Consider the following 245,000-nt stretch of genomic DNA (forward strand, 5'->3'; position numbering starts at 1 on the left):
TACCCAGGGCTGTGACTGAAAAGAAAAAGAACAGGATGATTTGAGGTCTGTATTTTTACAAGAACTTGTGATGTGATGTCATCATTTCACTACTTTTTCACAATGTCTTTTTTTTTCCAATGAGAGAATTCCTGAAAGTGCCACAGGGCTTCCATCCTCACATCTCAAAAAGCACATCTCCATGTCATCACAGCCCAGTGTTCTCTAACCTGTGTGCCAACTAGAGTTCATCAAACCTGTTGCTAAATAGTAGGTCATTTTGTTCTGTTTCCCCAACAGCCTACAACTTTTTAACTCAGAAATACATATTTGTACTGTATTTGCAAGTGCTGTTATGGTCACTGACTGTGGTCTCAATGAGCATATTATTAGCCTAGTCTTCCTTTCTTCAAAAAAAGAAAAACAATCAGGACTCATTGCACTTCTACCTAAATGCTGATGACCCAAACTCTTTTGTTTCTTTTTTAAATCAGCAAAAGTAGCACACTGAAACCACAGCCAATTGTAGCTGCATCACCTGCTATTGATGCGTTGTTGTCGAGTAACCAAGAAGCAGGACTTTCTTATTCAATACTGCCAAACCTGTACTACCGGTTGATGTCATCATTGACCGTCATGTGTCACACATCCCCTCCCCCACCTCACACCACACTCCAGCCCACGCTGTCCCACACAGCCTGTCTAGCTAACAAGTAGGCTACACATGAAAACGGTTACTCCTCTGTCAATATTTAAAGCTTCACACAGCAATGGACTATTTTAATTGGCCTGGACTGGCTCTTCCCAATTTTCACCCTCCCTTGAGATATGGCTTATTGAGGGGTGGGGATGGGGAGGGGAGTACTGGTGAACTAATTAGGGCTCTGGGAGATGGAGGCTCGGTTATACTGAGATCTGAGAGATGCATGACATGACATAATAAAGATGAGGAGTCCATTGTGTAGGGCCTATTATCTTGTTTACAACACTCACTCAGCCACCCCCACACACACACACACACACACACACACACACACACACACGACACAGACACACCCTCTTTGTGAAACTACCCAACCTCATTATCCTGGGTTAAATACAATGTGTGTGAATATGTGTTTATGTGTGTGGGGTGGGTAGCCTAGAAATCTAGACGCACCCTAGCGGCGGCAAATTAATTTGCTCAGCCTGTACGTCTAGTATCAAACCATAGGGATTTCTATTGGCTGACGCCGTGGACGTCATCCAATCACAGCGCTCTATTTTGTTAGAGAGTCTTAAAGGCGGGCTTAACAGGATAACAACAGTCCCAAGCGACGGTGAACAACAAGGAAGGTGGCTATGGCCGTAACTAAGAGCGGTTGTTTGAATCGGCGTTGGCGTCAACTTTGGAGGAGTTGGACTTTTTTTTTTTTTTTTGAAAGTTGAGCAACACAATGCACTTAAGTCATTCTTTTCAAAGAAGGATGTATTTGCCGTTTGCCGATCGGATCTGGATATGGTCGTGGCGCTGGCCTATTGCATGCCGAGGCAGTTTGAAAGACAATTCTCTGCCTGCCCCTTGGATTAAGCGAGGTGAATGGTTCGATTCCAGACTATACATTTCAATGATAGGATGGCCCGCCAGGCTAGGGTGGGGGGGCAGAGGAACCTGATCTGTTGCCATGCCGATCAGTCAGGTTCAGGCCAAAGCAGGAGCGGATGTGTTCTAGAGACGCCTACTCTCTGGGTGACTTCCGCAACGAGGTTCAAAGTCTCCACTGACTCCTCTCAACACCCTTAAGAAGTGAAAAACTAACGCTTTTCCTGGTTAGGCTAAGGTGCAGGCCTCCAATGACCACCAAAAGGAGAGGTACACACAATCACCCCCCTCAGCAGACAGATGCTGGCCCTGAAAATGGATCCAAAAAAGGTCTAACGCAGTCTGAGAGAGCCATGAAGCCCATGAAGCTAAGATCTACTGTTTCAAAGTGTTTCCTCTAAGATAAGCAAGGTCCCACTTCACCGACAATCAAAGAACGAAGAGCATGTGCGAGAGGGACGGCGTCACACCCTGATCTGTCTGCGTATAGCCTTCTATCTCGAGCCTCAAAGACATGCACACTTTCCTCTCATGTCCCAACATGTGAATGCAGATCTCTCAAAAAGACCACAGACGTTAGTGAGGACTTCTCTTGTCCCTTCCCTAGACTTGCACAAAGAACACTACTCTAAACTCATATGCAACTGATGAGCTACATTATCTCTAAAATAAGTAAAGGTATCTGTCAATACCTGAATGAAAGACTGAATGCTGACAGTGAATTTGAATGCATCAGTGGATTGTCTTTGTTATTGTTGTCTGAGTAAACAACAGGGCAATGAATGAAAAAGGGAAATAATTCAGGTGTGCTAAATCTCTATTCTGACACTTCCTCACAAAGTACTGCATACTGATCTGCTCTGTAAAAGGGGTCATGGTCTCGGTATCAGGGAGTAGCTCGACAGTGAAAGCCATCAAACAGGCACAATCAATGTCAGCATTTCAGGAGGTGATGCTAAGCTACAGAAGAAACCAAAGAGAATCTCTGATGTTTGGAGCACACCAATGAAAGACCCATGGGGCATCCTTGTAAAATCTGAAAGACAGGTTTTGCTCCTTGCAATGCTTATGTCAAAGATGTCAATGATGTTTGCGCAACAGGGAGCCAGGACAACAAACATGGGTGTCTGAAATAATTAATGTCAGGGGATGGTTACTAAGGTCAGTCTGTTCTTAATGGCTCTATGTGTCTTGCATATGGTGTGAAATTATTATTACCATTAGCCCTGTGGTCCTGCCAATGATATCTTGACTGATAAAATGCAATCATCGCTTTACTTCAACAATATTGGGATTGTGATGCCATTTTATTTTTGCCAAATGCAGCAAATTGTTCCTCGCTGTCCCCTGACTGGCTGGCAAAATGTTTTGCTCTTCTGTCTGTTCAGTGTTTTGTGTTCGTACACTGCACTGGCTCAGTTAATGAGGGAAAAAAAACAAACAAACAAACATCTAAGTGTCTTAGGCTAAGGTAGCATGTGGGTGCCAGGGTGCCATTTGATTGGTTGTTGAGCTCAACTATAAACAACCTTTTGTGAAACTCTAACCAAACTGCAGTCTACCTTTAAATGAGCACTGTATGGGATTTAAAATGTTACCGCACCCAGTTTGTTAAAAACAAAAGCCACCTGCAATGAAGACCTCCTGCAAGACAACCGACTAAACATGCCAAAGCAACTCAAGGGATGCACCAGCAAAGCCGCTTGGGATGCATTCCAATTTGTTCATAGTCACATGGTGGGCCTAGTCAGAGAAAATGATTAAGTACACAGTTTCAGCAATCAGGTTTCTCACAAGAAGTAGCGTTAGCTATATCTGTTTGTTAGGTTAAGGCAGAGCTGTTGGGCTAAACCGGTCTAAAAACTACAAACCTCCTTCATATCAAATTCCAAGTTAGACTAAATTCTTGTGATGTGACATGTTTCAAGGACTGATCACTTTCCCATAAACTGTAGCACATTCTATTTGGGGTGCATTGTGTAACACAGACATGACTTGTATGAAATTATCAAACCCCTTTCCATCACTTTCTCAGTCATACTGTACACTGGCTGCTGCAGGTTATACCACAATCTCTATAATGCAACTGGTCAGACATCTCCCCTCAAACTTGTTGTATACTTTGATAGCTATGAAACTATGTGGGTTAGAAGCAGGCAGTCAAAGGGTTCATGTACAGAAAAAAACACCAACTGATAAGTCATTCCAACATATCCCATGTGTGTACCAGCTATGTCTGGAATGTTAAACTTGGTGTGAATCAGACTGCAAGCAACTTGCCAGGGATGAATAATTCAACCTAGGCTGCCTGTTTTCTGTTGTCGTCCTTCAGACAACAGGGGGGTATTACAAGTACATAGTTTAGTGACAAACCTGAGTAAGTTAACTCAGAGTAAGTGGTAAATCTCCTAGTAGAAGAGCTGTATGGCTTCATTCTCCTAACAAAACAATGACATATAGGGAGGGATGTTGTAGGAAGTTACTCCGAGTTAACTTACTCAGGTTTGTCACTAAACCACATACTTGGAATACCCCCCAGGAGTTGCTGGGGTTGTAACAGTAGTACTTGAGATGACATCATAAACAGTCCCCACCTTCTCCTCTGGTGACCCTTCATCCTGTTGCATGGCACATCTAATCTAGTAACTCATTGACCAGTGAGCATTTCATTCAGGGATGATTTATACTGACTAGGGTGTGTTTGAATGGCTTATGGTTATAGCAATGGAGAGATAGTTGATGCCACATGTGATAGTGCTAGGGTGCCACTGCTTTGTCCTCTCGGTTGCAGAATAGTGCAATTGTCTTCCTCGCGGACAGTCAACCTACACCAACTGCTTGCGTAAGCCCTGCATGCATGGAGAACAAATCTATGGCCATACAACCAGCACAGCTCTCAAGCTGATCTGGGATGATTCTTCCATTTGACAGATCATAAATGCATCCAACTAGTCAGGATGGGATTAGTTACACCTCAAGCAACACTATAGCCAGGACTGTGGCCTACTTCAAGCCACCGCACGCCAGGGAGACGCTCCTTAAAGTTCTACATTTACATTCTAAGCAAGAGAATACAGAAAAGGCTCAGATCATTTATGGCCTGACTCCGTAGTTGGTGCTTCACGTTTCTATTTGTTTCAAACACAGGTTTGAAGAGATAGCATAGTTTCAAATGAATAGGCAATTGTGCATAGGCCTATGCATCTTATACCAAACTCCAATTCACATTTTATGTTTAAGTGTAATGGTTTCATTTAAGGTTTTGTTCTGAGGGGCTATGAGCGAGCACTTCAAAGGAATCCAGTCCTCAACAAGATACCAGTCTGAATTGTCTGACATTTTTTAAGTATTTAAATATCAGAGGTTGCGAATCATCCAACATACTGAAGTTCAAGTGTGGGAAAACTAGAGCAGAGAAAATTTAAAGAGGAAAAAAAGAGGAAAAAACTAGAGACCTGCAGGGGAGATTCTGTGACATGTGTGGCCACTTGGCATTGCGTAAGTGAAACACATTCTCATGAGACAAAACGTACCTGTCACCACAATTTAACCTATCGCTAGCCTGCTAGCTAACTTAGCCGATACTGCTCGAAAGTGAATGCAAAGAGAATGCTGGCATTTTCCCATGCCACGCAGAACCGAGCGAGTTAAATAGGTAACCTATCAGTGACACCACACTACTAAAAGTGACCCATTCTTCTTTAGATAATGGGTTGTTGTTTCATCAAATAACACTGTATGGCCGTGCTAGTTATTATAGCAGACTAAGCGTTCCATGAGTCCTCAGGGGTTAAGCTACCCGGTCTTGTTCTTACCTTAGGCAAGTCTCGGAGTTGGTTGGCGTCCAGCAAAAGCTCCTCCAAACTCCGACTGTAGCGGTAGATCTCATCAGGGACGTACAACAGGGAGCAGTGGCGCTTATCGATCAATTCAATGTGACGGTTACACCGCCACAGGGGTATACAGTGAAACATCACGGTCTGATCCTCGCTCTGGCTAAATCCGTACAGTAAAATAGTCCACCGCTGAGGAACGCAAATCTGGATGGAGCAAGTAGACAAACTAGGATACCCAAGTTCGCCGTTTTCGCGCTCGCTTGCCGGCTAAAGGTAGACGTTGTGACGGCCCACGCCAATGTTAAATGCAATCTCACAACGAAACCTACTACCCAGGCTTAGCTGGATATATTGCAAAGAAACATGGAATACAACGTCGTAGTCCACCTCACTTAAAGTACTTTAATAAGTAGATTTCGCCTGTTTGTCCATCTTTCTACATCGCATCTGGAATGTTGAATGGATTTCTTAAATCTTCTTTCGTAGACTGTTACATCTCTGTTGAGTTAGATAGTGATTCGTGTTTTTTCTTGTCCTAGTGTTAATTTCCTCTCAGTCCAGTTTCTGACCCGGAACATTCACTCCCTCATTCCAATCTGACGTCACGATTCCTAGCTGCTCCTCCCTTTGTCACCCTCCCTCCGCTGGAAAAGTAATGTTGTGGCTGTGGGAGCAAGACGATCCTTCCCACACACCATTTCCGTGATAAGACGGCAGTTGCTGACATTTGAGGACTCTGAATACTTTTTGTTTGCATAATATAATTACAGAAAGCGCCGAGGGCACGCTTTCCGATGCTGTAGTCGGGTGCTTTGAGGAGGCAGGGCGTTTATGAGCAGTAGCATTCATCTTCTGCCATCACAACCACCTCGATGCACAACGAAAAGGATAATTTGGAACATTATGCAGATTATGCACGATTTATTTAATTCCTTTAGAAATGCTTCATAGAGTCGTTGATTTTGTTGGGGGGGGGGGGGAACACTGAATAGTAGGTCATCAGTAATGCCTATTTGTTCTGGCTCGCAAATGTTCACCAACCCATTTGAAATGTATTGAACTTTTAAAATGTATTCTAAATATATTATTGTGTTGGTATTCTAACATCTATCAGTTCTCTAATGAGGCGTAAAGAACAACCTGTGGCAAATTCAAGTTCTACAAGTTGCATACTTTATCTATATGTCCACTAGAGGGAGCCAAAGACTTGTGTAATCAGTCAGTGACCCACAGGTGACATGCACGGTAGGCCATCACACAGATTAAATTCACACCGACCAGAAGAATTGTGATTGGTACAGCATTTAATCAGAAAATTCATTCATAGTGCTTGATATGACATAATGAATACATGGATGATTTGTCAATTATAATTAATATGCTAGAAGTCACTCAGATAACAACAGTTCTATGGAGGACTTAAAAAAAAAAAAATGGTGAAATGCCATCTAGCTGTGCGTCAGATTTACAAATATACAACTGAACAAACAGGGAGCAGGCTAGTCACCCATAAATACAGATTTTCAACTATACACATCTTTTCCTTACAGTTCATCGACGTCGTCGCTGTTCTTTGAAGGCTTTCAGAGACTTTGCCATCATCGGTGCCACTCCTTCAAGGTAAAGTGCATTTTAATGGAAAAATCGACACTGCCATTTCATATCTCAAGAACAGTGTGTGGGGGAAGATTTCCTTAAAACATGGGGAAAGTTGCCCCTTCATGAGCCCACAAAATATAACTGATGAATTCTTCTACTCCATAAATATGCATGTTAACATCCCATAATTTCCACATGTAAATAGGCCTACACATTTTATCTCCATGTTACTTCAAACATACTATGTGTTCCTACAGGAAGAGTAACAAAGGATGAACACTATGCAAGGGAGAATATTCCTAACATTTGTACTCACTCTAGCAAAGCAGAACAAAGCAGAAAATGTGAACTTTTGGATCAAACATTAACATGACACAGAACAGACAAACTAGACTTTCAAGTGAGACTTGTTGCAGACAGTACCCACTAAAACCACTTGGAGCACCTGTCTAGTTTAATTTAAGCATGCATATATAAAGACACCCACACACTTTTAGTGCTACTGTCGTTCAACAGCTGCAGATACAGAATCTGGGGGCTTCAGTTTCATTTACAGTAAGCCTCCCCAATCTCACACAAATTGAGTATGAAGTATTAGTGGTAATAGTCAAGTGTTAATTTTCTTCTCAAACATGTTAAAAGCAAACATGTTTCTCTTCTCAAACATGTTTATAACATTAGATAGTTTTTTTTTTTTTAGCTGATTGAATATTTTTTTGATTTTGATAAGACTGTGGTGTTTCTGCAGGCCAAAATAACAGATGAGATTGGTCCTATGTTGTCCCATGTTGATCTCCAATAACGCCACATTCATGCTTTCAGTCATTACAAGAGGAGAATTGCCAGACCTGGCCATGTAAAATTGTGTAATATGATTTCCTCACTTTTAATTTTGCGGGGGTCTTGAGCTTGGCTGGTGCCGGCATTATTGGTGCCAGGCCTGGGATACTCTCGGCAGACCGGTTTCACTTTGCTCTCCTGGCACTGCGCCCTGAAGGTGGTGGGAGACAAGATACAGTTTAATCATTTTTATTACAGAGCAAGTTTTATTTACTGAATCCCTGCCATATTTCATCAGCCACTAAATCACAGCAATCATAAGGGATAATGTCCAAAGGGATAATTCTACATGTAAAAATAGAATATAGAATAGAATAGAATTATGAGTTATTGTATTAAAATTTGTGCCATGCCATGAATTGCTATATATAAATGAAAGACTGTCTGATGCGAAAGTTAATCAAATTGGAGTCCGGGTGGGAAAAATGCACAGTCTGTTTCAAAATGCACAAACTGTGTTTTCTGCCATGTTATCCAATCAGCATTAACCAATAAAAGTTGCTAAAAGTCAACCAGCATGAGTGTTTTCTGTCATGCAACAGCTACTCAGGCTTTTTGCACAACATACCATCTTAAACTGGTTTATAAGGCAATTTGCCTTAACCCCAATGTTTATCTACCCTCACGCAAAAGGCATTTTGATGAGTACAGCGTCCATTGTTGGCCATTTATGAACCTGCTTAGCAACTGTAGTGACGCACTTACTTCAGGAGCCCAATATGTTTCACAAAACAAAAATATGATGGTCACCACTTATAACAAGATGCAGGACTGTTGATACAGAACAGTTACTGAGTAATGTTGCTCTGCCACGTTCATACAGTAAACCTAGCCACCTGTAGACTGACTGAGGAATGAGGAAGTCAAACGTTTGTTCTAGTTGTGTACCAACCTGGGTCTATCCAGAGGATGTGGCTGCAGTGTAGGTCCGGCAGTGCCATAGAGCTCCTGCTGCACCCTCACATTTCTGGGTGGCTTGGCAGCACAGTTAATAAACGCCATCTTAACCTGACGGCCTTAACAGAGCAAAAAAAAAAAAAAAAGGTGTAATGCTCTGCATTAGAGAATGACTCAGAAAAGTATCTTGTTAAAATCACTGGAAGTGGAAATGGCAAGGATTATTGTAAGTGTACACACGAGGGTTGAACGGGAAAGACAGACACACACACACACACACACACACACACCTCAGGGCTTTGAGGGTTAACTCTGTGGCCACTGTGGCACTTTAAATCTATTCATAGCGTCTGAGGGGACAGATGGCCTGGTCTACCTTAGCCTGCTCTCAGTGGAGTATTTATGAGCCATCCAGCACAGCTCATCACACAACAGTTGCAATGGCTGCTAAAGCCATTTCCAAGACGTGAGAGGTAGCTTTCAATTGACACCAAGTGCTCGGTTTTATCCCATTGAGTTAAGGTCTTCCTCACTGGGAACATAGTTTGTCAGTCTGGAGTTGGCTAACCCACGTTCTCTTAACATTCCATTCCAATTGAGCTTGAGGCATAGTTGATATACATTGATCCAGATTATATTTAAAATGATTGGATCAGCTTGAAGCTTAAGTCATGAACAGCTCAAGGCAGTGTGAGGAGAAATAGATGTTACCTTACATTTACAAAACTGTAATTTACCAAATTTTACCAAAGTGTCAAGATAAAAAAAAATACTTTTTTTGTTTTGACACATTGATCTGTGAGAGCTACTAAAACAGATCCAGGACCATTCAGATCCGGACTCACTCGGATCCAGATCCACCAAAAAGATCCAGAACCATTACTCCACCAGCAAGCAGTCATCTGAAGTCATCATCAAATGAGTTTCCTTTACCATCTCTTCCAATAAACTTCCCTCAGATCTATGAACTATACCAGAACACTGCTCTACACACCTTTCTTTACAGGTAAATTCCAGAAATCTCAAAATGGCCAACAATTTCCAATACTTCCCCTAAAACAACCTGTGTGGCTATAGCATTCTGCCATATTGCTTGTCATTTCCAGGCACCTCTGGGCTTCTGTGAATGAGCCGAGACTATGCTCTTGGTGAGACTGGCCAGTTTCCGCTCCCTCTCCTCGGACAGCCGGAAGAACATCTCCCTCCAGGACTCGTATTCCTGCAGCTGGGCACTCCGGAAGTCCCTCTGGCAGTGCCTCTCCCAGAGGTGGTCGGTCACTCCTATGTACACCTGTGGAGTGGCAGCATAAAAATGGAGAATAGAAGAGAAAAAAACAACAACATTCCAACACGGAGTATATCAGAAAACACACACACACACACACACACACACACACACACACACACACTTATCAGAAGGCACAACACACTCTACTTCTCAGAAAAGTCATGATGAAGCAGTAATGTAATTCTTGTATTGGATATGTGATGATTGCCTTCAGGTTATAGGCACTAAAGAGCACATTCAGGCCTGCTGCCATCAAGTATGAATATCTAATTAAAATGCAAAGTCATGCCAGCAACACAGTCAAACACAGGCACTCCCTTGTAATCTATCTCTACACACACACACACACACAGAGAGAGACCAAAGTTCACCTGCTGATCATTCATGATCATGCACATATCAGCTAAGGATACCTGGCTCCACGGAAGTGTACTTAACAAGAAGATTCCGTTTAGTATACTAACAGGGTTAAACTCTTCAATCCGAGCCAGCTGCTCTGGTGTGCAACGCTCCAACACTGGCTCCAAGATTTCAAATGGCACACCACCAACCTCATAAAGCTGGCGGACAAAAAAAAAAAAAAAAAAAAACAAAAAAACAACATATAACAAAGTCCACACTCAAAAGCATAAAATGGTAAGGATCAGGAAGTACACAAACATACAGTCAATGTTGTTTTGTAGAGCACGGAGGCATTGCTGGTACAAGGACATCATGGCGGGCAGTGAGGAGCTCTTAGTCCCAGAATACACCTGCATCTTCTTTTTCGACCTCTGGCCTGTGAACACTGAGGCCTCCTCTTCTGTGTAAGTCTCAGTATCAGCAACCGGGTCTTCAAGTAAGGAAGCAAAATAGATTGTTATTCTCAATCATGTCTATATAGACTTTATCAAATCATTGCACCAAAACTATATCGGTTTCTAAAATGCCGTACTGCTGTAACACTTACTGCATATAACTCACTAATTTTTTTGTCAAGATCAGTATAGGTGCACTGTTCCATCTCAGAAACAGCCTATATGAATAGGAAGATACTGTATTCAGAGCACAGGTGTCATGGATGGATGTAAGAATTACAACAAGACGCAGCCAAAGCAGAACCATAACATAAGCCGCTGACCAATAATCAAAATAAACAAAGAAAAAAAAAGAAAAAGCCTCATTAAAATTCAGTCTTCAGCGCACCTGACCCAGTAACTGTACATCTAGAGGGAAATTAGAAGTGCAGAAGTATGGAAAGTATAAGTATATATACTCTTTTGATCCTGTGAGGGAAATTTGGTCTCTGCATTTATCCCAATCCGTGAATTAGTGAAACACACTCAGCACACAGTGTACACACAGTAAGGTGAAGCACATATTAATCCCGGCGCAGTGAGCTGCCTGCAACAACAGCGGCGCTCGGGGAGCAGTAAGGGGTTAGGTGCCTTGCTCAAGGGCACTTCAGCCGCTTCCTACTGGTCGGGGTTCGAACAGGCAACCCTCCGTCCAAGTCCAAAGAGCTAACCTGTAGGCCACGGCTGCCTATCAAGTACAGAAATAAGTTTAGTGAAAATTGGTCATGTGTGGTTATACAAACAACACACTTACTCTTCTCCTCAAAGTAGTGGTAATTCGATAAGTCATCACACTTGGGTAGGGTGAGTGGCAATGGAATATTCAGCAAGTCCAATATTTTATTCTTACTTGTTCCCTAGAAAACACATCAGGTTGATGTAGAAGGAAGCATAATCAAATAAAAGTAAAGTGTACAGAGAGATATTACCATTTTTGAAGGTTGTTCTGTGCATTCTGTGTGCAATTTGATACTCGGAGTTTTGACCATGTCATCACTTTTAATAATTTTGGGTCGCTTTGAAGGTTTTTTCTTGACATCAGACGACCTTTTCCTTTTTGTTGACACCATGTCGTAGCTCAGGAACGCCTCAAAGGACATTCCTTGAGTTTCAGGGTCCTTAACCTTTTCCTTATTCTTTATCTCAACATGTTTCTCAACAACTTTCTCTGCACTCCTCTTTGTTTTGTTCTTTTTGTTTTTGGTCTCTTTTGCATTGTTGTTGTTGTTCTTTTTAGAGGTATCTGTCTGCCTTTTGGAGTCATTTGGAACCTTTTCCGTTCTCGTGTGTCCTTTAGAATGAAGCACGTCATTTTTTCTCTCAGGATTTGATGCAGGCATCTTTGGTTCTTTGTGCGTAGTCCTCTTTAATGGTTTTGAATCAATAAGGTCTTTTGCACTGGTTCCTTTAGCCCCAGTATTGTTATTTGGAAATTCAGTAATTTGACCCACAGACTTATCGGAGAGCCTGGCTTCAGAATTCTTCTGGATGTCGGGTTCAATCTCATCATTTTGCTGCTCAGGCTGCTCCGTTTGCTCAGGCTCTACCGTTTTCTCTGTTGCTTCAACACTTGATGATTTCTTTTCGGAGTCTTTGTCTTTTGCTTTACTTTACAAGACAATGGTAAAAGTTATGTCAGTTTAAATTGTTGTCATGTATTCAGGAGACACTTCTATACAAAACAACCTGTATTTAATGTATGTATATTTAAAAATCAACCACAAAAATGAAAGAATAACGTGCATGCCGATATTGGTTATAATGATCAGCATAGAAATGGCTGTTCCAAAATATCGCATAATGGACATACCTTGGGCTCTCCTTAGGAATCAGTTTCTTCCACTGAGTAACTAGAGTTCTGGCCACCTCTCCAGCCTCATTGTGTTTACGGAATGAATTAACAAGTTTTCCAATGCCTGTTTCCTATGAAGGATGTCACACCTCTGTAAATCACACCATTTTAAAATGAAGCATAATTAAGTGAATTTAAACCAAGATCTTGAAAGTGCAACAAACCACATTGCTTGCATGATTGCGTGAGACAACTATAATTGCAGGTTGTGGGCACATTGTATGGTCTAGGGAATCTTGGACATTCCTTCTTTGTTTCATTTTTTTCTGCACAAACAATACTATTTGTTGCACTTTTCAGCTTATTGTTTATCCTTACTGCCAGTATTTCGATGGTAATGTCCAATCCCTGAAGTTTCTTTAAAGTTTTAAGAACCTAGAGAAGATGGAATTCAGATGATCAGATTACTTATTTCACCAACATACTAAAAATATAAGTGAATGCCTACATTATGTATTTGAAGATTTCAATGTGAATGACAACACATGACCTGTAGACTATGACTGGGACAGAATTGCTGACAGGGCTTTCAGGAAAAGACCTATGTATGGAAAAACCCACACTCAGCCTACTCCATTTGCAATGAGCTATAAATGGCCAATGCTAATACAGGCTTCTAGATTGGTTGCAGAGCACTGACTGGTGCATGTGTAGGCCAAGAGAGGACGTACATGCACCAACACATTCATTTTCAAAAGTTACAGAGGAAACACCGGTAGCCAAGAACAGTAAGTGACAGGTCAGGCATAGAGTTAAAGGTGTGTCTTGTTTGGAATGTGCCCCAGTTGATACTTTAACACCATATGGTCAAACTTATATGACTACACTGGTGGACAGTCAAAGTGAGAAGGGACAACTGGAGAACTATTTTTAGTGTTCACATGCAGTACCACCCTTAAGCCAGCCCCCAAAACACCTTCAGTTACAACTGATATGATCATGCCACTATCCAGTGACTTAAAAAAGCTTTCCTATTGTGGATAACTGCGTATTAAGTAAAATGGTCACAAGTGAAAAATATCTAGCCTACATGATTAATTTCTACCCTCTCCTTAATGGGAGAAGTTGATAACAGACTGCAATTTTCTCATATCTTTAACAAACACTATCCCACATGCAGGCCAATAAACTTATTATGATGTCCAGAATGATACAGTTACAGGTACAAAAAAACAGTCATTATTACAGTTTGAAAATGAATGGAAAGGAGGCTGATACCGTTTTTGGTTCAGATGATTTCAATTGTAGTTTGAGCTCCAGCACCGTCTTAAGCGCAGCCATTCTGTGCCTCACGTGCGAGCTATATTTGATGATGTTCTAGCCTACCTGAGAGGCCTACACCTGCGAATTTGAAGGTCGTGATAAATGTTGTCGTCATCTTTATACGGGGCGGTGCCAAATCGTTTAAACTCCACATTCTGATAAATATTTTAAGTTGCAACATTTTAGGCATGTAGCCTAAATAGTGAGAGTTCACAAAAGCTTTTACACAATTTTAAACAAATAAAAAAGCAAGCTGTTTTTACTGAGCAGTTAGCCTATTAGGGTAGCCTTCTTCTCATGCTACCCTGGGTCATGTTTCAGCATCGATAGGCTATTGTTAGTGTATCGGATATTGGGGTCCCTGTTCAATATCAGCAAACGTCAGTCGCATCAGTTTACGGACGGACAGAGGAGGAGTTAATTGCCAGTCACCCTTGGTACCAGTGGACACGACGTCTCTCCACCTTTCTGTCGCCTCTCTCGTTCTCTCTTGCACGCCAAGTTGGAGGTGCAAGTCATTTCTACTCCAGCCTCTGCTTTATATCTATGTCGGTGAGTTTCACGTGTTGGCTCTATTTTTTGTAAACTGGGTGTCTGATCAATTAAGTAGCAATATATGAAATGTTATTTTATGCCCTGCCCGCTAGTCTGAAGTGAATCCTGAAGAGATCATAGAAGTGCAGTTTTGTCTTTAGGTTTTTTTTTTAATCCCTTCTTTCTGTCAACATTTTTAGAATGACAGTTTAGTTTAAATAGTGTTTTACTTTTGCAATAGTGTAGACTATTTAGTCCGTGCAACTGCATTGAATTTCAAGACGTGTAACAGGCTATACTTGGAGGGTTCATATGTAATTTAGGCTATAGCTTATCACAGCAACAATGCAGTGTTGACTAACTGTGTCAATTTGATGTGTAAACTTACAATTTCATGACATTTTGAGACATTTTGAAAGGACAAGAGTAGTCTTGACACAACGTCTATAAAAGGAACGCCAAGAGGAGCTACCCTGTGCTTCTATTCTTGGACATGGTAGTGATAAATAGTGACAGATGCAAGGAGAGGAATGTTGATGTAGCATGCTCTCGCCAACGTGGTTAGCTTCGAATTTAGTTCAAGTAACCTATGTTGACTAATATCCTTATGCTTGCGACATTTAGATATTTGTGATGCTTGTATTCACTGTAGACCAATCAATGCTCTATTTAGGATGGTACAATTGAAGGCCTACAGTGTCCATCATGTAAGCCACAAATCTATGACATTATTTGGCATTATCTATAGGCCTACAGAGATAATATTTTATTATCACATTCAATAATGACATGCACACAAAATAAATGTCCTTTTTGGGGCTATGTGTTTGTTTGACAAATGGCTTACAACTGTTTACTAACAACTGGTGTTTGTTGTAGGTCTTGGCTGTGACCCAAAGCAACAGTCATGGCACCCAAAAAGAACAAGTCAGCCAAGAAGAACAAAGGAGACATAAATGAGATGACCATTATGGTGGAGGACAGCCCAATCAACAAAATCAACGGGCTGAACACGCTCCTCGAGGGTGGAAATGGCTTCAGTTGCATCTCCACAGAAGTCAATGACGCCGCCTATGCTCCTAACCTCCTGGAGGGGTTGAGCAACATGAGACAGGACAACTTCCTGTGCGACTTAACCGTAGAAACTAAATCCAAATCTTTCGATGTCCACAAAGTTGTCATGGCCTCTTGCAGTGAGTACATTCAGAGCATGCTGAAAAAAGATCCCACACTTCAAAAGATTGACCTCCCTGATCTGTCACCAGTTGGCTTGGCCACAGCAATCACCTATGCTTACTCTGGAAAACTCACCATGTCTCTGTACACCATCGGTAGCACTATCGCAGCTGCCCTCTTCCTGAAGATAAACACCCTCGTGAAGATGTGCAGTGATTTCCTGATGCAGGAGATCAGCGTGGAGAACTGCATGTATGTGGCCAACATCGCAGACACCTACGACCTGAAAGAGACCAAGAAGGCGGCGCAGAAGTTCATGCGGGGGAATTTCATTGAGTTCTCGGAGATGGAGCAATTCCTAAAACTCACGTACGAGCAGATCAGCGACTTCCTCCAGGACGATTCCCTCCAGCTGCCCTCGGAGCTCACTGCTTTCCAGATCGCCATGAAGTGGCTGGACTTTGACGAGAAGAGGCTGAAGTACGCTCCTGACCTTCTCACCCACATCCGCTTCGGCACCATCGCGGCCACTGACCTGGTCAGCCACGTCCAGAGCGTGCCGAGGATGATGCAGGACCCCGAGTGCCACCGTCTGCTGGTCGACGCCATGAACTACCACCTGCTGCCCTATCAGCAGAACATCCTGCAGTCCCGGAGGACCAAGGTGCGTGGCGGACTCAAGGTGTTGCTGACGGTGGGAGGCAGGCCTGCCCTGACTGAAAAGTCTCTCAGTAAGGAGGTGCTCTACAGAGATGAAGACAATGTGTGGAACAAACTGACAGACATGCCTGCAAAGAGCTTCAATCAGTGCGTGGCTGTTCTGGATGGCTTTCTGTATGTCGCCGGTGGAGAAGACCAGAATGATGCAAGGAACCAGGCTAAGCATGCTGTCAGCAACTTCTGCAGGTGAGATTGTAACCTGTGCCATTTCATTGTATGCATCTATGTTTTAAGCTAAATAATTTATTTCATGTTTGTCTGGTGTTAGTCATGAACACATGAAAATGCTGTTATGCTTATTAATGATGTGACTGTGTGTTTCTTCCACCAATCAGGTACGATCCACGATTCAATACTTGGATCCATTTGACCAGCATGATCCAGAGGCGCACCCATTTCAGCCTTAACATCTTTAATGGCCTCTTGTTTGCTGTGGGTGGACGCAATGCAGAGGGTTGCCAGGCGTCCGTAGAATGCTATGTGCCATCTTCCAACCAGTGGCAGATGAAGGCACCCATGGAGGTGGCCCGGTGCTGCCATGCCAGCACAGTCGTTGATGGCAAGATCTTGGTCACCGGCGGTTACATCAACAACGCCTATTCCCGAGCTGTGTGTGCATATGACCCCTCCACCGATAGCTGGTCGGATAAAAACAGCTTGAGCACCCCGAGAGGCTGGCATTCCGCCGCCACCGTCGGCGACCGTGCCTATGTCATTGGCGGCAGCCAGCTTGGCGGTCGTGGCGAGAGGGTTGACGTCCTGGCGGTCGAGTGCTTCAATCCCCACTCCGGGCAGTGGAGCTACTGCACTCCCTTGCACACGGGTGTCAGCACAGCAGGCGCCGCCACGCTGAACGACAAGATCTATCTCATGGGAGGCTGGAACGAGATTGAGAAGAAGTACAAGAAGTGCATACAGGTGTTCAACCCAGACCTTAATGAATGGATTGAGGATGATGAGTTGCCAGAGGCAACCGTCGGTATCTCATGCTGTGCTGTTACCATCCCCACACGCAAAACACGAGAATCCAGAGCCAGTTCAGTATCATCTGCACCAGTCAGTATATAGGTTGAGTTGACCGTGTTGGGGTACTTGGAGCATAATTAATTTATTAGCATACTTCAAATGAGACACAATAATTTAGTCCTGTCCTGTGTGATACATGTTCATTCATTCAAATTTTCAGTTCAAGTTTTGTATTAGGATTTGTCTAGAGGATGCAAATGTACATACTATGCTGTTTGTACAGTTTACACATCAAATATTTCATTCTAAAACACATGAATGGAATTTGAGATGACTAATTGTCACTTGTTTCGCATACAATTGTTTTTTTTTTTTTTTTTTTTGTGAAGTTACAAACCTCTCTCAAGGTCAATATTGAAAATAAAACACTGCCAAGATATTTGATTAAAAGAATTAAAAGTTAAATCACAGAAAAATATAAAATAAGTAATAATAATATACATATAGTATACATACAAGTTTTGCAATTCTCAGTCTTGTATCTTTATGGGGCCAATTCTAGAAAGCTAATTTCAGTTATAAGTTACAGTTATAAGTATATTTATTTTGAAAATCCTGTAATCTGCATATGATAATTAAAAAAAATAATTTGGCCTAATACAACTTAACAATTAACAATCCATCAGATTTTAAGAGTTGTGAAATTACCGGTAAATGAAAATCAGATGCTTTTATTTATTATCCCCCATAGAATGTGTAGCTGAAAGAAAGGACTAGTTTGTATCATGTACCATAAGACTACAGTTTCTGTCCATGATCTGGGTGAACACAGATTTGTTTGTGGTTAGTCTTTAAACTATAAGATTGATGTGAGGTTTAAAACAGACAATCATGGATGGCCAGAGGTGCTTGCAGAGGAGTTGGTAAGTGATCAGTTTTTGATTGTTCTGTGCATCAATCTGTACACCAATTAAAACACTGTTTTTGGCTCCTGAGGATGCTACAGCTGGTCTTAGGGAAACCAAGTGGTTCCAAGACTAAAGAAAGTATGGCTGTTGAGTGTTGTCATGATGACAGTTGTTTGGGGACAATGAAGGTTTGTGACGATGATGTTAACTTTTGTTTTGTAAAAAGAGGAGACTTGAATTGGCACTGGGGGACTGAAGCTTGTGCCTGAACTGCCCAGGGGATGAGTAAATGGCACATTTGCCTCTGTGAATTTCCCAACAGTTCACGTTATTTAAGTGTTCTTAGAAGTTGATATAACAATGTGCCAGAACAAGATGTTTAAACAACTTTACACAACGTGAAGGGTCAGAATATATGACAGGTTATTGAAAGCTGTTCCTGACCCAGCCCTCCCCTAGAAAACAACACCTTTAATAAAGATTCCTATAAAACTGTCAACCCAATGTCTGTTTTTTCCCCTTGAATACACATAGACAAATATGTGCACTGACATTAAAAATTATTCTGATGAAGGTGACCTAAAAGTGCTATACGGTTAGCCTACACATGTTACACGTTGATAAAACAATGTGGTGTAGGGGATTAAAGTTGGAGTGAATGATTTTTCTTGTTTAGTTAACATTTGAAAATCACAATAAAATCCTTGTGTGAATATACATACATGTATGACCTATATTTTATTGTATAGGTAGTTAAGATAACAAATCTGTCCGTCAAAGGAAAAAATTTAAATGCAAACTGTGACAAAGCATGAGGGCATTGGTCACTTTCCACCTTTTTAGGAAAAAGTCTGCACACTCCTTGGTATTTTCTTTTCTGATTTTCTTTTCTCATGGTTTAGCAAGAACTACATTTGGACCTTGTTGGTCTTCCTCAGATTCACCACGAGAAAATAAAATCAGATAAGAAAATACCAAGGAGTGTGCAGACTTTTTCCTAAAAACTTTTGGATGTTTTTGTCCTGCACCTGATTGTGCACAAAGTCTCTTTGCAAGTCACTTGCTGCATTTACCTTAAAATTGGCCATGCATTAAAAGGAGCAGCTCAGCATGTGTGACATTCTAAAGACAATATATTTTTCTGTCATAGTGGACAAATGCAACATCTTGGTCTATGTTGCAAACATTTAGGGAGTTATGAGCTTATTTGAGGTGTGAACACTTTTGGAAAATGCCGTGAACAAGTAAAGAACTCATTACCTTCTTTCCTGTAGAAAAATTATAGGGCCTTATCTTACACCCGGCAGAAAGCTCGACACAAAGCTTATTATATCTTATACTCAATAAAGGGATGACTTTTTCGCCATGCGCTCCACTTTTATTTAACCTTGCACCCAGGGGTGTGGCAATTAGGGTTAGGTTAGGTTTAGGATTAGGTTAGAATTAGGGTTAGGTTAGGTTTATCCATGTTTATGTTGCGCAGCATTATGGTGTCAGTGACCAATCGTCTTGCAGTCAGCAGGAAGCATCAATCTTAGTCATCTCATTTGGTTTAAATGAGTTTGGATAATGAATGGTTCCTTCATCCTCCTATCATCCCTTCACAAAATTAATTAGAAGGAGGGGCTAAGACTGAAGGGAGGGAGGGGAAGGAAGGGAGGGAGGGAGGATAGACAAAAAGACATGAGAAAACCCCTATGGCTGGGCCTGCCAGAGTAACTCTCTTCTTCTTCTTCAGTGAGTTTTTTTGGCAGTTTGCAAACGGAGTGCATTACCACCATCTGCTGGACTGAAGTGTGATGGCAAGTGTACCCTGTAGCCTCATTCTGGCCGCCAGGTGAATAAGCCGAATTTGGTGCGTGGTAGATTCATGCCACTGAGGTTGTTATTTGGTTGTTATTTCTTGCATTCTCTGGCATTTAAGCCACGGGAAGCTAGTGTCAAACTCCCTTTGCTAGTCAGCTAGTTAATGTTAGGTTATAGCCTAATAATATTAACCAACCACGAGAAACCGCATTTGCGATGTAGCCTGAAATACAGTTTAATGTCTCATTACAATTTTTAGGTACAAAGTCATCACAATTTGTCGATGATGCTACATGGCTTCACATCCCAGACATAAAGTCCTTAGAGAAATAACTGGGCAAGTTTACTCTGACAGGCTACCAAATGAAATGATAGAGGGGGAGTCCCCCCTCCCCTCTGCCCTTTTCGAAATGCTACTGGCACAGAGACATGTACAGTATTAGGTCAATTAACTTAAAGGTGTAGGTAGGCTATAACATTCAGACTACACACTTAATGCATGCTTAAGAAATTTCATTATAGGTAGTCTGTAAGATTGCATATTTCTTTCTTTTTATGGAGATTAGGCCATTCACAAAATGTATATCACAAAATGTATAGTTTACTCACCTCTTTTTTTACTACACCGCTGCATGTAGGCTCTGCTAGTCACAAACAGGTTTTAGTAAAGCAAGGTTTAGTGGAATCCCTCTGTTCCATACATTGAAGTCTCCTGTGCAAACAGATTCCTTCAAATGCGCTGCTGTCAAAATACCGCTGCACTGTTTGATGTTGCACTGCTTGCTGTTAAAAGGAATAATAGATGTAACTCTCGTTGGTTTAAAGGATTAGTGTTACACCCAAAACACACCCATGACTAATCAAGAAACCGAAGAACAACTGTTTTGAACAATGCGCCCAACGTATCACAAAATCACGCCAAATGTGACCTGGACATGCCCTTAAGTTTGTGCCTCTGACCATCCATTTCTAATCACTAAGATAGGGCCCAGATACATGCTCATGAGTTATACCTCAGTGGACAAAACGGGTTAAACAACTTCACCCGATCCACAAGGCATTTCTAACAACTCCTTAAGTCACCTATACTGTACATAAAATCTTATCTTTCCCTCTCAACCCTTTTGGGTCGGGTCTCGTGCTTGTCAGCACTTGTTGTAAGGCTTTTGTGTCTCTGAATTTTGCTAACCTTATTTTCCTCAAAATTACTGTTCTTGTTACTGAAACCTGAGAGTTAGTCTTGCAAAATGTACAGAAGCAGCTTGACCAGTTTTGGCCTGAAATAATATGAACGTTATGAAGGATTCCTATCCTTAAGCAGGACCCATCTACCGTCTGCACTCAGCTGCCAATATGTCAAGTTACTGGTTTGTCATGCAGCCTAGCCCTTCTTTTCTTTTTTGTTTATTTGGTGCATTTTCACGGCATGTTTTCCAAATTCTCATCTTGTGATCTTGTTCTCATCTTGTTATTATTTTGTTTGTGTCCAATTTGAACGTTAATGACTGTCTGTCAGCCCACTGTTGTTTAGCCTGTTTGTAGTTTGAATACTAGTATTACTACTGGTAGTAGTAGTGTCAAATAGCAGATGATGAAGTAGAAGAAGAAGAGGGCATTAATCTGATTAAAAACATCTGTCAAGACACTTTATTTTTTTCACATAAATAGCCTTTATATACACCACTCAGAAAACAATGTACCAAATAGCCCTATCAATAGCCCTGTTAACATGGACACATTTAATTATTAAATAATTTTATTCATTATTTAATTATATCTGATTACCGTAATTTCCCAACTATTAGCCGCGGCTTATACATTGATTTTGCTAAAATTCTTACTTTAATATGGTATTAATATGGTTTTGTTTCTTTTAACTCGCATAAAACACTGTCCTGTGGCTTACACAATGCGGCTAATACACAGGAAATTCCTGTACAAACGGAGTAATGGCTCAGTCGGAATAAAAATGCCTCATGTAAACACCTCAACCAATCGGATTCAGCCTGATCCAAATAAATTTCCAATCGGATCGAGAGGTGGTGTACCCCATTCTGATAATCCAATCAACTGAAAAATCCGCCGATTGTTGGAGTAGCCTACATTTCTTCTTCATACAGTAGGTGTTCCCTATGTGGTAATAATGCACAGTGAGTAAACAAATGAGTTTCCATGGCAATAACTAGGGGCATCTAACGCAGGGGTGTCAAACTCATACTAGGCAGTGGGCCAGATTATGTTGACCTCATGGGGGCCATCATTGTCATGGTCATTATATTTTTTTCTAAATGGGTATGAGTGTTGTTTAAAGATATACCCACTTATGAGCAAACAAGTACAAATCATGTCCTGTCATATACCGCTCTATCTCTAATCTACTTCCATGTCAGTTCTTTCGGCCTCTTCCTTCCCGAGGAGGGTTTGTAGTGCTAGGTTGAATCAATTGATCATATCATAGAGATATTGCTGATTACACATTGTTAAAGACTATCTTTTTTTACTAATTGTCCTTTCCTACTCGAAACATCTGGTAGGCCATATTAAACCTGCTGCTGGGCCTGATCTGGCTCTTGGGTCTTATGTTGTACAGTAAATTATTAAATGTTTGTAGTAAAGGCAGATGAAACGCCAATCGGCTTATTTAGTATTAAGTTCAATTGAAATCTGATTGGGGAAAAACACAAGTAGATGCAGGTAGTGTTATGGTTATATGATTTAGCAGACACTTTTGTCCAAAGCAACTTACGAATAAAAACAACAATCGTTAAAAATGAACAGTGAACAGTTTTAAAATGTTGGTAAGACTAGGCTACATTAAGGAGATCGCAATAATAAACAATAATGTCCATGCCATATAAATTAGTCAATACAATATCAATGAGTTACAATGAATATGCCTTAATACATTTCAAATGAAGTGACTTTTATCATTTTGTTTTGGAATCTAAAAATAAAATTGAGATTTAAAAAAAATCTGGCAACACCTGCAGTAGGCCTACACCTGGGTGCCTAGCCCTGGCGGACTATAGATTAATATGTCAAATAATGGTCCCTTATATGTTCTATTCTACCAAATTGAGATCAAGAAATGACGAGACGTCAATTCATGATGACTGACAAAAAACAAAACAATGCAAACTATTTTAGATAGCCTACATATATATATCTTTCTAGCATTTTTGCTGTATCATCATTACAACACCAGTTGTCTTCAAGACTGATGAAAGGATACAGCTTCATTACAAAAAGAGGGAGAGAATGCTGAGTCATAACATGACGTACCTCCGCCTGATATAGTCACGTGTGTGCAGTCTCCGCCAGAAAACGACCGGTCACAAATCGTGCTGCACACTACCGTTGAGGACCTACTCTATTAGCTAACGTTAAGGTGAATGCTCATTGTTGCAGTTTTTAACTGAATACCTGAACACGCATTGAGTTCACAATTTTCGACAAGCGCCGTCGGCCTATATCAAACTCCGTGAAGGGTATCAGTAAGCAGTATCTTGGTGGCTCAAATAGTAACGTTAGCTAATGTGCAAGGGCCTCCCCCTTGGTAGCTTGCGCGCTAGCTAGCGGTCATAACTTGTGAAAGTAGCAGTGTCTTGGGTGGTTTTAACCCCATTTTGAGTGGTTAGTTCGTGACTCCAAGCTAGATACAAACAGCGACAAACTTGGTCTAATTCAAATACATAAACTCGCCCGAACCAGTCCCGTGCCTTCGTAGAATTGTGCTATGGGCTTGTTGTCACAAGGGTCGCCGCTTAGCTGGGAAGAAACCAAAAAGTATGCTGACCATGTGCGAAAGCATGGAATAATACAGTTTCTCAACATTTACAACAAGGTGAAGGAGCGCCAGAAAGATGTCCTCAAATGGGGTGATGAGGTAAGAAGTATTCTTTCTCTTGAGTCGTAACCTACATGTGTAACGTTAGGGGTTGCTTTTGTAATTTCCCATGCCTAAAAGTATTTTGTGCACACGAGCCTGATGGTGGTCCAGCTAACGTTATGCCGAATCGATGAGAACACTGCACTTGATTCTTAGTAGACTGTCACTCGTTAATTAGCATCTGACAGGAAGTCACCAGCAAGGCTGTGTGCAGGTGTATTATTTCGTATAGCTGGTTAAGTTTCCCTACTTTACTCATTAGTTTGGTAACGTAAAGCCGGTCAGCTTCTTAACGTAAACATTAGTTGTTTTGAAGAGTCACGAGGCAGCTGTGCGATGGTACAATATACACTATAAATGATCATGTTGCGTGCGCTGCATGATTTCATCAGGAACATTAAACAGTGGACATGTCAACTTGTCCACTTGGTCAATTCGTTCGTAAAGTTGCTCTCAAATCATTTTGTGATGGCCTCTAAAGTTACAGGTCCTGAAGTTGAGTGCGTTACAGAAATGGTGTAGTGTTGCTCATTAACATTTCAAAAGTTTTCACCGAAGTTTATGAAGAGAGGGAAACGTGCGTGGTGAGTTAGTAGCTTCACCGTGTGCTTCACTGTGCACTAACCGTGCGCTAAAAGATTCCTTAAATATTTCAACAAGACCTTTCAGTAAGGACACACGACTGGGGTATGAACTGATGGCCGTTCCTTGTCTGTCTTCGGTTTTATCTTTTAGCATGTACTGATGATAATCTCCATTGTAGCTATAGGAATGCCTTAGCTAATCCATAAGACTTCAGTGTGTCCTAGCTTGATCACAACCCTTTGATTTCAAACATTGTGGAATGTTGTTGTCTTTGGTGTAATCCCTTGTTCAGACAGTGGATTATATGCAAGCAGATTCAAAGTCAAGGAGTTGAGATTGATGAATTGGAATGGATGTGATGGTGTTTTTATCTTTTGAAAAGTTCATAGTTCATTTTTAGGTGTAGCCAAACATGCGAATTACAAGGGCCCATGGTGTTGCTTGTATATTCATATTATAAAATTGATCCATGCAAAATATCTGAAAGGTTGGATATTTTGTGTAGAACATAGAGTCTGAATGTCTTGTTTTTTTTTTTTTTTTTCAAAACTGGAAGCTCAGAGACTCCCTGATAAGGTTGTCATATGAACACATTACACTATTGCGCTACTAAAACTGGCTCTGAAAGAGTGAGCATTTTTTCCACAGTGACAGTGAAATGTCAGTGCAATGTATTTTGTATAATGTAGTTTTTTGTATTTACAGGTGGAATACATGTTGGTTGAAATGGATGATAAAAATGAAAAAGTTCGTCTTGTGTTGAATGGTGGTGAGGTCCTGCAGACTCTTCAAGACAAAGGTGAAAAAACCAATCCAAAGTAAGTAAACATCATGTACATTTCCATGCATACAGTTTGATGAAAGCTTTTGTCTAAAGTGAAGCATATCCAAGTTTGTGTGGAACCAAAGCAGCAGAAGAGGTCATTGAGAGAAATGAGCTAAAGAGAAGCCATCAGAAAGACCTGTCTAGTATGTCAACACTGTCCAATGTGACATCATTGTTTATTATTGATATGCTAAGACTACATTAAGGAGAATGTCATTGTTTTTATATTATTGATTGAATGGACATTATTGTTTTATTATTGCCTTTCCCCTTTTTTCCATTGCTTTTTATTAGGCTATTGATTGAATTGATATTATTGTGGATTGTAACTATTCTCCTTATTATATTTGACCTACATTCTAATCTGTTCCCTGTTCAATTTTAAATATTATGTTGTTTGTATTTATGTGTCGCTTTGGACAAAGGCGTCTGCTAAATCCATAACCATAACATCAAAAAGGCTTCATATCCAGATCAGATTGCTGTTATTGTTATGGTTAGAATCTCAGAAGCTTTTTGGCAACTTGATGCCTATTCTTGGTCTGTAGTTTATGTTTTCAGGGTTTCTTCCCCCCCGTAGTGCTAAATGCTGTGATGTTGGTTGATGCTTCCAACTAACTTGTCATGCATCCAACTTTCTTGTCATGCACATAAACAACTATCCTTATTGACCAGGGCTCTACGTCAAGGTTATGTCTCATTTCAGGACAAATTGTTGTGGTGTGGGAAGTGGCCATTTTATGTGAATTTATTTGTACAAGCGCCCGTGACGTCAGAAGCCTTTCGAGCCCGCTGAAGCTGTAGCGGGCTGGGGATGGGGTGGGGGAAATACCAGCGGCAGACGGGGGACGGCAAAGCGCTGGCATTCCTCATTAATGCCTCTCTGCTGCACAGACTGAAGAGCAGGCCCCGAAACACAAATGCCCTGGCCACAGCACTTTTTTTTTTTTCTCCCCAGTGCTGAGATAGTGGCTCCCGTCAGATTAAAAACATGTTTACCTCGCCATGAGGGCCTGCTCAGAACCCAGCCACAGGTTTCCAAACGCCATGGATGACGCTCACATGCATGGCTCGTGTGGTGTGAACCGATTCCACACTTTTGAATAGTTTTACTTCCGTTGTGTGGAATTCCACATATGACTCACTTGTTGGTTTGGGTTGCTTCAGGCAGGTTCAGGGTGTCAGTCAGGCCAATTGAAAGCAGTCATGGACACAGTGATTATTGCATCAGTAGTAGGCCATAGGTTACTTTTTAAAAAAAACGTGTGTGTACTTGTCTGTCTGTCTGAACGCCTTTACATGCACTTCAGTATCCCACTTATTGACTCAGTAAAGTCCATGTAAATGCAGTCACTGTCTGTACCAACTTCCTTAATCTGTTATTGGTCACTGAGCACAGTTTTTTTCTATGTCGTTTCCTTGTATCCTTCTGCAGCCATCCCACCCTGTGGAGGCCAGAGTATGGCAGCTACATGATCGAAGGGACGCCGGGCCAGCCCTATGGCGGGACCATGTCGGAGTTCAACACGGTAGAGGACAACATGGGCAAGCGCAGGAGAGAGGCCTCCTCAGTGCTCAACGACAACGAAACCCTCTGCACCATCACATCCTTCCCAAGGTAGCTGGAGGCATCAGTGCCAATCAAATCAAATCGAGACCAAACCACAACAAAGATACCCAGAGTGCCGCAGCCACATTTCCACAGCTAGACAAGAAAAACGACAATGGATCTTTTGTGTGGTGTGACCCTAGGAGGAGTTATTTGCTTTATCATTAACTAGTCTGGGAAGTGGACTGATACGAGAGAGCATTTGAATTTGCTCTGTGTGATTTTCTCTGGCTACTCTCTCATTGCCCATGATCATCAGAAACCAATCACACCTGCCTAGAGGAGCTCCATTGAAGTGCTTTGGTAACTCCAATGGCTCCTCTGATGACATCAGCATAAAACACATCACCTGAAAATAAATAAACGTATAACCTTTGTTGACAAGAAAGATGTCAGTAGGACTTAGAAAACGGTTCAGTGTGTATTTAATATACCAAGTTAAGTTTCATTTTAGAGGTTACACCCCTTGGGGAAAAAAATGCAATTTGCAATTCACTACTGAGAATTCAAATGCCCTGCAATTTTCAATTAATTATTGAGCAGTGTTTCTCATACGTTGAGTAATCTGTGGTGGGGCGCCATGAAATTAAAACCGGCCGCCACACATTAATGTTCTATGTTGTACTATTTAAATTAAGGATAAGATAAAATCCTTTCATTGAGCTGCGCTTTTTACGCACGCAGCCTTTCCTTGCCCCGCCCCACTCTCTCTCGTAACGAACCCGCTGCGGCGCTGCCCTCTTCCGCATGTGCATTCAACAAAACATTAACGATTGTTGAAGGATTGTTGTTGCCACATAGAAGCATTGCTTAGAAGACGGCAGGCTAAGACACATCCTCCGTTGTCCAAGTCAGCTATGGGTGTGCATGTGTTCCTGTTGTTTTCATTTTCCTCTGTTGTGAGAATGTTATGAAGCAAAGAATATGACCAGTGTCATGTTCATGAAGATCAGCGATTCATCGAAGTTTTCTCTGCAACCATGCTTTTAGGTTAGGCTGTCCGGGATTCACCCAACCTGAACACAAACCCACCCCAGTAGAGAAGGGAGTATCCAAGTCTCTCTTTTTCCCTGATGAAGCCATAAACAGACACCCAAGGTTCAGGTGAGACGCTCATGCTTCTTCATGTCAAGGTGTTAAGGCCAAGGTCAAAAAAATAATGTTTTCCTGGATTGACCTTTTGGGTTTACAACCAGTAATCATTAAACTACTTTGCCGCACTGTTTAGACAAGTTTTAGTTTGAAGTGTAGTGAAGAGCGTGATTTATTTGACAGCGAATCATGTATCGTTGAAATCATGTGATCTAATTTTTGGAGTGACACAATAGCAAGCTGTTGTGTTCCTGTCTAGTGAAATGTGAAATGAAGTGCCTCCATGTGAGTTTAGCTGAGCTACTGAGGGTAGGAGCAGGGCAACAGCTCCAGGCCATATAACTGCTTTTACATACCACATGCAAACCCATGCCACACTGGATAATCCACATACTTGATTTGCATCTTTGTCTTGTTCCAGCACTCTCACTCGAAACATTCGCCACAGACGAGGAGAGAAGGTGGCCATCAACGTGCCAAGTAAGCACACAAATGTGCACTTTTTTTGTTTGTCAACACGTAATGAAAATCTTTGAAGAAGGCGAATTGTAAATATAGCAGACTGTTTGCTTTTACGAAATACACTTTGGACCAAGTCTGTTTCTATGAGCGAACCTATTACAGAACTGGTCATCATAAGTAATTGCTTTCTAAGTATTCAAGGACAAGAACACACCCTCCCCATTTGTGGAGAAGTTTCCAGAAGATGACGGGGAGGCAGCCAGGGCAGCGCTTCCTGACCACGTTTACATGGATGCCATGGGCTTTGGAATGGGCAACTGTTGCCTACAGGTACTTCATGCTGTGAATCCATAATATTTATTTCACATGTAAATGATTGTCAGAAAATGTGCTGATCACTCGTGTCCTTTCACTCCAGGTGACATTCCAGGCCTGTAGCATCAGCGAGGCAAGATACCTGTATGACCAGTTAGCTACCTTCTGCCCCATTGTGGTAAGTCATGTGAACTAAACTAAACAGTTGGACGTATTTTCTCATAAACGTTACTCATCTCGTGGCTAAACTGAGTCGTGAGTTCAAAAACTGAAATTGGACACTTTCTCTTCCTCTCCCACGGCCACCACACAGTAACAAAGAGCAGGGTTATCCAGTGTCATTGCACTGTATATAATGGAGTGTTGGCAGTCACTCAGCTGATTACTCACCACATCCTTTGGCTTTCCTGAATTTAAGTGTGTGGTTACTATTTACGGCATGTCTTGCTGTGTGTGTATGTGTGTGAGATGGAACAAAGAGTTTTGAAGGATTTTGGTTTAACTATTACTCATTTTGTCCAATGGAGATTGTGAAGTATCTAGCTGGCTGGCTCTCTGTCTGTGTGTGCATCTGTTGACTACTAATTATGCCCCGATCTCCCCAGCACCTCCAATTTCTCCTCCTGTGTGTGTCTCAGTCTGTGTGTGCGTGAGTGAGTGGTGATGAAGAGCTAATGGCTGAACTCTCTCGCAGATGGCCCTCAGTGCTGCCTCCCCCTTCTACCGCGGCTACGTGTCCGACATCGACTGTCGCTGGGGAGTCATTTCCGCCTCAGTGGACGACAGGACAAGAGAGGAGAGGGGGCTCGAGGTAAGCTTGGGACAAGATGGCCTATCACTCGTCGAACCGGTCCTCTTGAAGAAAACCTCAGCTCTATCCAACTTTACATCTCAACTGCACAGAGATACGCTATATGTTTTGATATGTGAGTTGGCTGAAGTCAAGACTGAAGTCACAACTCAAAGATTCAAAAGACCGTTGCCTGAATGTCCTATGCATATTATGTCTCTATTACTTGTTAGAATTGCATGATTGTAATGCAATAGAATTCTGATGATGATGGATGTATGTGATCTTTCGCAGCCCCTGAAAAACAACAAATTCCGTATACACAAGTCAAGATATGACTCCATTGACAGCTACCTCTCCTGCTGTGGCGAGAAGTATAATGACATAGAACTGACCATAGACGAGGACATCAATAAACAGCTCCTAGATGCAGGTAATGAATCATGAATTTAAATGTGCAGTACTCTGTCCGACTACTGTTACTGATAAACAATTAATTAATGTAGTATAATGTGCTGAGCTGTTAAGTTACAGAATTATTATGACCGCCACGCAAGTGAAGCTTTAGTCAGAGTATTTTTTCTTCTGGATTTTTAAATTTTTTATTTCTTCAGTAATTTTGTGTCAACGATTCCTGGGACACTGAAAGCCCGGGCAGCACGAAACTTGGTGGGCATGTAGCCCCACAAGGATGAAATGGAACCATTGATTGTTGTAATCGCAGGTATCTTTGGCTGACGTGTTCAGAACTGCACGAAATTTGACGTGTAAGATCACTATGACAGCCTCTGAATGCATGCTGAGTTTTGTGGATTTTCGTTCACGGGGGACCATACAATAACACACACACACACACACACACACAAACACAAACACACACACACACACACACACACACAGAGCACACAAACACACAGAGTAAACAAGCAAAAGCAAATGCACACACTCATTAACATGCAAGAGTAGAGGATGGAGTAGGAGAGTGTTTTATTTTTGCGGATATAATGTGCAGGACTGGGTGGTGGTCATATGACATCTAGTTAGGTGACTGTAAAAGTGAATGTATGCATAAGAGTGGATCTGTTGTAATGTTTCTGTGTGAGTAGAACTGTTTTATGTAACTCATTGCTGCAGTGATGTGACTGCGTAGATGTGACATGATGAGATGGTCTCCGGACCATTTTGTTTTCCCAGGGATCGACAAACTGCTGGCGCAGCACATTGCTCACCTCTTCATTCGAGATCCCCTCTCATTGTTTGAGGAGAAACTTCACCTGGATGACGAGAATGAGTCTGACCACTTTGAGGTAAACCGCTGACTTGCCAGTTTTGTCATGTTTGTATTTTGCAGTAGGGACATTGCTAGGGACAGTGTAATTCCCAAATGAGAGCTACACACTAGCCAATAAGCACTTTTCTGGTCTTAAACACTAAAGCATTTTGTTGTGCTCTGAAGCTGGATTACATGGAAAGGAATCTGAGGGGAATTTCACAAAACCTAGATAAGGGATTAAGATGGGATTTTTAGGTTATCCTGGATGAATTTAGCCTTGACTTGGTTTCACAAAAGAGATGGCACATAAGTTAACATGGGGATTTATTCTCTGCACGTAGCCTGTTCCCGACCAGGCTAACAGCCAAGCTAAGTTAATTCCAATGGTAATTATGTCGTCTTATTGGTTCAGCTAGCTGTCATTCACATCAGACCTCCGTGCTAATTTTTAGGAGCTTTATTCCATTTATAAACTATTTGCTAAATGTATTTGCTCTCAAAACAAAATAGATTGTCTGCCTACTGCCTACTTCTGCCTATGGTTATTATGACCGCCGCGGTCATATAATGATTGTCAAAGTTTTTTAATTTTTTTCTCTCTGTCATCTACTTCCTGAATTTTTGGTCAACGATACCCGGGACACTGAAACACCAATGCACATGAAATTTGGTGGGTATGTAGCCCCACTAGACTTTTACGGAAAAATTTCGTTTCGTCCCCGGGGGCCACTCCACTTATGGTCGGGGGCGACTACTTATGGTATGTTGGTCTCAAGGGCCCACATCAACCTGGCCCATAATCACTCATTTGTGATTTGCACCCCCCCGGTAAAAAATGAAAATGCAATATAATTCTGCTTTAATCGCCCCTATCTTCAGTTAAGATGTTCAGAACTGCACCAAATTTTATGTATATGATTGACCTGGCATTCTCTAGGGGTATGCCAAGTTTCATAGAATTTCATCCATGGGGGGGTCTAAAATTTAGGTTATGTGTACATTTAGTGGTTATGTGTACATTTAGTGACTGTACACTCATTGCCCTGTAGATGGCGGTGCACACATATACACATGCACACACACACAGGCACGCACATACTATCGGTATTAGAATGGCCGATACATGATTACAAATTCAGTAGGATTAAAAGAAAGCCAAATATTCATCATCATCATCATGGCTGCATTTCCAGTATTGGCGATAAGTAGTCGTTTGTCCACTAGATGGCGCATCGTTGCAGTGAAACGTAATTTTGTTGGAAGTTAAAAGTGGGTTGGAAAAACAATGGACGCTTCCTACAAGGACTGTTTACCGCAGAGAACGTCTAATAAGGATAGGACGATGTTCACATGAAATGTAATTCCCATTTCTTCTTGAAGCCGAAATAAATCTGAGGATGTTTATCGGACATGCTTGGTTTTTACTGCAGGTACGTTAATCTTATAATATCAATAAGGACCTATACAATAATGTTACCGTTAGCGTTGGTTGAGTGATGGAGGCCAATTTGATTGCATTTGTAGAAAACTTTAAATGCGGTTATACCAAGCAAATTGATAGCAGCACTGTAATTAATTCTTTCGACTGTCATTTGTTGCACGTGCTACAAAAATCATTTTGTGCAATGGAAGATTTACCAACGTTACACCGGTCTGATACACTTTTGCCTATAGGCTACATGCGTGAGACTGAGACGCATGTTTATTTTTGTTTTAAGTGCGTGCAGGGTGTGAGAGGGGAATCGATGTGCTTTGATTCCAGCTTGGTAGTTGTAGTCTGTGAGATTAAAAAGCGCGTGTGTGTGAAGTATCCAAACAATGACGCCTTCATTTCATTATGGCTGCGTTAGCAACACACCGCTACTGTGTAGTGGGTCCCATTTAGAAGTGGCTACTTCATTCGCGCTTTCCTTGACTCATGGAGCTGCGTGAATTTTATTACAACTTTTCACCACGATATGGCAGTTTAAGTCCGCTTGATACTGTAAGGCGTAAGCCATTGGTTTCCAAAGGAGATTTTATTTGTGTCGCCAGCATAGCCTATTGACAATTTATGTAAATAGGCCAACCTTATATGCCTACCTGTAGCTTAGGGAAGCTAACAGCTTTCTATTAGGATCTAGTTTGTTAGTTACAGTTTTGCCATAACTCCCTGATGCATTTTTGCATTTAGAATAGCCAGAGCGTGGATATCTCAATCGAAAATTAAACAATATCGGCTTATGGACTAGGCTGGGTGAACCCAGCCTGATCTGCCCGCTATATTTTTTTTTGATTTCTTAAAAGATTGAGCTTGGTCTGGTGAAAGCCAGACAAGCCATGGACCTCAGTTACACAATGCAAGGGAACATGAATCAGCCTATATTTGCACACTAACAACAACGGACAACAGCTCTTCAACTTTGGCCCGTTGAAATGTGTATGAACAGTCTAGCTGAACGCATTTCATCAAGGCCCATTTTTTACATGTCAGTTATTTGCACCACTGGTTAGATGTAAAACAGCATTTCGTTTCAGACTACTGTTACTTAATTTGTGCATTGACAATAAAGTATCACATGAACTAAAGATGACTAAAATCTTATGCAGAAGAAGAAACATTCACAAAAAATCCATCCATCCAAAAATGACCTTTGTTTTTGATAGCTGTTGACAACGGCATGTAACTGACAGATGCTTTTGTTTATTAATAAATAAATAAATAAATAAATAAATATAACATAACATTATGCTGATACCTTTTGCTTTTCCCAAATACAATGTAGCCTACAGGTGTAAGTGACCTTTCATCAATCCAGTTGCAATGGATGAACTGTGATGAACTACCCTACTTGTGATTGTTTAGAGATTTTAAAGGTTTTATAACAATGCTACAACTTCTTTGGCTATTCTACAATCTATTCACCTTTTCAGCGCCAGTAGGCTACTTTCTGTGCAGCCGCACACACACACACACACACACACACACACACACACACACACACACACACACACAGGCATGCCAAACAAGCATACACAAAAGTTTCAAGAGTGGGGGATGGAGTAAAAGATGGAGACATTGATTAGTGTGATTTTATTTTCGCGGAAGGGATGTACAGGACTGAGCGGCGGTCATATTTTGTACCGCTATGCGGTACATCTAGTTATTTTAATTGTGATAGGACTATGTTTATAATTATAAGGCTATGTACTCATTGTTTGCTTATTTTATTGATAGACGTTTGATGAATAGCCTACTGTAGTTGATTGGAAGTGGAGGGGCAAGTTTTTGAAGGTATTTTCAACTATAATATTATGGTATATCCTACTATGTGCATCTTTGTGGCAAGCGCTTTCTTAATGATGTTGCGTGCCGAGACAAGGAAGCACTCACACGTGGGTGCATACGTAAATTTGCATTCAGTTGGTCTACCACGCCTACTTCTGCTGTTTTACAGAAATAGCCATGATTCCGCATTCCAAAAAGGACAGTTTTACTTCATTGTTAGTCTATATCAAAAGCGGTTGTTCACTTTGTGTGAATGACGGTAATTTCCGCGTCTTTTTTATTCCAACCTTGGGCACTTTGGAACAGAAACGAGAACGCGCACACATCCTGAATTAGTTACACCTGGCTTGACATAGTCGCTCCTACTCATTCTGGATTGGCATTAGTGAAACGAGTTGAGCTAGGATGACCAGACAACGCTATGTCAAACCTGGCTTTATCACTTATCTTGGATGTCTTAATTCTGCCTTTGTGAAATACCCCTCTGATCACATGATGTCTGCTGTTGTCGTTTTTGTTTCTTCTAGAACCTTCAGTCAACCAACTGGCAGACAATGAGGTTCAAGCCCCCTCCCCCAAACTCTGATATCGGATGGAGAGTTGAGTTCCGTCCCATGGAGGTGTGTTATCTGATCATATTAGGTGACTGCATTTTGCCTGAGAGGGAGCTTTTTGTTTTTTCTGAGAGGATTTTTGTTTTGCATGTGCAGCACTGTAGCAGTCAGTATAGTTCAGTGTTCCTTGAAAATAAGTTCTTGAAATCCTTAAACGAGAGACCAAAGCCTCAATTCCAAATGTTCTCTGTTTTGTGTTAGAAAAGGCAAGGTACCACATAGCCGGTCATCACTATAATAGAGCAGAGTTGAGATGTGTTGAAAGGTGTTCACCCATTCACCCAGGGGCAGCCGTGGCCTACTGGTTAGTGCTTTGGACTTGTAACCGGAGGGTTGCTCGTTCGAACCCCGACCAGTAGGCACGGCTGAAGTGCCCTTGAGCAAGGCACCTAACCCCTCACTGCTCCCCGAGCACCGGGGATTAGTGTGTGCTTCACCTCACTGTGTTGTCACTGTGTGCTGAGTGTGTTTCACTAATTCACAGATTGGGATAAATGCAAAGACCAAATTTCCCTCACGGGATCAAAAGAGTGTGTATATATATTTTATACTTATACTTAAACATTCAAGTTGCTCTCTTTACCTTAACAACCTGCTAGTTCCCATTATAAAAATTCTCAATGTTGTAGGAGTAATAGTCTTGATTGATGTCTCATTGCTGTGTTGAGTCAGATGCTTGAAAAGTCTGAAATTGAGTATGGGACCCCTAATGGTACTTTTTCTATGCTTTTTTTTTTTTTATTTTAGCAAATGCATTGTTCTGTTTGAAGTCAATCGTTTTGTATTTCGTTAATCGTTTTATGGTTGGTATATTGCAGGTCCAGCTGACAGACTTTGAGAACTCGGCCTATGTTGTCTTTGTGGTCCTGCTCACCCGAGTGATCCTGTCCTACAAGCTGGACTTTCTCATCCCACTCTCAAAGGTCTGATGCTTGAACAAAACAGAAATGACCACTTCACTACCACCCCTTGCATCCTTTAGATTTAAGTTCAGTAATGTGATCATGTCGGCCATTTGCAGGTGGACGAGAACATGAAAGTAGCACAGAAGCGAAATGCCGTTCAGGAAGGCATGTTCTATTTCAGGAAGGACATCTTTAAAGGTTAGTTGGTTTTACTTTTGATTTTAAACACTCTCCGAAATCACAAACCCACAAAACTGTTTGTCGTGTTCTAACATCCTGTGTTGATTTAACATACTGAAGTAGATAGACATGTTGTACCTAAGCAGGATGTTTTGTTATTGAAATTCATCATTTTAGTAGCATCATTCAGCACCAGACAAAAACGAATTACCGTATTTTCCGGACTATAAGTCGCTCCTGAGTATAAGTCGCATCAGTCAAAAAATGCGTCATGAGCAGGAAAAAAACATATATAAGTCGCACTGGACTATAAGTCGCATTTATTTAGAAATGTATTTCACAAAATCCAAAACCAAAAACAGAGACTATGTAACTGGATTATTGAGGCCAAAAAGATTCATGTTAATGAAAATGAAGATGAAGGAGTAGTGTTGCACGGTGTATCGATACTAAAAAGCTATCACGATGCCTTCACGCAAAAAAACGATACGATTTCCAACGTTTTTAGAATCGATACTTTATTAAAATAATAACGTTCTGCGTCTGTGTGAACTGCTGCTCTCACTGCTCCTTGTATGCATCTAGGCAAGTGGGCGTGTCAAGCAGGCATCTCTGAGTGAGTGAGTGGCAGCTAACGTCAACAAAGTTCTTAGCCGACAGTCCTCTGCCTTTTGGATAAAACAAAAGGTGAAGTGAAATCTGGAACTATATGGGATACATCGGGAATAGTGAAGGCAAGCCATCAGGTACACAGAGGCCCGTTTGTAAAATGTTTCAGTCATTTATAAGCAGTAGCCTAGGCTACGCATGGCTAAACACCTCGCAGACATATCCCAACATTTTTAAAGAGTTCAAAGAACGACAGGTTAACAAATATATGCTATAGAAAACACGACTACATGGTTAGTGCCAAGTTCTTCTCTTCTGTTTTAGTCTAGCCTAAGTGAAACGAGTAGGCCTATGGTTCTCTGGGATAAAGCGAACCTTCCTTCATCAATGAATTTTGACGAGACATAACGAGGTAATCATTTTGACGAGACATAACGAGCTGTAGCCTAATCATAGGGTGCTAACGTGATGAAAGCGCAATGTTCACGCCAGAATGTCATTACCATAACTTGTAAACAATCTATTTCATGTTCGGTCAGTAGGCCTACTACTGGTAATATTTGTCATGGCATGTAGACTGCAATTTGTTCAATAATTATTGCCCAGATGTTGGATAGGCTACCCGAAATGTGCTAATTAAAGCCCACAGCATATTACCACCGTATGTGTTGAGTCCTAATAATAATAGTCCCGAAGCGTTTCCATGATGCTCCAGAATCACTGGATCTAGAATCTTTGATCTAAACAAGCTTTCGAAGTGGCATAAATAGCATTGAATGTAGACATGTGGCATTATTTCTAGCTAATAAAAATAAATATATCCATTTAAACGTGTTTTACCTGCTAGGCAGCAGCTTAGCCACATAACAAGGATTCCCTGGCAGGTGTAATAGAAAGAAACAAAATTCCAGTGGATATTTCACGTCTTGTCAAAGACTGGCGGCTGTTAAGAGCAACGTTTTTTGCCAAAAAATAAAGCCAAAACAAGTCTGTGAATTTAAGGAATTTAACCGCATGCTATGAAGTCACATGCAGGTCTCTAACGTCTTAGAAACGGGTTATTGTTAAGTGGTAGCAAATCATGCTATCAAAGAAATGGACGTAATGTAGGAATGCACACAGATATATTGCAACAGGTAATGGTAGGCCTATCTGACGAAGACCTGAGTGGTTGGAACGTTGTACTTGTAGGCTACACTGGGCGCAAAGAAGACTCACATTTTTCCCTTTGCAACTGTCATCAGTATACTGTACATCAGATGGCCTAAAGATTAGGCCCCTCTGCATAGCATTCAGTGATTTGCATGCAGTAGTTTAAACACTGACCTTGATCTAGCCTAGTTTGGCTATTTAAAGCTACTTTATTGCCAAAACACAACACAATATAAATTAACTATAACAAACAATAAAGGACTTAATCACACAAAGTAGGCCTACTATTTTACTGACTATAAAAAATAATAATTATGTAGGAAGTTTAGAAGTTTAGAACCAAGAATTGACCTGCACACTACAAAAGTGCACCGAATTCAACACAAATGACCCAATATACTTGGAGGAGGTATGAGTCCTTTCTTTTCCAGATATCTTAGGATTTCGCCGTAGTATCGTTTCAGTATCGAGCATCATGATATTTATGGCAGGTATCGTATCGAAGTCATCATTTTGGTATTGTGACAACACTATGAAGGAGTGAAGGCAGCCAAGAGGAGGGCAGGAAGGTAATTGCAAAGATTCACTGAAAGAAAATGCCATGTGGTAGACCAAAATGTATCTAAAATGTGGTGAATACAATGCAATCAATCATTTTGGGCGATATAGAGTCACAAGCTGACAGCAGATTAAATGCTCACGAGAGAAAAATATGCAGCTTTAAAAGGACGTGACCGAAGCAAGCAGGCGATAGGCCTATATAGGCCCGACGGTAATTGTAAAGCAATTTACAAAAGATTCAAAAATGCTGATATGGTACATGAAAATGTTGCTAAAAATGTGGAGAATGCAATGCAATCAAGCATTTTGAGCGATGTGGAGTCACAAGCTGGCAGTGCTCGAGAGAGAAAAAGATGCAGTTTTAAAAGGACGTGACCGAAGCAAGCGAGGCGATAGGCCTATAGTCCCGACGTTTATTGTAAAGCAATTTACAAAAGATTCACTGAACAAAGGTGCTGATGTGGTACATGAAAATTTAGCTAAAAATGTGGAGAATGCAATGCAATCAAGCATTTTGGATGATGTGGAGAGACAAGCCGGCAGCAGATTAAATGCTGGAGAGAGAAAAAGATGCGGTTTTAAAAGGAAGTGCAGACCGAAGCTGCTGCAAACAGGTGATATTTAGAAATTTATTTCACAAAATCCAAAACCAAGAACAGACAGACTATGTAATTGGACACATTGAGGCCAAAAATATTGAGAATTCCACAGGGAATGTTACTGAAGACGAATGAGTGAATAGTGGCAAGGCAAGCCGAAGGCTGCTGACAAGGGCCCGACGCTAATTGTAAAGCAATTTACAAAAAAAAATCACTGAACAAAAATGCTGATGTGGTACATGAAAATGTAGCTAAAAATGTAGAGAATGCAATGCAATCATGCATTTTGGACGATATATCGGCTGGCCACCTCCGAGAGAGCGAGAGAAAAAAAAGATGCGCATTTAAAACCAGGGTCTAAATTCCAGCGCGGAATTGCGGGTATTGCGAATAAATTATTACTTAGTATTGAGCATAATAATAATAAGTTCCGCAAATCTAGCCATCATAATGCGAGAAATTCCCACACATTTTACAGCGCTGTCTGACGTTAATATAATAATGGACCGGCCTGAATGGGATATTGACTGGATGGACCGACTGGACGACTTCAATTGAACCCCATGCAGACACACGTGCGCGCGCAGGACCACTTTGGGGGTGCCTCTCTCGTTGCTCTCTCTCTCTCTTAGCAGGATTTGTCACCGCTGAAATCAAATTATAGCCTAGGTGCTTCAACATCAAATGCTATCGACAGGAAAGGAAAACAAACTTTTAGCGATCAGGAACAGTCAGGAATTTTGCAAACACAGAAGCATGACCGCCTATAACGCGAGAGAACATGGATGACTTCTCCATTTGAGGAACGTTATAATCGATTGCGGACGTGAACTACAGACACGGAGCGCACAGTAGGCCTACTTTCACTTTCTGTGTATTCATTACGTGAAAGCTAATTGGTAGCAAAACAGCGATCAAATATTACATGGCAGTGAGTTTTGTTTTCAAATGTTTTCATGCATGTCTAGATAAAGGGTGAGGAATGTTTAGGAGACTCGTAAATCCTCAAACTTAGGCTGCGCAAAGCACAGCACCTTTATTTGGCCATGGCTTATTTGAGTCAGCTATAGGCCTTTATTTCTTGCGTTTTATTGTGAGACATAGGCTAGGCCTACTTTTCGTTTGGAGCGGCATGGGTAGGCTATCAAAAGCAGATGTTTAATTTGAGATTTAATTTACGTTTGGACTGTTTTGATTATATTGCTAAATTTCGGGACTGATTACCACTGGAATCTGTGGGGTATTTAATGGCTCACTATTAAGTTTCATGTAGTGTCGGGATTTCGATTGCCATCCTCTTATTGCTAGATAAGGACCGCATTCAACGTGTGCTGTACTGCAAGGGAAACCTTGTTCCGTAGCCTATAACCAAAGAGGTCGAAGATGGCCTAAATGTAGTTATTTTTTAAATTATGTATGATTTACTTTTTTTTATAAAATTCATAGGCTGATGCCTGGCAGCAACAATTGTGTTTAAATGTAGGTTACTGCTTCAGACTCTAGCTCAGAAGGGGGCGGCATGCGATTGGTAGCATGAGAGCAACGTGTTGGAGACTCATGGTGTAGGACAATGACTTTTCATTGGCAACAATACCAACCAACAATATAAAATATTAAGAAGAGCTCTTTTATGAGTTAAATTGAAACAAAATTATACTGGCTTGTATTTGTCCTAATCGGAGGCCCCGCTATAAATAGAATCCCGGCCATAATTTGACGATTTAGGTATGCACGTGTGTTTCAGGCATGGAGCAAGCACTAATCTCTGAATGAAAGTGCACAGGACTTGTGCATTTGAGAGCGCTCTCTCGCGGCTCTCTAGACATAATGGGTTCATGTCAGTTAATATAAACTAACATTTAAAAACATGTTCAATTATATATTTTTTTCATATATAAGTCGCACCTGACTATAAGTCGCAGGACCAGCCAAACTATGAAAAAAGTGCGACTTATAGTCCGGAAAATACGGTATTATAAACTACCTGTATATTTTTGCCTGCTTTGGCATGAAGATAAGACATAAATATACATATTCAGCAGCCTATAACATGCAAACCCCATGCTGTTCCTCCTGTACTAATGTTAGAATGTCCCTGCACTGGAATAAATAGCGCTTTTGCCTCTCATCTGACCCATATCGGCTGTGGTTAGATGGTATTTATAGAGTAAGGCTATAGTGATCTACATCATAAGATGATGTACTTCGCTTCTATGCTGGTTTAATATGTCTTATCATCTGTTCAGGTTCAATAATGAGACATTATTGCCACTTACGTAACATTACACCATGTTGTAAATTGACTGGCATTTAGTAGACGCTTTTATCCAAAGGGACATATACTCTCACACGTGCTACATGCTGCACAAAAGTTGGATTTTTTTAACTATTTGAAATCTACTTGCCTATTTTTCCGGAAAAAGGGAAGCAACTGTAAGTCAGAGCATGGTTACCAAATTCTTAAATATGGTTGCCTAGGGCAACATGAGGAGGCTAGTTCAATTGCCAAAACAAACAAAAGTGTGTGTTGTGCAACTTTGTCCTTGACTCTGATATCAAACCCAATCTGGAAGGAGTTTAATCACACATCATGGTTGGTGTGCTTCAAAACATATGGACATGGTCACGACCCCCCTTTCAATTTTGGGGTCATCGTGCTCTTTTGGAAATTAACTTCACCCCACGTCAGAAGAATAATCCGGATTTCATTACAGCTAGAATGCTAATGGACTGACCATCCTCTACTCTCTTCCGTGACCTGTGTTTTCTAGGCTGTAGCCCAGTCTTTGATGGATCCTCAAATGCCCAAAATGGTCTCGAAGCGGATGATGACCATGAAGAATACACCCTAATGAGCATTGACACCATAATCAATGGAAAGGTACCTCAGCCCTCAGACTAATTCTACATAAGTGAACCAGTGCCATTCCATTTGTAAGACAACACATTATCTGACCGTTAAATTATTTTTACAGCATTTTCTTTGCTTTTTGTGTAAAGCACTTTTGTCAACACCAGGTTGTTTTAAAGGGGAACTTGGCAACTATTTCAACTTAATAAACCCATTTAGAAATCATTTGGATGGTTAAATTACCTGTTCCAGTGAAAAATGGTGACTTTTCCTGCTCCCCCTAGCGTCCCCAGGCGGAAAACCAACATTGGGACTACCGTCCCAGTAAAAGATGTAAGAAACTGGTTTTAAATCATGTTTCTTACCTTGTAACATCCACATTGCTCTGTCGAACTTATGCTAACCGTTTCGCTAGCTTGTAAACAAATCCATGTGCTTTATCGTTACCTTTTTCCACAGTTTGAAATAGCATAATGCACAACTTCTCCAGCAGAGGGGGAAATATAGCTAATCCTGCCAAGTTTCCCTTTAAATGGGAAATTGTAGGTAGTTTTTATTGTACTTAAGCTATGTAGTAGTATTAGGTTGCTCTCAAACATCTACCAGCCTGTATGTTTACGGTCTCCTGTTGTGCCAGGAGACCTTGTGACTCTTTCCATTGTGACTGCTACCATTCACTGCTGTAATTAATAGTGTGCGCACACTTGTTATTTAATTAATTGTTCCCCACTGGGTATCATTTTCCCTCAAACGGCTGTGGTACAGATGTTGTCATGGTTTCATTCTAGACACCAGTTGATTCTGGGTCCTGCCTTAATTAGGGCCAGATCTATGTGTCATTTGCTGTCTGGTGTTCCTTCCTCTTTAATGGGTGTTCTGTCTACAGGAAGGTGTATTCCAAGGGTTGATCCCAATCTTGAACTGCTACCTGGAAAATATGGAGGTGGATGTAGACACCCGATGCACCATCCTAAACTACCTGAAACTCATCAAGAAACGGGCCTCAGGTAAGAGAGGATTGTGTACAGAAGAAGCTTTTTTTTGTTGTTGACTCCCAGCAGTGTAAAGAAATCATTTGAGTGCAGTACAATCACACATGGACACTTGCCACTAGATCTCACTCTCCAGTCTCTCCACACAGGGGAGCTGATGACCATGGCAAAGTGGATGAGGGAGTTTGTGGCCAACCATCCACAATACAAGCAAGACAGTGTAATCACTGACAAGATCAACTACGACTTTCTGAAGAAATGTGACGGTATTGCAAGGGGAGAGGAGCGATGCCCAGAGCTCATTGGAGATCCTGTCAACAGAGGCAAATAAAATGGTGGCTTTGCCAAAGGGCGGAAACAAGTCCCATCATCACTCAAATCAATTTGCATGAATGACCAAATGTATTGAGAGAAAAAAAAAAAAAAATATATATATATATATATATATATATATATATATATATGGGTCCAAACTGTGGCTTAAAGAAAGAAGGAACGAATTGCATGTGCAGATTTGCAATGGTCATGATGGATGTACTAATTTTGTATATATCAGATTTTTATGACTGAAGATTATTTTAATAGATTAAGAAAAGAGATCAGTGGAATACTGTAATTCCAGTCTTGTATGTAAATATTTTCCCCCGGTGTATGGGCCACGAGAAGCGCTTTCTGTTTGTGTGAATGTATATGTAGCCCAACCAGATTGTACATCAGTAAGATTTCCATGTTGTGTAAATATCATCCCTCTGATCTCTGAACAATCAAGCGTATTTTCATGAAATATGTCTACTTGTTCAGGAGTTATTTTAAAAGAAATTATTTTAGTTTGCTAAGTTGGACTGCAGTGTCTAAGAACCTTTTAACAAAGCGCTGTCTGTCTTGGCATCTAGTTACTAAACTGGATAGTAGAACTGTATGGGTGGAAGTGACAAAACTTTTGGATTTTAGGTGGCAAGGGTCTTGAAATAAAACTGTAAACTGCACACTCTTATCTAAAGTCATTAATCATGTCATTGAAACACAAAATTGGACTAAGTTTAAAATGTCTTAAGTTACAATTAATGTATTTTCTTTGCAAACGAAGGCTGGAGTAGATTGTAGGCCTACTTCAGATTCCGATGCGGAACCATGACGCTAGAGGGCGCTAGACGTCTGTTGTAATTTAGCCTATTATGTTAAAGGTTGATAGGTGCTCACTTGAGCATGAGTTTGATAAAATGTCACTAGCTACAGCAGGTTATATAGCAATCTCCGATTATATAAGTTTTTGTCAGTCGTTGATAAACGTATACATATGAAAACTACTTAATACAGGGGTGGGCAAAGTTTTTAGCTCAAGGGCCACATCTCTCCACACCCCCACTCGCCCCCCAAACACGGGCCGCCCCGCCCAAAACACACACACACACTCAAATACATTTTTTATAGCCTATCATCGGATGCGGGCCGCTGTTTGCCCACCCCTGCCCTAGAAGGACGTAGACCTCTCCATTGCGTCATGTCAGAGCTGTTCGGCAATGTCGTCCTTCTCTTAGCCACAGGAGAGCGGTGTTTTGATTGGTCCACACTCGCTCCAGGCGAATGGGGTGATACAAGCTGACTTTGAGTGGACAACTAGTCCAGTGGATGTCAACCATCAGCGTGCATGGCCACACACAATATTCATAAATGTGTCAAACTTGTGCAATGGAAAAGTTGGCATAAGATCACAAACGAATGTTGTATAAATAGGCCCTTCTGTTGGTTTTATTGAATTATGTTTAAACATACTTTAAAGTGGGCATTTGTATGAGGGCGATTGCTTCACTGACTTTTTTCGTATTATGTTTCACTACTGCTATGCACACAGCTGGAGCTGTAGCCTACTACTTTAATGTATCACTGATATAAATCTACAATTGAGTTTCAACGATCAGCAACCTATCACTGCCAGGGGCTGCAATAAAACCCTCAGCATCAGCTCAAGGTAGCAGCCGTCACTAGTGACGCTTAGGGCACCGGGCCATTTCGTTCGTGTGGTCGTCCTTCCCCCTACAGCGATTGCGTTCTAACCACCGAGAGAGAGAGAGTCGAGTTGACAGATTTGCCCTGGGATTGAGCATCCAAGGTTACGCATCCAAAAAGATAAAGGTATGGCGATATTTTATTAACTCTAGCGGAAACATGCTTTAGTCGAACTGCTTTGTTAAATAAAAAAAAAATGTTGCTAAATAGGATGATATGGACTTCTAAGCCAGTTTTCTGATGCCCACTGTAAACGTCACATTAGGACGAGCTAACGTTATGCCGAAAGCTAACATAAGTGAGATATGACACGTGATGCTGAATATGACCTCTGTAAAATAAATGAAGGTGAAAATAGTTTGTTTAAAGCACTTGACTATTTACTTTTCAGCTGAGGGAAATACATAACTTCAGGAGGTTTGTATGACTCCAGTATCCGCATTTAAAAGGATGGTGTGTCCCTGATTCGCCGCCAGCAGCTGCAGTATCAAATCAATGGTTATTCGTGAGCACCATATGAGCACAATTCGTACCAGTTAACATTAATTAAAACGAAAAGGCGTAATAATAAGTTGTTTTAACCTATAAGCTGTTGTAGCAGGTTAACTTTAACTGGTTGTCTAATTTCCCTCAATTGCAATTGTTATGTTAGTTTGTTGGATCTGCTCAGAAGTTTGTGAGCTAATGGGCTGTCAGTCAGGCAGATGTCTTCAGTGTTTGTTTTAGTTTATTTAACGTTACTTCTAGTAGGCTAGTGTTTGAGAAAAGCGTAGATCGATGCCAGTAGCCTACATTTTTAACTGTCCTCTTCATTAACTTCACTCTTTACATTAACTTATGCATACTTGCAAATGAAATCTTTTGATGTCAACGTTATGTATTTGGAATGCACTGCAATGTTTGTGTTTGCTCACCAGTGAAAATATGCACCTTTTTGTGTTCTTTCATTTCTTAGGGGATGGAGGCATTCAACCATAATCTCAATGCATATATCGACTCATGGATGGGTCCAAGGGGTAAGTCAACTGTAACTGTCATCTTCTGTACAAGCTTGTTGCCAAATGTTTAGTTGTTACATTTAGTACAATCCTAATCTCAGATATTACACCTATAATGATTTATCTGGATTGCTCCCATTTATTCCTAAAGTAGCAAGAAGATGAATGGAATCCGTTTTTGCGAGGGGGTGGGTGGATGTTTGTGTGAGGCAGTTTTCCTCTCCTCAAATCCTAGAGTAATGAAAAGTTGTTGCATTACATTTCATATGGGCTGTTTCCTATATTGATTTGTCTGTCCTGAGAAATCTGGATGTGTAAGCCAGTGTTCATGTGGTTGCCAGTGATTTAAATACCTGCCAATACTCTCATGGTCAGAGCATTTCATTACAGGAACAAACGAAGGATCTTTTTTACATTTGCCATTTGTAGAAAATCAATCTCCATAAATGTCCCAGTTCTTAATAAACACTAAACAAGACTGCTTTGGTGCAATACACAACAGATGCCAGCTAGCTGAACTGGTCAATTTTTGAAGGCCTGAAATGATATGTGAGATGATTCGCCAACTTTGTATTATGTCAGAAAGCTTCCGTCCCACCTTCTACCATGCTGTGTGAGTTTTTGTTTCTCGTTCCCTCACGCTGCAGAGCCCACTGATACATTTGTCTCTGGTCTGCAGCGCTAGAGAAGCAGCAGGAAATACCGTAATGGACTACTCTCCTCATTTAAAGAAGACTACAAGATGCCAAATTCAAAGGCAAAACAAAAAAAGCAATCACACAGTGCAAAGACGAATTGGACGGCAGCACTTGTAAAGACTTTTCTTTTATTGTCTCCCACTGCATTGAGAACACAATACAAGATCAGCTATTCTGAGTGCTGTCCAAATTTCTTTCTTTTTTTTCCCACTGCAGCAGAGTTTGCTGTATTGCAGGTATTAGCAGTGGAAAGGATGCATAGATTACAGCTTCTCCACCCCTCCCCCCTTTTTTTACCACAGACTCCCGAGTGCGAGGATGGCTGCTGCTGGATAACTACCCACCGACTTTTGCACTGACTGTCATGTACCTACTGATCGTGTGGATGGGGCCTAGATACATGAAGAACAGGCAGCCATTCTCCTGCAGGGGGCTGCTGGTAGTGTATAATCTAGGCCTCACTCTCCTCTCCCTGTACATGGTCTATGAGGTAAGCTTAGGACAACACTGTCCACGTGACAGAGAATGTGTTATGTCAAAAAAGTGAAATGATTATATGTAATGGAATCTGAAAAAAGCATCACATGGGGAAATGTCACCAATGTATTATTCTCAGACTATCCTAGCAACATCCAGGATTTTGTGAGGATGGTATCCAGGATGTTTTTAGGGAATGGTATCCAGGATGTTGCTAAGATGCTATCAGAATCTTAAATTGGTGAAATTTCACCAGAGAGGGTTAAAACAGAGCAGAAATGAAGGATTTTTGATTTCACCATGTGATGGGTTTTCCTAGATCCCATCACATATTCTTTCATTGCTGCGATCCAAAGTGGCTATATTGTTTATGGTTTGTGGTCCATGGTCCGACATTTTTTTGTTCAAAGGGACTTACAATGACCTCAATAAACATTACATTAACATTAAAATGAAGTCATATGGCCTAAACAAAAACAAAATAGACTAAATAGAATTTACAGAATGATGCCGATTACTATAAACATTTACAAACCGTGACTTACCGTGACAAGATAAACAGTTAAGTCTTTTAGGCGCTTTTTGAAGATCCAATAATCATCACTAAAATTACAAACATTAGGTAAATCATTCCACTAACAAGAAATCACAGAAGAAAAGAGTCTTGACTGGCATTTTAATGTGGATGGAAGGCCGACATGACAGATGCTCATCAGATGACTGCAGCTGATGAGTGGAGACCAAGGGCTGGATCGTGGAATTAATTTAGCAAGGTGCAGATTGACTAAGTTGTCCTATAAGCCAGAGTGAGGGATTTGAATTTCATTCTGGCTACTATATCTGGAAGCCAATGAAGAGTAACTTACAAAGGAGTTATGTCTGCTTTGGCTGATTTAAAGACCAGAAGTGCTGCTGCATTCTGAATCAGTCCCGGCGGCATGGGCGGGCTTTGGGGGGCCAGGCCCGTCCTGGAGGTCATCTGTGCCCACCCTGGACGAGCTTGGCTGCTACAACCAGCCCCAATCCCATAAATTGATTTTGAACACTTATTAAATGTAGGCCTATATTATACGTTTGTCAATCTAGCAAGTAGCAAATAAAACTTGTAAAATCTGTATTATTCCGTAGCTAATCAATCAGGAACATTAGGTAAGCCCACCTAAATGGAGAGGAGGTTACGTGGCGCAGTCTACTTCACTTCTGCACTAACCCCTGTCATCCGATGACAAATAGGCTATGCTTATCGGCTCGCAGGTAGGCTATATCTCATATCGTAGTTCGTAGAAGTAGGCCTAGTAGTTTCTGGGTTTGTTTGATAGCGTTAACCTTTACTGTTTTTTTCTTCTGACCTTGTCGGAGAACAGGGAGCTTGTTACCACTCCAGGGCCGAAGTTATCCGTAACTTCGGGGCTAACTCTCCAACACTCCATCTGAAACTGGTTAGCAAATGAACGAGGATTTTGGTTTTATCTGCGGATTTATTTTTGCATTATTTTGAATATGACTAGCTCCAGTCCCAACAGCACGTCTACTTTTTCCACACGCATCTCAGTTCTAACACACATATCCCCTCTCGCTTTCTCTCTCTCCATCCCTGCGCACGGGGCTCTCTTAAAGGAGCTGCACCATTTTACAACAATTGCATCTACATTTTCATATTAGAATGTTTTGTCAAGTGTAAGCTAAGCTTAAACTACCGTGATCAATTTAAGTTCCCGTGCCCCCCCTGGAAAGGTGTAATGCCCGTCCGTGAATTTGTGTCTGCCGCCGGGTCTGTTCTGAATCCTCTGAAATGGTCTCACTACACAAGCTGGAAGGTCAGCTAATAATGCATTGCAATAGTCCAGTTTGGAAAGAACCATGGCTTGCAGAAGAAGTTGTGTGGTACATTGTGTTAGATACGGTCTGAATTTCCAAAGGTTGTATAGGATAAACCGACATGGATTTGAGACTGAGGATACATGCTTAGAGAAATGGTGACTCATTAATTGTGACACCCATATTATGTGCTGTTTTAGCAGGGGTCAGTGAAGATGAACCAAGCTGGATGCTGATCAGTTGGGGGATATCTGTATTAACTGGGAATACCAGAAGCTTCTTTTTGGAGGGGTTAAGCAGAAATTGTAGTCATGAGGTAGGAAAGACAGAATTGAGTATCATTTGCATAGCAGTGGCAAATCCACGGGAGCGAATGTGTAAAGGGAGAACAGAAATGGCCCGAGTACCAATCACTGAGGTACGCCTGTGGTAAGGTCATGAGACTTTGATAGCTGTCCTTGCCAAGACCCACTGAATGAGCATCCTTTGAGGTTGGACGCAAACCAATTAAGAGCCTTCACAGAAATTCATAGCTCAGATAATGTAGAGAGGAGAATGTCATGGTTCTCTGTGTCAAAGGCTACAGATAAGTCAAGTAAAATTAAAACTGACAACTGAGTAAAGGCTTTAGCTACTTTCAATGCTTCAGTCACAGATAAGAGTTTCAGTAGAGTGACCGACTGCTTAGAGTCTAGGTTGCTCTGAGATAGGAAATCAGAAACGTGCTTGAACTCCACTTTGTCAAGAACCTTTGACAAGAAGGGAAGAGAGACAGGTCTATAGTTCTTCACATCAGCTGAGTTGAGTTTACCTTTCTTGAGCAAAGATTTATTCTTTGCTTGTTTTAAAGAAAAAGAAACTTCTCCAGAACTGAGTGATGAATAAATAACATCTGTGACTGCATGGGTAGTGGGTGTGATAGATTACAGAAGAGTGGATGGAATGAGATCCAGATGTATAAAGAAGATATAGCAGTATGCGTGGGCCCTAGGGCGTAAACCCGTGTTAGTAGCTTACTCGATGAGTTGAGCAGCAGCAAACCGTTGATGATGTGATTGATGTGTTGAGCATGTGAAGGCTGTTGGTGATCTGCACCCCGCTATGTATAGTTTTAATATAGTTCCTTTGATCCTGACATAGAACATTGAACAGAACAGCAGTTCCCTTAGGTACAGCTTAAAACAGTGAAGATACAAATCCTCGGGCTTACTATGTCTGGACTCAAGGTGTGTGTGCGTTGGCGGGGTGCAGTATTGTAATGATTGCAAGGATAGTATGACACAAATTATGGAACGCATTGAGCAAACAACCAGGACTGTTTGATGGGTGTGAGCTAGCTGTTGTCTATGTCCCTCATTTAAGTATTAGCTGGCCAATCCTGAGGTAGATTGATGGGATCTGTAGCTCCCAGAGGCACCACTTAAAACAGGAGGGGCTGTTTCCTACACAGCTGGATAGTCTGATAGGCACAACACATCTGCCCTGGTTTTCACTAGCGCCTGCAATGTCCTGCATTGTTGGTCAAAATCTCTTGCAGTTTTCCTCTTGCAGTGTGCGATTTTTAAGATGGCATGAAATGTTGCCATATTGAACAGGTCATTATTAACATTAACATTGTAGTTTTTAAGTTTTTATTTTTTTGAGATAACCTCCAAATGCGTCAGCATGCACGTACAGACATGTGGACATTGGATGAAGAAACCTCCTTAAATGTTCCACAACGTTGACTTAGTGGACATGTGTGGACATGATCGTAACTCCTTGCCAAAGGTTATAGTCTTAAAGTTTAAAGTCTCCTGTTGCGCTAATGTCCCTTGTGTCACATCTGTTCCACTGTTCCCTGTCTGGACTGCTGTGATGGCTGGCACTGATGTGGGTCACTTATTAAACTCATATCTGGGCACCGTCTCTCTCTGGCCAACTGTTGGACTTTTGGCTCGGACTAAAGGATAGCCAACATGGAAACTTACTGAAATACACAGTATTCACAGTGGAGAGTTGTTTTTTTTTTTTGTTCCATCTAAAAAAGACAGGGATGTTAGTTTATTTTATTTACTGTGCGTACTACTGTATACGCACACTAAATCAAACTGTAAAGAAGAAACTTGAAAAATTGATTGATTTCCCACGCCTTTAGTTCAGTTAATATTCTAGATGAGTTAGCCTTTTTCTTTCATTAATTGATAACATTGATTTTTATCTTTATCTTGCTCATTTATTTGTTTGTTTATTTAAGGAATTTACTTGTTTACACATTTGTATTCTTTTGCAGTGAGGCTTATACAGCTTTGCTGCATACTCTACCTGGAGCAGTAGGCTATCTGAATGATGAGCTCAATATGACCTCAATTTTATGTTTTTAAAGATACTGGCATGCTGTTCCATGCCACTGTTGCAAATCTGGCATAGTCGTTGGTCCTTTTAGAGGTCACCTGTCCTAGGGAATCAGCTCAGTGCAGCTTGGTGAACCTGAGGGGGATTATTCCACACAACAGCAGGGCACATCTGCCTGTCCTCCCACCGTGTGCCTGGTCTCTCTCTCTCTCACTCTCCCTTTGTACTCTGTGGGGGCTAGCATGGAACGCTAATCTCATACCTACTGCCATCCCCTCTCCAAAAGCCCCAGAAGTCAACACATTAGCGTGACTGCCACACTCTTTGTTTACACACCACCCCACCTGCCCCGCATCGACCCCAACGTTATGTCACAATTCAGAGAGTTAAAATTGGATTTCAGGAGATTTTTTTTTTAATCATTAGAGGATGACCTTGATGCTCTGATACAAAGCATTTTACATCCTAAAGTGGTCAAAGTGTTTAGACAAAGACACCATTTACAAGTGGCATCAGTTTTGGGAGGATGGAGAAGAGGGGGGGCATTGCACTATAACAATACACAAAGAGGGATCACAAGGTCAGGGGAGAAATTGTGTGGGATCTTTTATCTGGTGACAAGGGTTCTGCTCAGCAGACCACAAATAATTTTTACAAGCTCCGGTCAGACATGGGCAATATTATGCAGTGCTGGATTAGCCTGGCATACTATCTTTCTCAATATACTAATCTATTATATTTTAATAGGATCATTGTGCATCCATGCAAGTCTGTCTCACATTCCCATACCCTTTAACACAGCAAAAAAGTCACTGAGCCCAGAATATATGGGTGATTCAAATTCAGCTGTTGCCTCCACAATAACTTCAGTGCAGACTTGAGCTACAAGCTGCTCCGCTGTGAACCCTCACATGTTCATAAATATGCAGACTATTTAGTCATAGAGTTACTCTACATAGAGTAATCCAAGCTCTGCTTTAGCATAAAGGTGATGGAGTCTTGCTGCAGTGTAGCGCTGTGATGTTGTCGAAAGTGAGCCGCTGCTTCTTATTAACTCTCACAGTGACTCCACTACTGTGGAGTTTGGAGCACTTCATTATGGATCAGCTCATTATGGTAGTGCCCTAAAGATTTCTCCCTCCACAGCTTGTGACGGCAGTGTGGCAAGGAGAGTACAACTTCTTCTGTCAGGACACTCACAGCGCCAGGGAAACTGACAACAAGGTAATCATGGGACAGAAATTTAGCAATGATTTCATATGCTAATAGCAAGCTGGATGGAGGCCTATGATTGTGATGAGGCAATTCCAGTACAAGCTGTATTTGCCGAGTTATAACTTGCAATTGTTCCTGTTGCATCCTGGTCACACTGACAACACTATGATTGCATGCTTCTGTCTCATGCTTCTGTCCGTCAGATTATCCGAGTCCTGTGGTGGTATTATTTCTCCAAGCTGATCGAGTTCATGGACACCTTTTTCTTCATCCTGCTGAAGAATAATCACCAGATCACATTCCTGCACATCTACCACCATGCCAGCATGCTCAACATCTGGTGGTTTGTCATGAACTGGGTGCCGTGTGGACACTGTAAGTGTTTTTCCTTCGTCTCTGTTGCGTTAGAGCAGGAGTGGGCAAACTTTTTGGCTCAAGGACCACTTTGGGTTTTGAAAATTGCCCGGCACACACACACACACACACACACACACACACACACACAAAAAAAAGAAATTCATAGCATATAATTTAGTATCAAAAGTAATTTTGTTTTAAAATAATAATTGCTTAAAAAAATATTGCTAATTTGATGCTGTTTAACAAATGTATAAACTGTGCACTGTCGCTTTAAGAACAATTCGCGTTCAGTTCTCAATGAACTTCTGCCAGCTCTGCTCCGCTATGGCTACTGCTGTACCTATGGCTGTGCCCTCTCACAGTTTATAAATGGTCGGTAGTGGGAACTACTGTTGCCTTCATGATTTCCTTTTAAACGTTTCTTATAAAAAGGAGATATCAATTATCAACAATGGCAAGCCAGCTGGAACCTGCTGCTCTCTCCCTCTCGTGAGCGCTCAGACGCGTTCCCAATTAGGAGTAGCAGAACGTTCAAGTTAGACCAGCTGCAAAGGAGATAACAAAGAGTAGGCCTATCATCTCTATGTAACATAATGTTTTGACATTGACATTGTAAACGTTCTCTAAGAAGAGTGAAAAGCAGTTTGCAGTAAAGTTAACCAACGTCGTCTATCGTAGGAAAAAACATAGCGAGCAGCCTGATAACCAAATTAAATGCTCGGTGGGCCGGATTAAAGAGCTTGGCGGGCCGGATCCGGTCTGCGGACCGCAGTTTGCCCACCCCTGCGTTAGAGTAACACAAGGAAGTGTGTGTGAGTGTGAGTGTACCAGGTTGTGGACAAATTCATTCCTACAACAGCATATCAAAGATTCACATTCTTATCTCAAAACCATTCCGGGTGTAAACATTGGTTGGATGCTTGTTCTGCATGCTTTAGAAAAAAACTATATCTGGAGGGACACAACATACGATGCATCCAAATGAATTATAACTGGGTTCTGCTTATTTGCATGCTTACTTAGGGGGCAGCCGTGGCCTACTGGTTAGGGCTTCGGGCTTGTAACCGAAGGGTTACCGATTCAATCCCCGACCCAGTAGTAAAAATGTGGGCGGGTTGAGCACTGCTCTCCCATGCCCACATCCATGGCTGAAGTGCTTGCTTGAGCAAGGCACCTAACCCCTCACTGCTCCCCGAGCACTGCTGTAGCAGGCAGCTCACTGCTCCGGGTTAGTGTGTACTTCACCTCATTGTGTGTTCACTGTGTGCTGTGTATGTTTCACTAATTCACGGATTGGGATAAATGCAGAGACCAAATTTCCCTCACGGGATCAAAAGAGTATTTATACTTATACTTATACTTATATTATGTATCACAGGGCAAGCGCAGGTCACACTGACATGGAAGTATATCCCGAATTATCTGGTCAGCAATGTCATAGACATTTGACCAATGTCATAGACAATTGTTTTACTGATTTATACAGAATGCCCAGTAGGAAAACCCAATCTAAGGGCGCATTTCACACTGGGTGGAAACAGATAGCATCCGAACTGCACTGAAGTTCTAACAAACTGTACCCCAGACCCCCGTTTTCTAGCAAAAATCACCAAACCATCCGTCCAAACGAACTCGGGTCCTGGCCTAATGGACTAATGTGCCCTAAGAAACAAATTTTTTTTTTTAGATTTCAGTATTCGATAGGCATGATTGGTATCCTGAGCACCAATGGCAAATATGACTGATTGCTTATCATTAAATTGATTGCTTATCAACATTCATATAACTCTGATCACGGTCCTGAATAAAAATAGGCTTGACTGTTGTGAAATCTGACAGCCTTATAAACATTCCAGTTCAAACACAGAAACCCAGATAGGCTAACCCAAGACTGTGATAGTACTGGTATGCATGCCATTCCATTCCATGGACATTGAAGCACATTTTAAACAAACAAATCAACTGTGGAAAAAGGTGGGAAGACGAGTCACATGCTGAAACACATTGGTAGCTTTTTATCAGCAGCATTAGGGTGGTGTTTGATCGAGGGAGATGAGCACTCTGAATATCTCCAGACGACCATCAATCAGTGCCATTGCTGACCTTCTAACTTAAAAATAAAATAATTAAATAAATGTAGTGAAATGTTATGAAACCATTTAAGTTGAGTACCAAAGGTATTGAAATTGCCCATAACTCAAATGTCTACATTGATGGTACTCTAAGGTGGAGTGATTTTATATTTGTGTATGCACATTATACAGCAACTGCAGCACAGTTTAAGCAAATGGAAATGAGAAGTCTTTTATAGGTTTTAAAAGCGTCTTGATGCTCTAGTCTCGATATTGCATCAAGGTCTCTTATCTGAATATAGAAAAAGGCTGTCAGCTCTCTCCCATTCTCAGAGGCCCCTTGGGTTATTTTTGTCCCTATTAACGTAGAGGTGCTAGGTCAGCGTCCTCTTCAAAAATATCTCACCACGATTTTTTCCCCTAAACATGTATCTTACTAAGGTCTTTATTCCAGTTTTATGTGGATCAGGATCATCATGTTTTTTTTTTTTACTGACTAACTACTGTTCACATTTAAATGACAGAATGGTCACAGTAACCTCTCTGTTTCCGACTGCTGCTGCTCATACTCTGCTTGTGAAATATCACACAAAGACCATAGTAAAGTTATGCATTTAAAATCTTCTATGACCTGATTGTTGCTATTGGTTCATCGGCTGTGTTCTGCTTTGCCTCTGGCAGCGTACTTTGGGGCCACACTGAACAGTTTCATCCATGTCCTGATGTACTCCTACTACGGGCTGTCGGCCATCCCGGCCATGCGGCCCTACCTCTGGTGGAAGAAGTTCATCACCCAGGGGCAGCTGGTGAGACAGAGCCCTGTGCCCTGCACACAGACAGACTGAACGTTCCATCACCTTCCTCCCTAGGCAACTGTCTTCCAAACATGATCATTCACAAGAATTGGATTATGTGATATTGCATGTCGTCTGCGGCCATTGCAAGCTCTGTGTTTTGAAATTGCCAAATCATTGGCAGACAGTAATGATCAGTTAAGGGCCAGTTTCTGGGGTCTGGTTTCTCAGTATAAGGACTGGATGTGACTCAACCCTAGCGTTGGAGACTAACATAGAGGCAGCTTTGTGGGTAACATAGAGGCTGATAATGGGTAGGCAAATGTGTTTTTATTGCTGTGTTTGAAGCCCGGCCATTATCACCTGTAAGCTTGAACACGGCTTTGTCTTGGCCTGACTCAATAGTGGGTTTGCGGCTACAGAGAACTTCAATGAAGACCTCTACTGCAAAAGAGATGGTGGTCATAGATAAGGCTTAATCCATGTTTAACTACTAGCAAGGTATGATCTACTCATCATTATGTTTTAAGATGTGTTTCTCATTTTTGTCTTCAGATTCAGTTTGTTATCACCATGGCCCAGACGACATTTGCGGTGGTTTGGCCGTGTGGCTTTCCCATGGGCTGGCTTTACTTCCAGATATCCTACATGGTGACAATGATCTTCCTCTTTTCGAACTTCTACGTCAAGGTAAGAAGCATAATCTAACGGGCATTCTCTTCACAATATGCTATAGTGCTAGAATGCAACACTTGTACAATCCTCAAATGTCATAAGAAGACTGGAACTGGAACTGGATTTGAAATTAAGGTATCTCTGTACTTTAAATGAACTGTTATATTTTACCTTTTCATTTGCAGACTTACAAGAGCCACGGCGTGTCCCTAAAGAAGGACTATCAGAATGGCTCAGCAGCCACAAAGAATGGCCACATGAATGGAGTGGGCCCCACAGACAGCAAAAACTACAGGAAACTGAGGGCTGATTGACATCTGCTCCGGGCCCATAAGCAAACCTCACTATCTTCACAGTAGTGCATATCCATACAATATTGCTAGGAAGCAGTGCAAGATTTCTTATCAGGAACCCATAGGAGATATATGCAGACTTTATCCACTGTAGAAAAAAGCCAAAGCCATTTTGATCTTTGAGACTCCTAAAGTTGCACACCATGACCTGTTATTATTCATATTGAATCAAAACACATGACCGCTGAGATTATGCAGAGTTCTAGCATGGGGAATCTTCTGATGAGGGTCAGTAGATACATTTCCTTTGTGCAGATTAAAGATTATAATTTTTAGTTTATATATTGATGATTGTTGAATACAAGTATTAGTTTCTTAGTCTGTCATGTAACCAGCCACTGACATAAGGGTTCTATTTGATAAATTCAGCCTCAATATTAAACATAAAGCAAATTATCCTTATAACAAATCAACAAAATACATTATGTAAAACAAATTGATTCAAAATGGGATGTCACAACACTAGCGATTATCACAAATACATTCCTTAAAGCTTGCTTAAACCTTAAACATGCAAATGCACGTGTTATCCAAATGAGTGACTAGATCAATGAGAAAAAAAAGGTAAGGCAAAAATTACTTTTTATTTCACAATAGTGCTTACATAAATGAATGCCCCTCCCTCTCCAAATATGGCAACAGTAGGATGGGTAAACCGTAATACCCTGAATGAACCTGTAGTTTTCTTGATGTGGCTGCAGTCTTAAATCAACAACTGTTTACCTCTCCAGCTCTAACATGCCCTTCCTGTGCAAAATTCAGCGCAGCCAATTTATTTTCTTTCCCCCCCTGAATGTTTGCCTGCTCTGAAACATTACAGATTGTGTCTTTGTCTGGAGAGACGTTTTGATGAAAGGCTTAGGTTTAGGAGACGACAGAACCAAATATTATCAGACAATATTGTTAATTTAAATAAGAGTATTTTGACATTCCCCCCCAAAAAAGTCTTATCAGCTTCTTTCAGCGAGTTCCACTGCACTCCTGAGGCTGAAATGAACATTAATCTTATGCATTGATGATGACTCAGGAAAACCAAGGGTTCAAAGCCTGTAGAGATGATAGCCATTTTTAGCATCTTAGGCTGATGGTTGCAAAAAAAAAGTCACATAGCAATGAACAGAACTACAAGGTCTTCACATGTGTGTGTGAACCAACCTTACGTTCAGGTTTAGCAGCAATGGCAGTTAAGATGGCTGACACTGCTGTTACTGTACTTTTGTACTGTGTTGATGCGGTTTTGAAGTACCACCGTTTCTGTAATATCTCACCATGTCCAGACCTAGCATTGTGAATGTTGACAGTATTACTCCCCTTGTCCGTTTCAATGTGAATGTACACTACTTCACCCTCTTGACTGCAATTAAACGGCAAGCCTCCCAAACTAAACAGAGTTTGGACGGGGTTGTGTATGTAAGTGAGGGACACAGACACAACAAGATTCACGCTTACAGTATCCAGTCTGCAGCGTACTGAAACTTTGTGTTCTGAAACTTTGACTTCTGTCTCTTTGTTGTCCAGATGACCAACCACAAAGTAAACTTGCACTTGAGTGTATGTGTGTCAGTGTGTATGCCCTAAATTCACGCAGTGACTAGTCTTAAGAAGGCAAACCAGTGCAGGGCAAAGATCTCTGTAGCTGCAGCAGTACATCTGATTATTTAAAATCAACTGGTTGTATGAAGGGCAATGTGTTATAAGTACCCTAAACGCACATAATGTAGTGGAACCACAGTGTGAATATTTACGATACTTTTATACTCTATTAATCCAATGGATGGGATTAGAAGAGATAGATTTAGATTTGGTCACATCTGATTTGGTGGAAATATGGTCCAATATCTCAGAGCTAAGTTCAAATTCATGGGCACAGTTCAAATCCATGGCAACTGTAATATGATTTATGCACCAGCTATTCTAACCTGCCCACAGCCTTGCCATTACCCCTTGTTTGTTACATGTTTTACAATGGCTTTTCTGTCATTGATGAATTCCATTCCATTCCTCTCTCACTGGAATAACTGGTTCCCATTCCTTTATTTATTTAGTTGCCATTTTCTGCCCTATAGTTTGACCTAAATTTCCCCTGGGCAAACCAGCCCAATAATGTTATTCGCAGTTGTGTCACTTTCCATTGCCCTGTGAATATTGCCTTAATAAATGTGTTCAGTGCTGTTTGACTTAAAATCAGTCATTGCACACTGTATTAAAAATGTGAATATGCTGTGCTGTCCATATGCCTTACTACACCATTGATAATTTGGCAGCTAATGAGCATGAGTTGTCTGATTGAATTTTCCAAGGTATTTGTGCCAGCCAATCCAATCACTGAACACAAGAACACCAAGAGCAATAAGTAATGTTATTGCTGTCCATTTGGACCCATTTTTTTTCTTCCAAACTGTAACACCCAAATGTATTTGAAAAGTGCCACTTTTTTAAATTGTCTAGACTGTTCTCTGTCCACACCTCTCACAGTAATCCATGCTTTGCCACTCGGATGTAATTACATAACACAACAAATTATATTCTAATTTATTTTCCTTTAGTTTTTACATGTGTTTGTCTTTTATTTATTTACCTTTGAATGAAGACTAATTTATGCTCAATGGGCTTCAGGTATTAGTTGGGCAACTAGTCCCCGCATCACACCAGCTTCTTGTCTGTTAGCTCACCACATATGGACCGTACTCAGCTTTCTACAAGTACAGTTAAAAGTTAAAGTTAGACACCTCATTGTTGGACTGTTCTGTCTGTGAAGTTTAAATAAAGGTGTGAGTATGTATGGCTGGTGTTGTTTCATGTTGATAAGGTGTTGATGCTGGGAAAACACACTTCAGTGGTCACCTTTCAATCTGTGCAGAAGCCTAGAAGATTAACTGCTGTGCCCCACCAAGCAAACTATTCTGTTTTCTAGACCACAGAATTTTTTGGAAATGAGAGAACTCAGGGAGGGCACTGGCTTTAAGATGCACTCTCCTGCCGGATCAGTAGGTTTAAGAGGAGGCAACCTCATTACAGTACATGGAATACTAGCTGCAGCTATCGATAAGCTTTACTAGGAACAAGCGTGCAAATCATGTAAGAGTTCGGAAAGGCCTACATAGTGAAATAGTCATCATATTAACAATACACTGAAAGCAGCAATAGTGGCAAACATCAATAAATGCTTCATCCATCAATGTTCCAAGATAACATTTTCCCTAATCTAAATCTCTCAAAAGTCTACAGACATAATAGAGCATGTAATACCTGGATTATACGTGTCCTTATTGTAAGGGGGAAAAACTAAGCATTAAATAATGGAGTAAGCGGCAAATGAGAACAGAGCAACTAGGTTCAAAACCTTATATACACATTACACAAATTAACAAAATGACCCCAACATTTTTAATATAGATATAGCCGTCACTGCGGGCAACACCTGTTACTGTACTATTATCCTACAGAACACCAGAAAGAAGAGATGTATTCATTTTATTGGTCTTTGATGATCTCTTTATTCGTGTGATGTACAGAAAGTAGAAGAATTCACAGAACATTGTGAGAGCATTCAATATCAAACCAAGTGAACACACACAGATGCAAGCATGACATGATGAGCATGATGGTTCTTTACTATATAGCGTTCTGTTGTGTGGGAGATTTGCATGTCGATCAGTAGCAGTTACATCTCAGTTCAGCATTATTGATTCGAGTACATAGGCTTGCCAGGAACCAGTCCTACAGGTACAGCAAGCTAAATATATTCACAAATACACAGGAGTACATTCATCAATATTGTTACTTAGCTGGGAAGCAAGGACAGGTAAATGGATATGTGTTGGGGGGGGCTGCACACACCTGTGGGTATTTTTAAGTCAAACGTGCATCCCTTTCACTAACCTACAGGGGGCGCTCAGAAAACGCAGTATAGCTCTTCACACGAGCAAAGAACAGGGGCGTGTACATTTTATCCATGTCGAAAGCTGTGACGACTGTCTCTCCAGTCGATCTAGAAGAGATGAAAAAATTCAAAGAATAAAAGAGTATTACTTGTGGGTAGTCTCACAATTAGGTTATACAGTTTGTTTCAAAATTCAAAATGTTCTTGAAATTGTATTATTTGTGTTTTTCTCCATTAAAAACTTGGTTCATGGCAATTGGTCAAGGACCTCGCTGTAGATATTTGAAATACTATTTCAGTAAAGATTATGCAAATCCTGCACTTTTTTCCAGCATCACATTTGTAAGTCATTGAATATCAAAAGACTTTGCTAGGTGAACAATCCACTTATTATAAGTTTGTTTACTATCAAAAAAGGTGAAAATGTTGCACAGTGTACCTTTAACTTTTCATCAAACACAAGTAACAAATCCATTACATAAAGATCACACATTGTCTGGGTTATGCTTAACTTGTGAAAGCATACAAAGTTTCGCATGTGAAACAGTTTGTTTCCCTGACCAGGTGTGCATGCTGTATCAAGGGCTGAGCAGGGAGATTTGCAGAGCAAGCGCCTGCTGTACCTGTAGACGATGTGGCAGGAGTGGTGGAGCCACACAAGCTTGTTGAAGCGCTGGCGCCCCCCAGAGGACAGCTGCAGCCCCACGTGGAAGCTATGGTCTGCATCTGTCGCAGCGTTCCGCCTGCATAGCCGGTTCTTCTGTCATGTGAAAACACACGGGCAGATTTGAGATGGTCAGAGGGTGTGCCACTACAAAGCACCTCTGAATAAACAAACATCTGGATGTCCCGTCTGCCTCCACTTACCTCCTCCTTTCTCTTGGTGACAACAACAAAAACTTTGGTTTGATTGTCTGTGTCTTGAGATAGACGGTAATGACCAGAAAGAACAGAGTCCGCCCTAAACGGACCAGTGAGATACAACTTAGCAACAACATACCACTGATTTAGAGGCAGCTTACAAATAGGATACATGTTAATAATGAGAGTCCACTGAGTCCTAGGGCCCCTAATTTGAATGATGGGCAAAGTCTAACTAAAGCTAAAGTAAGCAAAATGAATTAGCTGATTTAACACTATGGGCATTAAGCACCAACATTGATGAGCCAGTTCAACACTCATGCCATGGAGTAGCTATATTTAATGCTTAATGCTTGTTGCAAATAAAGTTCAAAGTAAATTCAACCCAAACCTTGTGTTGCTGCTTCGCAAACGAGGAACAATGACCAGTGGGTCATCTGGAGTGGTGAGCATCGTCACCTGACCATCTGGAAAAAAGCGCAGGTACCTACAAAAACAAACAGGTAAGAGATCAAGCCAAGCATTTCACAAAACCTAGGTAAGGGACTAAGCTAATTGTATTTGCTCACAAATCAAAACAGATTGTCTGCCTACCATATGGTTATTACTTTAATTGTGATAGCCTTATAATTATTAACATACTCGTTGTTTGCTTCTTTTGTTGATAGACGTTTGATTAATAGTCTAGGCCTACTAGTCGATTGGAAAAAGAAGGGCAATTTTTTTTCGAAGGGGTTTCCAGAATTCGGTTATAAAGCCAATATAAAGGTATACAGTCATACTATGTGCATCTTTGCAGTGGCAAGCGCTTTCTTAATGATGTCGCGTGCCGAGATAAGAAAGCATTCACATGTGAGTGCATACATAGATTTGCATTCAGTTGGTCCACCACGCCTACTCTCGCTGTTTTACAGAAATAGCCGTGTTCTCTTTCAAAAAAGGAAAACTTTATTTCATTGCTAGTCTATCAAAAGCGGTTGTTCACTTTGTGTGAATGACGCTATTTTCTTTTAACTGTGGGCACTTTGGAACAGAAACGAAAACGCGGACACATCCTGAATTACTTACACCTGGCTTGACATAGTCGCTCCTACTCATCCTGGATTGGCGTTAGTGAAACGAGTTGAGCTAGGTTGACCAGACAAACCTCGCTTTACCACTTATCTTGGATGTCTTAATTCTGCCTTTGTGAAATACCCCTCAGGTATACCAAAGACGATCCAAGTTAGGTTCACATTACCAGGCTGAAGTGACTTGAATCTAATTTGAGTAACTTGTGAACGTAGATCGAATATATTTACATTTACATTTACATTACATATATTCATTTAGCAGACGCTTTTATCCAAAGCGACTTACATTTATCAATTATATTACAAGGGCCATTTTCCCCAGAGCAACTCAGGGTTAAGTACCTTGCTCAAGGGCACAACGGTGGAAGCCGGTAATTTTAGATGTGAACCATCAAGAAAGGTAAAAATCGAAGAATGTGGTCTGTAATGTGCTGCAAGTCAACCTACCGGTAGTACTCCACTTGATGCCAGGCCCTGTAGAAGCCATCCAGAGATTCCTCTCCTTGTCGGATGTACGAGGTTTTGCTGATGTACAACCCTACAGGATTAAAAGGAAAAATAAAAAAAAAAAAAATCAAGAAAGTTAATCTGTGTTTTTTTTTTTTAAATGCTATTTTTTGATGTTTGCTTTGTCTCTCTTTACACATGCTTATTGAGCAGCAACACACTCATGTTGTAGTTGACTTTGTTTTCTGTGGCCTTCTAATTACACAACTCGCATGAACAAACAAACCAAAATCAACAGTCATCTTCTCCAAGCTCATTATTTACCATCGAAGCGCACGCGGGGCTTCTCTAAGAACATCTCCCTCCAGGAGGAGAATGGCAGCATCTTGGTACAGCTGCGGCCCCAGACGCGCAGGCAGGCCGAGCGCCAGATCTCTGGGTCCCTAGAGAGCATCGAGAACCACACTCTACACTTTACACGCACTTCAGACATCACACACTCAACATTTTACACACTCTCCAGACATCACTCACTTAGCATTACACACACACTCCAAACATCACTCACTTACACACTATTTCTGGTAGCCACCGAGGAGAAAGCGAGGTCTAGGGCTGCAGCTATCGATTCTTTTTGTAATCGATTAATCTAGCACTTTATCGATCGATTAATCGGATATTTTATTTTTTTTGCATTTTTAAATAACCAAAACAAATAATGCATAACGAAAATGACATGGCTGTAAAATGATCAAGCAATTGGCACAGAGGTATTAGTCTAACTCCAACATTTGGCTCCAAAACTAAGCCCATTTATTGCAATTTACCCATTTAGTGTTTATAAGTGCCAGTGCCAACAATTAAATAAATGTTCAAAATGCTGTCTGTAAAATTGCAGCCTCTTGTGCATGACTTAGCTGGGCGAACAAAGCTGCCCATACTATGTTGTGAAGTGCTGGGAGGGAGAAGAGGGAAAGCAATTTAATGTATTGTAATATGCACAACAAGTTTCATGCTGTAATCTAGACCTGTCATCAAAGTAAATATCTGTTTTATGTAGATTTCTACACCTGCAGCATTTACTATTAGGCTACTAACAAATAATTTTACCATTAGGCTACTAAAATAGCCTACCATTAGGCTACTAACAAATAATGTTACCATTAGGCTACTAAAAAATATTTCTAGGGTGAGCCTATTTGCTATGGTAACCTAGCAACCTGTGTGTGTGTGTGTGCACGCGTGCGTTGCGTGAGGAAAGATGAGGATGCATGTGTGTATAAGAAGGGGTTCTTTTTTAGGCATAGCTAGGCTACGGTCTCTCTTGCAATTGAACATGAATAAGTTCACTACTTAAAAACATCAAAGCTAAACATTATCTCACGACATCGCTACAAATACAGTATGTGAATTAAATCAGCCAACATCAATGTAGGTTATAGGCTACGTAGATAGATGATGGATAGGCTAGATAGATTGATAGATAGCCTACTTTATTGACGCTTGGTGAAACAGCATGGAGTGGATGTTTTCGGTTCAGATGCTTGTTCTTTACTTGAAAACTTTAGACATTCTCTGCCATTTATGGACCATCTTGACTCCGCCATCGCGCCAGCTAAATTCAGAATGTAGGCCTCATCACGATTTACGCGCTAGTGGTGTGCTTCCTAGTGCGCGTCATAGGTTAACAAGGCTTCGAGCCAGGGTTTTTGCCTCGAGTAATTTTTGTAATCGAGTTATTCGAGTAACTCGATGAATCGTTTCAGCCCTAGCGAGGTCATCATTGGATATATTAAAATAACAGGATTAAATCTCAAATCCATTTGCATTTTGATGCAACTCTGTATTCCTAACTCTGCACTTCGGTTTACTTTGTCACTGTGTTGCACCTGGTGAAAACTGGGACAGGGCAGAGGACACCTGCCTGCCTGACTCAACCCACCTGGCACAGAGGTAGAAGCCTCGGCAGACCAGAGAGAGCTGTTCAAGTGCTCTCATGTCCAGATCACTGGACACCACCCAGCGGAAGATATACATCAGCACCTCTCGGGGCAACACTGTTAAGAGAAAAGGCAAGGCAGTTTAACTCGTATAGCGCATTTCAATCTTTCTTTCTTTATCCTTATAATTAGTGGGCTATGTTTAAGTCATAGTATTTAAAAATAATTTGTAAATGAATAGGAAATAAAAATGATGCAATGATTTCCTTCATCAATAAAGTATTTGTGTCTGTTTGATCAATCTTACAATCTCTACAACAGGACTGACAAAATCGCCCATCAAACTCACATTCCTTTTTCACTTGCATTCATGTGAATATGACAACACCAATAACAACACATAGTTCCACATTTAAATGTTGTCTTTTAGGTGAAGGTGAACATCTTGCATAGTGTACCTTTAATGTTTAGAACATCTATCACAAGACAGAGAGGAGTTAAGAGACCATAACAAGAGGCAGATGAGGAGATGGAAGAACATAAGATGGAATCAAGAGAACTGATATAATTACATTATCCCCAATCCCATGTTGATGTTCATACAACATATATTTCCCAGTACACCCCTGAACATGGGAAGAGAGGGACTAAAGCTTATTGGCTTTACCTGAGATGTGCACCTGAGACAGCTCCATCTCTGGCTCACATATTCTCTGGGAAGAGCCAGGCAGAGAAAGCTTCTGCTGGAAGTAGGCGAGGAGGTCATCTATCTCACAGTCGCTCTCACTCTCCTCTAGGCTACAGAGAAATAAACAGGGATTGACTTGAGTGACTTGACTTGACTTTGAGTAAACTGTGGCTTGACTTGTCAAACTGCTGAATACAACCAGTGTTCAGTGTACTTCTTTCATTTGCTGCGCAAATAAACACAGTTCCCTTGAGATTACCAATTCTGGCAAGGGTATGCATGTCTTTGCAGCTACATTTATAAACACACTATCATATTCAAATATGAAATGTAATGCAAGTAAATTTACTAATTCACTTACTAAGATCCTACACCTTCATCTGGATCAGGTGAGTGGGTGTAACTGATCTTATACTCGATGTCTGGTACCAGCTGCATGGCCCGACGATAGTACTTGATGGCTACAGATGACCATAACAATCAGTTAGCATTTTGAACACATGGGAAAGATGGCCTTTATTATTGTTGGAAAATCTGACTTATGAAGGCATAGAAGGTATAGAATACCTTCATAAACCGATCCATTCTGCTCTTCCTCAACTGCTCTTAAAAACAGTTCTCTGGCCTTCAGGAGAAGAAGAGAGTCAAAAAACAGCAACATATTAAATATCTGATTCATGTACTTGATGCAGTAGTGTAGTGCATTCGCTTTGAAGTTAAAGTTTCTGAAGTTTGCGTCACTGGTAATTCATAGTAAGATGCAAGCATTCAAATCAAACACCACTATTGTAAGACAGATTGCATGTAACTAAAGGTGTGCTGGCAGGCAGTCTACCTTTTGCTCCCTGATCAGTTCCTGTCTTCTACGTAGGTCAGCTGCTCGAGACAGGTCTCTCTTCAGCCCCCTGGAGTCCATGTTGGGCAGAAGTTCGGACATCCACTGTGCTCGAAAAGCACTAAGCTCCAGCTACAATATGGAAAAAGGGACTACATGTGTTTCAACTCTAACATTTCAAATAGGTGTTTTTCAACTCAGACTAGTTCAGACATTTGAAATATGTTGGTGTGACATCTGGCTGAGCAAATGCAGTCAGGCCTCGCCCGGGGCTTGCAATGTCAAAGAAATGTACAAAAAAAATCAAACAAATAATAATATTTGAAAAAAAAAGGTCCAGATTACAAAAGTTGGAGGACCAAGATAGTGTGAGCCCTCTTCCATATATGAACATGTCAATTAAATCAGACCAGTAGTTCAGTTATGTGAGTGGACACATAAACACGCACCCACACAGATGGACAGGCTCGATTACAGTGCCTTTGATACCATATAGAAATCTGGAGTAATAAAAATGTTTTTTGGCTTAGAAGACAAAGGAAAGCGTTTCAAGTTTTTCCCAATTTCAGGCTCTATAGCCTACTCACTTCAAGATGAGGGTCATCGGTGTTCTCATCCTCCCCCTCTTCGGTGCCACCTTCAGAATTCTTATTGGATTCAGCCTGTTTTTAAATTAAATAACCATTTAGTCCCACATCAATTTTACACCATAGCTATGAAATGTGAGTGCTGCACGAGCTTAAGAGAACAGGTAAATATGATTCAAGTGATTTAACATCAATATGCCATACCCTTTCCTTATGACAGGCCAATACTACAATGTTAACTAGGCTATTATTGGTTATTTCGTTATCACGCCGATATTTCAAAGGAAGGTGTAAGTATATACCTATATTTTGTTTATACATATTTTCAGAACTGTACCAAGTATGCGAGACGCAGAACATGCCAAAACATTCGTTGACGAGTTTATTGTGTTATAGTTGCAGGCATTTATTCTGTTAGCTTTAGTTTGCTACTGCCAAGTGTAGCCTACACTTGCACACTGAGTAAGATGACTTGTTTGTGTAATGTTATAGCCCTCAGTAATGTCAAACTCATGCCAGTTTATAGCATACCTTTTGCTATTTTTTCACACTTTCAATGACCACCTATGCCCATCAGTCATCATCTAGAGCATCATATATTAGGCAATACATATGTGCTAATCAGGCAAGCACTTTAAAGCGTGTTTACCAAAGTTAAAAGTGACCTGATGATCGGTCTTAGCATTAGAGCATTAGCTGCCCTAGCTAGCTAATGTCAGACACGTCATGCTAAGCAGTAGGTGTGAGCCTGCAAAGGCATTAGCTTGCTAATCGTTACTGGCTAACTTTGGTAACTAACGTAATAGATAAAAATGCAATGTACAACCATAGCTGTTTATCCGTCAGATCTTGTTCTAAGGTGTACGAAGTGTCCCTTCAGTTAAGTGTTTACAGTTCACGGTCAGAGAAGCGGACGATACTACGAGGGAATTTACGGGCTCGCCAAACAGCAGCCATTTCGTAGGGTGAAATCGAAGAACAGTAGCTAGGCTAAACTAGGATTCAGACTTATTTGGTGTTGTTTGTTCACGTGGTGTGGTCAAAGATTACGACAGCAAGGAAGGCGGAGAGTCCACCGTTTGATTCACCCTTTCCTTTACCACCTTGTAGGAAAAGTACTTGTACTACTGTACTTGCAAGTAATTCGCTTTGGATAAATTCCTAAAATATTTGTCTCAAGGGCTCTAAAATGTGTATTTTACAACAAGATGTTTTAGGCCTGTGCATAGACATATGGGCCTGTGGTTTTTAACTGGTGGGTCGGGACCTATTTTTTTACAGTCTATGGTCAGGACTCGAAAAAAGATCCAAAGCTGCCATCGTTGCCATGTAAGGAGATCTGTATAATTATAAGTATATATACTCTTTTGATCCCGTGAGGGAAATTTGGTCTCTGCATTTATCCCAATCCGTGAATTAGTGAAACACACTCAGCACACCGAACCCCCCCCCCCAAATACAGATTAATATGTTTGTTCATAATGTCTAGTCAGTACACCAAATAAGGAAGATAGAAATTGTGAAAATAAAATATGTACATTTTGGTAGTAGGTGGGTTTTTTTTGTTGTTGTTTCATGTATTAGCCATGTATAGGCCTGAATATAGAATATGCACATAAATTGTCACTAGTTAAACTCACCTCAACATGTCTTTTGCAATCATTTAAAGGAAAATTCTATGAACTAGAGTGGTGGACACCGACATTTTTCCTGTCTCGACTTTTCTGACTCGTTTTGAATCGCCTTTGACTTCTCAGGGTGGCTGGCAATGGGCAATACTGTAGGCTACTCAAACATGTCCCCCAATACACAGCACATTGTCTCATGATGGGAAGATGTTCTCCAACACACATATTGCACACTGCCCTCTCCCCACATACACAGCCCCACACTATCCCATCTCCCCTGTCATCCCCCAACACACACACCAATCCCCCCCTGGCAGTTGGGTTAGCCCCTTGAGCCGTGGATCTGCCCAAGGTTTCTTCCTTGGTAAGGGGTTTTTTTCCTTGCCCCTGTTGCTCTTGGGGTGCTCCTTGTTGGTGCCCCCATCCAATCCCAATCCTCCCCCACCTTTTTATGCAGCCCTTGCCACTTAATCTACTAAACCCCTCTTCTACTGCACTTTTACCCCCATTAATGCACAAATAGGCTGACACCAGACATAATTTCACTGCATTTCTTACTTCCAGTAACTATATGCATGTGACAATAAACTTCCTTGTATCCTTGTATCCTTGTACATGGTAAAGAGGATGCCACACATTTGGGAGGTGTGGAAGATGCTGGATCAACACAACTCCCTTTGTGTAAGGGCCCCATTATATCGACCTCAAACATAAGAAATTATCTTATCTGACCATTCCACTCATATATCGCACACCCTTCTTGTCCTCTGCATCCTTGGTCCTGGATAAGCAGAACAGGCACACACGAGAATGGAGGGAGAGAACAGAGCAGGTAACACTCAGTGTATACTTGGGACAACACATTAAGTAATTAGCAGAAACCTAAGCAAGAGGCCATGCATCTCCAGCAAGAGTTTTACATAGGCTACCCATACACAGCCAACCATTTGCAAGGCTGGGGGTGCCACAAGTCCACACAAAAACTATAACAATAACAACATGACAAATAATTTTGTTGGGGATTACTTTCAGAGTGACCTATGCCCTATTAACCTGACTACACTTTTCAGTTATCCAAAAAAAGACATTTGTCCTACTTACAAAGATCACTGACCTAATGAAGGGCAATGCCCTCTTGTCACGTCAGTCTCTTCTATGCAAACTTCGCTATGTATTTGACAAATTACTTGGCAGACAAAGCAATCAAAATTATTACATCAAGAACACCAACACGACATGTAACATTACTGAAAACTAAATGAACTGAAACCTGAAATCGATTATCAGTTGGAGCAAAAACTCCTACTGTAGGCTACTATACAGACGCCACTGTCCACACTCGTGCCACACTCGCCTACCGCTTGTGCCACTGCACTGTCCCGTTTGTTACAGTGATAGTTGCACAGGACTGGGCTGGCAAGGGAAGAGCCACGCACCAGTAACAACAACAATAACTTATAATAGTCTAGGTTTTGCTCCTACTGCTTCCCCTGAAAATCATAACTGCAATCCCCTCGTTCATGAGTCGTGGACATAGCTTCATATGTCATGTTCAGCCCACGGTTCAGTCATAAAACTCGCCAAAAAACGCCATAAAACTCACCTTCTACCAATAATCTATATCAGGTTTAAATACAATAATCACATTAATTTGCTCCATTTTTAGTGCGGCAGATTAGTGAAACCATCGTTCACTTTGTGATACAAGCATCAAACTTGGCACAAATATTCTTTGGGACCCACTTTATCCAAAAAGCACATTGGCCACGCAAAAAAATCAATATGGCCACCATTTTCCAAAATGGCCACCATTGAAAGCCATTATTCTTGGTTTTTGACTTGGATTGGATAATCACATTTTGATGATCTTGATATTTAAATATAGGTAAAAGGGTCTAGACTTTCCAATTCTACGATAAAATGTCAAAGAATGTATTAAATTGTTAAGATAGATGCAATTAATGGGGAAAATAGCACATTTTAGTATTAATTTTAGCATAATTAAAATTGTTTTTTGTTAATAAAACATATGCTGGTTCGGTTACTTCAGCAGGGGCATGTGCATGTTCTTTTTTCAGTTTAATATATATAATTTCAATATAATAGTGCAGATTGACAAGAAATTAGCAGGAAAGAGAGACAGGGCTTGATCGGGAAATGATCACTAGTTTAAACTGAACTTCAGAGGGGGCAGGGGGACTAAGTAAATGCATGTGTTTGTTTGTATATGTGTGTGTGTGTGTGTGTGTGTGTGTGCGCCATGTATTACCTCAATAGAACAACAAAGACTAACAGGAAATGTGTGGGAAAGAGACAGGGCCCCAGTAACATCTAGTGACACCTCTGCTCTGTAGCTAGCCATATCAGAATGTCTGCATTACAAATGAATGTAATCATTGCATTTGCAGGCACACAAAGGAGTACACTCAAGACTAATGCTGTAGCATTTACATCTTCCCAGACATTCAGTCTTGACACATTTAGTCAATTGTTGACAGCTCTCAGCAATTGGTGGGAGTGTCATCCACACTACTTGCCAAATGTCACCTTCTTTCCTCCAACCCAGGACATATTCATTTGATATATACTTGCCTGGCCCCAGATACAGACAGCTTGATAGGTTGCACACTTCACATGCTTAGCAAGAGATGCCCTTGTTGGTGGAATGGCATCATAGGACCTCTGCTTCCGTGCAAACAGGTCAAGTCTTGTTTCATCAACTCCATCAGCAGTGCTGTTCTTGTTGTACATTGCCATGACAAACTTCAAGTGTGCTAAGATCCACATCATCCATTACTGGTGGGTATTGACTGAGCTTCTCAAAGACATTAGACACTTCAGGGCACACTTCTCAGGATTGCCAGGCAGTCCACTTCCCTCTACCACGAAAGGCTAACACATCACAACCAGTGAGGGCATGGACAAAAAGCATGCCATCTGACAGACTTACCATGACCAAATTCAATCCACAGCTCCTCTAAGCCTGCATCCCATAGAGTCCCAAAAACACTGAGTGCAATAGCAAGAATATCCGTGTCACAGGCCTTAATCAACACAGATTTCTTCTGTTGCGCATGTAGCTTAGCTGTGTGTGTGGAATGTTGGTAAACCTCACTCTCCGACGCCTCAATAGTGCTGCTGGCATGCAAGTTAGTAGCCTGGGCTTTTAGCTCGATTGTCCGCACGCTCAACTCCCAATCCAAGGTGCTGCTGTTTGCGGGTTCGAGTCCGGGCGTGTGCAGGTCTGAATCGCACAGGTTCAACACAATGCAGGTTACACGCAACTGCATGAAGGGCATGCAGAAAGATTCTAGTGTCAGCCTCTTCATGGTTGCAAGGGCCTTCCAGGCTGTCAGGTTTATGCAAAGAACATTTTCTTCTTTGGTCACAATCACCACATTGTCTGGACACCAAGTCACAATTAGGTAAGCTAGAAACCCAAAACGTTCAGTCTTGTTGTCATTGTCTCGCAGGAAGGTGGTACTTTGGTTTTGTCAGGGCTGATGGGTTCTCAGTTATTCCAATGGCACCACCATCACCTTTGACAATTGCATTGGCCTGTTCATGGGCTTGATCAAAAGTCCCTTGCTGAAATTCATTGGCCAACTGAGGATGCGTTTGTTAAGAGACCAGGGGGGTATTCCAAGTAGGGCTGAACGATTTATTGCATTTGCGATAATATCGCGATATGATGAAACACGATTTTCAAACAGCAAAGGCTGCGATTTGTAATATGTGACGTCACCAAAACACATTTATACTTGCGCTTGCCGACGCGCCACCGACTCTTCTCACCGACCACTAAAGAAGCAAAAAACGTAAACAAGAGGACCAGCTAACAGTGTCAAGAAAGGTCTGATCAGTAGAGCTACTTTGGTTAAAAATAAACCTCTTCATTACCTTTTGCTCGAACCTGCCATGTCCCTGGTTCTAGTTCATAATTCCCCTGTGCTGCTACTCTGGCTGGTAACTTCGTTCACTTGTCCAGCTGACGATTAAAACTCCACGACTGTTCAGGCTGCACAGCAGCCATTCACCTGTGCACTGGGGACTTTGTTTACTGGAGTACAGTGACAGTGGGGGCATTTGCGATATCCAAGGGGGTTGGCGGCACAAACATTTCATCTCACAGGTAATGAATGAATTGATGCATAATGTTATCCGCAAGTAGTTGACACCGCTAGCCACCAAAAACCCAGCTGTTTTAACATTAGCCTACCAGCTAAGGCTCTAGGCTACATACATGCTGCTAACTGCTGATAACTTTGCCTTTTTAAAGAGTTTTGTCTCTCCGCGATTGGCTTTGTTGTGATATGAACAAACTAGTTAATTTGCATGCATGTGTATTGCGCTGCGGTGTTGATGATGCTAACCTTTAGTTAACACCGAGCCGAACGGTCATTCGGCCGCATTTATTTGCGCTACAACAATCTACAGTAGTTTGTTCCGATTCACGTGCAAGTAGCCTACAGAGGAGAGGAGCGGGTCTGTGTGTGTGCGCGCGCGCGTGTATGTAGAGCACAGGACAAGGAGAAGCCGTGTCAGCCACTACATGTAGACCTATTTGTTAACTAACGAAAGAATGTCATATCTACATGAAATAGAAACAAAATAGAAACTAATCAGAATCATTAAATGTTTACAAGGCTGGAAGTTCAACAAATATAGGTCTACTAATGTGATTAAAAATATTTCATTCATCAATCTTATTCAATGACCTAATGCCATCATAACATAGGCCTGGGCTCCAGGAAAGAACAGTTTATGTTTAACTTATCTAATTTTGTGTTGGTCATACTATAGAATAATATATTGCTTGTCTTTATTGAATAAGACAGAAGATAAAGAGCTTAAAAATAATCGCATATCGCATCGCAATCGCAATATTGGTGAGAAAAATCGCACTTAGATTTTTTTCCAAAATCGTTCACCGCTAATTCCAAGTACATGGTTTAGTGACAAACCTGAGTAAGTTAACTCAGAGTAAGTGGTAAACCTCCTAATAGAAGAGCTGTATGGCTTCATTCTCCTGACTAAACAATGCCACAGGGCTCTGTTGTAGGAGGTTTACCACTTACTCTAAGGTTTCTACTCCACTTACCCAGGTTTTTCACTAAACCATGTACTTGGAATACCCCCCAGGTCTCTAAGGTGTATGGAAAGCCATCTAGCATAGTTGACATTATTGTTTGCAAAGAAGAAGGGGATGAGTGCAGACAATGATTGACAATACAAAGTGAAGTTTGCTTCTCTGAAAGACCTGATCAAAGAGAACATCACCAATTGCATTGACATCACAAGCTCCCAGAATTGAAACTGTGGACTCTTCATCTGCCTTTTCTCACACCAGTCTTCCCAACTTAAGTATGATCCCAACAAGAAGTATGGCCTTGATCGATATTCGAGAGAGAGAATAAATGATATTCGAGTGAGAAAGAGGATCAACGATATTCGAGAGTGAGCTTCGATAAACGATTTTCGAGTGCAGTCCAACTATTTCTGGCCGCCATCTTGGAAACTAGCCTTGAAATATATTTCTTTCTTTGCACCATTTATTTTTCCATGTTAAAAAACATACAAATTGATGCCTAGATCATGTAAATACGCCCAGCCATTAAAGTTCTACAGAAAAAAACGTTTTTCTTACATTTGATGTGGCGGCCATCTTGAAAAATGGCCGCCATGTTGGATTTTCAGGTGGCTAATGTGCTTTCCTCAAAAACTAGGTTCTAGTGATTATTCATGCCAATTTTGGTGCTTGTATCACAAAGTGAACGATTGTCCTGGAATATGGACTTAACCTGCCGCACTATTTTCACCTGAAAAACGTTAATCACAAACCCATTGATAACCAGCACATCTGAATACCATGAGTTACCATGCTGAATGAAATGTATTTTATCAAGATAAAGTTCGTGTTCCCCCTCAAAGCATATATCGTTAACAATGTATGTGAATGAGCTGACTAGCTAACGTAAGCTTACGCAATCAAGTTTGAAATATATAGTTCTAGCATTATAAAAATCTGTTGACAACCAACCCATCATCTAAAGTTGCCCTACTACAATAGGCTAACCAAATGTGTTTTGTCTGAAATTCATTATTGACATAGGAACATTATCTTTAAGCTAGCCTCTCTCCACATCAAGGTTTGCAGGCTAACTTTTCGCTTTGAAATGTCGGTCAACATTTAAGCTATACATATCAGTTAAACAAGCAGCACATAAACCTCAAATAACAATACCAGTATCTACTAGTGCAGTTGGTATAGGAAATGCATGTGCCAATTAAAAAAACGTCGTACCTTCGTCTACTTACCACTGACAATATCAGGCAGAAAGCAATGGAAGTGAATGGGGCTAAAGCCGTGAATGTCAGAAAGTTAGGAACTTTTGAGCTCAGCCAGAGCCCGTTTACGTGTTAAAAATATTAACCCATTTTGTTTACCTAGCTTCTACTTCTGTTGTGGGGGGCTGAGGCCAATGCGACAGTCTAAACAGTTAGATCGGATATAATTTTCACATTGAGCATCGTTGAAAATGCTCCTACAATCGTTTAACCGTTAAAAGGTGTCGGCATAGTAGGCTACTTTTTGTCACTTGCCCACACACAGTCAGATATAATAAGAAGATATAGAAAAGTTTAGAAGAAAATGAAACATGTATTACATCCACCTCAGCATGCTTACAATGTTGGCCTTGTCAACTGTGCTGCCAAAATATTTCTAACCGCGGTTATAAATTGATTTTGGAGTAGACTAGCATTTTTAAAAGTGCTTTACCTTGTAACATTATATACACCGGCACTACAGATGGCGCTAAAGAGCAGGGGAAATTCATATTGGGAGAAAGCATCGTCAAAACAATGTAGAGAAAATCTCTGCTGGCTGCAAGAAAGCCATCACCAACTGTAGCATAACTCATGTTGCTAGCTAACTGGTAACGTCGAGCGGAGGGTCACGGTTGTGTATCTTAACTATTGCCTATGTGGAGTAGCTTCTAGCCCACTACAGCCAACGTTACGCATAGCTTCTACAAGTGCTAGTTAGTTAGGCAGTAATATGTTATGATGACATATTCTGATGTTTCTGTATGGGACTGACTCGCCGAAGGTAACGTTAACTACTGTTAATTGTAAACATATTTAGCACCACAGTAGCTTAGCGTCATTCCGTGTGATTTCTAGAGAATATTGACATGTCAATACAGTACACTACAGCCACAGCTTGCTTGTTATCGATAGCTGTTCAACCAATGTTTTCAGTAGTGTTTGCCCATGTTCGTTGTTGAGGGTACTAGTAATGCAAACTATGCACGTTAAGCTTAATGTAGCGAGGAAAATTATGGTAAGCTAACGAAAATCGATTACTTGGAATAACGTGAACAATGGTGGTGTTTTTAATCAAATTGCCACGCGAACGCTAGGTTAATGCATAGTTTGACAGCGTTAGCCAAAATATGATAATGGGTATAACATGAGCCAAATCTTTTTTGTTGTTTGTCTTTATTGTTCATTGAACATTGTGTGACACGATATACTAGATGTAACTTACAATCATGTGTAACGTTAACTTAACGTTAAATACTGTGAGAAACCTACACTAACTTGCACTGTGATTGAAGTAACCTACGCTAAGCAATATCAGCATCACAGATTTTCAGTGCATAGTGCATTGATAATTATACATGGCTATGCATTTTGAAGTGTGATATCGGCTCTTGTCACTAATGGTGCCTTCCCTCCCTTCCTATTTAAGGTGGCAGCAAGCCAGTGACAATATGACTCTTGCAACTGTGCCAGTTGTCCACTGCTGTTGTCACCGCAAAAGCTGGCTCCACTCGACAGCAAGAGGTTTTCTCTGTCCCATGTCTCAGACCATTACATTTTACAACCATCTGATGACGAGCAAAAAGAACCATGAATAGATACACAACTCTCAGGCAACTGGGTGACGGCACCTATGGTTCTGTTAACCTCGGACGGTGTTTGGAGTCTGGGGAGCTTGTAGCCATCAAGAAGTGAGTGTGTGCCTGCTGAGCATCAAATAAGTACAGCTCAACCATGTTCATTAATGTTAAGATACTTGTGTGTGTTGCTGAGAGAACGCAAGGGATTACAGATGATCCTGACATGCATGTTTTGCAAGACTTGCTTGCAGGTCTATCTTGTGCCTAAAACCAAAGGCACAAATAATACTACACAATTATTTATTATCCACCATGGGAATAGTTTCTGTATGAGGCAAAGCATGTCATTCTTTCTTTACCACATCTAATATTTACTGTGTAAATCCCCCATTAAGTCTGAAGAACTGGTCTCGCACCAGTAGTGGTATTATCTTCTAGTCACTGCTTGTGCCATGCCTGGTTAAGCTGACAGATGCAAGCCTAAGTGATACATCAATGTCAAGCCCACCCATTTTACTGATTAGGAGGGGACATCTGTCACAGGATCTATGGAGCCTGCATTGTAAAGGCTTGAAATAAAGTGGTCTATTTTTAGCCTTTAGCCAGGAAGTCTCTGTTGAGGATGGTGGGCACTGGGCAGTCCATTGTGGCATTATAGATATGTAATCTTTGGAGAGTGATATTGATTCAGTGACTTTCTCATGTTCACAGTGCTCCCCTGAGCTGAGGCTATCAAATGAGCCTGGTCAAACACAGCTTTAGTCCTTGTTGAATCCACGGTATAATTTCTGAAATATGTGACTTGTGTGCTGTTAAAAATGTATTTCTGCCATCTGATGGTAATGCATGCCTACCCAGATGCAGGGTATAAACATTTGTTTATTAGAGATTGTGATACTATTGTTTTGTAATGAAAACATGAATATTTATAGATTCAATAATGAATTAGCCATTTGACGTTATATTACCTCAAAGAGATTAGAAACAAGTGTACCCCTTCTGAATTTTAAATGCGACGGTTAACAATCTGGTTTATTAAAAAATATTTCCATTTTCCAATTTCCATTTTGGGTTTGGTTAGGGAGTCAAGGCCATTTTATTTATGAACTTAAATTGACATGGCTTTGTGGTTTTCATCCCAATATGGCAGGATGAAGAAAAAGTTTTACTCTTGGGAGGAGTGCATTAATTTACGAGAGGTTAAGGTAAGGTCAAATCCCTCTCTAATGATTAAAGCAAAATTAAATTGTACTGTTGTTGTTAATTACCTTGGCATGGAAATTCTGCGATGGAGGACCGTGATGGTTGACTCGGAAGAGCATGAGTCATCATTGATTCCCTGTCCCTCTGGTTCCTCAGCAACCATATCAGGTGGTTGCTAAATGCATCTATTGTGTTGTAAAAGGGTAGGGAAAATTACCAGTGTGAACAAGAGCACAAGCTACCTTGATCAGTGTTTACAGATTTTACATGTACTGTGTAATAATTGTCTGTCGCTGTCTTTATCCACAATCGTTTAGAGGGCCACTTATTAACACTCACCAAAGCTCAGAACCACAGACATCAGCTCAGACTAAGGTAGTAGGTGACTCTTGCTTGTGCCTTTTAAACATGGAGTGCTTCTTTATACTTCTCCTTTCCCGGAAAGTCCTTGCTCAAAACCACAGTTTAGGGGAATTGTGCATCCTTATTCTCAGCAGGCACCCCAGGGGATTGCACTAGTAGTACTAGAACTGCCGCAAACTGCACTGTTTACCAAAGCATGTCCCATCACAGTACCTTAAGCATTCCTGTTGATTTAACAAGCGCATGACATATGACAAGTGCATGACTTGATCACTGGCATCGTTATTAGGCATGTGTTCTTCCCCACCCCCCCAAATGATTTTCATGAATCACAACACATTTGTCCTTCTGTTTATCTTATTGCAGATCACATGCTTCCTCCCTCCCAGTCAGAATTCAAAATTCATCTTACAAGAGGATTGTTGAACTCTGAGATCACTCTGAAAGAGAGCATTTGCATGGCCTAATGTTCTGAGTGGGCTACAAACTGCACAATCTACCTGCTAACTATCCATTTCTTTTCAGTCCTTGAAGAAGCTCAACCATGCCAATGTGGTCAAACTGAAGGAGGTGATCCGTGAAAATGACCACCTTTACTTTGTGTTTGAGTACATGAAGGAAAACCTCTATCAGCTTATGAAAGAGAGGTAAACATTTTGTATAAGTAATAAACTTGAACTTGATTTGTATAATTTGTATAAGATGGCGACAATGTCAATTGTTTCATACAATTAACTTTGCTGTTACAGAACCCGTCTGTTTCCCGAGTCTGCTGTGAGGAATATTATGTTCCAAATACTGCAGGGCCTTGCCTTCATTCATAAGCATGGTATGGCTGAAACTATGTCTAAATATAAGTAATTACTCAAGATCATTTTTATTACTTGTTGTCACACATTAAGCGGTTATTTTTCAGAACCTCTTCATAACAGATGTATGTTGTATGTTGATTGCTTTTTTCCCTCATTCACTGGGCATTTTTTTCTGTAGGTTTTTTTCACCGTGATCTTAAGCCTGAAAACCTGCTGTGTATGGGACCGGAGCTGGTGAAAATAGCAGACTTCGGCTTGGCCCGGGAGATCAGATCCCGCCCGCCTTACACTGACTATGTCTCCACCAGATGGTGGGTTTTTGTCTCCCTGAGCCTCTTGTTAAAGAAATGTGGTTAAATGCTATGACTATTGAGTGGATGATTAGGTACATGTATGTGAATAGATTTTAAAGGTACTTCTGAGGTTAATCTTTTAAGCAAGGACTGTGAAACTGAACTCTTATGGGAAATACCAGGTAAAACTATCTAACCACATAAGTGTCAGGTTTTAAGACGTGGGGAAACTTTAGCATGATTGCATGATTTGCTTCATTGACTGTATTTGTTTGATTGTGTTTGTCGTGTTGTCGTACAGGTACCGAGCCCCAGAGGTCCTTTTGAGATCCACCAGCTACAGTTCTCCCATAGACCAGTGGGCTGTGGGCTGTATCATGGCTGAGCTTTACACACTCAGGCCCCTCTTCCCAGGATCCAGTGAGATTGACACCATCTTTAAGATCTGCCAAGTCCTAGGAACACCCAGGAAGGTACCATCTCTAAAACTGCACACTGCTTTCTCATCCAAATACCAGTGTCGAGTCTAGACCACCATTTCATACCCGTCAGATTTAGAGTAGCTATTTGCATGCATTAGAGCACATTCGCCTTTGGAAGCAGCCCAATAGCTAAGCTATATTTGGTTGATGCCAATCTGTACAGACTTTCATGAAAACTGGGGCTTTTAGCGTTTGGCAGCATAAGAGACAGCTGTCACTCACCCTTGCCCATCTGTTTTTAGAATGAGTGGCCAGAGGGGCTTCAGCTGGCGTCTGCCATGAACTTCCGCTGGCCACAATGCGTGCCCACCAGCTTGCGGAGCCTGATCCCCAGTGCCAGCACCGAGGCCATCCAGCTGATGAAGGACCTGCTGCAGTGGGACCCTAAGAAGAGACCCACCACCAGCCAGGTGAGCACAAGCATGCAGCCTCTGAGTCGTAAAATAAACATCTGCCCGCTTGTGCTGCATAGAACAATCCAGTTGTTAGGAATAGCTATATTTCCCCCTCTGCTGGAGAAGTTGTGCATTATGCTATTTCAAACTGTGGAAAAAAGTAACAAAAGTAACAAAAGCACATGGATTTGTTTACAAGCTAGCGAAACGGTTAGCATAAGTTCGGCAGAAAGAGCCCATCATATACGGTATGCGCTGCGCTTGCCGCTAGGTTGCTCTTGAGGTAACGTCCCAAAGATTTTTGTTGTGTTTGCCGCTGGGCTCAGCGCAAAATACCAATGACAAAGTTTAACGCACGGCACGCGCAGGAGCGGCAAACCGGCAAAATGCCACTTGCGCTGCACTGGTCATGGCAGCTGTGGGCCCGGAGCGACCGCACCCCCCGGTCCGCTTATGACCACGGAGGGGTTTTGAATAAAATGCCTCAAAACGTTTTGCCCAAAATAATCCAAAATGTTTTCAGGCTGGCATTGACAGTTTTGCCAAATATGTTTTTAAAATGCAATCCTACATTGCACTTTAAATATTAAATTGCAAAACGAATTGACAGTTAAATGATGAAACTGAATATTGAAAATTGAATTTTGAGACTGAAGTACCATGGCAAAATGGAATGCAATTCAATCCATGTTTATTCTATTTTTTAACCAAAATTATTGGAATTGATTTTAGGATTTCATTGTCACTTTGCAGATTAAAATACAATGCAAATTGCAATATTAAATTGCATAATGAATTGGCAATTGCATAATGTAATGTCTTTTTGAATTGCATATTGCAGATTGCATTCTCATTTGAATAAAGCTACCTATATGCTTCCATACTAGGGGGAGCGGGAAAGTCACCATTTTTACCGGAACAGATCATTTAACCATCCAAATTATTTCTAAACGGGTTTATTATTAAGTTTAACAAGTTGCCTTGTTCTCCTCGTGTCTGGGTCCTACTGCTCTTTCGTCCAAACGTAGCCAGTTGTTTACACCACCTGTGAACCTTTTCACCATCACCTCCTTTTTAGTGAGGTTAAAAAAAAGTTACGTAACTCTATGGAGTAAATAGTGTAGCTGTGCAGCCAGATGATATAATCATGGGTAAAGTCCAGGGGCAGTATTCACAAAGCATTTTATCTTACCGCTAAGAGTACTCCTAAATCACACTAAAATGTTTAGCTAGAACTTTTCTCTAAAAACCTATTCACAAAGCTGCTGAAACCAACTTTTAGTAAGGAAAAGTGACCACTCTGAAGAGCTCTGTTACTATGATTGACATCATTACTCATGCACAAGCTTGAATGGAGTGACCAATATGATTGGCTGATGATGATTACTTGTGTTGATGATGACGCTACACAGGTACTGCAAAGGACAGGAGATAAATTTAAAAAATGAATAAAGTACGAGACAAAGCAAATAGCCTAGTAATGGAATACACTACAGATTGATATAGTATCTTTGCAATATTTTTTAAATTAATCTGTATGAAAACATGTTTGCAAAGAGAAGCAATTTAAATTGATTTACAATGAAAGGTTACATTTAGTTTAAATGTTGACAATGAATGGTTTTGGTTGTTGTTGGTGGTGTTATTGCATCCCTTACAATGCACCTGCAAGTGATTCTGCATGTGGATTTTATCCGCATCAAATTCAAGGCTCTAACCCTTGCCTACAAAGTAGTCTCCAGTTCTGCTCCCACCTACTTAAATGCCCTCATACAGACATACGCTACCTCCAGACCGCTGCGCTCCTCAGACGAACGACGGCTAGCTCTACCACCGGTACGCTCAGGCCAATCAAACTTTTCTCATCTGTTGTTCCTCGTTGGTGGAACACACTGCCAGTTCCTACAAGGGCAGGGACATCCCTCTCCATTTTCAAAAAACTCCTGAAGACCCAGCTCTTTAGAGAACATCTCCTCTCATAGCACTACTTACAACAAGTCTTGCTGATCCTAGCACTCACCAGCCGTCTTAAACTGACACTTAACTGTTAAAAACAGCACTCACTGATGCACTTATTCTTACTGTACTCTACCGTTTTTTTAAATTGTCCTAAAATTGTTGAGAATTGCTTTAAAACTTAAACTGTTTACCATGTTGTAACTCGCTTTGGCTAAAAATGCGTCAGACAAATGTAATGTAATGTAATGTAATTTTAAAACATCACAATGTGAAATGCTACAATCAGCTGCTTATGATTGTTTGTGAATAGGAGTTCTCTTGACTACCTCTAAGCTGTCCAAGACTTAGGAGCTACTTTAGCCTTACAATTCTTTGTGAATACGGCCCCAGGTCTCCATGACAAATGATTTTAATATGGTTGAGACAGAGGTGAGTAGTAGAATGACCATTTTTGTTGTAGGCTACCCTGAACCGCTAAAAAAACCCCTCTTTTCTTTTACTGTCTGTGGAATAAACAAGTTGCTCTGGGCCCAGTTGGACCCAGAAACAGAATTATCAGCACATTATTGCATCACCACTTGATAAACAGATACTACCATTACATTAAACTATTTGATTCAATAAAAAATTCTAGACCAATCAAGTTGAAACAAATAAAGAAGAAATAACAACAAAAGTGAATATTGCCCAGTGTTCTTGTATTCTGTCAGAAGTACCTCTTTAAATAGTGTATCATTGTCTTTATAATGTAGGGCTGTTTGCCTGTGAAATGTGTTACAATGCATGAGAAAAGAAAGCTTTCATAAGTGTTAACAAGAGAGCATACCAGCCCCAGGTGGGACATTAGCCATAGGGCTGGGGCAAAGCAGCACAGAAGAACCAATAGCAAAGTGTACATTTACATACTCGCAAAGGACCTTGGGAAATGGTTTGTGGCTTTTTTCAGATGTTTTGTATGTTATATCAACACCAAAATTCAAAGCAATGTTTAGGTCGATGGGGCATAATTATTTGTAGAATATAATTTAACTTGCAAAGTAAAGCAATTCACGCTCTTTGTGGTAGTTGCTGGTAGACGGGTCCCACCGTCAGCGTGAAGACCATGTAGGGGGCGGGGTATAAATACTCATGAGGCCAGTTAGTAGGAGTGGATGTGAGGGCGATCTGGCTGCGACATCGGTCCCCCCATTGATCGCTAGGGTTGATTCGGCTGATCTGGCTGGCTAGGCGGGTGTCCCCTTCCTCCCTCACCGCTCCATTGGCGTCCCCCCCGAAGCCCCGCGCTCGGTGGAAGAGGACCCGTTCCCCGGTGACGAGCATCGTTGGTATAGAAGTAGCTGCACTCCCCTGCTAGAACCTTCAAAGAAGCTCAAGGCCCATTTGTAGGAGAAACGTAGGGAAGTCTCCAGGACTTCGACCATATCCAAATGAGTCACTGCACGTGGCAGTCTGCCTTTCTTTTCACAACAAAACAAGCTTACAGTTTAACTTGCCACCATTCTTAACCATTTGTTAGGTTTTAGTCAGCAACACGTATTTGGAATTTGTTTTAAGTCACAAACAAGCTCTAGAATACTGGATGTCTTGCAACTGACATGCATTGATTTATTTGCTTGGTATATTCAGTTTGTACTTGTTGATCCAGGATTACTTTTTTTTTCTGTTTTATGTAAAAATGGGTCTCACTAATGTGTACCAGCCGAGAGCAAGTGCAAGCCACAAAACAAGTGCCTATTTATAGTTCTATGTAAATCAGTTGTTAGTTCCCATCGTAAATACAATGCTGTTGGGAGTGTTAGTTAATATTTTTCTGGTGCTCTGACGTATGATTTTGTGTGTTTGTTTGTGTGTGTGTGTGCGAGCTTTCAACCCTGTTCAGAAAATTCCATCCATGACTTTAAAAATGTCATCATCATATGACTGAAACCATTAGATGTTCTCTGCCTTTTCAACCATGTCTTTTCATGTCCACCTGCTGCTCATTGCAGGCCCTCCGGTATTCCTACTTCTATGTGGGCCAGGCTCTGGGCACCCCTCAGCAGATCCTGGATCAGGGCCGGCCACAGGCCTCCCAGCCCCTACAGCCACTTGGGCAGCAGCAGCAGCAGCCACTACCGCCGCCGCAGTTCAGGCCTGCACCCCCGGCTCAACCATCCCCACATCCCCAGCCCCAGCCCCCCCAGCGGCCCCTGCAGCAGATCCAGCCTCCATCTGCCCCCCTTTACCAAAGGCACTCTGAGCTAATTCCAGATCCTTCCATCTGCACTGTGAAGCAGCAGCAGGCGCAGCAGCAGGAGGGCGAGCGAGGACTTCAGACACGCTTTCCTGTAATCCGTGACAAAAGCAGCCAAAGCCAGGTAAAGAAGGTGACCGCTGACAGACAGCTGTTAGGGGAGCACTGTATTTCTTTTACCTTAAAATAATGGCTTCAAACTAATTTTGATGATGTGCGGACATGTCTCTGTCTGTACCAGTGACACTTTTCGTCAGCTCTCGACAAATCAGGTATCCCTTTAGTGCTACATGGGTGCCTAGTTCATGGAAAGTTGATGAAAAGTGGAATTTCTACATTGTGTGACTTCAAAAAATATATATGTATAAAAAATATAAATGTGCCATTATGGGTTTATACTTTGTGTGTGTGTGTTGTACACTGATATTTATTTATTGGGATTGTCATTTTAATGAGATGTTGAAGTGGTTGTGGTAAGTTGTTTATTTTCCTTTGTCACAGGAGTCGGAGAATGCAAACTTCTCAGGTTTTCCCACCAAACCCAAAGCAGGCCGCAGAAGATGGGGCCACACCCCGGGAGGGCTGAAAGATGACTGGGATGATTATGAAGACATTGAGACTACCATTACACTCCTGGGCAAAACAAGCCACTCCACTGAAAAGCGGAGACAAGCCGAGGGGGCTTCAAGCAGGTCATTTAGCCTTCTTGACCTCACTGTTTACCGCCACTGTGTTCCTCTTGAGGTTAATTTTTTGTTGTTGTTGTTCTCCCCAGGTTTGGAAACGTGTCAAACTTCAGTCCTACGATTGGCAGGTATGACGTTTCCACAAATCTGAATAATATACTGGGCTGTCAGGACCAATCGAGGACGGCCTCGGCCAAACAGCACTACTTGAAGCAATCAAGATATTTACCAGGTTAGCTTTTCAAGGGAGCCGTGGGATAGAAAATATACAATAAGAACATGCTATCTAACTACTCACACATAGTACCTATTACTATTTTCAATCTGGCCTAGCAAGTATGTGTTTATTTCCACATGACAGACAAGTCTCTGCTGCCATTCATTGCTTCCACAGGGCTAAGTACTAAAAAGAATGTGGCAATAAGTTCAACTAAAGACTTCAGTGGAAACCATCTTTGGGGAACCAGTACTAATCCCACTGGGGGGACTCTACCCCTCAGAGGACATCACGGTAAAGTGCATACATGGACCCACCCTTGGACACACACATAAATGCCTCGGACACAAGAAATTAAGTACATCAAGCCATAGTATTATTTTATGTGTACACCAGCGTTTTGGGAAACCAAATTATGGGAATCAGGAATGCACTCTTGTCTTGTGATTATTTTAGGATCACTGTGTTATTTCCCTACTTAATCACACATAACCCCATTGTTGGCCCTTATGTCTGTGTTTTCCATTCATATTCATGTTTATTTCCTAAACACAGGAACAAATACACTCCCAAGTGGTTACACCCAGTCATTTTACAAAAAAGAACCTGGCCCTCCAAACCCAAGAGTGCAGTTGGCACCCATTTGTGATTCGAAAACATCAAGTAAGAAGTGTGATGTTGTTATTGTTGTTGTTGTTGAAGAAGATGATATTGTTATTATGTTAATGCAATGGTTACATATGACTTTGCAGAAAAGATGGACTTGGTGTGTTGATGTCTTAAAGTCTGAAATGGCTGTTCATGGCCAAGAAGTCACTAGTTTCTAGCCGAGTGCTTCCTGCCTCCAGTGTTTTTAAGGGACAAACTAATTGGCAGCTTCTGCACTAATGAGCTAGTGTTCTTTTTGCAGCATTGCTGTCCATGCACTAGTCATTAGAGGCATTTGGAATGCTTCTAAAGCACTTTCGTTATCTTTCTTTCATTGAAATGCATGCTGTAGACGCAGAGAGAAAAAATGGATACCTGTGAGAGACAGAATTGTTAACTGACCCCTTCCTGAGTGCAAATGTGGCAATGGAATGTCCAGGAGGGCAGTGTGTGCGCCTGACACAATCTTTATCTTTTTAAATTCTGCAAAGACATGAAGCTTTTTTTCATGAAATGAGAATTTTCTGGCGCAAACTAGTCTTTTAGGCTGTATTTTTGTGTGTTTTATTATACATAAGTATTGTTGGTGAATATAATCCATCTTGATGAAATACTGTTTTGCGTGACCTTATTATTTTCTTGTTATTTATGGCATCAAATCATTAACCTTTTCTTGAACAGATTATGCAACGTGGAGGTCCAGCCGGAGCCAGACAGGGGCAGCATCCTACGTGTCCTCACCCACCAAGAGTACTCCTGCAATGAGGCCACGCCCCCCAGTGCACCCCATACACGGGCGTACAGATTGGTCTGCCAAATATGGCCACAATTAAGTGGCATCCTCAAAGAATTGTTTGGCCTTGAAACGGTACCTTTGTGGTTTTGTAACATGTTCCAACTCTGTACATAATACTATATCAAACAGCAATAATATTTGTTTTTTTTATTCCTCCTGTATATTGTTGTTGTAAAGTGTTTTTCTTCTAAATATCTTTCTAAATATGCACAAATATGCCATGTTCTCAGTGTTGTACGTTACTCTATTTTTATTTTGCTAATTATATGGGCTTATTTGAGGACATTTGAGTATCAGCAAATACAAAGTTGTTAATGCAAATATTTTGTCTAAGGTGATGTGCATAAGCTGTAAGTTATTACATATTACACACAGTATAACCCAATGTATTCCCCTGCCCCATCAACGTATAGTCACATTTCCTGACATAAAAATATGCATGGTTGATGCACACAGGTGTAGTATACATATTAAATGTCAATGTGCCGATGTTATTATTAGTGTTATTTGACTTTGTTTTTTTTCGTTTATTTTTTTTATTTTTTATATATTATCTCTATATGGGCTTTTTGTTAAAAATGTATTGTCATTGTCTTCAGTGATGTTTATATTAAAGTGTTTTTTTCCCCCTTGTTTTTACTTGAATTTATGCTAACTTTGTTATCATTGACACTGACTGCATCGCATGCAAGTCTCTTCTAAAATGTAAGATCTAAAATCACTTTATAAAAACTGATAAATCATATACAATGCAAATGTTTCAAATTCATCTTAGCTGGCACATTTCACAATTTCATAAAGAAGCACTCCAACAGCATTAAATGTGCTCACATGGAAATATAAAATAGCAGTATTGTTAAATTATTTGTTCTTGAAACAAGATGAAGTACTTGCTTCTCTAATACTGTAGTCTGATTTTTATAAGATACTGCCACATGAGGAGCAGAAGAAGTTATCTTGGATTTAGGGAATTGGTCACATTTTATCATAACATCAATATCTCCTGTCTGGGATTTAAGGATTTACAAAATTGGTCAGTTTACATTTTATCATAAGGCGTTACAGGTCTTTTTTTGCATTCGGACGAGCAGGTTCAGAGGAATCTTTTCCCTGCAGCCGTCACCTTAGTGAACACTAACACTTACTCTGCACCTCAGTGACCAACTAACCCCACCACCGACGCCTCTTTGCCTGTTGAGCTGCAGCACGACCATGGACCACTTGACAGGGACAACAAGGTGGTAGCACTAACCTATCCCACCCATAGCATTCTATTTATATTAAATGTACATACTGTAACTACACTTATATATTATCAATATTCTACTATGTTAATGCTATCATACTGTAAACCAGTGTTTCCCAACCTTTTTTCCTTGAAGGCCCCTTTGCCTGTGTCTAAGACAAGCCAGGGCCCCCTACCCGAACTCCTACCCGCATACACACACAAAAAGAATAAAGTGATTAATTACAAACTTATAAGTTCAGAGGTAGTAAATAGCTACATGAATTTAAACGTGGAACAAATATATGTTTTAATTTGGATTATACAGAATTTTAATTATCCAGTTGGGTGTGTTATTAGGATTTTATACATTTAATATGATATATATATGAAATATAATTTTGGTAACCTTACAACCTCAGCCCAGGCAACATTGTGCGGACACCCTGCAATCTCTGGCTACCCCTAGTGGGGTCTGCGGACCCCAGGTTGGGAACCACTGCTGTAGACTATACTCCCTAGTCAACTGTACATATCTGTCTATACAATACTGCAAATACACTTATTTTTTATACTACTCTTATAATGTTACTGTTAATACACTGCACACCTGTACTCATACTGTACATATCTATTGTCCATAGGCTACTACATTACATACTGTTACTGTCAATATACTGCACATACCTACTGTGAACCATATATTACTACTGTCCGCACTGCTTCTGCACAATGACAATATTGTGTTGAATCTAATCTAATCTAATAATCTAATATATAGGTTTAAAAGTTTTTTGTGAAAAGAAAGGCAGACTGCCACGTGCAGTGCCTCATTTGGATGTGTTCGAAGTCTTGGAGCTTGACTTCCCTACGTTTCTCCTACAAATGGGCCTTGAGCTTGTTTGGAGGTTCTAGCAGGGGAGTGCAGCTACTTCTATACCAACGATGCTCGTCGCCGGGGAACACGTCCTCTTCCACCGAGCGCGGGGCTTCGGGAGGGACACACATGGAGCGGTGAGGGAGGAAGGGGACACCCGCCTAGCCAGCCAGATCAGCCGAATCAACCCTAGCGATCAATGGGGTGACAGATGTCGCAGCCAGATCGCCCTCACATCCATTTTACTACTACCTGAATCATGACTATTTATATCCCGCCCTCTGCACAGACTTCACGTTGACGGTGGTTTTAGTCTGACATCTTCAATCACAAAGACTGTTGCTTGTTTTACATCAAGTTAAATTATATTCTGCCAGTAGGTATGCTCCATCGACGAAAACATGGTTTTACATTTTGGTGTTGATATAGGCTAGGTTAACATACGAAACATCTGAAAAGCTGCGATAACATATCCCAGGATCCTTTGCGAGTATGTAGATATACAGCTCGCTATTGGTTTTTCTATGCTACTTTGCCCCACCCCTATTGCTGATGTCCGACCAATCTTTTACTTCGGGTAGGCTACACCTCCCACGTTACGTAAAGCCAGAGCCCGCCTACGGTCCTAAGACATTCTCTGGTAAAGCGAAAGTTTTTTAGGTTAAAGTTGCAAAGGGAGCGAACGTTTGCTCCGGTCAGAACCTTATATAACTTAAACGTAAGTAGCCTAAATTGCGTGTTGGGAATAGCCTACAATAGGATAGGGTAGACTGAGTCCAGTTGGGACGTGTACAGTTGAGACACCAACATATTTTGTTTGCACCTTGTTTATGAGCTAGTTGTGGAAAATATAAACTAGCCTAGGCTACTTATGGATATTATTGGTTGATAATAGTCTAGATAGTCAAGCTAAGGAAATGACGTGTGCCAAAGTCATCTATTTTTTGTTTGATTTTGTGTGAGCAAAACGGGTCTCTGTAGCCTACTCCGTAATTCAAACTATATCAAAACCACGACTAAACTGTTAATTATGTTCGTCTTTCTCAACTAGCTCCGACAATCAGGGAAAATGTCTGAGAAGATTGTATTGTATTATTTTGATGGAAGAGGAAAAATGGAGTCGATCAGATGGCTTCTAGCAGCTGCAGGAGTTCAGGTAGGCATGCGCCATTTTGGTAAGCTCAGCGCAACATTTCGTATACAGTTCCAATTCTATGAGCCCACCTGAACAGCTGTTTTTAACGTTGCCAGCTGTTTGTTTTTTTACTCGGTAATGAACGGCAATAACTGACAGTGTGAAAGGCCTGATTTATCTTTTTCCAAGTTTACACTGAATAAGGAGAGGTAAATAGGCCTATTATTTAGACAGAAGTAGCTATTGCACTGGTAAATAGATCACATAAATTCCCGTTGAGAGTATAGCCTACTGATAAGCTAGCTAGCAGGCAAACTAACTTAGCTAACGTTATATTATCACCATTGTTCCTTTTTCTACTTATAGGCTATACGTTAACCCTTTGTTCACGGCCTGCTTAAACACAGCATAGGCATAGGCTATTATTATCAATCACTAATAAGGTCAAGATTTCACTCAAGCGTCTGATGTAACTTAAATAAATGCAAATAGTTGGCCTAGGCTAAACACAACCGTGCTTGACACTAATTATTATCGTTTCCATGCAGTCAAAAACTCCCAATTTGTCCTGCTTGCCTATGTGAAATGCATATGACCACAGAAGTTCGTTTTCAAAAATCATTAGCCTATATACAGGCTGGAGCCAAATTAAAACATGTCTTTGTAAATGGCTTTGTAAATTAGGCTACGTTTAATTAAAAAGTGTTGCGTTTCTTCTTGCGTGCGTTCATTCTCTTATTCCCTCTCCAAAATGTTCCTGTTCTAGGCTGGCCAAGTGCATGAACCCAGCATCGGTGCGCGCGTCACATGAAACACAATTGAGACAATAGATTGACCATATTGTACAACTGCAAAGCCTTATCATAGGCATGTTATATTCATGACATGAAAAGTGGAACTTATAGAACGAAAATGAGAAATTGCGCAGTCGGCTAAACGTTTTAAACTTGCGCAAAACTGATGAACCCAGCATCGGTGCGTCGCATAAATTAAAACACAAATTGAAGCCGCACAGCTTGACCATTGGACAATCCTACCACAAAACCTTTCCATAGGCATGCAACGTTTATGACATAAAAGTGGAATATGAACGCATTTCATCACACCTGACAAATAAACATGGCTGTGGCCGCGATTTGACTGATTTATTGAGCTCTCAGCGCAGTGCTGACTTGCGCGTCTTTGATGAGCGTATACGAAGGAAAGCCCTCTAATCGGACGGGCAAGACTGACAAGGAGGCCAGCCCGTGGCTACGCGTAGCCTATGTCAAACATGTGCTTTCTCTTCGACCTCCACAAATTAAGCTACAGTTAATTCCGTTGTCGTTTGAATAAGTTTGCGATTGACAACGCGACTGACAACGTTGTGATAAATAGGCATTCTAACTTTTGCAAAGTCAACTTGAATGCATCAATTTTGAACAAAGTTGTGTAGGCTACACCGCGCCAGTTGTAGTCTGCATGAAGTTCTTGCACAAGCCACCGTTTTGATTTCCGTAGGGGAGATGCGGGCTGAACCCGCTTGAGGGAGAGAATGGGTGCTCTACACTACGCACATCTCTATGAAATAATGTAGCCTAGACTAATCCATATTTTAAATATTTTAAAAACAATCATGGAAACAATGTCAATAGGCTAGACAGATGTTGTGAGTAGGCCTAATGCAGGAATGGACGTTACAGTTATTCAGTAACTATAACGAATTACTGAAATTTAAATTGTAATGTGTTACCTTTAGACTACTTCGTTTCCCAATAAAGTAACGAAATTACAGTAACACGTTACCCCCAACACTGGCCTATTGAACTTTGGTGGATGATGGACAGATGTCAGTGCCCTAGCCTAATTTAGCCTCGGAAATAATTCTACATTGTCTTTATACAATATGTTTAACTGGTCTAGACATGGTGTGGTCTATTGGGTTTCACGTAATTTCAATATACAGCTTTACAGAATAAATATTGTTAACATGTAAGGATCAGCGCCATAGGATTCCCACGGTAGCCAGCGTCTGTGACGACACCTGAGCTTACCAAAATGGCGCCCATAGAGTCATAGAACTTACTTAAACATATCCAATGTATTCTCCTGCCAGTTATCTATCTTGCTCTGTTCTAGAATCTTTGCTGTAGACTATCACTGTATTGTTGTAATGATTTTGTTTTTGTTTTCATTTTATAGTTCGAAGAGGTACTACTGACAAAAAGGGAGCAGTATGTGAAACTTCTGAATGGTAGGACAAAGTATGACCAAAGATCCTTTAACCCTCTCTGGTATGACCATTTAATATGACAAAATTCACCTAATATAATAGGTTAGGTCACTGAGCAAACAATGTGTGCAACACAACAGACACACACACACACACCGCCGTTCCAGTGTTACCGGAGGGCTGAGGGTTATTTCACAAAGGCAGAATTAAGACATCCAAGATAAGTGATAAAGCGAGGTTTGACATAGCGTTGTCTGGTCATCCTAGCTAAACTCGTTTCACTAACGCCAATCCAAGATGAGTAGGAGCAACTATGTCAAGCCAGGTGTATTCAGGATGTGTTCGCGTTCTCGTTTCTGCTCCAAAATGCCCACGGTTGGAATAAAAAAGACGCGGAAAATAGCGTCATTCACACAAAGTGAACAACCGCTTTTGATATAGACTAACCATGAAGTAAAGTTGTCCTTTTTGGAATGGGGAATCATGGCTATTTCTGTAAAACAGCGTGAGTAGGCGTGGTAGACCAACTGAATGCAAATTTACGTATGCACCCACGTGTGAGTGCTTTCTTGTCTTGGCACGCAACGTCATTAAGAACGCGCTTGCCTCTGCAAAGATGCACATAGATATAACTTAAAGGATAATTCCGGTGTGATTTTGACCTAAAGTGTGTTGAAACATGATAACGAGTGTGAATGTATGTCTCATAGCTCACCTCGGCTTGTCCCCTGCACTCAGAAATCTGGCGCTAGTTAGCCAATGCTACCAACACAGTCGTTGTGGTGCCTCGGGCATCGGCCTAGCCATGCAAATAAATCATTGTTTTACACCATTTACGAGGCTCAAAGTAGCTCCATACTTCATTGGTAGACTTCAGAGGGCCTTGCCATTTAAAACGAGACATAGAGAACTTTTGAAAAAGCACTGGTAGTTTATTTACAAGACGATTTATACAGACAGTACCTTAAGGAATTTTACCGTTAGACGCCATCTTGAATTTAGTCACGATAAGTCAAGCGATGAGTACGAATGAACAGGTATGATAAGGGATCAGATTCCAAAAATAATTCCGTGGAAATGCATGGATTCCAGTTGCTGCTACTGGAAGAAACGGGAATCCATGCATTTCCACTGAATTATTTTGGAATCTGATCCCTTATCATACCTGTTCATTCTTACCGCCGCCTACATATCGCGGACTAAATTCAAGATGGCTGCAAACGCTAAACTTCGTGAAAATACTGTCTGCATAAATCGTCTTGTAAGTACTGTAAACTACCAGTGCTTTTTCAAAGTTCTCAATGTCTCGTTTTAAATGTCAGGGCCCTCGGAAGTCTACCAATGAAGTGTGGAGATACATTGAGTCTCTTAAATGGTGTAAAACAGTGATTTATTTGCATGGCTAGCCCGATGCCAAAGCACCACCACTGAAAAAGCTGTTGGTGGCATCGGCTAACTAGCGCCAGATTTCTGAGTGCAGGGGACAAGCAAGGTGAGCTATGAGACATATGTTCACACTCGGTATCATGTTTCAACACACTTTAGGTCAATATCACACCGGAATTCTCCTTTAATATTATAGTTGAAAATACCTCCGAGAACTTGCCCCTCCACTTCCAATCAACTACAGTAGGCTATTCATCAAACGTCTATCAAAATAAGCAAACAATAAGTACCTAGGCCTATGTTAATAATTATAAGGTTATCACAATTAAAATAATAACTATATGGTAGTAGGCAGACAATCTGTTTTGTTTTGCGAGCAAATACATTAAGCAAATAGTTTATAAATGGAATAAAGCTCCTTAAAAATGAGCACGGAGGTCTGATGTGAATGACATCTAGCTGAACCAATAAGACAACATAATTAGCCTACCATTAGAATTAACTTAGCTTGGCCTAGGTGCAGAGAATAAATCCCCATAGTAATTTATGTGCCATCTCTTTTGTGAAACCAAGTCAAGGCTAAATTCATCCAGGATAACCTAAAAATCCCAGCTTAATCCCTTATCTAGGTTTTGTGAAATACCCCTTGGATATACGGTTTCTGAGATTCTGAATTTCCAGGGCGGAGTTTAGCGTGAATATTTATGAACGGAGGATGTCGTGCGCGAGTGCCTAGACGCCCATTGCTGAAGCGTGAATGAAATGGAACTGAAAATGTTGTCAAAGAAAGGGATGTGCCGAGCGAGGCTTTTGAAACAGTGGCGCTTCTACAGCCAAACTGGTTTGATGCTTCGAAGCTATTGACACACTACTCCACAACGCCATCTGGTGGTCAATAAAAATCCCTACACCGACATTACAGACATGCATGTATTTGCAGAAATGCACGAAAACTCAAATACAACTGTTTTTATTTCAGAATATGATTTGTTCTGCTGTGCTGGCGCTTAATCGGCTCTTTTTACTGAATACATCCCCATCTTTGGAAAATGTACGTTTAAAACTATGAACTTTAGCATATCTGCCTGCATTTGTTGGACTTGAACCGCGAACAGTAGCCTATTAGTCGAGCGCGCAGTCAACCGAGCTAAAAGCTCCTTCATAGGCATTACTCTTGACGTTGTTTAGGCTACTAATGTAGGCTACATATAGCCTAGCATACTGGCTAAAGTTACATATGGAACAGATGTGCCCGTAAGAGCCTGATATATACTGGCCAGAGCATGAAGATGGGGGATACACAGACTTGTATGTTAGACATTATGTATATAATTATTTAATGCATTAACAGTTTACCTATTTGGGTGAGTCTGCGCTGTGTTTTGAGACCTGCATGACGTGTCAGTGAGGTAACGAAGCTTCGTTTCAATAGGTCACGTGACAACCTCATTTCAAGATTGGCTCCGGAGCAGTGTTTTGAACAGGGGGTCAGGATTTGAAGGGTTAGCTTCAGCAACTTAGCATGGCATTTGGCTGCCGACATTTTTGAAAACATGGCGTTTACATGGTTGCAACCGGCACCAGTTTTTACATGCTGATTGGTAGATGACAGCTCATGCACGAGTTTAGTGTTGGGCACGAGCGTCCTCGCGCGTCCATGTTGGTTTGCATTTCTGGAAGACGACAAATAAAACAACTAACTACTTGGATTAAGCTACTGATACTTGACTTAAAGCCTACATGGTTTAGGCTGTATTACCGGACTTTGTGGTAAATAAAAGAAAAATGTTAATGTTGTCATATTAGGCTATTATTTGCCGTATATGCGGGGTGACAAGTAATTACCTTAAAGTAACTGACTATGACCATACACTTTGGCAGATGCATAGCAATGACCTATATCCAATTATTAGCCTACTCATTGCGTTGTGTATGAAGACTATTTTAAAACGCACAGCCTGTAGTTCTGTAGAACGCAACGTCTGGATTATATAACCTATGTCTCCCCAAGTGATTTAAAACGAAACAAATGTCAATGACTTATTTCGTTTGCTTTCTTGCAACATTGACATGATTATGCTATGCATTTGATTTAAATGTTCAGGCTGCCAGTCGAGGCAAAAGCCAAATGTCCAACAACAGTTGCAGACTCTATGCCTGCTCGAACCACAATACCCGAGGGATGTGCGCTTCTATCGGAAGTTTAACTTGCGTTGGCTTCATTTCGTTTGCCTGCAAATGTAGCCTAGGCTTAACAAGCTGCAAATTCACACTGGGTGCAGCAAAAATCCCAGCTATCCACAAGTTTCTTTCATCGCATGTCTACTTAATTAAGTCATTTTCGTTGGATAGCCTATTGCGTAATACAACCTATCCAAATATAGCATTTAGGGATCATTATTTGTGTAGCCTAATGTGACTCAATATTGATTCGTACGTTTATTATCACAATATGAACATCACATTAAATAACCCAGGACTTCAGAGACAGGGCAAACTTCTACCACCATTCCCAAAATGTTATCCTAAACAATTAAATACATTTGCGCTTATAACGAGGTGAAGCGCGTTCCCGAATAACTTATTTTCCTATGAGGGAATGTCCAATCTTCATCAACGACATACCGTTGTACCTTACGTTGTCCCTGTCTGTAACGTGGAATCTAATAGGCTAATTCTAGCTACGAACACCCATGAAACGCCATTTTTGTAAAGATCAATTTCAAACTTTTTTGGCTGAAGTAGCTAGCCTAGCATGGGGTTGCCAGGAAAAATAGGCTTTATTGAAATGGTAAAAAAGTTATTGTATTTTATTTAAACGCCTTTCTCTGTTAATGGACAAGAGCATACTGACATTGCATGACACACAGCACAGGCATACATCACTGTCAAGAACATTATGGCTACACTACAGAAAAAATGCGGCAAAATGTCGCAAACCACAGATTGATACGCAATGAACGCAAACAAAGTAACCGTCTGCTATCTGACGCTACACCAGTAAGGTAACAAAGTTGCTGTAGCCTTGCACCGAAATCGACGGTGAACACGTGAAATATAAAACTGTTGAACACCAACAAAGAAGAGAAAGAACGCTCTGAGGAGGCCACTGAAACAGGCACGCAAAGACACAGATGAATAAGTTCATCTACCTCGGTGAAGAGAGCTCTTGTTTGTGGATGGAGCACTCAATATCCATGCCACCTTTCACCGTGGTGCACCGAGACTCCCCGATAACACTATGCATCATTTTAAGCTGAAGATTGAGGCGGCCCATGTTTAGCTCCTTGGGAAACTCACGGTAATATTCAGCTACTTAATATGGCATATTGTCGTACAAGCTAGCGTCATAGGATATCTCCCTCAGGTTTGTGTTGTTAATTTGTTTAGTTTTTGTTTAGATCTCCCAGGTCTAATGTAACATTTTTAGTGCATAATAGAATAATAGACAGGGGGACGGAGAGCTTCTTTTTTTTTCTGATAGTGAGTGGTATGACATAAATACGCGTGCTTTCCTGCAGGGGGTGCTGCCGCACCCCCACTTCCCACGGCTATGCTTGATGGTAGTCCTAGCCCTTGCTAGGCTATTATGTTTTTATCGTTTTGATTGTAGCCTAGTAGTCCGGCAGCCAAATGCCATCATTTAGGTGAACCTGGTTTTGTCGGTTAAAGTTTTTTTTTTTTTGCTGTTTCTTGCTGTCAAGGGGTAACTCAATAAGATTAGTGAGGGTGCCCGGTGATATCCCTTGGGCAATTCTCGATATTAAGCCTTTCTTGTCCAATGTGTTGAATATAAGGTGAGGCACCACAGGTGAATAGGGTAAAAAAAAACTAGCAGATATCACTATGAAACTTTCCCAGTTGATTACTTACATTAATATGGAAAAGAAATGTATTACAAGTTATCTGTAATATAAAGTTTAAATATGCAAATTAAGCATAATCTAATTAAATATGTGCTGATTTGCATAAAGTAAAAAAAAAACTAAATCGGAACATTGGATGATGCCAGGTTCAAAATTACTTTCATTGTGTTGACATATTAGATGAAAAGTCTTTTACACAGGGAATTTTAGATATCTCTTTTATTTATTCCGTAAATCAGAAAATGCTGCCAATAGCCTTTAAAAAAATAAATGTTTGCCATGTTTTTAGGAATAAAATGTAATATAAAAAGGCTAGGAATAACATATCAACAAACCCCTCTGTAGAAGCCTTCTAAATATAGTTAGGTATAAGACTGGAAAGTTTGGTGTATGTAGGTGCTTCTGAAGTGCCGATTTCATTCTCAGAGTGGGAGAGGAAACTAATCTACGGGTGCTAATGCTAGCAGCATCTCAATAGCACGCCTCTTAGGTGTGGATTGAGGTTTACCAGAGACTTTCTAATGAGGAGTCACAACACTCAAAAAATCCTCCATAGAAATGCATGGGGTAAGTTTGTAACGCCAATATGGCAGTTGTCTACACATATCCGACCCCTTTCATGTGTTGTGATCTCACTGCTGGAGCAAGGTTGGTGTTGTGAAGTCTTGCGCACGCCAAAATAGATGCCCGATAAGTGCCCAAAAAGTGATACAATATGGCTGCTGAGTGGAAGGACTTACTGCATGTATGCTATGTAAATGATTACTGTTAGCCTAAACTGCACTCTTTTAGCTGATTTCTACAGGGTGTCTGTTCTACTGTTCTAATCCTATGTATAAAATATACATTTATTTTTATTCTTTATTGCAGTAGTAGTCTATGCTCAGAGCCTAAACTCGCCATTCAAAAAAAGAGAATATTCATTTTTAAGTAGGCTATTGAAGTATATGGAGCCTGAAGCTTAAGGAATACTTCAGTTGGAAATTCAACTGCCATTTGAAGAAAGATTCATTGATTCGTTACTAAGCCCAACCAGTCTACCAGAAAATGTCAAACTTGCACCAAACTACATTTTGGAGATGATCAGATGTGGCTGCAAGAGTGAAAATCCTTGTAGCTCTAACAGATGCAGTTGCCAGGTTAATGGTGCCTTGCACAATATTCTCTGCATGCTTTAGGGTAGGATGAGCCAGAACTGGACAATTATCAGAACTAATACTAGGAAAAGTGTACATATTCAGAATTATTACAGGCAATATCTGAAATTATAAATTCATTATTTGACATAGAAAAGGGTTACATTTTCCCAATTTGAATGCATGAAGTATTGTCTGAATAACTATCACACTGCAAACTGTATTTTAGTACATTCTATTTGAGTTGATTATTTGCTTTTCCTATTTTTTTTTTTTCTTCATGATTTCGGCACATATGGCTTTAATGGTTAATGTAGGACATAGCCTACATCAGATTGACCCACTGTATAGCCTACAACACAAATGTCTGTGCAATAAATAGCCCATGTTACACGTCTGTGTATGTCCTAACTGAACAAATGGCATCCTGTCATTGCCCTCATGCACATGTGATATGTTATTCTGAGACATAATCCATAGGAATTACTACACATAACTAAACACAAAAAGTTGTGAACACAATTTATTGTATTAGTTATTTACAGCCAGGGCAAATAAACTGTCCTTCAGTGTCAGGCCAGTTCACACATTCAATCAGCAATCACATTTTATCTTCAAGACAAAAAACATTGGCTTGACGTCAGTATTAACTCAAAGTTGTTAAAAAAAAAAAAAACAATATTATCATACCAAAATACCCCCAGAGTATTGTGTGCAAGGATAAGGATATACAAAATAAAGTTTGGGTAATCAGCCGTCAAAAGGCAGAAATGGGGTGCCCTGTCTATCTATTGTACAGCAGTTAATTCTTTTCAATTTTGTAAGAGGGACTCTGGCCAAGTTAGCCTAATATTCTTAGGGAATAGAACATAACAGCAGATTTGGTCGAAAATGTAAATTCATAGGCATGCATATAGAACAGCATGATATGAGCCCGCTGGCATCAAATACATGAGTGGAGTGGTGTGTTTTGGTGAGTGCTGGTGAACATATTTTCATCACAGCAGGCAACTAAGTAACTTGTCATCTTGATAATATGATACACTACAATAAGAAAGCAACATAATTCTGTTGTCTGTTTCTCTGTTCCTACCTGAACAGTAAACTTTCAAAGCGATAAGACCTGCTCAAAATGCCATTAACTCTATTAAGAGTTTATGGGCTTTCAAAATGATTTTGGAAACGTTATTTTAAGGTAAAAACTCTTCAGGGGTCCTTTATGCATCACATGACTCATTTGGGGTTTGAGGGGCCAGTTTACTACCTGTTAAATCAGCCCATATGTAGTCATTCACCTCAATGTGATGAACTTTTTACGTTATAGTCCCAAAAACGTGTTAAAATTGCTGTAGTCTTCTAGCTTCTTTACCAACATTTTCAGTTCAATTTGAGTTACGCTTCATGAATGCTCTCTAGGCGCGTGCGCACGACAACCTCCGTTTATAAATATTCACGCTCCACCCGACTCCAACCATGGAAACTCAGAATCTCAGAAACCGTATATCTGGTAACACCGCCTCGGTCTATGTGAAAAGGACAGGCGTTCCGCGAATTTGGTACATAATTTTGCGGGGATTTTGGCAGTGTGTAAGGGCCTACAGACTAGTAGGCCTATGGCTACGAATCTGAAAGGGGGGAAAAGGCAGGATCATAAACTGCATACTGGATTTTCGAACTTCACAGACAAAAGGCTATTATAAAATAGGCTCATGAGAAACCATTGTTATTGTTATTTGTCAGTGTTTGTTTATTTTAACCCTTTTAAATCTAAATGAGATATGCTAACTCTAATGTGGTCAGATCTGAGTATAATTACTGTGGACACACTTTTCCTTGGGCACTTGGCCTACTTACTGACAAATTAAGTATAGGCTATTGAGCATTTTATATATTCATAAATGTTGTTCCAAGATGCACTTGCATGGCATTAGAATATTGGGTTACGATTTGGTTTCATGTTGCCTATTTAAGAATGTTGTTGTTTTATTTATAATGTAGTTTATTATAATAATAATAATAATAATAATAATAAACAAACTATCACAAAAGTGAGGCAGTAGTTGCTAAAAGCAGCTTTTAAGTCTAATTAATTGAAATTAATACAATGTTTGGCATTGAATCCAAGGTATGTTTCACATTTGTTGTACATCAGCCTGGCATGAATCTGGAAAGGGCTGTTTTTCATGTAACATGTGTACGTGTGTGTGTGTGTGTGTGTGTGTGTGTGTGTGTGTGCGCGGCGTCTGTGGCCAGATCAAGCTCTGATGTTTGAGCAGGTGCCCCTAGTTGAAATGGATGGCTTGCAGCTTGTTCAGAGTAAAGCCATCATGAATTACATTGCGGAAAAATACAAACTCAGTGGGAAAGATCTCAAAGAGCGTGCCATGTAAGTATTTAATCTTTGCTGGTTTATTATACATTATTATACGGTTTATTATACATTATATATATATATATATATCCATTTTAGAATTTACATTGTTATACATATCCATGTTCACATATATCACTTCCAAGGTTAACTTTCTCAGCAATGTTCAATTTCAAGACATAATATAAGAGTAGGTTCCACTTCAAAAATAAACTCGTCTACCAAAGTCTAAAAGTGCAATGTGCAAATACTAATGTGCAAAAATGCAATGTGCAAATACCAATGTGCAAAAAAATGCAATGTGCAAATATTACTTAAATTACATCTAAAGTGTAGCGACTTGATCCAAAAAGCCAAGCAGTCGCTGAGAGGCTAAGGTATGGGTGTAGCTGATTGTATGACGCGCTGTACCAAACAAAATATCCGCTGAGATCCAGATGCGTTTGATGGGTTTATTGAAAAAGGTAGTCCAACTTAATCCAGTAATCCAGTAATAATAACGTGCTCAAAGTAAAAAGAATCACAGCGTAGGCTAAACAGAGTTCAACAGCGGAGCAGTGTAACAGCGGTCAACAAGAAATACGGCCTCACCGTAACTCACCCTCTTAGGCTACTTCCGCCCGTGTCTGTGCACCTGCCATTAAATTAATTAAATGTTACCGCCCCCAATTACGGTGATATGCAAATTAAACAAAAACTAACGAAATATAATAACCCAAGTAACCCAAATATAAACCATTAAACCATATTACTTAACATTACATAATAATCAGATTGTATATAATAATAATAATAATAAACACCTTCATGGCTCCTACATAAGTCTATACATTACAAACAACAATGTCCATATGCAGTCCAATTCTAGTCCCATGCTCACATCTCATACCAATATTCACATATAACATATCCAAGATTCACATATCATCAGTAACTCCAATATCAATATTAATCCAATATTAATCAGCACACATCTTACATATCAGGTTCATATATCATAAATACCAGTGTGCAAATATGCATTGTGCAAATACCAAAAGATTTTCACAAAAATACACTTAAATCTTCGTTGATATAACATAACTTTAGTCATGGCATGAACTTTGCAAGGAGTGGTAAACCATGGTGGTAGTATTGAGTAAATGCTCTCACTAATAATGAGTTGAATTTTTTCACCACCAGGATTGACATGTACACTGAAGGCCTGAATGATCTGATGGAGATGAGAATGATATTGCCATTCAAAAAGCCAGATGAAAAACAGGCCCACATAGGTGTTATACAGGGCAAAGCCACCAGCCGTTACTTCCCTGTATATGAAAAGGTATAAGAAGTAGAAGTAGACTTTGACTCTTTTTTGGCACTAAATGCCAGTACAGGATAAAAGGTAAATTATCATATGTTGGTGTTGTGTCTTTCTGGCAGGCTCTGAACAATTCACAGTACCTTGTGGGGAACCAGTTTAGTCGTGCTGATGTTCATTTAATGGAAGCCACTCTGATGTTGGAGGAGCTATTTCCTACTATTCTTTCAACTTTTCCTAATTTGAAGGTGAAACTCCCAATAACTGTCGCTTTAATTAATGTCATATTAAAGTAGAACATGTAGCATTCAAACCAGCATTTTTTAACCAACAACATAGAAAAAGATTATCTCTGTCAGAAATGTCTACATATAGAACCTGTTGGTGCACATAATGCAACAATTTGGCTTAGATGAAACCATAAAAATGCATCCACAGTCAGTCTCAGGAGGTACACGCTTGCTCGCTCATGTGCTGCTTTGCAATGCAGAGTGTATTTCCATTTCTGAATTATGATTGAAAACACGTTCTTGTGTGTCACAGGCATTTCAGGGGAAGATGAGAAGCCTGCCAACAATCAGCAAATTCCTCCAGCCTGGAAGTCAGAGGAAGCCCCAACCAGATGATGTTTATGTCAAAACTGTTATGGAGGTCCTCAACATTCAGATACCTTGAGAGGGAACTAACAGTACTTTGACTGAGACAAAATCAATATAATATAGGGGTAAAAATAAATGATTCCTACTGAATGATCAAATTGAGCCAATTGTAGCAAAACTCAACTCGACATAAAAAAAATCTATCGAAGTAATATATTCATGTTAAAGCTTATTCATCAAGATAATAATGATTCCAGGTCAGAGGAAGGTGGTAACTTGTTGTACAATGTTACACAGCTCCTTGGCCTAGTTAATGTGGCAGAGGTTAAGAACACTTTGGACTTTGTACCCTGGTGCATCCTGGGAAAAAAAGGCTGGAGTTCTGCCTAAGCTGTCCCTGGTTTGATTTTCTATTACATTCCCATTTGCTGAAATAAAGCGCTTATTGAAAAATAAGTCTCAAAGTCTCATGTTCTGATTTGCATACTCAGAGGCAATTTAAATGTAGAATAACGTTTGTTGGTATGACATAATCATCATATAAAAGGAGAAAACTTAAAGAAAGGAAAAATATGTACCGGTACCATAAAGCAGTGACTTGTTCATTTGGAAGGCAAAATAGCTGATTATTATGTAGTTCATTGAGTCAGTGTTATAGGGACGTTCATAATTTTATGGTAAACTGCTGACGTCTTCAACTGTATAACAAAAACTTTCACTACAAGAGAAGTGCAAGTCTGTCAAGAAGACACACTTGAATTGAAAACCTTATTTGCACTGTGTAGAAAACACTGCCAAAATAAACAGTGGCAATAATGCATTGGGTGCTTATTTCCCATTTACACCAGATAACAGGATAACGAGTGGTGTAGTCTACTCTATGTGATACACAGGACTACACAGTATACCCACTTAAAATGCATCACCATTTCAGTATACCCACTTAAAATAGGCAAGGTTACGTATTAACATTTGGGGTTGATCACAGTATGCCCACTCCAGCTAACTACTACATCACAGTATATCAGAGACTTTCCAATGAGGAGACACAGCACTCAAAATATCCTTAATAAAAATGCATGGGGTTAGTTTGTAACGCCAATATGGCAGTTGTCTAGACATATCCCGCCCCTTCTGTGGCAAAAAAGTCGACATGTGAACTGTGACTGTGCCAATCATGTGGTGTGTTGTGAATACATCGTGCCAATCATGTGTTGTGATCTTGCCGCTGGAGCAAGGTTGGTGTCGTGAAGCCTTGCGCATGCGCTTTTCTGCCGAAATAGATGCCCGATAAGTGCCCAAAACGTTACAAAATGGCCGCCGAGTGGAGGGACTTGCCTAAAAGGACTTTGAGTATATCCACCACAGCTAACTAGACTACACCATTGAGGATAACTACCTTATTCCATTCTCTGTGCTTGCAATAACCCAGTTTGACATAGTTAATAATTCACGGGAAGTGGGTGATTCCAGTTAGCCTATAGCTCCCTTTCATAATTCCAAATAAGACAACTTCCTCAAAAAATCTAGCAATGAAACATGCTGGCATGCCTTTAAATCCTATTGCACTGCAGATGTAAATGAGATGAAAACAGTGGCCATCTGTAAAGGCGTAGGCCTACATTTATTGTCTATTTAACAATTAGATTGACTTTCACAGTGAAACCAAACATCACTTCATATGATTTCTGGGGCTACATAGCTGCAGAGGAGGCCACAGTGTTGTGTTATGGTTGTCTAAGCTATTGGATGCCTAAAATCTATCTATCTATCTATCTATCTATCTGTCTATCTGTTTATCTATCTTTTTATCTATCTATCTATCTATCTGGACAACACTGACTGGTTGATTATGTATGAAAAGGTCAACTGAAGTTGTCTGACCCTGCTTTGAAATGTGTCCCACCTCTCAAGGTGGCTTCTTGATACGTCCAAGGATGGACTGCGACTAAAAAAAAGGCCCTGGACTTCCTTCCAAACAGGCCCAATATCACACACACACACACACACGCGCACACTTGCTGTCTTATTGACTCACAATACTACGCCAGTTTTACAAAAATTATCATTATCATCATTATTGATTATTGATGAAATTTTGCCTTGTGCCTTCAAGCTTTCTCTCCATGTTGAGAAAGAAAGTGCATATTGAAGAGTAACATCAGAAAACTGGCTGAAGCAGCATGCCGCAAAGCAAAGGTGGAAGGAAGCTGACCTTCATGTCAGCTAGAGAAGGAAGCAACAGCAGTGTCCAGAAAAGCAGAAGCCTATCAAGCTGCAGCTGATTTTGAGGATGAACTGTGCCATGATTTTGGAGATGAAGAGAGAGTAAGTGTAAAACACCCCGGTGCAATATGCTCGGCAGAGTTTTCCTGAATTACAGCAGTTCAGAGAGCCAAATCATCCTCTTCAAACCATAACTCAGCGCTCTCCTCAAGCTAACTGTTATGTAGTCAACTATACAGCAGTTAAGTTCTATAGCAAGTGTTCTGTCCTTGTTTCCGCCTTACATCCTGTTTCTGCCTTACATTCTGATTCTGCCAACTATGCACAGCAGTTGACTATGTTGGCCAACAGAACAATGTAGTACCAATGCAACACAACCCAAGCCTCCTCTCATGCAACATCAGAAGGCTATAAACACACCACCTCAACTGCCACCTCATGGCCACCAGCTAGTGAGATGGTGAGCTCAGGATTGACTCAATTTGACAACCGTCCAGAGAATTATTGGGCATGGAAAACCTAATTTCAGAGCATCATGCATGACCTCAACTTGACGCCCAGAGAGGAACTTAACCTAGGCCTACTCATCTAATGACTTGGCCCAGAGTCATCCACGCTGGCCAAGCAAGTCATGTCAGTCCGTGTAACAAGTCGAGAAATGTCAGAAATGTGAAAAATCACCGGAGTTCTCCTTTAAGTTTGAGTAGTAGTTGATTTTCAAAGTTAGTTGCACTCATCCTTGGTCACTTTGCAGTGAACAGTAATCCAGCACAACTGAAAAGCCCCTCACAGGCAGCTGAGGCAGGCAGGCCAATGTTGAGTTGCAGAGTTTTTTTATATTTGGAAACGAGCAGAAGGTTCAGCAGATTAAAGGGTGTTGAACTGAGGGAAAAGTGGGAAGTACTAGGACCCCAATGGAGGAGAGGGCCCTTGAAAGGTGGAATACGGGGGGCACAACATTTTCACCAGGCATTAGTAATAACTCAGGTAATCCACACATAAAAAATCCAAACAACTCCATAAGTAGAGTCATGTGTAATGAAGTGGAATAACCCAGGGAAAAAGTATTGAACACGCTAAGAAAAAGCACTAAGGCAAGGAAAGGGAAGGAACGAGCTGGAATCTGTAAGTAGTTAGAGAGTAGTTATCCTTTCTATCTGTGCAAATTAATATAAGCTTAGTTAGTAGCCTACATATTGATGGGCTATAAAAAGGTTTTTCATTACCAAGGTGTCACACAGGAAACATTTCATGATGGATAAAAGCAAAACGCTCTCCCAAGACCTTTGCAACCTTATTGTTGCAAAACATATCAATGAAACTGGTTACAGATGCATTTCAAAACTTCAGAATCTTCCAGGAAGCAGCATGGGAGCCATTATCTGCAAGTGGAAGGAACATCACTGCATCATCAACCGGCCATGCACAGGATCTCCTCGCAATATTTCTGACCAGGGAATCAGAAGGATAGTCAATTCCAAGAGCTCAAGATGGGTCACACAATACAAAGTAGCCTTTCCACCTTTCTGCCTTACATCCTGATTCTGCCTTCTGGTCAACTGAGGCGACCAAAAGCGAAACAGAGCAAAACAGACAGCAAAAGAATGGCACTCTCTTTAATGTGACCTCTAAATGCACTAAGGTATGTAGCAACTCTCATCAGCCTGGCGCAGCTGGTTACACCACATTCGGGTCCAAGTGTCCATGGGGATCCGATCCCACCCCATCTCTCTCCCACTCGCCTCCTGCCCACCTCATCACTGTCCTGCCAATAAAGGCAAAGGCTCCAAGATATGTCTGGTGAAAGTTTTCCCTTCAAACCATCATGACAAAATTACTTTTGTCTCAGCAGTGCTGGACTACCAGAGCAATAGATTGTTTGCCAAATCACAGTTCTTTGATCTGTTTGGCATCAAAGATCCCTTTCCCTTCACTCTGAAGACTCAAGCTCAGTTGAGACGTCAAGGAGAAAAGCAAGCAACTTCATAGACGAGTCAGTCCATAGAAAAATCCACAGTGGCACTCCCTGCCCTCATGGACTGCAACACAATCCCAGATGACAACGCGGCAGAGATGGCAAAAGTACTCACTTCCCTTACTCAAGTAGAAGTACAATAAATACTTGTGTTAAAAATACTCTGGTAAAAGTAGAAGTACTGATTTAACTTCTTTACTCAAGTAAAAGTAACAAAGTACAGGCTTGGATATGTACTTAAAGTATAAAAGTAAAAGTAGTGTTGTGAATGACAACCATTTTTTATGCAACGGTACCTGGACCACACAATCCCAGATAGCCTTTGTCATGAATATTAAGAAAAGTTAATAAAATGATATATGGAGTATAACTGAACAAATGAAAAAGATGTTAGAACAATAGTGGCAACATATTGGGCAATTTGTCTGCAACCCCCAGCCGACCGCCAGAGAACCGATGAGCAAAATGCCAGTGGACCGCCAGCTATGCCCCCAATGGACCACCAGTGGTCCGCCAGCCTCTAATTGTGTGAAGGTTAATGTCATTTAGTGCAGCATACTGATTTTGTCCTTTTTCTTTATTTACAGACCACACTAAAGTCTACACACACATTAAAGGCATCCACACAGACTTAGATAGCCTCCATTACATATCTGGAACATTGTTTGGACCCAATGAAGGCACATTAAAGAGATAAAAGAAGACTGCTTTGTGGATTCTTCGCCGTTCTAACAGACACGGCCGAGCAATACAACCAGCCAACCTAACCAGCTAATACAGTCCTTAACCTCATTAACATTTTGGTCCTTTGAGCCGGATACTGTGTTGATTCGGGATCAAGATGGAACAAATAAGCGAAGCAGTTTGCCAAATCACAGTTCTTTGATCTGTTTGGCATCAAAGATCCCTTTCCCACTCTGAAGACTCAAGCTCAGTTGAGACGTCATGGAGAAAAGCAAGCAACTTCATAGAAGAGTCAATCGATAGAAAAATCCACAGTGGCACTCCCTGCCCGCAATCCCAGACGACAAGGAGAAAATGCCAAGGCCCAGCACTAACCTCACCTTGCTCCTGTATCTGACATCTCCAGGTACTAGTGCTCAGATCCATACTTCTGGAGAGAGATGTCTTAAAGTGCACACATGGTAGCCTATATATGAGCAGTATGATGCACTCCACAACACATCAACACACCACAGCATTTAGATTTGGACTTGGTCATTATTGAAGAAGTCTGCTTTGATAGAGCTCATCAGCCAGGTAAATGTCTACAAGACAAACTACTCCCTAATGGCAGAACTTAATTCTTCACAACCAGATCAAAAGGCCGATGGGTTCTTGTCCTCTCCAATCTTTACTCAGTGTTACTCCAGACAGTCAAACATTTTCCATGCTGATTCAAGTTGTCTAGGAGATTATGTTTTTTCCCCCAGAAATGCAGATGACAAAAAGACAGCCTTCTCAATCTTCCTGGATGAACAAAAAAAGTGTATTTTGTTGATGACAACCACTGGGTGGTGCCATTGCTCACACCTCATATGGAGAAGGGCTAATGTGAGTTTGGAACTATAAGTGAAACGGAGGCAAATGAAGCCTTTGCAATGCCAGGGCGTGTGACGTGGATGGTTTAGGAGGGTTTAAATAACTAGACTAATAAAGAGATGGAAGGCAAATGTGTGATGGCTGTCAATCACCCATATCGGCTCCTCCCAAACTTTGTCTGAAAAAATAATTTGTCAATATGCCTGTTAATGATGGTAACACAGCTTGTAACATCAGATTATTCTGTTTGAAAGAAATAGTGAAATTATTTGTTTTCAGTTGACTGTAATCAGATAACAGGAGCACACATTTTGCATGCATGCAGCAATGCAGTTCCGTAATGCAAAAAATAATTAACAATAGCTGGATATACATTCTTGGCCAATAAATTTGCCTGAAATATGACTCAAAACAATTCCCTGTGTGTCCCAGGCATTCCAGGGGAGGATGAGAAGCCTGCCAACAATCAGAAAATTCCCCGAGCCTGGAAGTCAGAGAAAGCCCCAACCAGATGCTGTTTATCTGAAAAATGTTGGAAGTTCTCAAACTTGCAGAATACTCAGAGTGACATTGAATGAATATCACTGTAGCACCTACTTAATGACGAAGTTGAGTATAAGAATAACCATACTTACACAAGGTTGCAATAACCATATACTTATACAAGGTACAGGTGGCCTGCATTGTTTACCTACACTTTCCTACGTTAAAGGTTAAGTAAAGTAATAGTAACACCAGCCACACTCAATGGGCCACTTCAGATGACTGAACCCTAAGGAAGAGCCGGATTACATGAATATGAATGAGTATTTAATAGATGCAAACGAGCAACGTTTTGACGCACACTGTCTTCATCAGTCTATTAATTATTATTATACAGAGATTATTAATACCACACAAGGTGGAGTAAGTAATTTGTTTACGAGGCCACACGGACCCTTGACACAGTTAAGATGTTAAGTACTTTAGACTTTGGTCTTAGAGAGAAAGAAACTGGGAGGAAAAGTTTCACACTATGACCTGTGATCAATGTTACTCAAAACATTGTGTTCAGTGTTACTAAAACAAATGTATAATTCCTAAAGTGTTACAAATAAAGTGCAAAGACACTTTTTCAAAGGAAATGGTTAAGGTATTTAGCAGACGCTTTTGTCCAAAGTGACATATACAAATAACAACAATACAATAGTTACATTTAACAGTAAACTATTTAAAAGTTGGTAATACTACATTAAGGAGAATAGCAATAATAAACAACAATGTCAATTAAATCAATAGCCTAATGAAAATAAATAAATACTATAATATACAAACCCTAATGCATGAGAAATGCTTAATAAACTAAGTGCATGTTGAACAGATATGCCTTTAGACCCCTCTTGAAAGACCCAAATCTATCACAGCAACAGAGAGTACTGGGCAACTCATTCCACCAACAAGGAAAATACACTCACATAATAAAAAATAATGATTGCTTTATTCGGAATGCAAAATGTTAGTGTGATTACAGAGATGGTGGTGGAATGTAGCGGCATGATATTGACATGCAACATATCCTGTTGCTTGTATTGCTGGCAAACATTTTTGAATACTGCAATTGTATCAGCTTATACCAGAGTGTTGAGTAGAAGCCGTAGTGCCATCAAGAGACTGAAATGAAGGAGGAGTCACATCGTTAGGATTATGATTAGTAGGTTACTCTTAAGTAGGCTATATTGTTACATTTCAGGTTAGGGCTGAAAGATTCAATCAGATTGAATCGAAATCGCAATTTGAACTAATACAATAGACAAGTCGCAAAAAGCTGCAATTACTATGCAGCTAGCAACTTCGATCGAATGGTCAGTAACGTCACATTGTTTTTTTTAAATCCGTAAGTATAAGTATAAGTATATATACTCTTTTGATCCTGTGAGGGAACATTTGGTCTCTGCATTTATCCCAATCCGTGAATTAGTGAAACACACTCAGCACACAGTGAACACACAGTGAGGTGAAGCACACACTAATCCTGGCGCAGTGAGCTGCCTGCACACAACAGCGGAGGCTCAGGGAGCAGTGAGGGGTTAGGTGCCTTGCTCAAGGGCACTTCAGCCGTGCCTACTGGTCGGGGTTCGAACCGGCAACCCTCCGGTTGCAAGTCCGAAGCGCTAACCAGTAGGCCACGGCTGCCCCATGCCGTCCATGTGAGACAGTCATTCTCATCAATCAGAGATACTGTGCTCAGCATGCTAGCTAATGAGATGGGGCCACCTCAAAGGTATATTGGGAAGTGATTTGTACTGAATATCTTCATCCTGGGATGAGTAGAAAGAGTTTATATCTTAATAAGAAATCATCACATGTGTGTATTACGTCAGTTAATCTCGAACTGAAGCTTGACTTGTATCACAAATCAATTGCAATATCAGTCAGAAAAATTGTAATTAGATACCCCCCCCCCATCTTTCATCCCTATTTCAGGCAATGTCTGTATGTCATCTCCTCCGTTCAAAGAGAATACAGACTAGCAACCACATGTGCTATACAAGTTCCTTTACAGCCCTGTTGCTTTATTTAAATTGCATAGATAAAAACAGCTTGTTAGATGGTAAGTCACGTATCTTATCCAGATTGAACTAAGAAAGGATAATGCGACTGCTTTTTAAATGTTCAATATCAACAGTTATTATATTCGAAAGTATGACTTTCTCACCTCATTCCAGCCATGAAACCAGCCGGCATCAACTTCCCAGACTTCTTAAATCGAATTCCCATCACCACTGCAAGAACACTTGAAGCAACTAAAATGGCAAGGGATTGGAGAAAGATTGAATACCGTGCAGACATATTTATATATGGAAATATGCAAAATAGAATTACTTACTCAATGAAACTGTAACATCACTTGGCTCCATTGATATTTTGAAGGCACCATAGGCTGAGATACAGCCAAAAAACAGGCCAGCTATCAATGACATCACACTACCTGAGGAAAAAGACAACAACAAAGGTGTATGAAGAAGGTGACATGACAGGTTATAAAATGTCAGAAGTGTAGGAGCTTTTGGAGCTGTGTGGATGAGATACACATTACATGTTCTATGTGACATGCTATATGTGCTGTCCTGTGTTACATGTTATACCACATGTGGTGCTGTGCTGTGGAATGATGTGTGGAAACAATACCCCGGGACATTAAAGACTCTCTCTTGCTCTTACTACTTGTCAGTGCACAACGCCATAAGGTCATTACCTTTCCTCTTGTATCCCATGAGGCCTCCCATAATGATAGCGGCAGCATAACCAAATCCAAGCCAGTCGATAGCCATTTTGATGACAGACTAGAAGCGAAACAAAACATAGCCCAGATCACTGTTAGGGTTAGGAACATTATAAAATTCTTACAAACTTATAAACACACACCCCCCCCCCCAGACCTGAAACCGAGCCTTCAAACAACTGCAGCTGAATATGCATGCAGAATAAATATCAAATATAGGCCTAGCCTAAACTAGACAAACAATATCCTGTGTCAGTGGATAACATTGGCCGTATAAAACATTGACTGTAGAATGGATTCTTATATGTCTGGTATAAAAGAAGTACAACAGAGACGGTTGATGAAACTAACTAACTAATCTTTGAGTACAGTCTTTGGGCAAGGTTGCCCCTTAACCTAGATGGCAGGAGACTGGACCTTAGGCTAGGCTACATCAAGTGACTTGCTGTCGTCGTGAAATAACGTTATGCGTAGGCCTGTTATCATCATTAGCCTACTATTAAACACCGAATATATTATGATTTTTAAAGGCCGCTTACTTGCAGCTCCGACGGCTGATTAATTAAACAGTTTCAACAAGCAAACAATCGACTAAACTTGAACAACTAACATCTGGCACTGGCTTCTGTCAGTTCTGTCACGTCCTATGGTCACGTCTTGCACGTCCAGGAAGTAAACATTGACTTCTACGGCGGCCGCTATGGCTCAGAGGCCTTGAGCGCCCTCTGTTGCTGTGACATTTACAAATTCCAAATATGCAGTTTTTCATAATCAGGCAGGCTATTGTAATCTTTTTGTGCTTGTGTCTGGGTGTGTGTGTTTGGTTTGAAACAAGCTAAAAGTTAGGTACTACTACAAGGCACTACAAGTGGATAGAGTAGGGGCCTACAATTGCCCAATTGTAAAACCATCAGAAAAAAAGAGACAATCTTATCTTATTTCACTTTTTAAGAACCCTAAGAATCAAGATACATACGTCTTGTAGCCTACACATTTAGGGTAGAATAAAGACAAAGTCAAGGATATTTACAAAATGTCAGAATGCTAACTCTGGCTTATTCCTACTGAGAATTTAGGGAGTCTGTTTCAAAGAGAATGACTTTCAGGAGAAACAAACTGTATTGTATCTGATATTAAGGATATATATATTTCCTTGCAGACTCCCACAAATAACTCTGTGTTTTATGTGATTTATTGTGATGATTTAACAAACACTCATGAAACACACTGATAGAGTTGCAGCAATTTTCATGGCACTATTTCAATGAAAGCTCTGGGTTGGTGATACATCAAGTTAAAAAAAGGGGAGATATCAGTGGCTTGCGGTGAGGTCAGGGGACAGTGTGCATTCACATATCCAAATTTATTTGTAGGCCTACTTGCGTTTTTAATAGTGACCTATTTCCGCAAGAAATAGGGGGAGGGGGTATCAAATGTTTCATCACTTTAATGATAGTTAGCCTATGTATGAGGGCAGTTAGATAGATAGATAGATAGATACTTCATTGATCCCCAAGGGGAAATTCAAGGGTCTTAGTAGCATACAGACATCACACACAACATGCACTTACAGCAGAAATGGTAAACATAAGTATAAGTATAAACATATAACTAAACTCCACTGTACAATAAAGACAGTAGAAGATAAGAAAGATAAGAAAACTAACAAAACTAAATACTAAATACACTATATAAATTAAATTAAGAAAGTCCAATGTGCTTGAGGGTGATTAAGCATAAGACGCTTGTAGTGACAGGGCCGGGACTGGTAAGGTGCTAAAGGGAGTGAGTGTCATGGTGAAGGTGCAAACAGTAGTCCAACCATAGTCCTTAGTTATGTGTGCATGGCAAGGTGCTCAAGAGAGTGAGTGTCATGGTGAAGGTGCAAAAAGTAGTCCAACATTAGTCCAACAGTGCAAGAGTAAGGTCTAGAGACCAGCATAAATAATATGGACAAATAGGAGAGTAAAGTATAATGTAGACAAGGTAAAATAAAAAACTATTTCAGTGCAAGAACAGGTTGAGGTAATAGGGTTATAGCCATTCATTCATTCAGTATTGTAGCAGAAGCCTGTCCGCAGCCATTGATCATGTGTGCTAATATAGCATGAAAAACAGTAGTGAAAACATTAGGCTGTGTACATTAGTAAAACAGTAGTAAAACAGTAGTAAAGCAGTAGTGGGCAGTCAGTACTCAAACATGGAGAGGGTGGAGAGGCAGACAGACTAAGCAGAGAAGTCTATCTCTCCTCTTCCCTTTAGTGAGGCATTGAACAGTTCAATGGCCCTAGGAACAAATTACTTCCTCAGCCTTTCAGTTGTGCATGGCAGTGAGCGAAGTCTCCAGCTGATCAAGCTCTTTTGGTTTTTGATAGTGCTGTAGAGTGGATGACATTCATTGTCCAAGATGTTGATCAGTTTGTTTAGGGTCTGCACACATTGAAGGACTGCAGCCTCCTCAGGAAGTACAGCCTGCTCTGTCCTTTCTTGTAGAGTGCATCATTGGCTGACCAGTCCAGTTTATTGTCCAGGTGGAGACCTAGATACTTGTAGGTGCTTACCACCTCCACATTGACCCCATCAATGGAGACTGGTAGCAGAGCGGGCTTAGACCTGCGGAAATCCACCACCATCTTCATCACCTTGGTCTTTGAAGTGTTTAGTTGAAGGTGATTGAGTTTGCACCATTGCACAAAGTCCTCCACCAGGCTCCTGTACTCCTCCTCTTGCTCGTCCCTGATACACCCCACAATTGCAGTATCATCAGAAAACTTCTGCATGGCATGACTCGGTGTTGTAGCAGAAGTCAGATGTGTACAGGGTGAACAGGACTGGAGGGAGCACAGTTCCCTGTGGCGCTCCGGTGCTGCTGATCACAGTGTCAGAGAGGCAGTTGGTTTGTTGTTTACCAGCAATTACAAAGGTACTCAAAGTGGGCTTTAAAGTTTTCTATATTTGTATTAGAGTGACAAAGTAGGCCTAGGCCATCATCTTTTAAGAACTACCCAATGTCTTTGATATACACATCACTCCTAGGCTACAATCACCCACCTAACCTTTTGCTCTGGCTGTTTAGGTAGCAGCAGATTAAACTCCACTCATGCATATAGAAAGGGCATTTAGTGTTATCAATTAAAATCTGAGTTTCCACTATACATTCCTGACTGACTCTTTTACATCTTATTAATAAAAATAGTCAAAAGTGTAGTACCAGTGCAACTACACCCTATAGAACTATTAACTGTAAGACAACTACAATATTCATGGCTAATACATGTGTTATATCAGACTCAACTAACACACCCATACAATAATGCAACATTAAATAACTAACTTCTGTTGATCCTGAGACCATTTCCAAATCTGTATCATTCAAATTGTGTCACTACTATTATCCTGGCCGGTGGATATATATATATATTATATTTATATATGCCTTTCATGTGCAACCTAAATTTGACATTCCCTCAACTAATAATTTTGGTTTTGGCCATTGGAAGCATGTGAAGTTTTTTTTTTTTTTTTTTATATATATATATATATATATATATATATATATATATATATATATATATATATATATATATATATATATATATATATATATAACACCACACACACACATACAGACATATATATATATATATATATATATATATATATATATATATATATATATATATATATATATATATATATATACATATCCAATATAAAAACCAAAATTATTAGTTGAGGGAATGTCAAATTTAGGTTGCACATGAAAGGCATATCTTATTTCTAAGATCATATCTCGACAAATAACATGGACAAGATGGAAGAGTCACCAGATGTAAAAGTGGAAGTTGTTTTAATGATGATGTGTGAGCACACAAATCGGATGAAGAAAAATATAAGAGCTGCTTAAATTACATGGCAGGGCACTTGGATGGAAAGACAAATGTATATAAACACATTGCACACAATACAATACATATATGAAAATAATTTAGGGACTTATTGTTGTGGGACAATGTGCATAAAAGAACACAAAGACAGTATGAAAAGTTCCATCATTATTGTCACCCCTTTAGAAAATGTGCCTACCTGCATGACCTCTCACAGACACAATCTGGGAAAAGAACCCATAGTCAATATGCTAAGAAATTAACCATTCCCCAAAACCTGCAGTAGGAATCTGGATATTTTTCCAGTATATATTTTTTTTTATTATAATCTTAATCATGTTGGAAAGCCAAATGGGCATTTTGGCCAGGTTACACGATAAAAAGCAGATACCCCCACCCCCCCACACACCAGACAATATTGACATGCAAATAATATTTTTTACAAATCAGAGCCGCATTTACGCCACAAGCATCAAGTGCAAAACAGGGTCCTTGCCCTTCCCTCCCTCCCCACTCCACTCTGGACAGACTTTATTCCTGGACTAAACTGCATTCTGAAATCTTCGTCACAAAGGTCTGGACCAGTCAATGTGATCTACCGTAGCCATGCCCATCATATCTGGTAAACATATAAGAGTCTCCATACCGTAGCCATGCTCATCATATCTGGTAAACATATAAGAGTCTCTGCAGTTAAAATGTAGAGATGGAGAGGTAGTTCTTTTTCGATGTAAAAATTTAAATTTGAGGTGGAAAAAATAGCACAGTTCCACTCTGTCTGATACCGTTTCATTTTAAACACTGGATAAAGGTAAAGTACTGCAAAATTGTGATGTATGAACAATTTGCAAATATCAAAAGGTCCACAAAGCTGACGATTGATGTAAACGATACAAATACATTCTAATAACGTATAATTCTGAGATGACTACACAAAATGTAATTATGATAGGCCTAAACACAGAAAAGAAACACGGTAGGGATATTTTACACAAACTGATTAATTGCACCATAAATTCACTACATTACATGATGTATGAATAGGGGCACCTTTTCTTTTTATATTTGTTTCCCAACTCCACATTTTTTTGGGAGTCACTACCAGTGCATGTTTCTGAAACACAGATAAGCCCATCATAATTAGCCTGATCTGGCAACCTAATCATCCCCCAGTGTAATTGGCTGATTAATTCCACCACTTTCAATCTCACACTGGTATAACGGATGCCGTGCGCCACCCAGGTGGGTGCTACACATTGGTGGTGGTTAGTTAAAATCAAGCTTCACAGTAAATCACTTAAGGTGCCTTGTTAAAGCGCTACATAAATGCAATGTATTGTTGATGTTGCTGATTGTGCAATGCAAATTATATAAATACACTCTAACATACAGCAGTTGCATAAACTGATTAAACACATAAGCAAAGGACTTGGTGTAAGAAGTGACTGGTTTCTGACTACTTTTAACATTCATACAGAGCTATCTGGTAAATAATGCATGAAAAAGCTGCTTGTGACAAAGATGCTTTGCACATTATGTTGTACACTCTCCCAAAACTTTTTTTTAAAAGAGTCCACATTTTTGCAAATCATAGCAAATGAAACGCTGTGATATGACTCTGTAATTCAGCTACTGCCCTGTAGGGGGACTCAGCGAGATAGCTTCCACAGGTTAGGACCCTGCTCCCGCATGTGGACAAGGACAATCCCCCTAAAAGCCCAAGGCACACAGCTATGCGACTGAGTAGCACTTCAACATAGATGCTGCTTAATGGAACAGCTATTTTACCACTTGCCACGACCAGCAATGTTGCTGACTACAAACACACATACACCTGCCAAGCCACCTTCATTTCTGCATACAGACATACTGTATATGTGGAGGAAATTTGTCAAGGACCAACCCGAAATAAAGGAAGGAAAAGACAGACAAGCGACTGTTTAAAATACTTGTAGCTGTAACTAACTGTAACATACTGTGCATCAGAGCAGGTGCTACATACCATAGAACAGAACGGAGACTACATAACTGGTATCCCCCTTGGCCTCTCTCACTGGTGGCATCACATAGAATACTAAAGGCAGCACACACCAAAATCGCATTAAGCTCAACAGGAACTTAATTCATTCATATTCTCTATATAGCATCTTTTTTTTTTTTTTTTTTTTTTAAAGTGGATGTATTGCTTTCCCCCCGCATTTGGCAATAAATCAAAAACAGTACAAATACTCAAATCCAGAAAAAAAGTTTTTTCTCACCATGCCAAGTTCTTCTGTAATATACTGAAACTGATAGTGAAATGGTCATTTCTCGCTTAACATTGAAGCACACATATTTAATGAACCTTGGCATCTAAGTTAAAGTATTTATTATGTAAGAAATAAGTATACAATTTTATTTGTGCGTAGAGGGCATATGTATTAAAAGTTTTGCAATTGAGAAACTAGTATGCAGACTACCCATGATTCTCACATCCAAGCTAAAGCCGCGCACGCACGCACGTTCAACATGACATTCAAAGACAGCATAAATGCAAGACCAAATCAAAGCCATAGAAACAAGAACATTCTAATAACCTTCTCTTTTCTTCAGCGCATTTCCTTCTTTTTTCTCCTATATACAATCTAAACTATGAATGGGTGGAAGTGAGAATGGCCACTACACACATTTTTCTAGGAGATGAATTGATACGACTGAAAGGCTATGGCAGATGGGAATAGAACACCAGGGACAAAACACTGTACCTTCTTTTCTCCTAAAACAATAAGAGGTTTGGGGTACATCTCTGTGAACAGGATGACTGTAGCTCCAAAAAATTGAACAGTTCTTTTTTTTTTTTTTTGAAAAAAATTGTACCCCTACACCATAGGAGGGAAATCTAGAGCATGGCCTGTCCATACCGATATGAGAAGAGTTATGGCAGTCGACTCCTTTTGCTCATGGGCTAAGGTGTACCCATAGCCACCCTATGAGAGTCCCGTAGATCCAGGTTTTGAAGTAGAGCGTTCGGCCTGCTGGAGTCATGAGCATGGGCAAGGTCAAGCCACTGAGAATGACCAGCGAGGGCAATGTTTTTGTGAGGCTTAGCGACGAACTTCGAGCCTCTCCAGGGAACGTACACCTCAGGGCGGGCTCCTCCGATTCATAGAAAATGCTCAGCAGTCTAGAGAGACAAAGAGAACTGGGTCACGTTCAAGTTCAGAAGAAAAGATGCCCCCCCCTCCCACCATTTACATTCAGAGTGCAAGTGACAAGAGAAAATGTAAGCATAGTTAACAGGGTTGTACATAATAATTCACAATCAGGAATAAATATTGCACAGAGTCATGCAGAACACAAAGACACTGAAGCATTCAGGTAAGGTAATAACCAAAAAATAATAAATGCCAAAAAAAAGTTAAATCTTAACTGATTTACCATGAGACCAAGTGAAGCATAGAAAAGGCTACATTTATTTCACATCGTGAATATTTAGTCTCTCGGGGAATTACTCACTTGTCTTTGAGTTCAAATCTCTCGTGCAGCCACCTGCGGAAAAACATAGGCTCCGAAGGGACCTCCTTGATGTCCACACGGTCAAAGTAGATGTGGACCCTTGGGCACTCCTTACAGAGGAATTCTGACATGTGGAGAAAACAAGCATGAATAAGATTAGTTTTCATTAACTTTCATTCTCATTAACAATTTGTATGTGCAAACATGTATAATGTGTAAACATTTAAACAATCTTTTTTTTTTATTTATTTATATTAAAATTCTGTTTCAAAATGAAGACCGTGTTTCTTTGTAAACATAAAAATATTTCTGACTTTTTTTACTGATAATTGATGTTTATTGACCGATCGTTAAGATGGCGATCACACTGGAAATAATGAAGTGGCAGCGGTAAAGCGTTACGCAATACTGAGATCATAAATTCTCTCTCGTTCCTAAGTCACACGAACACTTGCGTCGCGGTTTGAAAGTTGCATCAAGTTAAAGCTTGTTCAACGCTAGCGTTACGCTGCTGCTCCGACTGTTCCGTTGCCTAACCATTGCGACTTCCGCTAGCCGCAGGTCAATGAGATCCCTGCCTAACTGTTAACCCACAAGATTACATTGTAATACAATACAATACAATGAGAAAATATAAACATTGTTGCCTTTACTGCCAAAACCATTCCACATTTACAGAAAAAAAAAAAAAAAAAAAAAAAAAAACACACTAAAGCATTACTTCAAGACTATAATCTAAAGTATAGTCACTTATATATTTCATAATTCTATTTCTTTTTTTTAAAGAAAATAAATAGTTGTATAACAATACACATGCAGGCCTGCATATTACATGAGCTAATCTACACAGTAAGACAAGTGCCTTTCAAGATGTCTAATGCATTACATTATTCTTTATTGTCTACCGTCATTATATACTATATATTCTAAATACAACAACAAATATTCTTGTGTGAACAATGATCAAATGTCTCTCCATCTGGAGTATAATTAATGCCTTGAGGGGTAAAAAGGACCCCTAATTAATAAAACAGAGTCGAGATAAATCAGACTTGTCAAATCGAAGCCCCATACTATCTCTCTAATCCAGAGGGAAGTAATCATTCGAGCCCATTAGAGCTCGCTGCAGCAACAAGGCCATTTGTTTAGTAGCGTGTTATCATGTCGAAACAACAAGATCTTAATCAAAATGGCCTCATGAGAAATGGCTTTGTGTTTCGACCACGTCACTTGATCCTCCTGGGGTAAGCACAATCAGACCATGTCAAAGTTAGCCTTCCGTGGGATGGGTTTGCACAGATACTGGTTGAACCAAGATGGGTCACAGAACCATACCTTACTGTATTGAGATTATATTCAATTCAGATGTCCACAAATGAGTTGTACATAAACATGTCCCATACTTTTGAGCAGAGCCTCTACAGTGCACAACGTGCAGGTAATTCTGCCTTGTAGGTCATAGAGTAATACAGGTAGTGCATAAAAATGGTCTAAATTTCAAACGGAATTAAACGGAAAAAGGTCTAATCCTGAGGTAAAATAAATGGTATAATCAATATGATGCACTTCCATGGGGGGTGCCATGGCCTTTCAATAACCTTAATGTATCTGCATGGTCTCAGGACATTTCTATGGATAGATGTGTAATTGAGAATCACAAGGAATGCACAATTAATTAAGTGTGCTTGCAAGCACACTTATTGTTCTTCTTAAGTTTTCTTATTATTATTATTATTTTTCCCGTCTTCCTCATTTCTTGTCAGCTCTAGCGCCTAGGCCCTTTGAGACAGAGACACCGTTCCAACTTTAAAACGTCCGGTCAGTACCGGTGTAAGTTGGTCGCGAAGATGACGTCAGGTGGGCGTGTCGTTCGTCCGCCATATTGGATTAAACAGAAAGCGAAACTAAACTTTCACAGGTCACAAATTTGGTCCGAACGCCACGAAACTTGACGTACATTATCCTTGGACCAAGCCTCACAAAAGTTACCGGAAGGATTTTTGATTTTCGAAAGCGTTTGCCTGTCACAGCCAAACAAAATCGGCGGCGAAGCTCCGAAACAGGAAGTCGTCCATATCTCAGGAACACTGTCACATATTGATACCAAATTTTGTATATAAACTGGGGACTCCAATGTGAGGGTGCATAAGCTAAAAAAAAAAAAAAAAAGAAATATTCCAAAAGTTTCCATCATTAGGCAAACCACCCACAGGTATTTGGTAACTCTCACCATTCATCTTTTATCACAATGCCTTCCAAGTATGCTCAATGTCTCTGGACAGCCACAATGTCTCCGGGCAACCTTGCCCAATCATGAAATCCTTGCTCCGCCATGGGATAGTATGGACTTACGAACTGAAATAGCAAGGAGAACAGTAGCTATATATAGCTTTCATAATAGAGTTGTTTTCACATTGACGGTATTCAAATTAAATTTTTCATTACTGTTAAATATCATGATGGGAGAGTATTATTAAAAATGTTACAAGTATGCAAATTCATATGTTTATGGGAAATTAGGTTTTACTGGGTTGTTTTGTTGTAAAGACATGCAAGGCATTCTGGGCCGTAATGAACAGTGGTCGGCAGCACGCCATAGGCTACGTATTAATATGAATAGGTGTTTCTGTAAACCTAGGGACAATAAACATCTGTTACAAAAACGAGCTGGTAATCGTTCATTGAAGAGGGAACTATGATAAAAAGATTGTTTTCCTAAAAGCATGGTGTTGACAAAAGAATAAGCAGGAAATGCCACGTTAATCTTAAATAGCCTATAGCCTCTGAACGCTAGGTGGCAACGTTGTATTACATTTAACTAAATGTGGTGGAATTAGTGTGAGATTCACAAGGAAGGAAGGTGCAAATATTATGTAATTTATCATGGGAAATGATTAGAAATGTTATTTCTTGTTTATTCTAATTGCAAACCACACACATCCATTCGTAATCACACGTACACATTTAATACATGTGATGTTGCTTAGCAACGGGGACAGACTTCAGAGCAAAGATTCTAGAACAGAGCTTCAGAGAGACACGTTTTGAGTTCGTGGCCAAGTAGGCTACCTAAAATATCGGTTTCCATGTGTATGTGCTGGATGTGCTTCCTTTATGAAAGTAAGTGTATTATACAGTTAACGTTACAGACATAATGAGTCATGTTGTAGTGGTCCACATAAATGTGCCCCTTCTGTTATTAGAATGCTAAGCGGAGATTTTAACATCATTCATTTCTTGTGTGGCTAGAAGCTAGCTAGCTAGGTCATAGGGAGGAGATGTTGCTGTAACATTATGAGATTTATGTTGCTTAGCGTAATGCCATGGTCATTTGAAATGAGATGCTTGTACTCGTAACTTCGTCACTTTAGGACTCCTATTTTTTTTTTTACTAAGAGTAATTCAGGAAGCATTTTAGCCCTAAAAGTAGCGCCTGAGTCTGTGACAGCTTAAGCGAGGACTCCTAATAAGACTGATTGACAAACAATGTTTTGTTGTGGCATTTCACGTCGCGATGTTTTGAAATGCGTCTAACAATCACGAGGGAACAATTTTGCATTGTAGGCATAACTAAGGGATGCAGTAACACCACCAACAACAACCAAAACTAGCCTACTCATTGTTTACATGTACATTAAATGTAACGTTTCATTGTGAATCAAATTAAAAGATTCTCCTCTTTGCAAACGTTGGCATAGGCATATGGTGACAGATTAATTTAATAATGTTGCTGCGTGAATCACGGTAAGCGGGAATGAAGTGGCCACTTCTTAATAGGAGTCACTGTATGGAAATAGGCTAAGTAAAATAGAGATGTTTAAAATAAGATAAAGTTAGGATATGCCCGCTTGACAACGGCAGAGATAACTGGCCTTTGGCCATAGCAACCATCCATTTAGAACGACTGGCCTTCATAGTAACCAAGGATCTTAGCTGTGATTCATGTAGCTACAGTATGCATACAATGTGATGCAAAGTATAGAAAGGTGATGAAATATACAGAGACAGGTCAAGAAATATAGTGCAATGTAGACAGTAGTATACAGTTGATTTACAGAAGGTGGTTTAGAGTAATATGAATTCAATATAATTATTACACGGCTCTTCAGAGTGCTGCAGAAAGGTCCATTCACATGAATGGGCCTTCCCAACGTTCGGGCCTATGTTAAGTAAGGGATAATGTATACGCCGGTCATTACTGGGAAAATAAGTCCCGACAGGGCGAACCGGACCCCGACGCGCAGCGGAGGGGTCTTGTTCCGCCCTGAAGGGACTTATTTTCAGAGTAATGACCGGCGTTCTATACATTATCCCGCTTATTATACGGCCGTCTGCTTTCACGTTTGAATGAAGTTCCAGTCCTTGCGTAGTGATATGAAAGACATTAAAGGGGTGGTTCAGGATTTTTTTCTGCAGCACTCTGAAGAGCCGTGTAATAAATCTACATAAATCACCGGCAAAGCATTTAATCACCGCTGTCAATGGCAACGGGTTTTGTGCTTCTGATTAATGTCTTTCATATCACTACGCAAGGACTGGAACTTCATTCAAACGTGAAAGCAGACGGTTGATCAGCTGTGTTCTAAAGAATGTTTGATTCAAGTTCAGCAGCGTGTGTTGTTGCGAACTATTTGTTTCTCAGCAAATGCCACAATGAACGGTAACAAATAGGCTAGGTTATGTAGGCTAAAGTCATATCGTGGGGAGTTTATTATTTCGTTTTGGCAAGTAGACGTATAATAAAAGCGGGATAATGTATAGAGCGCCCGGTCATTACTGTGAAAATAAGTCCCTTCAGGGTCCAGAACTCTGTCGGAACATTTTCCCAGTAATGACCAATTTTTCTATACATTATCCCTTACATATGTGCAGTGTATTAGCAGTTCTCTCATACAATAAGTAGAATAATATATGTAGTAGTAACATTATAATAGTAGAAATAATAATATAGATATATGCAGTGTATTAACAGAATATAATAAAACAGAATAAATATGGATATTCAATATGACAAATATATAACAGATATTTACATAACATACAGCTATGTGCAGTGTGGAAACAGTGTCATTGTAGTGCAGAAACAACATAAGAGTAGTAAGAATAAGTCTATGGGCAGGATGAATAGTATAAAGATCAGTAGAATAACTATGTATAAATGTAATTACAGTAGGCCTATGTACATTTGTAAATAAATAGAAAACTATGGGTGAGAGGGATAAATTAATTTTATTTAATCGTAAAAGTAAATTGCATTCAATTCAATTGCAATTAAAAATCTTTCCAGTAGGCTTTAATGTCATAAAAAAAAGTACAACCAAAGCTGAGCTTGATCAACTAGAATGTCTAAAGAACCAGAACTTGAGTGTAGTTTTTTGCTGGGTCCCAGGCCATGTTGGTCTGAGGGGAAATGAGAAAGCGGACAGTGCTGCTAAGCAAGCCCTCAATGAAGAAGTCACAGAATGTCAAATCCCTGCCCCAGACCTTAAACCTATACTGAACTCTTACATCACAGATAAGTGGCAATCTGAATGGGATTAATGTACCAACAACAAGCAAGGAATGTGAATTTTGGCACATTTTCGTGATCCACTGGAATGGATTTATGGGCCACACAAAATACGGTGTTGCTAAAATTACTCCTATTGTGGCTATCAGAGACATGCGTTCATTAGTATCCAGCTACATTCAATGAGTTAAGTAAAATACATTCACACACAAAAAAAAACCCCATCACTAATGTTGTGGACATTCCTTTATTCTGAGATACATCAATAGGCTCTCAAAACAATCCCAAACAGACATAAGGTCTTTATAGAGCAAATCCATATAGATTATGTCAAATAAACTAGTAAAATAGAATTAGGGGATGGAATATATAACATTCACACTCATAGCTCATATTTCTAAAATAAATCAGTGAAAAAGTATCCTGACAAACAAGCAGCATTTTAATGCCTTAGTCATATTTCATAATTTCAAATTTTTCTCTAGGTTACCTGATAGCCCAGTTTGAGAGGTGCAAGACGCGTGACATTATTTATTTTTGCAGCCAATCACTGCTGTTGTTTTATTTTATTGATTTGATTTTAGTCATAGAAGCTAAATTCAAAGGCAGGCCACAGGTAAAAGCCAAAAACCGCATTCACCCATAAGGCAATAGTTGAATAGAGCTTTTGAGGTAGGCTATTGCCACTGCTCCAACACTGAAAGGCACTGTTAGAATGCTTGGATCAAGCCAGGTTCAGCATAGCGTATGTCACTGTCTGCTCACGTTGGTGACCGGACCAGGGCAAGCACACTTTCGCAGTTCCTGCCGGAAATGCAGTCTAGTTTCAGCCTTACAATCATATAAATAAAATTATTTTTATTTACACATTTTATCTACAATCATTTTCCAAGGTCAGCCAGGGATTGGATACTGTACAACTGTAGGACGTTAAAGCCTCCATTAACAACTGGCCGCATGATACATAGAACACTATAAGAATGCCTGCCCAAGCCTACAAAGCAGACTCTGGACCGTAGCTTTCTGGCCCAGGCCTGGCCCTCATCCGGCCATGATCTGGCCCCGATCTGGGCCTAAGCTGCCCAGCCACCAGCTGCTGTCTGTGGAGTCGGGACAGTCACGCCATGAGCATGTGGATAAAAGGAAGCTGCAGACAGATTACTGGAAAGCCACACGGTGAACATCCGCTTCACCATTAGTGTTTATTCCTGTCCAAAACAGGATGTTTTTTGCAGCGCTGCATGCACGAGCCATCATGGGTAAATATTTTGAAGAGTTGCCTTTGGAAGTATGACGGCGTTTGAATACCAACACGTCAGGACAACTTGTTTACAGGAAGGCACAAGAAATTCTTATACATACACAAACTCATTTTCATTATAATGAAATGTATAAGCCAACAGGGAGCTCATAAAAATATATTATATGCATTTACTTGCAGCTCTAAATGCATATTGACCAAGCAGGGATAGTCAGAGAACAATTTACTGCTCTTAACAGGTGATAAGATAGCCTCGTCAGATAGCCACATCAGAATGTTTGATGCCTTGTCAGAGAGCCAGATATTACAAGTCACCCTATCCACAGACTGGAGGAATAAACCCCTCACGTCAGCCATGATGTTTATGATATAGTCAAGTTGTTGGGCAACAGAATAGGATTTTATATCCTGATTGGCTGTATCCCAAAATCTATCAAGACTAGAGCTTGACTGCCAAGTGAGCCCCTACATTTCCATACAAAGGGAGGCCCCAATGACCTCTATCTCAAACACTGACAATAATAATAATAATAATAATAATAATAATAATAATAATCATAGTGATTAGTGCAATCGCTTTTTGAAGGGCAACAACCACTACCACAATGATCCCTGCCAAACTATAATGTTGGATGGCTAATTAGTAAGGGACAAGAGATGCATAAATTAAAGATTTAAAGATTAAAGATAGAGGTCATATCACAGGAAGGCAATAACAGTCAAGCATCACAATGCCTAGAATATGTTAGTTCCATAGTCAAATAGCCTAGTCAATGAGGCTTAGTTTGGCACCAAACATAGCCCATTCTGCATCTTAATTTGTGGGTTATTTTAAACTCTGGCGATAAATGAAGGCACCGAGGTATGGATTTTGGATATAGGTGCAGCAACATTCTTCTCTGACAGGGGACAATTGCATGCACCGATCATAAACCATCACTGCCCAGGTCTGATCTTATCTATCTGGATAAAAATATCAAGTTTCCTTAGCCTAATGTTAAAGTGATCCATGATGCTTACATATTTCTGTAGTAAGGGAGCTGGTGCGAAGCTGTATTATGGACCATCTTGAATATCATCAAATTAAACATACAGCTCCAGAAAAAAAAATAAGAGACCACTGCACATTTTTCTGATGCCATCCTATGGTTGCCGAGTGACATTCGAATGCGTTTACGGTCATATTCAAATTCGCAGGGGTGTCTTAATTTTGAATATGACTTTTTTTTTTGCTACTGGGCTCCCTCTACAGTTTGTGGAGTACTCATATTTTTATGTACAAACCTATGCTGCGGCACTAAAAGCTTAATATCATTCTTTCCAATCATCACACCATGCGTGTTCTGGTGGCACTTGGCAGGCTGTTCCACCATCACAAGACTACAAATGAAAATAGGCTGGATTGCCGTGACGTTTCTTGGAGGAGCGCAGCGTCCAAGGGGTAACATAAGCTTTTATGAGAGCATTTAAGTAGATGGGAGCAGAGCCAGCCATCTCTTTGTAAGCAAGCAGTAGTGACTTGAATGGTACAGTGGCTCCGCTGTTCTGCTAAGTTCTGTCTCCTGTGTCTATGTAGCTCACCTACAAAACGGTAGTCAGAATGGCAAACTCTATAGACTGCCGTGTTGAAATATTAATGGCATTTCGCTTGGCCTTTTCTTGGTTAGATTTTGTAAAAGTTATCGAGAAATAGACAAAGTATATTCTCCATAACCTAGTTATTGTAACCAAATAAGCCTGAGGTTATTTCCGAGGTGTCTGCCAGCCAGTTTATTTTATTTTTAAGTGCTGATTTCAAAATGTTACTGACAAATAGACACTGTACAATCAGATAACCCCTTGGTGAACAAGAGGAAGCACTAGTTCAATCCTTGCAAAAGGGCTCCTGGAAGACCCGTCAAGAACCCACAATAATATTACCATCTTCTGACATTGTAATCTCATCTGATGCATTTAGTTTAAAAGGACTGCTTAAAGTTTGCTTTACAATATTGGTCGGCTTTAACCAAATATTCCACTGATTAACTTTGGCTTGGCCCGGCCCAATTGGTGCCTTTGACCACACCTTATTCCTTCTCTCTGAGACATACTTTTTTTGAGCAACAGAGTGGACACATGCACTGCAGTCTCTGTTTTCACCTTCAATCTATGGCCCAATATGTAGGCCTAAATGCTGCAGAATTCTATTAGATTTAACGCAAGCATCTGAGCTTAAGTCTGGTGTCATGTAGAAACATAAGTGCTTGTGATTCATAATAGGACCCAAGTCTAGGCCAGTCTCATAAAATTGACCATTTATCAATAGAAACAATTATGACAGACAATACACTAGACTTTACTTCCTTCAAGGCACTTGTAAACTCTGAGAGCAATCACTGCACATCTTTTCTGACCGTCTGAGGACATGCTACAGTACTCCTGAAATGACACACGACAAGGCACAAAATGTGTTTAATGTATTACAAAAAGTTAAAGGTACCTGGCATTGTTGGGGCAGATTGCCTATGTCCTCCTGGTGCCATGGTTCCTTCGTACGCTACTGTGACATCATACACAGCGTCTAGGTGATCTTTCATGGCCTCAATGGCAATGTGTGAAGCTCTCATCCGGGGTGTCAAAACATGTTGCAACACTGCCAATCCTGTGTTAAAGTTAAAGAAACCACCATTAACCCCTGCAGGTCATATGTTACTATAAATGTAAACCATTCATGGGAATTCTGACGAAGTGACATGTATTTTAAAAAGAAGCCGATTCAAACACAAATACTGTGCAGTCTTTAAAATAATTAGTTTGTTGTCTGATTTTGAAATGAGCTTGGTCTGTCTCAGCCAGTACCATTTGTAAAATACAATGTGCCACCTCCGCTTCACCAATGACTTAATCTTTGATAACAACAATCAGCACAAACCACTAACATAATATTCTACATTACACAGAAGTGATTAATTGATGACCTATTTTACAGTGCATTAACTCCTCATTTAATCTCTACTTGAAATCAGTCCAGCATCCAGGGGCTTTTACGTCAAGAGAGCCAGGGCATTTCCAGATGCCGGTCACATGCCCTGCCTTAACTAAAAGCAGACAAGTCTATCTGTCATATGCAATACCCCAGGGAGCAAGACTGATTTACTCGGGTACAAATTACTAAACCCAGTCAGTGGGAAGAACAGTTCAGCCAGCTCAGCCCGTCCGCTTTAGAAAAAAGGACAAGGGTTAGGTGAGGTAAAAATGACACTGACAGTTTTGAAAGCGCTAATACATATAGCCGGTATACAGTAATGAGGTCACCACAAGTTACAAACCATGCCAGTTGAACACCACCATAACATCACATGATCATCAAGCACGAAAGAGATGCCTGGAGAGGCAGTTATTATTTGAATTTCTAAGCAGTTTCCAAGTCCTTATTGGCAACTCTCACCACTCTGCAGCCATCTTGGCAATGCCCTTGGGCCGCTATCTCAGGCAAACAAGATAGACTCCTATCTAAATGAATGGGGCAAGACTCATAACTACACAAACAGTGGTCAGACAGACGTCATGTGCATAGTTGGAAACACTGTTTAAACCCGACATAACAATATAACTACCGGTAATGTTTGCTAAAATAAGGCTAACATAGATAATTTTGTGGGTTCATCTGTTTACTGCACATGCGCCAAATTCCACTGTGTGGCCATAGCAACAGTGGTAGAAAACAGAATTAGAAGTGAAACATCAGTTAACTTTATGGCTTTTCCAACAATCAAGATTACCTCTTTATAACACAGAGCAGGACTGTGTTACTGATCTGCCATTATTCACAATGCAAACTCAACTGGTCCACTGTTTCAGACAGTATGTAAATGCTCATTGAAACTGATTGGCGTTCTGTTCCAAGGACTGACTGACTGACTGACTTGTCAGGGCTAGCTGTGGAACATCATGCATCACTCCCTCCCCCTTCCTCTGCTAAAAGCTCCAGCTTACAGGAAGTACTGTTGCCACACAAAGGTGTTGCTGATTTGAATTAAACTTGGGCCTGTTTTAGCATACAGTTCTAAACACAGAACACAGTTTGAAAATTCGAAAGTGATGAACGGCTTCTACCTCTGGAATAATAAAAAGCAGCTAACTGCTGCAGGATATTACAACCATTGATGTTAAAATACCACTTGTACTACTACTGCTGTTGCTATAATAATAACTATGGTTATTGACAACAAGCACTGAGTGATTTGGTTTATGCTGCTGTTTTGTGTGTACTTTGATTGTGAACATCATAGAAGCTAAGCAGTGAGTGTGCTTCTGTGTGCTTTAGTTAAGATGCAAGGCGTATTATGTAAGGGATAATGTATAGAACGCCGGTCATTATCAGAAAATAAGTCTCGACAGGACGAACAGGACATTCTTTAGAACACAGCTGATCAACCGTCTGCTTCCACTTTTAAATGAAGTTCTAATGCAAGAAGTGACCGGACTACTTGGGGAGTGAAAGACGTGAATTAGAAGCACAAAACCCATTTTCCTTGACAGCGGTCTGTTATACTGTACTTAGCAACGGTCTGTTATCGAGAAATATCAAACCACCGAACGTTGGGAAGGCCCATTCAAGTGAATGGAGCATTCTGCAGCATTATGAAGAGCCGTGTAATAAGAAGCTCTACTGAGTATATTCCTGTGTATATTCCTTCTTCTTTAGGAATATATCTGAATATACATCATAAACAGTATGTTGAATTAAGGATACGTCTACACGAAACCGCCGGGTGAATTTTCTCTTACCGCTTTCACACCTTTAACGACTACAGACAATTCGGTTTTCAATTCAACTGTTAAACTAATAAAGTTCATTTTCAAGGTATGTGACTGCTATGTGAAATTTCAAATGCTTAGCCTACGCATTGCATTAGGTCTGAGGACCACTGGAGAAATTAACATGCAGTAAGCTAATGTTTAACCAGAGAATGTCTAATAGGAAGACGGGCTCTGGTTTAACTAAGTTAAGCTAACGTGTGCTTCTAACTTAGCCACAAAAGGCTGATAGGCTACATTGTGCACATAAATCATGACAGGGGAAAGAAAAAAACATTTTAATACAATAAACAAATGGTTTGGCTTGTTTTGACAAGCAGCGTGTCAGGTCGAGTGCCGTGGCTGAGTTGAGAGGTGGGGCTATGTCGTCGTAAAATTGCCGGCTTCGCACCTACAGGCGTCTACACGGCGAAAGTTAGCCGGCGGTTTCAAAAATTCCCACTTCGGAAGCCGGTTTCAAAAACTCGGTTACAGTCTCCTAAACTGCTGGCGTCGTGTACACGCAAGGCGTAACCGATAACAAAACCTCACCGGTTTCACAAAAACTGGCGTCGTGTAGACGGCCCATTAGTCTAGTCAATGTATTTCTAGTATTCATTTTGAGAGAATTTATATTGGGAGAAATCCAAGTTATTTTGTTGCCCTTTTGTTGCTGTTGGAAACAACATCAGGATTCCAGTCATACTTTTAAAAGAAACTGTTTCTATAATGTAAACAGCAAAAAGACCTTTCAGTCCTGGGGTGAAAGCGTGGCATGGTTTTATTAATGAGTACCTTCTTTAGTGGCGAAGGCCTGACTGTCACTGATCACCTTTCTGTTCTCAGGGTTGTAGCGGGTTCCCTCAGGAAAAATAACCAGGTACATCTGCAAAGAACATGGAACAGTGTCAACAACAGTCAGTATCTGGGTTTCTTTTACATACCTCACAAGTTACAAACCATGCCAGTTGAAACCACTTCCTGGTAGAGCACCACCCTAAATGCAAATGCTGTCACTAAATTCTTCAACTCACAGTAGTAGTAGTAGTAGTAGTAACAGTAATGTTATTTGGGTTCAAAACTGTAATAGTTCATTATCAAAAACAGCATTTTGGATCACAAAAAAAGACTCTAAGAACAAAAAGAGTGACTTGGAGAGTGACTTGTGTTTTGGTCCAGAGTCCTAAGAACTTTCCTGTCAACCAGCTGCAAAGTTTTAAGTAATGTCATATGTCAACCAAAGAAATAAAACAATAAACTTACTGGTGTTCCCAACTTTGTCTGAGATAAAAGCTTCTTTGTCATGGCCTTTTCATTGAACTTGGCACTTCTCTTCACATAAACTCCTCCATGCTTTGAAGAAATATTAGGGAAAGGACTATTCAGAGAAATACATTACGGACCTTACGACAAACTGTAATCATTCATTTAGCCTATTATGCACACATGTGATGGATTACCTGAGAAAAATACCATCCGTACAAGGGGAGCCACTTCAGACCATCTTTTAAGACGTATCTTACATGGCCAAGTGCATTCTGTCTGATAGCTAGCATATCAGCAATGATCCAATCCGCTGCATGCACAAGAGATGGAAAATTAATATTGAGCCAAAAAACACATCTGCCTTTTTTTAAAATATATGTCGCAAAATAGAACATAATGATGAAATATGTACAGGCCCAACAGCTAATAAATTATTCCCTGCTGAGAAGGCACCAAGTGCAACGCACCTGTGGTCTGGTGATTGGAAAGGTAGACTACATTCTCTTTTTTCTTTGGTATGTCTCCATAAATGATGATCTGAAACAAAAATATATATGTTCTTTTCAGGCAGATTAACTATAGGCCTATAACTACAGTATTTCTACTGGCAAAATCCAAACAACATGAATGCAAAAGTGCAGGGTAACCCAGTGCCCTTGCATTTACCTTTCTTTTCATGATCCCTTTCTAAATCCTTTAAGCAGTTTTGCCAAAAACACATTTTGCACAAAAGATAGTGCTATTCACATGTAAGTGACTGTTCCTTCATGGATCAAAATGGGTGAATCCATGACATCAGCTGTTGACTGAATTTAGGCAACACCATGGTTACCATAAACCCAATTTCATGCATACCTAATTTTACTATTCTTTACATGTAAGCTTATTGTATTGTCAAGGCACCCACAAGCCTAATATCTTTTCCACACACATGCATAGCCAATGGATGGTCATATAAAACATGAAAAGGTACAAGAATGAAAAGTAATTCTCAAGTCTTTTCCAACTGTCCCATATTTACTCATAGTGCCATATGTTTAGCTTATTAGTGTATGAACTGCATCAAAGATTCCAGAACCATATTTTGGTTCCTTTGACAATCATAATTTCAGAGGGACATTATCATACAAATGTGGGACCACCCATAGTGTATTTAGATCATGTAACAAAGGGAATGGAGTACAAAGTTAACCTACAACACATGATGAATACAGCTCCTGTAGACTGCCTAATAGGACACCCACCCACTGATAAATCGACTGCCACACATTACTCATTAGGCATACTCCATTTTCTTTCATAGTTCCTGTGGTGGTTTCGGTACTAAAGGCCTTACTGTAGTTTTGGTTTAGCAAGGCCTTTAGTAGTGAAAACCATTTCAGGAACTGACATTATAGGTTAGGCCCAAAACAGTGTTGTTCTGTCCAAAGCAGGAAACCTGTTCCAAAAGGCCAACATATTTAGTTTTTTACATGATGCATATGGGATTTGTGTCTGAAACGGGAATAATTTTTGAATGGTTGACTAATGTGTGTCTTTAAACATTAGGTGAGTTAAATGTTTAGAATGCAAAGTGAGGAGTTTAGAGGCAGGGAAAACCACCATCAACTTCTTGCTAGAAGTGCACAAAGTGCTGCACCAAAACCCATTACTGAACGTAATAATGCAATTTATGAGCTGGTGAAATGGCCATGCTTCGACTTTATGAAACACTGCTAACCACAGAACCAGTTTCACTGAAGGCTTTTAACTGCCTGCATGAGGTTAGGGCAGCTTTCCTCTGCCCAAACTTCCTTTGTACAGTCAATGTTGGCCCCATTTCCACCGTTTGCAAAGACAGGAACTGGTGTTGAATGAACTTCATTTTGTTCCTACACAATCCAGTATAAGAAAAGTGAATGGGGGGACATCTCCATTTCTACAATTATGATTACATTTCAGCGTACACACTTACCTCGACCCCTGTGTAGTTCTCGAAGAAGAACAGGACCATACTCTGATAGACCGAATATATGCGGTCGTCCATTGTGTGATACAGTTTGGATGGTAGTACGGTGGATAAGAGACGCCAAGCACTCCATGAGAGCAAGTATGCCGGGGCAGTGCCCAGCATAACCGCGGCTGGAAACCAGTACCGCAAAGAGTACGTGTGTACAACCAAAGACAGCAGCATGATTTATTGCACAATCGCAATTCTACGACAACCCAAATGGCAACCAGCAAATCTCAGCTTTCAGAACCTGCCTCTTGCCGTATGTCTGTTCCCAGCATCGACCTGGCCCACAACGAGGTGTTAATACTCGATAGCGCTCAGGCTCCCAAACTTGCAACTAGCTACGCCCAAATCTCGCGATTGAGGGGCACACTTCGAAACACGCTTGCTAACGCTGAATCATCAGCCCTATGGTTTTAACATAATTTACAGCACAAACTCAGGGCAATCTACCTAGCTACTAAGCTGACATGTCGACATGAAGAAAACCTGCACAACAAATGCGCTTGCTAGGTTAACGTTACAGAATGCAGGCTTACTTGAGCGCAGTCACGGATTCATGTCAACGTAATTAACATTAAGTTATTTCAAAGAAGGACTGACGTCAACTAAAACTAAAGAATGCATACTGCTAGAGTCGAGATCAATTCCCCTGAAAGCAAACAAGTTAACGTTACCTTAGCTTTGAGTTTAGCTTTCTAACTTAGCAACGGTTGCTAGCTATCGATAGCTTGCTAGCTATCAAGTTGCCACTTTAGTGGTTGACAAGCTTTGCATCAAACGGAAGTTCAACCAAAACTGTCCTGGCAGCCCTCGCACAATCGTTTGTCAATAAACGCTTTCAAAGCTTATCATGTGGACACACCATGCATTGTCTTTTTCAGTACCATAATCTAACAGCCAAGTTAGGCTACATAGTGTTTCACAGTGTGCGCTGTGCCAAAGTCACACACCTCTACATGAGGACCGAGGAGGACCAAAACTGACGTTTTCAACGTCCTAACATCGCTGAAGCCGATTGGTCTATACCGTTAAATGTGTTCCTTCCATGGTTGCTAAGGGTTAGCAACACGCCACAGAGGTCCCAGAAGCGAAGGGATGAAAATGCAGCGAGATAAAATTCTGTGTCTTGGATATATGGAAGATGCGACCTATGCAGGATATTTAGAACGATCTTCTGGGCACAACAATTCTTACGTTATCTTAAGACTATTGTGAAAATTTGCTGACTAGGCCAGCTAACGTTACCTAGAGTGTGCGGTTCACAGAACAAGGTCATCTCTAGTTAGCTAGCAGTAACGTTAGAAGCTAGCAAGGTGATCACACTGATTTGAGATAACGGAGATTTTTGGATACGATGTAGGTCTAACAGCTTGGCAGGCAACCCGCTTGCAACGCTCTTGTCGCCAGGTGGAACCAGACACACTTCAGTCGGTGTTCTTTGTATCGTTGTGTAGGACGTCTTGATTTAACTTGAACATATTGAAGACTGCCCCAAGTCACTAAAGTAATAAAGTGACCTGCACCTTCATTATCACAGTAAATGAGATGTAGCAACGTTACCGTTAACATCAATTAGATTGCATTGAAAATTACTGACTGGTAGCCTATTTGTATTTCAAATAACAGTTTGATTTAGAGGTGAACAGCTTCTGAAACCCGTTCATAATTTTGAAGAAAAAAAGAGAAAAATACCAGCAGGATCAGAACGAACGACCCCATTTGATTGGTCTGCGGTGACCACATGTCTTTAGAAAGAGGAATTTGTGACAGTATTTTGTAAAGTATTTTAAACTTTTACTTCTGGCAACATATCTGGTTAAGCAAAGCAAAATAACATTAACTAGCTTGCCAACTAGGCTGTTCCTCTAATGTTGAACAAAATCCTTTCCGCATTGACCTTCTGCTGCTTAGTGGCAAACAAACTGGGATATTGTCTAATCTAATTTAACCAACCTAGTTGACCTGGATATACAGTAGCCAGTAAAATTAAATCTTTTGCAAATGGACTTGAGACAATTCTGCGGGCAACCACTTTTTGGAATGGATGACCTTGAACACAAACTTGGCAATAAAGTGAGACTTAAGAGACAGCTTTAACATAGACATGTTCATTCACATTTAGGGTGGCATGGTATGCTCCATATTAATTTCATGGACAGTTATGGACTCTTAACATATGCACTCATTGAATGTTTGAAGGAATTCTTGAATGTTATCAACAAATATATTCTTTGTTTGTGGAAGTGAAATCACCTCACTAGATAAGGGAAAAAAAACTGAACATTCAGTCTATTATAATCCCATAGCCTTCAGTTCTGTGCAAGTTAATGCAACACAGGTAGTCATCAATGGACGGCTTGTTTATTTAAAACAATAATAACAAAAAAAAACAAACAAACAAAAACACTTCATGTAAAAATGTGTCACAAGACAATATAAATGTGAAATACTGCAATGAAATGTCTCAAACATATCTATATTTTCTCAAAAGGCACAGAGATCATGGGTATTGGTACTCCAAGTCATAATCTTCATAAGGAAATCGTTTCAGATGTGTCACACAGTCTGGAGGGAAACATGGAAAATTGAACCATATGTTATCAACCAAAAATGTTTTTGGATCTCTTACATATTGAGACCATTTTGCTCACCAATTCCCTGACGGAAAAAGTATTATCATTATTAATCATAGGACTCACAATCAAACAGCTCAAAGTTTTGTTACAAAGCTACCAACCATAAACAATCCAACAAGTCAGACAAATGACCATATTACCATCAAAAATGACCTGAAATCATGACACCTCAAAAAGAAGGGTCATAAAATACCCGAAAAGTATCTGAGGAAGCCCACGTCACTCCCGTTCAATAATACTGACGTGAATGATTACTCACCCAGTATCCACTGCTCCGACAGACAGCGGGTCCCCTCAGGTTTCCTGCCCCTGTATTCCCCTATACAGATTCCGGCTTGTCTGACAGTGCGGCAGACAGCTCCTCCACAGAGCCTGATGAGCTCCTCCAGACTGTGAGTGGGTGGCTGAGACAGGGGGGACACAAACATCAGCGGGAGGCCCTGGAACAGGTCCTGTTGGTGCTCCCCAGCGGAGAGGTGCTGTTGGAGGCGGCAGATCTGAGAAGAGACGGGAAACAGGAAAGTCTTCCATTAATGAGGAAAGGTGCCATCCAGAATGCCGAGTCTCCCTGGAAACACATGACAAAACGTTCTTTTCATTCAAGTGTGAACACTTTTTAAGATAAAATAAAAAGAGACAATACTAGGATGAATGGGATGTTAGTAGAATTTTCTTCTAACAAAACCTTTTCCAGTCTAGTAGCATAGACTTATACGGTTTCCAGGCCTAGTGCAGTCAAAAATAATACTCTTGTTGAGAGAGCACTGGCATGAATTTGTGGCAAATTATTTGCATGTTAAAAAGCAGTGATGGGGCCTATCTCTGGACTGGGCTGACTTTACAAATTATGGGGGCAAACATATGACTAAATTCTGGAAATCTACAACATTAGAACAATGGCTGTGATTCATTTGCATTTTGTTTTTTAAATTTGTTAGCCAGTTTTAATAAATTAATTCCCTGTAGTTATCTTATCTGGCAAGGAGAGGGCAGAAAAGACTCTGTAATTCAGTCACATGTACATTATGAAAAATCAACACATTGATTTAATGTCATTCAAACTGCTTCATTCCATATGGTTAATGAGATTAAATTGAGATATACAATACATTTAAAGTGGTTACATTTATTAAACTGTAAATCACTTTAAGAAGTAGGTGTTTGTAGTAGTCTAGCATTATTATGCAAGTGATTGAAACCACATCCAATATTGAAAAAAGAGCTTGTAAATGGAACTTGGATATAAATGGATTGTGGCCCCTCTATAAAAATGTAATAGAATGAAATTAAATTATGTTGAACATATAACTCTGAGCGACACAAAGTTTAGACATTACGGGAGCTTTAAATAAGTAGAATGTCTAGCCATGATATTGCATGTGTACTGCAATATTTGTTGAAAAATGAAATCATGTACTGGGATTCTAAAAAATGTGGTGGAAGTGGAGGAAAACAGAGAAGACCACAAAGAAATGAATTGAGCCAAACAACCTCTCTTCTCATCAGCTACCATTGAGGTGGTAGTCAAACCAAATCAATCATCAAACATCAAAGTGAGTTTGTTAATTAATAATGTCAATACTGCCACTTTCATAGGCATTCAATGATGGGAGCTCAACTGAGCTGGAAACCTGGGCATGACTATATCCCCAACAACGACCTGCAAAAAACATGGTTTTTTAACGTTGCTAAGAGTGATACATCAAAGGTTACACACAAAGGCATTGTATGTGCCTCGGTGGAGTTCCTTGAACTGGCCTGTCAATTCCCTTTGCCTGAAAGCTTTGAATAGTGCTAATGCCAACAGCCTGCCCTTGTAGCACACTCATTATAGGGCCTGTTGAGTTGAGATCTGAGCTGCGGGGGGATTTTTAGGGGGAAGCGGTTCCCTGCCTGTTGTGGGTCAGTGGCAGAGCTGAATAAGACAATCTGTAGTTTTTGAAAACCAGGCCCAGGCACAGAGGCCTGCAGGGTGGACCCATAGTAGAGATATCTGCCATCTAGTTTTGGAATCAGGTTTAGTCAGGGTGTTGAAAGGATTATACTAGTTCAGTATGTACTGTATGATGTGGAATGTTAAGTACGGTAAATGTACAATAGTCAATGCCAAGACTTCAGGGAAGGGACACCTTCATTCAGATGTTCTGACAAAATAAGACCTTTCATGTTTAAATGCATTACAACTAATACAACACGCATGTCAAAAATCCTCAGAGTTATGCATCAAAGGTTAAGTAACAGCTCTTGAACATTAAAATAAAAGTACAAAAATGTATATAAAAGTTCTCATAAAATAACATAGATCTCCCTAGGTTGTTTTTAATTGTAATGAGGCTTAATCAGTATTAATGAGTATTAAGCTCAGACATGACCAGGTGCCAAAGTGCTTAGCAGAGGGACTGTGGCCTTACTTAATGTGATTTCATAGCTATGCGCTTACAAAACTAATACCACAGTTTCTCCACAAACCAACAAACAATTATTTGTGAGGTCACAGTAACACTGTAAACACAGACTAGTTTGTTATTGCTCATCATAACTGACACAGCTGATGCAGGGGAATATGAAATATCCCCTGTGAATATGAATAATCCCTGTTCCAATATACTTTTTTAAATTAATTAAATTTAAATCTGGACAGTAACACACCATACCAGGGCAGTCCAATGCACATAAAAAAGGCAGGTTATATGTTCTAATGTTCATTGCCCTATGCCAACTCCTAATCCCCCTGGACTAGGGCTGCACGATTATGGCCAAAATGATAATCACGATTATTTTGGATCAATATTGAGATCACGATTATTAATTAATTTTAGTGACAAAAATATTTTTTCCCTTAAACATATTGGACTTGCTATCTGGCTCACCCAAATTCTTCCCCTCACATTTACTCCCCAAAATTACTGCAAATATAGATTGACTGCGACTTCCAAACGGCGTGCTACTTTGTTAATGGGAAACGTTAACGGCAACACAGTAATTACAACAAAGTATTAAGAAATACTGTTAATTTGATGCTTTTTAATTCATTTATAAATGGTGCACTGTCACTTTAAGACCCTTTGCCAGGTCCACTCTGGCTAGTGCTGTGCCCGCTCAGTTTGTAAATGGTCAGTAATGGGAACTGTTGCCATTGCGCTCTCTCTCGTACGGTGGCACATTGCATTCACAAAATAAAAAAAATTAAAATCAGGTTCTCGTGTAATTATGAGATCATTTTCTCGATAATTATCTCATAATTACGAGATCATTATCTCGTAATTACGAGAAAATAGCCTATGATGACACATTTCCAATTCTGCCCCAATTGTGTGTGTGCCATTGACATCAATCCAGCTAAGGCCTAACAGCTTCCTAACAGAAAGTCTGAACCAAAAGCCTTTACTTAGGATTAGGGTTGTAAAGGGGCGGAAAATTTCCGGAAACTTACCATGGGAAGTTAAGCTGGGGAATTTTGGAAATATTCCAAATTGGAAACTTTCATGGAATTAAAGGGAATAATGGGAATTTACGGAAATTAACATGGAATTTTGGGTAATTCATACAAACTGTTTCATATACAAACATTAACATTTTGTTTCGTAATAAGCAATATGATTTGTATGTTCGGATTTTTGCTTATCTTAGCATACAAAGCTAGCTAGCATGCTAGCGGGAATCCCATTCTCTGCCTATGGTTTACTAGTGTGCTAAAGTAGCAACACTGAACTGCCCAAGATACACTACACCACTCAACAACAAAATCCGATTGGTTGGAACATTTTTTCCCCATGCATATGAACACACCATAGATTTCCTTTATGTCTAGCAGCCTATGCCGATTGCTGTGTGCATGTGATTGACATATGTGCAGGGTAGAAATTTGACTGAAATGGCATTAAATCAGGTTGTTTTAACTAATACTATGCTGCAAGATGGGGTTTTGTCCACTACATTTAAGTTCCCTGTTATAGACTAACTTGCCATAATAAAAAATCCCAGTTTATTCCCATTAATTCCCGTTTATTCCTGTTAATTCCCATATATTCCCGTTACAGTACATCTCAGTTATTTCCTTCGATGTTTGTTTAGCAACCATGTAGGCTAGCTGTAGGCAACCATGTAGGCCAGTTACAGAATAGAAACGAATGTGTTAGCTTATGGCTAATGTAAATGAGAAATCCCATAGAGATGCTAAAGGTTAGCATAATCGATAGAAGAAGATATTTAGAGCGAACTTCAGTCAATTTACGAAAGGGTTACATAAGAAGAGTTCTTTGTTTACAAATTACTTAAAATGTTCAAATGCCAATGTTTTTCTCATATAATACCGTGTAGGAAAAACACGTGACTGTTTAACTCATCACTTGAATGCTACTTGAAGTAGCTGCACAAAATAGCCTAAACAGCGACCATCTAGCTTGTCACACGCACGCTAATGACGTGGATAGCGCTTAGGCAGTAGGCTACCTCCACCTACTGGTTAGGACTGTGTGACCGTGCAACAATTTGTTGCCCTGGCGATTTGACAGTCTTTTCTATGCCACTCAGACATGTTAATCTCTCAGAGTAGGAACTCATTCAAAGTAGGAAATAGGCCTACTTAATAATATGCGCTTGCTTTTATTGAAAGGCTGTTTAGATCCTCAGCACGGATCCTTTCCTTATCTCATAATTACGAGATTAGATTTTTTTAATTATTATTATGTGAATGCAATGCGCCACCGTACTCTCCCGCACGCTTAAATGCGTTCCCAATTAAATGGAGTAGCATAACGTAGTTAGACTGCTGCAATGGAGATACTATGTATCTCGATGTAACAAGCCGTTTTGACATTGTAAACGTTCTTTAGGAAGAGTGTAAAGCAGTTTGCAGTAGCCTGAAGCTACTACACTGGACTATTGAACTTTCTGACTAAATAAGATTCATGCATTATCATACTGGATATTTAACCATCCCACCTCTTATAACATACACCTCAGGTGGCTTTAAACACTATGTTCTATTCTCTACATCTGACTAACTTTTGCATTTATCAAGTATACAGACCTTACTGTTCTGTAACTGACCCTAGGGAATTTTTCCGCACCCGTGTTACCCATGGGCCTTCTTTTCTTTTCTCTGATTGTCTAACATTCTGTAAAGCGCCATGAGACATGTGTTATGCTTTGGCGCTCTATAAGTGAAATTAAACTGAAAATTGAATTGATATTCATTCAATCAAGTGTGTGGTTGGCCTGCCAGAGGAAACATAGATGACAAGCCATCTCAGGGAATCAAAAACACAAAGAAATTCGTCCATAAATTCAGCCAAAAAATAGCTCATGGTGTCACTTCCTTCTTCCTCATGGTGTGACTTCCCCTTGACATGAAACAAGCGGCACAAACACCACTTCCGAAACATCCTAAACAGCGCATGATTCAGGCCCAGACACCTGAGTCCGGGGCCTGTTTTCTCTTTTGAAACGACTATCCTTCCTCTGTGGTCATGAGTTTCTAACAGTGTATTTCCTCCGGCATTGTTACATCAATCCACTTCCGAATCGCTGCACCTCATATTCCACGTTCCTTTGTGCTGTACACATGTACGCAAGCATGTGTCACCCACACACACACACACCCCGTTCCAGGCTAATGTAATTGAACTTAAGTGTTATAATGCTCCTTTTGAATAACTAAATCAGATGTGTTCAGTTAATCAAGAGGACCCCCGAGTTCACTTTGATATGTAGAGCAGAGTGAGATGGAAAACATGCAGAATTTCTCCTTGGGGATCAAAAGTATCTATCTATCTATCTATCTATCTATCTATCAGAATGGGGGAACTATTTGAGCAACAGTGTCAGGCCCTCGAGTAAAGAATGTACCCCTCAATGATCATGCACATCACTTTGAAGCAAGCAAAAAGGGGAGCAAAAAGACTACTTATGCCAATCTAAACCCAAAGGTCTGCATACACTGAGAATGTGCAACATCTACATGTAAACATGAAACAAAAGGCCTTGACACTAAACACTTTGAAATGTGAGCTCAGGTGTTCACGGAAGTGACGAATGTTGCTGTCAGATTCTGACGATTCTGCCAGTGCAAAACGAAACATCTCAGGGGATCGAGACAAAACATCCTCTTAACGGATTGATTTCCTGTTCAGAACACCTGCATTCCCCTCTGTGACAGTATCTTAATTAAGATGACATCACTGTCATTTTTTAAAAATATGACTGCACTTTACAATGGCCCCTTGCGTCTATTCCGGTATGACCAAAATTGACATACCGGAATTGTCCGGTATGAAAAACATTGCTGGTAAAGCAGTATTAAATGGTTTAGTTTTCAAATGTGTTTCACAACTTAAATTTAAAAAGATGACTTAATTACATAGAAATAAGTAAATAACTCATTCTTACTTGTAGGTTAGACGGCTAAGTTTCCCTGGTAAGTTTAAAACATTTTCATGGTTTTACTCAGTATCAGAGATGACATTTACCAGAAGCTAAATGATCTAAAAGTGATTTCATTTGGCAGCCGCATGGGCTAAGTTCAGTGCAAATGTTTAGGAACTTAGACCCATAATGGACCTCTGAACAGGAGCCAATGGAAAAGATATCCAGGCATGAAATGAGCAGCATGTCAGCCTAGAATACTCTTTGCAACATTTATGGCTGTTTCTCCATGCTGTCGAGGCCAAAGCATCGACCCTCTCCCATGCTCAACATAAAGGGGCCATATCTGGAAGAAAAATGAGGTGCTGATGTGTTATGCACAATGTGGGGGGAAGATTTACTGTGTTCACATCCCATACATAAAGGGGAAAACTGAATTAAAAATGTCACTTAATGTCATCTAGTTTTGTCATCTATTTCAAACATGAATCTCTACCAAAAATGTACCCAATACACCCACCTGTCTACCTGTATTCATTTATATTATCATTTCATTGCTGACAGAGATATGTATGACAGAAAGATACAGGTGGAACACTGGCATTCTCAGTGATATAACATGTCCACACACCATTGCGCCAAATGTTTTTTTTTTTGTCACAGACTCTCTCTCTTTCTCTCTGTGTGTGTCTTCTTTTTTCCTTTCCTTTTTTCTTTTTGTTGTTTTGCTGTGTTGAGTCGGTGTGACAGCCAGCGAGACAGGATGTAGGGAACACAACCCTGACCTGAGACACATCCTCTCAAATCAAAGGTAGGAAAGACGAGAAAACAACCTAGTCTGGCGACAGTTAGGGGCAGTCTACTGACGAAAATCTACCGCAACTCATCAAACTGCAATGCAATGGTATTTCAAGCGTCACCAGTTCATTCCTATGTCAGGACCTCCTTGACCTCAACTGCCCTACATTAGTGATTAGCGGTCAAAATGGTGGCCAGAATCGAGGGGTATGCATTACCATCAGGATGCCTGAGATTAAAGACATAACAATCAACAACTACAAAACACAATCAACAACTCCTTCCCTAAAGGAAAAAGCAAGCGGAGAAGCACAGCTGATGACAGACAACTATGTGAACTCAAGATGTGGCTATTTTAAGCCTATGTATTAATGCAGCCCTAAAATACTATTAAGATGACAAGGACTAGGCTTTATAAATGACTCTAACATCTATGCCAAGACACTGTCTGCTTCTGTAAACAGACGGTTTTCAAACCCTTCTCCAATAACAAGACCCAGATAGAGAGTTTGAGAACAGGAAATAAGGCCCAATGCTTCTTGAGAACTACCAAAGAACTGCACATAGTATGAGTGACAACTTGAATATCCTCCTCCACTCATTACTCTCAAGTCTTAAAAAGAACTTAAAGCATTCAGTGACTACAGAGGGAGGACAATACTGTCCATGGGTCGACACAGCCTGGGCAGAAGTTTTATTCAGGCGAGCACAGCTGCTTCCTGAAAGGCCTCACGGACCATCTTTCTTTAAAAGGAATCCAAAACACAAATACAGCCATTATAGTTTATCCCCGTCTTCCTCTGTGACCTGCCCTCTAAGTCCTTCATTCAAGCAGAGGCAGTGTTGAGGAGCATACAGCGGGAAGTGTTTAATTAGCGACTGTGCTCCCCACTCACCCACACACATGTGCTCTCCCTCACACACACTCAGTCACTCATTCAGAGATTCACACACACACTCAGTCACTCATTCAGAGATTCACCCACACAAACAGAAATTCTTCACTCACACTAAAGTACTTTACTCGCTAACGAATACACGCATGCACACACACATATTCAGTAACTCTTTCAGAAATTTAGCCATACACACACAGGAACCTCCACTCACTGATACACCCTCCACATGGTTTGATGCCACTCTAACTTGCTCGTACCCCCTCTCCCTCTCTCTCTGCACAGAGCCCTCCCATTCTGCTGCTCTAGGAGCTGCTCTCTATGTCTCTCTCTCTCCCCATTGCCACTGGTGTGGGAGGGGCCCCCGCCTCCACTCCCTCAACCCGGCCGATCACAGGACCGCTGCAGCTCAACTGGAAGCGCTGGGAGCATGAGGAGTGAGAGAGGACAGGAGCGCACACACACACACACAGCGTGTCTAGCACTTCGGGGAACCAGCCGGAATCACACTTTCTCTGTCTCTACTACTACTACACCCACCCCAGAGGTGTCCCCTCCTCCTTCTGCATCTGAGGACCGTATAAATCAACCTGAGGGACAGTGAGAAGAGGACTCTGGGACTCTCAACTTTGGGAAATAGCCAAGGGAAAGAAGCATCACATCTCCCTCTGGGTGTGTGTGTGTGTGTTTCTGTGTATACAGGACTTGCATTTGCGACAGAACAAAATCAGACCTCAAGTTTGACAGATTTCTAGTGTGTGTTCTTTGATTGTGAATATTTCATGAGAAAATGCTCAATGCTGTTGGTGCAGTCATCTTGGGTTACTGCCTGACCCTGGGAATGGGCTACAGGACAACTTCAGATTCCAGTGGCAAAAGGCAGTTTCAGATCCAGAACGGGCCATGCAGCTACACGTTCCTGCTACCGGAACAGGACAACTGCCGGACAGCAGCTGGGGATGCAGAGACCAACCTGGTTCCGAATGATGACCCAGAGGAATATAAGGCCATCCAGAGACTGGAAGAACTGGAGGGCATTATGGAGAACAACACCCAGAGGCTTCTCATGGTAAGTAAGGTCCTTTCAGTCAGCCTCACAGACCCATGTCTTTCAGAGAAGAGAGGTGAAGTGGGGTCTCAGTGGGCAATGATACTGCTGCCAAAACCTGTCTCTACACGTTTTTTGAGAGGATGCTAAAATCAGTTGTAACCACGATTTTAACCTAGGATGAGTATCCTCACCTGTAGATCACCAAATACTTTAAACAAGGTTTGATATAGCAGTGTTATTAACTGTAACCAGTGCTCCAACTGAATAAGTTCTATGTGTCTTGGATACCAAATGGCTTTTGTAGTAGGCACTTGAATGTGTGGGGGGCTCAGAGATGTGACAATAACAAGTTGACAATGACCAGTTGCCACACCACGAGTGACTGAGAGCCAACAAAGTTTCCACTCCGGTGCCAAAAAATGGTGTTGTGCATTCAGCCTTTTTTCCCCTGCACCATGGAAGCGTAGGCAGCGTGAAAACATGGCAATATCACTCCTCGGGTCCTCCCCATTCTTCAGTGCTGAGTGTGATTAATGAATAGGGTTGCAGAGGTCTGACAGTCACATAGAGATCATATGGGCCCTTCCTTTGAGTCATCCTGATGTACTGACAGATCCAAGAAAGCTCTTATGCCAGAGCCTGTTCACCCAGACCCTGATCAGTGAGCTTTTTTTGTTTGTTCAATCAGACTTTTTATATAACAAAGGACTGAGTACTAAATGACTGCATGACATTTCTTTCTTCCTTTTTTGTTTAAAGATGGCTGGATTAGGTTACCCGCATGAAATTAACTTGGATAGAGAAGGGAAATCCACACTGACTATCCAGTTTGAAATCAAAACAAATAGTGCCTATAGATGATGGGATTTGGATCAGATTTAAAACCACCATAGTGATTTACTGCTTACTTCATTGGTGACAGTGAATGCCTTTCGACTTCCATCACATTTTATCTGCATTTTGCACACACCATGATTTGACAAAGGTTCTGGTACAGGACCTTAGATAAATTACTCCTCGACCACAAGAGATGAGATGTAGCTCTGTTTAATTATTGATATATCTAAGCATCCTCTTTTGGTTTATTTGACTCTGATGGGATAGTGGCCAGAGAGGAAATTCTCCTGTGGGTCGTATTAATATTCTTCAGATTCAGAAAAAAATGTACATTGACTAAAATGTATAAGCGCTAATTAGCAAAAGCATCTCCAAAATGTATTAATAGATACTCTGGTAGAGATATTGGGACAACTGGCAGGTGCAAATTCATATTGCACACTTTATCATACTGAACAGCATGTGGTGTCATGAGTTCAATGGGGACTCTCTGAGGGGCATGCTCGTCCTCTGACCTGGCTGTTCCTTTATTGCTGAAATTCAGCGCATACAAAAACAATGGCCATCAGCTAACAGATGTTTCTTACAAAAAACTCCCACCCTAAATCTTTTGACTGTTAGCGTATTCGATTTAGAAATAGCTGGTTGGGGAGGTTGTGGAGTCTTGTGGGTCTTTGTTGTCGTGCCAGTGTACGGCAATGTGTCAGTTTGTTGTCACGCGTTTGTGTAAACGGAGTGAACAAACAGCCCTTCCTTTTGGAGTCCTCCAGTGGGCCGGAGTGAAGTAAACAACTGATTAGATCATTAGCCATCAATGGAACGTCCTGCTCGCAGTTCCGATGGCACACTTTCCTCCCTCCACGTGCGTCGGTGCTCCTCGACACAAGACAAGATGGAAGCGTAGAGAGGAAGACAAACAAAATCAGCGCTGATTGCAGCCGAAGGGGTTTCTGATCACTATTTACTAGGAGGATATATGCTCCACATACTTGTGTTGTGTATCACTCCATGCCAGTCAGGAGCAACCACCCCAAAGTAGAAGGGCACTCAGAGGAAGGTGGTGGGATTTTTCCTCATTCTCAAAATGTTTTTATAGAGGATGCAACTCAGCAGTCATCATTTCCATCCTGTTTGTTAAGGCCTCTTTGCCCGCCAGTCAGGAACTCAAGGCTCAGGAGAGAACATAATAACGGGGTCTTGGTAGTGTCGTCTTGACACCAATACCGTAATTTACTGAGGTTTATACATTGACTTTACAAAATTTCTTCAGCTATGAGGTTAATACATGGGGGCGGGCTATACATGGGAATGCATTTTTTTTCTTCATTCTTCTTCATGATTAAAGCACAATCTGATTCTGATTCATTGGGTTATTGGGAACGGCAGTTAATACACAGGTGCGGTTAATACATGGTTATTTTTAATATGATTTTTAATATCATTACCTGCTACTATTGTTTCAAATATGACCCTTATATCCATCTGAAGTGCTCAATGTAGAGCAGTTACAACTAAAGTCTCTCATTGTGCCATAATCAGATGACACAAAACTAAAGGTCTTTCTGTTATGGCGAGAAATGTTGATGTCTAATTCTCTACAAAAACATAGTTGCAACTCCCCACAATATTCACAGTGAATTCACAGTCAATCACCAATGTTGTTTACAACAAAACACATTTTTAAAATACCAAGACCACCTGCATTTCAGAGAGAAATCTGTTAGTTTACAATAAAATTAAATTATAACGACAGATTTGATCCTCTTCATCTGAGAAATGAGTCTGGAGTCCAGAGGTCCAAAGGTTAATGTTTGCACAGATGCTGCTGATAAATCGAAATCTGACTTCTAGGCAGAGTGTGCCATCAATCTATTTACTAAATAGCATGTGGATAGAACTCTAGGACAGTACTTTGTTTGTTGGGTAAATAAATATAAGCTTTTGAAACAACGAACAAGACAAAAAGTATGTTACGTTTAGATAATGTTGTTTGGGTAACAAATGTTGAAAAACGAACGTACAGTAAAACTCAGAATAAAGGACCAGATCTATAAGTGCATCACCTTGTTATTTCAAATCACAATCTCTTAATTCTTCATGGTTACACACACCAAGTAAGCACTCCCACAATGCCAAAATACAGTTTCTCCATGAACTTGCTCAAGGGTTGAGTGTATCTGCAGTCATCCCCTTTCCCATGGGACTAATTCTGATTGTTGCATAGTCTTAAAAGGTGTACAAGTGTGTATTTCTATTCCCATAGGAAGTACTGGGTTACTGTTGTTTATGCAAAGTTTGTCACTAGATTCCTAAAATACACAGACACATTGCTATTGCCCTTTCAATTTCATGAACAAAAACTTCACTGAAAACAAATGTGATGTCATTCCTACTGCTACTTGTTTAACTCATACACAATCCCATTGTGTCTACTTCAGTTGGAGAACTACATCCAGGACAACATGAAACACGAGATTGCCCAGATACAACAGCATGCTGTGCAAAACCACACAGCAGCCATAATTGAGATTGGGACAAACCTGCTCAGTCAAACAGTGGAACAGACCCTGAAGCTGACGAATGTCGAGGCACGGGTAAGCTCCCATTATAACTTCACAGAACACCCTCATTACACTTGTTCCACAGAGTTGCTGATGTTTTACATGTTGTACAAAAACACAGCAGACATGCCGTCTTTTCTAAAGTGAATCAAAATGTTGCCATGTTAGAGTCCCCCAAAACACCCCATGAACAAACAAAGCCGCAATACTATTCGAGTCGGGGCATAGGTCACTGACCTGTTCAAACACATTACGCACCATTTCCTGTTATTAACATCATCATATTCCCACAGTGCGGCCATATCAATGTCACAACAACGAAAAAAAAAAATCTGCCCACTCCAACCCATCAACATTTCTCCCAGTGGAGCACCCATTTCTACACTGGATGTAAACATTTTGGTCACAAATTTTTGCTGAGTCTAGTTCCTCATATTGGAACGTGGAACGGAGACAAGAGAGGGGGGGGGGTGTTGTCCCTTGACCTGAGCGTTCAATAACTCTCTCCGCATGTGAAGTCCCCCCTACTCGTTCACAGTAGCCCCCCGACATCCCCTGTCCCTTTCCATCAAAACTTTCCTTTATTCGAATTTGATTGTTCTGTTTTTTCCTGTAGTGAAAACAGGTTTTTCCACTCATTCAGGGATACAGCTCTGACTGTGCTCTTTGCTATATGGTAGCTGCTTAGAGGAAAGACATTTCATATTGCATCAGTCAGAACATAAAAGCATATATTTGACAAGGTCAATGTCCCTCTTCTTCTTTTAATGTAAATAATATCGTTGCTAAGGCCACTGACTACACACACAATGAAAACAATCCAACTAAAAATGTATTTGATGAAAAAGCAGGACCGTGTGCAATTTGGCTTTAAGTGTAGCTGATCCAAAAGGATTGCAGTGAACTGTGGAATTGTTTGTGAAACAGATTATACTAGAAAATACAAGCCAATGTCAGAAGTCTTTATATAATGGCAACTTGTCTTATTTTCATAAGCAAGCAACAACTTAATTTAATCATACCCAATCCCAAATTGAGAGATTACCCTCAAGGCAGTCTCTGATTCAGCGTTAGAACAAATACAAATGTGGAAAAATGAAGCCAAATCCCTAAAGATCACATAGTCTTCATTATGTAAGGTTGGGTCCTTGGTCAATGCCAAAAAATGTGTCATTTCACAACATGTTTACCAATCTACATCTTTGAGAGGCTTGTTGGAATTAAAGCTAAATCTAATCTTACATATTTTCTGTGGGAAAAAAACTTTTTTCATCTTTAGGTTATAAATCAAACAACTCGACTTCAACTTCAACTTCATGAAAACTCTCTATCAACCAACAAACTGGAAAAACAACTCATCCTCCAAACGAACGAAATTAGCAAGCTGAATGAAAAGAACAGGTAAGATATCTTCCATTCTGTTTAGTGTTCATTCTGCCGTCACGAAACTTGAGCCTTAAGAGTTGTTGTTTCAGGATAATCACAGCTACGCAGTTATAGCTTGATAAAATCTCAACTTTAAAGTGGTTTCCAAGGACCGTTCTGTTTGTCAACATGAAGTAGGGTGACTCGACTGATCCCCAAAGTGACTCACCCAGTGGCCTACAACCCTCTAAACACATTTCTTTCATGTACTAGAGATATTTCTAAAATTGCCATGTAAGCATCATATTGGCTCATACTGCCATGACACGGATGGAAATAGGGTCTGAAATTGACAGCAACATGTACTTATTATGCACACTATAATAAGACATTTAATATAAAGTGTAACACATACATTTTTTCCCCTTTGCCCACACCGAATGCAAAAAGCACAATTCTTTGCACTGCTCAATGCCCACACTGTCCCCTTGCAGCTTCCTGGAGAAGCGGGTAGAGGAGATGGAGGTTCAGCGGGTAGTGGAGCTGAAGGGTCTGCGGGAGGAGAAGGAGCAGCTGAAGCAGCTGGTCCAGCGGCAGACCAGCGTCATTCAGCAGCTGGAGCAACAGCTACTGCACGCCACCTCCAACAACTCCGCCATGCAGCAGCAGCAGCAGGAGCTGCTGGACACAGTCAACAACATCATTGACTCCATATCCACCTCCACCAGTGAGTTGTTGAGCCATGCTGTGACAAGTTAAAGTAGCAATGGACCTTTTACACAGCAGACATTTTATATGGCAGGTATTAATGACAAAATAAATAAATAAATAATAATTATTTAAGGTTTGGATTCTGTTACACTTAAATTGTACAGAGATTTTTCATGTCAAAATGGCGGCTGTGAAAAAGGCAAATGCAAGACCTGCCAGGGAGAATGCTGAGGAGAGACTTACGTCCTAAACTCTCCATTCCTTTCCTTACCTCCTTCTCTCTGCTCTGTTAAGCCCACTTCCCTACATTCTACTTGGCTTCCATGAAATATAAAGACACTCTTTCCATTTGGCCATTACATATTTGGGCAACATGAAAAGCACCTTAACTCCACAGCTTTTGTTGATCACATGTAGGTTATATGCCTATATGTATACTGTGACTCCTGCAAATATCTTCAAAAGGCACATACCAGCAAGCGCCTATTTGTCTGCACAAGCCTAACGCTTTTACTTTCTTCTCTTTCCAGTGACTAGGTCTGCCATGATGCGAGATGCCCCGACAGTGTTTAGGGACTGTGCAGCAGTTTTTAAAGCCGGAAGCACAAAGAGTGGAGTCTATTCACTGAATCTACCGAGCATGACACAGCCAATCAAGGTAGGAAAAACATTCATTCACACTGCACAAAGAACATAACAAAGAACTGGTTTAAAACAAGGGACAGAGACCCATATAAAAACTTAACGACAGGTTGCTAGTCTCGCCTTCAATCGAGAGCTGGCATGATGAAGGTGTAAAATGTCCATTTCCCAGCAGGGGTTTCCAATGCTTACAGATTAAGTAAGCGAAAAAGCCTCATCTTTAGTTAGTTTTGTGCATGCCTAGGCAAGGACAGCCATCTCCTTAGAAACTTTTCAAGGAAAAGTGGTTAGACTCCAGTGCAATTCGCCACCCTCATTGCAGACTGGCAAAAACAGAAACGGTTAATTCATTAGAGATCCTTCTCTGAACTGGATGAACAAAGTGCACAGAAAAATGTGTAATTTAGACTGTGTGTTCAATGTCTGTCCCCTTAGGCCTATTGTGACATGGAAACAGAGGGAGGTGGATGGACAGTTCTGCAGAGAAGGTTCGACGGTCATGTTGACTTTCACCGTACGTGGAAAGAGTACAAAATGGTAAGCGCCTTGGCAAGACATCTCACTCCATCTTATTGGAGCTGTGAAAATAACACTAAGTCCTATCTAGTCTAGATATGCCAGTCTAGAAACCACATTTCACATTTAAAATAAATACCAAACTCAACCGTGTTTTTGAAGACTTTTCATCTTAACTAAAAAAAAACCCAGACATGACTTGGGATATTGTACAATAGATTTACCACAGATGTTATAAGGTCAAGGTCAGGGTTATAAGGACTTTTTTTTTAAAATCTACTCACTAATTCTGCTGACATTTTGATGTTCAGCCCATCAAGGCAAAGAAAGAACATAATCCACCATGTAAAACAAAGACCCATCACCACCTTATTATTGAGTTACTCTTTCCCTCTAAAGGGTTTTGGGGATGTCTCAGGAGAACACTGGCTGGGGAATGAGTTCACCTCTCAGATGACATCGGATCAGACGTATGTCCTAAGAATCGAACTGCAGGACTGGGAGGGAAACTCAGGATACTCGCTATATGATGAATTTTCCCTTGCTGATGAATCACAAAATTACAGGTAAAGCACCTGCAATCTACTTACACAAGCAACCAAACAACACTATGTAACAATTAAGACCAATTGTTCAATTAAACTCTACAAACTCTACAAAAAGGGATAGTACAGTAAAAAAGGCACACAAACAGGCTTTTATATCTGTCATAAAAGCACATGGCCATTAACTATGGCAAGAAAAACATAGCTGAAAAGAAAACCTAATAATCTAGGCACGTCATGCGCTTACGATTCCAAACCAAACATTCCAACATGTTGATATTTTGGAGATGATTTTGCTCTGCTCGGCCCTGATATAACATCACAATCTCATTTTATGGATGAATAACACAGATTGTAACTGGACATCATCATAAAAGACCACCCCTTCCCATTTCACTGCCCGTTTCTAACCTTTCATCATGCACTTCATAACCAATTAAATCCATAATTTAACTAATTCCACTTTAGTTCCTTATAACACTGACCGATCACTATTACCATGACTGAAAAAAAATCACTGTGAGAATACAATGGCTGCTTAACCCCGGTTAAACACAGACATACACAGTGTTTAAAAAGACTTTTAGCGTGAACCTTCCTCACTCACTTCTTTGAACTTGGCACTTCTTTGCACATTGGCCTGTAACGAAAGAGGAAATGACCGCCATCCTCTCTGGTCTTTACAATGGCAGAACAAGAATAAGGGTGACACAATTCACCAAAATAAATCCATTTCTAAGTTATCACAACAACATGAAAGAATCAAGTTTCCATGATCAAAATGTTGCATTTGCACACCAGCTTCATACTTTACACCATAGCAGTTTTAGTTAAGTGTGCTCTGGTCTGTGTTCTGCAACAGCAATCATGGGCTTCCTCCTCACATTGTACTTGCTGCATTTTCAATTACACAGGATACACCTTAAGGGCTACAGTGGAAGTGCAGGCAAAATCAGTAGCCTTGGCCAGCCAGGAAGTGACTTCAGCGCAAAGGATGCGGACAATGACAAATGTGTGTGCAAGTGCTCACAGCTGACCTCAGGAGGTAAGAACAGGTTCATTTCAATTACTGATCTATTCCCTGATGCTTTTTTAACAGCCTACCTCCATGATTAAAACATGGGATGCAATTTCATTCAATCGGTCATTATTCATCCCACCTCAGTGAAGCTTTCAGGGCTTTGACACACAAACCTAGTGAAGGCTGACAGTTTTATTTCAACAGCTCACATCTGCACATATGTCCATGCTTTACCCGCACCTGTTTGAAAGTTGCCAATGCCTGAAAACAGCATTACCTGTGAACATAGGCACATCCAAAAAAATCTGCAGTTATGTGGGTCTACAGCGGTGCCACATGTAATAAGAAAAGAAAAGTCAGGTGACTGCAGACCCTCGTTCCCATCTCACAATAAAACGAAATTCCAGCATGTCTATTTGAAAATGTATAGTAAATCAGTTCAGTAGCTTTTCAGTTATATGAGTGGGCAGAGAGGTTCTTCATGTGGTAGACTATAAACTACTGTTGACATTCAGCCACCTATGCTCTCTGGAGGCCTATGAACTATAATATGAGAACCTCTGATGAAGGGGTTGAATCTACCTTCTGGGGGTTTTCTTTCTAGCAATATTTAGTTGAAGAGAGACCATCTTCAAAGAGCCATTTTTTTACAATAAATGTCTCTCTGGTGGCTACAATACCTTGAACCTTTGTAATATATACTTCGATGTATGTAGACCCTCCACACTGGATCTCTTAACATCCATTTTTTAGAACCCACTGTAAACCTTTTTCCCCAAGTGTGTATTTACAAATGACTGTAGCATGCTTGCCACATTCTGCCCTCAGAGTAGGACAACTTCAGATTTCCTTAGCTCCCTCTCCAAAAATTTTAACACAGCACTTGGCACTGCCCCCAGAAACTCACGCAAGTTGAAAGGCGCCTTGCGATTTTTTTTCTAGCTGGGTCAGGACTCTTGAGAAAAATTAGCTCAGAGTTAATCACTGATCAGCTCATTTGGGAATTTGGCCCCTGTGAGGCCTGACATTAATAGTCTGGGAACTCAAGCATTTTTTTCCTCTCGCTCCTTGCTCGCAAAATCTCCAGTGCTGGTCCTCCTCTCTACCCTGAAATTCTCTGGCTTCTTTTCGTTCCTCTCGTCTTTTGTGGGCTGTTCTTATGTTAGGGGTGTCACCCATGAAGGAATCCTTGCACCTATGGGAATTGCAGAGAGCGACCTTCAGTTGGGTTATGCTAACGCGATGGGTTTTGGAGGGGGAAGAAAGAGGGAGAAGGAGGAAGAGGAGGAAGAGGAAGAGGGTGAGAAGAACCAGCTTTGCTCCATCATGGCCGCCCCAAACCCTTCTCCTTGAACACAGCACAGGCTGTGATCTTCCCATATGAATTCTTCTCCTTGTTTTGTCAGCATTATGCTAATGTGAAACATATCTTTGTGACACAAGGAAATGTCAAAGCTTGTGGATAGCCTGTCTAGACAAGCTGATGTATTCTGCGGAGAACAAACCAAACGTTTATGTTTGAGGATCAGCCATGTGCCCTGCTTGCAAACTCATTTTCTGTTTGTTCTAATAAACTCTAATTATATCTCCTGTGTATAGGTTGGTGGTTTGACGCCTGCGGTCCCTCGAACCTCAATGGCATATACTACCAACAAGGCCAGAACACCAATCGTTTCAATGGAATCAAATGGTACTACTGGAAAGGTTCAGGATATTCACTGAAGGCCACAACAATGATGATCCGTCCTGCAGACTTCGAACATGCTCCTCTTAAGTGAATTTTCAAGGAACTGGGGAACTGGGCCTAGCACAGAAGCACATTTTCAACAAGTTTTTGAGAATTACCTAAGTGATCCAAGTGTTTGAAAGGAGTAAATGTGAGTATCTTTTCAAAGAGAGAAGATATAAAGAGAACTGCCAAGATATATGGATCATAGGCAACTAAAGCACTTGGTGGACGGTTTTCTAGAGTAAAGGAGTCGTTCCTACCATTCCATTCCTTGATGAATTTACATTTACATTAGCATTCTGGCAGGGCCCATAGTGTCTTTGTAATTCAATGTGCCATCAAAAAAAAAAAAAAAAAAAAGCCAGTTGATTCCATTAACCAAGCGATGATAAAAAAAAAAAAAAAAAAAAAGTATCATTACAGACAAACACAGACTCATTAGGGTCAATGCTCATTCTTTTGGAACCATTATATTTATTTCATTAGAGTACATTGTAAATATTTTGTTTTCCTGTGTTTTATGAGGTTTTACTGAAAAACAACTATGGTACAGAGACTAAAACCTCAAGCAGATTGTAGTATAGATTTAAAATTGCACAGTGATCATCAAGGCCCTTGGTCCTTGTTAACAACAAATGTTTTGTGGCACAAAGCTTCTGCCCTTATGTATTGAACATATTAATTTAGCATGACACGTCTTGCTCGCACAATGTTATATACAAACTTTTTTGTGAACTGTTTGCAACTGGTAAGCTATCGTTACAACACTGATGCTGTTGATAGCCTTCATTAAATTGTGCACATGATCTTGCAAATAAAGCCAAGACATTCCAACAAGAACATTTCAAATTACACTATACATTTGGAGCTTTTCATAGGGCACACTGTTATGAAAGTAGCATGTTATGTTATGTTGTGATTGATCTGGTTCAAAAACAGCTTTCTTTCCTCTTCACAGACATAACTTTCTTCATGTAGAGAATATGTTCAGTGATAGAACTTTTTTATGAGGTCAAGTTTTTACAACATATAGAAGTAACTTATTTTTTATTTTTGGAATAAATAACTGTTACTGTTAACTTATTGTTCACATTTATCCTTTTTCCTCCTCTCCTTATTTTTTTTGTGTATTATTACGTTTTTTTTTACATTTGAAGTTACCGGAGATTGGATGAAACTTGTGTAATTGTACCATGATTTTGTCCATTTTTCATATGGAAACAGTTTACATACAATCTACAAAATATATTTTATTGTTATACTTCGAAAAAGATGTTTTGTCATATTCTTTTGTCAAGAGACGTGTTGTAAGCAAAAAAAAAGCAACAATAAACTATCCATCTATGATGGGTGACTTCTTATGAGCCCCTTGTTTTAACTGATGTCAACTGTGCTCAACCAAAAGCATAGAGGTTTGTGAAGCTACAAATAATTGAATACACCAGAGTGGCTACTTCAGGAACACTAGTGGCGTACAGGTCACATTATTTTGATATTCTCAGGATGTTTAGTAATGTCGGAATTTCGGAAATTACCAATGGGTATTTGAAATGTACATTTTTGCTGACATCCTAGCAGCCTCTTTTAGTCTCTTGACGGCCAACGGTGTGGGTTTAACGTCAGACTTACAAACAAGCTCTTTCAAAAGGAAGCCTAGATGAAAACAACACTCAATCAACCTCCCGGAGTTGGGTACAGGACTGCGGTGGGGCAGGAGTAAAGGAAGACAGGAAGGAACAATTTCCACATTTAACACAGGATGCAACACATATTTAAAAAAGCCAGGGGACTCTGTGGATGACAATAATTGTGGCAGCTTCCAGTCTGGCCTGCCACCGTACCAACAGCCCCCCACACACACCACTATCGACCCCCAGTATGCAACAAAGTATTTCTGGCCTGGCTGCTCACGCTAATCTCTCTGAGGAGGTTATGCAAGTTTACAAGTTCCTTCTGTGCACTCGGGCACACCAACAGGGCACACAAGAGTGAGTGAGTGAGAGAAATACTTACAGGCGCCGCAGGAAAGTCGTCAGACATCTCATAAGGCTCCTCAGGAATCCACTGTCTGTGCTCTAAGCACCACAGAATCTAGCAAGTGAGAGGGAAAAAAAAGGGATCTATGCATGAAGTATTCAGCATATGAGATGGTCCACTCCAAAAAGACAAATACATCTATGCACTTGAGGCAATCAGTGCAATCAAACTGCACCGTGTAGTACAAATTGAGCTGCCAGGACCTTAAGTACATTGCATCTGCTTCTGCATGTTGTATAAATGCATAGTAAAGCACAGACTTACTGTACACAGAAATGCACTTACATACAGTACATATAAAACATTTGCACAACATTTCCATACAGTACAGTGAAAGAACATTCTTATTGCCAACATGCAGAGTTCCTTGGAAGTGAGCATTCTATTACTGGCAGGCTACACCAGGTACGTAACTGAAGCAGTTTGTTTGCGGAGTGTATGCTGCAAACGTTAGCTTCAACTATAAATCAATGGACGTGAGAGCGCTGCGTACTTTTGAAAAAAAAAAAAAAAAGTCTTATAAAACTATTTTTATGCTCTGTGAACGGAACACTTCAGTAACGTGCCTGTTGTGGCCTGCCTGTTGGGGTCACGCTCTACTTTAATATTCTAAAGTGGAGGGTGATACCACTGCGCTGCTATGCCTTCAATGTCTTTATACAACTCGAGTATGCTGCTGTTAGCACAACATGTATTATGACAGGGCTATCTTGAGGGTCTGCCAGGAGCGGACAGACTACAAAGACATGATTTATGATACACCGTCTTGCTACAGAGTATTTGGAATATGTGTAAGAATTGTATTAAAGATTTTTGAGATTGTGACGTCAGACATATGGTTAGTGGCACTACATAAATAGCTATCGATACATGACAGATGTATCGATAGCTATTACAGGTACAGATGACAGGTTCCCTTATTATAAATTGGCACAAGTTACCATGGTGGCTTATGCACTGTCGCTTTATGTTATGATGTGGATTATGTAAAGCTTAGGGGGAAGGGGGAAACTGGGGGACTGCTGCCAGTGTGTAAATGTGATACTTCTACTAGTGAATTCTGAATATTTTACAAAGTGAGGTTACTTTATTTTTTGAATTATAATTTTAAATATAACATCCTAGAGAGGATGTCCGTAGGGATATGGGCATCTTCCTACATCCCTACAGACATGGAAATGAAACCAGAAGACCTATACAACAAATACAAACATGCAAAGAACTTACCCACTCATAGGAGAGGATCCAGCACCCTCGGGCAATGCCTAGTAGGACATTGAGGGTGCGACGTGGGCTGCCTGCTACCACGTGGGTTGTGCTCTCACACACTGTGTCTACCACTGAGAACCCACCCAGGGTCTTCACAACCTGAAGCACGGTCTGCTGCTTTCTGACACACACACACACACACAGACATGGATGCATACAAGCATACAAACACACACACAAACACAAACAATTCAAGGCCAGATTCAAAGGGAGAGAACTAGATATTCACTATGGAGGAACTTGATTTACCAGAAGTAATTGATAAGGGATTTTAAATTATACCCAATTTAATTTCAAAAGTGTGATCTTGAACCTAAGGCAAATGACACAAAGCACCTTGCCCTTTGCAAAGGCTAGTGAATAGGCTACTTACTCTGTAGGCATGCTTGTCATGACTAGAGTTCTTTTTATCTGTAAATAAAGGAGAAAAAAAACATTAATCTAGCCATTTTACCAAAAGCAGCCGTAAAAGCACCAAGATGGCTTACTTCAGCATGCTTTCGGCTCATTTAAAAGAAGGCCTCTCATATTGTGTTGTGCATACAGTATGTTGTGCTCTGGCAGTGACAAAGGGGGAAACAAGCACTAGTAAACAACGCCCCGCTGCATGGATATTGCCTGGGCACTCGCACAAGAAACACATGCCGGATATATCTGCATATTTGGTGACCAGAGAGGAAATGAAACTCCAAGGCCATGGACACGGAAAAGCAGTTAGGGAGCACTGTTTAAATCAAATGGCAGTTTTGTGTGTGTGTGTCAGTACATGTGTGTGGGGGGCCTTCGTTTTATCCATCCCATGTACCTTGGCCTCAGTACAGCAGGGCCCGGAGCACAAACACCTGAGTGGCGGTCACATGGGCCAGTTCCTCTCTGCTCCCCCAACAGGAAGTGAGGGCGTCAGGCAAGGCTACCAGAACAGTGCATACCGCCCCCCAACCACCACACACACACACACGTTTAGGGTCTCAGAGACGCACATTGTGTTATCAACCAGGTGTGTATTGGCTCCTTATGCAGCTAATTTGGGGTGTTAAAACACATGATCATATATCACATATGCGGCCCTCTATCGGCTATAACCGCACTATGTAAGTTTGCCAGATCGGGTAGCGGGTCTGTAGTTCAATGGAATGAGACATAAGAAACTACAAATTTGACTTGCATCTGATGTCGCAATACATCGTACTTTCATAAATTGTGCAACATATTCTACTTTGTCTGTGGACATCGTTATTTGCAAAGCGTGCATGCGACAGAGGGAAAGTTCTTTGGTGTTGCTTTAAAAGAAAATAAGCAAACCAACCAAAGAAAGTGTCATGTTCCTATTAATTCATTGCTTTTGTTAAAAAATAAATAATAATAATTAAAAAAAAACAGTACACAAACTGCATTAAAATGTCAACCTGTTTACAAAGGTAACGATCACAGATGTGCTGTTGAAAATTATAGTATTGTGATCCTACAAGCATAGCAGTACAGGGGCCTATTCCAGAAAGTGGGTTTTGTTAAAAATCTAAGTTCGTTAACCCTTAGAAGAGGGAAACTCTGGTCTTCCAGTACCAGTAAGAAACTTAACTCAATCCACAGTAACTGACTGTGTACATAACTTGTTTCTTAAACAAATGAAGTGTTTCTCATATCTCCTCCTTCCTACTGAGCAGTTATTGGACATATTTGTTTTGCATAGCCTTTGCCCAGGGAGGATTTTGGAATCCTGAATATTTACCTCAAATCAAACGTTATCATTTTAAAATTAAAAAATACATTTATTCAGTGGCCAAATAGGTCACCACTTTTTTTACCTTTAGGCTAAGCTAATAGCCCATTAAAAGTTATTTGAAATTAATCTACTGTATTAAACTGGCTGGTGCAGCAAAATACTACATTTAAAAATAGTAGGCCAATCTTAGTAGGCTTCGGTTTGTGCCGTAAAAATTAGGGGTTTTAGTCATTTTTAAGTCACTGGCCACCAAATATAGTGCTTATAAAACAATTAACAGCACAATCATTTTTATAGCACAAACAAATTTAATAATTTTCTGATGACTTGCAACCACCATTAGAGTTTCACGTAACTCTCTGACTGTGCTGCATTTTCTTTCCAAAACAGTGCACACTGTACTCATAGGGATAACTTCTTAAATGGAGTGACGCAGGAAGTGGGGTAAGATTTCGAACCATTTGCCATGGTGACTCATGGTAATTTCTGAACCTCTTTGATGATGGCTTTTCATAGTCATCAAATCTCAGAGTTTCCTATCTCAGGGTTAATCAAGTCAGAGATTAGAGTTAGACAGTTAGACAGAGTTTGTTAAATCTCCTTTCTGGAATAGCCCCCTGATTTCATTTTATTATTTGTTGACCTGTTTCACAATGACTGGGTGCCTACTAAATACAGACATGCACTCAAGCAATATGTATTGAGAGTAATTTCACAATGACACTAATTTTACAATTCATTTGACATTTCTAGGCCTCCATTCGGGGTCAATGACAGTCACCTTGCCCCATTTAAATTGAATTTAAAAAAAATGTAGCTCTACATTTTCCGCCCAGCGAAAATGTATGAGACTTATTTTAATCAGCTTAACTATAAAACACTGATGACAGCAGCCACCCCCATTTCAAATATACATGGACTCTACAATCACAATCCAGCCTTTAGCTAAGCGTGCACATGCTTAAGCGTGCAAATGTCATTTCTGAACAAAAAAAGGCACCTCAGGTGAAACCCAAGCTTCAATTATCTTCATTATTCATCATCCATCTGTTTACAACACAGAAACTGGCATCAATCAGCACAGCCGTCCGCCTGGGCCAGATGATGGTATAATCTCTGTTTATCCTATGGCTGGACAAAACTCTGCAGATTGCATGTCTCACAGTGAGGAATGCTTCTTTTTTTTGTCTGAGAAGCTAGTGGCGTGCTGAAGCAATAACTAATATTTTCAGGTGTGGCCCCAAACTGGTTTGCCCTCGGTTATTACCATCTCAATACTCTTGCTTGTGATTTCCTACTTCCAAAAACAAGAGGCAAAAACTGAAAATGGAGATTAGTTTTATTTATTTTTTCCCCCTTTTTGCTGTTCAAGTTTCCGTTATTCCTTTGTCTCTTTGATAAGAACTCTGTCCGCTAGTTCTTAGAAGTCCTCTTCAAGAGCCTTAAATGGAGGATGTTTTTCTCCTGGATTACAGAGGACAGCTTCTGGCAGTGGGACAAAAAGAGGCCGGGTAAAAAAAGCTGCGGCGCGTCCAGAGCGAGCCACCAAACACAAAGCCTTGGTGTGAACTGTGGTTGCAGCTTGTTTCCAATGCGCCCTGCACAAATGAAGGAAATTCTTTGGTGTATGACACAAGGCCTTTCAGTCCACAGCGTGCAAGTTGTCCGATATGACTCAAGTCACTATTCATGCAGAGAAAAGGGAGTCCTAGATCCATTCTCAGGCTCTTTCCGTAGTGGCGGGGCCAACCCGGGTTATGCCCAGCCTATTAAAAGCACGACTCACCTTGCAGAGAAAAATTAGACTGATGATCATTAGGATAAGAAAGAAAGAAAAGGAAAAAAAAAAAAAAAAAAAAAAAAAAAAAAAAAAAAAAAATCACCAGCTCATATGATTGAAAGTCAAGGGCTTGTTAGTGCTTTGTATGAGTGATCATAATTAGCAGTCATTAAAAACAGACTGAACTCAAACAATAGTTCAAGACTTGTTTACCCCACAGGCAATTATGCAATTGTACTCCTTGACTTCAGGGGAAGCAACGCTCACAAATGTCTTTTTTTTTTTTTTAAACGTATGCCAACATGTCAAAATCAATCACACAACTGTGGTCTATAGTGGACTCTGAAAGATATGAGTTGCTTTAGTCACCAAGAATACCACAAAACAACTGTCAAACATTGCAGATCATTCTACAGCACCAGAAGAGTCATTAGAAACCCACTTGGCAGAACTAGCGTTCGGCATCTTCACTAATAATCAGCATGGCTCCCTCCTCTTTTCACAAAACAGGACAGAAAAAGATGGTCTGCCACATTCAATGCATTTAGGTAACCAACTGGCACACTTGATCCTCAATGGATCTTTTTCTGACTTCACATTCTGTCTGTGGGTACCCGATCCATGCCGCTTGCCGTTCTGCGCATGCTCAGATGATAATCCTGTTTTACACATCCGATTTAGCCCGATTTATTCTACTAATAATAATAAGACTCCAAATGAACAAGATGTTTAAGACCAAGATGTTGTGGTGTAGGGTTATTTTAACAGAAAAAGGAAGTGACTGAATGGTAAATTGGGCAATTTTATGATCATAGATAGGCCTTTCAGGTCTTTTATTACAGCGCCGTGTTGGTGAGAAAAACAGCCTGTGAGAATAGGCTACTTGCTTATGTTCTGTTTACTCTTGTACAAAGAATAACACACAAATGCTACAAGTGTTGCGGGTTGGATCGTTAGTCAGTACTTAATTGACGAAGTCGATGTGAACAGCATAACTCAATGCAAAGACATTCCCGTTTGACTTCTAATATCTATGTTCCGCTTGACCGTCAAGTGATTTAATGCATGCATGGTAGAGATCGGGCAGAGAAATCAATGCTTCCTGGTGGAGCACTTACAAGCATGCACAGAATCGGGCAGGGGGCACAAATTGGGTATACACACTGCCATATGCTCTGCATTTCCAAACCAAGACCAGTATAGTATAGTAAGTATATACTCTTTTGATCCCATGAGGGGAAATTTGGTCTCTGCATTTATCCCAATCCGTGAATTAGTGAAACACACTCAGCACACAGTGAAGTGAAGCACACACTAATCCCGGCGCAGCAACAACAGCGGCACTCGGGGAGCAGTGAGGGGTTAGGTGCCTTGCTCAAGGGCACTTCAGCCGTGCCTACTGGTCGGGGTTCGAACCGGCAACTCTCCGGTTACAAGTCTGAAGCGCTAACCATCCAAAGACACGCTAACCAGTAGGCCACGGCTGCCCCATGACTTTTCTGAACATGTTTTACGTTCCACAATCAGATCCCAAAAGGCATGAGGAACCATATAATCCTCATTAGAAGGGACTCCACCCTCTTCAGCCCGTTCTTCCAAGACTTTATCGCACCTTCAATCGGGCGGGATCGTGAGGTCATCAGAACCTGTTCCCTTTGATTTTGCCCGATAAAAAAAGGTTACAGTGTTTCTTTGCCCTTTCTTCCCGCTTTGTTTCGCTTTTTTGCTCACAATGAGACCCAACAAGGGAGGGACAGGGTGGGGAACATCTCTCAAATCTGCACGGAGTGATCTCAAACACACGTCACACTTGTTCATCCAACAGACTGAATCGAAGGTGATTTAGTTCACATGGAAAAAATTATAACAGCAGTTCTACAGGAGATGAAAGAGCCCCCGGTTTCATATTGTAAAGAGACGCCAGTTTTGTCAAGGCTGAAGTAGCATAAATAAGCAGCATGCCAGGTGCACGGCTCAGACAAGTGGCAAAATACAGGAAGCGAAGAATGCTCAGTGTCGAAAAGTGCTTCAGAAAGCCAACTGCAGCACCGTCTCAGCGCCATGCTACCCTGCTACATGGAAGTGCATGACCAAAACAAAACAGCTTCTTTACAGTTCAAGCTACAGCGGCACACCCACCTTTTTTCAGATTTCCTTCCCCCCCAGACGTATTCAGTAAAAATTACCCCAATTCTTTTTAGTCTAGACAGACCGAAAATCAACATCAGTCACAGTGAAATTTCTCAGAAGGTCCTCCAGAAATTAAATGATACATGAAACAAGTGATGGACTTCTATGACTAACCTAAGTAAACTAATATGTAAAGAATTACTGTACCTGTACATTTCTGTTTTTTTCACCCCCTTGACAGCTAAACATTTCCGTACTTCTGTCACTGAGACCATCAGCTGCATATTTAATGCCTTCGCCTAAAGCTGAAAATATACAAACAGCAGAAAAGGAAGGAAAAAGTTTTCAGTTAAGGCGGGCAAAAAGCAGTATCAGAGCACAGGTGCATTTTACTCAGCTGAGACAAACACATTCAAGCGTGCTTGTGTGTGTGACGCATGTTTGTGTGTAGTCAACACCCCAAGAACCAAACAAAGCAAGGCTGAGAGAAAATAACTGCAATTGGAAAATGTTAGTTGAATAGTTTTGAATTGTATTTATTACCAACATGTCCTATGTGCCCCCAATGATGGAATACAACAACAGAATGAACCAATGGCCATAAGACTTAATTAATTACAGCCATTTAACTGAACATCAATGATTGTCAATACTATAGAATTGACTATATATAGAATCTACTTACTGGACACTTGATAATGTACAGGATGTATTCAGTGGAAAGACTTAAAGTTATAGTTCACATATTATTTGTTAAACAAATTCACAGCAAGTTATGTAGCACTTCATCATTGACCATAGAATATACTTAATATATCTTCTTCAATACTCATTCCAAATACCAATGTGTTAAGTTACTCTTATGAAAGGTGGCGACAACATATTTAATTAACAGTTTACTACATTAACTACGACTAACAACTACAACTTGGAATAAAAAAAAACAAAGTAAACACATGGTAGGTCTTTCTCACATAAAAAGGGGAATGCGGCACACGCCAGAAATTCATTCAAAAACATCAGTGGTTAACATACTTTGTGACCCTTTTCTGCTTCTTGCGGCATTGAGTCGTGATGTAAGAAGAGGTTTGGGGAAAGTCAGTGGGACATGTTCTCGTCTCGTATCTGGAGGAGCGGCAGGTTCTATTGGTCTGTGCTTGTCTGTGGTTTTGTCACCAGCTGCATCGCTACAGACATCCCCATCAGTCTCAGCTCTCAGCTTCATTCTCCGGTCTTTGCCAGTAGAAGCTGGTTGCTTGTGGGCAGACTTGCGGCGTCCACAACTCCTTGGCTTGGCTTTGCTCAGAGAAGCTACGTCCTCAGATGGACTGCTAAGTCCAGAGGATTCAGCTAAGAACTCAGCAGCGCTAACAGGGGCAGGCTTTCGCTTCTTATTACACGGCTCCACAGGTTCATTCTTCCCTCTCTTACGTTTGGCAGGCTTGACCGACATCTCAAAGGGGGAAATGGGGTCTTTTTCTGGGGAGAAGTCCAGATTCAGGGCCTGCCGTTTTGTGGACTTTTCTGTCGACGAAAAGTAGTCCTCAAACACGTCATCATCCACTCCGTCCTCATAGGGGGAATGACCCAAGGAGGCCTTTTGGACTTTCCTCAACTGTGATACAGCGGTTAGCGACGTCTTTTTCAGACTAGAAGCTTTTGGGGCAGATGACACCCTGACCAGGGTACTATTTTCCCTTTCAAATTCAGAATCCATTGTCATGGACAAAATTGGAGATGTAGATGTTTCTTTATTGCTTCTACTAAGCTTGTAAGTTTTAGTCCGAGTCTCATTAAAAGTTGGCGAGGTTTGTGTTTGCGTGTCCTCCAAAAGTACACTGTCTTTTGGAGGTGTCAGTTTCAATCTACTGTTATAAATAGATGGCTCTCTACAGGTTTCTACCTCAGTGTTCACAGCGTCATCAGCCAAAACTGTCCTTTCACCTGTGGTTAGTGCAGTGGAAAAGTAGCTGTCCAGAGAATTCTGCTTTCCTGTGCTGCGTTTTGCAGCAGTTTTACTAAGCCCTTTGTGACCGGCTGGTAAAAGAGCTTTGCTGTCAGTAACTATCCCCCGTGATGACTTTCTCTTGGGTGTAACTCCGGGCAGTGGAGTGGATGCTGATAGCTTCCGGGTTTTTCTATGGTGGTTTTTCTCCTCAGATGGAGTGATTGTGTGCACACTGGAGGTGTCGCTTTTAGAAGTGCTCATGAAGTGCATTTCTCCAGCTTCCATCTCTGGAGTGTGTCCGAGAGAAGAAGGCAAGTCATCTTCTTCTGTGAGAAGATTAAGGGAAATGTTTAAAAATACAAATACAAGAACACAAAAAAGCAATAAGCTGTAAAGTAACAGACATGTCCTTAAAAAATGATGTGTAGTGAGACTGTAACAGGGGAACAGTTTAGTTAGAACTTCATATGTTGCTATTGAACTACAATTACAGAGGATTTCATCATGTCAAAGCCTAAATGTACTTTAAAATCTATACTGATCACAAATAAATTTACTGTATAAATTTACTGTACAAATAAATGCTTATCTTGCACTATGGAGTGATAGACTTGTCCTTCACCTCGCTCACTGGCAGTAAAGTGGTGTTTAATTCAATAACACTGATTTAATCCTGTTTGCAGACTGGGCAGAGAACAACCATTTTGATGCAAGTGAGCGTTCTGGCAATCTCCTCCCATCTAAATGGTAGTAATTTTATGTTTTGGGCTGTTTGTTGTTCATTGACCAGGATGAAAATCAATATTGTCACCTTACTGTCAGCCATCAATTCTACAACACCTCTTCAGACAAAACAACAGCATCATGGGCCCCAATTTAAATGGTGGGCGAAGAGTAAAGTTTATCAAAGTGTATATCACAAGTATACATCATAACAGTTTATCAGGAAGACAAAAGGTCAAATCACTGATGCATACATGGCTATTGAGAAGAACAGACCAATCCCTTCCATTTTTAACATTCTTCACTCATTCAACACTCAATCAGCATGAATGATAATCAATACAGTCATTACCCAGCAGCTGTATAAAAGAGGTAGATGGAGTGCTCCCAATGGAGGGCTTCAGAGAGTGTGTGAAGGTGGAATCAACCATTTGGGAAGCTGAAATGACATATATATTAAGCTGAACACAGAGTTTTTTTATACTAGTTTACGTAATTGAATCCATTTTCTAAAATGCAGCAGATTTATGTAACAGAACTGAACAATATGATGGAAGCAGTGAAATATAAATCTTTGCCACAGCAGATATCTATAAATGTACTATTGTTACAAGATGTACTAGCATGGAGGATAGATATAGGGCCAATCTCAAAGGTCGGACTCAGAGAGTCACAGACTTTGGTGCGCGTTCTCCCGAAATTTGTAAGGGCTTAGGGCTGTCCCAATGTCAAATTTCAAAAGGGTGTGAGGGTTTGAGTACACCAAACCCTTTCCGTGAGTCTGCATCGGTGCAGATTTCACCAAAGGGAATTACCCACAGTTCAAAGCGCTGTGACGTTTACCGCGGAGACCATCGTCTTTAGTGCTTTCCCAATCCCATTTATACCTGTCTGAGCCCATGTGGTCTCACACACTCACTTCGCACCAATTAAGTCTATGAGTCTTTAGTTCTTAGTCCTCACTTTGGGATTGGCCCATATAGACTAAATGACAGGCACACTGCAACCTACAATTACTCTTGTACTATGAAATCTGACACACACAAACACACACACACATTGTACTTCATAAAGATCCTGTCTAGTTCTATTCAGAGGCCTGGCATATGCTCCTCATGCAGTTTGAAGCATTCACACAGCTGATAAATATATGGCCATACCAGTAGGGGAGAGATTTTCTCTCCTCTCTTTCATCTGTTTCAGCCGCAGGGCCATGGTTTCTGCTGTCTTCGATGATGGACTGTACACAATCCCGTTCTCCTCATCGATGATCAGAGGAGACAAGTTTGCGACTACACATAAAGACAAGGTACATAGCATATTACTTCAGATGAATATAGTGGCTCAGCATTGTAACATACAAAAGGGGGAACTTTGTTAAAGGGAAAATCTGCTGTAAGTAAAACTGGCTTTCCATTTAAAAATTGCCAAAGCTAGTAGAAACTTTTTCACTGTTTTGTTTAAAATAAATAAATAAATAATAAATAAATAAATAAATAAATATGACTGGTTGTATTGGACGTCCATAGACATACAGCTCCCCATGCACTGTATTAATCCTGTGTCAAGGGCTAATAAAACTAGCTTTAAAAAACATAACATCAACAATCAATTGGTTTTCATTACCAACAGGTGAGGAAGGAGTCATCCTTTCCATCATTTTGTCAAGTTTTTTTTTCAAACGCCTGTCATTCTCTGGAGTTCTCGTGGGAATATCCCGAGGCTGCATGCATTTGTGCTATGACGAGAGAGAGAGAGAACCAAGTAGTTAATTCACATCAAAAGGCTATGCTTTGCAAAATACAAGGGGCTTGTGTAGACAAGCTTTGCATCCTCAATTCCTACCGTCCTTTTGTTGGCTAGGACACTCCTGCCTTCTTCGTTTACTGCAGGGCATAAATTCTCATCCACATGCTGGCTGTCACTTCTGCACCTGCAGAAACGGGGCCACTGTTTTAGGGACGAGGTGTCAAGTAACAACTTAGTTTTGTCATGATTTGACTAACAGGGACATCTTGTGGCAGGCGGAGGAAACAGCCATAGATAGATTAATTACATGGGACCAGAAGGGTATTTCACAAAACCTAGATAAGGGATTAAGCTGGGATTTTTAGGTTATCCAGGATGAATTTAGCCTTGACTTGGCTTCACAAAAGAGATGGCACATAAGTTACCATGGGGATTTATTCTCTGCACCTAGTCTGGTCTCGACCAGGCTAACAGCCAAGCTAAGTTAATTCCAATGGTAATTATGTCGTCTTATTGGTTCAGCTAGCTGTCATTCACATCAGACCTCCGTGCTAATTTTTAAGGAGCTTTATTCCATTTATAAACTATTTGCTAAATGTATTTGCTCGCAAAACAAAACAGATTGTCTGCCTACTACCATATGGTTATTATTTTAATTGTGATAGCCTTATAATTATCAACATAGGCCTAGGTGTTTGATGAATAGCCTAGGGCCTACTGTAGTTGATTGGAAGTGGAGGGACAAGTTTTCGAAGGTATTTTCAACTATAATATTAAGGTAGATCATACTATGTACATATTTGCAGTGGCAAGCGCTTTCTGACGTGCCGAGACAAGGAAGCACTCACATGTGGGTGCATACGTAAATTTGCATTCAGTTGGTATACCACGCCTACTCCTGCTGTTTTACTGAAATAGCCATGATTCCCCATTCCAAAAAGGATAACTTTACTTCATTGTTAGTCTAAATCAAAAGCGGTTGTTCACTTTGTGTGAATGACGCTATTTTCCGCGTCTTTTTATTCCAACAGTGAGCACTTTGGAGCAGAAACGAGAACACATCCTACTTACACCTGGCTTGACATAGTCGCTCCTACTCATCCTGGATTGGCATTAGTGAAACGAGTTGAGCTAGGATGACCAGACAACGCTGTCAAACCTCGCTTTATCACTTATCTTGGATGTCTTAATTCTGCCTTTGTGAAATACCCCTCAGGTGGATTAGTCTTATTGGACATGACGTCTGTGTGGTGGATAAACAAATAGTAGTACACCCTAGTCACTCGCCGATTTATTTCAGAATAAATGACTAACAATAACTGATGCAAATGTCAGATACAGCACAATCCTGTCTCATAATATTGCACATTACATGTTCACATTCGGTACCAAAATACCAAATTCCAGTAGGTCTATAAAGTATTCCTCTAACTTTAAAAGGAGTATAAGGACAAAGCATATAAAACCATCATGAATTAGTGAAATTAATGAAAGTACCTTGCAAACACCCACAACAGCAAAGTTGGAACTTATAAAAGCAGCAAGATTTAACGTATATATTTGTTAATTTCTGTGCTGTGAAAGGTGTTCCAACGTGTTAGCAGGGCTGCAAACAAAACTACATAGCTTAGGTGGCTAGTGGGAATAATAGGTTTGTTTACCTGGGTTTGTCCAAATGATGCCACGATGCTCGAAAACAGAAATTTTCCATTTGTCCACTAACATCACAAATTATGTCTTCTACAACTACTGTAACTACTGCTCTTTTACGCACTTCACTTTTCACTGTAAATCCAATATTGATCAGGAGTTCCCATTGAATGTCCTTCCCAGTTCAAGACAAGTTTAAAACACAAATGATACTCTCAAATATGTGAAAGCCATCAAACAAGACTGAAAAGGGTTGGTAACAAGGTTGACAGTTTTATAGATCCGCTTTGAGAACATTTTAACACGTATCTGTAAACTGCATTTGAAAACTATAAGTGGCAGACAAGGGCATCAGGTTAATCAATAGCCATTTCTCAAAGTGTCACTGAGCCATATAAGTTTGATCACATCTTACTTGTCGACCCAAAGGACAGATACAAGCTTCACTCCCATTTTCTGGGCCTTATTCCATGTAGACTGGTGTCCATGCTTAAAAATCACATGGGTGACATTTTTGTTTAAGGTCCTGGATACCTGAAAGAGCAGAAAAATGAACCCAATATAAAAACAATGTCATAATTATTCAAACGCACAAATTTTGCAAAACATGACTCAACTGTCAGACCTATACGCTGCCACTGACTTGCTAGACTTTTTGCTCAGATCTAGTCTACGTTTACCTCTGCTGCAAAGGACACAAACGAATACCACACTGGATATTTCATAGAATGAAATCGGAACAACACAATATTATGACAGGATAAAACATTTCTCTGCATTTATTCCCTTTAAAGTCTTATATACACAGTGTTTCCCATACATTGACTTATTTGTGGCGGCCCACCACAATATCAACACTGACCACCACACAATGATTTTCCATGTTGTACTATTTAAATGGGATGGAATTAGTTTATAGTAGAGCTATGTGCACCTTTGCACAGCCATCTCAATAACCTACATGCACGTTTAAAGAAAACATTAACAATCCTGCAGTTGTTACATAATAGTAAATTGTGCTTAAACCTGCATCACAACCACGCTGCGCTAATTTGCAAACCTACCACCACAAATAGAATTCAAATCTGTGAGAAACACTGATACATGTTTACAGGGCACTTAACTGACCTGCCTGTACTAATGCCAGTTAATGGCACTGATGACCCTGAACACAAAATGAAGGCTCAATGGCCATCATAGAAATGATTGTCAAAAGTACTGCATATTACAATATAAATCACCAGCCATGGCAAGCAAAATTAATAATATAAAGAAAGAAAAACAAAGTGAAACAATTCTAATGTGGAGTCTGTTTCTTCAAGCTGTGGTCCAATAGGTTACAACCAGTAACTATGTGCAACTTAGTCTACAATAAAAAGGAAACAAAGAGTATCGTATACGATATAATATCGTATTGTACAGTTCAGTTCTCGCATTCATCAGCTCCCCCTCATTTCTCACACAACAAATTGTGTAGCTGGTATTTATTTTGCGATCTTATTAACAGTAGTGCAGTGCTGAATATCTTGCGGGGCTTCCCAAGTCACACACAAATTGGCTCATCAATCACAAACACTGCTGTCACTTCAAAACCACACAATAAGCTGCCAACCATTCTAAATACAATGGCCTTACTATTCAGTCAGCTTATGGCCTGCTGATGACAGGCCGGAAGCCCATTCATAAATAAAGGTTGGAGCAGGCATGGTTTGGCATGGGTCAGTGCCATTTCAAAATGGATGACAAAAATTAAGGTTGGTTCAGCACATCACCATGCTCTGCTCTGCTCAGTCAGAGTGAACTAAGAGGAGTTTTGATATGGCATAACCAATACAAGAAAAGCTCCACATGCTTAGTTCTAATTGAATATCATAATCATTCTATGCAGATATGCTCCATAAATGTAATGCTGTTTTTCATATTTCCTATTTATACCACCAGAAATAAAAACAATTTACTTACCACTGCTCCCATTTCCTCAAGTTGCTGCATGAATCCCTCAGAATAATTTTCTCTTTTGCTTGTGGACCAAACATCAACAAAAGCCACAACATCTACAGAGAGGGAAGGAAAGTAGCCTAACCATCACTAGGGGCAACAGCACAGGCTTGACATCAAAATAAGGAATTTACTGACAACAGGACACGAAATATGTAAACCCACGGAAGAAAACAGGCTTATACTCTGGTGCAGAAAGAAATAGGATGAGTGATAGTTCAGACGCTAATTCTGACTCATTAAAAAAATACAATAGATTAACCGGAGATAAAATTAACGTTAATGACAGTGAAAAGTACCTTTCAGGATCATGGGGCTTTCTTTTTTGGTCATAATCAGGCCTTCTTTGAACCTGCAAGAGACAATGCAGACTTCACTTGCCAGTTCTGCTTATTTACACACTCTTTGGTTCTGCTGCTCGTCATTATTAGTTTACGACTGGCAATAACGTAGAACACAAATTAACATTAACGGTACTAAGCAAATAACAGTTACGTTAGCATCGCATACTGTAAATAGAGTAACGTTAGCACACAGAGAACGAAACACTAGCATTCACTTTGAGAAAAATACCTAATGTTATCTAAAGGAATATCCTAACTCACTCATGACATTTTAGAACCACGGTGTCAACAGTTCATTTAAAACTATACCCTAATTTCTACTTACTTACCAATGTATCGCTAACTTATGTGAGGACGAAACTTCACTTCAGCTAACGTGCTTCTCGGAAAGAACTGTGATCTTGCACATTGTCCCAACAAACGCAACAACACACAAGTTAGCAGCTATCTGCGTTCTTTTTCCACCACGTTAACGTTAAGCAATAACTTTCATTTTCTGTCCGAGGTGTGTGTACGTATTTTCTGTCCGAGGTGTGTGTAACGTTACGTATTTTCTCTCATAAACCTGGTTAGTAACTAGCTTCTGCTAAATGTTAAGTTTCCAACACGAGTCAAACAAAGGAAAAATGTGTAAATTGTAGCTTTAACCACCTTAGCGGTCTCCACGGCTCTTCATACATTGGAATCAGCTAAATGTTAACGTGAATCGGTGTTATAAAGCGTTCGATCAGCTACATAACGTCAGCTAGGCTAGAATGTCATGTCAGCTCTGACAACTACAAATGAACGGAAACTCGTGTTTGTCATCAGATGGACAGACAGAAAAGAGGAAGAAAACATCCATAAAGTTGACCACTGGCTTAATGAAGACGTGTGGTATCGGTCAGTAAGTTAGCTCTCAGATGTTAGCTATGTCCCTATAACGTTGCTTAGCTTACCTGGTGCTATTTATCTTGGCCAAAGACAAACGTGCTGCAGAACCAGAACAGCAACAGGTGGGGCGCCAACTTCTGAACGCGCGGCGCTAAACACAATGTGACCAACGATAACTTCACCACATAAATACTGTAACGTTACTGCTTTCAAAATAACTTTATCGCATACCTAGTTACTTACATTATTTTATTGAGGTAACGTTACATAGTAACGATTAGCTAGCAGATCCCACGACAGCGCTCCTTGGCGCCTGGAATTTGAGATGGCATTCTGGGAAAGACATTACGTTCGAACCAATCATTGGTTCTTGACACAAACCATGTAGCCTACATCTGAGATGTTTGTTTACTCGATTAAAGTAAAGTTTTTAAATGTCTTCACGCAGTAGGTGTGTAGGCTAATGTAAAGAACAGGCTGAATACGTGGAGCTTTTTTCTTGTGCAAAGTGTGAATTGCCCGTGATTCATGTCATGATGGACAGAGAGGGAATGGCAGTTAAAAATCAAATGACTCCGTCCGATAGTTTACATGACTAGATGTAAAATAAATTATAGTAGATTATTTATCAAAGACGCTTAAACAATATAGAATAAGTCTTATTTGTTTAGACCTAACCCAATACCATTACATGCTGAAGCTTGACCGTGGGTTGCAATGATGAGTTAGGCTACTTTCCGCCAGTAGAGGTCTCTGTTACTCTTATTTCTGGGAATCAAGCTAAGGGTTGTAGGCTATTTCCATGGCAGCAGTTCTTCTTGCTATATGTTTTTTTACATAGCAACAACAGACTACAGGAGGTGAGGGATAATCAGCTAGAAACTGCATTACTTTGGCAAAGCTTTATTTGAAGTGCTGGTGGAACAGGAGGAGGGCTGCATGTTGTGGTCTCTTTTGAAGCAACCGCTAGCATCACCCCCTGCTTTTATTCATACATTATCACCTTTTTTCTTATTTGATGACAAAAGAAATAATGAATACATTTTTATGTGGTGGAATAAAAAGAGGTGGTCATGTTGCAATTTGAACATCATCCTTAATTCAGTATATCTCCATGTTCAACAATAACAACACTGCAGTTTATCTCTGTTTCTTTCTCCCTGTTTAAACATTTTTTTTTATCAGATTAATGAAGACGCAGCAATAGTAACTAGCTCACTGTCACAAAATGAGAAACAACACAAAACCACACTGACTGAATTAGCCAGAGAGCCTTCTTATTTTCTCTTATGTTTGGATTCTGTGACTTGCCAAAATATTTCAATGGAGGGTACCTCACTCCATCACGATTTCAAGCTGAGTTCACAATACTTTGATTACTGATGCCTTTGATTATGGTGTCAGGCAGGAACTCTCAAAGAGCTGGCAGCTGCTCACCTGTCCATGTCGGCCTGTATTGGCATCTACCTATAATCCAATTAACTCTGGCGAGTGGAGGACTTCCGCTTCTGGGGAAGCAGATGCGCTGAGTCCAGCTGCTCGGAGCCTGCCTGACACGTCGGTACTTAGGTAGATGGCACCAGGTCTGACAGAAAAAGGTGGAGTGGGACCACAGCTAGGCTTTTCTATCCCCTCTACCCTCACCAGACTTGGCAGTGGAATCCGAAGCAAGGACTGGGGAAAAAAATAGGGAGCCCCATTGAACAGTGAACAAAGGAACCAGAGAAAGCTCCCAACCATCTGCCCCAAAGCATCCCTTCACAGCTGTAGCTGCCGGTGTTTGAGTCATGGTAGTTCAGCCCCTGTTTACTGTTAAAGCACTGCAAGAGTCGGCAGTGGCAGGCATTCTCCTAGTATCCCAAGCACAGGGAGCGAACTAAAATGGTCTAGAATTAATGTTTGGACAGGAAACAGATGTAGACCCCATGGCATCTTGCAAACCAGTGCGGGCATAGAGGTCTGCCAGCTGTGGCACTTCATTTAAAGTAAAACTGCTGCGAGGGCAAGGAATTTATCCTCTAAGCAAAGTGAGCGACCACTCAGCTATTTATTATGAGCTTGAGTGACTTCACATATTTAAAAAGCTTAATTTGGATGTCTACATTTCTGAATTATGTATGTTTTATTTGTTGCATATGAACCTAAAGATAATGTTGTGCTTTTATGGAAGGACAGTTTTTCTAATGTTAATGCATTTCTGTAGATGTGTGTTATGTAGGCAAGTGCAGCAACAATAGCCTAACAGTATCAGTGGTTCTTAAACTTTTTGTCTGGCGACCCCCCAAAAAACATGGGCCAAGTCTCGAGCCCCCCTTCTCTCTAACCGGCGGAATTTGGTTTCGAAATGTTGCAGATGGGCATTGGAAGCAGAGGCAGAAAATGTCTTCTCTCATAGGTAGGCTATATCAACACCAAAGGCATTAAGTCAATGGCAGCCTCTTAACTAAAAACCTTTAGGAAAATGTCTTTAATTCAGACTGCAAATCATTTCACAACCCCTCCAATATTGTTGGCGACCCCCAGTTTAAGAACCACTGGCTTGTACCATTCACTGTATTTGTATCATCTCATCTTATAGCGTAGCCTCACACATTTTTAATAATAAACTAGGATATAAATGACATGAAGACAAATAAAATAACAAACTAGGATATAACAATTCTGCTTGCACTGTCACAAAAAAACCTGTGTATTACCCAGGGTAGGATGTGGCCACTTGGATGCACTACTACACAAAGTTGTCCCTTAAATATTTGTGACATGATGCCTCTACGTCTAGTTAGGAGTGACTAGGTGCTGCTGTAGTATCCCGTGGGCTGGAGCGTCCACATATTTTCATCGATTGTTCTAAATGCAATGCTAGTATTTGATGGACAGGTCAGGGAACCAGGCTGGGAGCAGCTGAACGAACTGGCTTGTTTGTCAGGTAGTCACATAGTCTGCGTACTGTTGGGTCTCTTAACATTCCAGGAATGGGCAGGTGTACCTAATGAGGTGGCGAAGGATTTCAAGAAGTTCAAGCCTCAAGAAAACACAATGTGTGAATGTGAAAATGTAAATATTTAAAACATTTGGAGTTGGATGCTGCTGGTAGCATTGTAGAGAACAATCATGTAGTGGATGATATTGTTTTCTACATGAAAGTCCTTTAAGGGAATGTTTAAGGGAAGAGGGCAGGGCAGAGACAGTGTTCATTACAAAGGTGTTTTATGCTGGTCATGTCATGTATACAGTGTGCAAATGATTGGCGAGTGCACACTGTGTACCAACAGTTAATTACCCTGCAATGGGGAGGTTGAAGAATGGAACTTTTATGCTCACTCAGAGGACAGTGAAAGATCACATAATGGTTAGCAAGCTAATATCATAACATTTAGCTCTAGATCTGGTTGTAATAGGTGGGTGAGTGGTTCTCAGTGGCACCATTCGTTCTTGATTAATGCTGGGAGACGTGGCTAGCGCCATCTTGAGACACCCGATTGCAGAAGGGACTTGGTGAAAACTTCATGCAGTTTTTGAATGTTGTGTGTTGTATTGTCTATGTGTCATGTTCAACAATTTACCCCATTCTGTTAATACTCCTGCTGGAAAGGATGGAATATATTTTAGATTTCTGTATGCTCAGCCAGACTTAACCATCATCAACCCTGATGAAATAGACTAATCATTGGGCTATACTTTTTAAAGTGCTTAAAGTCAACTGGGTTATTCCGTCCAATGATCACATTGCAACCGTAAACAGTTTGCAGTAAATTGCATTCTGCCAGCACTTGGGTCAGGTATCAACAGAACACTGTTCAGTTGCCTCTGCCAAAACAATTATGAACCCATTGGTAACCTAGGGCTAATTGCATGATTTTATCATCATGCCGTTGTATCTTTGCACAAAGATACAATGTACCATTTTCTAGCTCAACTGAATTCCAAATGTCTGTTATTTGCTTTGTTGCATGCGTCATGCGGTCCTTTTAAGTGTACCTCTCCAAATGTGGGCTTTTGAAATTGAGCCATCAGTGATGATATGACATGCACAGCGGAACTGGGGGAACAGAATGGCATAGGCCAGGACACACAGGGCAGCGTCTCCTCTCCAATATTCTGTGGCCTGGCCCACTGCAGCTGTCCAGATTCTTTTACTGAATATGCATGCCAATGATTAATTATTGATATGCAAGACCACAGACAGTCCAGGCCATCTGATTTAATGAGAAAAGAAAAGCAGGAAAGGAGAAAGAGAGACGAGGAAATAGAGGCTGAAGTTTGCGTTTTGTGATCCTTGCATGTCAAAATAAATCCTTTCCGCTCAGATGCTTTTTAATATGATGTACAGGACAAACATTACAGATTAATTGGCTAAACCCTGACACACTGGTGTCAGAATACTATAGAGGAGCATTTCAGAGTGTATCCAGGATTGTGCACATTAATGAGTGATTTCAATGCTTTCTGATGAAAGAGGCAGTCATTTTCAAATGTAATTATGAGCTCTGACTTTGCCTTGAGGGAAAAATAAGTTTCTTTTCACAGTGGTGTCTTAAACCGACCGGTTGTCTGAAATCAGTCAAAACTAGCTGGTATATAATAACTGGTTCATAGTTTAAAAAAAACAACAACAAAAAAAGGATAGATGAGTGGTAAATTGTTGGCAGTGTAAGTCACAAAACTCTTCCCAAGGATTTTTGTACTGAGAGGAAAGCCACTGAGGCATATAGAGGACTGAGCCCAATGCTCAGGCATATCAGAGACAGGACAAATTATAAATGTTGACATTGGGGCAGTTGACATGTTCACTCAAGGTTTTGACTGTGAACTGCAAAGCGAGTCCATTAGTTCAGATTGCAGTTTCTAACACCAGCAGTGCCTCGATTTGTAATTTTCGGTCTGCTGTCCTCGTCCACGCATTACTCAGCTGGGTCTGCTGACAGTTTCATTAATTGGCAGTCACTTTCAGATTTTACCTTGTAAAACTGTGTGATGTTTCGTCCCAGTGTGATGCTTGATATTGCGGTGCGGTGAGGAAAAAAATAAGCCCTACATCTGCAATCATCCCTACTGAACAAAATCAATTTGATGGGAGAGAAAAACAACAGCGTGTTCTCCAAAGGAAACATCAAAGCTTGAAAGCTAATCCTAGGCCACCTCAATGAAAGCCATTCTCTGACTTTGCATGAAGAGGGAGAGAGATGAACACGTGGAATAGGCAGACATTTTAGATGGAAATAGAACTTGACTCTTCCATGCCTCCTTTGATTTTGTTCTTTGAAGGAATGCATGCTTTTGCATACTTTTTTCTTCACAGTTGCCCATCGCATTCTCTTCATTTTCACCAGTGTCTTCTATAACCTTCCCTCTGAGACACCATTTGCTTTACAATCAGCTCACACACAAAGGAAGGAACAGCACCACAGCACTGTTTAACGTTGGAACAAAGATATCACACAAAAAAAGAAAGAAAGAAAATGTGAGCAAGGAATGCCCAGCCATACCTTGGTATCAGAATAAAAGTTTAATTCTCTTATTTCAATTTTCATGGAGACACGTTTGAACCTTTGGATTATACATCACACTCTCTGACCTTTGTGGCCCAAATCCCTCCCCCTTCACCTTTCTGTTCCCTCTGGATCAGAATGGGGTAAGGAAAAACAGGGGCAGGAATAGTATCAGATGAGTGGCAAAGCATGGTCAGGGATAAAAAGAGGGAATCAGGAGGTAAAAATGCTGCAGGTGTTGCTGTAGAATAAGTGCCAATGTTATTTAAATGCCGGCACCAGAGAATATCCAAGATAAGACAAACGCACGCATCAGAAAAACAGAGCTGCATATATTTTTTTTAATTCAGCTATTCTAATTTCACATGCAGTGTTCACGCAAGCGTACCATGGAATAAATGAGTAGGCCTACCACATGTAACCAGCTTAAGAAACGTGTCACAGTGTGTGTTTCTTTGGTTGCATTGTTTGTTTACAGGATGGTATCCCCACATGCAAACACATAAACACACTTAACATACTGTTTGTATTTATTATTCGGCTCTTCACAAGGCAAGTAGAATGCTCCATTGACTTGAATGGGATTTCCGAAAGTTCTAGCGGTCATTATTTCTTGGGAAAGGACCTCTGAAAACAAGAATGACCGCTGTCAATGGCAACGGAGTTTGTGCTTGGAACTTCATTCAAAAGTGAAAGCAGACAGTTGATCAGCTGTGTTCTAAAGAATGTTTGATTCAAGTTCAGCGTGTGTTGTCTCAGCAAAAGCCACGACGAAACGGTAACAAATAAGTGTAAAGAGACATACCATGGAGTTTATTTTTTCGTTTTGGCAAGTAGCCGTATAATAAGCGGGATAATGTATAGAACGCCGGTCATCATGGGAAAATAAGTCCCTTCAGGGCGAAACAAGAAGGTTCGCCCTGTCGGGACTTATTTTCCCCATAATGACCGGCATTCTATACATTATCCCTTACTTATTACACGGCTCTTCACAAGGCAAGTAGAACGCTCCATTGACTTGAATGGGATTTCCCATAATAAAATAAGTCCCTTCACGGCGGAACAAGACCCCTCCGCTGCGCGTCGGGGTCCGGTTCGCCTTGTCGGGATTTATTTTCCCAATAATGACCGGTGTTTAAGTAAGGGATAATGTATAGAACGCCGGTCAATTTCGGGAGATAGGTCCCGACAGGGCGAACCGTACCCCGACGCGCAGCGGATTTTGAATGAAGTTCCAGTCCTTGCGTAGTGATATGAAAGAATTGACTTAGAAGCACAAAGCCCATTTTCCTTGACAGCGGTCTGTTATACTTAGCAACGGTCTGTTATTCAGAATTAGCAGACCGCCGAACGTTGGGAAGGCCCATTCAAGTGAATGGAGCATTCTGCAGCGCTATGAAGAGCCGTGTAATAATACATTATCCCTTAGGCTACATAATGTTTAATTTTACATTAGAGATCGGTGTTTGAAGAACCCCATGCAGTCTATTTGCTTTAACTTTGTTTCTACCAAAGTTTCCACAGGGTGTTAAAAAGTCTAAAATGTAACAGTGGTCATTTCATTTTCTAAGCAGCATTGAAGTTGTTTTGACATTGTAGTTATTTCAACGGTACAGATACAGTATATCACAATGTAATAAAATTGTGATTAACTGAAAAAAAACTGAATAACTGATAAAAAACTGTAGCTTATATAGAAGTTCAAAGAACAAAGTTACTTTTATAATAATCCTGGGACTCTGGGATTTCCTTCATATTGTTTGCCAGTAGCCTATGGGTGTGAAGTCAGTCTTAAATTGTATTCATTATAGTCTTAAAATGGTCTTAAATTGAACTGAACTTGTTGAAACCTGCAGAACTCTGATATAAGCTATAGCCTATACTTTATGTATGCACAATGTATAATACATGGATATGTGCATGCTAAGTTTAGGGCCTGCAATGACAGTTGACAGGTCCTCAGAGGGGAGGGGTTTCTTTTACTCTTCATGAAACTGACCCATCCTGTACCATAATGGCATAAGGGATGGGAGTAGTGCAGCTGGCCTATAGGTTAAGTAACGTGTGGAGTGGTCTTATGGCCTGAAGCAGTGGGGCCACTCAGAAGGGAGATGGTCGTGGTGGCCTCTATACAAACAGGCCGTACTCAACAGCCTGAGTGGTGTGTGTGTGTGTGTGTGTGTGTGTGTGTTGGGGGGGGGGGGGCGTACTCAACAGCCTGAGTGGTGTGTGTGTGTGTGTGTGTGTGTGTTTGTGTGTGTGTGTGTGTGTGTGTGGGGGGGGTGCTTTGCTTTTTCGGATTGTGATTTAAAATATGCCCAGACAACCTCACTTGGTGGAAGATGCTGGAACACTTCACTGCTTACAGGGCCTTTGCTCAGATGTTACACAGGCGCGTAGCAAGCGTGGGGAATGTGGGTGTTATAACGTACACACTTTTGCTGGAACATGATTCTATCCCCCACACTTTTTGTCAGATTAAAATGAAAGTAAAATATGGAAATAAACGCTCCCGTAAAGAGTTGGAACCGTATCTACCATAACGCACACACAGAGAGACACAAATAGGTCTGTTGATTTGATTGAACGGTCATCCAGCCAATCACATCAAGAGCAAGAGTATGTGATATTCGATTGGATATGCATTCCAGACCGCTGGGTGCTGGTGTGATAGAACCCCGGTACGTCACACGCAGACATTCTAATTTGACAGTTTAGCCAGAGAGGTAATCAAGGATCTTTGGTTTAGCCGTTTTAGGCGGAGACATAAACCCGGTAGTCTTCAAAACTCTACACTTTGGAAGGAGTCTTCAGATTTTTGCATCTTCAAGCCCCGATGGCGGGGTCGCCGTGTAAACGAAAGGCATTTATGATAAAATATTAAGTCGTCTTCCTTCGCAATCATTCTCGTATAAACGGCCCCTTAGTTGCGCACGCATGTTTTCGTGACGTTGCATAGAAATCCATGTATACCAATTTTATCAATGAAAACTTCCTCAAAAACGTCACATCATAGGCTTTCTGGCGATATGATTGGTTAAGGGATTTGTGGCGCGAATTTATTTTACTACGTGAAGGAAAAATCAAGAGTTGACGTCTCCCTCCACTAGAGGAAAAACAGCAGGAAGCACTATGCATCGTTGATCTTGACGTCGTCTAAAGGAGAAACTACTGGATCATCTGAGGTAAAAACAAGTCTTTTTACGTTTTTAAAAGTTATTTTTGCTGGTAATTACACCTTGTATGCATGGCCGTAACATAATGCGTGTGTGTGTTCACTTCAGCTGATGTGGCAGCTGGTATTTTAGCACACCGTAATCTTTAGTAAACTCATTATTTTCAGTCATTTCTGGGGGGTTACTATATGTCAACCAAGATTACAGACCTACTAGGACTGACATTTTAACGATTTGTTCTATTTTGAACGATGTTCCTTGCTTGTCAGCTGATACAGAAGTTAGGTAACGTTAGCATCAGAAGAGGCTGCAACATGTCCCTGACGCGTAGTCGCGATAAAGTTCACTCCCGTGCTTCATGACTGCCAACTTTATGTCAAGTACACCTAATCGGTATTTTATTGTCAAATAAACCTTTCATTCCTTCGTAATATGTATAGCACAATTTACAGTTGTTTGTAGCCAAGTTGCTTAGCTTACTTAGATAGAAACATCTGACATGAATGACAACGTTAATGTTACGTTACCGACGTGAAGACTGTGTTGATCACCGATGGTGTAACGCAGGGATGTCAAAGTCAAATACATTAGAGGGCCAAAAAAACAAATTTGCTACAAGCCGGGGCCGGACTGGTTCAATGTTTATTAAAACATATTAAAATGACTGCACGTAACCTATTGAACCAAGACGTGTACTGTATTTTATTTAATGATTAAATGAATAATGACTGTGACTGAAGTGCGGGCAAAGTTTGCACAGAAATGCAACGATTTTTCCCATCCTCACCGACCTTGTCATAAAACTTGTTTAAATGATCATATGATGCCTCCTTGCTGCTTTGTCGTCTACATCAGCCTTTCTCAAACTTCTTTGACCTGAGGCCCAGTCAAGGCATACTTTGGGGTCATAGGGCCCACCTACATGAACCCACCCCCCTCCTCCCACCCCCATCAAATTATCATAATGATATCACAATTATTATTATTTTTATACTATATTGCTATACATGCACTTCAAAACAGTCAATGTTTAAAGTGGTAAGATTGTTTCTAAAAGTTTGTGAAAACATGCACATCAGAGTACTGCTTTACTAATGTAAAATATAATTAGGCCTACAATAGTTTCATTGTTTTTGCATTGTTGCATGATGCTTGCATGAAATACTTCTCAAAACAACAGCAGTTATATGGGTGCCGTTGTTTTGGGATGTTCCTCATGCAAGCATCATACACTGATAGAATATTTATATGCTATTTAATTACATTTAATTTGAATGCCTGAATGTAAGGATTCAGGAAACACAATACCAGCTTTTGTGAATGGTAAATGGCGGATCAGATCATGCGTAAATCACTGATCTGGAGATCTTTAACTATCTTTAACTAAGACTAGTTAATAGCTTTTGGCTGACTTTAATACTTACAGCAATGCCAAACAGTGTTTTATATAGTCTGTGCTTTGTTTTTTATGGAAGTTGCAAAAATCCACGTCGTTCTATTAAATGTTGTTTCGTAATTAAATAGCCTTTCAATAAGTTGAAGCTTAGCTTTGCTACCAATGTGGACACGCATGCATTGAATAAACGCCCATACCACTTAATTCTATGCCTCTATGTTTGATGACACCAAATTAACAAGTATTTCCTACTAATTGCAGAAATGTTTGTTTTCTTTTTCTGTCCCTGGCTCCTTGGCCAATTGCGCAGCAAATTATCAGACGATGGCCCGGGAATAATTTCACTCTGCAGACCATTGTCCACATTGTGGACCGCAGCCCATAGTTTGACAAATGGTGACCTGCATGCTGCCATATTAAGGCCTTTTTACGGCGTGTTTTAGCCGGGTTTTCGCGTGGAAGGCTCTGTAGAAATCTGGTACCCTATTCAACGAAGTTAAACTAGTTAAACGAGTTCACAGTAACGTTCATCAGGCAGTAGTAATACAGTACGTTCAGTTCACGTTCGCTCAAAATATGAACGGGTTCAGGCACAACACTGGGGAGGGGGGTAGCTGAAAGTTAACATCTGCCCTGACTGAATACTGATGAATAATGAAGCCGAGGCCCACTTGTGGCGCCGCAGTGAGTTCGTGGGCTACCGTTGCATTGTGGGGAACAGAGTATTGGTGCGTGCAAAACAGCAGCAGGCGGCTGTGGCCTGCGGGCCGGTGTTACATGGCAACTGGCACCCATGTTAAAGGAGAATTCCGGTGTGATTCCAGTTTCTTCCAGTAGCAGCAACTGGAATCCATGCATTTCCACAGAATTATTTTTGGAATCTGATCCCTTGTCATACCTGTTCATTCTTACTCGTCGCTCGACTTATCGTGACTAAATTCAAGATGACTGCAAACACTAAACTTTGTGAAGATACTGTCTGGATAAATCGTCTTGTAAGTAAACTACCAGTGCTTTTTTAAAGTTCTCAATGTCTCGTTTTAAATGTCAGGGCTCTCGGAAGTCTACCAATGAAGTGTGGAGATACACTGAGCCTCGTAAATGGTATAAAACAGTGATTTATTTGCATGGCTAGCCCGATGCCGAAGCACCACCATTGAAAAAGCTGTTGGTAGCATCGGCTAACTAGCGCCAGATTTTGGAGTGCAGGGGACAAGCCAAGATGGGCTATGAGACATACGTTCACACTCGGTATCATGTTTCAACACACTAGGTCAATATCACACCGGAATTCTCCTTTAACTGGCTGTGTTGGTGACGTTTCACGAGTGATGACGTTTCTTTGACAGATGTGGCCGCTTGCAGATTTGTCACTTTCTGATGGAAACTGGAGACGAACAAATACAAATATGCATGACATATTTAAATGCCTACGCTACATGCACTGGACCATGAATATGCCATATGATGATTGTAGCAAGTTAACACGGCTGATGGTTGTCTTGCTACAGCAGTTGCCCAAGCCAGTAGGTCTTCAAAGTATCATGGTTAAGTTTTCAAACATTTCACTGACTGGTGGTCAGGCTCTCTGTGGCCACCTAGTCTATCTGTAGCCTAAATTGAGGAAGCGTTGCTGGTCTAAAAATAAATAAATAATAATAAAAAAAAGTGTGATGGGGAGGATTGAACCCATGTCGACTGCGTGATCAAGTAATTTATAGGCATGAACCTGTTGGCCACAGGAGAAGCACCAACTTAAGAATTGGGAAGTAAAGTATGAAAAACACCATCAAACCCATGTTTACGTGTCAGCAACATTAATGTTAATAAGCCTAAAGAGTTTTGACTCTCCCCAGCAAATTTTTGTGTAAAATATGGACACGTTATAGACTTCTCCTGCCCATTGCTGTGTGCGTTTCAATGCCTGTGTTTCATGAACTGAATTCTTAAAAGAATAGGCTGGACAAAAGGATATACAATTAGGCAACACATTTTTATTTGATTTATTTGCTGACGTTCATGTTCATGTGCCTCTACAGACACTTCAGGTAGGGGCGACCACAGCCTAACCTCAGTGAAACGTTTGTAAAACTTAACCATGATACTTTGAAGGCCTACTAAATGGCTTGGGCAACGGTAGCATGATAACATGGTAGCCAGATAACATGAACAGCTATGTTAACTTGTTACAATTATAATGTTAGGTGACTTCTTTTAATCATACAACTGAAGTCAAATCCTGTGAGTGCCGTCAGCTGGTTCGTGGCGCAAGTGGATAGACGTCTGATTACCAAGCAAACAGGTCAATTTATTCGTGTATCGATACCCATGTGGAGTGTATTTATGCTATTTAGGTGTTTGTTTTTTGGGTGGCATATTCATGGTCCAGTGCATGTAGTACTACATACAATTTTGACTTTTAAACATGTCATGCATATTTGTGTGCGTCTCTAGTATATCAGAAAGAGACAAATCTGCAAGCGGCCACATCTGTCAAAGACTCGTCATCAATCATGAAACGTCATCAACGCAGCAAGTTAACATGGGAGCCAGTTGCCATGTAACACCGGTTCTAATACTAATCAAATATCATCCCGGGGGCCGTAGATAATTCATTCCGGCCCGCGGGCCTTGACTTTGACATGTCTGGTGTAACGTAAGGATTTTATTCATTGACTGCTGTTTTCATGAATACATGACTGAAGATTTGTTATAAATGTGTCTTAGTATTGTTTAGCTTTTAGGCTGTAAGGTTGGCTGCTACGATTATGAGATTTTGCTAACTATGATGGTAGCTCATACACCCAAGCCTACTCGTCGACACATTATTTTCTAAGGGGGTGTTTTGTCTTTATGCAACTGCAGTAGCCTATGCACGGTGTGTATGTGTATGTATACGCTGTTTAGATGTTTTCTGTCATATCTCCTGACTCATGTTCATGAATCAATGTTTGCTTGTAAGCTGGTATGCTATGTATGGTTTAGCCAAGGCAATAACACCTAGTGAGCTCTGAGACTAATGTTACCTCTCCAAGCAATATTGGAGTCCTCGAGACAATAATACTTTAAGTGAAAAGAGTCATGGTTGGTGGTGATTAAGATTATGTGGAAGTAATGTAAAATAAAACTAAACAACCTATTTACTATCAGACCTGTGATTTTTTGTTATTTTAGATGGAGGGAGAGAAGTATGTGCAACTGAGGTGAAAGCAGCCGACTGCTGATGGCAAACATGACCCCAAGGACCACGGTGGCATGGACATGGGACATGGACGGGTAGTTTCTGGATGAAGAGGAAGACAATGATGTGGTAGAGGAGGAGGGTAATCTCCCATCATCCTCAGATGGGTAAGCATGTTTGTGTGTGTGTGTGTGTGTGTGTGTGTGTGTGTGTGTGTGTGTGTGTGTGTGTGTGTGTGTGTTTCGCCCAACTGGGCGTATGCACATTTCTGGTTGTGATAAGAGTGTTGCTTATAACAATAATGACAGGGATTATAGTGATAATAGTTTGGTTAGATTTGTAATTCAATTTCTAATTTTCTTTTCTGACAATTTCTTTATTTTGAGCTTGGTCAAGTCCCATGTTAGGTTGAAAGCATACACTTTGCCTATCCTTCTAACACAGACAGGGACACCAACTCCAGTAGCATTTACACCTCATCGTCTGCTAGGCTTAGATGGACACACACACACACACACACACACACACACACACGCCACAGCTGTGACAACACTCACACGGATCTGGTGTGAATGCGGCGTTAGTGTATCACCTTATGTGTAGGGCAAATGATATCGATAATTATATATTGTATCAAATTATATGCTGTATGGTTGTTAAATGTATTGAATTTCTTCTAATGTTTTAATTGTTTATATGTGTGAATGTTAATATGAATTGATGCTTTGTTCATCATGTTAAAGTATTTTGTTGATCTTTGTTATACTGTTGTCTTGTCATTCTTGTAGTTCTAATAGTTACTGCTTGTTTGTAAACATATGTTTTGTTATTTACCTGAAGTTGTTGTTCCTGATTATTTAATGAAATTGTTAAAGACTTATCTAAATAAAATGATTTATTTCTTCTTTTGTAAACCTAACACATGTGCCAGTGTCTCTTATTCTTGTTTTCATAGTAGAATGAAGCACACGGAGAAGCAGTTACCATCTGGCTAGTCTTTATTTCAGCCTTTATCTTTCTTCCCCACAAATGATTTAGCCTCTTCAGAGTACAGTAAGACATCCTATATTTAGCTATGCATCTTGTTTTGATGGTAAAACATCTTATATTTGTTACATGACCATTATATCTGTGTATTTTTGGTCAGATGTCAAACCAGGAAAGGAAAACATCCTACTCTTTAAAAATTCTACATGTTACTGCAACTTGCAGTTATGAGTAAATTAATCATAACTTCTGAACCAAAGGTGATAAATTGATTCTGTTTTTTTCACTGAGGAGATCACAACACTGTCTATCTTTCACACACTATATCTACAATAGACATTAGGTGAAAAGCAAGATTCATCTTTACAAATTGATATTTTCGTGTTTTTTGATGTTGAATTTTGAAGGTATTGTTTAAAAACAATGTGTGTTACACTCAAACTTATATGATATGTACCATTTTATAGGCTAGTTCTCCTGATTACAATGGTGGGTATATCTTATCTCTGCCATGTAGCATGGCCACACAATAAGCCTTTTTGTCTCACAAGGGCATCAAGTATGAAAAATCGGAATGTTTCGTGCCGTCTGCAAAGGTCTAATACATTTATCATAACTTTTGAACAAAAGGTGATACATTGATTCTGTTTTCATCACTGAGTAGAGGACAAAATTGTGAATTTCCCATACACTCTTAAGTTTTTCTCTATCTACAACAGAAATTGGGGGAAAATGAGATTAATCTTGACAAACTTATAGTTTTGTGTTTTTTGGGGTTGAATTTTAAAGATTTTTTTTAAAAATATGTGTGTTCTCCTCAAAATTATTAATTATATTTTATACCATTTGAAAGGGCTATTTCTCCTTATTATAATGGTAAATTATATCTCTGTCATGTAGCATAAGCACACAATAAGCCTTTTTGTGCCATAAGGCCATCGAGTATGAAAAAATGGAATGTTCGGCGCGGTCTGCAAAGGGTTAAGCTGGCTATATGCAACACAATTTATTTATATTCCCTTTGCATATGTTTGGGTAGACTTCAAACGTTTTTGAATTTGAGCTTACAGTTCTGTCACTATTCTGTGTTCTTTACATTTATTTAATAGGTATGAGTGATACCTCGAAATTAGGCTACTGTCTGTTAGGCTAACCCATATGCACAAAACATAATTTCTGAAATGATTTCTTGATTTATAACATGAGATATGTCTCCATGTAGGGTAGTGTCAAATAGTGAAGTGATAGCAGGAAGATCATGTAGGCCAACATGTCACATGAGCCACACATAGGTGCTGCTTCTTCTGTCCCTCTCAAACTGCATTAAAATGGTGTATTTAGCAATCAGAATCTCCCGGACACCAATATAGTCTGCACCCCTCTCAGAAAATACTTACAACGTCCCTGTAGGGAGTTATTCATAATTTGGCCAGATTGTTTCATTTTCCTGTCCCACAACCCCCACACTTTTAAAAAGCTTGATATGCCTCTGGTTACACAGAGTATTGAGTGTGTTGTGTTCTTTTTCTAAAGAGGAGACAAGTTTCAAGAAAGGTCCTGTATGAACAAACCAGACAGCAGGTAGGCCTCATCTTCATCATCTTTGATTTTCCATTTCATTTGCTATTTTACAAAATGATATGGCTATTTTGGGGATATCCTTCAGGGAAACATTCCCAAGTCCAAACATTAAAATTGAGGTAAATATAAATAAGTAATGTAATTGATGTTAGTGCCCAACCAAACCAAACAAAACAAACAACAGAAATTATACAAATTTTCAAAAAATCAGTTAAACATTAAAATGTTCTTTCTCTCCTGATCTTCTATTTCAGTGGCTTAATATAGTGAACACTGAAAGTTTCTTGAGAAGATGGAAAGAGGCAGAAAGGCGTGTGATCTTTTTTTCCCTCTTTCAGCTAATGGCTGACTCAGTTGCTGGCAGGATATGGAAACACACCGGCACCAAAAATGTGTATCCTCGTTGCGTGATGATATTTCTATTGATAGTCACAACAAGAAAAGGCATGCAGACAAGCACACATCATTTACAATGTCATTACTTATATCAGATCAGATGAATAAATGAGTTTATAGGCGCAGTTTCAACTGAAACATTATTAATGGTTTGTTCCCATGAGAACCTGTTATTGAGCATCATGCAGTTTGCATCTCAGGGCTGAAATGAGAATAAGAGTTTCGTCATGTAACTGAATTGCGATGGCAGCTACTGCCTCAAGCCTTGAAATGCAGCGTCTTCTGTTCGGGCCTTTTGAGCTATTGCAGTTATTTCTCGCTGTGTTACGGATTAAATCATCTCTGTTTAAACAATTCTTGTCAGCCACTTCCTTATACATTTATCAAAGTTTTACAAATAAAGTTGTGATATTTAAGGCCATTAAGGGACTGGATTTCTAAACATTTGACGTTTTAATCACTCTTTTAAGGTTGACATATTGTGGTAAGCTGAGGGGTCCACCCCCTGAAGGCAACAAAACCATCCTTTTAGATGTTAAGATTCAACTAGGAATTGATAGTGGAAGAGATCAACACTGAATCAGGGCTGGACTGTTCTCCGGGGCCAGCTTCTTAAATCGATACTGAATTCTACTCGCAATGTTTGCAGAATGCGCTGTATAAATTTTGATAATGCCAGCACAACAATAACAATAGTTAGCAAAATTGAGACGCACAAAGTCTGAGGGCGGTACAGAGCGCAGTCTGCTCTGTCTTGTTCTCTTGCATGATGTAATGTGATATCAGGTAGGTGAAATATCAGAGTTGTTTTAAAACTGAAGAACACAGCAAAGTATGTAATAAATAATGTCTGGCACACAGGAGACAATTTCAATTTCGTTTGTCCAGAAGCTCTCAGCAGTGCATTCAGATTTCCTTATTAGATACAGAGGACACGACCTGCACCATCTGCCTAGGCGCAAACCCATTACAAAAAAACTTTTGCTACTTACAGACAAATCACATCGTGAGAAGTTATTAGTTAATAGCCTTAAGTATAGGGCCCTCCCCTTCTCAAGGTTAACGGTGAATAAAAACAAGGTAATTAAACCTAACCTAATTTCCTCTCCCCCCATCTCCAGTTTGAAAGCAGGATAATCACTTTCAGCCCAGCACATCTTAGATCTCATAATGCAATCTTCTCTCCTGCTTATTATAAAAACATCCCCCAGGCTCCACGCCTCACACTTTTGGGCACTCAGAGGCTCCGCGGCAGAGCTGGAGACCAGGAAGTGGTGTCTGACCTTAAAGTGCTGGCGATGTAGTGGCCTCACTCTGTGATTCTGATGTTGTGTAGCACTTTTTTTTTCACAACTTCTGGTGGGCAAATTTAGAAAGACGTGCCTCACAAACATCTCACAGACTCCTGCCCCTCCGCCCCCCCAGCACACACATAAACACACACAAACATGCACACACACAACTGAAGGAACACCCCCACCTCAGTTGCATCAGCACCAGCCCAAACTGTGTTCTTCTGTCTCTTACTTCCCCACGGACTTGGACTACATCAGCAGAACTAAGAGGCAGGTGCTCAAGGAGCCAGATCAATACAGAAACAAGCATATAACCCATTTACCTGCAGGGAAATAGTTTTTGATGCTTTTTTGACAAAAAAAAGAGAGAAAGAGAGAAAATGGTTCTTATTCTCACTACGATGACCACAGTGTCTGTGAAACAGAAAGAGAATATATTGATCAACTCCCAAGCCTTTAAACACTGGTCTGAGAATTGTGTCTGCTCTTCAAAGACACATTCTTATTTGGTTCATTTATAAAAGGTGCATTCCCCTCTGGAAGAGTTTGGAATTGTTTCCAAAGACGTGACTTGGAATTTGATCGCAATATGGGGCAAAGAAAGTCTTCTGCATAATCACTAGAGAGAAAAGCTAGCCCGTGTTTAAAGCAGATCCTTTGTTTGTGTTGCTATTGATGTGCACTGGAGGAATGTCCAATAATTCATTCCACTTACTCATTTCTCCTTTTCAGGGCACAATGGTTTTTTGCATAGCATTGACTAACATTGAGATGTTATCAGCAATTATTCTCAGATTTATCGCTTGAGTTCCTTGCAGTGACTAATGGAGAGAATGAATCCTAGTTAATTTCCTCTGAAGCGCAAAATTCATTATATAGTTTACCAGATTCTCTTTATCTGCTATTTTATGGAAACTTCTCTTTCTATCATATACCATCCAACTCCACAGCAACTTTTGAACACTGTCTTTTGCATGCACAGCAGCAGGTGTGTGGATAACAGCCAATCTTCTTGATGTTGACCACATCATTAATTGCTGTGGGTGAAGAGAATTTGGTCAGATTTTTATGTATTAATAGACTGTATATTCCCGATCAAGGGCACAATTTTACTAAAAAAAAAACATTTTAATGGTCCAGTGAAATTATTTCTTATAATGGTCCGGAATTATTTTCCAGTCAAGAAAATGTACTGTGTCTGGGTAAGAAAATACATTCTTATAAGAAGAATGCTATAGCTGAATATTTCCCCTTTAGCCACCAGACTATTTCAGAGGAGAAAGATACAGTTATCAAGCCCATGCACAAGATATCAATACTCTAGATACAGTATATACAGTATAGTGGTATATCTAGTACTTTACATGTAGTTGAATATCTACTTTACATAATGTGTGTTACATACACCAGCACACTTGTTATGTGTGTAATAATAGCATTGTGATCAAAGGCATAGAAGTAGCATTGTCAAGTCTGCACTCACAGGAAGAATGGTACTACTCATGAAAGAACACTCTGTAAAACTGCGCCGAGGTGAATGAACTAAGCCCTACTACATCTTTAAATTCCCTGTAGGCATAATCACGTCTGCATGTGTTCCTCTCCTGTGGCATGTTTTCCTTAAGACAAGAGAAATGTAAAACACAGCTAGTGTTTCACCAAAGATGCTGTGTTGAAGATCTCGGTTTCTTTGCGGTTGTACCTCATATGGGTTGATCTTGAGCCAATTTTAAAAAGAAGCATTTGAAAAGTTTGAGCTAAGGAAAGATCTTAATAGTGAGTTTTAAAAGTTTCAGGAAGATTTATATCTGGTGCAAGATCCATATTCTTATAGATGAAAGTGTTGAGGCAGCCCCAGGGACATATGATCAATACACAGTGAGCACATGCATCCTTATAAAAACATACAGCGCCCTGTGCTCTGGCTCAGTTTGTGTAAAGGCATCTGCTAAATGAATAAATTAAATCCAATAAATAGTGGTAAACACATTACTATAATACCAAATTATATTGGGAAATGACACCTAGCATTTAGCATAGCACTTTTACCCAGTACCCAGATACTCAAAACTCACACATTGGATATCTTTTGGCTCTGAGGAGTTATATGAACACCTATTTGAAGTATTTTTGTCAATGCATCACTCCTACAGAGTTCAAATAAGTGTCACATGGCTAGAAAGAACCGTCTTCCTCTCAGAATTAATAAATAATGTATATCACAGATGATATTTGTAAAATCCTACACCCCACGCACGCCTGCACTTTCTGCTGAGACTACTGGGGGAAGTCACAGTGCAAGAGAGAACTTTGATTATGTCTGTGTTCTAGGTATCTCTGAAGTGTGACTCCATAAGCCAAAGATAGGCTAACGCAAACCTAGATTGCTCTAGCGTCTCTGTAGGTTCAAAATGTGTCATAGTTTTGCATATTTCTTCCTCTTTTATGATCATGTTGTCATTTGACTGTATAGAGAAGTAACTGAACAGCACCACAGCAGTGTCAGTAATTAAATTTTAAACGAATATGTTGTTTCAATTTTGCAATTAAACAGGGCTAATGACATAGATGTCATTCAAGGTATTCAAGGCATGCAATATGTTCAATGAATCCTGTGTGTATTTCAAAAGATTTATTGTGTGTTTATTTACATTTTTCCTTTGGCACTGTGCAAGAATGTGCAGATTAAAATATGTTTAATTCTCATTTTACCTCTTGATAATGGCACTGATTATGTCTTTGCCTTCAAATTTGAAGTCAGATGCCAAATTCTCTTTTGGAGCCATATGTATCTTCAGACACATTCTCATAAGAGTAGTGTAGGGCTTACTAACGCCTTATGAGTGCAGTCATATCTATTTATAAATAGGTTTATTGATTATATTGGCCTATGGCATGAATGAATATGGCATGAATAATTTACAAAATGCTTTTTTGGGTACTTGAGTAAACATTGTGGCAATAACATTTTAATTTCTGGTAGAATGCACTGGATCTTTAAGCAGGAAAAGTGTTGGTCAAAATGTTTTACTCCAAATGTAAAGCACTTTTTGAACTGCATTCTGTGTATGAAAGGTGCTATACAAATACATATTATTATTATTATTATTATTATTATTATTATTACCCTTGGGATTTAGCCTCTTTGCTTGTACGTCCGTCTGTCAATCTGAGGTTCTACAAGTTGCAGGTGCTGGACTGAGCCACGCAGTTGAAACAACACAACACTGGTTACAACAGCGCCTACAGTATATAATTAACAAAATCACCTCCCAAAACGCTTCACACTCACAGACTGGGGGCCCAGGCATATTTACCTCTGGTGTTTTAGTTTGATCTCAATTACAGTGGCCAAACGTGAACCATCACATAGTCGGACACAAAGTGGAACCTCTGTGAAAAGCCGTTTCAATCTTAGCACAGAGACTAAGACAAAAACAGGTGTTTGCCTTGACTTGGGTTTTCTTCTTTCGTAAACACAAGTCTTCAGGTCCTAATTTTAGAGAGACTGGATAAAAATTGCCCTGCCAAATACCTGTCATCGCCTTGGAAGACGTGTGCCGCATACAGCAGCATGCGAGCCGCATGCTTTAAAAAACTTTTGTCTCAACTGATCAAAAGATTAACCAGATTCTGATCACATTTGATGCTCAGCACATTCTGAATACATCTCTTCTCCATTATTCAATGTTTATTCCATGTTCTTTAAATAAGAAGGGCTTTGTGTGATGAAGTGAAAGCTTATATTGTCAAATCATGCCTTCCCTAAAAAAAGGGATTAAATAGAATTGAAATATTTCCTAAAGTGCCACTAGACAGCACCATGATTAGACAGATATTTAAATGAGACACAATCCCGATGAATCAGTGTCTAGATCATTAGACATGCCGGCTAAACAGCACAGTGGTCTGGGATTGTAAACAACAGGATTTGAGTGTGCTGGATGAAAAGAAAGAACAAAAAAGAGAAATATAATTGATTCCACTGTTATTGATTCCACTGGCATCTTCTTGGCATCTCAGCGGTTGCACAGGACTCATCCAACTCCCCAAAAGTTTTTTGGACAGCTTCACTGCGTCTTAAACTGAGCTGCCACAGTCTCAAATTTGATTCCTCAAATCTCTCTGTCTAGTGCCCAGACAATACATGATGGGCACTGCAATGGGGGGGGGGGGTTAGAGGGAGCCATACTCAGTCTCTACCCTCTAACTGACACATGTGAGTGTACTGCTGTCTTTTAGCACCCTGTGATTTCTCCCCCATCCACGCGTCCTGTGTCACTTGGTCTTATGCACAAGAGAAGCTGACTTAATACGAGATCGCCCAAATGCCTGGCTGGTGTCAGTTAGCGTCCTCACTCATTGACCTCAGTGGACGGCAAATAGAGACTCTCTCTGTCAGCGGTCCTTAGATGCACCATCTTTTGTCTGTCAGTCATAAATGCACGCAGACTTCTAGCCAGCCGAAGACACTCAGAACTCTTAGGCTGTAGACTAAAAGCTGCAGTGTTTATTAGAAGCAAAATGTCTATTTATATCACAGGGTGCCATCAAGGTCATGGGTGTGTGTGTTTTCTTTGTGTGTGAGTGTATGTTTATACGGATGTGTATGTGTATCAATGTGTGTGTGCCTGTCTGCTTGTGTGTGTGGGTGTATGTGTGTGTGTATTAGCCATACAAAGCCATTAGTCAAGGCCAAAGATAATGCACAAGACATCAGCACCACTACGCTTCTAGAACTGTTACTGAAAGATGAAGTGATGACAATGAACTAGGCAACAAAAGGGAGAAATACTGAGTGCTCGTAGGGTGTTAGATGGGAAGCTCCAGGGAAATGGCAGGTACTCTTGAAGTCTAAAAAACGAAACTATTTAGAGACAGAGAAGCTGCTGGGCTCACTTCAGGCACACTTCCATCAAGTCGTAGCCTAGAAATCTAGATGCACCCTAGCGGCAGCAAATGTAATTTGCAGCAACTCTCCATTGGCTTGCGAGCTGGAAAAATGAAACTTCTATCAAGCCACACACACATCACATTGTGTATAGAGTCGGCGACGGTTCCGCGTGAATTTCCTGCTACTTGAAAACAAAGAAGATGGATGCTGCTGCTGGCGAACGGCGACTTAAATTAATCTTTTTTTAAATTGGCAAAAGTTTGATCAACTAGCCAACTAGCTCCGCTGGTGAGAAAATGCATGGGACTCATGAGCATTCATGAGCTCAACGCTTTCCTATTGCGTGCAGAGGAAATTTGAAAGACAACCGTTTATCCCACCCCTTGATTGAGCACTGCCAATGGTAAGTTCCCAGACCCTACATCTTGATGTGGGTCTGGCTCGTCAGGCTAATCAAGTCAAGGATGATGTTTAAAAGCCTTAGCCGCAAACCAGGTTTAAAAGACACTGGGTCTTTTTGGGTTTGGGATATTTTTTTATAAGCTGAATGATGGTCACATGGTGAAATCACTGCATATTAGTAGAATCAACTTTAATTTAAAAGGGGCATATAAGCCAAATACAACCAAAACATATATACTATACAGAGAGAAAACCTCAACAACATTTCAGGTAGGTTAGAGAATTGTAAAAAAAAGGTTGATATCGTTGCATCAACTTTATAAATCCAACTAATGTTTGGCACATCATTGTTGTGTCTTTAATGAATGATCTTTTCATTGCTGGTTTGGTTTCATGGAAAGTAATGCCTCTGTATTTCTGATCATCTCTGAATGGAATCACATTGCTTTGTAAGATTACGAGTGATTAGAGTCTGGAACTGAAGTGATTTTTCACTTTCCTGGCACGACTAAATTAATTTTGATAATTTAAGAGGTGATATCTTGGGAGCACGTTCAATTGGAACTTTGTGAAGTATCTTACCTCAGACTCAATCAGTGAATGTCTGGTGTGTGTGTGTGTGTGTGTGTGTGTGTGTGTGTGTGGGTATGGAGGTCACAAATGCTTTCTGAAAAGCCCTAATTCTTTCAGAGGTTATTCTTCATATTTTTCTCCTTAGGCTTTCATGTTTACTGGACATTTGAGCCTACACTGAGAGCATGGATTTCCACCCCATGTTCACACATGTAACTAGAAGGGGCTGCTTTGTCTTTTACACGATTTAAAAAAAAAAAAAAAAAAAAAAACCCTGTAAAAACTGCAAACTGTGTTGACTACACTGACGCCTCCGACTACCCCCAGGCAGCTCTTAATGAGTGCTAATGTACTGGAAAACCACTGCTCTGGTGTCTCATTAAGGTCTAACCAAAGCCCTTATAGGCAAGTCTCACCACTCATTGGTCATCTTGGCAATGGCTCTGGGCAGTTATTTTGGGCAGCTATTTTGGAAGATTATGTCAATCATGCAATTTCCAACAACGTAGTTGGTTACTTACATTACAGGAAGGGGTGGGATATGTTTAGAGAATTTTGCCATATTGGCATTGCGAACTAACCCCGTACATTATCATGGAGGATTCTTTAAGTCTCCTTATTATGAAGTCTCTGGCCTAACCCCCATATGTTTCTCTGGCCCTTGTTTTCAAAGGAATGACCATCTCTCATTCTAGTCCTGCTACTCGGAACAACACAAGGTGATCTCCTTGAGAATATGGCTCTATTGCTGGGTCAAGGCCTACATGCGAGGCACATTCCTATTGACAACTGTTCCTGGCTGTCTACAACTCAGTGAAGGAGACAGTAAATCGCCCTTGGGTCAATTCAGTGCATTCATGCTCGTAGAACAAACCGCCTCTACCTCCTCACTGTGTGATTCAGAGTCAGAATTTTCTCTTTTCATTGTTTTTTTTCCTCTCTCCTTTTTTGACAACAAATGACATTTTTCTCAAAACATTGTCATATTCGCTGCATGTCACCCTTTGGCTATAGACTACCTTTGCTTACAAGCCAATTTACACCAGTCAATATGACCCAAGAGTGATCACTAAAAGTCCTCAAAAGTGGGCGAAGGCCTTCAATGCAGAACAAGCAGGTTTAAACCTTGCAGAAGAATTAATCTAATACCTGTCATTGTTGCCTTTTTCTCTCTGTCCAAGCAAAATTAATTTAGCTCACAGAGTAGAGTTTCCAACTGAGCAAACGCCTGTTCAATCTAACTCTCTGTAGCGCCATTTATGTCAATCAGCTGAGGTTCACATTCAGTGGCTGTTTTGTATTATTTTAGTGGCTGCACACTCCAACAACCAAGCAAGAGCAGATCATTGTTTCTGGTAGGTGTATTTTGTTTTCATTTTTAGCTGTATTTTGATCAAAAAGATCTTGTATGCTTTTAGCAGAACTGATGCAAGGCAAGGCGCTAACAATATTTTGAGCTAGACACAAAGGGACAACACATATGGTTGAAATATGTGCTCATACATGCATCATAATTCATTTTGGACAAAGCCATCTGTTAAACAAATTAATGTGAATGAAGATCTTCATTGTGGTGGGAGCTCTTTTCTGGAGGGCTGTATCATAAGGATGATTCAACGCAGGCCTCACCAGTTTTCTTAATTGCACTCCCTTGACAAGTTTATGCGCTTCTGAAGTACTGTGTAGCCCTTTATGCTGGCTTGCATCAGCACTTGCGGATATTAGTAATCTTAATTATAATGTACATTGTCTAGTCGGACTCTGCATCTCTCTGAGGCCTCAGTGAGGTGTGTAATTGTTGCAGAGTGGAGGCTGTTAGAGCCTGTCACACGCACCATCAAGATCATACCACATCCCACCGTTGTAGTGGTGCTCACACTCTGACTTATTGTCATGGACATTACAAGGTGTGTGTGGGAGGCTATAACAGGAGTAGTCTAGAACCATCCAATGCACACTCTCAGTTTAGCAGACCTGTCATGAAAATGTTTCTTATTTCTTCTCTCATAACAGATCGATTTAAACCATTAGCCCAGTGAAAGATTAATGTAGTGAGTGTTCAGCTGTTAGAGAACAGTATAGATCCAAGTCCATCACAGTGGCTTTGTAGAAATAGCATAGACTGCTTGTTACACGATGGACACCCATAGGAGAAGGTAATGCTTCAGAATTTATGCATTAGCAACATAAAAGATAAACATGCTGAAAGGGTTTGTAAACATAGACAAGCTGAAGCTACTGAGAGAGACGTTGCGACATTCCGATATCCGTCACTGTGAATAAGCTACTTATCGGGTCTAGTAGCCCAAGTTTGAGCATACAATGTAATAAATGGAAACAAACCAGCAAATTGACCAGGGCTTGTAGTAAGCCTTCTTCAAACCCCTCACACTTATTTTTGTGATTAGTGCGCTGCTAGAACATTCTCTCAATGAAAGTGAAAACAGTTAAGATCACTGGTAGCCTAATCCAATTGTTTGTCACGCTTCTGTGTGATATTTTGATTTGCGGTTACACTTTAATTGAAGGTATCTACATAAGAGTGACATGACACTGTCATGAACGTGTCATAAACATTATAAAGTCACAAACGTTTATGACATAACACTTCTGTCACCTGCTTCTGTCAAGTGTCATTCGATTTTCATCATGACAAGTTAGGGTTAAGGTTAGGGTTAGTGTTATGGGATTATGGATTATGACAGTGTTATGTCACTCTTATGTAGATACCTAGTGTTGGTTTTGTTTTTTTGTTTTTGTATTAAATGGAAGTATTCAATTTTTTTAAGTAGTTACCTTGTGGCATTTTGACAAAAATGTTTTACTGCTGCTTCATTTCAGGCTAAAACTCTAAAGTAGGCCTATATCTACATATATACAACAAAGCTGTAAAAAGCCCTAACTCTTAGTTCCATGACAACTGACTGTCATGGAATTCTCTGACTAGTTTTCTGACTGAGCCAATTTCCTGACACAAACTGAATGCAGATTCAAGCTCATTTAAAACTCCCCAGTGTTCATGTCAATGTATTTACTGTTTAAGACACAAGCTCTGCTCATCACTCTGCTCAGTGCTCACCCTAATGAAAAATGTATTAATTAGAATGAAAGTGGTTGTAGATTTGAGAGTGAGATTGTTAGAAAAAGTACAAATCATCATATTTTTCTTCTCTTCTCTGGAAACTATATAGTAGTCAAAGTATTCAACCATCCTCCAAGACCTTTTGATACTGACTGTGATATCAACAAAGCATATTAATAGTTTGTTGTGTGGAGGATATGCCAAAGGGAACAAGCCAGCTTTCTGTTGTTTAGTTTAGGGTGTGTTTAGACACAGATTTAATATTTGATAATTACATAGTTCCACAGGGATATCAACAGACTGATTTCCATGCCCCCCGTGCATTTACTACTATATAAAATTGCAGTTTGATTAGGGACAGGTTTTAGCTGGTTAAACATTTCACAAAAATGTTTTTTTCTCTCAAAGCTGTGCATGAAATGAAAACGTATTTGCAGAAGCTCTGTGTTTAATCCTGTATAATTCAGGGATATTTTCTCAGATTGTGTTATAATTAGAGAGATAATAACTGTAAAAAAGAAATGAGGGGCCATTCTATGTAATCCAAATTAAATATGATCATTTTGAAATCTTTTCATCACATGTTATACCAACAATTAAAAAGAATTCTAATGAGAGGGCATTACATCGATTTAAAAAAGAAAAAAAATCTTCACCTCATTAACACTGAAAGGCACATAAAAAGGCACATCAGTACATGTGGCCGTATGACCCTTTTGTAAAGGTGTATGAAGGTACACATGACAGATATTGTTGCCAATGGTTGACTGCCACAGGACACACTGCCTGTCAAAGTATTTTTTGTCCACAATCCTCTTTTGCTTGACTGCTCATAAATTTCCCATTTTGGGCAGTATCATAACCTCCCCCTCCTACTGATACCTCTATATTCTGGTCAGAGAAGACAAGGTTACGTTTGGGATAGGATTGGCAATTAGTTGTGTCAGATTAAATAAATAGTCTGGCACAATACATGTCTAATTAAAAATGCAAATGAGCTGCACCATGTATGATGCATATTCATAAAGTATGGTGCCAAAAACTTCCACACAAGGTGTGAATGAAAAAAAAGTGTGCATCAGTACTCTCTCTCTCTCTCTCTCTCTCTCTCTCTCTCTTTCTGTCTTATGCACATGCACTCAAAGCATAAAAACTCCCCTGGTTGGAAAAGATTTAACATGCTTGTACATGCTTGAGAGATGTGCACAAAAGCGCATGAGTTGTGCATGCAGGCACACACACACACACGCATACAAATACTGACATACACAACTGCAGATACACACACACACTCACAGAGAGAGAGAGAGAGAGAGAGAGGAGAGAGTGTGCTTATTTACTTCGGGATGTTTTGATGTATTCTTCTCAGATGAGGAAGATTTCATCAACAGAAACAGCACTGAACACACACACACACACACACATCTCACTAAGGACAATTTTTCAATCCTGCAATGTTACATCATGTCTCATCCCACACCACAATTCATTCTGTCACATTATTTCAAATGATGTAGTATATTTAACACCCAATATATAAACTCTCCCAGACCATCCACAGGCATTACAAGGCAGCTTCATTAGCTGAAGAAGGAATGGATTTTGTATGGTGAGGCTGTCAGGTGGTATTGTGCTTCATACGAAACATTGACAAAGACACTTTCATTTTGCAGGTTGGCTGGCCACTGTGCCAAATAGGCAACAGCATACAAAGTTAAAATGACTAACGTGAAAGATAGCGCAATGGCAGCACTAATAAAAACATTTCATAAAGGTGTATGTGAGAATGCATTATAAACGTAGAAGATGTTTTTTTTTGAAAACTAAATATAGAATTGAACATAAAATGGATTTTGCAATAACACTCTAGTTTAGAGAACACATGTTAACTATTAATACATGCGTAATATGTGTTTGTATATGTGGTCAAGAAGGTCTGTATTATGCATCACTGCAGAATTATTAGTTCTTTATTGAACAAATGTGTATTCTTTATCAATATAGGTCATTCATGGTTAAATCCTTAATAAACAACTAGTTGGTCTTGATCTAAGGCAAATGGTATATAATATGTAGTTTTGTTTTTGGTATAGTTCATAAAACTCCTAATACTGAATATGTGACTTAACCAGTGACCTAACAGTAGCATATTAAGACAAATCTACTAGAAGGCTATAAGGTTTATATTTGGATCCATATTATATATCAATAACCTTAGATCAAGACCGACTAGTTGCTTATTGACCTGAATAATGAAACCCAGATAGATCAGTACTAATCTGGTGGCTACTCTGTAGGCTGGGCCAGAATAAGAGCCTTGGATTTGATTTTAGCATCCCTCCGGGGGCCAGTGAAGGGTAATCAGCAGTGGACTGACATGTGTCTTCTTGGGCTGATCGAACAGCAGACGTGCCTCCATAACCCTGGAGCAGCTGCTATGGTGTCATCACACATACAGACAGGCCCGCTAGGAGAACATCCCATTGGCCAATACTGAGATGACCAAGGTGAGGGAGATTAAATGTATAGAGTTAAGCGACTCAACCACGTCAAAAAGCTACACTCAGAAATGGTGTAAGTTGATTATTGATTACCTAGTACATGTTTATTTCATCATGAACTAGTATTTTCTAATGGCACATTAGTAAATTATTTTTAAAGCATGACTCCTTTTTTGATATTTAAAGAAGTATTCCATGACAACAGCAATCGTGAGGTGTTGTCAGTGGAGACCGAATTCTCTGGAATATCTACCCTGCTCTTTTCAGCTCATGAATGGCCCTCTCTATGCATTCATGTTTTTCTCTCCTGACCAATCTGAGACCATTAGACCATTGAGACCAATAGAGTTAGGCATGTTTACATGTTTTCACTCAGATCAATGCCTAACTAGCCAGTGGGGAGGTAAAGACAAGGCTACAAAAGACAAGGGTACATGGCTTCTGGAATCTTTGGTTCTTGGTGATGTCAACTGAGCTCAGTAGGTATGCTGTACTTTGTGTGTGCCTTTGAACTATGACATTCATGTGAAACAAAAGGGATTCAGCTTCTTTCATATCTGCCTCGTGTGCAACGTGCGGCACAAGGTGATAAATGTGTTTGAAAATGACCTGGGGTCAGTGCATGATGGCTGCATTTCCAGAGTGAGACCTCAGTTACTCATGCTGCTAGGGACATGTCAGGCACCCATTTAAAACAGGCCGCCTCCATACATGGCTCCTTACATGTGAAATAGAAAAGCATGTTTTTTAATGCTGAAAAGCCTGGTTCATAGTGTAGAAAACATTTGGTGTTGGTGTTGGGAATGTACATCTGATATTTTAGAATGTGGTTTTCAAAAATGTGTTCTATCATACCCTGACACACAGATACCACTTTGCCTGTACTGTATGTTAAAGTTAAACACAAAGATGGTGCCATGTGAAGTATTAATTTAGGCAAAAATGTAACTTTTTGTTACTAAGTGTAAAACTTGTGAAAGTGAGCAACTTATGATGAACTGTTGTGAACATGAAGTGCTCTCAAAACCCACCCTTAAGTCTATTTGTCAAACATTAGGAGTTTCTGGAGTGTAGTCTATGCTGCTGATATCAGACCTGCCCATCCATTTATAGAAAGCAGACAGGGTAAGAGGTTATTAAGCCAGGTAAGTCAAGTTGGCATTAATAATATAGATCAATTCAGGCTGACATATAGTGTAAAATGTCAGCCAAGACCAAACATTTCACTGAACTCTTCAAGAAAGCGGATTGCATTGGAGATCAATAACGAAACACCTGAGCATCTCAAAGGAAGAATCTATTACCAAAAGAGATGAAGGATCCTCAGTTAGGTAGACTTGAATTGAAATTGATTTGTCAAGCACTAGTAATTCCATAGGTTGTCCGCAATGCAGCATAATTAGATGTGAACCGGCACCTCAGTTAAATTGATGGGCTGACTTGATGGCTAATCTGGTCTCTTTTGTCCTCTCTACCTCAAGATTCAACACATGCAACTAGAAGGTGACCTTCGCTGAGATTATTAATTGCTCTTCAAATCATTCTCTAACTTGGCAGCAAAAGTTAAACTAATTATGAAATGCACATTCATGCAGCTCTGTTCGTAAGTTTACATCTCCTGTCAGAATTTGTAAAATGTGTAAAACCATTCTTTCAAGAAAACACAGGTGATCAGGCAAAACATGCTACTTTTATTCAGTGAGATTCAAATTAAACAACAGTATAAGGCATCAGAATAGTGCAATCCTCAAACGAAACACAGCAATAATCCCTGTTCAAAAGTTTACATTCCCTTAATTCTTAATTCTGTGTGTTGCCCCCTTTAGCATCAATGATTGCTTGCAGTCTTTTAGGAGAGTTGCAGATGAGTTGAGTACCTTTATTTTCTCAGATGGAAGAGATGGCCATTCTTCTTGACAAAAAGCCTCTACATAGGTCCTGTAATTCTTGAGTTATCTTGCCTGAACTGCATGTTTGAAATCTCCCCAAAATAGCTTAATGATATGTCAGCTGACTATGAAGGACACTCAGAACCTTCACTTATATCTGCTGTACTCTATGTCTGTGGGTCTACTTGGGCTTGTGCTGTGGATCATTATGTTGGAAAGAACCATGCAGCGCTTTCAGGATTGTCCTTCAACAGTTTCTTAACATGCTGCATTCATTTTGCCATCAATTTTAGACTTCATAGCTCACACACTCCCAAAAACTTCAGAGATCCACCTCCATGCTTCATAGGGATGGTGCACTTTTTGTCACAGCCCTTGTTGACTCCTTTACAAACATAGCGTTTATGGTTGTGACCATATAAAGTTAAATTTTGGTCCCTCACTCCAAATCATTTAGTTTCAGAAGTTCTGAGGCCTGTCTAGGCGCTGTTTGGCATAAGTAAGCATTCTGTTTTGTGGCATTGGTGCAGTAATGTTTTATTTTGGCAACCTGACTTTATTGTGTATCTTCAAACAGTCACACCACTTTCTTGCAGTGAGAGCTTACATCCCGACCAATTTTCTCTACCTGTGTGGCTTAGTATCAACTAAACCACTAATTCTTCATTTCTTTATCAGGCTTTGCACACTACTGACCGGAATTCATACAGTTCAACTACCTTTTCTCACAAATATTTTGACAGCTCTTTAGCTTTCCCCTATTACAGTATATGGCACAGTAGCCAGCAAAGTCAGTGCAGCCCTGGGCAAAATGTGCAGAGGTCTCACACAAGCCACAAAACTTATTGACTTTTTATACACAGGTACTAATTGCAATCAAACATGCCATAGGTGTAGAAACGTAAACCCTTAATGGCCAATTAAACCTGGGTGTGTGTGCATATTATCAGACCAAACAAGAGTATGTAAACGTATGACCAGGGCCATTTTGTTGTCATCAGTTTTCATACTTATCTAAAAAGTACACACAGAATTACATAGTACTAAATGGCTTCACCTGACCACTATCCCTAATAAAACACTATCCCTAATAAAACAAAGGTTTTCTGCCTGATGAGTTATATTTTCCACATTTATTTTGTATTTGGCCTGTTATGAAATCATGTATTGGACAATTTAAACACACTGTGAAACCTGAAGCCCAAAGTTGGAGACATGCATTTAGACATTGCTGCAAATGTAAAACCGGATTACTCTGGAATGGCTAACTGTGCAGGGGAATGCTTTACACCTTTTTATTCGGTAAGGTCTGCTGTTTCTTCCAATATATGGTTTGTCATGTGTTCGGGAAAAATTCGTGAAGTATTCCACCGAGATGAATGGGTAGGGAGATGGGCGCAGAATGTAACATGATAAATTAAAGTTACTTTTTCATGAACCGTTTACAACAACTTTTGCGGCCCACATTGTTTAAAAGCTGAGAAAAAGCTCTTTTTCGTGTGATGTGATCCATGTAATATCTTTGTGAAGAGTAGGCTATCGGATTATAGCCTATTTCAGCAAAGAATGGGTGAATTTGGCCCTTTTCTTTCTTGCCGTGCCTGTCACATTCTCCACTGCGTAAAAGACATAGGCTAAATTAATTTGCGTTGTGAATGCTAAGCTTAATCAGGCCATAGGCTAAATAAAAATCGCTAGTCGGATGCAAAGCAGAATATAGAAAGAAATGGGAACCAAGGCCACAGTGGCCTGTGAACCTCCGATTTTCAAAGGGACATCACGGCCAACGCAAGGGGCAACGACGTGGCCGCCATAAAATTCCCACCCTGCTTATAACACAATTAAGGAATGACCAATGTTAACAAACTAACTGGCTAGATCACCTTAAAAGCTAACATGCACATTAGCTAAAAACAAACCTTATTCAAACGAGAATATACAAAAAAGGTCTTTATTTAAACCAGCAATAAGAATCTATATTAAATCTAGTAGCCTATAACCTTTATGGAAATATAGCTAAGCCCTCTCTACTGAAGTATGAAACAGCAAGTGATGCACTCAGTGTGGAATGGTTTCGAGGGTGCTGATTTGCTGGTTGGACTCGAAATTCAGACGGACGAATTAGAAAAGTGTGATTGGCAGATTCAATAGCTGTCAATTAAAATTGACCAATTAGGTGGGGCAGAAGAAATATTTGGAGGGGCATTGCCCCTCCAAGCCCTATTCTAGATCCGGCCATGCAACATACTGTGTGTGTATTAAGTGACACCTAAGTTTGAAACACAATCTCTTTATTTGGACTTAATATTTGATAGTTGACCCTTAGGCTATCAATAAGTACGTGCACTAAGACCTAATATTCTTTCACTAAATTATTGAAAACCATGTCTTTGTTGCTTGAGTTCATTCCCTTTCATGATATTTCCACACTTTGTTTCAGAATCTGTATTTATATGGCAATAGTTTGAAACTACAGTTTTACTGGGTGCTAACAGATCACAAAATGTGATTCTGGAAAAATGCAAACACACCCCCAAAATGTCTGAACCTCAGGAAGCTTGCGTGCGAAGCATCTGCCCAAATCTGGTCCACGGTGGAGTGCACCCCTGGTGTGCTCAGTGGCCATGTCCTCTGCTATCCACTCGTTTCTAATGTTCGTTTGACATGAGACTCTTAATGGTTTTGTATCAAAGCCAGCTCCTGGACAACCTTATTATGAGGTTAATTGCGAGGGGCACCGGCTGTGTGCGGTCCCCGAATGTTTGTGAATTTGCTCTGACATTCAACCTTAAAGCTCAAAGCACTCCCCTAGCTTGTTTTTGAGTGAGGGCCCAAAGTTTAAATAAACAGATCATTTGGAAAAAAAAGACTGCAAAAAAGGGTTGACAACAATAAATGAGCATCTTTCTCCTCCTTCATCCCTTCATTTCTTCCCCTCCTTCTTTCATTGGTTCCATTCTTTACTTCCTTCTTCTTCCTTGGTTCTTTATTTATCTCTACCTCAATTACATTGGGCCTGTGGATAATGAAGTGCCTTGTTAGTTACTCTAGTGAATTAACTCAGAACTGAGTAAACAGAATAATTGGTCGAAATGAGCTGACCCCTGACACAGTGCTGTTTGTGAGGCAGAGCTTGCTCCAACAGAGCCTGCTAATACCTCCCCTCCCCCACTGAAGACACAATGACTTGGTGTGGACTGTGGAGTGACCTACCCATCCAAAGTCCCCCCCCCCCCCCCTCTCTCTCTCCTGGCCCTTTGCTGTACCTGTCACTGTCTATTAATCTCTCCACAGAGTCATCCTCAACTTCACACTTCCGTCAAAAAAATGACCCAGATGACTGTCCCAGATCAGCACCATATCTGTTCTGGAGTCAACCACTGTCTGGTAGTGGTCAGCCATTTAGTCTCTACATGTCTGTGTCCTCAGAGTCTGAGTTTTTGCTGGGCCCAGTTCACACTCGGTATATGTGCATGTGTGTAAGTATGTGTCACGCCTGATCCGTCTTACCCCTAAGACTGGCTCAGGGCGTTTACTGAGGGAAGATGAGGGATGGGACTGGTCCATCACCCAGCTCAGAGCCCACATTATAATATGTCATGGTACAGAGTAGCAGTGGATGGTAGCAGATTCATTATTAATCATGTTGGTGACTAAGCTAAAAGCTAAAAAGTGCTACCTCATGTCTCATCCTTAAAAATGAACTTACTCGAAGTTCTTCTTTTAATGACATGAGCCAGAAACTGCAATGAAGGCGGACTACTCTGAATTAAAAAATTGGGTATGACAAGTACATTTCCTTATTAATTTAAAATTGAGTATGAGAGGTACATTCACCGTACATTCACCTATTAACATTGGCATAGACATTATGAGAAAAGAAATGATTTCATTTGCATTTGCATTTGCACATTTGGAAATTCAGAAATGGGAACAGGAATTTGGCAACATCCAAAAGCCTATTGTTGCTTTATGTTGTTGCTTTCACCTTTCTATTCAGACATCACAGTGGACTCACGATTTTTGCTTACTGTGAGAAAACAAACACTGAGATTATAGTATTTTGCAGAGAGAGAGAGAGAGAGAGAGAGAAAGAGAAAAGAGAGAAATATGGGTCTTAAAAGCATGTCAGGGTCTTCAATCACATCTCATTGCACTGTGGTGTCATGCCTAGCCAGCATCAATGCAAAATCCCTTGTTTGTGGGTACCCAAAAACAGTGTTTCCACAAATTTCAATGTAGATAGGCCTTGTTAGGTGGTTCACCTGGCGGCAGGTGATGTGGGAAATAAAAGTGGCCTGGGACTCCTCCTTCGTTCTCTCTCATCTCATCATTTTTGGCTTTTTCACACTGAATCTGTGTGTTTGCCTCGTTTATGTTGCGACTAGAGCCAGTCGTAACGCACGCACACATGCACACACACATGCACACACACACGAGCAAGAGCAAAAACAAACGCAAAATGATACGTAAAGAGAGATAAATAATAGATAAATGTTAAAAAATACAATCTGTTGGAGCAGCTGTCCAGCAGCTGGTGGCCTTTAGAACTCCAGACTGTGTGGCCCCTGCAGATATTTGATTGTCTGTTGGTAAAAAAATTGTTTCTTTTCCTCCCTGTTTTTTGTTTACCTACAGTGGTCCGGAGAGTGACTCACACCCGGTACGAGATCATTTAATGAGACGGCCTTTGTTTGGATACGACTTGTACTGACAAAACCAAAGGCTTAGCAACCAGACATGTTTTCATGCTCTGTCCAAATTCAGGCACCTCTGCTCTAAAACACATTCATCTTCAGGTCTGGCAAATGAGAGGCAACCTCAAAACCTCAGCCTCCATAAAAGTCTGCTTGCGCTTACATTGCAGTTAAGAGACAACATCATCTTGACAACCTGGTGATTTACAATGCAAGGATTTGATGAATGTAAGGGTGTTTCAGATTTATAATGCTCCAATAGGCTATTAGCCACATCATTAGATTGCTGAGCAGATGTTCATTTAATACAATTTGGCATAGCATAGGCTCTATAAGAAGGCATTTGAAATATCCTTGCAATATTTTTTTGAGAATCCAGCGTGGCTAAGTAACTCAGCCAAAGTGAAGTACACTCATCAGCTCATTGCTTGACCTTTTATTAACCTACTTTGTTATGGCAGAAGCATAGCTGATGGGCAAAACTTTTGGCACACATTTGTTGATTGGTGTGAGTAACAATGTGAAGATGCCTGCAGTGGATTGTCTTTGGTGCATTGCTCATTTACGTATAAAAGTACATGCACATTACGCTACATGATCTCCACCCTGGAGTGATGGACAAAAACTTTCATTTGTTCTGACTTCCAGGTTGGAAAAATGGGATAGTAAGAAAGAATGTACAGTTCTTTTTTAGCTGATGTGATTGATAGTTCCTTATTAAGGCTGAGGTATTAAAACACTTATGAGAGAATAATCAGATAGATGATCAGCCAGACTTTTGCAGGGAGGCTTTTGTCACTATAGTTACTTTAGCTAGTGATGAATGGACTGCATAAATGCAATTATTTAAGTTATTGAAAGAGTGATAAACTGGTTTATGTTGTTGTGATTTACATACAAAAACTGACATGTCACTACGTAAACAATGCAACCGCCAAGACCTACAGACACATACGATTAATAATGTTAATGATGCAACCAATCAGCAAAGGAGGGTTCAGGTAATCCTTTTTTATGATAGAATATTGTTTTCTCAGCTTTCTCTCTTTTATGCTCAGGTGACAGACAAAGTTACTCTGTAAATGATGCTACTAATTAGTACAACTTGTCAAGAAAAAAGGCCACTTCACACATCATAAATAAAATTCTATCGGCCTACAGTATGTACCAAATCCTGACATGTAGAAGATGGAGGGATGTGTGTGCGTGCGTGTGTGTGTGTGGGTCTGTTAGGGAAGACATCAATTAAATTAAATCTCAGGTATGGGGATGAAAGAAGAATGAATTGTTTTGGCATATCAGGAAACTCATTTATTCTTCAAATCAACATTTGTTTTATTGGCAAGAAAAACTTTTGTCTAGCTAGAGAAAATGTAATTGATTTGAGAAATTATACTTGCTCATTAAGCTGAATCCAATACTATTCATTTTTGACAGTAAATCATTACTTTTTGAAAGGCTTCCTTTTTCAGCTAATTAACCAATACAAAAAACCCCACACACCACTGTTTTCTATTGAACCATAATAACTGTGTCTCTATTATTGGCTAATGGGAAAGATACAGATTTGTGTCTTTGCTTCTCTAATGTCTGTAATGTCAGGTCTTCAGAATTACTGAGACTTTCAAATATGGACTTGAGTTGGAGCATACATATGGGTGCATATCGAGTGTTGGGGGCAGCAGTGCCAAGTTTGCATTATCCTTTTTCTTCAGAGAGCATTTACAGGAGCTCTGTGATGAGACAAACATCAAATTACATCAATACACACTCACGTCTCTGAAAGGGCAGTATCAGTGTTAGATAAGATAGGCTCCCCCGCACTCACTCAACAGGTGTGAAACAATGATTGGACAGCTCCCATCAAAATGCATTCAGGGCTCTCAGAGGCGTATCAAGCTTTTTAAAAGTGTGGGGATTGTGGGATAGGAAAATGAAACAATCTGGCCAAATTATAAATAACTCCCTACAGGGACATTGTAAGTATTTTCTGAGAGCGGTGCGGACTATATTGGTGTCCGGGAGATTCTGATTGCTAAACACACCATTTTAATGCAGTTTGAGAGGGACAGAAGAAGCAGCGCCTATGTGTGGCTCATGTGACATGTAGGCCTACATGATCTACCTGCTATCACTTCACTATTTGACACTACCCTACATGGAGACATATCTCATGTTATAAATCAAGAAATCATTTCAGAAATTATGTTTTGTGCATATGGGTTAGCCTAACAGACAGTGGCCTAATTTCGAGGTATCACTACTAATAGCTATTAAATAAATGTAAAGGACACAGAATAGTGACAGAACTGTAAGCTCAAATTCAAAAACGTTTGAAGTCTACCCAAACAAATGCAAAGGGAATATAAATAAATTGTGTTGCATATAGCCAGCTTAATTAATGTCAATTTAAAGATTATGATTAGCAGTCTCTATGGTTTTTCCATTGATAGTTACAGGAAGCCACGTTGTTGTTTAAACTATTGTTGCTTCTAGCCCACGTTACCTCCAGTTTCACTTGTTGCAGGGACGCACACATTGAGCGCTCACAAGCGTTCTATTTGAGTTCTACATATTAGTTCTCAGATGTAGAACTCAAATGTGTCTTGACGCCGCCGTTTGTAAGATCAAAATAAGATGTTCTAAATGGAACGCGATCGTATAAGACATTAAGATCTCCAGTAGATGTAGCACTACGACACACATTGACAGTGAAATGCCGCCGACGTTGGTACGATCAGGTCAAATAAGACGTTCTAAATGAAACGCCATGTAGCCTAATTAAGCTGTTCAGATCTTTTCCAAGCATATTGGAGACGTATGTGTGCTGACTGGGCTATGTCTATATAGTTGATGACACCAAATTAATAAGTATTTTATTTTTGTTCAGTCCGCGGTTCCATACAATTCAATCTTGCTGCAAATGATCAAACGTGTGAAGCACCAGGCATAACTTTATTTCGCGGCTACGTGTACCAGTAGGTTAATTGTTGAGGAGGCCCATAGTTTGAGAAAAGCTGCAGATCATAGACAGAGAAAGCATAATGCTCTGAGAACAGTATAAGGTCTTTCTGCAGAAACAACAAGTGCCTTGGTGCGCGCACCCCCGCTTTCACGTTGACTCCCTGCATTTCTACATTGTGGCAAAAACTGTCAGTCAGACAGTTAATTTTGGTTTACTAAATTAGCATAATGCGATAACAAATATAATTTAAATTCTACCTGAAATATGCTCACTGCAGACGTTATAATGCAGACCCAAGCAGCAGCACAGCCTTGAAAGACGCACACTTTGAATTTGATCAGAGCGGCTTTGGTTCTTCACTAACTTGATGTGATTGGCTGGATGACCGTTCAATCAAACCAACAGACCTATTTGTGTCTCTCTGTGTGTGCGTTATAGTAGATACGGTTCCAACTCTTTACGGGAGCGTTTATTTCCATATTTTACTTTCATTTTAATATGACAAAAAGTGTGGGGGATAGAATCGTGTTCCAGCAAAAGTGTGCATTTAGAATTCTGACAAGAAGGGCAAACTCCACTCCAAAATCTATAGTCCAGTCACCGTTCCTCTCTCTACTTTCATGCTGACCCGTGTCGTCTGGCCTTTTCCTTTTCTTCCTGCAGACTGTGAGGTGAAGCTTTGCATGCCTCACTGATCTTAACTAATGTTATCAGAACTCCATGATTCGAATGCAATAGACACACACACACACACACACACACACACACACACACACACACACACACACACACACACACAGAGTACCATCAAAAATCTCAACTGATACCAACACTTTTTATTTTAGTTTTTTTATAAATGCATGCAAAATTAACACAATTAAGGGGCCCAGTTAAGACATATCACATAACCCGTGAGAGACCCCGATCACCCCCCCACCAGTGCACACCAGTGCGTGTGTGTGTCTGTGTGTTGTGTGTGTGTGTGTGTGTGTGTTGTGGGGTAAAGGTGGCTTTGGGTTTTGCCTACCCCTCTTTTATATTGGAGAGCACCCCTGTCATTACCCTGGTGCATTCTGCGAGCTGTGTACAGTAATAAGAATGCTTGTCTTCAGGTCCTTCATTTTGACAGTCAATCATTACTCATCCAGTCAAGAATTGTACTGGCTGATTCCCCCATGACATCTTTGTTCTAGAATGAAGGGTATTTGCTCTCCACCCATGCAACAGTGATATCTCATGTAGTTTCTGTGTATCTATCAGCTGGTTTTAAAACATCACTGAAGATGATTCAGGATGGGTTATCTGATATGTCCCAAAATAAAACACCATTATCAACCTTATTCTGACAGATAACTAAAGGATGAGCTTAAAATAAATGGCTAAGGAGAAATAAATCTTCCTATCATGTAATCCTCATGGGGTTTGTAGAAGTGTACCCAGGTCTGGTCTTGACAGTCATTTTCTCATAAGAGTACTCCATCTCATTCAAATGATTCTCTTTGTTGTCTACTATCTTAATGTAGTGTGGCATATTATCAAACCTAGGTGTTTTCAGCTTTAAATTCAGTCTGTGACTAAATGGTATTTTGACCGAATGAATGGATTTGCTTACCAAGTGTCCATGCACCACACAATGCAAACTCATGCTATTACTGTATACCTTTTGATCGAGGCGACCTGATATGTTTTGTTTTTTTCCGAGGTGCCCCCTCACTGGGACACTCCACCTGTTTGTTCCTACAGGGTGGTGCCTGGTAATGCGAGGGGAGGGCAGATGGAGTCTTATCCAGTTGCCACCTGCAGAATCAGCAGGAGTTGTTGTTTGAAGATGCAATGTGATTTCCACTCACAGCACCACAGAGCCGCGTGTCCACATTTGCTGTCAGGTATTAGGTAATGACCTAAACATTCCTCTGTTGGGTGAGGCCAAAACCTTTCTGTCATCACACTGAGATAAAACAAACTATGGTGTGAGCAAAGACTCTCCGAGTTAGATTATATGCATCTGATGTTAAAGGTGAACTAGCTCTCTCTTTTCTTTCTTTCTTTTTTGTGTGTGGTATATCTCATTTTAGCAGTTTGGGATACAAATTGTTGACCTCACAACAGAGATGGGAAAAAACATTGTAAATTGTGTACAGAGCCACACAGCTGGCTGAATGTTGTCAAAGTTTTTGTGTACAATTAGTGCCAGCGTTGTTTTCTTTCCTTAGTCAGAAACACTGGGATTCGGTTTACATAATTCTCAAATCCAATCAAGAAAAGCAAACAGCAAAACCTCACCTAAGACAGAATAGATATGGTTGTTATCTGAGCTGATTAAACTTGTATAAACCCTTTAAGTATAAACCCTTTAGATCTGTTTTGTTTTTGCTAACTTGAAATACATACATGCCAAATTCTGGTAATGGACTAGTCTTCAAAGATTTAAAAGATGGTACCTTTATGTTGCAGCAACTTGCATCAGGTCAGGTTTCCATCTAGCTCAATAATTTTAGCAAAACATGTGTTGTTTGTTTTGACTGAACCCACTGATCCTGACTTTCATTTAATGATTGTATGGTATAGCATGTCTGCAGTCTTAGAAATGGAGTGATGCATCCCCTTAAATCAACCACCCTATCTGTTTCTGAGTAGCTCCCCAAAAGGATCAAGGAAATATTCATGAATCTGACAACACAGTCACTTGGTAAACCTGTTAAATTCCCTAACAAATCAAATTCACAGTCTAAATACAGAGAAGATAAAGGAGGTGAAAGTAGTCTTAAAATGCCTACAAATCTTATTTGGCCGTTTGGGATGGAGATCAGTGATGTGAATGCTACTACTAATATAAAACAGTGGTAGTTCTTAGCCATGTTCATTTTGTCAAAGTAGCCCTTGGAGGAAAAAAGGTAGGAGACCCCTGCCTTACAGGAATGGAATGTTCCGTGAAACTCTCTTGAAAGTGTTTTCTTGATGTAACCTGTTATCCTTTGTGTAGAGTCTAAAGGTTTTTACCGTTTTTTACACAACCTCCCTTGACCCTGAATGATTAGTCAAGTAAGGATTTACTCAGGAAAACTTTCTTTTCCTCAAAAAAAAAAGGGGGGGGGGGGAGTCTGACAGAATAGAGCAACTCTCACTCTCACTCACACTCACACACAAACACACACACACACACACACACACACACACACACACACACACACACACACACACACACGCACAAACAAACACACAAATTGAGGTTCTCTGAATGATCAGTCAGACAGTTCATTGTTAGAAGTGAAGTGCAGTATGTTTCCAGTTTGGGTGTGCATCTCTTGGACTATGCATTGGATGCCCATATTCCACATCAAATAAAAGGCAAACTGTGTAGCTGTCATGCATTCTTTTTAGCCTACTGTGTAGCTGTTCCGGATAATGGCAAACCTCCACTGGTTGTAGTCTAGTGTCAGAAGATGCTATGTGTCATAACAGGATTCATTCTTTTTTATGCAGGACTACTATAGCCAACTCTTCGCTTACATGTATAATCTACATTTCACTAGATGGCAGCATAGCCTCGCATTAACTCGGGGCTTCCATCGTCTCTTGGATTTCTGACATAGTAGAACCAACACTATTTAATCTATTTTCCCCACGTACACTTGTGTGGATTATAGGAATTGACAGGTCCGTCATCAGTTTATACCCCTGCAGTTATATCGGACAGTCAAAATGACTAATTTAAACTGGCGTTAAAACATAAATTAAAAGGGTATTTGCACTGAATGCGGCAGCTTAGAGGTGTGGTAAACTACGCGGAGACAGCAACAAATTGGAGATTTACTTTGATATGTCATTGTAATTTAGTTGTTCACTGGTACCAGTATGAGAATAATAAACTATTACTCCATATTGGAACGGAGACGGTCAGCTAAAACCGTAATGAAGAAAAAAAACTTGGCGTTGGCGCAAATGATGCCACCTTGCAAATCCAACCATGGGAGTTTCACAGAGGCATTTGAATCAAACGAAACAAATGGTCATTCACAGTTTTGATATCTATTTTTTTCCAATTATGACATTTTTCGTCTATTCATTTGGAATGGCAATATTGGGGTACCAATATATTATACGTAGGAGATAACCTTATATGCCATATCAAAAATTAATCGTATTAATTAAAATTACGGCAGCAGATAAGGCTATGTAATGTTCTCAGCGTGATGTGAGGAGACTAGAATCGAAGTTGCAGTGCTGGTGCACGGACGGCTTTACATTTCCCCTGTATCATAAATGATGGTTGAGTCCAGCTCCTTCCGCTGGGTACACACACAGCCTCTTCTCTCCTCTGCTATCTCCAACACATTCTGTTTCTCTCCTTGGACCGAGGAAACCTCTTTGGGTCACAGCGCTACAATCTCTCATCTCTGCAGTGGCCCTTGCTGATGATATGAGAGCTAATATAGGCGAATCCCTGCACCATAGGCGTCAGATCTTCCTGCCAAAGCTGGATCTCTATGCATTTTTGTGATCCTTGAAAATAAAACACTGAACCGGTGGCTGCGTGGAATACCAGCGGACATGACTGCGATGGGGAAATTTAAGCATATCCTGCTTATTTTCGCAGGTCTGATCACCGCAGCTAACGGTAAGTTCAGCGTTTGTAATAAGCGGGTTTGACGTCTTTATCCTTTCAGAGAATGCAAGTTTGTGTCAGGTGTACTGGGGCTGGTGATGAGTGCAAACGTGAGTCGGAATGGCCAGTAATTGAATTTCCATATCATACTTTCACAAAACTTGGACATTTTAGGTGTCCTGGGGATTTTGAATAATGATTATTAATGTGTATGTTGACACCTTTACGAAATGGAGAGTGATACGTGCCTCAATTTTGGATAATTTCAATGAACTAAAACATACGCATATGAAATCTGGATGTCTGACTCATTCCTGATACATTTCTAAAAACCTTGACGTCGTCAGTGGGCTACATAATTGCGCACACTATGTTATCCATGTTGCGGGTTATTATCTTATTTTGCTAGGTTATATCGAAGCTATATTGAAGACTTGTGAAATATTTGATTGTATAATGAGATGACATAAGTTGTGTTGGTGTCAGGGAAAAAAGCGTGGGTCCAAATGCCATCTTCTCGCACATGACAATTCCCAGACGCAGATTGATTCAGCTGAATGACATGGTTCAGTTCGCCATGGGAACGGAATGGTTGCATGAAGTCATCTATTAGGCTACATGACCATCTTGCCAAAACTTTATATAGCCTACTGCAATTGTCCCAAAAAGTAAGTTCCCCCAAAAGAGGTTTCAGTTCGAAAGTATTTCCTTGTTGTTAGTGAGCTGTTTTGCTTCATGGCATCAGCTGCTGTACCGTCACAATCCAATTCGCTTTTGGCTTGGTGGGCCCGCACAATGATTTAATTCAGTATTTGAATGGGTTTCTAATGATAGTCGGGTTGGAATGGGCCTATAAGCATTATCATTTATTCTTTTTCTTTTCAAAGAGTGAAAATAAATCGTTGGCATCCTGCATCTAGGCTACATACCCACAGTTGATTAAACTTACTTTATTTATAGTATCAGTGAGAGATCTGAACGACCTGCAAAGGTTATAGGTTGCTTGTGCACATGGGTGTAAACTGTGTGTTATCTGTGGAATTAAAATATTTTATATAATGTAAAAATAGCCTTTGAAAGGGTCAACTATCTATTGTCTTCCATTGCATGAGTTTGCATTAGCGCAGACTTTCCTAGCACTATCATAAAAATATAACTTGTAGGCCTGAGCAGATCATGTGTGCTGTTCTGTTTCTCTGTTCTCAAGACCCACAGATACCCTGATGATACGCAACAATTGTTAGACCCAACTGGACACATATGCACAGTCCATGATATTCCATACAAAATAGAAGCCTGTTTTAGCACTTTTATTGACTATTTGCAGCATCACACCGACCACACACTACTGAATAAGAACCTGGCTAATTCCCGTTGTATCCGATACAAGTCCAGTAGCCTGTTAACAGACACGAACAGCCTACCCTGTAGTCTACGCACCCACGGGATGATGGATGCAAACTACGAGGTCAGGATTACACGACGCATAGCAGGACTTTTCGAAGTGTTTAAGATTACCCTCTCAACCACCTCCATTATCCCACTGTTGGTCTCAACGGCTTATTTGAATGAATAGCTCGTACGGCCAAGCACTTTTTCGACCACTTCGTGTGCCTGTCTGTGAGCCGCTATTCAAAGGCTAGACTCTGTATTTTCATTATGCTCGACGTTTTAAAGGACACGCTTTTCAAAGGCATTAGTGATGCTGTGGGCATTTCGACTGGTTTCCAAGCTTGTGAAAGAATCATTAGTTTTGTCACAGCTGTGCCATCGGAGTTAATGACGATGACTGCTGCTATTCCTTGTTCAAAGGCATGTGGTGAGTTTGAGAGGGGCAGGCATTAATTAATCCGGTGTTATCTGGCGTGATTGTTGAAAGGGGTTTGTTTTAAATACACCTTTCTGACAGGTATAGATAATCAGTGTTTGACTTAGACCGTCAGAAAGGGTCAAGAGGGAGAACCGAATGTTCCATGATCAGATTACAGGTAACACTGTTATGAAAACATGAATTATGGTGGAATTCAATGAACGTTTACAGACCATTAGATTGTGGTACAATTTAGTGGCCAAATGCTTCAGTGGAATTCTACTTCAAGGCATTTCAAAGGAGGAGTAAAGCTGATTAATGAACATAAATCAGAGCATGGGAATATATCTGATGGAACAGGCCACAAACATGGTGACAATTAGGTAAGACCAACGCTTTTGCCAAACAAGACATCATGAATCTATCAGAGCAGAAGCCTTGCATGCAAATGTGACATTCAGGAACTTAAGGGGGTGGTAATTCAGCTGAGGCCTGGCCAGAAGCAGTGTTTACGGAAACATAGCACTTCATATCGAATATGAAGGAGGTTGATATGATGAACATACAATGATACACACATACAGGTGTGTGTACAATAATTTGTAGGTAAAATTATTGTGAAATCCTTATTCACATAATTTATGGAACAGTTCTTATTTTTGTGCATGATGCTTTCAAATAAATAATAATACATTTAACAAGGCAATAAGCCTACAGTTATATAAAAATACATAGTCAGGAATGGTAAATCTGTAATCACAATTATCATAGGCCTATAATAATAATAATAATAATAATAATAATAATAACAACAACACTAATCACCATTCTCCTCCTCCTCCTCCTCCTCACCATCATCTGTGTCTATAGAATTGTGAGTGAACCAGCCTCCTAGCATTTATAGGCCACAAATAGGAGTGAAAGGCATGCAGATTCTGTGACACCAAGCAGAACCAAACTAAGCTGGGGTTGCTTGAGTGAAAAGAACTGAAGTAAGCAGATAACTGTTTGCATAGAGAAATCTGATATGGCCTCTGCTTTCTGGCTGCTATTTCAAAGAGATGCATGTCAAACCATTAGAGCCTCCCTCTCCCACCCCATTGCCTTCCTGACACTGGGCCATGGCTGAATAAATGAAAATGCATGTTATCAACACCAACACACAACAACACAAGTGCTGTTTGTGTGGTGACAAAGCATTGTGTTTTTTCCCCTCCACTCTGCCTGTCTCCTGCACCTTTGACATTTCTGCCAGCATGTAACTTATTTTATCTTTAAAGTTATATGTGGTGGTCATCCAGCTGACTCACACACAGTTGAAAACATCCTATATAAACTCTGACAGTCTGCTCCACCTTCGAATGGTGTGTCAGTATGGTTTGTCTTTGTCTTCAAAGTTTGTGCTTAAAGTGGATCATCCAGTCGAATTGGAAAACATACTGTATTACAATCCCCTCTATTTTGCATGCTTGTGTCCCTTTGTTTAGTCTCCAGTGTTGTCTGATGATGGTCATTCACTTGAGTTGCTTCAGCTCTACAGCTGATGACCCATTTAAAACATGCTTATAAGAACCCCACTCATAAATATATAACCGATTAAACCATTTGCATTTCAAAGCAGACAGAGTCAGCAGAAATCAAGTTGCTTTTTCATCCATTAATGTGATTTTAAGGTTATGGAGATCACGAGCAGAATAGCAGGAAGACTAAGTGGCTTGCAATTCAGAAAATATGCATTTTAATTAGGCTGTAGGTTGGCATCGTGTGAGTTCCAATGTTAATTTGGCCTCCCATTTTTTCCCCTTGCTTCCACATCCACATTTGACAGGTTTTGTCACAATTAAGTGAAAAGTAGAATAAGGGTATACCATATATGTAAACATTTATGTAAACAACTACTGCTTCTGTGGAAAACAGGAATATACATTGCACATTTTAGTTTCTTTTGGCTAACATGACTAACACTCAGATGCTACTTGATGCTGTGATCGACAAATTCATACAGTAAATCACAGTGTACTGTTGAGGGTGTTTGGAATCAGAGTCCTTCCATCTGTGCACCATTTATATGGTTTGATGAAGTGATATTGTGCCTCCAGACGTGCAGCAAAACCAGTGAACACAGCTGTATTCTCTGGTTGGCATTCATTTTTAATGTCTTTAAATGGATAGCTGTTTCTTGAACCAGCACAGGAGCTTTCAAACAGCCATGTTACAAACTCACCTCATTGCTCCTTCATAGTGTGGGAATGTTGTACTGTGCAAACAAGCCTCTTTTTTGTACCAGTGCTGGCAAATGTGTTGGTAACCAGGCCATTAAGATTTCATGATGTATAATTTCTTTGTCTGAATGGCAGCCGTCTGATGTTCAAATATAGGTTTGAGTAGAGAGAGAAAAGCTTACTGTCGGCAGACACTGAGTGTTGAACATATTTGGACATATAATTTAATGTGTCATACATCTGCTGAATCAGAGCGACCAGTTTAGACACGTTGCCATGGTTTTACCTTTGAAAGATGTGAAACTAGTGACTGTTGGAAGCCATTAACTTACCCCAGCAGAAGACAAACAAATGTCTAGCTGCTGGGAGCAAATGAGAAGTACTAGAATACTAATAGAGTTTCACATCAGCAGGCCACTTTCATTCAATAAATACTGTAGCAGATCATAGTATTTTAGCCCTTCTCATTATTTCAATGACAGATCTATAGAAGGATATATCCCTAAATGCCGCTATACTGTATTTTGATGTTTATTTTATATGTGATATCACAGAACAATTAGTGCAGTTTTACATTAACACTGATTTGAACAAAAAGTAAGCAACTTCATATGTTATTGTATAATGGGCCATTATAATCTATGGATATTTCCATTAAGTATGTCAGTTCAGTTATTCCTTTATGTGCACTGAGCCATAGCCTCCCGGTTACAGGTTCTGACATTTCAATACAAACCTGAGCCCATCTAAACAGGAGAACTTGTTTGCCCAGCCCGATTGAGAATCTTTCCGACATCTGCAAAAGCGCTAAATGGTTGACTAAACAAGTCTTTGTGCACCCAGGTGTTGGCAGTACACATAGCCAGCAAAGTATTGAATAAATTATCTGGCAGATGTAAGAGTAACCTGTTTTGGGGGACCTTCGGGGGCTTTTAGCAATATGACCATGATAAGGTTTGCAGGAGGCACTCCTTTGCTCCCACTTAATCCCTTGAACTGGCAGTCTTAGCACTCTACAAGCTTTACATATATTCTGCTCATGCAGTATATTACCAATGCAATTTGACCCACAAAACTGGTGCAGACGATGCCAGGAAGCAATGGAAGATTTACCCTTAAAATGGAGGACACCCTCAGCAAGTGCCTGTCAGGGCGTTTGGAGAGGGATGGGTGGTGATAAGGATTGGTAATTATCTCGGAAGGCATCACGGAGCCACACTAATTTGGTGTGTTTTGTATTTGTCAGTCAGAGAGGAGCTCAGCTGAGTTAGCACGCTCCCGTCTTCCTGCCTTTTTTGCAGCTATACCACACACACATACCAGGCAGGCAGGCAGGCACGCACATACATACGTGCACACACACATACACTCTCTCACACACACACACACACACACACACACACACACACACACACACCCACACACATACACACACACACACACACAGACACACACCACAGCACACACACACACCACAGCACACATGGCATCCAGTGGCACTTTGCTTAGAGGATATATCAGCTTCTTTTTTAAGATTGGTCAAATGCTTGCAATGCATGCTTGGAAACAAAGCACAGAGGCACAAAGTAGGGCTCAGGCCGCTGAAGCATCTTACAATACAAGGGAATGGACCACAACTTTATGTTCATCCCCGCTCAGATGCATTGACAGTAATTGGTGCCACAGATCTGAGGGCAGAGAAACTAAAGGGGAAAAAAGCTTCAGGGAAAGTCTTACATAACACTTCATGTAAATGCCAGCAACCTGATCAAAACTCTCCAAAGGCCAAGAGATTGCCAAAAATAGGGGTAGGAGCTGCTAGGATTCTGACATTTACCTTCTGAGGCAGGATTTGCTGGACAGTTACAACATTTCTCCACGCTCTAAACTTTAGTGTGTTGCATTTGGCCCCCTTAGATATATCACAGTCAAGCTGCTGACTGAGAGCCTTCACTATGAAATGAAGACTTATTGGTGTGGAACAAGCATGCCAAAGATGAAAGCATCTTAATCATCTTAATTGGAAGTTGCACCAGTCATTTCAGAAATAGCTTTTCTGTGTTTGTGCTTGTGTGTATGAGATAATGTGTGTGCGTGTGTGTGTGTGTGTGTGTGTGTGTGTGTGTGTGTGTGTTGGAGGCTTACATCTTTGAGTATTTTTGTGGAGTCAGATGCTAATACTATAAATATGATCCAATAGACCTCTCAAGTTCGCCTACAAAAAAGCTGCCATCTTTGACATCCGGGATCTGGCGATTTTTCCTATGGGAAAATTACATGGGGATTTTGAATTATCGCACCTGTTAAACTCTCGCGGGGATGAAAATGTCTGAAATGCAGACGTTTTCCTGAACACACTTTTGTCCTCTGCCTTCGAGTGGATACTGTGATCTCCGGTACGTGAAGGCGGCACACTTAGATTTTTGCTACCCCAGAGCTAACTTGCAATGCAACATGCCATAGGTAGTTAGCTTCAATTAACAACCGGATCTCCTTATATGGGCAAAGATGGCCGTTTTGGTTCTTTTTTGCAGGCAAACTTCAGAGGTCTATATTGGTTAACCATGTAGCAGGGAAACACTAGTCTAGTCTTCATCAGACTTTGTTATTGGGGTCATATCAGAAGAACTAAATGTGAAGAGACATAGGTGTATTTGCAACATGCAGCATGTGAGACATGTTGCCAGATTTTTCCATTTTTGCCAGTCAGCGGCTGCTTGCTTGTTCTCTTTAGGGCATTCATGTCAAAAGTTTAAGTGAGTGTTGAAAACATTATCGCTGAGCTTGTTCCCTGTTTTCTAAATCTCCCCTGAATGGAGATATTTAGACCAAAATGATATCTAAAAACTGCCTATCTTATTTGAATGACTATTTAGTGTCAAAGGATAGGTCAAAATTGACCACTGGTGTGGATTAAGATAAGAACTGTTTTTCATCATATGAGCTTAACACTGTGACATTTACACAAGAAGGGGAAATAGAAGGATTGCATGTTACAGATCTTTTGTTAAGACACATGAAAAAAAAACATGAAATCAGGAACTACAGTAAACAGTTTTGTTATATTTTGTTATGGGGCGAATGTATTTTTCTGACATCATATGTAACTGGGACGTAGCTTTAACAAAACAAAAACATTCCACTGGGAAAGACAAGGAACAACATAACATCCAGGGCTTGCGGAATTTGAATGCACTGGTACTTTAAAGACAAGACGTGACGAAGCTGGCCACTTTCCTCTTGCACAACAGATCAAGGCAGCGCAAGATTTAGTAGTCAGCACAGCCAATTTGTGCCACTGTGCACTCCGCGGGCCGCGGCGGGAGTGGCGAATGATGTGAGGAAACTAAACGGATTGGGGTTGAGGAGAGACTGTGAACTCGCGGAATTGCACGGCTGAGAAAGTGCCGGTTGAGAAACTTAAAAAGTGACGAGAGACTCTGAAATAGCTTCCTCCCTTGTTTTGGGTCAAGTTTAAGGTGGAGGTAGGGTCACCATGTAATTTTTGAGGCGAGGAAAACAATGAGGTCTTCTGTCTCCCTGTGCCCACCCAGTTGCCTTTTTTGTGTTTTTTTTGTTGAAAAATGTCTCCACACAGAATTCTTCAGTGCTCGTAGGAAAATATGTTTAGGGCACTTTCAGTGGTAATACTCTTTAACCATATTCTTTAAATGTATATTCACAAGGTGAATAATTATTATTAAATATTACTACACAACTCTGGAAAGGACCTCTGAAAAAAATAATGACCACTGTCAATGGCAACGGAGTTTGTGAGTCCCTTCAGGGCAGAACAAGACCCCTCCGCTGCGCGTCAAGGTCCGGTTCGCCCTGTCGGGACTTATTTTCCCAATTATGACCGGCGTTCTATACATTATCCCTTACGTATGTCCTAGTACATGAGTCACTTAAATGAATGCGGAAAATGCTGGGCATTTTTCTTTAATTAATATTTCTTTCAAAGTCGAAAAAAAATTGACTGTGTGCCATGCCACACAAGCCACACAAGTCGTGACTGATTATTGCAGCCATATGCGTATAGAACTGCATTCTATGGAGAGTGCAGTAACTTTAAATATAAGCACCACTGATCGTCTTGGAGGCAGAGTGATGCGAGACTGGCTCTCTGTATGATGGATGAAAGGGGGGGGCAGTGATGAATTTTGAAGGACTCCACAGCCTGCTGTAGAGCAGAGTGACAAACCCGGACAAAGCCTTGACGTGTATGTGTCTGTGGTGGCACAGATGGTATGGTAAGCTAGTGACTAACAAAGCCATAAGGCCGGCAACGCAACTCCACAGCTGTGCTTCATTTGGTCAGTGTTTTAGAGTGTGAGGACAGTTTTCAGCTGAGTTACTTTCTGTGCTTTATGTAGCATAAACCGTGACTCTGTCAAGTGGAGCTTGTCATTTGCATTTGGCATGGGTAGGGCACGGTCCATTTGAATGTGAGAGAACGTTGGTCTTCTCTATCTTTCGACATGAGCTTATTTCAAAGTCTGAGCTTGTGTGGATTGAGTATGTATTGATGCAGTTGTGTGTAAATGCTTCCACTGTTGAATGCACATTACTATCAAAGAAAGGCAGCGGAATATTTCAGATTGTTATGTAGCCTATATTTTGTGTGATTATCTGAGCATACAGCTTACACCTCAGGCTCTGGTTGTCCAGCCATGTAATTAAGTATTTCATTTAGTTTGGATTGAGATAGATGCAATCTAAATGTTCATGTCTGCTATTTAAATCTCTCATGTGTAAACACACTTTATGAAGCATGTGTGACAGTTGTGGTGCAGTGTATGTCCAAACACATCAGCCTGTAGTAATCCATCCACATAATTAAGTATTTGATTTAGATTTCATTGAGACAGATGCCATATCAGGGCTCATCTCCTCTAAACAGACAGTAGAACTCTATGCAAACCAGTCATATTTAAATGCACTTCACGAAGCATATGTTGCGGTTGTGGCGGATCATGAAATATACAGTAGCCTACATTGTCTTTACCACAGCAACAGAATGAAATGTTTATGCTACAGCGTTCCTGTGTGAAGCTCGAACCTTCTGTGCTGTGAAGGTGAAGAGGCCTTGGAGTGCAATGGAGAGACGCTTCCGTGGCTTTTAGTGGCTCTGTGGAGGGCCACTGTGTGTCATATGTCCTTTGATACATTCCCGTCATTCACCGTGACTCCATCAAAATGGCAAAAGCTTGCATGTAGCTCTTTCAGTGCATTTGAAGGGAGGGAGGAAATGAATGGATAGTGAAGGATGAAAGCACAAAGAAAGAGGTGCATTAGTCTCTCTCATACTCATATTTGAGTTTAACAGTGACGTTTTCACAGTACTGCAGTACCACGAATCCAGTCTTTACTAATGACTGCCAATAAATATAACGTTGTTTTTATTATTAATTTTTTATTTGAATCTGATAATTTGTGCTGTAACCTCCATGGGAGAGGAGACCCCTTCTTGAGTGTGGTGCTATTGGATACTTCTTTGTTGTGATTGTGAACATGTGTGGCCATGTCTGTCTCCATTTCTTCTCACAATCTACTGACAGTCAAGCATCATTGTAGTGAGAGGCCCTTCCCATTTGATCTGCTACCCTACTGTGTGCTGTTGAGTCATGACTGGCAGTAGCTGTGATTCCTCCATGTCCTTCGGAAAACGCTCAGAATTAGCACCTAACACCCCTTGTGATCACCATGGGTAACCACCTATGTGATTGTGATGCTGTAGGCCTATGATTAGACAGGCCTGTGACACGCACACCAGTGTGAGCTATCATACATCAGCCCTGACATTGTCACAAACACAAACTAATAGCATGGAGTCCCCCTGAACACCCCCCCACCCCCCTCAGATCCACCATTTCGTGTTTGTGCTCTCTGTCTGCTTCTTCTGTCAGGGCTGACATTTTGAGGGATTGCATCATCCACTGAACGACTGCTGTCACTCAGTAGCTGGGCCTACTAGAAATTGTCACCATGAAGGATTATGTGGATGAAGGCATTGTAATATAGTATGATGCACCACTTTGTTGAAGCACTGTGTAATTAGACTGGTCAGTAGTCTGCATGTCATTCTTTGACTGAGGTTATGGTATGTGAATGTTTATTAGAGCTTGTCAGTGTGATTGTTTTGGGCAAAGCAGAGAGGAATGGTTCAATAAATGGTTGAATGGTTGAGTATGGTTGATGTTCATCTGATGTTTAGGTGATCTTGTGATGTTCATCTTAACAGCATAACAGATACTACTGACGGCAGGTGAATATTTTTTATTTTGTCTGAGGTGATGTCAAAATTAACAGATGTGTGAGCCTTTGCTGAGGTTCAGGATGTTCAGGATGTTATACCTGTGTTCTGTAAGTTAAAGGTACACTATGCAAGATTTTCACCATAATACAAAGCTAATATGATGGTAAACAAACTTGTAATAGGGGGAATCGTTTACCTAGGATAGCCGTAGCGAGTCGCTAACGCATACCTGTCAACATTTAGCTTTAAAAAAAGCTTTTTTTTGGGGGGGGGGGGGCAGTGTTTATACCGGATCTGTGTTTGCATATTTAATACGTTTCATACACGTGTTTCAGCACTGCATTTCGGTCGTTGCTTTTACCTTACCATTATTACTTTACGCATGCCAGTTATGTATCCACCAGCTGCCTGCCTGCAGCCTACTTCCAAAATTCCAAAGCTGCTTGCTGTCAGATTTGGTTCCGAGGGCACAAGTTCAGTGTATCAACAACACTCAATACCAGTTCATGTGATGTGTTTGTGTTAATCAATTAAATTCCCAACAATTTCACAACAGCTAGTTCTGGAATAGGCCATTCAACTAACCCGCTTGCTTACGACGAGACTCAGGCTGTGCAGTCGGCACCCGCTTCCTTATTTGGGTTTTGGGTTGCCAGGTTTTAACCTATGACAAAACGGTTGAAATTGAAACTAAGTGATCGTGTATGTCTAGGGTGTATTTCATACACAATCTGGCAACCTGAATGGATCAATGATTTTAAAATGAAGTTTGATGGCCATGCAAATTACGGGAGTTTTCCGGGAGAAATAACAAAACGGGAGGGTGCTGGGAGATGACCTTGAAATACGGAGAAACCCGGAAAAAATGGGAGTGTTGACAGGTATGCGCTAACAAGAGAACCAGTCATGCAACTTCAAGAATAGTTGACTCGAAGAGAATCGTGAAACATTACCTTGTCATTAGATATAGCTCTTTGGAGATGGCTTTGCCTCTTGTTAATCCTTCGCCTTCACAACTAAAGCATTTTCATTGTGTACAGGGGGGATAAGTCACGAGAAGTAGGCTATTTACAATGACAGAGTAAAATATAAATATATCTCGACTCTACTGTATGGGGAGCTCTACAGTCGCCAAAAATACCTGAAACTGCATAGTATACCTTTAACTTATACCTTAAACTACATAGAATGAATGACCTTTTTCCCCTTGTTCTCTGATGTTAACATAGAAGGAATGCTTTGGTCTATCAAAAACCATGCACAGATGCTATTTTACAAGCATATATACAACCGTATAAATTGGCTGGGGAATAAACGGCCCATTTTAGCAGATATCTAGTGCCCTTCATGCTTATCTGGCACCCACATGAATAAATACGTGAGCTTTATGCTTTATGCTTTATGCCTTGTAGCCAATGGCTGCTCACAACAGGCTCCAGAAACTTCTACTTGAATCTCCAACTCAAAGTGGTAATGTAATGTGTCGAAGGATGGTTCGCATCACAGTCTGTGTTTGGCATCACACTCTTTGTTCAGATTGGCCCATTATAAGCGGTATACTATTGTGAATATCTGCATGATGTGAACATTGTATGTTGTTGTCTACTTTGTAATATACCGGTAGGCTAGATACTTTATATCGCCAGTTTCTATCAGTTTCTTTTAGATACACTGACTTACTTTATCATTATAATCACAGGATGAGTCAGCTAAACAGCTGTTGACCTTTTAGGTGATAGTTAAACTTATTTCTGATGTGGTGTGAAATATACATCTCTCAATTATCATTAAAGCCAAGATGAAGAAGTGAGAAAAATAACATCTCTGTTGCTAGGTGATGTGAACAAAGGTTGTGCTGTAAGAAAGGAAAAGGTAAAGGCAGGGGATTGGATTACGGCATGGTTAAGGGATGCTGACTCTGGAACCATCCAAACCGATCCACAAACATGGCTACAAATATGGCGACTTGCATCATTCAGAGTTTCAACACAGAGACACCATTTATCCCACAAGGCACAAGAACAACACAACGGCAGAAGGTTTAGAAGCTGAATCACCTGACCCACCAAACCTGTCCAGTTTGCTTTCTCTTTTTTTCCCCTCCCCTAAACGCGTGGTACAGTCTAAATCCATGTCCTGAAAGCGAGAGGTCACGCTGATTGTGTTGTCAGATTGTGGGAAATGAACAGCGCCGAGTCCTTAAACCTTTACCCTCGCGTTTCACAGCACACAGCACTTCAGCCCATAGAGCGGCACCGGCAGTGGCAGCGGCAGCAAAGCCGAGATTGTGTTCACCAGATTCTAATGAGCTGCCACTGCGGAATTGATGGTTTAACACTGGCAATTTCTAAATTAAATTCACCGCTGCATGTAAATCGTCACGGCATAAAATATAAAGTGTGAGCTGGCTTATTACAAATGGCTGTGGCACGATTTTGGCCAAAAGATTGGCTGTCATTTGTTATAACACCACCGGTTTCCAGGAGCTAAAGGGTAATGATAAATGGCTTTTGTGCAGAAATGTTATCATCTATTCTTGCCATCTTCTGATTCCCCTGGCTCATAATTAAACTAAGAAAGAAACAGGGATTGCTTTGTATTCATGGTCATATAGGAGAATAATGCCCTATTGTTGCAGAGCCACAAATGTTTGAAAGTCCAAACTGTTCAACCAAAAATATGTTAAAAAGATGAGTATGGTGCTATTTATTTTTTGTGGTAATGCCTCCTCTTGGTTGATCAGCTAGAAGAAAAACAAGAAATCTTCCATCTCATTACAGGAAAATGGAGATCAACCGTGAACCATCCTCTGGTATTGTGTGTGTGTGTGTGTGTGTGTGTGTGTGAGAGTGTGTGGCGTTTACAGCTGGGAGTTTTCAATTCACTATTTTGTCAGTATTTATGGAGTTTGGATTTTGGATCATAGATGATCTGAAATCTCTTATCACTTCCTCCCGGTCAAAACAGAACTCTGGTCAAGTGCTTGTTTGTCCCCGAAAGCAGTACACCCCCCCCCTTTGATAGCTGGATTACTTTCCTCCTACGAGGGCCAGTATGTAGAGCGCTGTTATTTTCATGCAAATAACTCTAGTCAGTGTGTGGATCCTGCACATCAGATCACTCGAGGGGTGTTGCACATTAAGATGTGTTTGACAGCCTTGTTTCGAACGTAATTGGGCTCATCTCACTGTAAATTACAGAAGATGTTCTATTTTCAGCCCGCGTGGCACCCGTCACTCGTCGACGGAGAGAGCCTATCCGGTTCGTCTCGGTTTGCCTCTCAGCAGTGTATTACATGTGTGTGAAAAGGTAAATGAAATCAAAAGAACAATATGAAATCTCTCTGTGATGACTCAACCAGTTTAGGAGAGTAAGAGGCCGGGTGGGGGCTCTTGGTGCTTGCATACGGGAATGGATATAGTATAGTGTTCAGTTAATCTCCTTGAAAATGACTAATCCCATTAAGGCCGCGCAGGCTTCGTATCTTTGGGATGGTGGCCTTAGGGTGTTAGGCTGTGCACACGTTTATGGTTGATGAGTGCAACAAGATCTGCTGGGCTGAGGGGGGCAACTCTCTCTCTCTCTCTCTCTCTCTTCCCCCTTTCTCTCCCTCTCTCTCTCTCTCCCCACACACTCTCACTCTCTCTTAATCTCTTTATCTCTCTCTCTCTCTCTCTCTCTCTCTCTCTCTCTCTATCTGCATCTCCTCAAGGGAGTGCTGTCATTTTTACTGTAGTACAGATGACCTCTGAAGAAGGTTCTTGGAAGAAAGTCATCAGTAACACCCCTCAGAAGCCGCAGCCCTGAAATCGGGGCATCTTATCACTTATTTCCCCCTCAAACGTGGAAATTATTCCACTTGACAGTTGATTAAAAGCTGAATTAGAGGCATTAGTTGTGTACAGGAGAAAAGAGAGGGAGACAGAGAGAAAAATAGCAAAGTATATGAGCCACGACCTGAGGGATGACTGTCATGCATAATCTCTGTTAAGGTAAATGATCATGATCTGTAACATGGCAGCTACATCGCAAAAGCTATCATACTGTGCCTTAGGGCCCCACCATGTAATATGCAGCTAACTGAAAATATCTATCACTTTGAATACCAGCATTTAGCGTAGCACCAGAATTTATGGTTCAGTTAACTGATTCCATGTTGATAAAAAATGAATCCCAAAACAATCAAAAGGATGTTCAAGTAGGCATGAAGGATGGCGAAATGCATTGGTCCCTATCGAATCCTGTTACCTCCAAGAGTAGAGCAGAATATAGTCCATATAACAGCACAGTGATGAGTAGCATAAAATAATGTAATGCATTTACCCAGCAGTACAATATAGCCACCTGAAGTTGAACAATTTAATCAATAGCACTATTTCATAGCTGGGAGCTTTCCATCTAAACCCTGTTAATTTTGTTTCATTAATCTTTTTGCACAGTTTAGTGTAAAAGAGATTTTAACTCAAAGCACTACACATTCTGGATAGTAGGTCCTTAGTGTTACTCTGCAGTTTGTGTTGTTTGTAATCAAACATATTTGGTTAAATAAGGGACTATTTATATTTACCACTGTGGTTAAAGTGTTGGTGTGGTGAAAGCAGGCCTGCTGCGAGGGGTTGCCTTTTGTGCAACATTTTGATAATTACATGATAGCATGCATCTAAGTGTGGGTTTGGAATGACCTAGAACACATACTTAATTAAACTGCTCCTTAAGAGTCGGGTGGGATTAAATAGAGGGAAGCAATTTATTATTATTTTTTTGCCATCAGCAATGTGTGAAGTGTTAGCTTTGGTGATGGAATTCAAAATGGCTGTGTTGATTGCAACTTCCTTTTTCAAAGAGCTCAATACGGATTTTTTTGTAAAGTCACGCTGTGCTTATTGATCTTTTGCATGTATCATGTATATTTGTGCAATATTCTGTGATGTGCAGTAGGCTACATTTTGCATGAATCAGTGAAGCTGCTACAACAAGGCCACTAAAACTCCCTTCTGTATCTCCCTGAGAAACCCGTGGAATGCCCCGATCCCATCTGAATTTCGTGCACTGCCAGAAAACATGCCATGAAAATCAAATCATACTCCGAGCAAACCAAAACACGCTTAGTCTAAAACGTTCATTGTTTAGTCTAATTCAATGTAATCCCAAATAAATCTGGGCTCATCAAACACGCTGACAGCCAGTGCTACAGCCACAGCGTTTCGGCGGCCACGGCCACCCTGGGGTTGATTGTGCAATCGTGCAAAAGTCAGACCCCTTGGGTCCGAGCTATCTGGTGTTAAATAAGCACAGGCTGGTGCTGGAATGCCCCCACTGAGCTTTGAGCAACGCTCTCATTTGCTTGCAGAGTATCCCTCTCTTAAGCTCCGTAATGCATTTAGTGCTGTGCTTCTTCACTCTCTTCGCTATTATTTTTGATCGAGTAAGTGCCCCAGGTGATTGATATGTCTCCAAGTTTTATTGTTATGCTGGCATGTCCACCACAACGCCTCGGCTGTCCTAATATGAATCCTGCTGGACAGCCTACTACCCTCCAGACAAGTTGCAATTTCATAATTGCTTGGCTTGGTCTTCAATTTAGAAGGAATCCTCTTCTGGGTTGATTTTTTTTACTTTTGTGCATCCCAATGAGAGGAGCCACACGTTTCTGGATGCTGTAAACATAAGCTGTGAGCAGTGTTTGCCTTGATGCCCATTTAACAGATTTACAGAGATGACATTCAAAATAGGCTTGTCTGCACACAGGACAGACACTGCCTCTCGAATGAAAGCAGCACCCGAAAGCACAATCTTGCATGAAGTTAATTTTCTTTTTGCACGCGCAGTCTACCGAGCACAGTAATGGGAACAAATTTTAAATTCTTGGACTCTGATAAAAGTGCCAAGTCAATGGATAGTGGTAATAAATCCTTTCTTCTCATAGTAATGGGGTGTCAGGCTATAACCCTGGAGATATGCTTCCATGCTCACCCATTGTGTTGCTCTGTAGTCACTGGTGTTTGAACACTGATGTGGCCAATCGCAATGTGCCATCTTAGCATGTTTGTGGCAGGAGTCATGGCTGCTGGCTAAATTGGAATATTTTCACTAAATCTGTGTACCGACACATAGGTTAAGACTAGAATAATAGAGGTCTTTGAACAGGCTTCAGTGCTTTTTTGCATTCAAAATGACAGTGGAAAAAGTAAACAACAATGTACTTGATAACATAGCACACTCAGAAAGAGTCTGACAGGTTCCTTATGCCATGTCTCCTGCTCTTTTAAGGCATCATGCTCAGTGTGATTGAAAATGTCGCTTGCAAGAAACACAGAAACTTTATGGTATTCTGTCATTTTTTTCAAGGTGCACTCTGTGATGCCTGTCAGAAAAAAAGTGAGTTCTCTGACATTAATAGTCATGAATAGACATAACACGTTGTGGCAGCTATTATTTCTTATTTACCACCTTGTCACTGGAATGACATACGTAAGGATGATGTCAGCAGTTGCTCATTTATGTGATAGTCCTTGTTTCATTCCCAGGGACTCACCGCTGTCTCTGTGCTTTCTGCAGAAGGACCACACTCCTCAAAGCTGATGCAGCCACAGTTTTGAAAGGAATAAGAAAACGTGTAAACCTTCTCAAAATGATTCACCTGCCATACACACACACACACACACACACACACACACACACACACACACACACACACACACACACACACACACACACACACACACACACACATATATATATATATATATATATTTACATGTGGAAAATAAACAATGGTTATTCATGGAGAGAAATCCATTAGGCTCTGTGATGGGGCACTGGGACAATTTTCCAGCTAAGCTGACATGAAATACATTCTGTTTGCTCGTCAGCGGTGCTGGCATTGCCTGGTTGTCAGATCACTGACTGACAGGCCTTAGCACAGATCGCTCTGGCAGTTCACCTCTGCGATGCCTCCTCCCGCTCTCTGCCTGCTCTTGCCAGTGGATCAGTGTCACTCCGCTTCTCTCCTCACACCCCGAGGTGGAAAAATGCTGTTTTCTTTCTTTCGCCTCCCCTCTCTCTCTCTCTCTCTCTCTCTCTCTCTCTCTCTCTCTCTCTCTACCTCTTAATATTTCTCTCTCTCTCTCTCTCTCTCTCTCTCTCTCTCTCTCTCTTTCTCTCTCTCTCTTCCCTGCCATTGCAGTTGAATGCCGCTGAAGTGCTTCTCTGGCTGTAAGCCTCGCTTAATTGGGCAGACCACCGCTTCTCAAGGCTCGTCCGCCTGCCGCTACTCGGCTGGCCGCAGCCAGTGTGGTGCGAGAGCCCGCTGCTGCAATCCGAAAGTTAACGGACCCGCCGCAGCTCGCGTCTGACAGCAGTTTTCGGGCCGCGCCACTGGATGCCGACTCTAGAAACCGAACAAGCACGCAGGAGCCGTTTATTCTAACGCCTGTCACCCTAAACAATCCTGCCTCCTGGAGCTCGTTAGCACTCTCAGCTCTTCTTTTTTTGTATGTGTCTGTTTTAGACACATGACGACGCTACACTGCCAAACTAACACGTGTGTTGTGGCGTGTTTTTAAGGAAGGCCTTTTCAATTCACATGATTGCCACGATATTGACACAAACTATTTAATGCTACAATTTGCAGTAGAATTGATTTTAATTAGGTAGGAATTACTCATTCTGGTATGCATATTTAAATATATTTGTTCAGAGGATTTTAACATGACAATGCAGATGGTTTTCTGAATTAACCATTGTACCATTATCCATTCCCTCGACGCCTGGCATCATCAAGCTGCTCTGGCGAAAGGGAACGCAACAGGTAGATTAAATGTGGATTTTATTCCCCTCAAATTTATGAAATGTTTTACAGATTACTTATTAATGTCATAGCGGCTATGCATCTGCTCAATCTCTTTAATTATGTTGACGTTTCTCACTGTAATACACACATCGGATTAGGGGGTCGTGACTCTTGCCCCTGGCAATATTATTTTTTTGGGCTTTTTATGCCTTTAATGACAGGACAGTGGAGAGTGACAGGAAGCGAATGGGAGAGAGAGTAGGACCACGGGGCGGGAATAGAACCCAGGTCGCCAGCGTACGGTCCAGGTGCCCCAGCCAGTTGCTTCACAGCTGGGGCCAGGAGGTCTTTAAAGGAGTGAAAGTGAACCAGGAAAGCCAAGACGAGGAAAATAAAATATTTATCCCATCAATGACATGACACATCAAATATGGAGGTAACATCACAAGGCTAAATCAAAGGGAGATCTGATGCTACCCCTGACCTTTAAATTACTTACCGCTCACGAGTCAAACAGATACCAACAAAAAAGGGGAACCAAAGTCGATTTACTCGGACTACAAGGGTGTTAACAGCTAATGACAGAGCACCATTGTTGATTTGAGAGCCCAAAAATGGCTCATTTGAAACGAAGGCATGGCAGCCCATATAAAAGCCGAGGGTAGAAAATGAAAATGGTGCTTGGAGTCAGACACTGACAGGCCCAGTCACATAAAAGGGAGACGAAGAATAAAAGGGAATTTTAAAAGAACTATAAGCAAGCAGTTATACCAGTGGCAGTGGTGGGTGTGTGTTGGGTTAGACGGATCTGACATATTTTTCATCTTGAAATACACTCTTTGGCAGAGACGGGGTCAAGGTCCCCCCTTGCCCCCCTCTGTCTTTTTGGCAGAGTAAATCATATATGTTCAAATTCAAATACTCTAAAGTACCCATGGGTTTGTTTTTTTGTACTTTTTTTAAGTGAAAAAGATGTCTTTTGTCCCGTCTGGATATGATTGGGAGGGATGTATGACGACATTTCTCTGTAAAGGGAATATGTAAAACCCAACATGTCTTCAGGATTGCCCATCTTTTAATATTCACCAAGTGAATTCCCATACAAGAGATGATAACTGCATGCCTCAATACTGGAAATTATATATATACCGTATATATATATATTAAGGACAGGTCTTCATTGATCTATCTATCTATCTATCTATCTATCTATCTATCTATCTATCTATCTATCTGGCTATCTGGCTCTTGCTGTTTATCCAAGCATTCATTCTCCTATCGGTTATCCAACAAAGGACATTACTTACCAAATGCCCCTGGGTGCAAGTATGCTTTGGCAGATCAAGTATTGTGGTGAGTTAACCCAAGTTTTCTCCCAGTCCTCCGCCTGAGTGTGTGGGATGCCTTCTGTCTATACATCAGTGTTTATGCAGCAAATTCACCAAATGACTGCAAGTAAAAATGATCATGCGTGCAGGGTGTGAAGGCAGCTATTCTTAGGCTGGAGCGCTAGCAGCTAACGGTGTTGAGCATCGGGAGGTGATTACAGGCAGGCTGATTTCCTTTCTCCTCTTTGAACGGCTGTGTAGGTGTACATGGTTTCCTTGCTTAGAGAGGATGAGGTGGAAGAAACCAATCTGGAGGAGCTGGAGATAAATCCACATATATGTATGTCTCCAGATAAAGGACATCTGTGTTTCCCCTCTCATCTGTCGCTGCCCGTGCTTCTCCCCTCTATCGCTTCCTGCTTTTCCTTCCTGCTCTGGCACACCTGTTTCTCTTTGAGATAAGAGGAAGTGCTTGTTCTAGCAAGCTCTTTAGAACCATCATGGGTCCGCAGAGTTAATGAGGGTGCATTTTGACAAGGTGGCTTCAGCCTAATGCCTCTCATTTTCTTCAGGCAGGGCCCTTTTTAGCTGTAAGCGCCAGTTTGTCAAGAGAACTAATTTGGCTCGTCCTTTGTTTCCGAGCATTGGTTGCCGGTCCCCTGTAAGTAGACTTCATTTGATTAATGTGTACGAGGAAAGCAGGATAACAGTGGCACTTTAACCCAGCCAAAAAGGGTGGCATTTGTAAAACTGATTTTGAATGAAAATTATATGAATATATGAATAATTATATGAATATGAATCGTTATATGACTCGTTATCAGACTACATCTAGTAGTATATAAGTATATATACTCTTTTGATCCCGTGAGGGAAATTTCTCTGCATTTATCCCAATCCGTGAATTAGTGAAACACACACAGCACATAGTGTACACACGGTGAGGTGAAGCACACACTAATCCCGGCGCAGTGAGCTGCCTGCATCAACAGCAGCTCTCGGGGAGCAGTGAGGGGTTAGGTGCCTTGCTCAAGGGCACTTCAGCCGTGCCTACTGGTCGGGGTTCGAACCGGCAACCCTCCGGTTACAGGTCCGAAGTGCTAACCAGTAGGCCACGGCTGCCTCTGTGCCCCTAACATCTATTGGGCTATTTGGTTTTTGAGAGTAATAATTGGTTAAAGACCATCAGGGCTTTTTCCATCTTGATGTTGTGCACTGCTGGATATGCCAATAGTCGAATCTGAACAAGCTCCAGCAACATTAGTTTCAGTACCATTCTAATCAATTCACTCTCCCGCATTCTTGTGGCAAATGAGCAAACCTAAAGCCATAATAAAAGGACACATTCAACCTCTGTGGTAGCTGAATTTTGTATCCGGATCTTGCTTTTGTTCCTGGTACCTGCATGTTATACATTAGTAGTCTTGAGGGACCTGCCATACAGTAGCTTGCTCTTTATTTAATTCTGTAAAATGTATATTTTGAGAAGAACAATACACACACACACACACACTTGCCTTCCACCACCAGCTTACAACTTCACCAAAGAACCATCTGTCAAACTTCAGAGTGGATATACATCTTAACATTTTGCCTCACCCTTACATGGAGTAGCTGGCATAGAATGTTTGTATAAAACACAGTAAGCGTTCTTACACCCACATTGAAACAGAATTTCCCCACGGTCACACCCAGACAATTCTGCTCTGCGAGACCAAGGTATCAAGGGTGCATAACTCATGTTTTATTTCACACGTTTTGTCATTGCACAGTGTATGTACAGTATATAATTAGGAATCTGAGGCAGTATAGGTCTTGTGGGTAGACACCCTCCCCAACTCAGTAAATGAAGGTCCACCTCTAATCGAGGCACATCAAAGCAAGTCATAGATGCTGAAGTGGGGTCTACGTCAGCCGCCTTCCCAACTGTCCTTGTCCTCCTACTGGTTCACTGTTAATTATTGATTATTGACTTGTTAATCGATTCGTTTTGAGATGGATCAGTAGTGTGGGTTGTTTATATGCAACAGAGATTGACAAAGCCTCATTAATTAATCACTGCCTTGCCACTCCTGTTGGTGTGACGTAATGCCAAAGAAACAACAGCCTGCACCCTAGTGCATTGAACTAGATTCGGTATGCACTTTCTTTCACACGAGTCTGAGGCGTATTTCAGCGTGTGTGCTCCCAAAAAACGAATAACACACTCACATGCTTCTTGGTACAAGATTGCACTGTCGCTCTGTCTGTTCTGTCCTTCTTTCTCTCTCTCCCTTGCGATGATCCATCCATCTTAGTGCTACCTAGTGTGCTCTGGAGCAGAGATTTGCAGGCGCGCAGACAAATGCTTGTGGGACCTTTCCCTACCCACTGGAGTGTGCGAGCCATGTATGTCTGTGGCTCTGCTGTGGGCCATGTACTTACTGTGTGACTGGGTGGTGGGAGATGGCGCAAGCTCTAAAGGCATGCAGCGCGGATGACACACCGCCACTACTGCTGATGCTACTGCAACTGCTGGTGGTGCTGATGCTGCTTTTGGCCTGTAGGTAGTGTTGGAGATGATCATCCAAATCAATGTTGGACATGAGCCATGATGAGATAATTGCTTTTACAATTTAGCAGATGCTTTTAACCGAAGCGATGTACAACATAATGTATAATTGAGATATCTGAATAGACAGCAACAACAAAAAATGCCAGTAGAGCTTCTACTATCAGCTAATAACTATATAGTTACTTTCTATGTTACGTATCACATGTTGGTGTATATGACACACACACACACACACACACACACACACACACACACACACACACACACACACACACACACACACACACACTCAAGGTCACATTAAGTTCATTAAGTTCCAAGGTTATAATGGATATATATATATATAGAAAGAAATGGAAGTATGCTTCTATTTTGAGCTAGAGTTACTCAGAGCATTGGGGGCGCTGTGGGTGTGTGAAGTGTGATTCATTTAAAAAGTCTTCAGTGGGTAACCTTTTGCCTGTTGCTTTCTTGCTTCACTAAATGGCACCCTTTAGCTGTTCACTTCTATATGGTGCAAATCTCTAAAAGAACAGGGTCTGAGTAGGCCATCTTATGGGAGGGAGGAATATGCTAAAACAAGCTTTTTCACTGGTTAAACTGCTGTGCCCATCACAAAGCTGACCAACACTGACCTTACCAATGTGGGCAGTATCATGATAGCTTTGTGTTATTACATTTTTTCACAGTCTCTTTGATGCATTTCACAAATCATCATTAACTTTTGCATAATAGTTAGTGTGTTTCTTGAACAATTAGTACAAAAGGCACCAAATAGTGGATTGCCTGTAAAGACTTGTAGCTTGCTCGAAATGCTTAGTTCATTCTTTAAAAGCAAATATTAATGCCAATGAACATGTCAGTGCCATCAGAATAACAAGTGCCTTTACCATTGTATATTACTGTAAGTGTAGTGTAGTTAAGTGTAGTGATATGTAAGTGAAAAGGCTTAGTCATGTTCTCAATGTGACAGTTTTCTGTGTAAGTATTTTACATACTGCATACATACATGCAAACTATTGCTAAGGCTTTGTTGACAATGATTGAAAAGGCATAATGCTCCTCTCTTTCTATGTGAAATATTTCAATTTCAGCTGTACAGTGATACACATTACTGTATGTGGAAGATGGAAGGAGATTCACATTTACGGCATACTGTTTGTATTGCAGTTTGTTGTCAGATTATGTCATTCATTGCCATACGAGAAGACCAGACTGTTTTTCAGTGCTGTAAAGGGAAAACACACAGAATTAGAAATCTAAACATATAGGAAACACCCCTTTGGCAGCACTACAGTATACATGCAGTCCTCTTCTATATGTACTTGACAATAGAAAGTTCATGATATTTACCCCTGATACTGAGACTTGAGAGCTGGTTGATCACTGATTGATCTAATGTTCCTCTTTTTGAAGTAAAGATCTACCCAAGAACAATTAATCAGAAATAGCAACATTCTAGAAATCCAGAAATAGCAAACGTTTACTTGTCAGATTACAAATGATAACTGGTTCAACACTTCTGCATGTAATAATGCATTTGATGAACTACTACTATTTTTTGGGGAAAGGACGATTCGACAGAAAACAAGTATGATGCATTTCTACCAACATGATATGAGCGAATGATAATGTAAAAACAGCAGTCAACTGTACACAACCAATTACATAAGTGCCAAAACCATTCGCTGTTTTTTCAAAGTTAAATGAGAAATGCACGGAAGTGACTGAGAAAAACTGTAAATCTGATGGTTTGTATTTTAAGACTGTGGAAGAGTGATTGACCAGATTCTAATGACTGTGGACTGTACAGTAGTTTCCTGTGTATTAGCCACTCCATATATAAACCACATGACAGTGTTGTATGTAAATAAAATAAAAAAATAAACAGTGTATTGACTGCACCTGTGTATTAACTGCAGTGCCCAATAGCCCAATGAATCAGAATCAGTTAATGCTTTAATCAGAAAGAAGAATGAAGAAAATAAATGCATTCTTATGGCACTGTATTAACCTCATTTGTGAAGACATTTTGGAAAATCAATGTAAAAACATCTGCATAGGCTTTAAATTATAGAACTGACGGGATACCTTACCACCTTTCTAGTGCTTTCTTTCTCTATTGGAGAAGAATCTATACAGGCCATTGAAGCTCTTACAGTGCTTCAACCCAGTACTCAAACCATTCCTGATCACTAACGGTATCTTGAAGGTTATCAGTGGATGTGACCCCACACATCGACACGACGATCCTTCCAGAACACGATGCCTTGACATGCCCATTATCTGTTTGGGGAAAAAAAGAACAGTAGCCAAGTATTCCAACCAAGTGAAGCAATTACATTTTTGTGTGACCTCCACATATTTCCCGAATACACACATACTAGAAGAAACCCTACTGTATCAGTGGTTCCATTTTCAGTTGTAATTGAAGGAGCTGTTGGATAGCGAGTGTAGGTTCAGAGCAAGGCTACAGCATTGGGCCAGGACCCCACCAGAGTCTACTGCTGTGTGTGAGCTGTCTGTCTCTCTGTCCGTCAGTCTGCCTGAAGCTCGTCCCCTTCTGCCCGTCTGCTGTCCCTTGGTCGCCACCTTTGTCATTTTAATGTCAGTACATGCAAGACTGATGGACAGTAGACGATGCCCTTGTCCTGTTGACTGATTCTCTCTCTGGTCCTTTCCTTCACTCTGTTGGTCTCGTGGTGGCTGTCTCTCTCAGACACTTATTCATTTACAGCCATGGTCATGCACACACACACACAGACAGAGAGACAGACACACACACACACTCACAGAGAGAGAAAGAGAGAAAGAGAAAGAGCTTGAATTTTCCTGACATGACATGCCTTACCTTTATCTTAAAAGCATTATGACAAGAAAAAAAACAGCAAAAAGACAGACATGACTTCCATGTGGCAAGGGAATTGGAAGTAGAGAGGATTTTTAACCTCATACAAGGTCTCCTCAAAAACCTCCTCTCTTGATGCCTCCAATCAAACATCTGATCCGAGATTTGAGGGCTTTCTGAATGTGTGCAGAGGATACCCCCCCATCCCTCCCATCCTTCCTGTCTTTTATCTGAATTCACTGAAAGTATGAATCTGAGAAGATAAGAGGCGTTCTTCAGCTGGATTGGATTTAAACACAAAAAAAGGCCTTACTGTGGAGCCTGCTAACTGTGGAGCATGCTAACTGTAGAAAATGCTAACCATAGAGAATGTTAACCACAGAGACATATTGATATCCCCTGTACCCCCAAAACCGGCAGCAACTCAGTCCCCCATTTCAAGGCCTACCGAGTGTTTGTGAGGAATTTTTGGCAAGAGCTTCATAAAAGAACTCTCTTTCTATGCGGACACACCACAGGTTCCGTGGATGGAGCTCAGGCCCTGGGCTTGTGCAGTCTGTGGCAGTGGGGAGTTAAACCAGCACCAAAGGATTTGTCCCAGATCTGTAAGGGGTGTGAGGATTTGATTGAGTGCCCACTGTCTCATCTCGGTCCTGTTTGCCTCTCTATTCGTGTGCCATCTGTTTTATGAATTAAATAAGCTTCCCAAACAATGCCCAGAGAAAGCCACCAGATGAAATAGCCTTACAGTTTATGTTTAATCTTTTGAAATAGTGAGTATGGGGGTAATATTGCCATACAAAAATAAACAGCACACACATGGGATGGCATTAGAAACATATGCAACTTAGTCATCATAAACCAAGGGATGGATGTTTCTAACGATATATTTTAACAAAGCATATTACTTCTCTCTGCTTTCAGTGGTGTCGTGAGAGCAATTGTAAATCAAAAGTTAGACAAAACCTTGTTGTACCCCTGATGACGAGGCTTCCTCTAAATGGGAGTAAAAACACACTCCACTGTTTTCTCAAGAAGAGTGAGCTTTTAGTAATGTTTCTCCTTCGTCTTGTTCCACCTCCTCTTCTCTCATTTTTCTTTTTTTCCAAGTTGAGGCTTACGCTTTCTGGCAGCCACAGATTATTGGGACGGGTTATTTTCATATTACCTCTTATCTGTGCCCTGCATTGATTACTTCTTTTGGTCTAAGCTGCCTGGTGCGCAGTGGGGGAAAACGTGTCCTTGAACTGCATTGCATACAGGGAAAACGAGCTGCATTCATTTTAATAGAGCCTGCCATTCTTTTGGCTGAAAACCTAAAGAGGAAAATGTGCATATGCACTCTGATCTCACCCCGCGTAATAAATGGAAATCATATATTCAAGCTGGGCCCGTATAGCTCCCCAGTCCTTAGTATACCCTGTGTGAACAAGAGAGGATGCCATTTGCAGCCCTCAATCAATAACAAGAAAATAATCTCTTTGTCAACACAACAATGTAATAATTGAACTGCCTAGCTGTAGGTAGAGCCCATGCAGGGTCCTTTGGGTTGTATAATTAGGCAGACTGAGGAAGAACAGAGGCTGCTATAATAACCAACCCCGGGTCGATAAAGGTGAAATTAAATGAATACTTTCATTCTAAATCATCACAACAAGAGACAACTCACCTGACAAGGTGAAGGTCTACAATGTAGTCAGCATTCAAAAGCATATCGGTCATTTAATTCGTTTTGGTAGATTTGACTAGGACATGCGTAGCCACAGATTAAGTTTATTTGGCAGACACAGCATAGTGTAGTATAAACATATTATCTATTGAAGGTAGCATATCACCCAAGCCATTGTTCTGCTGATGATTCCTGTTGTTTAATGTGAACTGTCCAATCAATTTGAAAATCAAAAGACTAATTAAGGTGACGTAAGCAGTGAATGAAATTTAGATAATGAAGCCATCCCATACATCATGCACTGTGTAAGGGATAACGTGTAGTGCACCAGTCAGTATCCAGAGTGTGGGGGTCCTGATCAGCGAACTTTACATATTATACAGTTACTTGCTAATACAATTTCGCTAAAATATATTTTATGATTATATAAATCGTAATTTAAAATGTTTTTATTGCAGTTTCATGGTTTCTGTTGAGTTAAAGTTTCAGGTAGAAACATATTAGTTGACACTCAAATTCAAATTAATTTCTGTTACCATGTGTAGCAGAATGAAATAATCGACTACATGCACAATGATATGAAAAATGGGAATTATAAGCATAAACCCATTGTTCGCTAATGGCAGTGGTCATTCATTTTTTCAGTGGTCATTATAAAGAAGTATCGGACCTCTGAAATGTGCACGTTGCTAGGTTACGGGGATGCTGGCGAGATACGCCAGTCCTTAGTATACCCTGTGTGAACAAGAGAGGATGCCATTTGCAGCCCTCAATCAATAACAAGAAAATAATCTCTTTGTCAACACAACAATGTAATAATTGAACTGCCCAGCTGTCTGGCATCATGTTTTTGTTTGTTTTTATGTAATGTTCGTAATTTTATGTAATGTCATGTTTATTTTTTTGTATTGGTTTGTCTAGTTAAATGTTTTCCCTATTTATTTACGTTATTTTTGATAGTTTTTGTGTTATTCTTAGTCCTTTTTACTGCTTCTAAGTCAGCTGAAACGTCGTTGACGTTTGTCCATTGGGAGCTTGCTATAGCTAGCTTTTGCCCTAGCTGCCAGTGAATTCATTGATCATTTGCTAACGTTAAAGAACTTTGTTGGCATATCGGTTGTGAAGACACTCTGTGCAGTTTTCACGGATCATCATTGCCCTTGGACATTTTCAGCTGGTTTGGTAATTGGACTAATTTTAACACCTTTCCCCTTTTTAAATATATATATATATATATTTTTTTTTTTTTTTTCTTTTTCACTTTTTATTTGTTTATTTGTTTTGTTGTCTGTCTTGTATGCCTTGGTGTCACGGGTACGCTGGCGACTATGCCGCTCCCGTCCAGCATTTTTTGTATTTGTTATTTTTTAACTGTATTTGTCATGTCTTGATGTCATGGGCACGCTGGCGACTACGCCGCTCCATCCGGCATCGTTTGTCTTGTTATGTGTCTTGTTTGTTGGAGCGCTTTGGGTTGCACTATGTGCATGTTAAATGCGCTTTAAAAATAAAACTGACTTGACTTGACTTGACTTGAAATCTAGAATAGCCCACTGAATTCAACGGAACTTCTGCAGGATCTGTATAATAATTCTTTACAAATTCCCCCATAATCCAGATTTATATTACTATAAGTAAACTAAAACATTGTAGATTGATGCTATGCATTATTTCTTATAAGTTTGACAACATGAAGAAACTTGTCCAATTCACACAAGCAAAATGCATGATATATATGACATGCATAAAGTTAGCCTAGGTAAACAGTGGGCTAATACAACAGCTTTGGCATAGCACAAATCCCTTCTCTA

General features: G+C 40.5%; 13 protein-coding genes across 27 annotated transcripts in view; 7 read left to right on the plus strand and 6 right to left on the minus strand.

Moving 5' to 3' along the window:
- The window catches only part of lrrc1 (leucine rich repeat containing 1), a 35,829-nt gene extending 29,787 nt beyond the window's left edge, over positions 1-6,042 (minus strand). The window contains exon 1 of one of the 2 annotated variants that reach the window (XM_048269620.1): positions 5,377-6,042. In XM_048269620.1, the coding sequence (XP_048125577.1) occupies positions 5,377-5,535 (159 nt within the window). In that variant the 5' untranslated portion in view covers positions 5,536-6,042. The remainder of the gene's footprint in view (positions 1-5,376) is intronic. The other variant, XM_048269619.1, reaches the window with a different exon arrangement.
- A 641-nt stretch (positions 6,043-6,683) lies between these two features.
- eloal (elongin A, like) lies at positions 6,684-14,316 on the minus strand. The gene is made up of 12 exons (XM_048270454.1): positions 14,236-14,316; positions 13,928-14,050; positions 13,028-13,084; positions 12,668-12,780; positions 11,787-12,465; positions 11,612-11,714; positions 10,685-10,853; positions 10,486-10,582; positions 9,844-10,024; positions 8,729-8,852; positions 7,881-7,987; positions 6,684-7,010 (listed from the first exon to the last, which is right to left on the minus strand). Exons 2-12 carry the CDS (start codon positions 13,988-13,990, stop codon positions 6,949-6,951), a joined length of 1,755 nt encoding a protein of 584 aa, XP_048126411.1. The 5' UTR covers positions 13,991-14,050; positions 14,236-14,316; the 3' UTR covers positions 6,684-6,948.
- Positions 14,317-14,416: 100 nt separating this feature from the next.
- klhl31 (kelch-like family member 31) lies at positions 14,417-18,775 on the plus strand. The gene is made up of 3 exons (XM_048270453.1): positions 14,417-14,524; positions 15,386-16,588; positions 16,738-18,775. The coding sequence occupies exons 2-3, from the start codon at positions 15,414-15,416 to the stop codon at positions 17,468-17,470; spliced, it is 1,908 nt and encodes a 635-aa protein (XP_048126410.1). The 5' UTR covers positions 14,417-14,524; positions 15,386-15,413; the 3' UTR covers positions 17,471-18,775.
- A 4,625-nt stretch (positions 18,776-23,400) lies between these two features.
- On the plus strand, positions 23,401-43,640 carry gclc (glutamate-cysteine ligase, catalytic subunit). The gene is made up of 16 exons (XM_048270199.1): positions 23,401-23,968; positions 25,262-25,374; positions 26,818-27,000; positions 27,982-28,095; positions 28,505-28,563; positions 28,739-28,875; positions 28,964-29,038; positions 29,555-29,671; positions 29,945-30,083; positions 30,845-30,957; positions 34,719-34,811; positions 35,624-35,728; positions 35,827-35,908; positions 41,583-41,692; positions 42,549-42,669; positions 42,804-43,640. The coding sequence occupies exons 1-16, from the start codon at positions 23,819-23,821 to the stop codon at positions 42,983-42,985; spliced, it is 1,893 nt and encodes a 630-aa protein (XP_048126156.1). The 5' UTR covers positions 23,401-23,818; the 3' UTR covers positions 42,986-43,640.
- Positions 43,641-44,114: 474 nt separating this feature from the next.
- On the plus strand, positions 44,115-59,237 carry elovl5 (ELOVL fatty acid elongase 5). The gene is made up of 8 exons (XM_048269756.1): positions 44,115-44,787; positions 45,617-45,677; positions 46,660-46,847; positions 52,133-52,210; positions 52,405-52,576; positions 55,315-55,439; positions 55,983-56,117; positions 56,288-59,237. Exons 2-8 carry the CDS (start codon positions 45,620-45,622, stop codon positions 56,414-56,416), a joined length of 885 nt encoding a protein of 294 aa, XP_048125713.1. The 5' UTR covers positions 44,115-44,787; positions 45,617-45,619; the 3' UTR covers positions 56,417-59,237.
- A 690-nt stretch (positions 59,238-59,927) lies between these two features.
- Positions 59,928-67,766, minus strand: fbxo9 (F-box protein 9). 3 transcript variants are annotated; one of them, XM_048270474.1, is made up of 13 exons: positions 67,596-67,766; positions 66,770-66,844; positions 66,183-66,314; positions 65,915-65,972; positions 65,709-65,808; positions 65,327-65,457; positions 64,662-64,776; positions 63,044-63,162; positions 62,720-62,810; positions 61,591-61,686; positions 61,206-61,299; positions 60,962-61,098; positions 59,928-60,446 (listed from the first exon to the last, which is right to left on the minus strand). In XM_048270474.1, the coding sequence occupies exons 1-13, from the start codon at positions 67,596-67,598 to the stop codon at positions 60,338-60,340; spliced, it is 1,260 nt and encodes a 419-aa protein (XP_048126431.1). In that variant the 5' UTR covers positions 67,599-67,766; the 3' UTR covers positions 59,928-60,337. The 3 variants fall into 3 exon arrangements, with proteins under 3 accessions (XP_048126431.1, XP_048126432.1, XP_048126433.1); XM_048270475.1 differs by lacking the exon at positions 67,596-67,766 and adding an exon at positions 67,301-67,570; XM_048270476.1 differs by lacking the exon at positions 67,596-67,766 and adding an exon at positions 67,072-67,090.
- Positions 67,767-75,238: 7,472 nt separating this feature from the next.
- Positions 75,239-87,024, plus strand: LOC125311904 (serine/threonine-protein kinase ICK-like). Of its 2 annotated transcripts, XM_048270272.1 has the most exons (14): positions 75,239-75,508; positions 76,154-76,415; positions 77,455-77,509; positions 78,396-78,517; positions 78,620-78,699; positions 78,861-78,993; positions 79,277-79,448; positions 79,700-79,867; positions 83,800-84,168; positions 84,546-84,736; positions 84,820-84,962; positions 85,125-85,241; positions 85,503-85,610; positions 86,277-87,024. In XM_048270272.1, exons 2-14 carry the CDS (start codon positions 76,315-76,317, stop codon positions 86,426-86,428), a joined length of 1,911 nt encoding a protein of 636 aa, XP_048126229.1. In that variant the 5' UTR covers positions 75,239-75,508; positions 76,154-76,314; the 3' UTR covers positions 86,429-87,024. The 2 variants fall into 2 exon arrangements, with proteins under 2 accessions (XP_048126229.1, XP_048126230.1); XM_048270273.1 differs by lacking the exons at positions 75,239-75,508; positions 76,154-76,415; positions 77,455-77,509; positions 78,396-78,517 and having other exon boundaries at positions 78,620-78,701; positions 78,862-78,993.
- A 2,081-nt stretch (positions 87,025-89,105) lies between these two features.
- On the plus strand, positions 89,106-102,957 carry gsta.1 (glutathione S-transferase, alpha tandem duplicate 1). 5 transcript variants are annotated; one of them, XM_048268979.1, is made up of 7 exons: positions 89,106-89,211; positions 89,545-89,649; positions 91,810-91,861; positions 100,482-100,614; positions 101,782-101,923; positions 102,025-102,150; positions 102,446-102,957. In XM_048268979.1, exons 2-7 carry the CDS (start codon positions 89,563-89,565, stop codon positions 102,575-102,577), a joined length of 672 nt encoding a protein of 223 aa, XP_048124936.1. In that variant the 5' UTR covers positions 89,106-89,211; positions 89,545-89,562; the 3' UTR covers positions 102,578-102,957. The 5 variants fall into 5 exon arrangements, with proteins under 5 accessions (XP_048124936.1, XP_048124939.1, XP_048124941.1 ...); XM_048268982.1 differs by lacking the exon at positions 100,482-100,614 and having other exon boundaries at positions 91,810-91,871; XM_048268984.1 differs by lacking the exon at positions 100,482-100,614.
- Positions 102,958-109,699: 6,742 nt separating this feature from the next.
- tmem14a (transmembrane protein 14A) lies at positions 109,700-112,205 on the minus strand. 2 transcript variants are annotated; one of them, XM_048268986.1, is made up of 5 exons: positions 112,117-112,205; positions 111,480-111,567; positions 111,111-111,212; positions 110,940-111,027; positions 109,700-109,894 (listed from the first exon to the last, which is right to left on the minus strand). In XM_048268986.1, exons 2-5 carry the CDS (start codon positions 111,553-111,555, stop codon positions 109,852-109,854), a joined length of 309 nt encoding a protein of 102 aa, XP_048124943.1. In that variant the 5' UTR covers positions 111,556-111,567; positions 112,117-112,205; the 3' UTR covers positions 109,700-109,851. The 2 variants fall into 2 exon arrangements, with proteins under 2 accessions (XP_048124943.1, XP_048124942.1); XM_048268985.1 differs by having other exon boundaries at positions 112,046-112,187.
- Positions 112,206-115,350: 3,145 nt separating this feature from the next.
- On the minus strand, positions 115,351-134,845 carry agpat5 (1-acylglycerol-3-phosphate O-acyltransferase 5 (lysophosphatidic acid acyltransferase, epsilon)). Its single transcript, XM_048268987.1, has 8 exons — positions 133,658-134,845; positions 132,171-132,240; positions 131,898-132,013; positions 131,701-131,790; positions 131,233-131,323; positions 128,138-128,299; positions 118,889-119,012; positions 115,351-118,556 (listed from the first exon to the last, which is right to left on the minus strand). Exons 1-8 carry the CDS (start codon positions 133,874-133,876, stop codon positions 118,331-118,333), a joined length of 1,098 nt encoding a protein of 365 aa, XP_048124944.1. The 5' UTR covers positions 133,877-134,845; the 3' UTR covers positions 115,351-118,330.
- A 1,162-nt stretch (positions 134,846-136,007) lies between these two features.
- mcph1 (microcephalin 1) lies at positions 136,008-174,340 on the minus strand. 5 transcript variants are annotated; one of them, XM_048270120.1, is made up of 16 exons: positions 173,841-173,933; positions 173,663-173,748; positions 172,680-172,732; positions 172,345-172,436; positions 170,798-170,916; positions 168,829-168,916; positions 168,610-168,721; positions 168,144-168,275; positions 167,336-167,422; positions 165,348-166,586; positions 164,520-164,617; positions 159,053-159,090; positions 158,638-158,800; positions 157,387-157,464; positions 136,595-136,832; positions 136,008-136,264 (listed from the first exon to the last, which is right to left on the minus strand). In XM_048270120.1, exons 3-16 carry the CDS (start codon positions 172,711-172,713, stop codon positions 136,200-136,202), a joined length of 2,583 nt encoding a protein of 860 aa, XP_048126077.1. In that variant the 5' UTR covers positions 172,714-172,732; positions 173,663-173,748; positions 173,841-173,933; the 3' UTR covers positions 136,008-136,199. The 5 variants fall into 5 exon arrangements, with proteins under 5 accessions (XP_048126077.1, XP_048126079.1, XP_048126076.1 ...); XM_048270122.1 differs by lacking the exons at positions 173,663-173,748; positions 173,841-173,933 and adding an exon at positions 174,283-174,340; XM_048270119.1 differs by having other exon boundaries at positions 173,663-173,933.
- On the plus strand, positions 144,802-156,737 carry angpt2a (angiopoietin 2a). Its single transcript, XM_048270125.1, has 9 exons — positions 144,802-145,464; positions 148,722-148,877; positions 150,124-150,245; positions 150,704-150,936; positions 151,451-151,578; positions 151,998-152,099; positions 152,478-152,644; positions 153,538-153,668; positions 155,244-156,737. The coding sequence occupies exons 1-9, from the start codon at positions 145,186-145,188 to the stop codon at positions 155,420-155,422; spliced, it is 1,497 nt and encodes a 498-aa protein (XP_048126082.1). The 5' UTR covers positions 144,802-145,185; the 3' UTR covers positions 155,423-156,737.
- Positions 174,341-216,438: 42,098 nt separating the features above from the next.
- LOC125311390 (CUB and sushi domain-containing protein 1-like) overlaps positions 216,439-245,000 on the plus strand; it is a 300,533-nt gene continuing 271,971 nt past the window's right edge. For both annotated transcript variants that reach the window (XM_048269385.1, XM_048269386.1), the window contains exon 1: positions 216,439-216,719. In XM_048269385.1, coding sequence (XP_048125342.1) covers positions 216,653-216,719 — 67 coding nt within the window. In that variant the 5' untranslated portion in view covers positions 216,439-216,652. The remainder of the gene's footprint in view (positions 216,720-245,000) is intronic.

The sequence above is a fragment of the Alosa alosa genome, chromosome 18 (assembly GCF_017589495.1).
Source record: "Alosa alosa isolate M-15738 ecotype Scorff River chromosome 18, AALO_Geno_1.1, whole genome shotgun sequence".
NCBI classification, from domain to species: domain Eukaryota; kingdom Metazoa; phylum Chordata; class Actinopteri; order Clupeiformes; family Clupeidae; genus Alosa; species Alosa alosa.

Excerpts from the sequence above, each read along its gene's own strand:
- LOC125311904 (XM_048270272.1), top strand. The coding sequence starts at position 76,315 with ATGAATAGATACACAACTCTCAGGCAACTGGGTGACGGCACCTATGGT. Across the intron at positions 78,994-79,276 it reads GACTATGTCTCCACCAGATG|GTACCGAGCCCCAGAGGTCC; the intron begins GTGGGTTTTTGT and ends GTTGTCGTACAG. Across the intron at positions 85,611-86,276 it reads TTGTGATTCGAAAACATCAA|ATTATGCAACGTGGAGGTCC; the intron begins GTAAGAAGTGTG and ends TTTCTTGAACAG.
- eloal (XM_048270454.1), bottom strand. The coding sequence starts at position 13,990 with ATGGCTGCGCTTAAGACGGTGCTGGAGCTCAAACTACAATTGAAATCA. Across the intron at positions 7,988-8,728 it reads CATCCTCTGGATAGACCCAG|GGCGCAGTGCCAGGAGAGCA; the intron begins GTTGGTACACAA and ends CACCACCTTCAG. Across the intron at positions 7,011-7,880 it reads AGACCCCCGCAAAATTAAAA|GAGTGGCACCGATGATGGCA; the intron begins GTGAGGAAATCA and ends TTTACCTTGAAG.
- mcph1 (XM_048270122.1), bottom strand. The coding sequence starts at position 172,713 with ATGACCAAAAAAGAAAGCCCCATGATCCTGAAAG. Across the intron at positions 157,465-158,637 it reads GGATCCTCTCCTATGAGTGG|ATTCTGTGGTGCTTAGAGCA; the intron begins GTAAGTTCTTTG and ends CTCACTTGCTAG. Across the intron at positions 136,833-157,386 it reads ACGACTTTCCTGCGGCGCCT|ATCTGCCGCCTCCAACAGCA; the intron begins GTAAGTATTTCT and ends GTCTCTTCTCAG.
- elovl5 (XM_048269756.1), top strand. The coding sequence starts at position 45,620 with ATGGAGGCATTCAACCATAATCTCAATGCATATATCGACTCATGGATG. Across the intron at positions 45,678-46,659 it reads CTCATGGATGGGTCCAAGGG|ACTCCCGAGTGCGAGGATGG; the intron begins GTAAGTCAACTG and ends TTTTTACCACAG. Across the intron at positions 46,848-52,132 it reads CCCTGTACATGGTCTATGAG|CTTGTGACGGCAGTGTGGCA; the intron begins GTAAGCTTAGGA and ends CTCCCTCCACAG.
- agpat5 (XM_048268987.1), bottom strand. The coding sequence starts at position 133,876 with ATGCTGCTGTCTTTGGTTGTACACACGTACTCTTTGCGGTACTGGTTT. Across the intron at positions 119,013-128,137 it reads ATCTGCCCCAACAATGCCAG|AATTCCTCTGTAAGGAGTGC; the intron begins GTACCTTTAACT and ends TCCACATGTCAG. Across the intron at positions 118,557-118,888 it reads AGATTTGAACTCAAAGACAA|ACTGCTGAGCATTTTCTATG; the intron begins GTGAGTAATTCC and ends TTGTCTCTCTAG.
- gclc (XM_048270199.1), top strand. The coding sequence starts at position 23,819 with ATGGGCTTGTTGTCACAAGGGTCGCCGCTTAGCTGGGAAGAAACCAAA. Across the intron at positions 27,001-27,981 it reads ACCATCACATCCTTCCCAAG|GTTAGGCTGTCCGGGATTCA; the intron begins GTAGCTGGAGGC and ends CCATGCTTTTAG. Across the intron at positions 41,693-42,548 it reads ACACCATAATCAATGGAAAG|GAAGGTGTATTCCAAGGGTT; the intron begins GTACCTCAGCCC and ends TTCTGTCTACAG.
- gsta.1 (XM_048268979.1), top strand. The coding sequence starts at position 89,563 with ATGTCTGAGAAGATTGTATTGTATTATTTTGATGGAAGAGGAAAAATG. Across the intron at positions 89,650-91,809 it reads TAGCAGCTGCAGGAGTTCAG|TTCGAAGAGGTACTACTGAC; the intron begins GTAGGCATGCGC and ends TTCATTTTATAG. Across the intron at positions 100,615-101,781 it reads GATCTCAAAGAGCGTGCCAT|GATTGACATGTACACTGAAG; the intron begins GTAAGTATTTAA and ends TTTCACCACCAG.
- fbxo9 (XM_048270474.1), bottom strand. Across the intron at positions 65,458-65,708 it reads GATGAAGGTGTAGGATCTTA|CCTAGAGGAGAGTGAGAGCG; the intron begins GTAAGTGAATTA and ends ATTTCTCTGTAG. Across the intron at positions 61,099-61,205 it reads TCACCAAGAGAAAGGAGGAG|AAGAACCGGCTATGCAGGCG; the intron begins GTAAGTGGAGGC and ends TTCACATGACAG.
- klhl31 (XM_048270453.1), top strand. The coding sequence starts at position 15,414 with ATGGCACCCAAAAAGAACAAGTCAGCCAAGAAGAACAAAGGAGACATA. Across the intron at positions 16,589-16,737 it reads GCTGTCAGCAACTTCTGCAG|GTACGATCCACGATTCAATA; the intron begins GTGAGATTGTAA and ends TCCACCAATCAG.
- tmem14a (XM_048268986.1), bottom strand. The coding sequence starts at position 111,555 with ATGGCTATCGACTGGCTTGGATTTGGTTATGCTGCCGCTATCATTATG. Across the intron at positions 111,028-111,110 it reads TGATGTTACAGTTTCATTGA|TTGCTTCAAGTGTTCTTGCA; the intron begins GTAAGTAATTCT and ends TTGCCATTTTAG. Across the intron at positions 109,895-110,939 it reads GGTTTCATGGCTGGAATGAG|TCTCTTGATGGCACTACGGC; the intron begins GTGAGAAAGTCA and ends CCTTCATTTCAG.
- angpt2a (XM_048270125.1), top strand. The coding sequence starts at position 145,186 with ATGCTCAATGCTGTTGGTGCAGTCATCTTGGGTTACTGCCTGACCCTG. Across the intron at positions 145,465-148,721 it reads ACACCCAGAGGCTTCTCATG|TTGGAGAACTACATCCAGGA; the intron begins GTAAGTAAGGTC and ends TGTCTACTTCAG. Across the intron at positions 153,669-155,243 it reads CTCACAGCTGACCTCAGGAG|GTTGGTGGTTTGACGCCTGC; the intron begins GTAAGAACAGGT and ends TCCTGTGTATAG.